The 288,358-nt window shown below is 43.3% G+C and overlaps 1 protein-coding gene across 1 annotated transcript; it reads right to left on the reverse strand.

Annotated features, from left to right (window-relative positions):
* Nucleotides 1-11,087: 11,087 nt before the first annotated feature.
* Nucleotides 11,088-207,371, reverse strand: ITGB8 (integrin subunit beta 8). The gene is made up of 14 exons (XM_040352818.1): nt 206,940-207,371; nt 112,085-112,170; nt 93,075-93,246; nt 77,955-78,201; nt 70,050-70,215; nt 68,214-68,372; nt 67,499-67,594; nt 67,328-67,417; nt 63,346-63,480; nt 46,695-47,094; nt 30,757-30,979; nt 28,278-28,381; nt 15,905-16,068; nt 11,088-13,369 (listed from the first exon to the last, which is right to left on the reverse strand). The coding sequence occupies exons 1-14, from the start codon at nt 207,115-207,117 to the stop codon at nt 13,226-13,228; spliced, it is 2,364 nt and encodes a 787-aa protein (XP_040208752.1). The 5' UTR covers nt 207,118-207,371; the 3' UTR covers nt 11,088-13,225.
* Between the last annotated feature and the right edge of the window lie 80,987 nt (nt 207,372-288,358).

Here is a 288,358-nt window from a genome sequence, read left to right on the forward strand (position 1 = left end):
AATGTCCCTAACAGATACAGAGACCCTTGAACCAATCAAATCAGCCACTATCCCAGAAATATGGCAACCAGGATGGTGAATTATTGTGACCAAAACAAAACAAAGTAAACAATGTAAGATAGCTTCAGCTCTGCTCTCCACCCGCAGAAGAGGTCCCTCAGATGCGTTTTGTCCTCTAGTTGGCTTAATCTTTGAGGCCTCAACACTTAAGCCCACTAGGGTGCCAATCATATCTGAGCTGCCTGTCCTGCGGGTGGAGAACAGAGCTGAAGCCATCTTACATTACCTGTTTTGTTTTAGTCACAGTGAGTCATCATTCTGTGTGCCATCAGTTGCCATTTTTCTGTAATATATTGTAGCCTGACAAGTTGTTTTATCTAATCTGCACCAAGTCATAACATATCATGTTGGCTGATATCGGTGATAGGAGCATATGAGCGGTACTTTTTTTGTTTGTCTACAGGTCCCTATCCCAGAACACAGTTCACACTATTAAAATAAACCCTCACATGAAAAATGTGTAAACTGGAAGGAAAAGAGACACACAAAAAAACAAGGCCACAGAGGTGCACATGTCACTATAAAACTGTCTTCTTCCCCCAAGGGAGGACATAACACAACTCTACCTGCCTAAGCTAGATTTTCAATATTAGTATGTGAGCATGCTCTGTGTCAGTAAATTGGTTGCTTACATTATATTTATGTGCCAGGAAAATAGCCATTAAGCCAAACACAATTTAAATTAAAGGGAATTTAAAGTCTTTTTAAAGTTTTTGTTAGATAGACTTGTAAAAGATGGATGTTATAAAAATAAAAAGGTTAATGTAATTAAATTTAGTTTCTACATAAATAGTCATGTTGCATGCGCGTCGGGGAAGGGGTGCAATTTTTTTTATTACATACAAGGCTTTGGAGTTGATTTACTAGAACTGGGGAGTGCGAAATCTGGTGCAGCTGTGCATGGTAGCCAATTCGATTCTAACTTCAGCTTGTTCACTTAAGCTTTGACAAAAAAACTGGAGGCTGATTGGTTTCTATGCAGGGCTGCACCAGATGTTGCACCCCTGTTTTAGAAATCCAACCCCATTGTGTTTTTCAGAGTCTCCAAATGATTCTACTTTACTGCTCCTTCTTACAATGCAAGCTGAGCATCCACAGCCATGTAGAAAACAAAGAACCCCCTGTGTACCTGATATCTTATGTCAACGCTTAGAAAGAGGGTGACAGAATAATTGCATTGAATCACTGAGAGCTCCACCTATTGGCTAAATTACAAGTCTCTATAGCAGTGTTTCTCAGCTTTTTTTCAGTCAAGGCATCCTTTAAATTTCTGCACAATGTCAAGGTACCCCATTCTAAAATGTGAAACACTACTATATCGAAGCAACATCCACACACATAGGACACTTAACGTTAAAGGTGATTTATTCTTCCAAACCAAAACACACACTTGCACACAGGTACTGACTAGTATGCCAATGTTTCTCAGCTAATGTGACCTCAGTGTTGACAGTAAGGGGCAAGGGAGAGCAAATAAGGACACTATGCAGGTGCCCGACATCCTCCTTATCAACCAATGATGTCATTGATTGTTAGGAGGCCAGCGAATAGAAGGTTGTAATGGTGCACAATGAAAACCTGTAACTAAAAGGCAGGCTTGATCCACCCTTCGGATTGTATACAAATTTTAGGAATTTTGACAAGGCACCCCTGAAGAAACCTAAAGAATCCCCCCCCCCCTCGGTGCCTGGGCACTCTGGTTGAAAAAGGCTGTCCTATAGTTAATAGCAAGCTTATAAGAGTCAAAGTAATATAAAAAAATACTCAATCTAGATACTAGAATAATATCTCAAAATATCACCTCACTGAAAAGTAATGTTTTCCCTTGAATGCAATGTATGGGGCAGAAGCAGGTACTGTAGTTGTGCATAATATTACAACATATAACATTAGTTTGCATGCTACGTGACTGGACCTAATTGGAAGCACATTTTCTGTTTTGGAAATATGTAAAAAGACATAGTTTAATATTTAGCTTGGAAATTGAAAGGAAGCTAGTTCATCATGACGATGCAAGACCAATGAGTGCACATGCCTTTGAAATCTCATGGCTCTAATGTAATTATCCTAATGCTTCACATCCATATTAATATTCTAAAAAGAAAAGGAAAAACGAAAACCGCACATCTGTAATGGAAATTTAATTTGATGTTATTTAAGCTCAAGGCTAGTTAGTTCCCCATCTGTGCTTCCCCAGATCAGCCCTTGGGTTATTATCACTTGGCTGTGAGTATTTAGGCACTCAAGTAGCAGGATTGGTGTTGAAATACTAACAGTGGTACACAAAAGTACTCAACACTATTTTTCACTTAAGTCTCTCACACTAGATTTTAAAACCCAACTCCAGTCAAAGCTTCTGTGTTTTAGTTTTGGATGTAGTACAGAAATGGTCAGTACCTGTTATTTTCACATTACTGCCTGTGTCTCCATTTGAGAGATTTCTCCTCATTTTCTGTACAGGTAAGGGGTGTCCAAAAGAACAGGAGAGGAGGAAAAATCGATATAATGCCTAATAGAGGTTCTGTTCTTTCCCTACTCTATCCAAAAGTGAAAAATAATTGTACCTACTGATAGGGAGGCTATACATGATTGGATGGATGGTGATGATCAATGTGGATGGAGGAATCCTTCCACTGTGCTAATGTATTCTCCTGGCAGGGAGCCTTCCTCATTGGCAGAATACGATGATCAGTGTTCCCGGCTATAGCACTGATCAATCAGGAAAAACTCAACAGGCTAGTTGTACACAAGTCAATCTATCATACAATATTGTCGTGTACAACCAGCTAGCCCATTTATGGCTCTAAATTCAGCCGGTCCACACTAAACCAGTCAAATTACGATCCATATGTGGCCGGCTTTAGGCTTTAATAAAACCTGCGGTGGCTAAAATCAGTTTCTGCTATTCATAAAAAAGATATTCAGTTTTGATAATAGCTCATCACATAAAATAGTAATTGGTGGAAGCAATACTTCCAGTGGCCAATTCTTCTCTCAAACTCCAGAGGCAAGATAACTGATAGGGGCAGTGAGGGGACCAGTGCTCAAGAAGATAACGAGCAGGGAAATATGTTTGGTCCCCAGGGAAGGATAACTTTGCTAACAGAGGAAACTGACTTTGATCCATTATATTTACATTAATTTGTTATATCTACCTGGATTTCAGCTTTAAATAGAGAGAGATTACATAAGATTCAAAATATCTTGGGAGCTTGTAAAGGTTTTATACCTTTCCCTTTACTTTTTTTCATCCTCCCTGCCCCCTGGCTGCCATTCTCACTTAGACAAGAATGACATCTACAGTTATCTAAAGCCTCCTGGTATACACTATGAATGTCATAGATCCCAGAATGCTTCACTTTTCATTCACAGTGCCTAGTGGAGTGCAGGCTTGATATGTGTCATAATGAGGCCAAAATGCTTGAACCAGGGTGAGGTACCCAGTGCCCGATGACGTCAAGAACAAAGATGGCAGATGACAATGTGGCAGCAGTGTGGAAGATCACGATGGGACAATGTCTGATGTATTGGGCAGGTAAGTATGTAAGTTAAGGACATTAAATCTGGATAACAGGTAAGAAGGAAAATCCATGAGGGGGTGATTATGTGGGGAGTGAAGTTCCTCTTTAAGTAATGCTGTAACTAGATTTGACAGCAGTTACATCTACACTTCTGGCCTTCAGAACATGCAAATTAACACAGGAAAAATGGTCATCTGATCTCAAAGATCAGCAAGATGTGAAAAAACAGTGTACTTTAATTGAATTGCATAATTCAGTCAAGCATTTGTACTAATCATATTTATTTTTGGTGGAGGACAAAAATACACACAGCTGTCCTCCTAACAAATTTAGATGTACTTTAACCAAATTGTTACATTTTAAAACAGGAAACCAGGGAAAATCATTTTATATTACAGGTCTATCAAGCAATTATAGTCATTATGTTGTGTCGAGGAAGGCCTACTATACACCAGTCCTCTGAAAAATCATTGTTTTTCCATAAAACTTTGACAGGCAGTTAAAAGGCATTATTTTACCTATGTTACCTCCTCAATAACCGTTTAAACCCCCAAAAAGCTGCACCTATATACTCCAACCACAAGCTGATGTGACACAGCCCCATTCACCTGGGTTGCATTCAATGGGCAGTACTGCCCACCAAACGTGATAGGGGGATAATTTTTGCCTTGCCACAGTGCTAAGCACCGTGGCCGTGACATGTGTATACCTTTACAGTATAAAGCAGCTCAGAGGGGGCAGTAAAAACGCTGCCCAACTCTCTAGCGACTCCTCTATTGTCATTGTTCTTAACATAAAGTATGTATGTATTGGAGACAAGTAGTAGCAGGATAGCTGTCAACAGCTAGTACACTACTAGGGGGTACAGGGTCAATGTCAGAACCTTCAATCCCTAATAATACAGTACTGGATTTGTGCCCTCTGATTCCTCTTGTACCAAATTGTAATGTAACTGTAATGTCTGCCTTTATTTTGTTAAGCACTGCGCAAACTGTTGGCGCTATATAAAACCTGTATAATAATAATAATAATAATCCCCACATGCACATAGATTTTCTATGTTTAATTTGCTTAAAGACCTTGTTGTGCATATGTGACACTCAATGTTGTTGTGAAGCTTCAAATTAATTAAACAGTAGTATTGTGGTTTGTTTTTAGATCTGCTTGATACTAATACATTTTACTTATTTTTTTTATAAGCTCTACTATGATCCTTTTGTTACCAATAGTAACCCCTACACTCCATAGGCATTCCTTACTGGGGGGTTCTCCTCTCTTTTTCCATAGCAGCTGCATGAGTTGCTTTGGCAATTGTTACATCACTGGATAAGTGGGCGTCTGGATGTATTTATATGTGTGTATGAGGGATGGGTGTAGCTTTAAGCACATGGGGGGTAGGGGTGCTGGGAATGGGACCTAGGGATTTATGTCTAAACCTGAACCTGACCTTTAAAACGTAAACATATTTTATTAATTTGTTCTTGATTTATAAAGGAACTGAAAAGCTATAACAGTTATATAAAACACAGCCTTTTCAGTTTCTGCACTCTTGCAGCTCAAATGTATTGGTATCCCAGAAATAGCAGATTCAATTATCAAGCAAATATTTTCTCAAGTCAAAATAAATTGTTGTCATTTTTTTGTCACTTGGCAAGAAGAATGTCTGTTTTTCATTGATGACAGAGAGTTCTATTTGTCCATTATCCCTATAATTTAGCAAAGGAATGTTGTAATAATAACAATGATTGAAAAAGATATGTGCAAACTTAAACAATATATTTTGGACACTTTGTATCTTCCAAACCATTTTTTTCTGCCCCCTGATTTCATTACTGAAGAGATTATTTTGTGAGAAAAGGTTTTAACACAAAACAGATATCAGAATTTGTCACCCGCTAGGAATTCCATCTGTCATGTCAGGCTAGCCTGGTTTCCTGACTTGCCGTCTAGAATCTGGAATGTTTGGGGGGGACAAAGATGGGCTCTCCCTGTCCTCAAACAGCATCAAGAATGCATGGATCAATTTCAGTAAATTCAATCAAACAATTATTTAAACATTCAGAATTACATTTCTGCTTCCTTCTTCTTACAGTGCCTCTGTTCACAAATTGAGTTTTAGCATGAGATAACACACTGTAGCTACTACAAAGCTTCTTACTAACCATTTTGTTTTGTGGTGCAAGTAAGCATGCTTTCTGTTCAGATACAGTAGTATGTCGGGCTAACTTGCCAACATATTCATCTACCCCAGCCAAAGGGCCACAATTAGTAAGCCAGCCCTGGCCAGATCACATCAACGTTCTAGTTTGTCCCTCCCAGATCACACCTACCTTTCCAGGTGGTCTTCCCCTTAATTATGCTGTAACCACCCATTGTGACCGCATTCTCAGTAACTCACTTAAGGTTCTCAGGATGCAGCCTTGGACACAGCATCATTGGGACTGGCCATTGGGACCGGGCACCTAGATGTGGGACTGCCCCAGCAAATCTTTGACATCTATGGTCTGGTAAAGAAAGCTTACTGTACAAGGCCGTAGTTTAGCACATCAATGAGTATCAGGGTTCCAATTTTGTATTTGCAATATAACTGCTGTGATAGTCAGGAGTGGTTAGATTAACTCAGACTTCAAAAGCCAGTCACTGTAATTTGGTAAAGACAGGGCACAAGTGTGTTCTGACAACAATAGAAAAAGCCCAGCCACATTAAGCACTGCATGTCTGTTCTCTGCATCATAGGATACACTTAGCAAGAGGCAGCCCACTAATCCTGTAATGAACCCTATCAACTTAACCAGAACCAAAGACAGCATATAGACCCCTTTGTGTTTAAGTGATGACACTAATTTTAAGGCAAAATAATAGCTGCAGTGTTATTGAAAGACTATTGCACTCATGGCCAGGGCCTTTCTAAAAAAGAGGAAACAAATGAGCCTTTAGAGTTATCATAACAGGAGACAGTAATACCAGAGCTGGTTGGAAGAAAATACATAGGCATGAATCTTAGAGTACTCCATAGAAGTATTGTCTTGTCTTCCATTACCCTAGTCAAAAACCAAATGCAGTATAATGTACTTTGTTTTAGTTTCTAGTCACAACTAGGAGGAAATTTGCACTCTACAAATGAAGACCTCTTTCCATGGCCTATTTTTTCTGTTTTAACAATTATCAAATTTTAGTCTGTGATTCTATCTCCAAAAACTGACATCAATTTCCTCTGTACTACAATATCCTATTGTGTTTCACGAAGGATGTGATACAATTTAAAGAGAGTGCCACATTGGGGTTTTATGTTACAATAAGGTACCTTTGTCCCAAAAATATGAAGGAGAATGAAGAGAGGAGGCTAGGGGTTGACTTTAATGGTACCATAATTAAAACCAGACATCATAATCAAGAACCATGATAATCAAGAAATATGATTAATGTAAGTTTTTCTTTATTTGTGGCTATATGATAATCACTCTATAAAACCTTGCACATGTGTATATGTACTATAAAGCTTCTGAGGAAGCGGTAGACTTCATCCACGAAACATGTAGAGCAAGCAATACACAGATGGTAGTACAGTTATAAGATATCACATTTCATGTGACTATAGAGCTAATGTTTCTTGATTATCATGTCTGATTTTAAATATATTTGTATTTTATAATTTTTTTAATAAAATGTATAAAAAAAACTTTGGATGTGATACTATACTATATTACAAATGATGCAAGTCCACTTAAAATCGATACTATGCAGAATTCCCCATCAAGAAACTTCAAACTACACCTTTATCATTTTTACCTGTATTTAAAATGGCAAACAAAATAAAAAAAGGCTTATAGTGAACCGGTGCCTAGACTGCACATTAAAGAATATGTTACCCCAACATTTCATATTTCTGATATGTGCCTGCTGTACCGTGTACTTGTATGAAAATATATCCGGATCTGTTTGTATTGCTTCCTTTGTGTGAAATACCTGGCGTTCCTGCCAGTCCCCCTCCTGTTTCAAACTAACCATAAATGACATTGAAGTAAATTCTTCTCAGCATGCTCAGTTTTCTATCTGTTCTGGGAACACAGCCTGCCTGTCTTCCAATGGCCAATACTTTTGTTGACACCCCCCTGCACAGCCAAACACTGGGTAGATCAGTGTGCTGCTGTTTCTCCACCCCCGGCTCTCTAAGTCCCTTATATAGCTGTGCACTTACAAAAAATTATGAAAAAAAATAAAGACTTTATAATATATATATATATCTATAAAGATATATATAGATCTATATCAATATATATATATCTATATTTATATCTATATATATATATATATGTATATATATATAGAGAGAGAGAGAGAGAGAGAGAGAGGAGAGAGAGAGAGGGAGGGAGGGAGGGAGGGAGGGAGAGGGAGGGGGGAGAGAGAGAGAGAGAGCTCTATATCCATATATATCTATATATATATATCTATATATATATATATAGATATATATATATATCTATATATATATATATATATAGATATCTATATATATATATATATATATATATATATATATATATAGAGAGAGAGAGAGAGAGAGAGAGAGAGAGAGAGAGAGAGAGAGAGAGAGAGAGAGAGAGAGAGAGTTATATCTATATATTACTGTATTTTTAGTCTCTATTTCTACTGTAAAACAACCAGTAGTGCACAGGACACATTTCATTGCAGGTAAGTGGTGTAAAGTATTTGATGTGCATAGTCTGTATACAGGGGGAGTTTAAAGTATCATATTCATTTTCTATTTTCTCCCAACAACAAAACTGGTACAAATCTTATGTTAAAAAAAAATGGGAGATTTGTGCTAGAGTGCCTACACCGTAGATATTTTTCTATTTCTGATTAAAAGTTCTGTTTCGGTGTAGTGTGTATAACATGTGACGTCACATATTAGTAATATGTGTTCAGATTTCAGTTTGTAATTTCCACTTCAGGTAACACATGAAAAAGTTAGCATGTTGAGTAATTGTTATCCTAGACTAAACAGCATCCCGTCAGACTAAGTCGCAATCAAAAAATGGCTTTGTAGACGTGAAAATTGCATACTAATGTCTTGCTAATTGCATGCCTGGGCATTCCTAGTGTTAAGGTCTACCGATCACCAGAAAAAAATAAATTAATGCAAAAAACACTGTAAAATGTATATACTCAGTAGCCACTTCATTAGGTAAACCTGCCTGGTAATGCAAAGGACAAAACAACAAATGATGTGTCTACAGCTCAATGTATTAAACATGGAGAATGTGTCAAAAGATTATTTATTGTAGGATCAAGCATTAGAATGGGGAAGATGTGTGACCTATTGACTCTGGCCCCAAAATGACTGTTGCTGCCATGTGGAGTAACTGCTGACCTCCTGGGATTTGCACACACTGCAGTCTCTAGAATCTGCAATAAAATAAAGGCCAACTCTGGCTTATAATAAAATAAATAGTCTGGAGGAGTTAAAATAAAAAAATATAGCCTGATCAAGGACAGCAGGATTAAAGGTATGTATATCTAAGCCTTTGAAAAAAGTAAAAAATTCAGGGGAAGAGGGGTGTACACACGGACGAGGAACTCGACGTGCCAAACACGTCGAGTTCCTCGTCGAGTTCAGGGATGAAGCCGCCGAGGAGCTCGGCGGGCCGCCTTCTCCCATAGAACAACGAGAAAATAGAGAACATGTTCTCTATTTTCTCGACGAGTTCCTCGGCGGCTCCATCGGGCCAAAAGTGTACAGACGACAGAGTTTCTCGGCAGAATCAGGCTCTGACCGAGTTTCTCACCGAATTCTGCCGAGAAACTCTGTCGTGTGTACGAGGCCTCACTTCTGAAATCAAGTGGGTTCAGGATCAGCAAATGTGTATGCCAGAAGACTTAAAAAATGCTGTGGGCAAGAGTATACATCAAAAACCCATACAGTTTCCAGATTTCAATGCAATAGTATATAGAACAGGAGATTTGCAATGTGAATGTGATGCCGCGTACACACGACCGTTTTTCGGGTTGTAAAAAATGACGTTTTTAATGGTCTAGAGAAAACTAAGGGCCAGATTCACGTACTTGCGCTGCGGCGTAACGTATGTCATTTACGTTACACCGCCGCAAGTTTTAAGCGCAAATGCTTGATTCACAAAGCACTTGCCTGTAAACCATTTAAAACGTTCTGCGCATGCTCCGTTAGGAAATTTCCCGCCGTGCATTGCGCGAAATTACGGCGCCCGATGTGTTTTTTGAATGGCGATGTGCGTTACGTCCTTTCGTATTCCCGGACGTCTTACGCCAAAAAAAAATATAAAAAATTTGACGCGGGAACGACGGCCATACTTTAACATGGATGGTCTAATTTTACACCACCTAAATAGCACTCGTAACTTTACGACGGGAAAAGCCGACTAGCGACGACGTAAGAGAATGCGACGAACGCGCGTACCTTCGTGGATCGCCGTAAACAGCTAATTTAAACATGGCCGCTCAGCCCTTCCTGCAGTGGCCCTGGAAACTGGCTAAGAGTCACATGACCAGCCTAAAGAGAGCTCTAAATAAGTATTTACATGCCTTGTTTTTATAAAAAAGGCATGTACAGTGTGGTATGCCAGGCTATAATAGAGGGGCTGGCATTGAGCATTTAGATCATTTGACTTATAATAATAGTGGGGGGGGGGGCAGAGACAGACAGACACAGGGTTGACAGGCAGGGAGGGAGGGGGTGAGAGCAGGGCTGCGGATGACTGAGGGACGTACACTGACCATGGTGGTCAAGGCTCAGAAGTCCTGATTTTCGTGGTTAGCGCAGAGAGGGGGATACAGGAACTGCCAGGATCAGGCAGGCATTTAGAGGGGGGGGGGAGAGATTACACAGCACAAGCTCTGTGCTGTTTAATCTTCTTTAAGGGACCAGGATCTCTATATTTTTTTTCTTTGGGTTAACAAACACTTTAAGCATTCACACAGAGCCATCGTAATTATTCACAGAAATTTGCCTAATACCTATGATTATTACTGGCCATAATGCTGGATTTTCCTAACCGAGGTACTATATATCAGTAAAATACCATATTACGGCCACTGGATGGAGCTGAAGATCATAGAAAATAAACATATTGGACAAATTACAGGAACTATGTGTGCGAATGGTTGAAATGTTTGCACAACAAACAGACTCGTTCATGCATACATCATACAAAAGCTACGTAATCAAAGGGAAAACAAAGTCTTGTCAGATATGACTATACACATACTGCAGACATTAAGTACACATATATACATATATATACTAACAGGGCTTTTTTTTCAGGGGGAACTTGGGGGAACTCAGTTCCACCACCTTTGGCTCAGACCCTTTGGTGCCTGCTCACCACAATCACTTGTAAATACAGAAGTCTGATTTCTGTGTTTACAAGTGACAGTTCTGCACTCTGTGCGTAACCCCCCTGAACTCTGCACTCTGTATGTAATGCAATCCTGGTATTTAATGCCCCTTTAAGAACCTTCTACTGTTTGTGAAATCTGAACGGGTTGTGGTTGAGTTTCTGCACCTATTTTCTGAGAAAAAAAGCTCTGCATACTAAACCTAAATTAAATGGACTTTGTGTTTTACTGTAAAGTTGAAGCTACAGCTATTCCAGGCAGTATTATTATGTCTGTTCCCTTTGCTTCTTTACCATAGAAATATAAATAGATGGAAGAATAAAGTATAAGGATTTGCTGTCTTTTCTTTTGGTTTCTATAGGTATTGCCAACTCTTAAAAAAAATGGTGTAGTAAAAACTAGCTGAACAATTGCAAGTTAGCCAAATATTTTAGATTTTGTGGAAATCCGCTCACTGACTTTACATCCTAATTGATTTTAGGAACCTTTAGCTACATACATCAATATGATATACTCTGCTATATACATTATGCCAGGGTTATTAGTTTATCTACAATCCAATGCCGCCAACTATTCTTAACCAAAATTAATGTATATTTAAACCCAGTAACAAAAATGTTGTATATTACAGATTGTCATTCATTAGATTTAATACATATAGCTGTGTTTTCTTTTTCAAGTACAGAAAAATATCGGTTGATCGTGCCAGAAATGCCATTTTCTTGTAACGACATGTGTACTGAACTAAAATCTCAAACAATGTTATCAACCTTTCCAACTATCTTGTGTAAACTACACATGTAATGAAGGTGAGGAGAGGCTGTTTGTAGTCCACATTAGGAGAGAAGTCTTCGGTGACAATGCTGTTCCTCCATAGATATAGTATGGTAATTAAGCTTTGTCACCCTAGGATAGCAAATGTGTTACTGACAGGATCATCAGCAGACAAAGGAAAAAAATAAAAGTATTACATTAATGAAACAACTATAGCAAAGGACTGATGAACTACAATATATTACATTTTTGTTTTTGGGTATAGATTGTGCAAGTTGGTATAGCATGACAACTGAGACCCAGCAATCAATTAAAATTCACCTTTACAGGTAATTTATATTGCCCTGGAGCATTGATTCTCTTAAATTAAGCACAAATACATTTTGGGTGAAGTTTGGAAAATGTTACTAATACTGTATTGATAAGAGAAATTCATAAATACTTATGTATATAGTCTAATGGACAGTGCCGGGACAAGGTAATCTAGTGCCCAGGGCAAACATGCCAAATTGTAGCCCACCCCAAGATGTATGATTGTGCCCCCCCCCCCCCCAAAAAAAAAGCACTATTTTGCAGGTACAGCTATGATTTGTAAATGAATTTGAACTTTTGAATCATACTTTTAAGGGCGTCATTACATCTTTAAATACTGCATTTCTATTTACTTGGTCATTTAACTGAATTCTAAATTCGGGGTAGGTGTAGCTGCACCATATGTGAATAAATCTGACAGTCAACTGCAGTTGTGAACTACATATTTATATAAATGTAAACTCACGTTTTTTTTTCAACTAAAGTCACGTTTTAGGTTACTTTTATCACCCCATTATCCAAGGTGAAAGTCATTAGCACTCTATAAAAAATCGTTCCATGTTGTCTTCATAACATACAAAAAAAGTGAAAAGGCAAGAAACCTTCTCGGTGAGTGCACTTAAAAAATTAGAACTCCACTGCTTTCAGGAGAGCTGAGACTGGTATTATCACTCAATTTCTGTCCCCATTCTCCCTTTCTAAACTGGCATTGTTCAAAGAACTGCAATGGAAGAATGGGGACTAGGAAACCAGTGATATGACCACATTGGTCACAGAACAATCACTCTGCCTAAAACATTTAAAAGGAGTTCAACTTCAAATTGTCACTAAAGTGTAATCAGTGCTTTGTATAAAAAAATATAAAAACAAATTATAAAGTGCTACATTCAAACAATGTACCATACAGTAGTAATGCACATAAATCTGTTAGAGCAGCTAAGATGATAAAAAAACAATTGCTATTTAGCTATGCAATATGGTAAGTCAGTTCTAGGACTACAAAACATTCCACAAATTTGTAAAACACGACATTGTGAAAACTGACCGCTGCATATCACTGATAGGAACTTCACAGCCTGTTCTTTACAGGGACTTGCTTTACTGTTGTACTGAAAAACACTGCTTGGTTATGGAAGCCTTCTACATGATTGTAACAGTGCAGCTTGTCAGTAGATAGAGATCAGCTAATACATGTGTGTCTTTTCTTCAAACTTGTACTTTAATGCTTCATGTACCGCCAGGCTTCCGTTTCTGATAAGAATGTCTTCTGGCTTCTCCCGGGTGTAGGTTACTGTACTTGAGTATCCATTGTGCAAACTATTTTTATCCTAAGAAAAAAAGGCAATATTACTAACTGTAGGAAATTTACACATGTTTAAATTTGAATTTCAGATATGGATTTCAGATATGGATTTTATTGAATAGTTACAGCTCGGAGTATGCATATGTCATGCCTGTGGGCTTGCCGTGGAAGTGGAGAATCACTGTAGTAGTCACCTGTTCCACAGTGATTGCTGCTGTCTTCCAGGTCCCATGCTGAGCAGCTGTCCAGCTACATAGTACCCACAGGGGGGGGGGGGTCGCCTGAACATAGAGTCCTATGATCAAAAGAGGTGGAGAGACGAGGCAGCGTCATTGCCACCTCATCCTGTCAAAGAACCCTTTGCATTCATTGAGAAGAATGCAAGAATAACCCATTGTAGGAACTTAGAAGATAGCAGCACTTAGTGATTCTCTATCTCCACAGCGGTCCGACGGGTATATCATATGCATACTAACAGTGGTTCAAACTGGACACATACGACGGCACTATAAAGGGGAAGTTCCATTTGGATGACGCCACCCTTTGCGCTGTTTTAGCTGATTTTGTGTTAGTAAAAGACGATTCACGCTTTTCTGTCTGTTACAGCGTGATGAATGTGCTTATTATGATTATTATTATACAGGATTTATATAGCACCAACAGTTTACGCAGAGCTTTACAACATCAGGGAAGACATTATAGTTACAATACAATTCAATACAGGAAGGATCAGAGGGCCCTGCTCGTTAGAGCTTACAATCTAGAAGGGTGCTTACTCCATTACGAACGGTAGTTTTACCAGAACGAGCGCTCCCCGTCTCATAACTTGCGTCTGAGCATGCGCAGATTTTTCACGTCGTTAAAGCCCACAGACGTCCATTTTTTACAACCTTAAAAACAACAACATTAAAAACGTTGTGAAAAAATAGAGCATGTTCGGAAAAAAAATTGCCCGTTTTTCAGAACCCGAAAAATGCTCTGAAGCCCACACACAATCGTTTTTAACGACATAAAAAAACGTAATTTTTTAGAACCCGATAAACAGTCGTGTGTACGCGGCATGAGTCTCTCCTGCTTTTGCCAGCATTGATTTTAAAGTGTATGACTTTTTTTTGTTTGTCTGTGTCCTGTTAATATTTTCTTTTACATCTTCTCCCAGAGACACAACAGGAAGTGAAAGGAAATATCCTAGTTGTCCTGGAACAGGCGTTCTCATTATAAGATACACCCTCACCTCTTGTTCTGGTGACTATTGTAATATTTCGGATTTCCCATAATTTTCTGTCTTCAATGACAATCGTTACCAGGACAAAGAGAGGGTAAATTTACACAGTAGCAGCACAAACCACTATCAAAAATTGACAGGAGTTCTAAACTTTCCCTACTCTATCCAAAACTAAAGAAGAGATTTGCCTGTGCATACACTTTATTAGAGTCTCCTCTGGCAAACCATAAGAGCACTGTAGTTTGAATGTTTTGAAAGATCTGAATCTAAGTCCTGAAGGTATCTGGTAATAGTTAGCCACATTCAACTGGAATTATTCTGTAAACTTGAAGATGTTTTGTAGTCTGTCCACTTCTTCAGCTCTAGTAAGTGTCAGAAAAATACCCCAGAACCAACACTTGATTTAATAACCATGGAATGGCAGAAGTTTTTGTCTAAAGATGGGAGGTATGAAAATTGTGGAACAAACTAGTTCTAGTTACATAGTCCCATCCTTGGTGTCAGGAAGGCTTCATAAATATAAATCCCTTGAGTTACATAGCTGAAGATATGAATTGTTGCCAAAACACTTGTGTAGAGATTTTAAAACAGCATTATATGTAGAAGACATATGATACTACTAGAGATACATTGACCTGGACAAATAGTAACCTTCACAGACAACTCCTATAAATATACATTTAAAGATTGGTTATCATAAAAAATACTAAAATCTGCCAGTGGATTTTTTACTATCAATCGTGATACTGCATCAGTACTCACCCTAAATGAAATGAACAGCCTAACTGAAGATCACATATTGGTCTATCCCATTTAACAAATTAATCTAAGGCCAGACCAGTAGTAGACAGCTCGTTTTTAAAGGTCTCAAATTCAGCTCATTCATCTTTTGCATAATTAGACTGGACAAGTCATGAAACACTTTGGCCATTGGTACTGTCGTTTAACATTTAACTCCTTCCTGCCCAGCCCCAGTATCTCTAACAGGATCCTAATGCCTGGGAGCAAGAACAAAAAGCCAATCACTTGTCCACCGTTATTGGCTTTGACAGTTTGTCACATGATCAGAAGAGCCGGTCCTGCCGGTTTCTGATCACTAGCAGTGAGCATGCTCTTAGCACAGAAAGCTCTGCCACCCAAGGAAGCATATGTGAGGTGTGTGATCATTAAATTCCACCGACTTTGCTGCTTCACATATGCGTTACATGGGTGGCAAGAGGTTAAATGCTGCCTTCTATATTCCAACCAAAACTGCTTGGAGAATTACAATACAAATAAAGGCACAATCACAACGATGAAATACATGTACTTTACTTTCTCTTCATGGACACTTACCTTCATTGATGTTGGCACCCTGTAACTGGATGAAGAGGTGCTTTTGTTGTCATCGCCTTGCAGGATAATAACTCTTATTATAAGTACAATGAGAAAACCAAGCAAAAAGGTTGCAGTAAAAATGATAAAAAATATCTTTAGGTTCCACGGGTCTGAGAAGTATTCTGTTGGAAAATAATACATGGATTAAGAAGAAGACCATCAATTGTCCATATAGATTTTAGTTTTAAATTCATTCCAAATGGTCCATGTACTGTAGATGTTACTCTGTTTTTAAGACACTGAACACTGCTTTGTCAGGAAAAACCTGCCTCTCTGCTCACTCCTTTAAATAAGGCAAAGGTAAACTTAAATCTCTACAATGTATGTTTGAATGTTGTAGCATATTTGTTATAGTAATATATATAACCAATCATACACTCTAGAAAATGCTGACACTCTTGAGCAAATGGTTGATTTTTAGGCAAAATCTGGGAATAATGTGCTCAAGTGAGCATTTGCATCTTATTTTAGTTACAATAAGAACGTCAATTACTATAGAACTGTAAATACATTTTAAAGCCCAACTCCAGCTTCCTAAATAAACATTTGCCAAACATCACTGAAGACGTTAAAAGGCATTTCATTTTTTAATTATTTTATTGGATATGTTTTATAGCAGAAAGTAACAAATATTGTTGGTTTGTTTTTTTCAAAATTGTCAGTCTATTTTTGATTATAGAGCAAAAAATAAAAACCGCAGAGGTGATCAAATACCACTAAAAGAAAGCTCTATTTTTGGGAAAAAAGGAGATACATTTTGTTTAGGTATAGCGTTGCACGACCGCGCAGTTAAAGTAACGCAGTGACGTATCGGCCTGGTAATGAAGGGGGGTAAACCTTGCGGAGGTCACGTGATAATATTTAACACTTGTAGTAAAAACCATGTTTGAATTGCAATTTTCCTACATATCCAAAAATGCTAACCATTGCCTTAAAAAAGAGCCTAGCCCAATCGAACAACCCTTAGCCTAAAGCAGAGGGACTGCACTGCCTGTTCTTCCTTTGTGTGTGTGTGTGTGATCATTGTCTGTGACTTTGCTACCTGAAAACCAACCCCAAGACTACCTGCCCCATAAAGGATTTCAGGGGTTCTTTTTGATGGCATGTCCTGACCATCAGACAACTAGACTCTTGATTGACCAATCCAAGATTTTAGCAAGATTTATATCACAGGCAAATGTGAGTGTAAAAAAGCCCACACAGATGCAAGAAGCAAGGGTAACACTTCTGTCAATGCAGTGGATGCCCATTTACAAAACCTAAAAACAAAATAACAGCCAGGCTACCTATTTCAGAAATTTTCATAAAATAAAAATTCACTAAAAATGAGCAGAACAGCAGCTACTTCACACAATAAATTTCTTACGAGAACAGTACATTTTGATGTGAACAAGGCAGGGTTGGGATGATAACAACATAACCTTGACATTCCAGTGACTTAATTCTGAGGCAAGCTGTAAAATATTTTTTTCTGTACAGTAATAAAAACTACCTTGTCCATTGCCAAGAGTGCATAAACTCTGCAGACAGGAGATGTACACGCCATTAAAACAGAAATCCTGCCCTCACAGCAGAAGTGGGTTCAGCTATCCATTTGCAACTTCATGTCTAGAATGGCTTTGCGCATGAACAGATTAATGAGGATGGCTTTAAAGTGTGACCTAAAAGCCTTTAAAAACATAGTCGCTTGTGCGACAAGAAGGGGTTTGAACCTTTCCAAGGCTGTAAAGTTAGTAAGGATTTACAACATGTATAAGCAGCATCTAGAACATATGTAATGAACCTGAATGTAAGACAATTCATCAAAATGTATATGAGAGCAACCCCCGACAACTGAAAGAGAACCAGTTATAGAGGAATCTGAATATTCAGTCAATTATTATACCTGAGAAGATTTGCATATTACCTCCCTTATTATATACTTTCAACCTGACACTTTAGTTGTAGTTGACCTGTAAAAACCTGTGAACGTTTTCAATGCTTCTCTGAATTTCATAGAGTTCATAGTGTTAGTGGCTAACACTAGTGATGCATTTAACCACTTAACTAGCTGCAAGTCTTGGAAATGGATCTCACAAGGACCTGCATTAAGGCTTCTATCTATATCTTCTATCTATCTTCTATCTATAGAGATCTCCAGGAGAGATATTCCTGTTTGAGTTATTTGCTCTGTACACAAGCTGTGGCCATTATGAGGGGCTTTCACTCTTCCTGTTGGATTTTTTAAAATATAAAGTAAAATGCAGTATATCCTTACATATGTAGAATATAACAGGAGGTGCTGGAACACCCAAAATTCCAAGGTGGGCATGAGTAGAGAATGATGGCAAGCAGATCTCATTGTTGGTATATTAAAGACATACAAGGGGCTGGCTCAGTCCGCGAATCTCCACTCATAACTAAAATATCAGTCCTGAGTAGACTGGACCTGCAACAAAGGCATCTGAAGCCCTGTACACACGATCAGTCCAAACGGATGAAAACAGACTGAGGTTCAGTTTCATCAGCCCAAACCTACCGTGTGTATGGCCCATCAGACTTTTGTCCTTCAGACCAAAGTTTTAAAACTTGCTTTAAAATCGGACTGATGGACTGATGACCGATCAGTCAAAACCGATGGTTAGTACGCAAAAGCATCGGTTCAAAACCCGCGCATGCTCAGAATCAAGTCGACGCATGCTTGGAAGCATTGAACTTCGTTTTTTTCAGCACGTCGTTGTGTTTTACGTCACTGCGTTGGACTCGATCGGTTTTTGAACTGATGGTGTGTACGCACATCAAACCATCAGTCCATCAGACCATCAGTCCGTTTTCATCAGTTTGGACTGATCGTGTGTACAAGGCCTTAAGCCTTTAAAGTGGTTGTAAAGGCTTATGGTTTTTACCTTAATGCCTTTTATTCATTAGGGTAAAAAAAAAAAAATTCTCTGCTGCATGTGTTTACCCAGCCCCCCTTATACAGTACTTCCCCAAGCCTGATCTTGATCCAGCGATGTATATGAGAGCAGCAGCTTCCCCAGCTCTGTCTTGCCTCACTGCACCGATTGATAGCAGTGGGCGCCATTGGCTCCCGCTGCTGTCAATAAAATGCTGTGATGAGCAAGCACGGGGTGAGGTTGAGCCCTGTCTGTGTCAATGTATGCAGGCAAATCGGCTCCGGGGTAAGCCTGCATGAGTGCCCCCATGGGAAGCTTCTTCCCATGGGGCACTCACCAAAGAGGAAGAGCCAGGAGCGCAGCCAGGGGACCCCAGAAGATGAGGATTGGGGTTGCTCTGTGCATTACCAAGTATAATACGTTTGTTGTTTTAAAAGGAAAAAAACCTGAAGGTTTAATGTCGCTTTAATTCCCCACCTAACTATATATAGTTAATGTTCATTTTCCAATGCAATGTAATCACATTACTAAAGTTACATAACTGGTGACCATATAAATAATTTTAGTTCTACTGGCAGGGCTGGTTTTATTGGGTTTTACAGCACTTCTGGGAAAATGTTCTTCAGTATACTTTGATTACAGTAAGTAGCTGCCTAGTTTTTAATGAAAAATTAACAGTTGTCAGAGATTCAAAGCTTTGAAGCAAAAGGGTCACCATTGATTGCCAGGCAACTAACATTTTTAGAAGGAGAGCTCAGTAATGGAAGCCTTGGTGCAGATCCTTGTGTGATCCATTTCCAGGACTTGGGGGCAGTTTAATTATAAACTATAGAGATAGCCTTCTAAAGATACAGAGAGCTGAAAGTTGTTGTTGTCGTTGACTTGTTAGATTGTAATTACTTCTTCTAACTCCCCTGACTTCCTAAACATAATAGAATGCTGCTAATAAACCAGAGGAGGAACAGTCTGTGCCTGATACCACAAGACCTTTTGATAACCTTAACATATTTGAAATAATGAAATATTGTGTTGTTGTAAGGCTACAAATTAGCAGACACTCAGTTTATCAGACCGTGTGACCTTGCCATTGATGATGAACTTCGAGAACTTTGAAGTGTATACATAAGGTCTGGAAATCTTGAGACAGAACCATTTCTTAGGCTGCACAGCTGTCTTCATGTTAGGCAGCAGGTAAATAAACTTTGCTTCATTGTCTCCCTCTGATGGTGAATGTCAGAGACATTCCTGACCTATATCACTGGCTGAAATTTCAGTAATGCACCATGGGACATGCAACAGTTTCCTAGTAAAATTTTAGTTTTTCAAAATGATGAACATTCTCTTAAACAGTCTAATTTAACTAAAAAAAGGTTTTGGAACCCAAAGACTGACATTTCAGGTCTATTCCAGTAGAATAAAAATCATAAAACTTTAATAACCTAAGCAACCATCCAAATTTCTTTTTGATTGTCACACTTTGGGGAAGTGGCAATGGTAGACATTACTAAATTTATGGAAGGTACCATTTGACACACATACTTATCTATTCCTAATTAATTTAAGCAATTTATAGGAGGTCTTTACCAGTCCACCCAAAACTGATAAATAAAACCAATGATAAATGCTAGAGAGGCGGTAATTCCTAATATACCTTGGGGACTCTACAGGAGAGATATTCCTGGCTCCGTACACTTGCTGAGGCCATTATGAGGGGCTTTTAATCTCCCTGTTGGATTTTATTTTCTATAAGCAGAATACAGTATAAATTTACATATGGAAAATTTACATATAGATAATTTGGAACCCAAATGGTTTACCATGATAAACGACTAAATGGGAGTTAGAATTAAACCGGTTAATACAAGAGGAAGATTGGGATAAAAAAAATGTAATACTCCTAAATTTTCGATAGCTTGTGACACCCAAGAACACAATTTTAAATTGCTATCTAGATGGTACCACACTCCAGTTAACTTAAACCCAATTTTTCCATGGCAATCAGATCAATGTTGGTGCTGTAATGTCGCTATAGGTAATCTATACCATCTTTGGTGGGCCTGTCCCTCTATTTCGAAACTATGGGATCAAGTAATTAATTTATATAATACTGTTGCGGATGAATCAATTAAAGCGGTGTTTCACCCTGCAGAACAACTTTTTAGCATAAAATTCGGCATAGTAGCGCGAGCTACAGTATGCCTGTCTTCATTTTTTTATCCCCGTACTCACTGTTATATCGTACATAGAAGATTCCGACTTCCCGAGGGGAATGGGCGTTCCTTTCAAGAGGGAGGGTGATTGACGGCCGGCTCTGGCACGTCACGCTCCCCGAAGACAGCCGGAGTAGGTCTCGGCTCTTTACGGCGCCTGCGCACAGACTATGCGCAGGCGCTGTGAAAAGCCAAGCCTATTTCGGCTATTTCCGGAGAAGCGTGACGCGCCAGAGCCGGCCGTCAATCACCTACCTTTTATGCTAGAAGAAACATTTTTTTTTTTTTTTTTTTTTTTTATAGGGTGAACCCCCGCTTTAATAATTCTGTTGAATTGGCTTTTTTTTTCTTTTTTACCTCAATTATTACTTAAAACCCAAAAAATCTCTTCTTTGTTTTTTTTTTGTCAGCTGTTAGACAATTGATACCAAGATATTGGAAATCCTCTATTGTTCCTACAATTCCGGAGTGGATTGAGACTCTAAATGGTATTATGCATATGGAGAAACTGGTAGCTGAAAATAATGATACTATACAGACCTGGGTAACATTTAAAAATTCACCAACATTTTTGGAAATGTTTTAATCTAAATGGAGACACCACTATTTATGTTCTTTTTTTATTCCCCCCAACCCTTTTTTTTGTCGCTCTGAACATTTTTTGAAGAAATGCATTATTGTGAAAACTAAGGGCCTAATCCACAAAAACCCGGCGCAACGTAACTTTTGCCATTTAAGTTACACCGCCGCAAAATCTCTACCTAAGTGCCCGATCCACAAAGCACTTACCTAGAAATTTTGAGCGGTGTAACTTAAATCCGTCCGGCGCAAGGCGTTCCTTAATTTAATGGGGCGAGTCCCATTTAAATTAGGCGCGCTCCCGCGCCGGACGTACTGCGCATGCTCCCGACGTCATTTTCCCGATGTGCTTTGCGCAGTTTTACGTTACGCCGAGTTTTGTGTATCGCGCCGGGTAAAAAAAGTTGCGTCGGGAAAAAAAAAAGATGCAGCGGGAAAAAAATTTTTTAAAAAGAAATTTGACAGCGTCGCGGGAAAGAAGGGTCTACTTTTACAAGGTGTACTAACTTTACACTTTGTAAAAGCAGCCCTAATTTTGCGACGGCAAACTAATACTTACGGAGAAAAAATGAAGCGTAAAAGCTTTGTGGATCTCCGTAAGTGCTAATTTGCATACCCGAATCGGCATTTCGACGGCTGCGGTACTGCATCCTATGATCCGACAGTGTAAGTCCCTTACACATGTCGGATTTTCTGATTATCTATTTGAAACTGATTCTGTGGATCAGTTCCATAGATAGGAACAGGGATACGACGGCGTATCAGTAGATACGCCGGCGTATCCCTTTTGAGGATTAGGCCCTAAATGATTTGGTAATTATGACTTCAATGAACATCGCAGCTGGATATGTATTCGGAATGAAATGGTAGAGCCGCGCTTAGGAAGCACTAAGTGGAGATATGTGGCAGTAGTGGTAGTGTGAAATGCGAGTGATAAATTGAGTAAATAAACCAACCACAAAATAAATATATAAAAAAATATAACTATAATGAGACTGCAGCCCCCCCAAAATGTAATCCCCTAGGGGATACAGAAAGAGAATAGTAGAGATATGGGGGTGGTGGCGCTGTCTTTGATGGAGGCTATTCGTACCGGACAACTGGTACATTACTTACTATGATCTGACCCCTGTGAGGCTATGGCTATTGGGTCTGTGAAGATATAGTGCCTCAGTGTGCTGCTCATGTGGGAAGCAGTAAATAGGGTAGTGTGCCAGTAGTGAGGTGAGTGTGTCATCCAGTCACAAGTGTTACTTTATGATTACAAACACATAAAATACATTACATTACATAGGCACGTGCAAAGATAAAAAATGTAACCAAACGTTGAGTTGAATGATACTAGATAGTATCTGCCTATCAGCAATGCTGCTATAGGTCTGAATGTGTCCAAAAAATAAGAAAAAAATGTCAATATCGAAAATAGAAGTAGCAAATGCTAAATAAATAGTCCAGTGAATAAATAAATAAAGGGACAGTAGTCCATAAACATATATCACAGATAATTGTTGGTGACCATGTGCTTTCCAGACAAGGTGAGTGGTCACAGTATGCAATGGTGCAATATTACGCAGTGGGTCCGGTGCTCCCCCTCCTGGGTCCCCACTCACCCCTGCAGGGGTAAAGTGCATATACGTGGATAGTATCCAAACGGCTCAGATCCTCGCCTGTCTGTGTTCTGCTTGTAGATCCTCTAGTCCAGGTGATACCAGGTTTCCTAGGTGTCCGAATTCCTCCAAGGGGAAAAAAAAGACTCTCATAGAGTAGTAGGTTCAAGTATCAGGGGTTAATTTTTATTAGTGGTGCAGCCGTGTGCTGGCTTCCACTTAGGCAGTGTATACAAAAAAGTTAACTAACATAAAAATAAGGAATAAAAACTGGGGCCGAGTACCGATAAAATTGGCTAAAAACAAAACAAAACAAAAATATATACAAGCAGGCAGTTATCTGGTGATAACAAGCTTCCCTGCACAGCACTAAAGCCGGTAACGAAAGTCAGCGCCAGCCTAGGAACGGCTTGCGTTCCACCAAATGATCAGCTGGTTGATCCGGGAAGTGCGTGCGGGTGTGCGTGTATCCGCTTTACGCACGTCCGCTTCAGAAGACGTAAGAGAACGAAACGTGCGTAAAGCGGATACGCGCACACCCGCACGAACTTCCTGGATCAACCAGCTGATCATTTGGTGGAACGCACGCCTATCCTAGGCTGGCGCTGACTTTCGTTACCGGCTTTAGTGCTGTGCAGGGAAGCTCGTTATCACCAGATAACTGCCTGCTTGTATATATTTTTGTTTTGTTTTGTTTTTAGCCAATTTTATCGGTACTCGGCCCCAGTTTTTATTCCTTATTTTTATGTTAGTTAACTTTTTTGTATACACTGCCTAAGTGGAAGCCAGCACACGGCTGCACCACTAATAAAAATTAACCCCTGATACTTGAACCTACTACTCTATGAGAGTCCTTTTTTTCCCCTTGGAGGAATTCGGACACCGAGGAAACCTGGTATCACCTGGACTAGAGGATCTACAAGGAGAACACAGACAGGCGAGGATCTGAGCCGTTTGGATACTATCCACGTATATGCACTTTACCCCTGCAGGGGTGAGTGCCTCTGGTGAGTGGGGACCCAGGAGGGGGAGCACCGGACCCACTGCGTAATATTGCACCATTGCATACTGTGACCACTCACCTTGTCTGGAAAGCACATGGGGCCAGATCCTCAAAAGAGATACTCCGACTTAAGTGCTGTTCAGTCTGTGTGTAACTTTGGAAACGATCCTCAAAAGGCTTTTTCCAAAGTTAGACAGAAGATCCGGCATGTGTAATTGAATTACACTGCCGAATCTTAGGATGCAGTACCGCATCCGCCGCTGGGGGCATTTCGAGTCGAAATGCCGTTGCTAGTATGCAAATTAGCACTTAAGGCGATCCACAAAGCTTTCTAGCTTCCTTTTTGCGCCGTAAGTGTTATTTTGCAAGTGTAAAATTAGGGCTCATTCTACAAAGTGTAAAGTTAGTCACACCTTGTAAAGGCCCATTCCAGCGACGGCATTTGGTATGCTTTCCCGAGGGAGAACTCCACGTCAATTTGTAAAAACAAAACCGGCATGGGTTCCCCCCCAGGAGCATACCAGGCCCTTAGGTCTGGTATGGGTTGTAAGGGGACCCCCCCTACGCCGAAAAATCGACGTAGGGGGTCCCCCTACAATCCATACCAGACCCGTATCCAAAGCACGCTACCCGGCCGGCCAGGAAGGGAGTGGAGACGAGCGTGCGCCCCCCCCCCCTCCTGAGCCGTGCCAGGCCGCGTGCCCTCAACATGGGGGGGTTGGGTGCTCTGGGGCAGGGGGGCACACTGCGGGCCCCCCCACCCCAGAGCACCCTGTCCCCATGTTGATGAGGACAGGACCTCTTCCCGACAACCCTTGCCATTGGTTGTCGGGGTCTGCGGGCGGAGGCTTATCGGAATCTGGGAGTCCCCTTTAATAAGGGGGCCCCCAGATACCGGCCCCCCACCCTAAGTGAATGGATATGGGGTACATCGTACCCCTATCCATTCACCTGGAGGCAAAAAGTAAAAGTTAATAAACACACAACACAAGGCTTTTTAAAATATTTTATTATTCTGCTCCGGATGCCCCCCCTGTCTTCGTTATTAGCTCAATTACCAGGGGGGTCTTCTTCTTCCACTCTCCGGGGGTCTTCTCCGCTCTCCGGGGGGGGTTTCTTCTTCCGCTCTCCGGGGGGGGGCTTCTCCGGACTCCGGGGGGGGCTTCTCCGGACTCCGGGGGGCTTCTTCCATCTTCTCCCCTCTTCCGCTCTTGACTCGGCGAACCCCGGTTCTTCTGCAGCTCTCCGGTGCCTTCTTCTTCAGCGCTGGCTGCCTGCTATGTTTGTGTGTTAGCTCGATTTCAAACAGGCAGCCAGCGCGGTCTTCTGTGGCGTCAGGGTCTTCTCTTCCTTTCTTCCGATGTTGCCTCGTCGCCTGTTGTCGCTGTAATGATGGAAGCGCGCCTTGCATCCCATTTATATAGGCATCACCGTCCCATCATGCTCCGGCAGGTACCCACGTGGTGGGTGCACGTGGGTAGGCACCCACCACGTGGGTACCTACCGGAGCATGATGGGACGGTGATGCCTATATAAATGGGATGCAAGGCGCGCTTCCATCATTACAGCGACAACAGGCGACGAGGCAACATCGGAAGAAAGGAAGAGAAGACCCTGACGCCACAGAAGACCGCGCTGGCTGCCTGTTTGAAATCGAGCTAACACACAAACATAGCAGGCAGCCAGCGCTGAAGAAGAAGGCACCGGACATCTGCAGAAGAACCGGGGTTCGCCGAGTCAAGAGCGGAAGAGGGGAGAAGATGGAAGAAGCCCCCCGGAGTCCGGAGAAGCCCCCCCCGGAGTCCGGAGAAGCCCCCCCCGGAGAGCGGAAGAAGAAACCCCCCCCGGAGAGCGGAGAAGACCCCCGGAGAGCGGAAGAAGAAGCCCCCCCTGGTAATTGAGCTAATAACGAAGACAGGGGGGGCGTCCGGAGCAGAATAATAAAATATTTTAAAAAGCCTTGTGTTGTATGTTTATTAACTTTTACTTTTTGCCTCCAGGTGAATGGATAGGGGTACGATGTACCCCATATCCATTCACTTAGGGTGGGGGGCCGGTATCTGGGGGCCCCCTTATTAAAGGGGACTCCCAGATTCCGATAAGCCTCCGCCCGCAGACCCCGACAACCAATGGCAAGGGTTGTCGGGAAGAGGTCCTGTCCTCATCAACATGGGGACAGGGTGCTCTGGGGTGGGGGGGCCCGCAGTGCGCCCCCCTGCCCCAGAGCACCCAACCCCCCCATGTTGAGGGCACGCGGCCTGGCACGGCTCAGGAGGGGGGGGGCGCTCGCTCGTCCCCACTCCCTTCCTGGCCGGCCGGGTAGCGTGCTTTGGATACGGGTCTGGTATGGATTGTAGGGGGACCCCCTACGTCAATTTTTCGGCGTGGGGGGGTCTCCTTACAACCCATAACAGACCTAAGGGCCTGGTATGCTCCTGGGGGGGGAACCCATGCCGGTTTTTTCTTTGAAAATTGGCATGGAGTTCTCCCTCAGGAATGCATGCCGCTGTCATTTTTTTTTTCCCCCGACGCAACTTTAAGCCGTCGCGATCCTCAAAACTCGGCGTAACGTAACTTCGCGCATGCGCAGTACAGCCGGCGCGGGAGCGCGCCTCATTTAAATGGGACTCGCCCCATTTGAATAGGAACGCCTTGCGCCGGCGGAATTTTAGTTACACAGCCTGAAATTTCTAGATAAGTGCTTTGTGGATCAGGCACTTAGGTAGAAACTTTAAGGCAGTGTAACTTAAATTGGATTTTTTAAGTTACGTCAGGTTTTTGTGGATCTGGCCCATGGTCACCAACAATTATCTGTGATATATGTTTATGGACTACTGTCCCTTTAATTATTTATTCACTGGACTATTTATTTAGCATTTGCTACTTCTATTTTCGATATTGACATTTTTTTCTTATTTTTTGGACACATTCAGACCTATAGCAGCATTGCTGATAGGCAGATACTATCTAGTATCATTTAACTCAACGTTTGGTTACATTTTTTATCTTTGCACGTGCCTATGTAATGTAATGTATTTTATGTGTTTGTAATCATAAAGTAACACTTGTGACTGGATGACACACTCACCTCACTACTGGCACACTACCCTATTTACTGCTTCCCACATGAGCAGCACACTGAGGCACTATATCTTCACAGACCCAATAGCCATAGCCTCACAGGGGTCAGATCATAGTATGTATTCGGAATGACTGTATTTGTTTATGTATGTATATTTGTTTTGTTGTTTGTATAAAATTCAAGAAAATCAATAAAAATATATTGGAATGAAAAAATATTTTTGATTGTCAGACTTTGGGGAAGAGGCAATGGTAGACATTACTAAATTATCCAGTTTACCCATGGATGCAGGTGGGCTGAATCACCATGTATATCCAATCACCTGGAAAGGTGACCCTAACTCTTCCTACTGCAATCTCCACAATATAAAATAAACAAAGACAGTGAGAGTTACACCTCTTTTCAAAATGGTGGTGGCTGGTAGGTGGAGTAGGGAACTCATGCAGTCCATGAGAAATCTAAGAAAATTATGTCCGATTCATTCTTTCGAGCAACAATAAAAGATAATATTAGTTTGACCGATCAGATTTTGATTGCACCGACATCTGGTTTTAGTCTTGTACTTTGTTTATTTTTTCATCAAATACATTTTTTGTATAAGATCACAAAGACAATTTCAGTATCGATATTTGCTATCTTTGAATAATGTCAGTGCTTTCAATTGCAAAATTTTGGTATCAAAAAGGTAGGTCTGCATTAAACACTTTAGAACCATGTCATGTGATCCCGTTACCACAGTAAGACATATAAAACATCCTCTCATACAAGAAGCAGCTTAACCCATTCCTGTCCAGCTCTGGCATGCCTTTCACAGGGTTTGAAAGCCTTTGGTGCAGGAAGGATGGTCAATCATGTGACCACTGTGACTGGCCGTGGTCACATGATCAGAAGTCAGTCCTGCCAGTTACTGATTGTTGGAAGGGACTAAACGCCGTCTCTGACAGCTTGTATATTTAAAGAAGTAACCAACATACCTGAAGTCTGATCCATGTAATACACCAGTGTGTTCCATTTGGTTTTGTGAGGATTCATCGGATAGACAGTGAGGTTCAAAGAGTGTTGAGCTTGCTCACAATTCCTGTGTATTATACAACAAACATCAAATTTATTTTGTTACTCTTTATTTGCATTCAAAGTAAACCTTTTTTTTAAAAACCTAGACTGATAATTCAACTGTCCTAGTTGTCTGGCTGTTATATTGGCCCAAAGAGTTTAGTACACTGACAAGTATTCCGATCAGAAGTGGACCTTTCTCTGACTTCATCAGCTTCATGCTGGTTCCATGTTAGTGACTGAGAGTACAGACACAGCTAGGTAATAAACATGCCAAAATGCAACCTTCACGTTTCTCTCTTTTCAGGTTTTCTTTAACCACTTGTTGACCTGTCGCAGTACATTTACTGCAGCAGGTTGGCTTGTACAGGCACAATCACAAACCTATACGTTGCAGATTTCTTCTGGGTCCATGCACGCATTTGGAAGCTTGGGCTGCTATTCGCTGCAGCACAAGCTGATCAGCGGGTCCTGACCAATGATAGAAGAGAGCCTGTGTTGGTAAACAACACAGGGTTTTCAACAGACAGCAGTAATGTGCCATTTTTCTCTTCCTGCAAAGCAGGGAGTAAAAACTGCCACATTGCTTAGTGAAAATAGCACACATTAACACTTGTTAGGCACACAGTTAACTCTTTGATCACCCTAGATGTTAACACCTTCCCAGCCAGTGTCATTAGTACAGTGAATAGGCACAAGATAAAATGTACTGTAAACTACTTTCTTCTGACTGCTCTTTATTAGCTGTCTGAATACAACATTCCATATTATATCATTTCTAAATTCTACTTTCACGTTATCACTGTGTCAATCAGCTTCTTCCTTGCTCTACCCCCAGTGACATTACACATCCAGCACACACATCCTTCCACAGCTGAGATCCCTCCTATAGCACACACACATTTGTCTTTCTCCTGTACGATACCGCTAGCACACACACATTGGTCTTTCCCCCGTGTACTTCACCTCCAGCACACACACCATGGTCTTTACCCTGTATCCCATCTCCAGCACACACACATTGGTCTTTCACCATGTACTTTGTAACAGGAGTCACTTTTGGGCACAGATTGAGCCAGGAAATAAGGGACATATGTTGGATTGTTTTAGCATGGACAGTAATTCACAATATATTCCTTAATGTCTGCAAAGAACTAATTACCAGTTGTTGGCTTATTCTGACCCTACCGGTCAATAGTGACTCATTCCTCTGTGTAACATAGGCTGTTGAGATGCTAATTGAGTCTGTACTGGGGTGAGGTGGATTTGAGCTTGGTAGACAGCCTGGCTCCTGAAAGACATTCCATTGTGTGATGCTAATGACACTGTATGGTGTGAAAATCCTACTGATGATCAGGTGTGAATAGCTTATTGTCGGAGACGTAACGTCTGGGGGATATTTAACTCCTCTATGTAATAATCTAAAAGAATGTGATTGAAGCCCATTGTGTGATGTGTGGGTGGAGTGTGTTTTTGTTCCTTTGATTACTGTAACATGCTGTAACTGCATAAAAGCTGAGAGTGTACCATTTGACTCAGAACACAGAGTGTATGTCTCGTCTCTCTGAGGGAATTCTTATGGATCGGGTCCATTACATGCTTCACCTCCAGCACACACACACCTTGGCTTTTGCCCTGTATCCCACCTCCAGCACACACACATTGGCCTCTCCTGTACAATACCTTTAGCACACACACCTTGGTCTTTCACTGTGTACTTCACCTCCAGCACACACACCTTGGTCTTTCCCCTTTATCCCATCTCCAGCACACACACATTGGTCTTTCTCCTGTATGGTGCCTCTAGCACATACACATTGGTCTCCCCCCTGTATTCCACCTCATGCACACACACCTTGGTCTTTCCCCTGCATCCCACCTCCAGCACACACGCATTGGTCTTTCCCCCTGCATTCCAGCGTTTACTTTCTATTGGGTAGTCGAGGCCAGTGTGTGTTAAGATACACATATATTTTTTTCCCTGTATCCTGCCACCAGTACATACACATCACTCCCCAGTACCCATACCAACAGTGAGATGCCCTCCAGCAAACAGAGTTCTTTAGGCCAGTTTTAAACCAGTACGTGTATTAACCCATCAGTGGCCACCAGTGTATGCACATTAACCTCTCAATGCCCATCACATAGAGGCATTAACCCTTAAGTTGCCCATCTTTTAAGCATTAATGTCACAGTGACCTGTCTGTAGTGTATCATCTACTTCCCACTGTCATAACCTCAACACTCCTTATCTGCATATACTGTCCACCAACACACTTCTTTTTGTTATGTCCATGTTTTCCGGTTCTAAAATGAGCACTATTTTACTAGGACATAAAATATTACATCTAAGCTCTAAGAGAATGTTCCTGGAAAATCAGTTTATTATACAAACCGTACCAGTTGTCTTTACAGGTATTGCTACATTCAGAGCAGTATTGACACAAAGGCCCAAAGCTTCTGTCATCAGTGCATTCACATTTTCCACATATGCAAGTCCCCCTCCCACTGCATAACAGTCCATTTGTGTCCATACAGTGTTTCTTTGATGAGGAGCATTGACATCGATCACCTTCCCAGCCATGAATGCATTTACAACTGCCATTTTCACAGTCCCCATTACCTGGTGCAAAGGAAAAAAAAATATGCTTAGTGTTATACTTTTCTCAGACTGCATTTTCACATGACTTGTCACTGTAAAATGAGCAGTGAATACTTACCTGTCTTTCTGCCTGTGGTCCCTACCTATCTACCTTTTATTGCAGTGCTAAGGCGGTGCCCTCTAGTTAGGTAGGGGTGAAGGACAGGCACAGCATGAAGCAAGGGACCAGACACCCAACAAGCCCAACAAGCCCACAAGTGTTGAGCTGTTGTTGATTAGCATCGGTAGCGAGCAATATCGGTATTACAGGCAGGAGGACAGGTTAGTATTTGTTGTTTATCTTTGCAGGTTTGCTTAACTTTATGACAGTCGCTTTAACAAAACAGATCAGACTAAAATAGCTAATACATAGTGATTAAATTAGAACTCTAATAAGCAATATTGTCATTTAACTAAGCCCATGATATAGCTTAGGTGTTATTTGAAAGATGGTTAGGGATGTAATGCCCTGTACACACGATCGGTCCATCCGATGAAAACGGACTGATGGATTTTTTCATCAGTTATCCGATGAAGCTGACTGATGATCAGTTGTGCCTACACACCATCGGTTAAAAAACTGATCCTGTCAGAACGCGGTCACGTAAACCACGTACGACGGCACTATAAAGGGGAAGTTCAAATACAATGGCGCCACCCTTGGGGCTGCTTTAGCTGATTTTGTGTTAGAAAAAGACGATTCACGCTTTTCTGTCTGTTACAGCGTGATGAATGTGCTATCTCCATAACGAACGCTAGTTTTACCAGAACGAGCGCTCCCATCCCCTAATTTAGTCTGAGCATGGGTGGATTTTTAACCAATGGACGTGCCTATAGACGATCGTTTTTTTCCTATCGGGTAGTTAACCATCAGATAATTTTAAAACAAGTTCCTAGTTTTTTAACCGATGGATAAAAAAACTATGGGGCCCACACACAATCGGTTAGGCCCCATACACACGGGAGGATTTATCCGCGGATACGGTCCAGCGGACCGTTTCCGCGGATAAATCCTCTCGAGGATTTCAGCAGATTTCTCTGCGATGGAGTGTACTCACCATCGCATTGAAATCCGCGCCGAAATCCTCTGGCGATGACGTGTCGCGCCGTCGCCGCGACGTGCGCGACGCTGTCATATAAGGAATTCCACGCATGCGTCGAATCATTATGACGCATGCGGGGGATCCCTTCGGACGGATGGATCCGGTGAGTCTGTACAGACCAGCGGATCCATCTGTTGGGATGGACTCCAGCAGATGGATATGTTCTGCATGTCAGCAAATATCCGATCTGCTGGAATCCATCCCAGGGGAGATATATCCGCGGAAAAAGATCCGCTGGCGTGTACACACCATAGGATCTATCCGCTGAAACCCATTTGCTGGGATTTATCTGCGGATGGATTCTATGGTGTGTACGGGGCCTTAGTCTGATGAAAACGGTCCATCAGAACGATTTTATCAGACAAACCGATCGTGTGTACGTGGCATTATAGTAGGAGGCCAAGCTTGTTTCTCAGCTTTTAAAATTGAACAACAGGAATTCAGCTCCTTTGTAAAAAGTGAAGGCACACATGTGTTAAGTCTAACAAGGTGCATGACACCTCCTGGACTTTGTTCTCTGTTATTTACATCTGACAGGTTTATAGAACTCTTGGGAGAAAGCCATCACTGTAGTTCCTTCAACAGTAGAGTCACTGCAGCCACTATGCCCACCCTTCCTCTCCTCCTGCTAAATCAGAGAAGCCTCTATATTATATGAACAAAATACAAAGACTTATTTTAATTGGAAGCAGAGAGAAGGGGCATGTGTTATACACCTCATTAGACTTAACTCATAGAGTGCCTTCACTATTTACAAAGAAGCTAAATTCAGCTTTAACTTTCAAGTCAAGGAAAAAGAATGGGCATACTAAAGGCCCTCTGTGTCACTGTGACAAGGATCTCCAACGTGATCAGTTGGCAAATTGGTGCTTGATGTTGAGTTAAATTTTTACTTTCACCTTTTCACCCAGGAGCCACCAATACACCTTATCCATGCCTAATTGTTTTGAGGACCTAATTGATTTTTGAGTTGAGTTGTACTTAAATGGATCCAGGGGAAATCAAGAAGCCATAAGAAACAACAGACCTAGATAAAAGTCTTCATGTCTAAGTGGACTACTGTGGACACCCCAAGTGATCTTGGAAGAAACTAGCCAAGTTGGATATTTCTAGATAGTATTGTATTCTTTGGAATTAGCTGAGCCCTGGATAATCTGGCTCACATTGCCTTCCCTGTCCTCATTAACACAAACATGGATATTCATATGTTTCTCTCAAAATCTGCTTGTGTGTACGCGAGTCCAACTCCGCTCTAATGTCCATGACACGTTTTAGCATTGCTTTGGCTATTTTATAAAAGTTCTTTCCACAATATAGTTTACAAGATTATTTGTAATTCATATGCCAAAGACATTCCAGTGTAAACGATCCTGTTCAAGTGATGCCTAGAAAAAACATTCAAAATTTCTAATGTAATTCAGTGGTGTTTTTAATGGCTCCCCTGCAGAGGAGTTTGTGGTTAAAATAACAAACAGCACAAATCATTTACAATATATTGCTTAGCTCTCATAGTTTGTGCCCTATCACACGCTGTGAATAACATACATGTTCACAGCCTAGATGAGTTTCAGAGCAGGAGGGGAGCCGTGGACTCTATACACAGCCACAAAGAGGGAGTACTAATCAGTGAAGCATTGCAGGCCTTCATTTCCTGAGAATATAGCTCAGAGTTATTATACAGGACAGTTCACTTCTAACTCCTGACCTAATACCAGATGTACACTTTTGATAATACATAAAAGCTTGGGTGTTCTGATGTGAATGACAAAAAGCATTGTTTAACCCCCATTATGCAATAGGAACACTGCAGGAAGAATGAACAGCTAGAGTGCATGCATAATACATGGTTAATGGGCAATAAGAACTACCCAACTTTACTGTACAGTTTTTAATCTCATGAGTTGTCTCTAAATATTTTTACTCCCCCCACACCACAAAATGAACCCCCAGTTTATTCACCATCAAGATAGCCCATATATATTGCAACAAGAACGGCCAACCAATTACAGGACTGATTTATGAAGTAAAATTAAACATTTCGATGTACCTAAACATGAAGCTAGGATAATGAGACTGTTGGAGAGCTCAGATCTCAGTTCCCTGGCATTCATGGAGCCAAGAAAAACAATGTTTTAGGGTATAATTGTGGGAGGAAAAAAGGTGACTAACCTATGAGCTGCAGTAACATGCTAGCCATCATGACATCTGTACCACATCCTACAATGCAATGCCCCTGCTTGACTAACCATCAACAATTACTGTATTTATTGGCATATAACACTCACTTTTTTTACCCTGAAAATAAGAGTAAACTGTACCTGCGTGTTATACGCAGGGGGCTGTGGAATTTTTTTTCCCCTGAAACTTCCATCTTAAAGTTAGGGTGCGTGTTATACGCCTGTGCGTGTTATACGCCGATAAATACGGTAATAACTTCATATTCCTAAAAATCTATTTATGCATTTAGGAAGTAAAGACGTGAGGAATGGTATGTAATTATAAGGTGTTAAACAGGATTAAAAAAAACAACATGTACATAAAATGTGTATGTGTGTATGTGTGTTGAGTCAGCAAATCAGTCAGAACATAAACTCTTAGGAATCTAGTAGGGCCCTCGGATTCCTCCTGTATTGAATTGTATTGTAACTGTATAGTCTGTCCTAACATTGTAAAGCACTACGCAAACTGTTGGCACTATATAAATCCTGAACAATAAATAATAATAGCAAGCAGTGAGAGAGTGGGTAACCGCTCAAAGAGAACCAGGTAATCTGATTCCTGTGGTCCGAGCCAAGGGTGCAGGCAGTGCAATCAAAATGCAGGTTAGGATGAAGGAAAAAAACTGGGACAGCCGCACTCCAAAAAAACTCCTCCTTTAATTAAAAATCACAAAATACATGCCACAGCAAAAAAGCACTATGAAGAAGCACTAAGGCATAGTGCGAAACGTCAGCTTTTTTTTGTTGTGCTGTTTTTTGCTGTGGCATGTATTTTGTGATTTTTAATTAAAGGAGGAGTTTTTTTGGAGTGCGGCTGTCCCAGTTTTTTTCCTTCATCCTAACCAATAATAGCAAGCAACCTATGATAAAAGTCATTGATGGCAGCTCCAATTTTTGCTGCCAGGTATTTACAAAATGGTATAATGTTCTCTTGTTAAAATAAAGTCCCAGTAATCACAGTACATGGTGTTTCTATTACCTTTGTGGTTAATAGGTCAGGGCTGTTCATCCAGAACATGATTCATTTTCAGAATCTTTTGAAACAGAATATTACCCTGAGATACATTGCACTAGTGAACACAATATTGTACATTACCCAACTGCTAAAAATCTAAAAGCTTCAGGGTACTCTGAAATCAAAAAAGGTTTTCTTTACTTAGGATTCTTCCCAGAACAATCCTATGCAAAAGATAATACTCATCAAAAAGATAAAAAAAATAGCAAGCTTACTATCTAAACAGTTCCTTATCTTGAATGGTACAAGACAAGGCTGCCCCCTATCACCAACAATGTTCAACTTAATGATTACACCATTGGCAGAAAGAATCCGCTTGGACCCACTCATAATGGGCTTTCTCTCCATAGACAGACCCAACATTATAAACGTATTCCTGGACGACATCATTCTGATGCTAACAAACCTCCAACCCTCACTTCCCCTGGGCTCACAAACTCCTGGCGGTATTTAGTCAGCTGTCTTATTATAAGGTGAGTCATTCTTATGCCTTGTACACACAATCGGAATTTCCGTCGGGATAAACTCCAACTGATTTTTCCGACAGAATTACGTTCCAGCTGTCTTGCATACACACTGCCACATGAAATTCCGACTGTCAAGAACACGATGACATACAACACTACGACGAGCCGAGAAAAATTAAGTTCAATGCTTTCCGAGCATGCATCAACTTGATTCTGAGCATGCATGTTTTTTTTCTCTGTCAGAATTCCATACAGACGAACGGAATTTCCAATAGAAATTTTTTCCGTTGGAAAAAAATAGAACATGTTCTCTTTCTAAGTCCGTCGCAATTTTCGAAGGAAAAACTCAGATGGGGCACACACATGGTCGGAATATCCGAAAAAATTCTGACTTTTTTCAACGGAAATTATGATCGTGTGTACGAGGCATACGTCCTTAATTTTTAACCTCACCATCCCCGATTCTACCGCTTTAAATTTAAGGCCCCGTACTCACGACCAAACATGTCTGCTGAAACTGGTCCGCAGACCAGTTTCAGCAGACATGTTTGGCCGTGTGTTGGCCCGAGCGGACCATTTTGGGACGGATCGGACAGGTTTCCAGCGGACAACTGTTTCCCGGACTTGTTTTAAAACAGTCCGCTGGAAACCTGTCCGGCCGGACATGTACGGTCGTCTGTACAGACCTACCGTACATGTCCTGCCGCCCGCATCCCTCGCATGCGTCGAATGACTTCGACGCATGCGTGGAAGCATATTTAAGGCGGCCCGCCCACGTCGCCGCGTCATTGTCGCGGCGACACCGCGTCATCGACGCGGCGACACCGCGGACACGCCCCGCGTAATGTTTACGCGCGGGCTTCTGTTCGATGGTGTGTATAGCCATCGAACAGAAGTCCCCGGGCAGTCCCCGGCCAGACATGTCCGATGGAAACGGTCTGCAGACCGTTTTCATCGGACATGTCCTGCCGTGAGTACAAGGCCTAAAAGATGTGTTTCTGTACACTTAAGCCGAGAAGGGCATAACATATCTGGGTATCACAATTATTCCCTCCTGTGCTTCATTAGATGATGCAAACTACAAACTATTTCTAGCCAAACTTATAATTGAACTGAGGAACCTAACCCGTGTTGAGTTGTCCCTTTGGTGGGTAGGCTGACCGCCTACAAAATGCTTATACTCTTGAGTACTATATTTATTTAGGACCCTTCACACCCCCTTAAAACAGACATACCTGAAAGCTTTAACCTCCCTACTGAGAAGCTTCATTTGGCAGGGGAAAAGAGCTTGTTGCTCCCACATATCCCTGACTAAACACAGATCAGTTGGTGGAATGGGAAAGGTAGACTTGCAAGAATATTAAACGGCTGTCCACGCAAACTACTTAAAACATTGGTTTAACCCATCATCCAAACCCCTATGGCTGGACATAGAAAAAGGTCTCGATAAAATGCACAATCTTCACTCTATACTTTTTTCTGACTTTCTGACTAAATCTAACCCTACTCCCAATTTCTACAATTGCCTCTCTTTCAGCTTGGTGGTTGATAACACAACTCACGCCGCAATCCTCCCAACCCCAAAAGGTTGACACACGACTTGCCACCAGTGTTAATTTTGATGTCAAATTTTCGATTTAGTCTTAGTTATAGTCTTTTAGTTTTAGTCGTATTTTAGTCGGCTAAAACTTCCAGTACAGTTTAGTCGACTAAAATCGTATGGGTTTAATTATATATTGATGCATTATTTTTTTAGAATTGCCAAACATTATATACTCCTGGAGTAAAAATCTAAAAACATATTATTTATGGTATTAGGTTTGAACACGCAGTACAGATACAGATTTAGCCGTTGTGATATATAACGTCTTTATAAATAAAACCAAGTTTCACAAACAAAAATATTGCTTTTGACAAGCAGAAGTACAACTTAAAAATATAAAAACCCCCCAAAAAACTGTAAACTATATTGGCTGTAATGCCATTTCACATATTACCTGAATATATAACCAACATTAAATATTAAGAAAAATTAAAATAGGCTACTTTCACACTGCCAACGCAGGGACGTCGGCGGTATTTTTAAAATGTTTGCGGTGCTATTCGGCCGCTAGTGGGGTGCTTTTAACCCCCACTTTCAATAGATGCAGTGGCGTATCTAGGGTATGGCAGCCATAGCAAGTGCCATGGGCGCCATATGAAGGGGGCGCTGTTGAGTGGCTGGGCAGCAAGGCACTTACCAGGGTCTGAGAGTCTCCTTTTCCCTCCTCCCGAGCATAGACAGGATCTCCTTTTCAGCATCTTTGCTAATGGACAATGGCAGCACTATCTGCGTTCAACTAAACCCCTCCCCTGTTCTCCCAGGCTCTCCCATTCCATATAATCGGATTGGCAGTGCACAAAAAAGGAGGAACATCAGTTTCTCCCTCTCCTCTGTGACAACTGAGGCCATAAGTTATGAAGATTTCATAATTTCCTGTATTGGTTCTGTATTTACCTGGCTGGTATCAGCTAAGAAAGCAGCCAATCAGCCTTGGAGGACAGAGGAGGGATCAGGGGTCTAATAAACCCCAGATTTCTCCATAAAGAGGATATGTCACAACCCAAGTTATCACAATGGATGATAAATATCACTAGTTTTGTTAGCTGTTTTATTTGTTAAGGTTATCTGAATGTTTCAAATGTTTCTACAGGGGTGCAGTTTCAGTGCTTGCCATAGGCGCCATTTTCACTAGATACGCCTCTGAATAGATGCCCCCTACGTATTCTTATTTGGTAGTGCAGCGTCTAATTTCAATTTGGTTTTACTAATAGTCTTTTGACTAAAAACTGTCATTTTAGTTTTAGTAGTATTTTAGTTACCTGAATTGTTCTAGTTTTAGTTAACTAAAATAGTATAAATTTAGTTGACGAAAATATTGTAGTCGACAAAAATAACACTGCTCGCCACCTTAACACATATCATCCCGGATTTACCTATAAAGTGATGGGATAAATATGGTTTACACTGGATTGAGGACCTTTTTTTATAAACGGGTCCTCTTGCCCACCAGAGGTCATCATCATCACTAAATTTAAGCTCCCGTGCTCCTCACACCTCACCTAATGCCGTATATACAGCTTCTTGTCATCCTTCCCTCCACCACCTATTAAAGTAAACTCTAAAATCTGGTAATTTTACACTAATCCCTTAAATTCAATCTGGGGTACATCGCTCATATACAATTTAATGCACGACAAGAAGACCTTTCACAAAACAAGGTCGATGATAAAATGGGAAGAAAGACTTAAACTCCTCCTTCTCTGTGGCCCAGTGGACCCAAGCTATTAGGGTCACACACTCAATAGCACATTGTGTAAATCATTGGGAACTTGCATTGAAAGTTTTACACGGTTGGTAATTCACCCCTTATATATTGGCAAAAACATAAGACACACGCCCTCCACTTTTCTGGCGCACCTGTGGTGCCTTGGCTACTCTAATGTACATTCTTTGGAATTATAATAACATTTGCAGCTTCTGGCGGAAAACATTTTAACTGATCTTGGAGTTCACTGGTATCATAACACCAATGAACCCTGCCTTGGCCCTACTCAATCTCAGCATTGATCAATTCCCTATACAATTTTGAGGGATATTTTGCCAATATATTACTATCAGCCAAAATAATCCTTACTAGACACTGGAAACAGAGCCTGGCCCCCAACCCTTCAGAAATTGTGAATGTTACCCAACAACATTTTCTTTATGAAAAATCTCTGATTCCACATCTAGGATCCTACTGTGCCTTTGAATGGATAGGGAAACCATAGATCTCTTGGCGTCCACCTTAGAACCTGAGAGACCCCTGGTTCCGCCCTTGTCTCTCTTTATTTGTATGACCTCCCTACTACTAATGCTGCTATGATCTATTAAGTGCCTTGTATTGTATTTTGTGTAGAAAACTCTGTCTTAGTACATTCATGTTAATTAAAATACTCTTTCTGTTTGAACTGTTGAAGTCTGTTCTGTTGAAGTCAATCCTGAGTATTCCTTATTATTATATTTTGCGGCTGCGTCCACATTGTTGCAAACTTTTATTACACTAAAATACCCAATAAAAAATAACTCATTCTGTACTTTTTTATATCCTTGTCCTAACAATCACACCAATTTAATGTCATTTTTGTACTAGTCAGACTGAAAAGTAATACCTAAAGCTAGCTATATATTAATTTATTTTCTTTTAAAAAAAATACCTGCTTCCCCCATTCACACACTTGATGTGGATGGGGGAATTACTCCCACTGTGCTATTGTATTCTGACAACCAGGAGCCATTCCTGCCATCAGAACACATTGATCAATGTTGCCAGCTATAGCCAGCAACACTGATTGTTTGGGAAAAACCCAATAGGACAGTTATGCAGAAGTCAATCGGTAGATCAACTTCTGTACAACCAGCCTGTCCATACTGTACATGAATTTCAATTCAGCCGGTCCCTGCTGAACTGTCCGAGTTTATATCTATGTATGGCAGCCTTAAGAGATCATTTTCTGGATCTGAACATCATCATAATAGACTTGTACCTAGGAGACTCAGGAAGCTTTTGTATTTTACATCTTAAAACCTAACTAAAATGTGAACACAATAACTAGTAATGATAGATTACTCCAAGGAAAAAGTGCCACGAATGTATCACCAACATCCCAAAACTCTGTTTGTGGAGATCAAGTACAGCCACCTTTATGATCACCCACCTAATATTCTGTAGGTCCCCCTTTTCCTGTCAAAACAGCCCTGACCCATTGAGGCATGGATGCCACTAGAACTCTAAAGATGTACTTTGGTGTCTGGCACCAAGCTGTCAGTAGCAGACCCTTTAAGTCCTGTAAGTTGCGAGATGGGGCCTTCATGGATCGGACTTGTTTTTCTAGCACATCCCATAAATGTTTGATTGGTTTGAGATCTGGCAAATTTGGAGGCCAAATCAACACCTCCAACTCATTGTTGTGTTCCTTAACCACTTGACAACTGGGCACTTAAACACCCTTAATAACCAGACCAATTTTCAGCTTTCGGTGCTCTCACATTTTGAATGACAATAACTCAGTCATACAACACTGTAACCAAATGACATTTTTGTCCTTTTTTTCCCACAAATAGAGCTTTCTTTTGGTGGTATTTGATCACCTCTGCGGTTTTTATTTTTTCCGCTAATAATGAAAAAAGAACGAAAATTTTGTAAAAAAATGTTTTTTTTTTCATTTCTATTATAAAATTTTGCAAAAAATGAATTTTTCTTCATAAATTTGGCCTAAAATGTATACTGCTACATATCTTTGGTTAAAAAAAAAAAAAATTGGGTTATTATTTAGTCTGGGTGAAAGTTATAGGGTCTACAAGCTATGGTACCAATTACTGAAAATTTATCAATTTGATCACATCTGAAGTACTGACGGCCTTTCTCATTTCTTGAGACCCTAACATGCCAGAAAAGTACAAATACCCCCTAAATGACCCCTTTTTGGAAAGAAGACATTCCAAGGTATTTAGAAAGAGGCATGGTGAGTTTTTTGAAGTTGTAATTTTTTCCCACAATTCTTTGCAAAATCAAGGTTTTTTTTATTTTTATTTTTTTTCCACAAAAGTTTCATATTAGCAGGTTATTTCTCGCACACAGCATATTCATACCACAAAATACACCCCAAAACACATTCTGCTATTCCTCCCGAGTATGGCGATACCACATGTGTGAGACTTTTACACAGCGTGGCCACATACAGAGGCCCAACATGCAGGGAGCACCATCAGGCGTTCTGGAGCACCCAGACCAGTTCTGACATTTCTCTCCTACATGTAAAAATCATCATTTATTTGCTCGAAAATTACATAGAACCCCAAAACATTATATATGCTTTTTTAGCAAAGACCCTAGAGAATACAATGGCGGTCGTTGCAACTTTTTATCGCGCATGGTATTTGCACAGCAATTTTTCGAACGCATTTTTTTGGGAAATAAAACAGTTTTGTGCTTTTTAAAAAAAAAAACATTAAAGTTAGCCCAATGTTTTTGCATAATATGAAAGATGAAGTTACGCCGAGTAAATAGATACCCAACATGTCACCCTTCAATATTGCACACGCTTGTGGAATGGCGCCAAACTTCGCTACTTAAAAATCCCCATAGGCGACGTTTTAAATGTTTTTACTGGTTACATGTTTTTAGTTACAGAGGAGGTCTAGGGCTAGAATTATTGCTCTCGCTCTAACGTTCGCAGCGATACCCCACATGTGTGGTTTGAACACCGTTTTCATATGTGGGCGGGACGTGCACATTCGCTTCTGTATACGAGCACGCGGGAACAGGGGCGCTTTAAATATTTATTTTTTATTTTTATTGTTCATTTTACTTTATTTATTTTAGTTTGACACGTTTTTCCCCAAAAATAAATGTTTTGATCACTTTTATTCCAATTACAAGGAATGGAAACATCCCTTGTAATAGGAATATAGCATGACAGGTCCTCTTTACAGTGAGATGTGGGGTCAATAAGACCCCACATCTCACCTCTAGGCTGGGAAGCCTGAAAAAAAAAAAAAAAAAAAAAAACGATCCTGGCTTCGATCGCAGCGGTGAGTCAGAAGAAGCACCGGAGGGCGAAGGGAGTGGGGACGTCCACTTTTGCCTCCCGTAAGAACGATCAAGAGGCGGAACAGCCACCATGATCGTTCTTATGGTGTAGAGAATCGCTGGCTGAAAAAAATGATATCTGAATGATGCCTGTAGCTGCAGGCATCATTTAGATATCCCTGCACAAAGTCAAGGACCTCATATGACGTGGGCGGGAAGTGGTTAAAACACATTTTTTTCCCCAGAGTATTTTCTGGGTATTGCAATGTATTGGCTGGGGTATTGCAAAGTATTGGTGTTGGGGTATTGCAGAGTATTGGTGTTGGGGTATTGCAGAGTATTGGCCGGGGTATTGCAGAGTATTGGTGCGGGGGTATTGCAAAGTATTGGTGCGGGGGTATTGCAAAGTATTGGTGCGGGGGTATTGCAAAGTATTGGCCGGGGTATTGCAAAGTATTGGCCGGGGTATTGCAAAGTATTGGTGCGGGGGTATTGCAGAGTATTGTGTGGGGGGTATTGCAGAGTATTGTGTGGGGGGTATTGCAGAGTATTGTGTGGGGGGTATTGCAGAGTATTGTGTGGAGGGTATTGCAGAGTATGGTGCGGAGGGTATTGCAGAGTATGGTGCGGAGGGTATTGCAGAGTATTGTGCGGGGGTATTGCAGAGTATTGTGCGGGAGGTATTGCAGAGTATTGTGCGGGGGGTATTGCAAAGTATTGGTGCGGGGGTATTGCAGAGTATGGTGCGGGGGTATTGCAGAGTATTGCGCGGGGGGTATTGCAGAGTATTGCGCGGGGGGTACTGCAGAGTATTGCGCGGGGGGTATTTCAGAGTATTGTGCGGGGGGTATTTCAGAGTATTGTGCGGGGGTACTGCAGAGTATTGCACAAGGGGTACTGCAGAGTACTGGCAGGGGGTACTGCAGAGTATTGCGCGGGGGTATTGCAGAGTATTGCGCGGGGGTATTGCAGAGTATTGCGCGGGGGTATTGCAGAGTATTGCGCGGGGGTATTGCAGAGTATCGCGCGGGGGTATTGCAGAGTATCGCGCAGGGTTTTTGCAGAGTATTGCGCTGGGTTTTTGCAGAGTATCGCGCTGGGTTTTTGCAGAGTATTGCGCTGGGTTTTTGCAGAGTATTGCGCAGGGTTTTTGCAGAGTATTGCGCGGGGTTTTTGCAGAGTATTGCGCGGGGTTTTTGCAGAGTATTGCGCAGGGTTTTTGCAGAGTATTGCGCGGGGGTTTTTGCAGAGTATTGCGCGGGGTTTTTGCAGAGTATTGCGCGGGGGTTTTGCAGAGTATTGCGCGGGGGTTTTGCAGAGTATTGCGCGGGGGGTATTGCAGATTATTGCTCAGGGGGTATTGCAGAGTAATTGCGCAGGGAAGGCAGAGCATTGCAGAGTATTGCACAGGGAAGGCAGAGTATTGCAGGGGTTAATGCAGGGATGGCTGAGCAGGGATGGATGGATCTGTGACTGCAATAGTCACAGATCCATCCCACACTGCTGCTGCCATCCGCGCTCTCCTCTCACACTGTACCGATCGGTACAGCGAGAGGAGGGAGGAACCGGCGTCATCAAATGACGCCGGTTTGTTTACCTGTGATCGCGCCGTCATTGGACGGCGCGATCACATGGTAAAAGACCGCGGTTGTTGGTCAAGATCTGGAAATCTGTGTAGCGCCGGGTCTCATAGACCCGGCGCGCACAGAATTTTCAGTGTGCGCGCCCGAGGCGGCGCGCATTACTGCTTCTGGTGGGCGCCGTTAAATAACGGCGACCCCCAGTTAAGCAACCACCTTGCCGCCGTTATATGACGGCGGCTGGTGGTTAAGTGGTTAAACCATTATTGAACCATTTTTGCAGTGTGGCAGGGCACATTATCCTGCAGAAAGAAGCCATTGCCATCAAGGAATACCATTTCCATGAATTGGTGTACTTGGTCAGCAACAATGTTTAGGTGGGTAACATTGACATTAAGTAACATTGACATGAATGGCAGAACCAGGGTTTCTAAGCAGAACATTGTCCAAAGCATCACACTGCCTCCACTGGCTTGCCTTCTTCCCAGTGCATCCTGGTTCCATCTCTTGCCCAAGTATGAGATGCACATTCACTCGGCCATCCACATGGTGTCAAAGAAAACAAGATTCAAGACACCAGACGACCTTCTCCCCTGGCTAAGTGGTCCAGTTCTGATGCTCACATACCCATTTTAGGTGCGTTTGGCTGTGGACCTGCGTCAGCATGGGCACCCTGATCCCAGATTCCTCAGACCAGACCACCTTCTTCCCTTGCTCAGTGGTCCAGTTATGATGCTCATTTGCCAATTTTAGGGCACCCTGACTGGTCTGGAGCTACACAGTCCTATACACAAAACACTGTGATACATATTTTTTGCTTTCAACACATCAACTTTAGGGACAAAATGTTTACTGTGTATGTGAAAATATTGCGCAAACTTGTAATGAAAAAAAGGTGAAAAGGTGGGCAGCCAACACACAAAAAGTATTTGTAAAGGTAATATGTAAAGAAAAGTGTAGCGCCAATATAACTCAGCTCCACTTAGGTGAGAACCCAAAAAGAGGGAGATAATGTAAAATTGGAAATAATCCAAATGTGTACTTGACACCGTGAGGTGTGGTGACAATTATATGTGTAATTAGAGGTTTAGTGAGATCCCCAAAATAAATAAAATAAACTTATAAGATGGGAATATACACCTAAAAGGCAAAAATGTCTGTGAGGCAAATGTTCCTGTGTGGATATTGATGTGAACCTCAGAGGATCAACATACACCTGTTGCCAGTTAAGTCCTGTTAGGAACTTTAGAGAGAGGTATCAATACACTCAATAGACACACACTAAAGCAATTAACCTGCAAAGGCAGGTAAGCTATAGGTTCAGAACAAGTCCTTTTGGGAAAACATCTTAAATCATTTGGGATGATTTTAAATCCACATAAATTATATATAGTCCGTTTCCCTGTTGGGAATAATACATATATATGATCCTTTTGATTGTATAGATGCGATGGATTTTTGATTTTTACTGCTGAACGTTTTTTGAAAATCCTGTTCAAAGTGTTGTTTTTATCCAGAGTGTTTACCTTTTTAGTGACACAAGTTTGAAGTTTTCATTAAAACTGTAACTTTTTTACACTATGTGGAGCCCTTTTTTTGTTTTTTCACATACTCTGTTGTGATCAACTACTGATTCCACCACCTGCCTTTTTTGGAGAACACCTGTATCCTTTTGACTGTGAGTACAATCTTGCACCAACCACTATCCTGAGACTACATAAGGTTGGAGAGGCCTTGAGAGAACAACATCGCAAGGGCGACCAGAGAGGGCAATCGGCCCGTACAAGCTTTGGAGACCCACCCATCGTACGATGAGTAGTGGGTCATCGCGTTCTGGTAAGAGTACCCAGTTATTTTTCTCTCGCAAAAGTCTGATTGGAGTGTGTTGCTGAGGATATACATCGCATCTATACAATCAAAAGGATCATATATATGTATTATTCCCAACAGGGGAACGGACTATATATAATTTATGTGGATTTAAAATCATCCCAAATGATTTAAGATGTTTTCCCAAAAGGACTTGTTCTAAACCTATAGCTTACCTGCCTTTGCAGGTTAATTGCTTTAGTGTGTGTCTATTGAGTGTATTGATACCTCTCTCTAAAGTTCCTAACAGGACTTAACTGGCAACAGGTGTATGTTGATCCTCTGAGGTTCACATCAATATCCACACAGGAACATTTGCCTCACAGACATTTTTGCCTTTTAGGTGTATATTCCCATCTTATAAGTTTATTTTATTTATTTTGGGGATCTCACTAAACCTCTAATTACACATATAATTGTCACCACACCTCACGGTGTCAAGTACACATTTGGATTATTTCCAATTTTACATTATCACCCTCTTTTTGGGTTCTCACCTAAGTGGAGCTGAGTTATATTGGCGCTACACTTTTCTTTACACAAAATGTTTACTTACTGCCCAATATATCCCACTGACGTTAAGATGCCATTTTAACAAGATAATCAATTTTATTCACTTAACATGTTATTTACAACTGTATTTTCTACACTGTCTTTAAAAATTGTCTTTAAAATAAAAATCAGTCCCTATTATGATCAAAGTACTGGATTATACTGAGTGGGTTGGCTGCATCCTTCAAAATACACCAAAATGACTGTAAGTATGTGTACTATAATGAAGACAAGTAACAAAAACAACATTGACTTTCTAACATTTACAAACTACTTACCAGAACACAGTTTTCCTTGGTTGTACGGACAAGAAAAGTCATCCATTTCACAGTATTTCCCATATATTTTTCCCAGTTTGATTTTATGACAGTAGCATTTTCCACACAGACATATTCCCCGACCACTGCACTCAGGTTCCATGGGGGAGTGCTTACATGTTCCTGATAGATGGGAATGTTCTCCGGAGCTACAATTACCGTCTCTACATGGAGCTCCAGGGCAGTCCGGATGGACCTCAGTTATACACTTCTGCCTCAATGGGCTATTACACTGGCATGTACAAGTCCTGTGTATCTTTATTTTTACGGTTTCATTGAAACCAATGGGTTTAAGAACGATGTAGTTGTGTCCTCCTTCTACATCACAATTTTCCATTGTAATTGTTACATTAAATAGAACCTAAACATCAAAAATAGAAGTATTAGCTACAAATCATAAGAAAATGTTTGTACTCAAGAAAGTAAAAAAAATTAAAATAATGGCAATTATAATAAACACACATCATACCAAATTTCACAAACATGTGGTACCTTGGTCAAAATCTGGAACTAAAGCATTTATTTTAGATAATAGAGACTTTTTGATTTATTGCTCAGTGCAGATTTTAGCGAGAACCCCCCCATTTAAATTAGTATCTGAATATGAAGCATTTTCTTATAGAAAACCATTAAAACCTTGACTTTCAATTCAAATAAGAAGAGGAGCAATAGTGACCATCCTTGTCAAAGGACTGGCAGATCTAGAAATATAGAAAGCTGAAATGAAATTATAATTTTAACTGTACGCCGGCGTACTTCTTCTGTGAATCTGGCCCCAATTTCCTAACTTTGGAAAGATGTTTTGTGTCTACAGGACAAGTAAAGAAAAATATCTTTATTGTATTAGATCTATTTCTCACTTTATTGAGAATGAAAACATGGCTTTACATGTACTTTAGAGATCACATAAGTTAATGAATATAACATTGATAAAAGTTAGGGTGTATGTAAAAGGGAAACAAGAGAAATATTAATATTTGACAATATCCTAACTTGAACAAAGCCTAACTTAAAGCTGATCAGGTTTCATTTATCTTTAAATAGTTTACTTGGACAAAGCTGGTTCTAACAAACTATTTAATTCACTAACAATTGCAGCCTCTGGCAGCTATGTACAAACTGTATGTAGCATCAGCAATCTACAGTATACAGTGCTGTGTTCCAGTAGGGGGCTGTGCTCTACCAGACTGGCTGAGAGGAAGAGTTGTATTCATTTATAAAATACAAAGCTTCCTCAGAATGGCTGAGCAGCACTCAGCCTGACTTGACTTTGCCCATGTAAGGAAAGGGAAGATCTCATGCTGCTACTGCAACACAGCACCGGCTACATATAGTTTATTCAGTGCTACCAGCCCCTGCTTTTGTTAGTGAGGGTAATAGTTCATTTGGACCAGCTTGGTCCAAGCACACTATTTAAAGTTAAATGAAACTTGGAGATCAGCTCTAAGTCACAAATGCAGTGGGACTTTTTAACTGTTTAAGTCATATCCCATCATAATCCTAATAAAGTATACAGTATGTTCAGCTAAAACTTTTTTTTAGTTTTGGGTAGAGTAGGGAGGTGTAAAAACGCCTGTCAGGTCTTTACTACTTTAAGTAACTCATATAACTCTTATGTATTCTGTGTTCTTAAAAAATTTTTCCATTGCATAAAAATCAAATCAAATCAAAAGTGTCATAAAACAAAGTCTATATATATATATATATATATATATATATATATATATACACACACACATATATATATATATATATATATATATATATATATATATATATATATATATATATATATAATCCAGATATAAGTGTTCTTCAATTACCAATCGGAATATGACATCGAAAGTGCACACCACCACCAGCCACCAGTTGAAAAACCTGCTCACCTCAAAGATGAGTTCAGTAGACTATGTACAAAACACTCCTGCAAAATACCCTGCTATGATCTCCTTCCTCCCCCTCCAGGGATCCAACTCTATTAGCACATCTCTTTGCTCAGCGAACCACATGCAATCAAAAAGGCAGACTACATAGTGCTCTCCATTGCAATTTTATTAAAACACCCCCATAAAAACACACTTACAGGATATACAAATAAAAAGCGCTTAAGTGTCTAGCATGTCTACTCATTCACGTGAAGAAGCCCCTTGAGAGGGCGATGCGCATATAGGAGGGAGGAGCCGGGCCTGTGACATCACACATCCACCGCTATCCATGCGGAGTGATGGGCAAGCAGACGTGCTAGACACTTAAGCGCTTTTTATTTGTATATCTAGTAAGTGTGTTTTTATGGGGGTGTTATAATAATTTTTTTGTAATGGAGAGCACTATGTAGTGTGTCTTTTTGATTGCATGTGGTTCGCTAGGCAAAGAGACGTGGTAAGAGCTTGATCCCTGGAGGGGAGGAAGGAGATCATAGCAGGGTACATTGCAGGAGTGTTTTTACATAGTCTATTGAACTCATCTTTGAGGTGAGAAGGTTTTTCACTGCAGTGGATTTTATATATATATATATATATATATATATATATATATATATATATATATATATATATACACAGTGGGGATCTAAAGTTTGGGCACCCCAGGTAAAAATTTGTATTAATGTGCATAACGAAGCCAAGGAAAGATGGAAAAATCTCCAAAAGGCATCAAATTACAGATTAGACATTCTTATAATATGTCAAAAAAAGTTAGATTTTATTTCCATCATTTACACTTTCAAAAGAAAACTTTCACAAAAAAATGGCGTCTGCAAAAGTTTGGGCACCCTGCAGAATTTATAGCATGCACTGCCCCCTTTGCAAAGCTGAGACCTGCCAGTGTCATGGATTGTTCTCAATCATCGTCTGGGAAGACCAGGTGATGTCAATCTCAAAGGTTTTAAATGCCCAGACTCATCTGACCTTGCCCCAACAATCAGCACCATGGGTTCTTCTAAGCAGTTGTCTAGAAAACTGAAACTGAAAATAGTTGATGCTCACAAAGCTGGAGAAGGCTATAAGAAGATAGCAACGCGTTTTAAGATGTCAATATCCTCTGTTCGGAATGTAATTAAGAAATGGCAGTCATCGGGAACAGTGGAAGTTAAAGCAAGATCTGGAAGACCAAGAAAAATATCAGACAGAACAGCTCACAGGATTGTGAGAAAAGCAATTCAAAACCCACGTTTGACTGCACGATCCCTCAGAAAGATCTGGCAGACACTGGAGTTGTGGTACACTATTCCACTATAAAGAGATACTCGTACAAATATGGTCTTCATGGAAGAGTCATCAGAAGAAAACCTCTTCTACGTTCTCACAACAAAAATCAGCGTTTGAACTTTGGAATTGAACATATAGACAAGCCTGATGCATTTTGGAAACAAGTTCTGTGGACCGATGAGGTTAAAATAGAACTTTTTGGCCGGAATGAGCAAAGGTACGTTTGGAGAAGAAAGGGCACAGAATTTAATGAAAAGAACCTCTGTCCAACTGTTAAGCATGGGGGTGGATCAATCATGCTTTGGGGTTGTATTGCAGCCAGTGGCACAGGGAACATTTCACGAGTAGAAGGAAAAATGGATTCAATAAAATTTCAGCAAATTTTGGATGGTAACTTGATGCCATCTGTGAAAAAGCTGAAGTTAAAGAGAGGATGGCTTCTACAAATGGATAATGATCCTAAACACACCTCAAAATCCACAGGGGATTACATCAAGAGGCGTAAACTGAAGGTTTTCCCATGGCCTTCACAATCTCCTGACCTCAACATAATTGAAAATCTATGGATAGACCTTAAAAGAGCAGTGCGTGACAGACAGCCCAGAAATCTCAAAGAACTGGAAGACTTTTGTAAGGAAGAATGGGCAAAGATACCTCAAACAAGAATTGAAAGACTCTTGGCTGGCTACAAAAAATGTTTACAAGCTGTGATACTTGCCAAAGGGGGCAGTACAAGATATTAACTCTGCACGGTGCCCAAACTTTTGCAGACGCCATTTTTTTGTTTTCTGTAACTTTGAAAGTGTAAATGATGGAAATAAAATCTAACTTTTTTGACATATTATAAGAATGTATAATCTGTAATTTGATGCCTTTTGGAGATTTTTCCATCTTTCCTTGGCTTTGTTATGCACATTAATACAAATTTTTACCTGGGGTGCCCAAACTTTCGATCCCCACTGTATATACATATATATACTTTGTTTTACTTTTACTGATTTGATTTTTATGCAAAGGACATTTTTTTTAAGCGCACAGAATAATTAAAAGTTTAAAGTGGTATATTCAGTGGCTCTGCACTATATGAGTTACTTTATGTGTTATTTGGTGGAGTGAAATCACTAGGAGTGTACAGCAGCAACTGAATACACTTGAGTAATAAATACGGACACAGGATTTTGTCTTATATTGACATAGGATTTAAATAGGTAAGAGTTCACAATTTAGAGGTAGCACTGATTGTATTTTATACACAGGTTTTTACTTTGAGTTAGGGCTCTGATAAAGACATTTTCCCTTGCTTCCTGTTCTGATGACTATGTTTTACTAGATAGGAAGCTAAACAGTACTGTAGATTTTTTTACAGAGGTTTATACTACAAAAAAAGAACAACTAAAGAGGAAAATGTGACAGGGAACTGGTTAATAAAGAACGGTCTCACCAAAAGGGGAACAATTGGGAGTTATGAATACAATGTAATTACAATGTAATAAGTATTTCTGTGCAAATAGAAGGGGATGGACCTCCTAAAGAGCATCTTGAACTGCTAACACCCTCCATGGCTAAGGGAAAAGTACATTCCATGCCACATAAAGCCTTTGCTCGGTCACACTTTGTCCTTTTGGCAGTGTAAAACATGGGGATTTAAACTTAAATCAATCTGTCTAGCAATATTCTTTTTACTGAATTGCTTAGTTTTGGCTCCAGAAATGAAAAACTAGTAGTAGTAAAACTGGAAAAACAAAAAACAAAGTATGTGTGCTAGAAAACAACAATGTTTATTATAATGTTTATTATAATGTAGTATTCAGGCTTAAACTCAAGGGAAATTAAGTAAAAAATAAGTCAGAATTTTGGTCTGGCAGCTATTCATACGTGAAGGAAAACAGAGTAAGGAGGAGGGGAGAAAGAAAGTGGGCATATAGATGGGGCCTGGTTTACGCGGACACTCTCTTCACTCAAAACCTAAAACTATCATCTTTCTTACAACAAAAGCCTCATCTGTGCCCTGTCTGAGGTTACTGTCACTGTACTCTTAAAGGAACACTAAAGGAAAAAACATTTTTGTGTAAAATAACAAACATGTTATACTTACCTCCACTGTGCAGCTCCTTTTGCACAGAGTGTCCCCGAACCCTGTCTTCTGGGGTCCCTCAGCGGCTGTCTCGGCTCCTCCTCGCAAGAGCTTTCCACCTTCATGTGAGCAAGCTCGCATGGTGGAAAGCTTTTGAGGGCGCGCTCTTGTGATACAGCAGCGGGCATAGCCACCGACTGTATCACTCTGTCCCGCCCCCCGGTGTCCAGCGTTTTCGGAATGTGATTGACAGCAGCGCCAGCCAATGGCTGCGCTGCTATCAATCCGTCCAACCTAGCCAATCAACGGTCAGGCTGGCAACCAGAGGATGACGGGGACAAGCGCGGGACTTTCGAGGGGTGAGGTAAGTAAAACGGGGGTTCGGGGGGGCCGTTACCATTAAGGTGAAAAAACATTTACCTTTACAACCCCTTTAAGGCCATGACTTCTAGACTTGGGCTATAAACCCTGCTCACCCACCTCACTAAACATTACCTATTAGCCAACCCTCTGCAAGATAAGTGTGCCTTGGAATCAAGGCACTCTTTGCAAAGAAAAACAGCATGCAGGTGGGGGGCTTGGCATTGCAGGTAGGCATAGCTTATGCCCCAATTTGAGGTCACTATTAAAAAAAGTTCTAAATGCTTAAGGTTTTTTTTACCTTCATGCATTCTATGCATGAAGATAAAAAAACCTTCAGGCTGGGTTCACACTAGTACGAATTGAATGCGGTTTTCCCTGCATCCAATTCGCACAGCAGGAGATTGTGACCGGCTCTCCATGGAGCTGGTTCACATATCTCCGCAGCTGCTCAGGTGTGATTTGCACAGGAGCCCTATGCACCTTTTGGTCCATTTCAGATCCGTATTCAGCCAAAAATTCAAATCTGAAATGTTTAACAAGGATGTACCGGACTCCTGCTGTGAGCCTCTGCGTTCTCATATGTGAACACAGCCTTTGTGTGCAGCTCCCCCCTCAGCCCTCACCTAAACCTCACCCCGATCCAGCGACATGCACGAGAGCAGAAGCTCACCCGGAATTTCTTCCTCCTCATTGGTTGAGACACAGCAGTGGACACAGCCAGTGAGGAGGGAGCGGGGGCGAGCCATGCTGTTTGTGCCCCCAGAGCAAGGGGAACTTGGCGGGGGGGGTTCCAGAAGAACCGTTGGTTATGCCTCGTACACACAACCGTTTTTTCCGACAAGAAAACTGCCATTTTTTAGATTGGTCGGGAAAACCAGTCGTGTGTATGCACCATAGAAGTTTTCCCTACGAGGAAACTGCCCGCCAAAAAAATTTGAACCTGCTCTATTTTTTCCCGTTGTTTTTCCCATCAGTCTTTTTCTCATCGCAAAAACCGCTCGTGTGTATGCCTCTCCTCCCTCCCTGTCCACAACCTTCTGGGAAATGTCACAGGTCCCAGAAGGCTGCAAGACTATACCTAAAGCACAGCATGGTAAGCAGACGACTGCCCACAGTAAGCATGCCAGGGACTGGTTTGGTTGAGAATGGCGCTGGACCCCTGGACAGGTAAGTGTCCCTTTATTTAAAGCATTTGTAACTGCTGACTTTTAGTTTTTTCAAACAGGATGAAGAACCGCTTCAAGAAACCAAGTAGTGTCATTGCCAACAGCCTCAAAAACTAGAATATTATTTTTGAAAATGTTGAGACATGGGCTCATATACAAAAAAAGCAATGAAATCCCTTCTGTTTTTTTTACCTACCCTATGACAAATAGCATGTTATTCATTACTGATTGATTTTGGCACTCCATGTCCAAAATTGTCTATACCAAACCAGGAGATTTTACATGAGGTGTTTTCAACGATTAATCTTAGTGAGAACATTGATCACACAGCAGTGTCAATTCTAGTAAGGCCATTTAAAGGAGAATCATTAACATTCCTGTTTCACTTTTCTACTTGGAAAATGATTAAAGCGTTTTAGAACCTGTTGTCTATCCCTGGACAACTGTCAGGACAGCACAATAGCATGTGGATAACCATGTGGTGCAGGACGTGACTGGTGTGCTTTCATTCCTGACACATACATTTGCAACACCTTTCAGCAGGACAATGTTTTACTCTATATATTGTAGCAACCCACATTGTTCTATTTATAAAGTTTAAAATATTCAGGGCATTTTGACCTCCAAAAAAAAAAATCTTGCCTCCACACTGCCAAGCAGACCTATTTCACCAATCTCATTAATACCTTCTCAACCAGTCCCCATGAACCCTTCTCTACCTTTAACTCTTTACTTTGTCCTCCACTGCCTCCACCCACTAACTCACTCACTGTCCAGGAGATTGCTAATCACTTCAAAAATAAGATTGATTTAATTTGTGATGAAATGTTCACTCTACAGGTATCTCCCCCACTTAACACCCCATGTCAACAGCCTTATTCAACCCTGCTACTATAGACAAGGTTGCTAAACTCATTTCTATAAACCCACCTAACCACCTTTCCCCTGGATCCTGTGCTCTCTCAAATACTACGGTCACCCTATGACTCTATCCTAAACTCTCTAACCCACATATTCAATCTCTCTCTCTTCTGGCAACTTCCCCAACTCTCTAAAACAGGTATCATCAAACTACGGCCCTCCAGTTGTTGCAGAACTACACGTCCCATGAGACCGTGTAAAACTCTGACATTGACAGACATGACTAGGCATGATGGGAATTGTAGTTCCTGAACAACTGGAGGGCCAAAGTTTGAAGACCCATTCTCTAAAACAAGCACTGGTCACCCCCATACTTAAAAAGCCGTCCGTGGACCCTACCAATGTTAACAATCTGCGCCCTATCTCCTTGCTCCCTTTTTCCTCTAAACTCCTTAAATGTCTGGTCTACAACCGATTGACCACCTCATTAAAAATAACCTTCTTGATCCCCTTCAGTCTGTATTTTGCCCTCAACACTCCACACAGTGTTGACATTTTTAAACTCACAAATCACTTACTAACCCGAAAAAAGCATTGGACACTATTCTGAACTCCTACTCCTCGACCTTTCGGCTACCTTTGATACTGTTGACCACCCCCCTCCTTCTCAAAAAAACTTTCCTCCTTTGGTCTCCATGACTGTACTCTTTGCTGGCTCACATCCTACTTATCCCACCGCACCTTCAGTTCCTTCAGCACCTTTAGTGTCATTTGCAATTCTACTTCCTCCACTCCACTCCTCTTCCCAAGGTTCTGTTCTTGGACCTCTCCTATTTTCAATCTACACCTCCTCCCTGTGTCAGCTGATAGCCTCCTGTGGCTTTTAATATAATTTCTACACTCATGACACCCAAATCTATCTCTCCACCCCTCAGCTCACACCATCAGTCTCCACACACATCACTAATTTACTAACGGACATATCTGTCTGGAAGTCACACCACTTCCTCAAACTCAGCTTGTCCAAAACAGAGTTCATAATATTTCCACCCACACGTGCCTTTTCCCCTGACTTTTCTGTCAAGTGCAATGGAACAACCATCCACCCATCCCGTATCACTTGATTATCCCTCTTAGATTGTAAGCTCTAACGACCAGGACCCTCTGATTCCTCCTGCATTAAATTGTATTTTAACTGTACTGTTTGCCCTAAAGTTGTAAAGTACTGCACAAACTGTTGGCGCTATATTAATCCTGTATAATAATACATTTAAGTATATGTGTATATTACATTTACTTAAATTTTACATCATGTCCGATCCCTCTACTTCTTATCATTTGGTAGATATATGTGAGACTGGAGGATACATATAGAAGAGTGGTGTAGACACCTTCTAAGTGTGCTAGGACAAGACATCTAAAGAAGCGGGACAAAAAGAGCACATGCAGCCCAGAGAATTGATGAATAGAGCACCTTTGCCTTTCTGTAATTAGAGAGGTTAATGAGTGGGTAAATGCAGTTTCAAATTTGAATGGAGGAGATAGTGATTTGTGGTGGAGTAAATGAAGGTAAAAAAACACGTTTTGTGATGGTAGTTTCATGACTGGGTCGAAATGGGTTGAATCACATTTAATTTGGGGAGACTACTTTACAGTTAGGAAGAGACTGTTACTAATTTAATGACACTGGAAAAATCTACTTTGCAAAGAATACCCAATCATAGGGTAATTTCTCTTGCAAAGTGCCTCAATGGCCTTTAGAAAATCAACTCCCCTGTTCTCTGCAAGTAACATTTTTATAGGCACACTCCCAAAGCTTAGGCCTAGCGATAGGCTGTTCAGGGACAAAGTACTACTTAGTGGAAAGCAGAAGGGAATATTCTAATTTCTCCTTTACCTTGAAATTCAGTCCACTGTGGCACTTTGGGTGGTAGACTACAACAGTGCAGACAGAAATAGCTCTGTATAGTGCCTGCAGTCTATATAATGAATGCCTACAGTGCAGTTTTTCTTTGGGCAAATTTTTTTTTAATACATTTTTATTTTATTTTTCTATTTCATATATAGCATTTAGAAGGTTCAGTTATATCACATTTCTTCATTTTTCTTTTCTTATATCATAAATGCATTTTCATAATCCAAGTAAAAAACCTTCAAAAGAAAATACATGCAATTTTGGTGGGCGATTGAAGGGCTGCAAGGCTCACACCCCACTCCCCTCCCTCTCTCTCCCCCACTCACAATGCCCCTACCCCATTACCCTAGTTGCAGCTCCACCTCACCCCCCTTTTATTGACTTCTAATACTTCTAATACTCAGAATTCCCTTCTATCTATGCCCCTCTTCTACTTATTAACCACCAGTCGTTAATGCTGAGTTCAACCACTCATCCCAAATTCTGTAATATCTCTGAGGTGTTCCTCTATGCTCATACAGTAATTTCTCACATGGGAGTATTTGATTTACTGCTTTGAGCCATTGTTCCTTTGAGGGAAGCATTTGTTGAATCCATCCAAGTACAATTTGCTTGCGTGCCATAAATAAAGTTTCTTGTAGACAGATCTTAGCGTATCTATTCCACCTCTGATTCTCGACTAGTCCCAAAAAACATACTTCCAAGGTGAGGGGAACACTTCCTCCCATCACCTCCGACAGTATATTCAGGACCTGCCTCCTATATCTATTAATGCTCAGACAAGACCACATTACATGCTCAAAATCAGCCCGTGGGAGGTGACATCTTGCACACTCCACATTTGGTACTCGCCCCATCAGACTTAATTTATATGGTGTAAGGTAGACCTGGTGTTTTATATAAAACTGTATCAATCTGTTATTACTTGCAGGTGAGACTGCCAAATGTGATTTACACGCTTCCCTCCAAATCTCATCTGTCATAGATGTACATAGATTGTTTGCCACTTCCTCTTGATCTGGAGCGGATTCTCCCTTATGTTAGCCTGCATCAAGTATGTGTACAGCTTGAACACTTGTGCACATTTTTGGGAACAAAAAACACAAGAATAAGACAGCAGTTGCCCAATCTAGTTATTTTGAGCAGACAGTTGTTCTCAATGACATTGAATTATGTGTGTGTTATATCTTAAAGGGGTTGTAAAGGAAAAAAATATATATATTTTAAAAATAACAACCATGTTATACTTATCTCCACTGTGCAGCTCGTTTTGCACAGAGTGGCCCCAATCCACGTCTTCTGGTGTCCCTCCGTGACTGTCTCTGGTCCTCCCCGCAAGAACTCCACACATTCATGCGAGCGAGCTTGCATGGTGTGGAGTCCTTGCGGGCGCGCTCCCGTGATACAGCCGACGGCCATAGCCGCCGACTGTATCACTCGGCCCTGCCCCCCCGGCACACCGCGTCATTGGTTGTGATTGACAGCAGTGCGAGCCAATGGCTGTGCTGCTTCAGTCGACCAATGAATGAACCGAGAAGCCGGCCAAGATGCAAGTGTGTTCACAGCGCGGGACTTTGAAGGGGTAAGGAAAGTAAACGGGGGGCTGGGGAGGCTGGTATTGTCGGAAGTTTTTTCACCTTAATGCATAGAATGCATTAAGGTGAAAAAACGTTTACCTTTACAATCCCTTTAATCATACAGATAGCATAAGTCCTACTTTCATTGTTTTACATGCTTATGAGTCCTTTTATCTCTGCTCAGAATTTTCCTGTCCGTCGTTTGGAGACATGATAATGGCTTCAGAATACACCAAAAATGTTATGACCATCACCAAGTATGAGACAGGTTCATATAACAGTAATAAATGAAGTAACAGAGAAAAGGAAACTAAACAGAGGGGGGGGGGGGTGATTCACAGAGAGTTAGGCCGGCGTATCAGTAGATAACTGACCTGACTCGGAATCTACACCAACGCAAATTTAAGCGTATTCTGGAAACCAGATACGCTTAAATTAGGCTCAGATACGAGCGGCGTAAGTGTCTTACACCGTCGTACGCTTGCCCGACGCAGTAAAGATACGCCGTTTATGTAACGCACTTTCAGGCCTAAAGTTATTCCATCAAATAGCTGGAATAGTAATGTTAAGTATGGCCGTCGTTCCTGCATCACAATTTGAAAATTTTACGTCGTTTGCGTAAGTCATCCGTGAATAGGGATTTACGTCATTTACGTCCACGGCGAAACCAGTAGGACCGTGCGGCGTACTTTGCCACAATGCACACTGGGATATGTACACGGACGGCGCATGCGCCGTTCATAAAATACGTCAATCACGTCAGGACACCCAGTATTAATATAAAACACGCCCCCTCAGCCGAATTTGAATTAGGCGCCATTACGCCCGCCCGATTTACGCTACGCCGTAACTTAGCAGGCAAGTACTTTGTGAATCATGTACTTGCCTTGCTAACTTACGGCGGCGTAGTGTAAAAACGATCCACTACGCCGCCGCAACAATACGCCTGCCTACCTGAATCTAGCTAAGGGTGTGCAATAGAGATAATCTCAGTGGAATCCCAATAGTACATTGGCCACTTTTCTGAAACCCAGTTGACAGCTTTCCATTGTTCAAAAATTGCCAAAAAAGTACCATTGTTAGTAAACTTCAGAATGAAAAACACATCTATGGACCCAAAAAATTGTAAATCTCAGGTTATTCTCAACCCACAAATGTAGTTATATCTTTGAGATTAGAGTTCCACTGAGAGAAACCGAACCCAAACAATGAAGGTACAATGAAAGAAACCCAAAAGGAAGATGTCCAAAGATGTATCCATTTTTTTCGACAGAAAATAAATCAATATAACCCTTAGAACATTATCTAGAACTAGCACTGGGACACGGTCAAAAATATTGGCAACAGTGTATAATGATGAAAAATTTAGCTGAAGGTGGAAAGTGCAGATGGAAGCCTTTGACACTTTTAATCTGCAGTTTGTGCAATCATTTCCCATAACAGATGTTCAGGTCAAACAAAGGCTAACTGCACCATGTACAGTTTTATAGGTGAGGCTAATTTTTAGAACTGTCCGCAAAGAACGTCAGTCTTTGTTTTTCTAAGAAACCAAGACATTGAATACATGCAGATGATAGACACGCAAGCTACATTTCCCACAAAATGATTGTTAGACAAGAAATAAGAAGAGTTTTAATTTGCAATTATATATAAAAAATAAAAAGAAGATTTTTTTTCTAGGCAAAGCATCACATAACCATTGCATTAAAAGGAAAAATAAGTTCTTACTTTTCGTGTAAACACTGTATCAACTTGCCAAACAAAAACTAATTATAACCTTTTAGCATGGCTTTTCACTTTTTGTATATTTTTGTGGTATCCATAGCAAATTTGCCCTAACCTTCAATATATCTTTCTAATTTTGCTTTGTTCCGTTGTCAGTGTGTAAGAACAGTGGGGGTTGCCTAACAATGATTTGCAGTAACGCTACAGTATATGCTTCCTAGTAACACCGGACAATATACAAGAAAATAAACATGTGACTTACAGCTGTGTCATGTCAATGTTCTGTGGTTGAAAATTGATGCAAACCTGTTAGCTATTTTAAACAAGTCCTGCAAAAAAAACAAGCTGACATGTTTGCTTTAAGGCTGCTGTCATCGAGACTAAATTTATGCTTTTGTGATCTCTTGTTTATATGTTAGCCCAGGAAGTTTTTCTCTCCTACAAACTATCTATTTCTAGTATCCTGGTACCATTTTCATCACCCTTAATAAAAAATGACCTCTCTTCTGAAAATGGGGAACTAGGTAGACTGGCAATTACTTCCTATGGCCAGTTCACCATCCTTGTTTTAGCAGATGTGCTATGCTGCTTCAGTGTGGGCAGGTTAAGAGGTGCTCCTAGGCTAAGGGTTCCTTTTGGAGATACCTGTTTCTATTTATTTTATTACTACAGAAGCCAAGGGGGAAGGAAATAAGTATACATTTTTTTTAATGTGCACTAATATTTAAAGCCAACCTTACTTTTGTTACAGCAGTGTAATTTGGTAGTTGTATTGCAGTGTAGACACCTTCAATTTGCTCCATATACTCCAAAGACGTGCTGGTAGGTTAATTGGTTCCTGTCTAAAATGGCCCTAGTATGTGTATTTAGGAATGCAAGTTAGGGACCTTAGATTGCATGCTCCCTGAGGGCAGGGACTGATGTAAATGTACAATGTATGTGTAAAGCGCTACGTAAATTAGAAGCGCTATATAAGTACCTGAAATAATATGTGAAAAAATAGTGATGCGCTAATATCAACTAATGTAAGTTACACAGTACTGCATGTGTTAATGTAAAATCCAAACACTAAAATTTGCAAAAACCAGTGTAATATGATACAAGAGACACAGTAGGTACAATGATCATTAGGAAAAAAGTCCTGTGATGAGCGGGATGATCCACCGCACTTCCCCTCAGTGGTTCAAACAAAACACTCACAGCGTTCCAGTATTGACACAGACCGATACTTGAAGTGCTCAGGGATATCACAGATCATATACAAAGGAGAAAGAAAAAAACAAAACCTCATTGCGCAATATCGTATGATAAGGTGCGGACAGAGACTACACTGATAGTGTGTGCACTCATGAATCCCCGTATGGACACAGGCTCGTATTTGCAGCTCAGTGCGATGGTCTCCTCATTCGGATAAGCATCCGATGGTCTCGTCACTGTAGGCTCCTCCCCCACACGTTGCGTCACTCGTCACGACGACATATTACACTGGTGTTTGCAAATTTTAGTGTTTGGATGTCACATTAACACATGCAGTACTGTGTACCTTACACTAGTTGATATTAGCGCATCACTATTTTTTCACATAATTTTTTCGGTTCAGTTCACCGTTTGGATTGCAGCTGTATCATTTGTTTATTTTTGTTTGGTTTTCCTGATAATTTGTATGTAGTAGCGCTGTAGTACCTTCCACAACACCTGAAATAATATACTGCAACTTTGCCCAGCATCTTCTGGTCTTCAGTAATCTCTAAACCATGTTCTGATAAGTCAATCTTGCTGGCCTGGTTTCTGCAACTTTCTACTGTTCACCAATGCTATCCATTTATTGAACAACCAATATTCTATAGCAGCCGGTGGAAGAGGCATTGCCATCTCTCAACTTCAGGGATGCCTCAAGTTTAGGAGTTCTCCAGACTGTAAAGATGCTGGACAAAGCTTTGCAGAAATGAAAAGGATAACGCTAAAGATCATTTCCACCTTAAAGTAGAACGCTAGGCAAAACTTTTTTTTCAATTTGGATAGAGTCTCATTACAGAGATTTCCCTTCACTTCCTGTCCCAGAGCCAAAAAGGAAGTGAGAGGAAATCCCTGCAAATTAAGGGAATTCCTTGGGGACCCCCATATCACCAGAACTAGTGTCTCAATTGGAAGATTTCCCATCTATTACTTTTCTGGGAACAACCCAAAACTTGGGATTTTCTTTTACCTTCACATTCAATGATAATGGTAAACAGGACAAATAGAGAGGGTGAATCTCCTAAACAGGGGCACAGACAGCAACAAAAACACACAGATGTTCTAAAAAGTTTTGCCTTTAGTTATACTTTAAAGTGGTTGTAAATCTAGTTACATTACTTTTACCTACCTACGTACCTGTAGGTGCTGGAAATATCTACTAAATCTGCACAATTTAGGAGATATTTACCATATATGCTTGCGCTGATTCCATCGGCGCATGCAAAATGAAGAAAGGGCACGATCGTGCCGTTTCTAAAGGGCCCCTGCTGTGACTGGTGGCTCCAGCGTGCATGTGTGGGAGTGACGTCACGGGTGTCCAGCCAGTCAAAGAGCTGGAGTCCATGGCCCCGGAAAGAAGAGAGGTGAAGATGGATGAGGCTGACAGTGGGGACATTGCAGTCTTTGTTTGCAGGTAAGTGCAACATAATGGGCTAGTATGCGATGAATACTAGCCCATTATGCGTTCACTTTGCAGGGGAAAAAAGAGGAAGTAAAATCCATCAGGGTTTACTTCCTCCTTAAGTTTATAACTAAAAAATAAATTGCTCAGGTGTTTTAAAAAAGGAGAAAAACAGCTCTCTTCATTACCCACATTCACCTTGGCATTGATCCTTTCAGACACTCTTCTCCATCCCATGCTGTTTGTCCTCTCTAATGATGAATGGCGCCCAGAATTATTAAATAACTTCTTGTGAGTCCAAGCTGGCATTGCCATACCCCTGGAGGCATACTACAGCCTAGACTAATAGTACAATGCTGCAGAAAATGGTGCTCACTGTGCAGCCCCACTTAGGCCTCGTTCACACGACCGAGGATCTCGTTGGGCGAAACACATCGTTTTGCTCGTCGAGTTCCTTGTTAGGCTGTCGAGGAACTCGACGTGCCAATTTTCTCCATTCCCGTCGAGGAAAAAGAGAACATGCTCTCTTTTTGGCTCATCGAGTTTCTTGACAGTTTCCTCGTCCAAAAATGTACACACGACCGGTTTCCTCGGCAAAAAAAAACAGCTTCTTGCTGTTTTTTGCCGAGAAACTCGGTCGTGTGTACGAGGCCTTAGAGATGCACAGTTTTTGCAAAAAGAAGGGCCACATCCAGCTCCTAGTGTACATGCTCTTCACTCAGCCCAATTATTAACTATGACTTGAGCCATACTCTGGATTGTTGGGAGCCACATGAGTGAAGACCAGCCATACAAATAAATAGGCTCAGTGGCACACACATGCTAGACACAGCCACGTCTTTTTTCTGCAATGGTTCAATGCAGCACTAGGGCTACAAAGTGAAGTATTTTGGTATGTGGCTGCCAAAAACCAAGCAGTCCCTCAAGTTTAGCAGTAGAATTAAAATGAATAATCACTTTAAAATAAGAAGTAAATTATAAACTATCAATTGAGATGAATACAGCACAGATACTGCAAGCAGACTATTAAAAAACTCAGAAGTTATTGATGTTCACAGCTGTAAAGGATATCCAGGCTGTAACATACCTTATCATTATTTTTTACATTGTGACATCCCTCCACTCCAGAATGTCTATTTCCATCCGGACAGATAGCAGTTATATTTACAGAAATACCCTTCATGGGATTATACACTTGAATCTTCATCTCTGAGACAAGCGCCTGGAAGAAGACATCAAAGTTTATCCTAAATTTTATTTAGAAAAACATTCATCTCCCCTTTCTGCAGCAACATGAAAAGACTATTTGTGCAAGTTTGGCTGAATAGATGAATTGTTTCCTATCCATAAAGAATGTACTGTAAGCTTTGTTCACAAGCGACATAGTAACGCACTTCTGTAGTAAGACCAACAACTTGCTGGGGAGAAAATTTACGGCAAACAGCAAAAGCAGGTTCTATGTAAATATATTTTGTCAGTATTTCACTTGATTAATGAAGTGATTTTCGTGTTTCTTGAAAAGTGAACCTGTCAAAAATGATTTAAATTCATAACCAACATCACCCATTATAGGTTGACACTTCTGTAGCACCTGAGGAGGCCCTCTTTGCCAGCTCATTCTAAACTAAGGCTTTGATTTCAGTCCTGACCTGGAACTCAGGCAGCACTACCTTTCCATTGTTAAAGCGGAGTTCCACCCAAAAATGGAATTTCCGCTTTTCGGAAAACCCTCCCCCCCTGCAGTGTCAGATTTGACACCTTTCAGGGGAAGGGGGGGAACAGATACCTGTGTAATACGGGTATTTTGCTCCCACTTCCAGGCATAGATACCCAAGCCACCCGCGGGTATCTACACCAATTCCTTTCGTCCCCCCTGCTGTCTTCTGGGAGACACACAGGTCCCAAAAGACAGAAGGGACCAGTGGGGTCACGCATGCACAGTAGGGAGCCAGGAAGTGAAGTCCCAAGGCTTCACTTTCTGATTCCCTTACCAAAGATGGTGGCAGCAGCACTAGAGAGCCAAACGACAGCTTGGCTTCAGGTGCTGACATCGCGGGCGCCCTGGACAGGTAAGTGTCCTTATTTTAAAAGTCAACAGCTGCAGTATTTGTAGCTGCGGACTTAAAAAAAAAAACAAAAAAAAAACGGCGGAACTCCGCTTTGAACTCAAGTTTAAACCAAGGTTTCAATGTTGCTTGTACTCAAGGTCAGGGCTCCTGTGGCCCACACATTAAAAAAATAAAAAAAGAGAGCTCAAGGCAAAAGTTGTTTTTTCTTGTTTTTTCTTGTTTATTTTGTTTATTTCTTGTTTATTTTGGATAAAGTAAGGGAGTCAAAAAAAATCAGACAAAGGTTATAAAACCTTTGTCTGATTTTTTTGCCACGTGTGCCATTGGGGAGATTTACCTTCACTTCCTGCCCCATAGCCAAAATGGGAAGTGAGAGGAAATGGCTCCAAAGTATCCACCAGGTTCACCAAAACTAGTGTCTCCATTGGAAAATTTCCCTTCTATTCCTGTTCTGGGGACAACCCAAAATTTGTGATTTTCCTTCGTTTCAGTGATAGTGGTAAAAATGACAAAAGGAGAGGGTAAATGTCCCCAACAGGGGGCACAGACATAAATAAAAACCCAAGAGGTGTAGTCTGATTCGATCCAGAATATTTGTTTTTAGTTATACTTTATGTTATTACTTGACAACCACATTTACAACTGTTGTAACATGTTAACCAAAGCTGAACTCCAGGAATTTAAAAAAACTAATACAACTTCTATGAATGAGACATGATCTACGAAGAGAGTAGGCAAACTATTCAATCATCCATTTGTCCTCAATTCATATATCACGTTTAATTCTTGTAATACGACTTCTATAATTGGTGGAGCTGGGCAGAAAGGGTGGGCATAATCAGGTACTTTTGATATTAATCCCCACTGTACTGGAAGATTACAGCGGCAGGGGTGGGGTGCAATGGAGGAGGAGGATTTCTGATAAACCAAGACATATCAACACAAGGGACAAATCACACTGGCCCAGATTCAAGAAGCACTTGCGCCCGCGCAACCATAGGTTGCGCGGCGCAAGGGCTTACTTGCTCCGGTGTAACGAGTGCTCCTGATTCAGGAACCTCGTTACACCGACTGCAGCCTAGGATGTGACAGACATAAGCCTCCTTATGCCTTCACATCCCAGGCTGCATTCTTGCGTTGGCCGCTAGGGGGCGCGGCCTTTGTGATCGGCGTATAGTATGCAAATTGCATACTACCACCGATTCACAAAAGTTGCGCGGGCCCTGCGCACGCAAGGTACGGAGTTTCCGTACGGCCACTTTAGCATAAGGCTGCTCCTGCTAATAGCAGGCGCAACCAATGCTAAAGTATAGCTGCGCTTCCCGCTCGCGACGTTCAAATTTTACGTCGTTTACGTAAGTGAACCGTGAATGGCGCTGGACGCCATTCACGTTCACTTAGAAGCAAATGACGTCCTTGCGACGTCATTTGCCGCAATGCACGTCGGGAAAGTTTCCCGACGGAGCATGCGCTGTTCGCTCGGCGCGGGAGCGCGCCTAATTTAAATGATTCCCGCCCCCGGCGGGATCATTTACATTAGGCAGCCTTACGCACGGCTGATTAACATATCGCCAGCGCAATTTACGGAGCAATTGCTCCGTGAATCGCGGGCAAAGCGCAATATTTGCGTGGGCGCAGAGAAAAATTTTTGCTCTTTGCCCACGCAAATATTGCGCGATTCTACCTGAATCTGGGCCACTGAAGGTAAATCATATAGTTTACGCCAATCTTATATTTTATATATATTTTTTTAAGTAAACTTTAGGCTCCTTTCAGATGGATGTTCTGTCTATACACTTTTCATCCAATGCATTTATAATGATAACTTACCTGGAAGCACAAGAGATTGGCAACGTAAACTCTCAAACCAAAATAACTCTAAAGCCTCATACACATGATCGGATTTTCCCGCAGACAAAGCATAGGACTTTTGTCCAAAGTGCGTTGGCCAGGAACTTGCCTTGCATACAAACGGTACACAATTGTTGGCCAACAAACACGAAACAACATGTTTTTTCAGCTCTTGAGCGCCACCCTTTGAGCCCCTTCTGCTAATGTTGTGTTTGGTGAGCATTGATTCCAAGCATGCGTGTTTCAGTGTTGCCAACCGCCAGTATTTTTACTGGCAGCCAGTAAAAAATTGGCACTTTTCTCCTGCCAGTAAATGAAAATGGTTGCCAGTAAAAAATATGGCTGTGACGCTTGGCCGAGACCATCCGAGTGCCTGCTACAGTGTGTTCGGACTGTGTCGAGAGTGTGTCACGTAAAGTCATGGTGCAAGGGAATGGAACAGCCGGAGCCTCATGTGCAGGTCTGCAGGACATGAGGAATGCAAGCCGGTAGTGGACTGAAGGGACCACCTACCATAGAGAGAGAGGGCCACTGTGACTCAGGAGGGGACGTATTATGTTGGTGAGGTGCCATCATCATCTGTGCTGCTGCTCACTGCTGTCAGAGTCAATTTCATGTGTGTGTGCCGCCCATTCTAATTTCTTGCCCTCTCGATTCCTGTCCCTGAGCTACTTATTTACTATATTGAAAATAAAATAAGAAATATGTTTTTGCCGCATTATCTACCTTAAATCACTTTTCTAATTGCATGTTGTAACTTGTTTGTAGCCTAAATACTGAAATTTGCACTTAAAACTGTAATTTTGTAACTTTTGGATAAGCCAGTAAAAATTTGGCGGTGCCAGTAAATTTTGGGTGTCGTGTCAGTAAATTTTAATCTGGTAGGTTGGCAACACTGGCATGTTTGAACCTTTTACTTTTGTACACGCGCTCGGAAAATCCGACTTAAGACCGGAAAATTTGAAAGCATGCTATCCCACATTTGTCTGCGTAAAATCCGACAATTGTCTGATGGAGCGTACAAATGGTCGGATTTTCCGCCAACAGGCTGTCATCACACAATTCCCGATGGAAAATCCGATTGTGTGTACGAGGCTTAAATGTTTCACAAAGATATTGCTGAACAATCTGTCTGTTGAAAACACTCACCTTGTAAGCCTCAACCACCAAATTATTGATGTCAGAGGCAGTGGCATCAAATTGCTTGGCTATTGTCCCTGGCAGCAACGGCATTAGGTCCTGCAGAAATAAAATGGAAAATGCAGCTTAGTAAGTTAAATCAAATAATAAACGAGAGGGATCATGTTCAAATTGTGTTACCTTGTACCAATTGAAAGCTTTTCCCTGTACTGCAAACATTCCATAAATATGGTTGTCAACTAATCTTTGGCCAAGCATGCCCAGTGATGGGTGTTCCTGTGGAGAACAAAAAAAAAAAAAAACAAGTAAGCAAATTATAACTATCGTGGAAACAGATTTTAATGTAAAGCGCCGTATAGAGCCGACCCGACGTTCGGTTTCTTTTGGCAACTCGTGGCGCGCTGTATGCGCCGGTCGGAAGAACGTCAATCACTTACCCTGTGAATAGGAACGCCCACTCCCACGGGAAATCCGGGGAGAAAATACAGATAAAACGGTATGTACAAAAAAAAAAGACCAGCATAATGTCCGTGTCACAGGTCAGCTCATTGTAATGTTAGAATTATTTTTTAGGGTGAACCCCCGCTTTAAATCCCCTTTCTTCCCATTCTGATGCCCGTTTTGAACTTCAGCAAGTTGTCTTCACCATGTCTCGAAGACTAAATGCATTGAGTTGCTGCCATGTGATTGATTGTCTGATTAGCAATTTGTGTTACCAAGCAATTGAACAGGTTTATCTATTAAAGTGGCCTGTGAGTGTGTGTGTATATATATATATATATATATATATATATATATATATATATAATCTCCTTATGTGTTCAATTTAAAGTTGTTTACTCTTAAACACATATAGTATAAACCATTTTAAGGACAAATATTTCTATAGCCTTACCATATCTGTTGCTCTGGTGTAAACACTGTCTTTGAGGTGACAATTGCCGTCATTTGGGGTGACTATGCCCGCTAACTTGCTGTCGAGTGCTAAATGAGAAGTCTGATCTGTCATCAAGATAATCAAACGTTTTGCTTCCTTTCGCCAGCCAATATCTTTCTGAAACATAAAGTAATCCACATTACTGAGTTGAATAATTAGGATTTTCACAGTATACAGTATATTTCTTCAAAGGCCAATCATAACAATACTGTACCATGTGAAATAGATACTTCCCTGGACATGTTAATCAGGTCGTTTTCATTTATCCACATGCATTTAACAAAATACAATCATTTTTGGTGTTTTTTAAAGGACCAGTGTTGATGTGCTTTTGTTTGCATCCTTCCCAGATAAGCCTTTGGTAAGGCAAAGCAGCTTGAAGACATTCCAAAGCAGGTCAGAAGTAAATGAAATGCACCTGCAATAATTCTGAATGATCCCAGAAGAATCTCAAACTGATTCCAAGAACCATGCTACAAAGCCCATCGACACAAGCCCTAATGCAGATCTGTATTCCTTAAAGTGGATGTAACCCCGATTTATGAAATTTGAGCTGGGCACATATATCTGCAGTATTTTGTTATCTCCCTGTCAGCGTGAACCGAGGAGAGCCGTGCACTGGCACTTCCTGGTTCACGCAATGATCAGCTGTGATTGGTCACAGCTGATCAGGTGGTAAGAAGCCTCTGCCAGAGGCTTTATACCACAATCGGAGTTGCTGTGTGTCCTCCAATTGCCATGCTGCGCTCCCCTGCGTGCGCAAATTGGCTCTATTATCCTGACCACGTCATATGACGTCCGTTTAGGATAACTAAACCACTTTGCCGCCGTCATTCTGCTATATGGTGGGTGGCTAGTGGTTAATCAGAAGATGCACTTGCAGTGTTCTAATGAGGAAAGTTGCAGGATCTGCATCCATTTGGGAGTATCTCACCAAAAATGACATTTTCATTGCAGAGAAAGCCTAAAATCTGACTTGTATCTTAGTGCAGACTTCTGGGAAAAGCTGTGAGCCAATCACACAAACAGGAAACAACATTTCTGGGAAAGTTCTGTACACCAACTTTGTACAGAAGGCCTGCAGGTTGCCAGTTTGCATTGAATTTTGCAGAATATTACAGACTAGTACAGACATTACACCTGTAAGGGGCCCGATTGTCCCCAGGGGCCCAGTCGCCCCCCCTTTTTATTTTTTTTGACCCCCCTCCACCTTTAGAAACGTGCGGCAGGAGCCCGCCTCCGTCTGACTTAACTTGAGAAGACTTGACTTGACTTTGTTTTGATCGTCAGCACCAACACCCCCATCCCGCTTATCATCTTGCGGCAGGAGAGAGAAGAGATGACACTTTCGTTACCACAACCTAACCCCCCCCCCCGCGCGCGCGCGATTATCATTTTGCGGCAGGAGAGAGGAGGGCCCCCCCGATTCTCTGCTCCAGGGGGGCCCTGCCTAAAGCTGTGTAAGGGACCCCAAAATTTGTGATGGCTGCCCTGATTACAACGCTGCAGATTGAAAAGGAAATTTAACTTTTAATAACATGAAATTACATAATGGCTTGTGTAGCAATTGCACATGCTATATTATTATTATTTTTTTATTTATTTAAGTGCTAGGTGATGGCTTAGAGTGGCTTTGATGCTGTGGCTACAGCAACAGGTTCACACTGTAGGCTGCATCTGTATATCTGCTTCACAAAGTGTTACGGGCTGTTACGAGTACTATTATCTCTTGTGAATGAATACCGAATTAGGCCGTGTAAATATAAATCGCATATTAAACAAAAACATACTCACATGACAAACAGCTGCCTGCAACATAGCATCAAAGGCTCCTTCTGGATTATCAATATTCGCTGAGATCTTCTGCTTGCCAACAATTTGTATGAACTGTGTAATGTTGTTTGTTAAAGACAGCCTATTAATAAATCCATGAGGTGGTATGCAATCCAGTTTATAATCGCTGTAAGAGAAAACTGTATATTAGCATGATATAATATGAGGGGAATGATGTCACCTACAAGGAAATTGTCACAGCAACCTTTGACCACTTGAAGACCAAGCCCTTTCTGCCACTTTTTATTTACAAGTTTAAATCAGTATTTTTTGCTAAAAAATTACTTATAACCCCCAAACATTATATATATCTATACATAGATATATATTATAATTATTATTATTAGCAGAAACCATAGGGAATAACATGGCGATCATGCAATTTTTTATGTGACGCTGTATTTGCGCAGCTGTTTTTCAAATGCAATTGTTTTGGAGAAAAAAATATTTTAATGAATAAATAAAAAAACACAATATATAGCCCAATTTTTATGCATAATATGAAAGGTGATGGTACACCAAGGAAATAGATGCCTAACATGTCACACTTTAAAATTGTGCATGCTCATGAAATTACAACAAACTACGGTACTTAAAAATCTCCATAGGAGATGCTTAAAATTACTTTACAGGTTACGGCCTGGATTCACGTAGAATCGCGTATCTTTGTGCGGGCGTAACGTATCCTATTTACGTTACGCCTCCGCAACTTTGACAGGCAAGTGCCGTATTCTCAAACCAAAGTTGCGGCGGCATAGCGTAAATAGGCCTAATTCAAATGTGGTAGATGTGGGCGTGTGTTATGTAAATTTATTGTGACCCCACGTAAATGATGCTTTTTCCGAACGGCGCATGCGCCCTCCGTGAAAGTATCCCAGTGCGCATGCTACAAATTAACCCACAAGAAGCCAATGCTTTCGACGTGAACGTAAATGACGCTCAGCCCTATTCGCAAACGACTTACGCAAACGATGTAAAATTTTCAAAGTTCGACGCGGGAACGACGTCCATGCTTAACATTGGTACGCCTCATATAGCAGGGGTAACTTTACGCCCGGAAAAGCCTAACATAAATAGCGTATCTGTACTGCGTCGGCCGGGCGTACATTCGTGAATTGGCGTATCTAGCTGATTTACATACTTCTAGGCGTAAATCAGCGTACACGCCCCTAAACACGCCCCTAAATATGCAGTTAAGATACGACGGCGTAAGAGACTTACGCCGGTCGGATCTAATACAAATCTATGCGTAACTGATTCTAAGAATCAGGCGCATAGATACGACGGCTCGGACTCAGAGTTACGACGGCGTATCTGGAGATACGCCGGCGTAACTCGTACGTGAATCCGGGCCTACCTGTTTAGAGTTACAGAGGAGGTGTAGTACTAAAATTATTGCTCTCTCTAACGTTAATTGTTATTGGCAATACCTCACACGTGTGGTGCGAACTCCGTTCACATATGCGTGCGTGACTTACGTATGCGTTCACTTCAGGTTGGGGTTGCTGTAAAAAATGTTTTTCTTATTTATTTCATTTTTTATTTTTACATGGTTCCTTTTTTTTATCACATTTATTCCTATTACAAGAAATGTAAACATCCCTGGTAATATAAATAATGATGACAGGTTCTATATATGGAGAGATCTGGGGTAAAATAGACCCCAAATCTCTTCTTTACCTTTAAAAGCAAGAGATCTTTTGCTTTAAAGAAAAGAAAATGATTTACTTCTGACCTCCATGGCCATAGAAGTGTTCAAAGACAATCTAGTATTTTAATTGCCTCTGTGACCAGTTGGTGGCATCGTCGGATTGTTTCCAAGTCGGCAGAAACATTAAGTCCAAAAGACACCGGCAAGTGGTGGGAGGGGGTAGACATCCCCTTCCGTTGTGTAGCATCAGAAAGCATTCCAGCGGCTCATGAGCCACTTGAAAGGCTTTCAAGAGAAAGCCAGCTGGCAGCCAAAAAATAGAATACCGGGGTTATGGCTGATATCTTTAGCCATAATCCCAGTAAACCACTTGCAAGCCGCATATACAGTATGTGTTGCGGTCAGCAAGTGGTTAAAAGATGCTCAGGGATAAAAAGGTACAATGCATAAAAGATGTAGAAATTGTTTTGACCAGTAAACTCAAGGGGTCAATTCACTAATGTTTACTGTATGCGATGACACAGTCACGTGGCTCATTTACATAATTGATTGCATGCGGTAAATAAAGTCCAATTCACAAAAATAAAATAACAATTGAGTGGTAAAAAAATTTAAAATGTGCCAGTAAATATTGTTTAAAAAGCTCTTAAAGCTGAGGTTCACCCTCAAATTTAACTTCATAGCAATCATGTCTGCAGCCTTGATACATGCCTCTAGCGTTTTCATTTTTTTCCCTATCTGAACACTTACCTGTCTTCAGCCTCACTTCTGGGTCTTCTTCCCTGCGGGGAGTGGGCGTGTCGCTCCTTTTCCCCGACGAGGCGTAATTGGAAGCTGTGCGCAAGGTCTCCAGGGAGTGACGTTTCAACACTCACAGGAGACCAGCTTGAGTGTCATGTGACTAGGAATCCAGGAAGTGTTTGCTTGTGGGATTCAAATTGCCCACAAGCAAGATGGAAAAGGCCAGGACTCTTTTTTTATAAGGTATCCTTTTTGGCGAAAACGGAGCGGACGGACGTACGAGCGGGTAGCAGGTGAGTAGTAGCCTGCTAGCTATATTACCATGCATTGGAGATTAAAAAAAAAAAAGCAAAACCCGTGGAACCTCCGCTTTAAGTCTAATTCACAAATGGACGAGAGAGTAAAAAAAACATCCGATATTTACCACGAGGATTTTGCTGGCGGTATCACATGCAGTATTTGTAAAAAGGAGGACCCGCACGCTGTTTTTTGACAAATAGATGGTTGCTAAGGAGGAGTCCCCCCACCCTTTCCTGAATTGCCGGGCTGCATACTCAGATAAGGGTCTATTATGGATTTTGGTGGGGACCCCACGCCATTTTTTTTTTAATTGGCGTGGGGTTCCTTTTATAAATCCATACCACGCCCGTCCGCTCGGACTGTAACGCGATGACGTCAGGAGGACGTGCTGAGGAGGAGACGTGCTGACGGCATCGCGTTACAGTCCGAGCGGACGGGCGTTTGCCGAGCCGGCTGGTTTCTTATACATGCTGCATATACTTCTGTGCTTGTGAGTTTTTTACTTTTATTACATTTTATCCCATTTACGGTACGTCATTTGTTTGGGTGACATCAATCATCTGGAGTTTCGTTTGAGTACCAGTGGCGGTCACTGTCATTCATGGTTTAAAGGCCCGGACTGGGGTTTCAGCCGCAAGCTATCCTTGCTTGCCATTTGGTAAGCGTGCATTTCTTATGGTGTTTTCACTTTCGGTGGTGGATTCTCATCAATATCACTTATGAACATCCAAACGTCCAAGAGGCATAAGCCAATGTAAGCCATAAGCTCCCATACACAGAGGGTTCTCTTTATATTCAGGGTTTCAGTAAATTGAGGAGGCGGGGGCTGATCAAGTGTCAGCAGAACGGGAAAGGGCTATCGAGCAAATTTGTTACTTTGCTCTCACTGCCACGTACACACGACCATTTTTCATGTCATGAAAAAAAACAAAGTTTTTCTCAACATGATTCCTCTCAAGCCGTCCTTGCATACACACGATCGTGCTAAAAAATGCTTGAGCAAAGCGCTGTGACGTACAACACGTACGACGGCACTATAAAGGGGAAGTTCCATTCGAATGGCGCCACCCTTTGGGCTGATTATGCTAATTTCCCTTCTCATAACTTGCTTCTTAGCATGCACGTTTTTTTCCCCGTCGACAAATCTCTTAGACAATGAATTCCATTCAGACCTCTTCATTCTAGCTTTGTAATCACACATTCCAACATAATCAAAACATTGTTTTTACAAGACCACTTATCACCAGCCATAATGTTTACATTTTATTGTGTGACTGCTGAAACGGACATCAAAGAAAGTACTTATAGGTTACCAAGTCATTGATGGACCATATAAACAACCAACATGTTACTCTTTAATGTAGAGTGCCAATCAATTTGTCTATGTGTACATACAGGTTAGTGACTGTACCTATAAAGTGATATTAAAGGTTCCTGTTCCAAGGGGGCTCCTCCCCACATTAGATAACCCCCTCTGGGAGACTCTTTCCCGAGGGGGTTACCTTGCGGGCGTGCTCCTGTGTCATACACTCGGCATCCATAGATGCCGAGTGTATGACTCGGCCCGCCCCCCCCAGCTCCAGCATCATTGGATTTGATTGATAGCAGCAAGAGTCAATGGCTGCACTGCTATCAATCTATCCAATTATGAGCCGAGAACCGTGGATAGGATGCATTAAAGTGAAAAACCACAAAGGTCTACAACCCCTTTAATGTAAAGCTGTCAAGTCCTAAAACCTGGCTAAAGCAAGTTACACACCGGCCAAATGTCAGAAGACAATGGCCGGTTCAAAGGAAAAAAAACATCCTACATTTGGCCCGTGTGTATATCAGTCTGTCGGACGTGCATGCTGGAAAACCTGCATCCGATCGACTCCGAATCAGCGCTCTCAGCCAATGACAGAGAGTACTGATCAGAGTGTTCTGGTGGGGGCGTCCCCCTGTCAGAACACAACAGCTCAGTGGGGGAGATCGCTGAACTAACCTCATATGGGAGCGAGGAGCTGGACATTTTTTTTTCATTCAACCCGCGGCTTAAGGCTTAAGGCTGCCCATACGTTATGCAATTTTCTGGTTGAATGAAAGAAGAACGCTTGATTTCTTGTGAGGATGTCACATTGACAGGAAGTGAGGCAAAATATCCCAAATGGGAGTCATATAGATAAAAAAATTAAGTAAAAAAAAACATGTTTACATCTTCGTATTCTATCCAAAACAAACACAAAAAAGTAAAAATTTACTGGAGTTGACTTTAAATGGCAAGCTGTAGGTCAACACGCCTGAAATGGAGCATGCAGGACTTGTTGATGATTCGCGCAAATGTCTTGAATTAATACATTTTTATGTCCATAAATTTTACATGCACTAAATCGGGGGTCAGAAACCTGTAGATCGCAGCCAGGTGACTGGTAAATCACAGTCTGAGCTTGCTGACGCCCCATCCTAGAGCATCAGAGTGCAATGCAGAGGGACTACTTGTAGGCTCCATGCACACTGGGCTTAAAAAAACGTCTGTTCTCTTTGGAGTAAAAAACACTCATATAGAGCATTTTTTGTACAAAGTTTAGACGAGTTTAGGAGAGTTTTTGACACCAATGAGCTCCTGCCTCCTGCCTCCAAACGTTGATCTCAAAATATGTCTGTAAACGTCCTAATGTACATGGACACATAGGATAACATTGAGTTGCTTCTACAGGCAGAACACAACGTTTTTGACGACAGTGTCAATGGAGTCTTAAAGTTGGGGCTATAGTAGGGAGCAAGAGCCGCATAAGCCAATGTCTCGTTTGTAGTGATGGCTCCTGTCTAATGTAGAGTGATACCAACTGCACTCCATCTCTTATTCCAGCTAGCTGTCTCCAGAGTGGTGCCAGCCTCAGGAAAGAAGAGATCTTCAGGTCATTGTGAAGCAATACCCTGGGCATATTAGTATAGGGCTGTGCATCACACGGATGCACTGTGGTTTACCCACACCGCGGGTGAAATGTACCTGCAGCTTTCCTGCAGGTTTGTTACACTTAGCCATATAGTCTGGTGATCTTTGACTACTATGTTGTTCAGGTAGATCTCCACCTCTTTAGAGTCGGTTCACACATAGGCGGCACGACTTCGGAGGCGACTCTGCAAGTCGTCCTCAGGACGACTTCCGAGGCGATTTGCAAAACGACTTCTGTATAGAAGTCAATGCAGATCGCCCCGAGCCGCCCCCGAAATACTACAGGAACCTTTTTTCTAAGTCGGAGTGACGTGCGTCGCTCCTATTAGAACGGTTTAATTGCAGTGAATGGGACGCGACACGTCAGGCGGCTGAGCCGCCTGTCGTGTCGCCCCAGTGTGAACCGGGTCTTAAGGTTGCCTACCCCTCATTAAACAAAATGCATAGTAATGCCCAAAGTATGACCAAACCCTAAGATGCATTATATGATACTATGGAGAGAAGATCTCTGAGAATCATGGGTGTGACAGGTCAACCCATCGCTAATCTTCAAAAGACCACTCTTGCTCACCGACCCAGAGTGCAAAGTGGCACATATATAGGGAAATGTTTTTTTCTTTGACTTCACAGAAAAATAGAATGGCGGGCATTCCATCATATCACGTTTTCCCTTAACACCAGAGAAAAAAAAAAACACCTACATTTATCACAAACCATGCACATACATTCATTACAGAATAGTCAGAATATTCTATAAAACAAGTTACATTGATGGGTGCAGTGCATGCATACTCTGAAAATGTGGCCCCCAGTACCAGTGACATGGTCGGTTATAGGAAAGTGGAGAAGCTTCTGTCTTAATGTATGAAGGAACAAATATTAAGGGCTGAAACAACACATTGGGGTTTTTTTACGAAAAAGGCAAATCCACTTTGCACTACAAGTGCAAACTACAAGTGCAAAGTGCACTTGAAATTGCAGTCACTGTAAATCTGAGGGGGACATGCAAGGAAAATAAAAAACAGCATTTTAGCTTGCTCATGATAGGATGATAAAATCAGCAGAGCTTCACTCATTTCAGATCTACCCCTGAGATTTACAGCGACTTCACTTCCAACTGCACTTTCAGTGCAATTTCATATGCACTTTGCACTTGTAGTTTGTACTTGTAGTGCAAAGTGGATTTACCTTTTGTAAATAACCCCCATTGTAATGCAATGGGGTGATTTACTGAAGGCAAATCCACTTTGCACTACAAGTGCAAACTACAGTGCAAGGTGAAATTGCAACTGCACTTTGAAGTGCAGTCACTGTAGATCCGAGGGGGATATGCAAGGATAATAAAAAAACAGCATTTTAGCTTGCACATGATTGGATAATAAAATCATCAGAGCTTCCCCTCATTTCAGATCTACCCCTCAGATTTACAGTGACTGCACTTCCAAGTACACTTTCACTGCTATTTCATGTGCACTTTGCACTTGTAGTTTGCACTTGTAGTGCAAAGTGGATTTGCCTTTCATAAATAACCCCCATTGTGTTAATATACATGTTATGTGGGTTAGTGCATTGCGATGCCATACATTCTCAATGACACTCCAACACATGAAAGCCTCATACACACGATCGGATTTTCATTGGACAAAGCCTCAGACTTTTGTCCGAAGGGCGTTGGCCAGAAACTTGCATTGCATACAAACGGCAAAAAATTGTCAGCCAACAAACATGAAACTATGTGGTTTTTCAGCTCTTTAGCTCCACCCTTTGGACAACGTCTGCCAATGTGTTATGGTGAGCATTGCTTCTGAGCATGCGTGTTTGTACTTTGGAGTTTTGTCCGATGAACTTGTGTACACACGATCGGGAAATCTGACAACACACAACTGTTGGCAGACAATTTTAATGCATGTTATCCCACATTTGTCCGTGGAAAATTTGACAACAATTGTCAGATGGAGCGTACAAGCGGTTGGATTAAAGCAACGCAGCTGCAACTCACATTTATTGCAGTGCACCATAACCACCTGCCATGTGCTTTAGTGCAGGGACATCAGAAAAAAATGCTACATGTCACTTTTTTTGTGCGTTAAAAAGAATGGGCTTTGCAAATGATTGGGCTGCCATAATGCAATGCACATCAAGGTGTGACAAAATGCACATTAATGCAACACAGAACAGACAGGCTTGAATGGTAGCACCTTGTAATATCTGAATAGTCTCTAATGTATTTTATACATACCTGCACTGATTCTTTATTCTGTCAGGATGAATACTAATATAAGGTGAAACAGGTTTATCTACAAATGATCCAAATCCAAATCGAATGTCAGGAGAGAAGTCAGTCATTTTCTGAAATAAGTCAAATCCAATGGAGTTCAGCTTTTTTATACTGGAATCCATTGAGGCAGAGACATCAACTAAATAATACAGATCCAGTGGATATTTCTCCAAGCGATGAACTCTTAGCATGAAGTTTACTTTAGCCCCTGATCAAAAGAAACACAGAGCAGGTTAATATTATACAGGATTTATATAGTGCCAACAGTTTACACAGTGCTTTACAATGTAGAGGGGAGTAGTACAATAACAATACAGAAGGAATAGGTGGGCCTTGCTTGTGGAGCTTACAATCTAAAGGGGGGCAGGTTGCCAGGAGAATGATCACTGTACAAAGTATTAATCTAAAAGTTAAAAATTTGGATGTACATTTAAAGGAACACTGTGACACAGGAACCTCAGGGCCACAATCTGTATAAATACATAGGTAGATTCAGTAAGAGTTAGGCCGACTTATCAGTAGATAAGTCGACCTAACTCAGAATCTACGCCGACCTATGTTTAAGCGTATGCTCAAACAGAGATACTAAAAAGAAGAAAGTATTCCGCGCTTAGGATCCACCAAGGCTAATACAAGTGACAGTGGAATAGTACGCTAGGGTAATGGAGTACTAAACAAATATCCGGTAAATTCCAATAAGGTATCAAATATAAATAACAATTAAAATGGAAATAAAATGTCAGGCTGCAGCCCCCCAAAAACAAATCCCCAAAGGGGATAGCAAGAGTAAAGTGAAAATGGGATGGGGTGTTGGCGCTGCCCTACTTATAAACTGTGCCAAGCCGTAGTTGTGAACAGTGACCCTATGGGGTACGGTATATAAGTGTGGTGATCAAATAGCCAGCATAATTTGTGGAAACAAAACTATGTTCTAGCTATATATTATGTATAGTGACAGTGTCTAAGTGCTGACATACATAAATGAACCAAACACATACAGGTATGTTATAAACAAATGAACCAAACTGTGCTGTCACTGGTAGGCTATGAGATAGCCTGTGCAAAACTCCACTGTGTAAATATAATACATTCATATGAAAAAATTTGTATAAAAAATGATGCTCATGAGAGAAATAGTCCAATGATTGTGTGCAGTAAAAAGACTTTCTTCAAAGAAAAAATATATATGTAAATAAATGCAAAGTCACATAGAGAAAGCCCATCCAAGGGGTGGTAAAGTCCGTGCTTGCAAAGGTGCACCTATAAAGGTGGGTGCTCAGGTATGCTCAGGTATGCAATAGTGAAAATTCCACGCAGTGGTCGCAGTGCTCCCCCTCCTGGGTCCCCACTCACCAGAGGCACTAACCCCTGCAGAGGTAAAGTGCAAGTAGTTAGCCTCCGACGGCTCTGGGATCTCCCACGGCTCCTCTGCTGTACTTGGAACCTCCTTCACTTTGTTCTGATGGTTTTCCGAATCCAGAGATAAAGGTTGCTTTTTAAAGGTCCACAGTCCTCCGGAAAAACAAACACACTAGCATAGCGTGGTATGTTGGAACAAGTGCTTGGTTTATTGGCACTAACAATATCGTGCACAGTAAAAAAAAGTAAATAAAAAAAATATATATAATAAATAAACAATAAAAGCCAATAGAGCAGAGGTAATGCTCTATGCAAAAGGTAAAAAACTAAAAACAAGTAATGCAGGTGGAGCGGCTAACAACCTGTTAGCATAGCTCCGGCCGCCGCACTGAGTAAACCAGGAAGTGTCAGCAATAGCCTGGGAACGGCGTGCGTTCCACTAACAACCAACTGGAAACCGGAAGTGCGTGCGTGTGTGCGTGTATCCGCTTTACGCACGTTTCGTCAAAATACGTCTTTTATTGTTTATTTATTATATATTTTTTTGATTTACTTTTTTTACTGTGCACGATATTGTTAGTGCCAATAAACCAAGCACTTGTTCCAACATACCACGCTATGCTAGTGTGTTTGTTTTTCCGGAGGACTGTGGACCTTTAAAAAGCAACCTTTATCTCTGGATTCAGAAAACCATCAGAACAAAGTGAAGGAGGTTCCAAGTACAGCAGAGGAGCCGTGGGAGATCCCAGAGCCGTCGGAGGCTAACTACTTGCACTTTACCCCTGCAGGGGTTAGTGCCTCTGGTGAGTGGGGACCCAGGAGGGGGAGCACCGCGACCACTGCGTGGAATTTTCACTATTGCATACCTGAGCATACCTGAGCACCCACCTTTATAGGTGCACCTTTGCAAGCACAGACTTTACCACCCCTTGGATGGGCTTTCTCTATGTGACTTTGCATTTATTTACATATATATTTTTTCTTTGAAGAAAGTCTTTTTACTGCACACAATCATTGGACTATTTCTTTATTATTAATTTTTCTCATGAGCATCATTTTTTATACTAATTTTTTCATATGAATGTATTATATTTACACAGTGGAGTTTTGCACAGGCTATCTCATAGCCTACCAGTGACAGCACAGTTTGGTTCATTTGTTTATAACATACCTGTATGTGTTTGGTTCATTTATGTATGTCAGCACTTAGACACTGTCACTATACATAATATATAGCTAGAACATAGTTTTGTTTCCACAAATTATGCTGGCTATTTGATCACCACACTTATATACCGTACCCCATAGGGTCACTGTTCACAACTACGGCTTGGCACAGTTTATAAGTAGGGCAGCGCCAACACCCCATCCCATTTTCACTTCAAACAGAGATACGCTTAAACATATCTAAGATACGACGGCTTGCGCCGTCCTATCTTAGGTTGCAATATTTTGGATGGCCGCTAGGTGGCACTTCCATTGCGGCCGGCGTAGAATATGTAAATGAGTTTATACGCCGATTCACGAACGTACGCCTGGCCGCCGCAGTCGATTTACGGCGTTTCCGTAGCGCATTACAGGCCTAAAGTTATTCCATCTATTAGGTGGAATAACAATGTTAAAGTATGGCCGCCGTTCCTGCCGCGAGATTCAAATTTTTAACGTCGTTTGCGTAAGTTGTCCGCGAATCGGGATTTACGTCGTTTACGTCCACGTCGAACGATGGTGTGTAGGCAATGTCGTTTTTGAAAATTGAAGTTTCAAAAACGTTGTTTTTTACTTCACAGAAAATTTCGTTTTTTTCCATCACATAAAGTGATGGTGTGTACGCGGCATTGCACACAGCTCCTTTCTCTATCTGCAACGTAGAGAGCGTCCTGACTCTCCTGCTCATCCCCTCCCCCCTCAAAGGAGGGGGCGAGCACGACACCAGGGAGAAAGCCTTGCATTACTGTGTGTAGTTACAGACAGAAGAACAGGAAGTGAGGATTTCTCAGAAGAAATAAGGAAATTTAAAAGCAAAATGGAAGGATGAGGTAAGTGAAGGAGGACTGCACTAAGGTAAAGGGAGCTATTTAGGGGCAAAAAAATGTACCTTTACAACCCCTTTAAATTGGAATTCCACCCATTTAAAAGTCAGCAGTTACAAAAAGTGTAGCTGCTGACTTTAAAGGGGAGTTCCACCCACAATTTCACTTTTTAAATATAAATACCCCTGTAATACACAAGCTTAATGTAGTAAAGTTAGTCTGTAAACTAAGGTCCGTTTTGTTAGAGCATTTAGTTAGTTTATAATCTAGAAATAGACCGTGGCCATCTTAAGTGTGGACATCATGAAGCCAGACTGTATGACTTCCTGGATTTCAGCCTTGCAGATCTCGCACATGTTCAGTGCTGCACAAGCGATGTAATAGGTTTCAGTCAGGTTTCCATAGCAAGGGGAGTGTCAGAGGAAGTTGCCGCCCATTCTCTATGCAAATAGGCTATTTGCAAGGACTACTGGGATACATGATGCCTATCCCAGAAACCCTTGCAAATAGCCTTGTGACTTAATAGCCTAGGCTAATAAGGAGGAGGAAGTAATGAAGGACTACAAAATATAGGTATTTACAAGCAACAAAATAAATAAAAATTGTCCATTCTGAACACTATGAGATTAGGGCATGCAGCACAGACAAACATAAAAAAATGGGTGGAACTCCACTTTAACAAACAGCCACTTACCTGTCCCACGGTCCAGCGATGCGGCCGAGCCACGCTGCGCGTTATGAATGGCCGAGCAATCTTTTGCGATCTGTGACTTGTCCTAGAAGATTGCAAGGAGGGAGGGGGAGAGGTGAGCTTCCTTCTGGTGCCACGGCTCCAGGAGAGGAAGTGGGAGCTGGATACCTGTGAAAACTAGGTACCCGTTCACCCGCAAAAAAATGACATGCCAAATGTGGCATGTCAGGGGGTCACGAGTTCCCTTTTTGGGTGGAACTCTGCTTTAAAGCATAGGGTTTAGAAAACTTGTTGATGATCAATTGTCCATAAACACTTAACCATAGAGTGTACTCTGCATTTCCTAATAAACACGTAACCATAGAGTGTACTCTGCATTTCCTAATAAACACTTAACCATAGAGTGTACTCTGCATTTCCTAATAAACACTTAACCATAGAGTGTACTCTGCATTTCCTAATAAACACTTAACCATAGAGTGTACTCTGCATTTCCTAATTAGACTAATACAAAGAAAATCATAATCAGTTAAGGATGGATTTCAATGGACTATTTCACACACTGCATTTTTTAGGTTTAGATGTGCGTACTTGTTTTGGAGCAGAGAAATAAATCACTGAAGCCTAGATTGTCAGAATGACAGGCAGGAAATTAGCATTTACAGAATAATTAAGCAAAGTCAGCCTCCATGTTTCTCCCATGAAAGGTTTCTTTAATGCCCAAATGAATGGGGGCCTAAATCCCTTCCCTGACCTGAATCGCTCCCTCTGTCAGGAAACAACTACAACTCCCAGCATGCCCTGCTCATTTCATCAACAATATCATTCTAGGTTTACGGTTTCAGCTGAGGCTTCCACTCTTAGAAACGTCAACAGCAAGAAAATGTATTACAGATGAATGCAAGGCGTAGCAAAATATAATTGTATTAAAATGGCATTTGTACATCTCTGGTTTAAACATTAAGGGAGTTTGCACATAGTGGAATTTTAAACTGGGCATCTGATGGTGGCCAAAGGGAAAGTGTTTTTGCTGGCAGCACAAATAAAGTTATTTTAACATAACTGTTGAATTGCATCACTGAACACCTGGCAGTCTAGCATTCAATACGCATACGATCACAGATTTGTTTCATTTCAAAGAGATTTCTATTCTTTTACTATTCAATACAGATATTTTTTTTTATATTTTATTAGTTCTACGGAAATGTTAATTCTAGGTGCGATTAAGTGTCACTTCTGACACTTTAAATGAAATGTAAAAACATTTAGCGTTTAAGATAAAAACGTGCATAGTGTAAGTTGCTTTTTACCAACGCAGCCACTCATGCATTTCAGTAGCGCCAGGCCAAGCACTTGGCAATACGGCCCCAAAAAGTCTAGACTTTTCATTACCTAAAGTACACAGGGTTTCAGCTATAGAAGGCTTAAAGGCAATAATTTGAGTGAATATTTTCCATTATTTCACCGACATGTTATTTTAGGACTTTTAATAGGTTATTTTTATGATCTCATATTCCTTAGGCAATTTGTTGTATAAAGTGTAAATTGCTAATTGGGCAGCGCCATAATTGGCTCATTTAGGGCTTAGAAAAAGATTGAGCCATCAACCAGGTCAAAGAGCTTCATATTTTTTTTTTTTTTTAATGCTTTGTTAACATGAAATAAAGGGTTTCTCTTCATACAAACAAAAATAAATAGGTTTACAAAAATGATAAATAAAATAAATCTGTTGATGGATAATTTTATTGCCTAGGGTGATATACCACATTAATGGGTTTACAGTTTATCCACTATGGAGAACATTTGTAAACGCTAGAATAAAGGAAAATATTGTTGGTGGCAACCATCCAGATACTTTCTTTCATTTCTGAATCTACATTTGAAGCATGACAATTTGAATTCCATTGGGTACCACATGCAGAACTGTCATTTCGATTGGCATTACTTCCATGCTGTGGCTCAGCATAACCAAAGACTAACCACATTTTAAAGGGATAAGACTGTGAAAATAGTTGAAATGTTTATTTACCACGCCATGCTTTTTATCAAAAAAAAAAAAAACACCACTTGTATATTTATCTAAATATGTGATAGTCAGCTAAGCAAAACCCTCAAAATTCCCACCCTTCTTTGCAGCACTGTAAAATAACATAGCTTTAGAGATAATATAAAACAAGTGTAATGCCCTGTACACACGATCGGTCATTCCGATGAGAACGGTCTGATGGATTTTTCCATCAGTTAACCGATGAAGCTGACTGATGGTCAGTCGTGCCTACACACCATCAGTAAAAACAAACTATCGTGTCAGAACGCGGTCACGTAAACCACGTACGACGGCACTATAAAGGGGAAGTTCAAATCCAATGGCGCCACCCTTGGGGCTGCTTTAGCTGATTTCGTGTTAGTAAAAGACGATTTGCGCTTTTCTGTCTGTTACAGCGTGATGAATGTGCTATCTCCATAACGAACGCTAGTTTTACCAGAACAATCGCTCCCGTCCCCTAATTTAGTCTGAGCATGCGTGGATTTTTAACCGATGGACGTGCCTACAAACGATCGTTTTTTTTTCTATCGGTTAGGTATCCATCGGTTAATGTTAAAACAAGTTTCACATTTTTTAACCGATGGATAAATAACCGATGGGGCCTACACACGATCGGTTTAGTCTGATGAAAACGGTCCATCAGACCGGCATAAGGCCCCGTACACACCATAGAATCCATCCGCTGAAAAATCCCAGCAGATGGGTTTCAGCGGATAGATCCTATGGTGTGTACACGCCAGCGGATCTGTTTCCGCGGATATTTCTCCCCTGGGATGGATTCCAGCAGATCGAATATTTGCTGACATGCCAAGCAAATCCATCTGCTGGAATCCATCCCAACGGGTATAACCAAACAGGAAGTGAGAGGAAATTTATTCAAATTAAGGGAATCCATTGCCCCCCCCCCCACAGGCCCTCTGAATTAGTGTCCCCCCTTAAAAATTTCAGGGCGGGTCTTAAACAGAAATGGATGTGGCCTTGACAAGAAGGGGTGGGTCATATTTAAATTAGGGGGTGCACAAGTTTAGTCAGGCCTAGGGCAGCACAAAACCTAAATACACTACTGTATAAGGGGTAAATAAAATATGTGCCAAGAAATTCTGCCATACACATTTCCTCGTGCCCATATACTGCCTATTTGCCATTTGTTTCAACTCTTGTTACTGATATACAGTTCTCGTCATAAATGAGTAGACCCCAACAGATTTGCCAGAAAACCTTTTCTTTCCATTCAGAATTAACATTTTCTATGGGATGCTATACTACAAAATGATCTGAGCCCAATCGAACACCAATGGGGAATTCTGAAGCGATAAGTTGAGCATCACTCTCCATCCAGCATCCAGGCCACAGGTGTCAAACACAAGGCCCGTGGGCCGAATCCGGCCCTCCAGGCCATTTCATGGGGCCCTCGCACCTCTCCTGCAGCTGCAGGAGAGCTCCAGCCCTCCTCTGATCCTCCTCCAGACCCTTACTTTCTGCTTTCAAGCAATGCATCCAGCTTCTTCCCAGCAGCAGCACAAGGAAAGGGGAGTGCACTGTGATGTAAGGAAGAATGGGGGACTCAACTTCTGATGGTGGGGTGGCTCTTGACATCTTATGTAAAGGGGAGGGGTTGCGCTGGACATCTAATGTTAAAGATATAACCGGCCCTTTTGAGGGCAATCATAATGCTGATGCGGCCCACGTAAAAAAATGAGTTTGACAACTCTGATCTAGGCTCTAAAAGAGGTCTTTCTTGAAGAATGGAAAAATATAGAAGCTGCAACATGTCGCCAACTTGTTCAATCCATGCCTAGAAGACTTGGTGCAGTCCTTACAAATCATGGAAGTCATACAAATTGCTAGATGTAGTAGTTTTTGTTGTGAGGTGTATTCATTTTTGCATCAACTAATTGAGTAAAACTGAAGATTTTGTAATCTTAGTTTATATTATTAAACTAACTTTCATGTAATGAGCTAAACAAATGTTCTACAAAACTCAAGTTTGTCAATATGTTGGAAATTGTTCTTGAGTTCATTGAGATATTGATGAAAATCTTAGGGCCAGATTCATAGAGAAATACGTTGCGCAGCGGCGGTGCGTAACGTATCCCATTTACGTTACACCGCCACAGGTTTACAGCGTAGCACTTACCTGTAAACTTGCGGCGGTGTAACGTAAATCCGTGTGGCGCATGCTCCGTCCGTCAAATTACCCGACGTGCATTGCGCTAAATGACGTCGCAAGGACGTCATTGTTTCAACGTTACCGTAAATGGCGTCCAGCGCCATTCACGGATGACTTACGCAAACTACGTGAAATTTTAAATTTCGATGCGGGAACGACGGCCATACTTAACATTGCTTAGACCACCTAGAGGGCATACTTAGTTTTACGCGACGCATCTCTACGGAAACAACGTAAATTTAGATCGACGGGCAAAGTGGACGTTCGTGAATCGCCGTAACTAGTCATTTGCATATTCTACGCCGACCACAATGGAATCGCCACCTAGCGGCCGGCCTAGAATTGCAGCCTAAGATCCGACGGTGTAACCCAGTTACACCTGTCGGATCTTAGGGCTATCTATGCGTAACTGATTCTATGAATCAGTCGCATAGATACGACAATCGTATCTCAGAGATACTACGGCGTATCAGGAGATTTGCCGTCGTATCTCTTTTGTGAATCTGGCCCTTACTTTTCAAAAGGGGTGTACTCATTTATGCTGAGAACTGTATATGGAATTTATTCTACACAAGGTTTCCATATTTCTTACATTCCTCCACATTGCAAGCTCTCTTCAGTTCTATTTGGTTTTTAATGGTATATGATATAAAAGAAAAAAAAAAAAAAAGTCCCATTGACAATTTTTTTTATTTCTTACGGTATTGGAAAGAAAACTGTAAAAATTACGGAATCCAAAAGATACACATGCTATAAACCACACTTCATAACTTTTTGAATTGTTCAGCCATGCAGAGGGGTAGAGGTGTTTATATAACTAAATGATTCACTTAGCCAACTTTACAGATTAACACGCACAAATGTAGCAGTTTAATTGAGGGTCCCAGCCCCTATAAAGCAAGATACATTTTCAAAGAAAACACTGGATCTCCAAAACCTTGAGACTGGACAAAATACGTGGACATCATGGTCAGCGCAATAAATAACTAAAGTGCTCAGTTTCAGAAAGATATGTAACTGTGCTCCGTAAAACAATCTGGTTCAAATTCAATTTTGACAAAAACACAGCAGAAAATATGTGCAACTTAAAAATTAACAGCTGTGTAATAGCTGGCCCTAGGGGAAATCTTTTCCCAGAAGTGTTAACGCTTATTAACTCAAACCTTTAGAAATAATAATTGGATTTTTGCACTTACTATAAGAAAATAGAGTTCATTGAGGCACACAGTTTCCAGAGACTATGGGTTATACTGTTGCCCACAGAAGGATTTGGACTTTGGCAAACAAAAAACTGTGACCAGCCAAGTATAAAACCAACTCCTCCCAGAATACCTCAGTTTTATAGAAACAATACCAAGAGCAAGATTCTAGAAACAAGGGTGGGACTTGTGTCCCTCAATGAACTCATTTTTATTGCTGTCTGTGCCCTTGTTAAGGAGGTTCATCCTCTCGGTTTATCCTGTGTAGCATTATCATTGAATGTGAAAGTAAAAGAAAATCCCAAATTTTGGGCTGTCTCCAGAAAAGTAATAGAGGGGAAATCTTCCAAGGGGGGACTAGTTCTGGTGACCTGGGGGTCCGAAAGGAATTTCCTTAACTTGCAGGGATTTCGTCTCTCCATTCCGGTTTTGCTATGGGACAGGAAGTGAAGGTAAATCTCAGCAATGGGATATGCCTCGTACACACGGCCGGTTTTCCCGATGGGAAAACTGCAAGGAGAGCTTTTGGCCGGGAATCCCGGCCGTGTGTATGCTCCTCACAGTTTTTCTGACGGGAAAACTGCCCAAAAACCGCCAGCCAAAAAAAGGGAACCAGCTCTCTTTTTTCCTGCCGGGAAAATGGGTGGACTTTTGCCCGGCGATTTTTGGCAGTTTTCCTATGGGAAAAACTGTGATAGAGCATACACACGGCTGGAATTCCCGACCAAAGCTCCATCGCAGTTTTCCTGTCAAGAAAACCGGCCGTGTGTAGGGGGAAAGACTGACTGAGCAGGTTCTCAGCTTTCCCCTCGGGATTTCCGACGGGAACTTTTCATGTTGGAAATCCCGCACGTGTGTACGGGGCAATATAGAGGGCAAAAAAACGAAAAATCTGACAGGGGTAATAACACTCCCTTGCTCTATCCAAAATGAAAAGAAAAAAAGTGTTGCCTATAGTTCTACTTTAATGCGAAAAACATTACATGATATTTTCTTGTTTTCATCTATTGAGAGATAAAGGATTCAGACACTGTTGTTTTTTGAAGCAGTCCAAAAAAGGTGGGCAGGAAGCAGAAAACACTAATGCCTCATACACACGACCAATTTTCTCATCGGAAAAACTGCCATGACAGCTTTTGGTCGGGATAACTGGCCTTGTGTATGCTCCATGGCAGTTTTCCCGACAGGAACTGGAAATTAGAACATATTCTCTTTTTTCCTGCTGCAATTTCCGGCGGTCTTTTTCCCGGCAGTTTCCCTATGGGAAACACTGCGGTGGAGCATACACACGGCCGGGATTCCCAGCCAAAGCTCTCACTGCAGTTTTCCAGACGGGAAAATCTCTGGTGTGTACACGGGCAAAGTGACCGAGCAGGTTCTCGGTTTTCCCCCCGGGATTCCTGACGGACTTTGAATTAAGCCTGGCTAATTTGTAGTCTTTGATCAAATGGGTTTCCTCTAATCTTGGGTTTGACTGTGAGCTCTCTCTTTTGTGAAGAGGTGGCACTGTTACCTTTGGCATTAGTATGAATTCAGTGAATTCAGGTTATGAGCGAATATGCTTTTCTCAGCCAATCGTCAGGAGTGTCTTTGGGCCACTGAGGCTGCTGGGATAGTCTATTTATTTGGAGAGAGTCAGGTGATCTGAGTTTTTTCAACCCGGGCTGCGGCCTGGGTGGGTGAGTGTGGAGCAGCAGCAGAGGTGTAGACCTGAAGCCTAACCATGTGCAAAGAGGCTTGGCCTGAGGGAAGCCAGATCGTTCCCTGGAGGCAACAGAGAAGAAGTTGCCAGAAGTTGCTCATTACTGTGTATATATTATTGGCAGGAAAGAGGTTTACACAAGGGGGCGATTAAGGGGTTTAACGTGTTCCCTGGGAGGTGTTTCTAACTGTGAGGGAGATGGGACTGACTAGTGGAGGAGAGAGATCGCTGTTTCTGATCCCTAGGGACAGCACACCTGTCTCTCCTCCCCTGTCAGAATGGGGCTCTGTCTGTTTACATTGACAGATCTCCGTTCTGGCTCTCTGTGGAGCTATTGCGGGTGGCCTACGGATATCGCGGTCGCTGGCCATGCAAATCGGCTTCAGTGTTGCGCCGCGGTTGCCCTCTATCGCTCTTAAAGTGGCCGATGTTACTCTATGGCGATTCACTCAGGAGAGCCAACCTGCCGCAGTATAATGACGGCAGTTAACTACTTGCCGACTAGCCGCCCTCATTTTACTGCGGCAGGTCGGCTCCCCTGCGCGAGAGCACATAGGTATACGTCAACTCTCGCGCAGGCCACTAGGGGCGCGCGCGCCCATCGCTCGCCCCCGACTCCCGTGCGCGTACCCGGCGGGCACGATCGCCGCCGGGCACACGCAATCGCTCGTTACAGAGCGGGGACTGGGAGCTGTGTGTGTAAACACACAGCACCGGGCCTGTCAGGGAGAGAAATGCTGATCTTCTGTTCATACAATGTATGAACAGAAGATCGGTCATTTCCCCTAGTGAGGCCACCCCCCCTACAGTTAGAACACACCCAGGGACATACTTAGCCCCTTCCCCACCCCCCCTTAGTGTTAACCCCTTCACTGCCAGTGGCATTTTTATAGTAATCCAATTCATTTCTATAGCACTGATCGCTATAAAAATGCCAATTGTCCCAAAAATGTGTCAAAAGTGTCCGAAGTGTCCGCCATAATGTCGCAGAACCGAAAAAAAAAAATCGCTGTTTGCCGCCATTACTAGTAAAAAATATATTAATAAAAATGCCATAAAAATACCCTCTATTTTGTAAACGCTATAACTTTTGCGCAAACCAATCAATAAACGCTTAGTGCGATTATTTTTTACGAAAAATATGTAGAAGAATACGTATCGGCCTAAACTGAGGGAAAAAAACTTTTTTTATATATTTTTGGGGGATATTTATTATAGCAAAAAGTAAAAAATATTCTTTTTTTTTTTTTTAAATTGTCGCTCTATTTTTGTTTATAGTGCAAAAACTAAAAACCGCAGAGGTGATCAAATGCCACCAAAAGAAAGCTCTATTTGTGGGGAAAAAAGGACGCCAATTGTGTTTGGAAACCAAGTCGCACGACCGCGCAATTGTCAGTTAAAGCGACGCAGTGCCGAATCGCAAAAAGTGTTCTGGTCTCTGCTCTGGAAGCAATATGGTCCGGGGGTTAAGTGGTTAAAGGCCCTTTTTCTATATTGCTGTCTGCCTAGTTCTTTTTTTGTCCAAGGAGTCTGCCAAGTTGCTATTTAATTTGCCTAAGGGTGTCCTGTGCCCTAACCCTCTCTCCCCTGTTTCTGTTACGAGAAATAAAACTGTTCATTTTTAAAAGTGACTGGTGCCCATCTTTCCATCTTGCTCTACACCCACCATGCCTGGTAACCTGCACCCTGAGGAGGAATGTCAGCCCTTCCCTGACTCTGGGGGTCACCACCAGCCTTCTGGAGGTCGGGGAGAGCACTACATGTATTTGGTGTATGACTAGACTTATATCAAGTATTTTACCTCTAATGGGCAGCAAAAGCAAAGGTTTTCTGTACAGAGATTTGCAGATTGGAAAGTTGATGGCAGGTCACAAGAAAGCATTTATGTAAGAAACACAATATTCATTAAAATTAAATAATGTATTTAAACTGCTTCTCCCTACTTAAAAAAAAATGATTCAGCAACAGGAGCCTTGCTGTGTTGCAATGCCATTATGACCAGGGCTGAGGTCAGCAAGGACACAACGCAAATTTTTTTTCACGGTGAGTAATCAAGCGCATTAAAGTGATGCAGTGCTGATTCAGTTAACAACAAGCAGATGATATGCTGAACACGACTGCAGCTCTGTGCTCCGACAATGACCTCACCTGACCTCACAACACATAGGAAGGTATTAAAGGTCAGAAGGAAATGACCTGTGAACTTGTCCCAGAAGAACACAGAGGGATGCAAGTAACGCTATATACTTGTTACTTCTAACCCTGTCATGTCTTTTGACAAATTGTCTGGTGTGTATTCTAGTCCTGCAGAATGCAAAAGCTAAAATAGCAATTTCCTTTTCTTGTTTTTTTTTTTTTAAGAAGAAATGGGGAGCAAAGATAATAAAAACACCCTTTGTACCTAAGCCATGTCTTATTCCATTCAAGGTTAAGTCTTCCCCAAGAACGGTCTCAGGATGTTAAAATGGAACCATACTCACCTGTTCTCCAGTGCTGTGATCCCCCAGAGCTCCCCGTCGGCCATTGACATCTTCAGCCCAGCAGCTTCCGGACATCAATCCCCGGCCATTTTAATTGGCCTGGGGTAACGTAGCTTCCATGACTATTGTTTGTATTACAATGTTGGTGCTAAAAAAAATAGGAGTTTATGCTGTGACCACAGACCTCCTTTACCAATTCCCCACTCTTGTTTTAACCTTTTCCAGCCACCCCCTCCTTTTAAGAGCTTCTAGATGCCAGGAGGCGAAGGTGGATATTTGGGACATGTGACCACTGTGATTGGCTATCACAGTGGTCCGCGGAGCCCTCTGATGTGGCCCACGACCTCCTGCTCTGGGATGGAATAAAATAGAATAGAATAGAATACTGGTATTAAAGGTACGTTTTTATTACTAAAATCACAGTGTGTGTGTGTGTGTGTGTGTGTGTGTGTATATATGGGCATATATTTGGGGTAGTGCTGGAGGCAGGTATTATTTCTGGCTACAGTACCAAAATTGTGGGTCATTATCTCATTTTCCAAATGTTTTCTATAAATATAATAATGGGAAAGTACAGTATATGTAGATATTGGGCCAGATTCAGGTAGATCCACGCAATATTTGCCTGGGCAAAGGGCAACGATTTTTGCTCTGCGCCCACGCAAATATTTTGAAATGCCCGCGATTCACGGAGCAGTAGCTCCGTAAATTGCGCGGGCGATATGCTAAATAGCCCGGCGTAAGGGCGCCTAATGTAAATGATCCCGCCGGGGGCGGGAATCATTTAAATTAGGCGCGCTCCCGCGCCGAGCTAACAGCGCATGCTCCGTCGGGAAACTTTCCCGACGTGCATTGCGGCAAATGACGTCGCAAGGACGTCATTTGCTTCTAAGTGAACGTGAATGGCGTCCAGCGCCATTCACGATTCACTTACGTAAACGACGTGAAATTTAAATTTCACGAGCGGGAAGGGCGGCTATACTTTAGCATTGGCTGCCCCTGCTACAGCAGGAGCAACCTTGCGCTAAAGTCGCCGTACGGAAACTCCGTACCTTGCGTGCGCAGGGCCCGCGCAACTTTTGTGAATCGGTGGTAGTATGCAATTTGCATACTATACGCCGATCACAATGGCCGCGCCCCCTAGCGGCCAACGCAAGAATGCAGCCTGAGATATGAAGGCATAAGGAGGCTTATGTCTGTCATATCCTAGGCTGCAGTCCGCGTAGCGATGTTCCTGAATCAGGGGCATTCGCTACGCGGGAGCAAAACAGCTATTGCGCCGCGCAACCTATGGTTGCGCGGGCGCAATAGCTTCCTGAATCTGGCCCATTGTGTGTTTTTCCTGCTCTACACGGCAGATACACAACAAGAACACAAGAGAGATGTTTTCCTCCAGTACTCACCTGGTTTAAGATGAACATCTTCTGACAGGGTGACCTGACTGTTAGGTTCCTTGGTGCCAACCACCTGCAGCTGGATTGCCGGATGTTCTATGAGCTCTGCTCTGCACCCCTTCGTCTTTAAATTAAAAACAGTGTCACATCTTTCACTCTCGGCCGAGTCCACCATAAAATCCTGTTAGAAGACAATGAATAAAAGAGCAAAGCGTAAACAGATGGCTGTTCATAGTTTCATAAAATGCCAGCCAGCTTCATGAAAGCCAGTAGGAAGGCGTTCTGGTTTACATTATTAATAACTAAAACTGTTTCATGTAATAAATGTTATAGTTAAAATTTTATTGCCGTGCTAAATAAAGTAGTTTTGCTGTGTGGTGAAGGAGAATAAAGGACACAATAAATATATTCTGTTTTCCTTTAAAGCAAGCCAGAAGACAGTAGATTGTATTGTTAGACGTCAAAGAAGAGTGATCTGGAATAGCTGTTTGTATTTCAGAAAAGCTCCATGCATAGCTCCCAACTGTCCCGGATTTCGAGGGACTGTCCCTGATTTGGAGCAATGTCCCTCAGTCTGACACACTGCTACACCGATCTCGGTAAAGAGCCTCCGACGAAGGCTGCTCTCCTGACAGCGGGGGTCTGTGCTGATTCACTATGTAAACAAATCACGATGTAAACAGGAAGAGCCGTTGATCGTCTTTTCCTCACTTGCGTCTGACAGACGCGAGTAGAGGAGAGCAGATCGGCTGCTCTCCTGACAATGGGGGTCTGTGCTGATTGCTTATCAGCGTAACCTCCCCTCGGATCCCACCCAGGATGCCGCCCACGACCACCAGGATGACCATCCACACTGGACCACCGGGTATGCACCCCCTAGACCACCAGGGAAATGCAAATCTGTGCCCAAGCAGCTGCCAATCAGTGCTCACCCACTATGCCTACCACTATCAGTGCCGTATATCAATGCCACCTATCAATGCTTATCAGTGCCGCCTATCAGTGCCCATCAGTGCCGCCTATCAGTGCCACCCATAAGTACCCATCTTTGCAGCCTTTCAGTGCCCATCAGTGTCACCTATAAGTGCCCATCAGTGCCACCCATGAGGGCCCATCAGTGCTGCCTATGAATTCCCATCAGTGCTGCACATCAATGCCACCCATCAGTGCCGCCTAACAGTGCCCATCAGTGCCGCCTATCAGTGCCCATCTTCAGGCCCCGTCAGTGCCCGCTCATTGGTGCCACCTCATCAGTGCTGCCTTATCAGTGCCCATCAGTGAAGGAGAAAACGTACTTATTTACAAAATTTTATAACAGAATCAAAAGCAAAACTTTTTTTTTTCAAAATTTTCCGTCTTTTTTTATTTGTTTAGCAAAAGATAAAAACCGCAGAGGTGATCAAATAGCATGAAAATAAATTCTGTTTGGGTACAGTGTAGCATGACTGCGCAATTGTCATTTAAACAGCGACAGTGCAGAAAGCTGAAAATTGGCTTGGGCAGGAAGGGGGGTAAGTGCCCGGTATTGAAGTGGTTAAATACACTTACCAAAGACACCCATGAAACAAATTAAATGGATTGAATTCCCCATAAGGTAGGTGGGCTCTCCTCATAATGTAAAAGTGTACACAACATACTTGCCATTGTGGGCCATATTCTGAGTATAGTTACGATGGAGTATCTCAGGATACTCCGTCGTAACTCTCTTTTTTGGCCAGTGTATCTATGCGAGTGATTCTTAGAATCATTTTCGCATAGATACGCTGAAGATCCGACATGTGTAAGTCACTTACACTGTCGGATCTTGAATGTAATTACTCCGCCGGCCGCTAGGTGGCGTTTACGTTCAGGTCTCATTTGTTTATGCAAATGAGCCTGATATGCCGATTCACGAACGAAATCGCATCGCGTAACCGTCGCTAACGTCGTTTGCGTAGGCGTAAGGTTACCCCTGCTATATGAGGCCAGTCCCACGTAGGCCATGTTAAGTATGGCGTCGGGTCCGCGTTGTGTTTTCCCGTCGGGTACGTCGTTTTACTAAGTCGTCCGCGAATACGACTTTACGTCAATGACGCACACGTCAGCGCCATTGACGTTTTACGCCGAAAACTGGAGCATGCGCACTGGGCTATTTTAAGCCCCGCGCATGCGCAGTTCGTTCGAATCGGGAGCGCGCTTAATTTAAATGGAAGCCGCCCCCTTGGATATACGCGGGGATACGCCGGGCCAATTACACTCCGCCGCCCCAAACTACGGAGCAAGTGTTTGGGGAATACAGCATTTGCTCCTGTAGGTTGGGGCGGCGGAGTGTAAATGGCTTAAGCGCCGCCCGCCTACTTTATTCAAGAATATGGCCCTATGTTACACTTACTGTTCAGTGTGTATTCCCTCCAGCGAGGACAGGTCCAAACCAGCCGCCACTCCATCTACTGTTACCTACCCTTCGGTTTCTTCAGGGTCCCGCGATGCTCCCATCTGGCCAGCCAACGGGGATAAAACTCCTATATTGTCCATGGCAACTGTGCAACATACACAGCAAAAAGAGAAATGGCATGAATCACAGGAAAGGGTGATGCAATACCCAATAAAATGTGATTTTACTCTATGCTGCACACCAATGATTAACAGTTGAAAGTGGAAAATCAATAATATTTTGCTTCTGAAAAAAAATAAAAAATAAAACAGCCACTCTTCTTTCCAGGGTAGAAAGAAAGAGAGAACCAGAATGGGCGGGAGGAAGTGAGCAGGTGTCCTAACTAAAAATCAAAGGGGTTTAGTATGTCATCAGTGCCCGATGAAGTCATGTATTACAAAGTGCATTGGACCGAGTTTCTGGTAACGCTGTGCTATTATTGTACTAGGCACCGTCAGCTCGGGTGGAGCATGCTTTTAAGTCAATCTATTTTTAATCAAGAATCTTTTGCTGTTGCAAATTCTCTTTCTTCCTTTCTCTTTTATGTGTCTAGAACTTGATCTGGCTAATAAATGCCAGTCCAGGCATCCTGTTTTGGAAACTATTCCGTATGACCTCCTATATTATTAGGGTTCACCTTAGGGCTGAGTGCAACTTTCATTTAAATATATTCCTCAATAGTCACAACAAAAATATATAAATCTACTTTGTGTGCACCAATTTCTTTTTAAACACCCATAAAAAAAAAATTCAATGTACATCATCACGATAGCCTTAGCTGGCCCAGCAGGCCCCACCCACTAAAGGAGGGGGCGGGGACAAGACCAGTCACCCTTCACAAGGAGAGAGCGGCATTTCACTCCAGGTGACAATTATCATCAGGACAAAATGGAAAGAGTGGATTCCCAGCAGGGACACTGACAGCAATAAGAACCTGGCAAAGGTTCTAACCCTTCAAACTTTAACCCAAACTAAAAATAAAAAAATGGGTTTATATAAGTTTTAATAAACTTTTCATTTTTAGCTTCCACCGTTCTGCATTTTGTAAAAGTTCACTCCCATAAATTTTTGACCAGCAGAATGTCTGGAAAACCCAGGAGTAGTAAGTTGCAGCTGTAAAGTGTCAAAGAAGCCTTTATAATTTAAAGGGACGCGGCTGACATTATTATTGCGCAGGTGCTTACCAAAGCTTACTATTAAAGACTGCATTGGATTTATTTTCTAACAAAACTTGGTGGAGAAAAGCTTTTTCTTTTCCCGTTGATCACTGTCTAGTGCAGTCATAATACAAAAATAGATTAAAAGCTCAGTTTTATAGCATTTCAGTTTAGTTTCAAATATGCTACGGTCTCATTTTCTTACAGAAGGAACACTTTATTATCCAGTTTTGTCATTTAGGAGTCCTGGAAATTCTGGATTGGGATATTGCTATTTTACTTAGGTCTGCCAAGTCTTCTTTAACAGCAAAAGGTCTCCAGAATGAACCGACCTGAATATGAGCGCACATTTGTCCTGGTGACAGACTGAGAATCACACACATAACAAAACAGTGGCCCGGATTCAAGTAGATTTGCGAATTTTTTTACGGAGGTGCAGGGCAACGTTTTTGCCCTGCGCCCCCGCAAATTTGCTGCCCTTGATTCACGGAGAAGTAGCTCCGTAAATTGCGTGGGTGCCCTGGCAAAATGCCCGGCGTAAGCGCGCGCAATTTAAATGATCCCGTAGGGGGCGGGAATCATTTAAATTAGGCGCGTTCCCGCGCCGAGCGTAGAGCGCATGCTCCATCGGGAAACTTTCCCGGCGTGCATTGCGGCAAATGACGTCGCAAGGACGTCATTTCCTTCAAAGTGAACGTGAATGGAGTCCAGCGCCATTCACGATTCACTTACGCAAACTACGTAACTTTCAAATTTCGCGACGGGGGAACGACGGGTATACGTAACATTGGCTGCCCCTGCTAATAGCAGGGGCAGCCTTACGCGAAAACCGCCGTACGGAAACGACGTATATTGCGTACGCAGGGCTCGCGCAACGTTGTGGATCGGCGTTAGTATGCAATTTGCATACTATACGCTGAGCACAACGGGAACGCCACCTAGCGGCCATCGCAAGAATGCAGCCTAAGATATGCGGGCATAAGAGCCTTATGCCGCGCATATCTTAGGCTGCAGTCGGCGTAACGAGGTTCCTGAATCAGGAGCATTCTTTACGCCGCGGCAAGTAAGCAATTGCGCTGTGTAACTTATGGTTAAACAGGCGCAATTGCTTCTTGAATCCAGGCCAGTGTGAAATAAGGAGCTGAGTACATGGGCGTCCGCTGAAATTTTTTCAGGGGGGGGCGCTTCGACAGTAGTGATACAGTCGCATTTAACCCTTTCTTCGACCACTAGCGGGGATTAAACGTGTCCCCCCTCCTGCATCACTGGACCCCTTTACATTACACAGCACCCTGCACCTCTGGACCCCTTTACATTACACAGCACCCTGCATCACTGGACCCCTTTACATTACACAGCACCCTGCACCTCTGGACCCCTTTACATTACACAGCACCTTGCACCTCTGGACCCCTTTACATTACACAGCACCTTGCACCTCTGGACCCCTTTACATTACACAGCACCTTGCAACTCTGGACCCTTTACATTACACAGCACCCTGCATCACCGGACCCCTTTACATTACACAGCACCCTGCATCACTGGACCCCTTTACATTACACAGCACCCTGCACCTCTGGACCCCTTTACATTACACAGCACCTTGCACCTCTGGACCCCTTTACATTACACAGCACCTTGCACCTCTGGACCCCTTTACATTACACAGCACCCTGCATCACTGGACCCTTTTACATTACACAGCACCCTGCACCTCTGGACCCTTTACATTACACAGCACCCTGCACCTCTGGGCCCCATTACATTACACAGCACCCTGCACCTCTGGACCCTTTACATTACACAGCACCCTGCATCACTGGACCCCTTTACATTACACAGCACCCTGCATCACCGGACCCCTTTACATTACACAGCACCCTGCACTGTGTAGGACATTTACCCCATCCTCCCCCCCCCCTCCATGCTGCATATTAAAAAAATCACAGAAAGTCATCACTGTTAATCTTCAGACTGCATGCATGCAGTCTGAAGATTATTAACTGTGAATGTGATGACTGTCTGTGATTTTTTTAATATTCAGCATGACGGCGGGGGGGAGGGGGGTAAATGTCCTACACAGTTGCACTGGTCATGGTAACTCATGTATTAATGTCCTGCACTGTGCAGGACATTAATACATGAGTTACTATGACCAGTGCAACTGTGTAGGACATTTACCCCCCTCCCCCCCGCCGTCATGCTGAATATTAAAAAAATCACAGACAGTCATCACAGTTAATAATCTTCAGACTGCATACAGAATGATGCAGTCTGAAGATTATTAACTTTGATGACTGTCTGTGATTTTTTTAATATGCAGCATGGCGGCGGGGGGAGGGGGGTAAATGTCCTGCACAGTGCACAGGACATTAATACATAAGTTACCATGACCAGTGCAGGACATTTACCCCCCCACCCCGCCATGCTGCATATTAAAAAGATCACAGTCTTCATATTCACATACCCCCCTCAAAATAATGATTTTACTGGTCACTAATGAATTTTCAGAAGGAGAAAGGCCTCAGAGGCTCAACACACTAGAAGCCTAAAAACGTTTACAGAACAGGTTTTCAATAAGTGAACTGGCAAACATCTGTATACACATCTGTCTACATCCTAAAAGCTTGAAGTTTTATCTATTTGCACCAATGCTAACTCCCAATGGACCTAGTACATACACGATTAGCTATGTGAAATTGTGATTGTGTTATTATTCCAGCCAAGTGTGTGCTAGCCCAGTGCTGAACTTGCCTAAACAGCAGCGCTGGCTCCTCTTGGTGCAGGCAGTAGAGCAGCTCTATGCTCCTTCCATCCATTCCACGATGATCCCCTCCCACGTGAATGACGTCACGCCGCCAGGACGAGCGCCGGGCGGGGCTGTAAAGTTAGAAGGAGCGCGATCATCTATTGGCTGGCGGCAAACAGGGGCGGGAGCGGAGCGGAGCGGAACAAGTGCAGGACTGTGCAGACAACAAGAGCGCACAGACACATGACATGCCACTCACAGAGACAGTGACAATCGCGGCGCAGGCGGCCCTGGACCAGCGATGTGCGAGAGGCGGCCGCGGCTCCAGGGGGGGGCGAACGCCCTCCCTTGCCCTATGGAGCGGACGCCCATGGCTGAGTATTACAGAGACAGAAAACTCTGTTTTACATTTGTATTTAGTGAATTTTAATCTAAGGGTCAAAGATAAAGTCTGTGAAGGACAACATTCCACACTGAGGCCTCTTGCAAATGGGGGCCTGATCCCATACAACCCCAATTTGTACCTTTACCTCCTACCTGAGCAGAATATTTGACATACAGTGCCTTGAAAAAGTATTTATACCCAGTGGCATCACCAGGGTTGGTGTCACCCGGTGCGGTAAAACATTGTGTCACCCCCCCACCCCCACCCACCAACTATAATCGCCTCTCAGTACAGACTCCCCTCAGGATAAACCACCCCCCTCCATCAGTGCAGACCCCCCCCCCCAATAAGTGCAGACCCCTTCAGGATAAACCCCCCAATATGTGCAGACCCCCCTCAGGATAACCCCCCATAAGTGCAGACCCCCCTCAAGATACCCTCAATAAGTGCAGACCCCCATCAGGATAGCCCCCCAATAAGTTCAGACCCCCCCCCCAGAATAAACCACCTCTGCATCAGTGCAAACCCCCCTCGGGATAAACCACCCCCCTCCATCAGTGCAGACCCCCTCAGGAAAAAAAACCCCAATAAGTGCAGACCCCCCTTAGGATAAACCCCCCCAATAGGTGCAGACCCCCCTCAGGATAACCCCCCATCAGTGCAGACCCCCCCAGGATACCCCGCAATAAATGCAGACCCCCCTCAAGATAAACCCCCCAATAAGTACAGACCCCCCCTCAGGAATACCCCCCCAAAAAGTGCAAACCCCCCCAGAATAACCCACCCCTCCATCAGTGCAGACCCCCCAGGATAAACTACCCCCTCCATCAGTGCAGACCCCCCTCATCCACCTGGGCGGTGGGCAGAGGCGGCTTCAGTGTACAGCTGCCCGGAGAGTTGTTTGCTTAGACTGTCACTCTCCGAGCAGTGTGCCTGTGTATAGTGAAAGGAGGCAGCTCCATCGGCAGTAAGTGAGGAGTCTCACTCAGACAGGGATAGCGTGGCGCCGGCACATTGTGGCTGAAGAGCCCTGCCTACGGGACCCTCCGCTGCACTCGGGATGGTGTAATCCCTCTCAAGGCTGTCACCCGGCTGTCACCCTAGCAACCCTACTGTTCATAGCCCTTGAAATATTCCACATTTTGTCTTGTTACATACAAAAACTTAAATATTTTATTGGGATCTTATGTGATAAACCAACACAAAGTGGCACATAATTGTGAAGTGGAAGGAAAATTGTAAATGAATTCATTTTTTTTTTAAATAAATATGTAAAAAGTGCGGCATGCATAGACTAATTACTTTAACAAAAGCTAATTGGAGTCAGTAGTTTGCACACCTGGGGCCAGATTCATGAAGCACTTACACCGTTTTTTTGGTAGATGCACGGCGTAAGTGCAGATTTGCGCCGGCGGATCGCTGCGCCTTACCCAGAGAACCAGATTACGCCTCCAAATAGACTTCATCGCCTCGGTGTAACCTTTCCACGCCGGCGCGGCGTTGGCGCAGATTTACGCTGGTCGGATCTGGTGCGGCCATGGTTTTTGTGTTTTAAATATGCAAATTAGGTTTTTGGGCCGATTCATCAACTTAAGCTTGACCGGCGCAGGCTACTCCCGGTGAGCGGAGCTGAAATTTCCAGTGCAAAGTTACACCTCATAAAAGCAGGGGTAACTTTGCACCAAACTTGCAGAGGTCAGCTGGAGAGCAGCTAAAGCAGCAGCGTTACAAACGAACTGAGCAACAACACTTGCTGGACAACACATAGAGGCGGTCCCCATGTTGGGAGAGGCCCTCAATAATTACAGCCCTCTCCTCTGGGCTGAAATTGGTCATCCGCCCACCTGAGGATTCCTCATCAGCCATAACTGCCCCACCACAATGCAAACGACCTAGCTTAGAAAAAAAAAGCTTCAGTACATTTGCACCTGCAGGGCGGAAGTCTGGGCTGATTCATGGACTGGGCTTTGGTAGTGGGTCGGCGTAGCTCAGGGATCACGCCGGGGCGCAGTTCTGAGCATGTGCAGATTGGGGCATTTACCCCTGGATGTCACTGAGCATGTGCGGTCTAAGATGCGCCCCGGCGTGACCCCTGCACCAGGGTCGGCACTTCATTAGCATAGGGTGACTCCCAGTTGGCCTTACCCCGCCTTACGCCGTCTAAAATCCGCCCCGCTGGGGTATCGTAGACAAAAAAAGTTTCTTGAATCACATAACTGCCTCTCCGCGCTGGACCGGTGTAGTCTAAAAATGATGCACCACGCCGGTGCAAATCTGCACCATTGTTTATGAATCTGGCCCCTGGAGTTCAATACATGAAATAAGTAAAAAAGTATCGTTTAGAGCTACTTTGATTAAAGACACTCAGACATTTTAAGACTGCTGTTCATAAGAAGCATCAGCTGATGTGAGCCATGCATCGCTAAAAAGGAGATGTGAAAACATATGATCAAAAGTAGTTGATGTGCATAAAGCTGGAAATGGATACAAAGTAATCTCAAAGTGTTTAGGCATTCATCAGTCGACAGACAAAGGGGCAGATCCACAAAGAAATTACGCCGGCGTATCTCTTGATACGCCGCGTAATTTCAAATTTTGCGCGTTGTATCCTTGTTTTGTATCCTCAAAACAAGATACGGCGGCATCTCGGATAGATCCGATAGGCGTACGTCTTAGTACGCCGTCGGATCTAAGCTGCATTTTTTCGGCGGCCGCTAGGTGGCGTTTCCGTCGAATTCCGCGTTGAGTATGCAAATTAGCTAGTTACGGCGATCCACGAACGTACGTCCGGCCGGCGCATTGTTTTTACATCGATTGCGTTCGGCTTTTTCCGGCGTATAGTTAAAGCTGCTATTCTGAGGCGTACTCAATGTTAAGTATGGCCGTCGTTCCCACGTCCAATTTTGAATTTTTTACGTTGTTTGCATAAGTCGTTCGCGAATAGGATTTTGCGTAGAATGACGTCACCGTAGTAAGTATTGGCTGGTTCCGGTTTAATTTCGAGCATGCGCACTGGGATACCCCCATGGACGGCGCATGCGCAGTTAAAAAAAAACATAGTTTACGTCGGGTCACAACGTATTTACATAAAACACGCCCCCATTACATCCATTTGAATGCCACGCCCTTATGCCGCCAGAGATACACTACGCCGTAACTTACAACGCAAATTCTTTGAGGATTCAAAATTAAATAAATAAGTTACGGCGACGTAGTGTATCTTAGATACGCTGCGCCCGGCGCAAAGGTACGTGGATCTGCCCCAAATTGTCTATAAATGGACTTAGTACTGTTGCTACTCTTTCTAGAAGTCAGCACCCAGTTAAGATGTCTCCCAAGGCACAATGCAGAATACTTAAAGCGGACCTTCAGTCATTTTCAACTTTCCATTTATTAAATCTTCTGCCCTTGTTGTTTTAACTTTGGATAGGAAAACATATTTACTTACTTATACAGCCCACTTCCTGTTTGTCTGGTAAAAAGCCTAGGCTTATGACATTGTGCACAGTTCTCTCTCTCTCGTGAGAGTTTACCAGGAAGGGAGGGGGATTGGTCGTAAGAGGGCCAATGAGAGCTGCAGAGCTGGAGGTGTGCTTCTGTGTGTCTGTGTCAATCCAGGAAGTGTACAGGCAGCAGCCTGAAGAAGAATGCACAATTAACAGCTCAAGGCTTGAAGACATCACTGTAACTGGCAAGCATCCCTGTTTATGAGTTTACCATACGTAGATCTTTGAACAGGCAGGGTGTTCTTGGCAGAATACCATTGAGGAGGCTCTTGCTCTCCAAAAAAACGTTGCTGCGCACCTGAAGTTTTCTAAAGAGTACCTTGGCTAACCGCAACACTCCTGGGAAAAGGTTTTGTGGACTTTTGAAACAAAAGTTGAATTGGTCAGGAAGAATACTCAGCACTATGTATGGTGCAAAAAGGGCACAGCTTACCAACATCAAAAGATCATCTCAACAGTGGAGTATGGTTGAGGGAACATCATGATTTGGGCTTGCTTTGCTGCCTCAGGTCCTGGACCACTTGCCATCGTTGAGGGGGAAATAAATTCCCAAGTTTAACAAAATATTCTACAGGATAATGTCAGGGTGGCTGTCCACCAGCTGAAGCTTAGCAGACGTTGGGTGATACAGCAGGACAATGACCCTAAGCATCAAAGTAAATCCACCATAGATTGGCTTCAGAAAAAGAAAATGCATCTTTTGGAGTGGCCCAGTCAGAACTCAGACATTAACCCCATAGAGATGCTGTGGAATGACCTTAAGACAGCTGTCCACACCAAACATCCTCTAAGGCCGGGTACACACGGACAAACATGTATGGTGAAAGCGGTCCGTCGGACCGTTTTCACCATACATGTCTGCCAGAGGGCTTCTGTACGATGGTTGTACACACCATCGTACAGAAGTCCGCGCGTAAACAATACGCGGGGCGTGTCCGCGGTGTCGCCGCGTCGATGACGCGGTGTCGCCGCGACAATGACGCGGCGACGTGGGCGGCCCGCCTTTAAAATGCTTCCACGCATGCGTCGAAGTCATTCGACGCATGCGAGGCACGGCGGGCGGCTGGACATGTACGGTAGGTCTGTACTGACGACCGTACATGTCCGAGCAGGCTGAATTCCAGCGGGCTGTTTTAAAACAAGTCCAGGAATATTTGTCTGCTGGGAAAAGGCCCGGCGGGCAAATGTTTGCTGGAATTCGGCCCGCTCGCGCCCACACACGACCAAACATGTCTGCTGAAACTGGCCTGCGGGCCAGTTTCAGCAGACATGTTTGCTCGTGAGTATGGGGCCTAAATGAGTCTGAGCTGAAACAAGTGGTCAAAAATTACACCCGTGGGTCTGATCCAGAGGTACCGAAAGCTCTTGCTTTAAGTCATTGCTGTAGAAAGAGGTTAGACCAGCTATTAACTTACTTTTTTTCCTCCACCACTGTGAATGTTTAATGGATGTGTTCAATAAAAGACACAATAAATTAAAACTGTTTGTGTATTACCAGCTTAAAGTGGTTATAAAGCCTAAGGGCCAGATTCTCGTAGATCAGCGTATCTACGAGCGGGGCGTAGTGTAAGCCATTAACACTATGCCACCGCAACTTACTGGAGCAAGTGCCGTATTCTCCAAGCACTTGCTCCGTAATTTGCGGCGGCGTAGTCTAAATAGCCCGGCATATCCCCGCGTAAATCAAAGCGGCGGCTTGTATTTAAATTAAGCGCGCCCCCGTGCCGAACGAACTGCGCATGCGCCGGCCTTAAACGTAGGCCACTGCGCATGCTCCGTAGTACGCTGCAAATACATTGGTTGCGACGTGAACGTAATTAACGCACAGCCCTATTCGCGACGAGTTACGTAAACAACGGAAAAACCAGACGCTGTCCCGACGGCCATACTTAACATGGCATACGGCGGACCAACGTAAGGTTACCCCTCATATAGCAGGGGTAACCTTACGCTTACGGAAACAACGTAAACTATGGCGAAGCGGCGCAAAAACGTTCAGGAATCTGCGTATTCGGCTCATTTGCATATGCAACGCTGAAATCGACGTAAAAGCCACCTAGCGGCCAGCGTAGTATTGCATTTAGGATCCGACGGTGTAAGTGACTTACACCAGTCGGATCCTAGCCTAATTCTGGCGTATCTTGTTTTGAGAATACGCCGGGATTTTCGAATTACGCCGGTGTATCTGTAGATACACCGGCGTAATTCTTTTGAGAATCTGGCCCTAAATATTTTGTTGCTTAACCACTTGCCGACCGCTGGCAGAATGGCACGGACAGGTAAACGAGCGTATATATATACGTCCCTTTACATTTGCTGTTATGTGGCGCGTGCGCGCACCTGACCGTGTCTGTGGGACCCGCAGACTCGATGTCCACCGGTCTCCAGCGATCGTGTCACAGAGCTGCAGAACGGGGGGATGCCTGTGTAAACAAGGCATCTCCCTGTTCTGCCTTGTGACAGGACACTGATCTTCTGCTCCCTGTCATCGGGAGCAGCGATCAGTGTCGTGTCACATGTAACCCAGCCCCCACACAGTTAGAATCACTCCTTAGGACACACTTAACCCCTACCCTGCCAGTGTAATTTACACAGTGTAGCGGCCTGCTACTTTCATAGCTGGTGCTGCCTTAAATTTAGAGGGTGGTCAGAGATTTAACTACCTCTGACTGTATTGTTTTACCAAATTTTGGCCTCTGCTCCAGCCGTGGCCAGCTGTGGGTGATGGTACCACCCCAGGCCAAGGGTGGCAGCAGTCAAGTCAGGGTGTATTGGGTGTTTTTCCTCAGCAGCCAATCAGTGGGGGTTGATCACCTCGCTGTGCATACTGGGAGAGAGTACTTAAGGGACAGACGTCGTTAGTTCTGCGTCGTCGCCATCGCTGTCAATCCTGGCTGTCGTCCCACCACCCCCCGTGTGTGGCCCTCATGGCCGGGGGTGTGTGTTCAAGTGTTCCTGGCTCTGGGACCACGTTGGTCCAGGGTTGTGATCTACCATGTAGGCCTGGTAATCAGACTGGGTCTACGTTCGCAGAGTGGTCCTGTACCTGTCCGTCCTGAGGGAGGAAGCCGCCCGATGAAGAACCTGTCTTGGAGAGCACCGAGCTCCTTCAGGGGTAGTGCTTCAACAGTAATCAGTGCATTTTTATAGCACCGATCGCTGTATAAATGACAATGGTCCCAAAATAACACCAAAGATCGCCCCATTACAAGTAAAAAAATTTTTAAAATATTAATAAAAATGCCATAAAACGATCCCCTATTTTGTAGACGCTAATACTTTTGCACAAACCAATCAATATATGCTTATTGCAATTGTTTTACCCAAAAATATATAGAAGAATACGTATCGGCCTAAACTGAGGAAAAAAATATGTTTTTTCATATATATTTTTTGGGGATATTTATTATAGTAAAAAGTACAAAATATTGAATTTTTTTCAAAATTGTCGCTCTATTTTTGTTTATATCGCAAAAAAATAAAAAACTGCAGAGGTGATCAAATACCACCAAAAGAAAGCTCTGTTTGTGGAAAAAAAAAAGGACGTCAATTTTTTTGGGGAGCCATGTCGCACGACTGCCCAATTGTCATTTAAATTGACGCAGTGCCGAATCGCAAAAAGGGGCAAGGTCATTTGGTATCCTGTTTGGTTTGTACTGCTTCACTTTGTGCGAAATGCTTACCTGAGCCCTCATTTTATTCAGCAACTGTGCCTGTCTGCAGTGGCTCTCTCCCCTCATTTCCTCACAGGCCATTGGCTCCCGCTGCTGTCAAAACTAGTGGTGGGGACAGGGCCAAGTCCGCTGTCTGTGTCTATAGATGCAGACAGCAAGGCTCATGAGCGAGCCCAGACAAGTGTCCCCATAGAAAGCGGCTTCCTATGGAGGCACTCACAGAAGAGAGGAGCCAGAACCAACAGCGGAGGACCTGAGAAGAGGAGCAATTCCATTGCACAGAGCAGGTAAGTAAAAATCTATTTGTTTTTTGTTTGTTTTTTGCATTCACAATCACTGTGAGCACAATGTGTTTGTCCATCATTGTAACTTAGATGAGGATCAGATCACATCTCATGGCTAATGACTACAAAAAAATAAATACAGTAAATTTCAGGGGGTTCGCATACTTTTCTCATTACTGTAAATATTTTCAACTACCATCCATTTATTCTAATGGTTCTTTGCTTTAGGAAAATATATGGGGCTAGATTCAGGTAGCTCGGCACATCGTTTTGCCGGCGTAGCGTATCGAATATACGCTACGCCGACGGCGCGCACAGAGCCCAGAGCAGTATTCACAAAGCACTCGCCCTGTACGTTGCCGCGGCGTAGCGTAATATGGTCCGTGTAAGCCCGCCTAATTCAAAGTAGGCTGGTAGTGGGCGTGTTGTAATGAAATGAATCGTGACCCCATGTATATGAAGAGCTGTACGAAAGGCGCATGCGCGTGCATGCTCAGAATCACGTCGCATATACTACCTAAGCTACGTCGGCTCAATGCTTTCGACGTGAAAGTAGCCTACGCACAACCCCATTCCCGTACGACTTACGTAAACGACGTAAGATTCGACGGCCGTTCCGACGTCCATACCTTTGCATGGGTAGCGCCACCTATAGCAGGGATAACTTTATGACGGACGTACGCCTTACGTAAACGGCATAGATTACAGCGACGGGCGCAAGTACGTTCGTGAATAGGCGTATCTAGGTCATTTACATATTCACTGCGTAAATCAATGGAAGTGCTCCTTGCGCCCAGCGTAAATATGCGCCCAAGATCAGACGGCGTAGGAGACTTACGTTGGTCGGATGGAGGCCAAATTCAAGTGTATCTAGTTAAGAGAATAGGGCGCATAGATACGACGGCACATTTGTTCACTTATGCTGCGTATCTGTAGATACGCCAGCGTAATTCTTCTGTGAATCTAGCCCATAATGTTTTGGTGTTCTAAGTAATTTTCAGGCCTAAAATGCACATTAAAGTGGAGGTTCACCCTAAAAACGAATTTTTAACATTAGAGCCAGCATAGTAAGGGCATATACTTTCGGCATTTTTTTTTTTCTCCGTACTTACCTTTATATTCTGATTTGGTCCAGGGATTCCGCGTTCTGATGACTCCGGGACTGGGCGTTCCTATCCCTGCCTCAGGGTTCCGATGACTGCGGGACTGGGCGTTCCTATCCTTCCGTTCGATGATTGACGGCTTGTGAAACAGGTGACCTGTCGCACAACGCGCGTCACCAGATGTCGGGAAATAGCCGGGCTGCGAGTCGGCACTATACGGCGCCTGCGCAGTCAGCTCTACACGGCGGGCGCAGGCGCTGTATAGTGCCGACTCGCAGCTCGGCTATTTCCGGAAATCTGGTGGCGCGCGTTGTGCGACAGGTCACCTGTTTCACAAGACGTCAATCCTCGAACGGAAGGATAGGAACGCCCAGTCCCGCAGTCATCGGAACCCGGAAGCCCTGGACAAAAACAGAATATAAAGGTATGTACGGAGAAAAAAAAAAAAAAAAAACGCCGAAAGTAAATGCCCTTACTATGCTGGCTCTGCTAGATGTAATATTTTTTTTTTTTTTTTTTTGGGTGAACCCCCGCTTTAACACGCAATGCATTGTAAGTGCAACTTTCTTTGCACTTAAGAGGGTTAAAGCAGCCAGTTTAGTGAGGCACAGCCCAAAGAGTTGGGAAACGTATCTATAAAACATTTAAAAATAACATCCTCTTTTGTAACATATATTTTTTTTTTATTAAAAATAAAAATATAATTTTTTTGAATTAGGTTCAAAAATTCCCCATGTGGATTTTCTACGCTGCAAATATCTTTTTCCCTCTTATGTAACTGGATAATTGACACGACGCTATTAATATCACATGACCAAGAACAAAAACATCTCCGAAAGGTGGGTTTGTTCCAAAACATGACATCACTGCCTAAATAAGAAAAGATTACAAACTGAATATTGAAACTACTGTAGATTACAGCATACAGAGCAAGGTTTCAGATGACCGAAGAAAGAACATCAGTTTTTCCACACATCGGAGGAAATGAGATGTAAATGATTAAATGAACTCATTCGAAGCTTTGATAGATTCTAGAAATATTGTTAAATTGCAGCCAGCTGGACTGGCCCACACATTTCGCTGCATGGAAACGGTATTTGTCAATATTTCTATTAGGAATTCTGGAGAAATAATGAGCCATATTGTCTACATCATATCTACGATTGCCAACATCTAAAACTGCTCATTTAATGCAAAGCAGGAGGGTTATTTTGATGGCGGTCCTAGCAGCAACACATACTCAGCTTCCCTCACTCCATTTCCGCTGTGATTGGCCAATGAGAGGGAAGAAAAATACATTATTATATGGTGAAGCATGTGTCTCCTCCCCTTTCTCCCATGTGACATCGATGATGCTCAGGGATTGGCTGTTTGGACACCTAGCTGTCACATGCACCAATTCCATGGTCCAACGCGGTGGTCTCTTTGTCTTTGTGTAGTTGATAGCTTCCGTTCAATGGCTTCCTGGCGTACAGAAGTTGATCTACTGATCGATTTCTGTACAACAGCCCTGTCCTTTCGATCAGCGCTATAGCTGGCAAGCATGCCCGCTGTCAGGGGTTGGAAAGAAATCCTCTGTTTAACGACATCTTTATTGGATAAAATTAAATCAAAACATGATCCAAAAACAGTGAAGTCAAAAATAGAAAGTGAACACTAAACAAAAAAATTGGCTAACATGTTTCATATCGTGAGATGCTTACTCATAGCTACTCATGACCTTTCGATCAGCGCTATAGCTGGCACGCATGCCCGCTGTCAGAATACAATGTGGCTATGTGGATGGTGGAAATCGGATCAGTTTATTTTTTTTTGTTTAGCCTGCTGGAGGTGACTACAGAGATCTCATTTCAGTGAGTACTTATGACCCCAGGTAGAAGGAGAGACTGTTAGGCCCCGTACACACGGTCGGACAAAACCGATGAGAATGGACCGAGGTTCAGTTTCATCGGTCCAAACCGACCGTGTGTATAGCCCATCGGTCTGTTTTCCTTCGGTCCAAAATTTTAAAACATGTTTCAAAACCAAACCGATGGACCGCTGCCCCATCGGACCAAACCGATGGTTAGTACAGAAAAGCATTGGTTCAAAACCCGCGCATGCTCAGAATCAAGTCGACGCATGCTTGGAAGCATTGACATTCGTTTTATTCAGCACGTCGTGTGTTTGACGTCACCGCGTTCTGACCCGATCGGTTTTTGGAACGATGGTGTGTACGCATCATCAGACCATCAGGCCACTTCAGCTTCAGGCCACTTCAGCCGTGAACCGATGAAAACGGTCCGTCGGACCATTCTCATCGGTTTTGTCTGACCGTGTGTACGAGGCTTTAGAGAGAGATGGCTGCTTAAAGTGGTGCATCTGCTTTTACACGTGACTGCTGCAGGCCATCTACTAAATGTAATATCAAGTGACTCTAGTATGTATGTGGATGTGGTTTGACAGTTATGCCGTTCCCTGAGTACCTTTAGTAGAGTGCAGAGATTCTATTCATGGGTGTGGATATTCCTTCCTTAGGATATAAAGGTCAACGATCAGGAATGTAGAGTGGAACCTAAGGCAAGGAGTAGGGCATAAAATGGCAGAGGGTTGGGCCACAGCCAGAGGGGCAGTATTGTAGCAGGATGGGAGCAGGGTAAGGGACATGTGCTTTTGGCACCATTACTAGCCAATTCCAAAGCCCTTCTTATGCCACGTATACATGATCGTAATTTCCGATGAAAAAAGTCAGACGTATTTTTTTCATCGGATATTCCGACCGTGTGTGTGCCCCATCTGAGTTTTCCATCGGAAATTCTGACGGACTTAGAAAGAGAAAAATTTCTATTGGAAATTCCGTTCGTCTGTATGGAACTCCGAAGGAGAAAAAAACATGTATGCTCATAATCAATTCGGCGCATGCTCGGAAGCATTAAACTTCATTTTTCTCAGCTCTAGTCGTAGTGTTGTAAGTCACGCGTTCTTGACGGTCGGAATTTGGTGTGACAGTGTATATGCACTGAAAATTGATCCACCATGAGCTGCTCTTATAGCAGAGTACCACCCAAAAATTGAATTTCCGCTGTTCGGATTCCTCTCCCCTCCCTCCGGTGTCACATTTGGCACGTTTCCGGGGGAGCAGATACCTGTCTAAGACAGACATTTGCTCCCACTTCAGATGAAAGATTGCCGCAGTATCCACGGTGATCTATGCCATGTCCAGCTCCTCCTCCATCCCACCGATGTCCCAGAAGACAGCAGGGACCACTCAGAACGCGAAGCGCGACTCGCTTATGCGCAGTAGGTATCCAAGCTGTGAAGAGATCCTCCACCTAGAGCCAAGGGACAGGTCCACTTCGGGTGAGGACATTGTGGGCTCCCTGGGCAAGTATGTGTCCTTATTTTAAAAAGTCAGCCGCTGCAGTATTTGTAGCTACTGACTTTTTTTTTTTTTTTGGTGGAACTCCGCTTTAAGACGGCAAAGCATGTGTAACTGAGCCACAAAAGAGGAATTCCCCTCACCCTGTAGATATTCCCCCATATTTCCTGTTGAATCACCAGGAAAGGAAATTAAGGGCAATACCGGCAACAGGAGGCCGACAGCAAAAATAAACTGAAAAGAGTTTCCTACTCCCTATCAAAAATTAACAAAAAAAAAAAAAGGTTTTAGCTATATACACTGTAGCTAAAAAGTTAGGCTATACATTTACTTTAAGCTAAAGCTTTCTATGCATTTCATTAAAGAAGTATTACACAAAGTCCATACCTCTTGAGTACACCATCCACATTCTGGTCCAAGTGCAAGACATTTTGTGCATGTAGCTGCATTTGAAGAGGAACATTGGTTTTCAACTGTAAGAGAGCAAGAAAAGCTGTATAAATATACAATTTTAGGTTATTGTATCCTTATTGCATTCAAAACTCCACATTTCCAGTGCAAAGCGTTTAAGATGCATTTCACAGTCATTCTCATGGAAGATGAATTCTGCTAGAAACCACATACAGGTACTGTATGCGGCAATATTTTCTTTATTGTAACACACAGCAACGTATTATTATTATTATTATACAGGATTTATATAGCGCCAACAGTTTGCACAGCGCTTTACAACATCAGGGAATACAGTACAGTCACAATACAATTCAATACAGAAGGGATCAGAGGGCTCTGCTTGTTAGAGCTTACAGTCTAGAAGGGAGGGTCAAGTTGAACAAAGGGTAGTTAGCTGCAGGGGATGATCAGATGGACTCAAATAAAAATACAGTTGTTAGGTGTGGGTAGGGTAGGCTTCTCTGAAGAGGAGGGTTTTTAGGGATCCTCTAAACGCTAATAGAGAAGGAGATAGACGGACAGATTGGGGTAAGGAGTTCCATAGGTTTGGAGAGGCTCTGGAAAAGTTCTGGAGAAGAGCAAGGAAAGAGGTGATGAGAGAGCTAGAGAGCAGGAGGTCTTGAGAAGAGCGAAGAGAACAATTAGGTTGGTATTTAGAGACTAGGTCAGTGTTGTAGCTGGGGGCAGAGTTGTGGATGGCTTTGTAGGTCGTTGTTAGTATTTTTAATTTAATTTGTTGGGTGAGCGGAAGCCAGTGGAGGGATTGACAGAGAGGAGTAGCAAAGAGAGAGCGGTTGGTAAGGTGGATGAGTCTGGCAGCAGCATTCATGATGGACTGAAGGGGGGATAGAGTATGTCGAGGTAAGCCAATGAGGAGGGGAGTTGCAGTAATTGAGGCGAGAGATGACCACGGAGTGAATTAAAGTGGTTGTAAACCCACTTTTTTGACTTTTACCTACAGGTAAGCCTATAACAAGGCTTACCTGTAGGTAAGGAGAATAGCTCCTAAACCTGCACGGTTTAGGAGATATTCCCCTCGCAATGCGCCACGGTGCATGTGAAGGGGGGATCTACGGCGAAAGGACCGGCAGCCGCCGGACCTTGCCGAGTTTTAAATCTCCCGCGCGCACGTCATCGCCGCTCCAGCCAATCACAGCGCTGGAGCGGCGATACCCGGAAAAGACACGCCGAGGCAAGATGAAATCTCGCTCGGCGTGGACCAGGTAAGTGCTACACACCTCGTTCCGAGGTAAGTATTTCATAATGAGCTAATATGCGGTGCATATTAACTCATTATGACTTTTGCCTTACAGGAGAAAAAAATAAAAAATTTGATGCAGGTTTATAACCGCTTTAAGAATTTTGTTGTGTCATTGGTTAGAAAGGGGCGTATTTTGGAAATGTTGCGGAGGTTGAGCTGGCAAGATTTGAACAGTGATTGGATGTGGTACTAGAATGCAGAGGTATAAATGCAGCCCAAGACAATAAAGTAAAACCTTGGTTTGAGAGTAACTTGGTTTGAGAGCGTTTTGCAAGACAAGCAAATTACATTTTGCCTTGATATACAAGCGATGTCTTGATATACGAGTAGCGTCATTTCACAACAGAGTATAAAAAAGAAGAGAGGAGCCTCTAAGTGTAGCAATATGGTTACATTTAATGAAGGTACAACATTTAGTAACTTATTGCTACACTTAGAGGCGCCTCTCTTCTCTTTTATACCCTGTAAAAAAAATGCTTTGATATACAAGTGCTTTGGATTACAACCAGGTTTCTGGAATGAATTATGCTCGCAATCCAAGGTTTTCCTGTATAAGCTCAGCAGACAATGGCGGAATATGCCACGCATCTTGGAAACATGTACAACACCAGTAGAAGTTCTCAGAAGTGACAATAAATAGATTTGCGTGTGGATATGAATATCTATTCATAGGTGGAAATGTGACAAACAAACAAACTTGTATCAAAGATAATTACTTGGTAAACTGAGATTGCCCTCCTTCCCCCATCCAATGAAATGAATTGCCCTCTTAAGTGTAGGAAGCAAAATACCAATAAAAAGCTTACAACTCCTGTTCCTGTGCAAACATTCAGGCAAACATTTGCACAGGCAATTCCAAAAACACAATAAACTTAAGGTATTTATAACATGAGAAAAATAAATACTGAATATACGTAAAAAAAAAACGAACAAATGCATGATGTAGGTGGAATCAGTATTATTATACAGGATCTATATTGCACCAACAGTTTGCACAGTGCTTTGCAAGAAAAAACGGGGAGATATTAGTTGCATAGAAACATAGAAAAGTGATGGTAGAAAAAAAGCAGAGTGGTCCGTCGAGTCTGCCTGTTTTTTTTCATGAACTTTTAGTTTTTTAATAAAGATCTATGTCCACTAAGGCCCCGTACACATGGTCGGTTTGGTCCGATGAGAATGAACCGAAGTTCATTTTCATCGGACCAAACCGACTGTGTGTATAGGCTATCGGTCTGGTTTCCTTCAGTCCAAAATTTCTAAACATGCTTCAAAACCGAACCGATGGACCGCTGCCCCATCAGACCAAACCGATGGTTAGTACAGAAAAGCATCGGTTCAAAACCCGCGCATGCTCAGAATCAAGTCGACGCATGCTTGGAAGCATTGAATTTCGTTTTATTCAGCACGTCGTGTGTTTTACGTCACCGCGTTCTGACCCGATCGTATTTTGAACTGATGGTGTGTAGGCACATCAGGCCGTCAGGCCACTTCAGAGGTGAACCGCTGAAAACGGTCCGACGGGCCAGTCTCATCAGTTTGGTCCGACCGTGTGTACGGGGCCTCAGGGTTGACTGTCTTACTACCCTTTCAGTAAAATAATACTTTCTAAGATTAGTTTACAACGTTCCTCTAGTTAGTTTGAGGTCCCTGTGTTCTTGATTTTGATTTTATATTGAAAAAACTGCACGCATCGCTATGGAGCGTCGGATGTCAGTGGAGACATGTCCGCTGACATCCGACCCGATCCGCTAAAAACAGATGTATGGGGATACATCCCCATCCGTCCATGGCGGATCGGATCAGGTAAGATCTGATGAAAATGGACATGCTGTCTGTTTTCATCAGATCGCTCCATAGGAGACAGCGGCGCCCGACAAGCCCCTCCCCGCTCAGTGAGCAGAGAGGAGCTTGTCATCTGTCAGCTCAGCGGAGATCCATACACACTGTCAGTCCATCCGATGAGCACTCAGTCTCAAACAAAAGAACACCCCATCCTCCCCTTGTTTTTTAGGGAAAAAAATTCCATACCTTTTTGGCATGTTTTGTTCGGGACTTCTGTCCCATGTCACCGCGGCGAGGTACGTCACTTTTCAGTTTTATCCGACACCCCCCCCCGTTGCCTTCTAGGACCTGTATGTGTCCCAAAAGACGACAGGACCATTCAGAAAGTGCCACAAGGAACCAATTTCCCTTACTTGCAATGCCGGCGCCTGTACCCGAAGCCGATAGACGGCTCGGCTTGGGGTACCAACATCGCTGGCTCCCTGGACAGGCAAGTGTCCTTATATTATATTATTTTTTCCCCCCAGGCTGGAACTCCGCTTTAAGGCCTCGTACACACGACGAGACATGTCCGATGAAACCTTTGTCCACTGGAAACCTTTGTCCGCTGGAAATCTGTCCGCTAGCCTGTACACACGATCAGATCTGTCCGCTGAAACTGGTCCACGGACCAGTTTCCGCGGACATGTCCGGTCGTGTGTACGAGGCCTAAGAATCGGGGATGTCAAACTACGGGAGAAAAATCTTTTGTTTGTAAAAGGTAATAGTTGGCCCCTGACACACAGGAAATTTACTTTTAAACGTTTACAATGGCTGTCAGGCTGTCATGTTCAATGAATTTCTTCCAATGTCACTTTAAGGCATGTGTCATCTGTCATGCATTAATGATTTAATAAGCGGGGACAGTTTCCATAGAACAGGCCAGGAATGTGGTTTTCTCCTTTTGTTGGGCACTGTGATGTTACTGGCTTCCCATCAGACATTTCTGATGTGCTTTTACCTGGAAGGAACCTTACGGTTATTTTTACTACGGGGTGTACTGCAATACTTGATCACCGTATATCTGTATATTAGTAACAATCTCTAATAAATGTGTGATGTGGAAAAACAAGCGGAAAGCAGTCACCATATAATTTTTGGAATGTGGGAAATCACACCTACTTTGCTGTTTGAAATATGGCTTTCCTGAAACCATTTTCCACTTTCCCAAACACAATAATAAAATGTTTCAGAAATATGGAAACTTTCAACGGGACCCAACAATCCAATATATTGTTTAGCCCTTAGTCCTCTGACTAAATCTGCTGTGTTTTTCTCTAAAACAACTTACATGCATTACACTACATATAGCTGGATTCAGGTAGCCGGGCGCATCTTTGAGGCGGCGTAGCATATCGTATTTGCGCTACACCGCCGTAAGTCAGAGAGGCAAGTGCTGTATTCACAAAGCACTTGCCTCCTAAGTTACGGCGGCGTAGCGTAAATGGGGCCGGCGTAAGCGCGCCTAATTCAAATGAGGATGAGGGGGTGTGTTTTATGTAAATGTTATGTGACCTGACGTGATTGACGTTTTTTACGAACGGCGCATGCGCAGTCCGTGTACATATCCCAGTGTGCATTGCTCCAAAGTACGCCGCAAGGACGTATTGGTTTTGACATGAACGTAAATTACGTCCAGCCCCATTCACGGACGAGTTACGCAAACAACGTAAAATTTTCAAATTTTGACACGGGAACGACCGCCATACTTAACATTGACTAGCTATTTGTTCAACTAACTTTACGCCGGAAAAGCCATACTTAAACAACGTAAAAAAAATGCGCCTGGCACACGTACGTTTGTGAATCGGCGTATCTAGTCATTTACATATTCTACGCCAAACTCAACGGAAGCGCCACCTAGCGGCCAGCGGAAAAATTGCACCCTAAGATACGACGGCGTAGGAGACTTACTTACTGTCTTTGGTGTCCTTTCCTGAACTTGGCTTTGGTGTCCTTTCCCGAACCTGGCTTTGGTGTCCTTTCCTGAACCTGGCTTTGGTGTCCTTTCCCAAACCTGGCTTTGGTGTCCTTTCCCAAACCTGGCTTTGGTGCCCTTTCCTGAACCTGGCTTTGGTGTCCTTTCCTGAACCTGGCTTTTAAGTCTTTTGCCAAACCTGGCTTTGGTGTCCTTTCCCGAACCTGGCTTTGGTGTCTTTTCCCGAACCTGGCTTTGGTGTCTTTTCCCGAACCTGGCTTTGGTGTCCTTTCCCGAACCTGGCTTTGGTGTCCTTTCCCGAACCTGGCTTTGGTGTCCTTTCCCGAACCTGGCTTTGGTGTCCTTTCCCGAACCTGGCTTTGGTGTCCTTTCCCGAACCTGGCTTTGGTGTCCTTTCCCGAACCTGGCTTTGGTGTCCTTTCCCGAACCTGGCTTTGGTGTCCTTTCCTAAACCTGGCTTTGGTGTCCTTTCCCAAACCTGGCTTTGGTGTGAGGCGGCCCTTAGATTGAGGCAGAAGAGACACCGGCAGCAGGTGCTATGGTGGGAGGGGATGCAGCAAAGGCAGGAACCTCTCCCAACTCTTCATTGCCCCTACAAACTGACAGCTCAGCCCTACAGATTACATAGCTCCCAACTGTCCCTGATTTCAATGTCCCTCTGTCCCTCATTCCTCCTCATTTGTCCATCATTTTGGTCTGATCTATGTAGATATATAAAAAAATGCACTTTTTATCGATCAAAAAGTGGTTTCCAGTGCTAAACCTTTCATCCAATTTCAAAATTGCTGCATTTGTAAATTCTAAAAGCCAATATAAAGGAATAGTAGTAGTAAAAAAAAGCACTTGTGGGTTCAACCAATCTTAAATTGTATTGTACAAAATTTTCCATTAAGGGGGCGTGACAAGGGGTGTGCCCAATGCCTGCATACGTTTGCTGATAGGTGTCCCTCATTCCCATCTCAAAAGTGAGATTACACCGGAGCAGTGACTCTCCCGGTGTAATCAGTGGAGCAATGCAGTCAGTATGACATCTGACCTTTGAACCCCTACCAAGTACACATAGCATAGCACAGTGATGGTGAACCTTGAGCATCATGGGAAATGTAGTTCGAAAACATCTGAGGTGCCAAGGTTCACCATCACTGGCATGGTAGATCAGTTGTCAACGTGACAGCAAAGCTCCACTGATTACACTGGAAGAGCACATGTCCCACTGTAACCTGCAGTGCTGGACTGTTAAGCTGCCCATAGACAGATGGAAGTTTGTCCGGTTCAGCAGGGACCAGCAGAATTTGATATCCATCTATGGCTGTTCCAGCACAACAGAAGTCGATCTAACAAACGACTATCTATCGAACAGAACTGTTGGAAAACCTTTGTCAATCAGCAATTGTAGCCAATCGGCAGAGGAGTCACCGCTGTCAGAATACAATTTCGCAGCAGGAAAGATTTCAGCATCAGCTTCGATTGTGGGGATGAGGAAATCCCCTTTGGTTGTTTAACCACTTAAGGACCGCCTCATGTACATATACGTCAGCAGAATGGCACAGGCAGGCACATCAACGTATATATACGTGCCCTGCTTGACGTGGGTCGGGGGTCCGATCGGGACCCCCCCCGGTACATGCGGCGGTCCCCGTGGCTTCAGGAGCGATCCGGGACGACGGCACGGCTATTCGTTTATAGCCGCTCCGTCGCGATCGCTCCCCGGAGCTGAAGAACGGGGAGAGCCGTGCTTCACTGTGTCGGCGCATCGATCGCGTCGTTCCCTTTATAGGGAAGACACGATCGATGACGTCATTCCTACAGCCACACCCCCCTACACTAGTAAACACATACACAGTGATCCCTAAATGTTACAGCGCCCCCTGTGTTTAACTCCCAAACTGCAACTGTCATTTTCACAATAAAGAATGCAATTTAAATGCATTTTTTGCTGTGAAAATGACAATTGTCCCAAAAATGTGTCAAAATTGTCCGAAGTGTCCGCCATAATGTCGCATTTTACGAAAAAAAATCGCTGATCGCCACCATTAGTAGTAAAAAAAAAAAAAAAAAATGCAAAAAAACTATCCCCTATTTTGTAAACACTATAAATTTTGCGCAAACCAACCGATAAACGATTATTGCGATTTTTTTTACCAAAAATAGGTAGAAGAATACGTATCGGCCTAAACTGAGGGAAAAAAAATGTTATATATGTTTTTGGGGGATATTTATTATAGCAAAAAGTAAAAAATATTGCATTTTTTTCAAAATTGTCGCTCTATTTTTGTTTATAGCGCAAAAAATAAAAACCGCAGAGGTGATCAAATACCACCAAAAGAAAGCTCTATTTGTGGGGAAAAAAAGACGCCAATTTTGTTTGGGAGCCACGTCGCACGACCGCGCAATTGTCTGTTAAAGCGACGCAGTCCCGAACTGTAAAAACCCCTTGGGTCTTTAGGTAGCATTTTGGTCCGAGGCTTAAGTGGTTAACCACTTGCCGACCAGCTCACGCAGATATACTGCGGCAGGTTGGCAGCACTGAGCGAATCGCCGTTCCTGTATGGCGCCCGCATAGGCGCAGTTGCGGGTGGGAGTGCACCGCCACGCTCTCTCTCCCGCTGCATGCAGCCGGAGCGTGCCCGTGGATCATGCAGACTCGATTTCCGATGGTGACCCGTGATCGCCTAGTACAGAGACAGAACAGGGATCTGCCAGTTTAAACAAGGCAGATCCCCATTCTGACAGGGGACATGTCAGAGATCTTCTGTTGCCAGTGACCGGGAACAGTGATCTCTATCATGTCCCAGTGAGCCCACCGCCCTACAGTTATAACACACCTAGGGAACAACCTTAACCCCTTGATTGCCCGCTAGTGTTAACCCATTCCCTGCCAGTGTCATTTATACATTGATCAGTGCATTTTTATAGCCATGTCAGTGGTCCCCAAAAAGTGTAATTTGGGGTCAGCTTTGTCCGCCGGAATGTCGCAGTCCCGCTAAAAAGCGCTCTAGCCACTCACATCGCTGGAGCTGCGATACCCGGAAGCAGAGCTTTTTTTCTCAGAAAATAGGTGCAGGAACTAAACCACGACCCGTTCAGATTTCACAAACAGTAGGAGGGTCTTAAAGGGGCATTAAATACCAGGATTGCATTACATACAGAGTGCAGAGCTGTCACTTGTAAACACAGAAACCAGACTTCTGTGTTTACAAGTGATTGTGGTGAGCAGGCAACCAAGGGGTCTGAGCCAAAGGTGGTGGAACTGAGTTCCCCCAAGTTCCCCCAGAAAAAAAGCCCTGCCCGGAAGACACGCCGAGGCAAGATGTCATCTCCCTCAGCGTGGACCAGGTGAGTTACCGATGCCTCGTTCTAAGGTAAGTATTTCATAATGAGCTAGTATGCGGTGCATACTAGCTTATTATGCATTTTGCCTTACAGGTGACAAAAAAAAAAAAAAAACTTTTGGGACTATACAACTGCTTTAAGTCACCGCTTACCCCACATTCTTATTCCAAAGCTGCAAGCTGTTTGCCACTGGCCTTAGATAACTTTGCAATAGCCTAGCCCACTATGTATAATAGATATTTTATGGCTCTCCTCATTCAGAAAACAACAGAAAAGTCAAAGGGTACATGAGAAATGGTAGTTAACAAATATTTATTTCGCAGTGGTTTTGGCATTGCTGTGTGAATTTTACTGTATTTTCCCTAACAGTGCCAATGTTGATTCAGCTGATGATCCACTAGCAAACTGCAGAACAAAAAATGTTGGCAACAGAAAACCCTATCTTCTGCATGCCATGAACATCAACACAATCTGTCAAATAACATTCACTGCACAAAGGGAAAATACAGAGTCTTCCACACACACATAGGAAAATACAAAATGCAAAATGAGTACTATGCAAAATGAATATAGAAGTCAACATAGTCATTTACCAGTAATTTCCATCCAGCACATAACAACCATCGTCCTAGAAAAACAGAGTGAAATAAAGCTGAACCCCAAATGAATTTCAAAACACTACTTAAAGTGACCCCATCAGCATACTAAATTTTTCAAGGCGAGGTCTACCTGTATTGAAGAGTGCATATACCGTATTTATCGGCGTATAACACGAACAGGCACCCTAAATTTAAGAGGGAAGTTTAACCACTTAAGACCCGGACCTTTATGCAGGTAAAGGACCTGGCCAGTTTTTGTGATTCGGCACTGCGTCGCTTTAACAGACAATTGCGCGGTCGTGCGACGTGGCTCCCAAACAAAATTGGCGTCCTTTTTTTCCCACAAATAGAGCTTTCTTTTGGTGGTATTTGATCACCTCTGCGGTTTTTATTTTTTGTGCTATAAACAAATATAGAGCGACAATTTTGAAAAAAATTCAATATTTTTTACTTGTTGCTATAATAAATATCCCCCAAAAAGATATAAAAAAATTTTTTTTTTCCTCAGTTTAGGCCGATACGTATTCTTCTACATATTTTTTGTAAAAAAAATCACAATAAGCGTTTATCGACTGGTTTGCGCAAAATTTATAGCGTTTACAAAATAGAAGATAGTTTTATTGCATTTTTATAAAAAAAAATGTTTTACTACTAGTGGCGGCGATCAGCGATTTTTTTCGTGACTGCGACATTATGGCGGACACATCGGACAATTTTGACACATTTTTGGGACCATTGCCATTTTCACAGAAAAAAATGCTATAAAAATGCATTGTTTACTGTGAAAATGACAATTGCAGTTTGAGAGTTAACCACTAGGGGGCGCTGTAGGGGTTAACTGTAGGGGGGCGGGGCTGGACGTGTGATGTCATTGATCGTATTTCCCTATATCAGGGAACACACGATCAATGAAACTGCCACTGTGAAGAACGGGGAAGCTGTGTTTACACACAGCTCTCCCCGTTCTTCAGCTCCGGGGACCGATCACAGGACTCCGGTGGCGATTGGGTCCGCGGGTCCCGCGGCCGCAGTCACAGAGCTTTGGACCGGGTCGCGGCTGGGCACTTAAAGAGGACGTACAGCCCCCTGTGCATAACACGTGTATAACACACAGGCACAGTTTACCCTCTATTTTCGGGGTAAAAAAGTTAGTGTTATACACCAATAAATACAGTACATACTTTCCTTAGTGCCTGCACTGATGACGGACACTCCATTGCTGAGAAATGGTCCTTTAAAGTGGTTGTAAACCTCAGACATGAAATATGAACAAAGCATATCCCTCTATAGTGTGTACTTCCTGCTGCCTTGTTCTTCTGCATGAGCCACTTCTGACAAATCCTGACACCAAGGGATCAAAAGGTGACAGGGCAGAGATCTCTAGTACACAACATGTGATTGACAGCCTCAGCTCTGTTCCCGTGTGCTGTGCGAATGGGAGTGTGTCCCTTCCCTCCAATCAGTTCTCAGCTCTCTTCACCGAGCTCTGCAGAGTGTAATTTCAACTCTCCACCCCCTGCTTTCTGAAAGCTCAGACAAGCTGTATAAATGTCTGCAGATAAACAGGTACACGTTATGTAGGGGGATTTCTTTCATCTCTGTTTGCACAGTTGGTCTTGACTGTTTTGGGTGAGCTGATCTCTGTATTACATTATTGGCTGTATTACTATGTGTGCACTGATTGTATCGTACTGTATCTACTGTGTATCTTACTGTATTATCTGTTTCATAGACAAATTCTCCTGAAGAAGCGGTTCCATGCCACAAAACTAGTTGAGGAAAGACCTGTCTATACTCCACTTCAACATTGGTTGATATCTTAGCGCAATCATAGCGCTGGAGCGGCGATACCCGGAAGACACGCCGAGGAAAGATGACATCTCCCTCGGCGTGGACCAGGTAAGTTCCTCTCACCTCGTTCCAAGGTAAGTATTTCATAATTAGCTAGTATCCGGTGCATACTAGCTGATTATGGCTTTTGCTTGTCAGGTTTTAAAAAAAATGACAGCGGGTATACAACAGCTTTAAAGCGAAGGACCACCCTAAAAAAAAAAAAAAAAAAAAAAAAGATTCTTACCAGAAATGGCTGTTGCTAGGCAGATCGTCCTAAACTGCCACTTCCTATTCCGCTGTGATCTTCTCTCTTCTCCTCCTTGCGTTGCCTCAGAGAAAATGGGGCGCAACGTCTTCTGGGACCTGTGTGTGTCCCAAAAGACAGCCACCCATTCACAAAGCAGCGCACAACTCGTGCATGCGCAGTAGGAAATGGGCAGTGAAGCCACAAAGCTCCACTGCCTGTTTCCCTTACTTTGAATGACAGCGTCAGGACCCGATCCGAAGGACGGATCGGCCTTGGGTGGCTGACATCGCGGGCACCCTGGACAGGTAAGTTTGCTTATTAAAAGTCAGCAGCTACAGTGTTTGTAACTGCTGACTTTTTTAAGCTGGACTTCCGCTTTAATCAGCTTCTGTGTCTTTTTAGGTTGGGCGAGGTATTTTAGGTTGGTCATAAATGAGCCTATGCTTCTCAGCAGTCAACACTCGGCCAGCATTTCTACACCTGTGGGCACACGTCCCAAGTCATATATTTGTAGATTTATCTCTATGTGAAATTCTGTGTTAGGTGACTCTTTACCTAGATCGTGTTGCGGGGTGTCAGACTGACACCCTGCAACAACGATCGCCGCGATGTGCGCCCCCAGGGATGCGCAGCGGCTTAATATCCTGAGGACGTCATATGACGTCCACTCAGGATATTGAAACCACTTTGCCGACGTCTATTTGCATAAGGCGGGCGGCAAGTGGTTAAAGATCTGACTATCTGCCACTGAAAAGCATTCAGCAGAGAAAAAGGGTCAGGATTGGGATTCGTCTGCAAGGATTATTTATTATTGTTTACTAAAGGCAAATCCATTTTGCACTACAATTGCACTCAGAAGTGCAGTCGCTGTACATCTGAGGCCTCGTACACACGACCGAGGAACTCGTCGGAAAAGACACATCGTTTTCCTCGACAAGTTCCTTGTTAGGATTGTCGAGGAACTCGATAAGCTTGCTTTGCGTACACACGGTGAAGACAAAATCTCCTTGTTCTCAAACGCAGTGACATACAACACAGGGGAAGTTCGATTCCACTGGCACAACCCTGGAGACTGCTTTTGCTAATTTCATGTGTTTGCGTGTTAAGTAAAAGTTTGTAAAGAGACGATTTGCACTTTTCAGTCTGTTACAGCGTGACAAATGTGTTATCTCCATTACAAACGCTACTTTTACTCCCGTCTCATACTTTATTCTGAGCATGCGCGGGTTTCTTAGCATACACACGCTCAAGTTTCTCGTCAAAAACCAGCCCGACGAGTAACACAATGAGGAAATTGAGACTCCCGTCGAGGAAATAGAGAACTTGTTCTCTTTTTTTCTCGTCGAGTTCCTCGTCAGTTTCCTCGATGAACAGCATACACACGACCGTTTTCCTCGGCAAAAAAACTCTCCCACCAAGTTTCTTGATGGATTCTATCGAGTTTCTCAGGCCTCGTACACACGACCGAGTTTCTCTGCAAAAAACAGCAAGAAACTTGCTGTTTTTTTTTTTTTGCGAGGAAACTCGTCGTGTGTACATTTTTTGACGAGGAAACTGTCAAGGATCCCGTCGAGCCAAAAAGAGAGCATGTCTTCTTTTTCCTCTACGGGAATGAAGAAACTTGCCTTGTCGAGTTCCTCGACGGCCTAACAAGGAACTCGACGAGGAAAACGATGTGTTTCGCCCGTCGAGTTTCTCGGTCGTGTGTACGAGGCCTGAGAGGGACATACAAGGAAAATAAAAAACAGCATTTTAGCTTGCACATGATTGGATGAGTAAATCAGCAGAGCTTCCCCTCATTTCAGATCTACCCTTCAGATTTACAGCGACTGCACTTCCAGTGCACAGTGGATTTGCCTTTTGTAAATAACCCCCATTGTCACTAATGCACGGCACGTCCTATTCTCTTCTGACCAAGGAAAGCCCATGTGTGTAAATGTTACACCTCACCTCTCATTGAAATCCCACTGTGGTCTCCCTGCTAATCTGGAATTGGAGCTCCCGGTTTGGGTAAAACACACTGTGCGAGGGAGATCTCTTCATGTTTATACATGGATGAGTTTCAAGTAGGTTTGAGATTTATTAAGATTGTATCTTTTCTTTACATTTTGGCTCCAGTTTCCCTTCTTAGCTTAGCAATTGACCGATTGCCAAATAATAGGTGGGGCTGAAAACTCACAAGCTCAATTAATTACATTATTTATCATTTCTAACTGGCTTTCCAGTAATCCTTGTTGCACTGCGAAATGGTTGTATATCGTAGGTGGAAACAGCTGGCCTGGCTAGAAACACAAATTTAATTCCAAATGACTAAATAGCTGCAACTGTTTATTTTAGACGTGGAAGTATTTGGAATTTATGCTGTTGTAGCATTTACTAATCCTTCCATCAATGTGCTCCCTCCAACCTAACACAACATTCACATTACCTTCCCCTCTACTGGATGGCAATGATGAACTCCATGACTAGAAATGCCAGCAGGAAAACAGTAGTTAAAGTGGATGTAAACCCACTCTCATCCTTTCTAAACTACTGCCATAGTGCTGATCTATAAGGATATAGATGCCTCCTGCATGTATCCTTACCTGTCAAATGCCTCCCCTCTATCTGTTATAAGAACTAAAAAACTGCTGATTCTGTGGGTGGATCTGTTGTCTGGAGCTCAGTGGGTGGAGTCGTGATGTCAGTAGACTGCCCCGCCCTCCTCTACACTTCCCTTGTCAACATGCATTTTGTCCTGTGTATTTCTTAAATTCTGCTATGATCAGTAACATCCAGTCAAAATCCAGAAAAGTAACCACATGACTTCAGAAAAGGAGTGGGGGTGGGAATTAAAAAAGAATGCCTGTCTCCAGGCTAGTGCATGAGATATGTTAATAACCTGTCACTCACAGCAAGGGGGCGGAACGGACTAAGGTTTTTCTCTCCGTTTTATCTCACTGAACAATAAAAGAGGTTTGTTTAGAGCTGGATTAACTCCGTGTGGCAAGACTGGGCACATATGATAAAAAATCTTTTACTCTACATTGTGACAGCAAAAAAAAATTGGGTTTACATCCACTTTAAGGTATAACTCCAGACACATTTTTTAGCGTTTGATATTGTATATTGGATAAGAGCTAGAAATTGTGTCAGGTATTTATTGCTAAAAGAAAGTTGGAGGTGAGGCATTGGACACAGATTCCTAAACAGTAACCAAGAATCATCAGTTATGTCTAATGGCTTTGCTTTGGCAGCTCTCCAGAAAGCTGAGGGCCTCCAAAAGACAGGGGTCACCCAAATTCAGAAGTCTACATGAGAATGAAATAGGAGACAGCACCAAACTAGTACAAGATCCTTCATTGTTATTATAAACAGGAAGGAAAAATAAAGCCAGCACGTTTCGGGGGCCAAAAATCCTCCTTCGACAGGGTTTGGATAATGTAGCAAAAAGTAGGGTTGCACCGATGAGCATTTGCAAGAATATAGGTACTCGTGCAAGTATTTCGAAACCTGACACCAATACGTTCAGGCTTGGTTCTTTCAGCTGTCAGCGGGATTCCCTCACTGACACCTGAAATGTACAAAAATAAAAGCCGGCAATTATCGATAGTGGACCGTAGACATGTGCACTGCCAAAAAAAATGTAGTTTTTTTCGTTTGTTATTTTTGTTTTTTTGTTTTTTGGGAAATTCAGAAATTCTGGAAAATTGAAAAATTACTTTTTTCCGTTTTATTCGTTTTTTGTTTGCTTTTTTTGGAAATTCGGGAAATTCGAAAATTCAGAATTCTGAAAGTCAGAAATTCGAAAATTCGGAATTCCGAATTTTTGGATTTCCGAAACAGCAAAAAACGAATAAAACGGAAAAAACGAAATTTCCGAAAAAAAAGAATGAAACGAAAATTTATTTATTTAAAAAATAAATTTTCGAAAATTCGGAAATTCTAAAAATTCGGAAATTTCCCATTTTCGAATTTTAGATTTTCGAACTAGATTTTTGAATGTTACCATTTCGAAATGTTTAATTTTTTAATTTTCGAATTTCTGAATTTTCGAAATTTAGAATTTTCGAATTTTTTATTATTCATTGGATGTGATTGACAGCAGGGGGAGCCTATGGCTGCACTGCTTTCAATCCATCCAGGCTCAGAAACGAGGAGGATGACGGGGGCGAGCGCTGGACTTTCGAGGGCTCAGGTAAGTAAAACGGGGGCTCGGGGGGCGGTATTGTCGGATGTTTTTTCACCTTAATGCATAGGATGCATTAAGGTGAAAAAACATTTACCTTTTAAACCCCTTTAACTACTTGTCGACCTGCCGCCGTCGTTTTACGGCGGCAGGTTGGCTCCCCTGCGCGAGAGCCCGTAGCTCTACGTCGGCTCTCCCGCAGTCTACTAGGGGCCCGCTCGCCCCCGAGTCCCGTGCGCGTGCTCGGCGAGCGCGATCGCCGCCGGGCACCCACGATTGCTCGTTACAGAGCGGGGACCGGGAGCTGTGTGTGTAAACACACAGCTCCCGGTCCTGTCAGGGGGGGAATGCTAATCCTCTGTTCATACAACGTATGAACAGAAGATCAGTGATTTCCCCTAGTGAGGCCACCCCCCCACAGTAAGAACACACCCAGGGAACATACTTAACCCCTTCCCCGCCCCCTAGTGTTAACCCCTTCACTGCCAGTGGCATTTTTATAGTAATCCAATGCATTTTTATAGCACTGATCGCTATAAAAATGCCAATGGTCCCAAAAATGTGTCAAAAGTGTCCGAAGTGTCCGCCATAATGTCGCAGTACCGGAAAAAAAAAACGCTGATCGCCGCCATTACTAGTAAAAAAAAAATATTAATACAAATGCCATAAAAATACCCCCTATTTTGTAAACGCTATAACTTTTGCGCAAACCAATCAATAAACGCTTATTGCGATTTTTTTACGAAAAATATGTAGAAGAATACGTATCGGCCTAAACTGAGGAAAAAAATTTTTTTTTATATATTTTTGGGGGATATTTATTACAGCAAAAAGTAAAAAATATTCATTTTTTTCAAATTGTCGCTCTATTTTTGTTTATAGCGCAAAAAATAAAAAACACAGAGGTGATCAAATACGACCAAAAGAAAGCTCTATTTGTGGGGAAAATAAGGACGTCAATGTTGTTTGGGAGCCACGTCGCACGACTGCGCAATTGTCAACTAAAGCAACGCAGTCCCGAATCGCAAAAAGTGCTCTGGTCTTTGGGCAGCAATATGGTCCGGGGGTTAAGTGGTTAAGGTAAAATGATTAAATGTATTTAAAACACATCAAGCTGAAATTCCATTCATTTGGTTTCCATGTGCTCGCCATTATCTTTGTTTCTTCAATCAATTGTTGTACTTCCACTAGCGCTATCATGTATTCTATGTTTTTTTGGCAAACAGGTTTGTCCATGGGGTGCATTCAATTTGTTTAGTATTTATAACCCTTTCCCAGCCAAAAAAGTTTGGCTGGGGTTCAGTTTTAAAGAACCAAGCTGGGTAGTAAAAAGAAAAGGTAGAAGAGGTAGGTGGTTGTATGTTGGGATGGATGAATTGAATCTGCGATGACTACAACCCTTGTCCCTGTGTCTTAGTATGGTGTCCTATAAATTATAAATAGGTAAATCACATCATATTTTACATAAATGGTAAAAATAAAACAAATATTCATACATACAAAGCTTTCTTGCAAAATGTCAGCAGCAGTAATAAATATAAATTCTTTTGCTGGAAAATTAGTACTTGTCACAGGAATGGCAATCACTGCCGAATATTGAATGTCAGCTCTAGGGTGACATAATTGTGAACTACACAGCCAGAAGGTACTGGCAAGTATACTAACAACCACAATCAAAAGAAAAATGACTGTATAAACAAAAGCATCCAGTTTGAGAATGTGTCTCGCAAAATAATAATCCAAACAGGGTGACATCACCGATTCCCTAAAATAGATGTGTGAACTGACAGCTCCTCATAGAACAAAGTTTTCAGACTTCAGAAGTGTCGGCTTCATTTGTAAAGCAAATGGACAAGGCTCAGCCGTAGATAGGATCTTATTTTGGCACTGCGCTATCCAAAGAATCACTGCAATTCCAATGTGCTCAGCTATGTTATCTAAGGAATCACTTGGGTTCTGTTTGTATCACATGAATATGTCATGAGCAAGAGTGTAATTTTATGCACTCTTCTGAACGTTGTAAGAAAATCCTGTGGACCCCACAGAAGCTTCTACATAAATAGGGATTGCGTTGGTTGAGGTGGCCTTTAACATGGAACACTGCACTGCAGGGCCGTCTTAATAGCATCATGGGCCCCTGGGCAAAGCAATGCTCTGGGGCCCCTACAATGGAGACAGTGCAGGTAAACAGACATCACGTAGGTAGGGGATATCTAGGGCCAGATCCACAAAGAAGTTACGTCGGCGTATCTATTGATACGCCGCGTAACTTCTAGGATGCTCCGGCGTATCTTTGTTTTGTATCCACAAAACAAGATACGCCTGAATGGGGGCTAGATCCGACTGACGTACGTCTTAGTACGCCGTCGGATCTTAGGTGCATATTTACGCTGGCCGCTAGGTGGTGCTTCCGTCGATTTCCGCGTAGAGTATGCAAATTAGCTAGATACGCCGATTCTCAGAACGTACGTCCGGCCGGGGCATTTTTTTACGTCGTTAACATAAGGCTTTTTTCGGCGTAACATTACCCCTGGGTCTATGAGGCGTACGCAATGTTAAGTATGGACGTCAGGCCAGCGTCAAATTTTACGTCGTTTACGTTGTTTGCGTAAAACTTTCGCGAATAGGGCTTTGCGTAAATTACGTTCAAGTCGAAAGCATTGACTATTGCGATGTGATTTCGAGCATGCGCACTGGGATACCCCCACGGACGGCGCATGCGCCGTTAAAAAAAAAACGTAATTTACATGGGGTCAAGTTGAATTACCATAAAACACGCCCACATCTTTGTCATTTGAATTCCGTGCTCTTACGCCGACACATTTACACTACGCCGCCGTAACTTACAGCGCAAATTCTTTGTGGATAAGGAACCTCCGCACTAAGTTATGGCAGCGTAGTGTATCTGAGATACGCTACGCCCGCTTATATTTAAGCAGAGGTACGTGGATCTGGCCCTTAGGGTGTAGAGGGGTCAGAGTTCTGGGGGGGATATCTGGGAAGTAGAGGGGCAGCCCGGGTTCAAGGACCAGCTGCTTTGAGGAAAAGGGCAGGGGCCCCCCATGCAGCTGGGGCCCCTGGGCAGTGCCCAGGTGTGCCCTCTCATTAAGACAACCCTGCTGCACTGTGGAATAGGACATGTCGTCTCTCCCCAGACCCTCAGAATCAAAGTGTTTATGGTGCCAGCTGCCAACAGAGGATTTTTTTCAGCACAAATATTTTCTGACACTTTGGGGGGTTATTTACTAAAGCTGCATAGAAACCAATCAGCTTCCAGGTTTTATTTCCAAAGCTTAAAGGGGTTGTAAAGGTTCTATTTTATTTTCTAAATAGGTTCCTTTAAGCTAGTGCATTGTTGGCTCACCTTTTCCTTCAATATCCCTTCTAAAAAAAAATGTTCTTTGTCTAAATTTCTCACTTCCTGTTCCTTCTCAGTAAGCTGTTCAGTAAGCTGTTCTGGCTGACTAAACACTGCTCAGATGATGGTGGCAAGTTTACTGAGGAGAAACAGGAAGTAAGAAATTCGGACAAAGAAAAAAAACATTCAGAAGGGAAATCAAAGGAAAGGTAAGTGAACCAACAATGCACTAGCTTAATCTGGCTGGCGGTATTCCCGAGTCTGGCTCGGGGTGAGATTTTTGTGCTGCGATCGGTAACCCCGAGCCAGACTCGGGCTCGCCTCGCAGCATCCACAGGTACAAGTTGCTTACCTTGTCCCTGGATCCTGCGATGTCTCCCTCGCTGTGTGAGCGAGCGGGTCCTCGCTCGATTCACACAGTGTCCCTGTGTGCCGCCGATCTCTGTTCCCTGCGACGTTACGACGCACGGGGGCGGACCACGGCGCCAAATTCAAAAAAGTAAATAAACACATTACATACAGAATACTGATTACACCCCCCCTTTGTCCCTAGTGGTCTGCCCAGTTTCCTACATGTACTTATAAAATAAAAATTGTTCTTTCTGCCTGCAAACTGGAGATTGTCCATAGCAACCAAAAGTGTCCCTTTATGTCAAAAGTGATTTTAGAGCAGCTAGAAAACAGCGATAATAAATTATAATCACTTGCAGAATTGAGCAATAGTGATTTGTGGGGAAATTCGTCATAAAAAAATAAAAGTAATGACAGCGACAATTCTGCAACTGAGCAAATTTCAGTGATTTTGAGTTGATTACATTATTAAATAATTTTTATTATAATTACATTATTATTTGTTATAATTATTTATAGTTATTTATTATATTATAATTTATGATTTTGTTTTTCAAACTTTATCATACCCGGGATGTCTACTAGACTCTTGTTTGGTCAGATTTAAGTGAGTTATTCCTAAGAATTACAGGCCTACAGTATAAAACGCCAAATTTCCTTGCAAAATAATTGTACCGCTTTCAGCACCTAAAATCTGAATTAATACCGCCAGGGAGGTTAAAGGAACCTATTTAGAAAATAAAAAACGAACCTTTACAACCCCTTTGATTGAACAAGCTGAGGTTAGAAGCTGATTGGTTTCTATGCAGAAATGTGACTAATTTTGCCCTCTCTAGCTTTAGTAAATAAACCCCTTTAAAACGACGTCCATACACAGATTAGCTCACATGTGTCAAACACAAGACCCAGGGGCCAAATCTGTCCGTCAGGCCATTTCATGTGGCCCACGTACCTCTCCTGCAGCTGCAGCACCCTCTTCATCTCCGCCCCACCTTCTCTCAGCAGTAGGCGGCAGAAAAGAGGACAGAATTCTCCCTACAGATCCTGTGCCTCCCTGTGCAGCTGCAGCACCCACCCCCATCTGAGCCTCCCCTGGTCTTCAACAGACTCTGGCAGCCGACTCCAGCCCTTGTCTGGTCCTCCTCCAGACCCTGCACTTTCTGCTTCCCAGCTCCACCCCGGCTTCTTCCTGGCAGCAGCAGAAGGTAAGGAGGGGTGAGCTGTGATGTAAGAAAGGGTGGGGGACTCTTGATTTCCGATTGTGTGGGGTGGGGGGTGTTGACATATGATGTAAATGGGGGGGGGGGGTGCTCTGGATATCTAGTCTGACAGATATAACTGGCCCTTTGTGGGCAACTACAAATGCTGATGCCGCCAGCGATGAAATTGAGTTTGACACCCCTGGATTAGCCAACTTTGATATATATATATTTTTTTAAATCAAATTTTTTTATTTTTTTATTAATTCTTTGATATGTGGTACAATTAAAAGGTTTCCCAGTAATAAAGTTGTAAGTGACATACAGACATACCTGAGTGATATAAAGATAGAAAACGTATGAAATATAAGGGCGAGGAATGTCGACTCCCCCCCTGGGCACCCCAGTCGGGATCACGCTGTGCCCAGTAGGAGTGCCGCAGCCCCCACCTCTGGTGCTTCTAGTTAATCAGATGGCTTAGTGACAATCTAAGTGCTAAAACAAGATTGATCAAGAAGACATACAAGAGAAGCTAAAGTAATTGGAAAAGAAATTAAAGAAATTAAAGAAAAGAAAACAGTCAGAACAATGTATCTTTGAAATACTGCGATGTGCACTTTAGTAACTTATTTATCTCTTCTGCGTCTTTGTATACCAATCCACCCACTTCCCCCAAATTTTATTGGTTTCGTTTTGATTATTTTGGGTTAAGGCGTATAACATCTCGTGTCCTGCATGGGTATTAGTTGTACTTATAACTTCCTTCAGTGAAGGAGTCATTTGATCTTTCCAATGTCGCATTATTGTTCAACTTTGATATTTTTGGTACAAGCATTGAACACAACAAGTTGCCCACTTACACCTTTCTAAGCCACCATATTCTGTGCCCCTCTCTGGTTAGGTTTCAGTTACAATTGTCCTGACTTGAGCACTGAAGCTTTACCAACTACCATTCCAATGCCCAATTACTGTAGATTGGCTTTAGGGGAAAATTAACATTTTTAAATGGGAGTATAAGTTCCGAAAAATAAAGGTTATTTAGAGATGTATTGTTTATATAAGTTTATTATAAAATTACTTGATAGAATAAAGTTTTATAGCTTAAAATTTGATTTTTTTAATTAAAGTGGTTGTAAACCCTTACATATACCCAGTGAAGGGACTATCCTCAGGTGATACAAATTCTCCTACATAAGTTGTACCTGTTTATCTGTATTCTCTTCTCTACAGCCATTCAAATTGTTGATTTATAAAGCTTGTCTGAGTGTTCAGAAAAAAAGGGGAGGAGAGCTGAAGTAACACTCTCCTTTACACAGCTCACAGGATTAGAGCTGAGGCTGTCAATCAGCTGGAGGTCCCTCCTCTGTCACCCTTTTCTCTTGGTGTCAGGAAAACTTGTCAGAAGAAATAAAGCAGCAGAGAAAAATATGACACATGGTGCTTTTATTAGTACACACTATATAGGGATATGCTTTGTTCATATTTCATTGTTTACAACCACTTTAAGGCCGCGTACACACGATAGGATCGTCAAAGGAGAACGGTCTGAAGGACCGTTTTTATCAGTCCAAACCGATCGTGTGTGGGCCCCATAGGTTAGTTAACCTTTGGTCCAAAAAATGAGAACTTGCTTTAAAATGTAACCGATGGACGCCTAACCGATAGGTCAAAACCGATTGTTAGTACATACGACCATCGGTTAAAAATCCACGCATGCTCAGACTAAATGAGGGGACGGGAGCGCTCGTTCTTGTAAAACTAGCGTTCGTTTTGGAGATAGCACATTCTTTCACGCTGTAACTGACAGAAAAGCGCAAATCGTCTTTTACTAACACAAAATCAGCTAAAGCAGCCCCAAGGGTGGCGCCATTGGATTTGAACTTCCCCTTTATAGTGCTGTCATACGTGGTTTACGTGTCCGCGTTCTGACACGATCGTTTTTTTAACTGATGGTGTGTAGGCACATCAGACCATCAGTCAGCTTCATCGGTTAACCGATGACAATGGCAATGACCTAGGTATGGGTATGGTCATTATTCTCTATGTCTATGGCCATGACCATTGCATGCATGGTTTTGCAAAGAGCACTGATGTGCCATAGTGCCCAATGGAGGAGCCAGTCTGGCTCTGTATGTAGACCCTGAAAGTGAAATGCCTTGCACATATTTTCTTCAATTATTTATTATGGTTGGGAGGCCAAATTTTAAATTTTTCCTTCTTTTTTAGTCCAGTAAATTGTAAACATTACATATTGATATTTTATGATATTCCCTAATTTCTAACCAGTATGAGGAACTTGACCCTACTGCTTACAGGGATAAGTAGCTCAATGTGAAATGTACACAAAGAACCAAATAAATGATTGAAGCGACTCATCCCTTATCTAGTGTCTCAGTCCCTACTTTTAGTGAGGAACAGCCTGTCTGAAAGAAGACTATAGCCTCGTACACACGGCCGAGGAACTCGACGTGCCAAACACATCGAGTTCCTCGGCCAGTTCAGCGCTGAAGCCGCCGAGGAGCTCGGCGGGACGAGAGCTCCCATCGAACAACGAGGAAATAGAGAACATGTTCTCTATTTCCTCGTCGAGCTCCTCGTCGGCTTCCTCGGCCGAAAGTGTACACACGACCAGTTTCCTCGGCAGAATTCAGCCAGAAACTCGGTCGGAAGCTGAATTCTGCCGAGGAAACTGGTCGTGTGTACGGGGCCTATGACCAGTATGCTGTCTGTTTAGCTAATCAACAGTGCTTTGAAAATCCTTTGTCATGTATAAAACACTGAGGAGCCATAAGTGTGTTTTTGGCAAAAGAAAATAGTCAAGAGGGAAACCTGGATTCTGCCATTCCTAAGGCATTGCTTTGGAAAATGCTAGTTTCCTGGCTGTCCAGAAACTGTCATGATATGACTACACGGTATGTACAAGATTATTACTACTATTACACAAGTTTGCACAGCGCTTTACAAAATGTAAAATGGAGACAGTATCATTACAAAACAACTCAAGGCAAGAGGTTTAAGTGCACCATTATCCACCAACAAACTGGCAAATCTAAAACGAACTGATTTCCACCAAGACAGAACATCTTTCCCTGGAGACGGTCATTAAAGTGGAACTTTACCCAAAAGGGGAAATTCCACTCCCCCATCCTCCTTTACATTTAGCACATTGTTTTTTTTTGGGAGGGGGTACTTTGAAAGACCCCCGCTCTCCTACCTCCGGTCAGATAGCTGCAGCGATCTGAGTGGAAGTTCGGCCCCCTCTTTCCCCGCAGCCTTCTGGGACACGACACAAGTCTCAGAAGGCTGCGGGACCAATCACAAACTGCAGAAATGTCACCAGCACACCATGGGTCTCCAAAAAATGGGTCCAAAGCTTTATTCAGTAAACACATCATTACAGAAAACAGCAATGTTTCGTAGCCTCGCAGGACCCCTTCATCATGCATGCGACGATGAAGGGGTTATGTGAGGCTCTGAAACATTGGAGACCCATGGTGTGCTGGTGATAGTCCACGTTCTGGTTGCTCGTGGTTTCAGCCGGTAGTCGCTTCAGCACCCACTTACATCCACTTTCACAGCAAGATGTGCGTTGGGAAGAGTGCGTTGTATTTGCAAAGTGCACCTTGGCTCACACATGCGTAGTTGGAAGCCGGCTGTGAAGCCACAAGTCTTAGTGAAGATGCTGGCACCTGCACCAGAAGCAAGAATCGGCACGGGTGAGGACATCACTGGATCCAGGGGCAGGTAAGTGTCCTATTAATAAAAGTCAGCACCTATAGTATTTGGGGGGGGGGGGACACTGGAGCTCCTCTTTAATGAGAGATGTTAGATGTTATCAATGTTGATGTTATCAAACTTTCACTAAACATTACACAAATGAACTTTTCCCTACATGTTTGCCTGCCTGCTAAGATTCTGTTCTCATAGAAAAATACAATGCCTGTTGTGTGATCTCTGAAGATTAATTCTTCCACAGTGCTTATAGATACAATGCAGATTTCATGAGGGTTTGTTCTAATCTACTTTTACTGCTTGTTTAGAATATGTAAAAACGTGTGCAAGATCTGGGCACAGGTTCACTTTAAGGTGATTCTATATGCTTTCATCTTATTGGTTTATTGCTAATGAGTATGTTTAATGGACAAAAACATATGATCTGATCAGTAAATCTTCTAGTTTTTTTTTTATGATTGCTTATTGAGGACAATAAAGATAAATAACAAAAAATCATGTTATTTTTTAGGTAGGTGGTTGGGGGCAGTAAATACATAGAACAACCACCTATTTTTATCACTACTTTGCTGCCTGTGTGAAATTAGTATAATAATAAAAATATATATATATATATTTCTGATCATGCTTGTATATTCATTTCTGAGAAAATCCCACACTGCTCCTCAAGTGAAAAGGCGTTTTTTTTTTTTTTTTTCAATCATTTCAGAGCACATATGGTTTTCCACGTAGCTTAAGTCAGTAATTTGTGTCATATGGTTAGATGCTGATATGAAAAAAAGGAAAATATTAAACTGTATATGATTTGCAGTTCTGTCAAAGGATGTATTTGGTATTGTGTTTTACAAATGATTAAAAACTGTATATCTTCCTTAGATATTTACATGACAGATGAATGCTTTAAGATAACATGATTAGTCATCTCCTGGTTCACAATAAAACAAGCTATTATCATGAGACCTATGTAGTCCTAATCCTGAATTTTGTAATAAATTGTTTTTTTATGTGCTTGGGTAGCCATAGATGTTCATACCTTCCAACTTCCTAGATGATAAAGAGATGACCCTTTTAGGGCAAAGCATGTAGGCAAATAACACACCCCTGCCATGTCCCCAGTTGTGTGGACCATCAATAATTAATACACAAGAAACCCACAAGTGCTTTTTTACTACCTTTTCCTTATATTCACTTTTCAAAATAAATACAATAATTTATCGGGTGGATGAAAAGATTAGTGTACTACATTACATTTTGTAGTTACATTGAATAATTGTTTTCATAGAGGTTTATACGTCTAGCTAAAAAGACGGACAACTTTAGAGGAAAGGGGGCAGAGGGATTTGGTTCTAAATTATTGGCCAATCATGGGTATTTTGACTAGAGTGGATGGTAGATCATTCATGGAAGGGAGAGTCACCTGGAAGGAAGTTCTTGAGTGGAGGTCTGTACACCATCCAGACACTGTACAAACTTGTATCTTTGGGAAATAGGCAGAATCACATATCCACAAGAAAATGTCACCAAAGCTAGGAAAAATTGAATTGGCCAAGGATTCAAAGATGATGCTGGGTCCTTGCTGTTAAGTATTTTTGGGGAGTTCCCCAAATTCCCTGCTCTGGCACCCCCCCCCCCCAGGTAAACCTGAAGTGGTGTATCAGCAGGCTGCCGGAGCATGTGGATGCTCACCCTGACACACAGCCCATATGTGGCCCAACAGTCTGCAGATACTCAGTACTTGGTTTGGGCCCCTTTTGCAGAAATGACTGCCTCAATGCGGCGTGGCATGGAAGCCATCAGCCTGTGGCACTGCTGAGGTGTTATGGAAGACCAGGATGCTTCAATAGTGGCCTACAGCTCTTCTGCATTGTTTGGTCTCATGTCTCTAATCTTTCTCTTGGCAATGCCCCATAGATTCTCTATGGGGTTCAGGTCAGGCGAGTTTGCTGGCCAATCAAGCACAGTAATCCCACGGTCATTGAGCCAGATTTTATTGCTTTTGGCTAGGTGCCAAGTCCTGCTGGAAAAAAAGTCAGCATCCCCATAGAGCTCGTCTGCGGAAGGAAGCATGAAGTTCTCCAAAATCTCTTGGTAGACGGCTGCGTTGACCCTGGACTTAATGAAGCACAGTGGACCAACACCAGCAGATGACATGGATCTCCAAATCAACACAGACTGTGGAAACTTCACACTGGACTTCTTGCAGGGTGTGCCTCTCCATTCTTCCTCCATACTCTGGCTCCTTGGTTTCCAAATGAGATGCAAAATTTGCTCTCATCAGAAAAGAGGACTTTGGACCACTGAGTAACAGACCAGGTCTGTTTTTCTTTAGCCCAGGTAATACGCTTCTGACTTTGTCTATTGTTCAGGAATGGCTTGACAAGAGGAATATGACATTTGAAGCCCATGTCCAGGATTTGTCTGTGTGTGGTGGCTCTTGATGCACTGACTCTAGCCCCAGTCCTCTCCTTGTGAAAGTCCCCAACACCTTTGAATGACCTTTTCCTGACAATCCTCTCCAGGCTGCGGTCATCCCCTCTGCTTGTGCACCTTTTTCTTCCACACTTTTTCCTTCCACAAAACTAACAAGTAATGTGCTTTGATACAGCACTTTGGGAACTTCGAACTTTGTTTGCAATTACCTTTTGAGGCTTTCCCTCCATATGGAGGGTGTCAATGATGGTTTTCTGCACAACTGTCAGGTCAGAAGTTTTTCCCATGATTGCGATTCCTACTGAACCAGACTGAAGCCTCGTACACACGACCGAGAAACTCGACGGGCGAAACACATCGTTTTCCTCGTCGAGTTTCTTGTTAGGCTGTCGAGGAACTCGACAAGCCAATTTTCTCCATTCCCGTCAAGGAAATAGAGAACATCTCTTTTTGGCTCGTCGAGTTTCTCCTCAGTTTCCTCGACGAAAATGTACACACGACCGGTTTCCTCTGCAAAAAAATATGTGTACGAGGCCTGAGAGACCATTTAAAGGCTCATGAACTCTTTGCAGGTGTTATGGCTTAAAGCAATAGTAAACCCGCTGTCTTTTTTTTTTAAACCTGAAAAGCAAAAGCCATAATGAGCTAGTATGCACCGCATAATAGCTCATTATGAAATACTTACCTCGGAACGAGGAACTTACCTGGTCCACGCCGAGGGAGATGTCATCTTTCTTTGGCGTGTCTTCCGGGTATCGCCGCTCCAGCACTGTGATTGGCTGGAGCGGCGATGTCGTCACTCCCACGCATGCGCACGGGAGACTTCTCCCCGGCAAGGTCCGGTGGCTGCCGGGCCTTTAGCCGAGGATCTCCGCTCCGCATGCGCCGCTGCAGTCAGCGGCGCATTGCGGGGGGAATATCTCCTAAACCTTACAGGTTTAGGAGATCTGTAGCTAGATTCACATAGAGTTAGGTTGGCATATCAGTAGATACGCCGACCTAACTCGGAATCTGTGCCGACCTAAGTTTAAGTGTATTCTCATACAGAGATACACTTAAACCTATCTAAGATACGACGGCTTGCGCCGTCCTATCTTAGGGTGCAATATTTAGGCTGGCCACTAGGTGGCGCTTCCATTGCCGTCGGCGTAGAATATGTAAATCACTAGATACGCCTATTCACAAACGTACGCCCGGCCGACGCAGTACAGATATGCCGTTTACGTAACGCATTATCAGGCCTAAAGATATTCCATCAAATAGTTGGAATAGTAATGTTAAAGTATGTTAAAGCCGTTCCCGAGTCGAAATTCGAAAATTTTACGTCGTTTGCGCAAGTCGTCCGTGAATAGGGATTTACGTCATTTACGTCCCTGTCGAAATCAATAGGACCGTGCAGCGTACTTAGCCGCAATGCACACTGGGAAATGTAGGCGGACGGCGCATGTGCCGTTCCAAAAAAACGTCAATCACGTCAGGTCAAACCAAATTATCATAAAACACGCCCCCTCAGCCTATTTTGAATTAGGCGCACTTGCGCCCGCCGCATTTACGCTACGCCGTCATAAGTTAGGAGGCAAGTACTTTGTGAATACAGTACTTGCCTCTCTGACTTAAGGCGGCGTAGCGTAAATACGATATGCTACGCCGCTTTAAAGTTGCGCGCCCCTACTTGAATCTAGCTAATTCTTTATACCTACAGGTAAGCCTTATTATACATTTATTAGTGAAATAAATGAACTTTTGCACGATATTCAAATTTTTAGAGTTTCACCTGTACCTCTCTATGAGGAAAACACAGTGAAATATATAAGTGGGTTCCTTTTGTACCCCTCCTATGGTCTACCATATACCACTTCTGGCTCTTGCATGGTGCAATCGATGTGGGGATACATCTCCAGGCCTCCTGTAGCCCTGAGGGGACATGATCCAAGGGATCTGGGTTCTTCAAATCTTTTGGAGTTGCTATTTGTAGTAGAAATTCTCCTGATGATGCCAGACAAAGGCAAAACATGTTGAGATCACTACTTCAAGGTGCCATATAAAAGATGTATATGAGCTCGGTCACTGGAGTATATGGTTTAACTGACCCACCTGGGTATCTATTGTATCTGTTAAAAATAATTACCAATACAAATGATCTGTTTTTATATAGGTGTTGGAGTCCTGGCACCTTAAAAGTCACATTCTTGTAATTATTTTATTTGGTATACATTTAAAGATGTTGCTGCTGTTGGTTTTTCAACTATCCATTCTCTGCACATTGTTTTCGATTTTTATTAATAATGAATATATTTTGTAAGAGTTTATAGACTTTTATGGGGGGACAAATAAGACACAAATATTTTGGATGTTCCTAAATACACATGTAATTACAACTAATTGTAACAATTAACACACATACTGTAAGACTGTAGATTCTCATCTGAATAGCAGAATACACCTAGTTCTTTCAGAATTTCTCTTAACTCCTTGTGATTTGCATACCATATGCTGAGAACCATAAATCTACGGCTGATATATGATTGGTTGCTATCCATTGTTGTACTTTACAAATTATTATACATTTCTGGTGCAATAAAATGAATGAGTTATCACTGATCTAACAATGCTACAAAAGCTGACAATTTTGCTGGTTTTACTGGCAAGCACAACCATCTAATTCATGCTTCCAGAGGCGTTTAAATAGAACGCACCATTTCACCTCTAAAGTGGCAACTCACAGCCACAGGCAAAATCACTTTCCTTTTTAAGATGTGGGTATGTAGAAAAGTTTTATTTAGAAATAAAAGCAACTTAATGCATGCTTTCCCAAGACTTCAAACAAGTAATCTCTGCAAGCTCAGATTTCAGACTATCCAAAAACGACCAGATTCCAAGCAATGGATATATTTTAGGCAATATTTGCCTGGAAAAAATAGTTTACTTATTTTCAACCACAGCTATACAAGCTCAATGTTGCATCCTGCTGCTGGCCCAAGTCCAGGGAAAAAGCTACATTACGTTGATCGGACAAGAATGTGCTTTCCTTTCCTCTGTATATATTCCATTTCTGTGTCCAAAAATCAAGCAGTCTATCATTACCTACGATAAGGTGTTGCCTGTTGTGTCTATAGTACAGGAAATGAAGTGAAAGATAAAATTAAAGCTGAGGTTTAGTAGTGATTCTTTTTTTAATCAGCACCAGGGACCACGCTTAAATGAATGATGAGTGTCCTGCAATATGTGTTGGTGGCTGCTCTTTAGCAGTGGCGGCCTGTCCATTAGGGGCGCTGCCCCCTCTCTCACGCCATCCCTTATATGCATAATGGATAGAGGCATGCATAGCATGCATCTATCCATGGCCCCTGCGACCATCCCCTATTCATGCGTACAGCCCCTTTTGGGGCATAAATTACAGCGGCATGGGATTTTTTTTGAAGCACCTGATTAAAGCCAGAGGATCTAATAAGCTTCAAAATAGGGTGGACTTGGGTCACAGAGCATGCGACCTGGAGCCCACCCAAGTGTGTTATAACAGCAAATGAATATTCGCTGTTGAAACACCAATTCTCAATCCAGGCCAATCAGAAACGGGTATGAGACCCGTTTTACGATTGGCCAAAAAGAGAAAACTCCCGATTGGCCGCCGAGGAGGAGGGAGGAAATGGAAGCCGCCGTTGTAGTGAGCAGGAGAAGCCGCCACTGCCAAGGAGAGCAGGAGAATAGGAGGCCGCCCGGCAGGGGGAAGCCACCTCCACTGTGGCGAGCAGGAGAATGGGAGGCCACTGAGCAGAGGGAAGCCACCGCCGTGGAGAGCAGGAGAATGGGAAGCCAACAAGCAGGGGAAGCCACCGGTGATGGAAAAAAGGAGAACGGGAGCCCGCTGCCGCTGAGTAGGGGGAAGCCGCCGGTGATGGGGTAAGTGTTACCGACGACCAACGGGGGGGTTGGTATACTGTTTGTTACCCCCCCACCCAAAAAAATTTCACCAGCTGCCACTGCTCTTTTGTTTGAAAAATTCAATCACTTCCTGCAATGAAAAGAGCTCTATGAATCTAGGACAAGCGGATGAATGAAATGTCTACCTCTTCCATTCATAGAGAGCTTTAGTTGCGGAAAGTGATAACATGGATTCTATGATGGGGGGGGGCAAGCGTAGTCCACACTTTTGACAAATGCATGCCAATACCACAGATGAAGCACATGGGACACTAGTCATTCATGTAAATACTGTCCCTGGTGCTAAATTTCAGCTTTAGGTACATCAAGAACATAAAGTATTTTAAAACTCTATCAAAAAACCTTTTTTGACCCCCTTTCATCTTTAAATATACTAATATATGAAAGAATACCTTTTGCAACTTCCACAAATCGTGTGAGCTACATTGTTCCCAGTTATTAGACTACAGAACAAAAAGAAAAGGAAAGAGGGAGGTGTTCAGTCGTCCTAACACACATCCTGTCTTTGCATGTCAAGACACTCCTCCATACATAGAGTACAAAAGTGAGCATTGTCACCCTAGGACAGGGAGTGTGTTATTGGTAGGTTCAATATAAGGACTGGTAAGCTGCAATATATTACATTTTTATTCTTCAGTTTGGATACACATTCAAAGAGAACATTTTCTGAATGTAAAAACACAAGAGTTCAGAAAAATAGGAAATGTTTTACTATAAAAGCTGTACAAACAGCTGTAAACTTAATTAAGTGGAATACAGATGTTTCATAACAATAAAAACATTTGTGAAAAGCTAATGTTTCAAACCATAACCTCAAATGCTTATTCATAAGTAGTGATGAGCTAAACCATGTGGCAATATTAGGTCAATGATATCAATAGCTTCCCCGGCCCTTTGTTATTCCCTGGTTGCTTCACCATAGCTCATCACCACCCACTGAATAGAGTAGTGCACTAAGTGGGCTTGAATAGAGTAGTTTGTATTTTAGGAAACCTGTAGGGTGAAAATCCCTTAGTAACAGCATAAACACAGAATGCATGAGGTTGGATAAAATAGTGTACTGAGTGAGCTTCAACAGAATAGTGTACTGAGTGGACTTGAATTGAGTAGTGTACTGTGTGTGCTTGAATAGAGTAGTGTGCTGAGTGGGCTTGGGTGGTGTAGTGTGCTGAGTGGACTTTGGCAGAGTAGTGTACTGAGTAGGATTGAATATAGTAGTGCACTGAGTAGGCTTGGATAGTGTAGTGTGCTGAGTGGGCTTGGATGGTGTAGTGGGCTGAGTGGGCTTGGATGGTGTAGTGGGCTGAGTGGACTTTGGTAGAGTAGTGTACTGAGTAGGATTGAATATAGTAGTGCACTGAATGGGCTTGGATGGTGTAGTGGGCTGAGTGGGCTTGGATGGTGTAGTGTGCTGAGTGGGCTTGGATGGTGTAGTGTGCTGAGTGGGCTTGGATGGTGTAGTGGGCTGAATGGGCTTGGATGGTGTAGTGGGCTGAGTGGGCTTGGTTGGTGTAGTGGGCTGAGTGGGCTTGAGTAGAGTAGTGTACTGAGTAGGCTTGAATAATGTAGTGTACTGCGTGGGCTTGGTTTAAGTAGTGTACTAAGTAGACTTGGGTGGAGTATTGTGGGCTTAGAACCCCTGACAGGTTAATACTACCCCCATTGGATAGAGTTCCCCCAACTTCCTGTTTTGTCCTACACCTGTTACTTGGAAAGGCAGCAGGATGGAGATCGAGAGCTGTCCGAGTTAACAAGAAGGTGATTGGTTGCTAGGATGCAGGGCGCTCCTAGCAGCCAATTACAAGTTTTCACCTACACAGGGTGACAAGACAAGCCCTTTCCCCCAGAGGCGCACTCTCTGCTTAGTCCCCACACTCTGCCCAGTACAATCCCTCCCTCCCTGCTCTACTGTGCACATGCACAACAGGTGGGGTCAGGCAAGCCCCACTCTGAGCTGCCAGGTGAAATCAGTGGGCTTGTATGAGAATCTGGAAGTCTGAGATCCCACTGACCATGGGTGGGACCCAGGACCTCTGACTTTCTTCTTTTGCCTACAAGCCCACCACTTTCACCTGGCAGCTCAGAGTGTGGCCTGCCTGTCACCAGCACATGCACGGTTGAGCAGGACTGAGCTCAATTGGTGGCTGGTAGTGGAGGGGCCCAGGTCAACTTTTGCATCGGGCCTACAAGCTTTAAGCTATGCCTCTGCGTAAATGTATAGGAGCTACTTTAATGCGGTTGCTTCAGCCGATAGTATTGGTCTCTTTATCTAGTCTAGTGTTTTTTAGGCCAGGCGTTCACAGGCAATTTAAAAGTGACGTTCTATAACGCGCAAGTCTTACTGTGATAATATCTGTCTTACCATTGTTTTGTTTTGCAGGGCTTGTTCTGGTGCCATAAAAAGAACATTTGTATGATTACTGGTGTGTTGAGGAATTGTTGGTCTAGGTTAAAGGGAGATTACCAATGGAGAACCCAACATCTCAGAAGTTCTTTCAGGACTACAATGATATTGTTAGGGTTAATGTTACTATGACAATAATGGGTAGTGGGAAGCAGAGGCGTATCTAGTGAAAATGGCGCCTATGGCAAGCACTGAAATTGCGCCCCTGTCAAAACATTTGAAACCTTTCAGACAACCAGGGATAGGGAGGGACGCCGTGCGCCGAGGACAGAGAGGGACACTGGAGACCACTGGCATCTGGTTCTTACATTTTTTTGGGGGGGACGCAAACAAACTGAAAGAAAAATCAATTACAGCCACTGTGCCCATCAAAAGCAGCCACTGTCATTGGCTTTCATGGGGGCGCCTGTCAGGCCCCGTACACACGACCGAGTTTCTCGGCAGAATTCAGCCAGAAACTCGATCGGAGCTGGATTCTACCGAGAAACTCGTCGTGTGTACACTTTTCAGCGAGGAAGCCGACGAGGAACTCGTCGGGCCAAATAGAGAACATGTTCTCTATTTCCTCGTTGTTCAATGAGGAAAGTCGGTCCGCCGAGATCCTCGGCGGCTTCAACACTGAACTCGACGAGGAACTCGATGTGTTTGGCACGTCGAGTTCCTCGGACGTGTGTACGGGGCCTCACTCTTCTTCTCCCAGGCCAAGCTGCAATATTAGCAATTGCTGTGCCGGTGCCGCGCTTCAGCAAACCGGCTAAAACGCGGGGGAGCTACATTAGTGTGGGAGGCGGCCGCAGGAGGACGGGTGTTTTTTTTTGTAGCTTTTTGCCGCCCCCCTCCCCATGGCGCCCATGACACCTGTCATGGCTGCCATACCCTAGATACGCCACTGGTGGGAAGACCTCTATGTTGAGTAATCTGATCGCTGATTGATAATGATGAAAGTTAAAGTAGGAGCCAAGCTTAAGCCTGCCCCTACCCCTATTCTAAGCCCTATACAAACAAGGCTATATAGCCTGTAAAGGAAAGATGTGTATGCTTACCTAATCGAAGGGCACTCCTGTCCTGTCGCTTGATTGGCTCCCAGCACCAGCTTCAGGGGAGAGGAGGGACAGCAGACAACGTATGTCCCATAGTAAGTCTATGGGTGATGTGACCGCCCACGCTCTTCAGCTGTTGTCGCTGTTCTTTCCTCTCCCCTGAAACCAGCTGCTGGGGCGCCCTTAGATTAGGTAAGTATACACATCTTTTCTTTAGTTAGTATGGAGTTTAGAATATGGATTGGAGCAGGTTTAAGCTTAGATAGGACCAGTGGAGGACCGTCCATAGGGACGCCCAGGCGCCGACCCCCACCCCCCCTCCTGTAGTCACAAAAAAAAAAAAAAAACGGGACCTTTAAGAATTTTTTTTTGGCTTAAAATGTCATTTTTACATTTTAACTGCAGTGATGGCGGCCATCTATAGAGGGCGCTGCAGCGCCACCCCCTCTCGCAAATAACATACATTCATGCATTGTATTGCACAATTGTATGTTATTGTTGGTTGCCAGCTGCCGCTGGTCTATTCAGATAACCGGACATAGGGCGCCGGTTACCTGAATAACGGCAGCTGGTTGGCTGAGCGGAAGTGCCTATCAGAGCCAGCGGCTCTGATAGGCTTTCCGAGTACAGCCCTAGTCTCCCGGAAGGTCTATCCTCGGAACGTAAGGGGGCTGCGTTCCTTGGATAAGACTGACGGCCATTTCAGCCAATCAGGTTCCCGGATTCTGGTTATCAGGAACCTGATTGGCTGAAGCGTCACCAAGGTGGGAGAAGACATCGAGGGAGGACATGGAAGCAGAAAGGTAAGTGCATTTTACAGGGATTCCACTATACACTCTAGTAACCCCTTCAATGCCGCTCACCACTATACCCTCTAGTAACCCCTTCAATGCCGCTCACCACTATACCCTCTAATAACCCCTTCAATGCTGCTCACCACTATACCCACTAATAACCCCTTCAATGCTGCTCACCACTATACCCTCTAGTAACCCCTTCAATGCCGCTCACCACTATACCCACTAATAACCCCTTCAATGCTGCTCACCACTATACCCACTAATTACCCCTTCAATGCTGCTCACCACTATACCCTCTAGTAACCTCTTCAATGCCGCTTACCACTATACCCACTAATAACCCCTTTAATGCTGCTCACCACTATACCCACTAATAACCCCTTCAATGCTGCTCACCACTATACCCTCTAGTAACCCCTTCAATGCCGCTTACCACTATACCCCAGCGGCGACAATGGGCACAGAGGCGACAAAGAGCATAGTGGCATCAATTAAAGGGCACAGCACAGTGACAACAATGGGCACAGTGGCAACAATTGAAGGGAACAGCGGCGACAAAGGGCACAGTGGCATCAATTAAAGGGCACAGCACAGTGACAACAATGGGCACAGTGGCAACAATTAAAGGGCACAGCACAGTGACAACAATGGGCACAGTGGCAACAATTAAAGGGCACAGCACAGTGACAACAATGGGCACAGTGGCAACAATTAAAGGGCACAGCACAGTGACATGCACAGTGGCAACAATGGGCACAGTGGTGACAATTGGCACAGTGGCTGCGTTTGATGGCATGGCACAGTGGTGACAATTGATGGCACAGCGGCTGCGTTTGATGGCATGGCACAGTGGTGACAATTCATGACACAGCGGCTGCTTTTGATGGCATGGCACAGTGGTGACAATTGATGGCACAGTAACTGCGTTTGATGGCATGACACAGTGGTGACAATTGATGGCACAGTGGCTGCATTTGATAGGCACAGTGAGGCTGCAATTTTTTATTTATTTTTTGCGCCCCCCAAAAATTTTGAGCACCAGCCGCCACTGGATAGGACTTCTATTTTCATAATCCAATTAATAGCTCATTAGTTAGATCTGTTGTAACTGTTTTTTTTTTTTTTTTTATAACTCAGTCTCAAATACCCTTCATTTGGTTCCCATACCCCTGAGGACTCGGAGTATGGATACCCCCGAGGCGTATGCTCATGTGCAACAGATTCTGCCTTTCAGTTTCAGTAGTATGCAGTCTGTGAGTCAAGGAAGACCAGCTTCTACCAAAGCCTACTTATGTGGGTATTTTGTTTTGTAGTCCAGCCCCTTTAAGAACTACAAAGCTTAAAAAATCTGCAGTTTCTGCTATTTTTTTTGTAAATGCAAAATAAACAAGATGGGTTTGTGCTTCATCTGACTCAGAAGTTTATATGAACATTGCACATTTTTGGCTTACAGAAGAAAAGTCCCCTCAAAGGCCATTCTGTTATCACATCTTGATCTTCTCTATTATTTAAACTGCTCGTTTAGCTCTAATTCAGCTATTATATATTAGACCAACATCTGTGTTGCATTTATCTCCAGTGTCATTTTTATTGTTAAGTTTTTCTTTTTGTATGGCTGGTCATGCAAAAGCATATCCAGATGCTCAACCAAAGAGTCAGGAAATAAACTAACAATACACGTTTATGGCTAAATATGAAACACCCTGGCAACTAAAAGAACCTGTAAGACATAGTATAACCATTGCTTGAGATACTTTTAGGCTTCTAAGCAGACACTACCAGCAGAAGATCTCAGGGGGAAACAACAGTCTGCAGATTGGAATTTCCCACCCAATCACCATTGTTTCCCATGATAAGACTGTTCCCAGGAGTGTCTGATGAGTGCACAGACTTGTAACTGTTTATGTCTAGGCACCAGTCCGCAAAAAAAAAAAACTGTGCACATACACTGGATTGCCATCTGACCGCTATGGCCTTTTGAATCACATGGGGACATCAGCGTTTGTACAGTAACTTAGTGTATTTCCAAAACTGATGTGTTCAGTGCTGCACTACCAATACAAAAAGATACTTTTGAAATATGTAAAGGATCAATATCACTACAAAAAATGGCAAATAAAAATACAATATATAAAACACATACATATTATATTGTGGGTCCTGTAATTATTGTAGTCCCAAAAATGTGTGCTCAAAATTCGGTGAATTCAACTGCATCAATGTGCAATAAATCGGTGTGCAAAAAAAGATACAGATCACAGATAGCTTGAAGACGATCACCAGGAACCCTCAAGGTTATGTGCTCACGTCATAGATTGGTCCTTATTATAGGGGCCAGCCCTAAACCCTTCATCACACACCCCACTCTCAGCCCCATCTCAGTTTAGATCACCCCCCATAACATATACCCCACTCCCAGTTCCTTGTCATTACAGACCTCTTCCACACAGGAACCTCCTCCCTCCCCAGCAGTACAGCTCACCCTCCTCCAGTATAGTCCACCTCTTCCCCACCAGTACAGACTCCCCTTTCCAGTACAGACCCCCTCGTTTCCCAACAGTACAGACCTCATCCCTCCAGTAGAGACCCTCTCCCTTCCCAGTTCCCAATGGTACAGATCTCATCCCTCCAGTACAGACCCTCTCCTTTCCCAACAGTACAGACCCTCTCCTTTCCCAACAGTACAGATCTTGTCCTTCAAGTACAGACCCTCTCCTTTCCCAACAGTACAGATCTCGTCCTTCCAGTACAGACCCTCTCCTTTCCCAACAGTACAGATCTCGTCCTTCAAGTACAGACCCTCTCCTTTCCCAACAGTACAGATCTCATCCTTCCAGTACAGACCCTCTGCTTTCCCAACAGTACAGATCTCGTCCCTCCAGTACAGACCCTCTCCTTTCCCAACAGTACAGATCTCGTCCCTCCAGTACAGACCCTCTCCTTTCCCAACAGTACAGATCTGGACCTACAGACTTTCTTCCACCGGTGCCGACCCTCTCTCTAGCATCTCCAGTACAGACGCTCTCCCTTCTCAGTTCCCAACAGTACAGATCTCGTCCCTCTAGTACAGACCTTCTTCTTTTCCAACAGTACATATCTCATCCCTCCAGTACAGACCCTCTCCTTTCCCAACAGTACAGATCTCATCCCTCCAGTACAGACCCTCTCCTTTCCCAACAGTACAGATCTCATCCCTCCAGTACAGACCCTCTCCTTTCCCAACAGTACAGATCTCATCCCTCCAGTACAGACCCTCTCCTTTCTCAACAGTACAGATCTCATCCCTCCAGTACAGACCCTCTCCTTTCTCAACAGTACAGATCTCGACCTACAGACTTTCTTCCACCGGAGCCGACCCTCTCTCTAGCATCTTCAGTACAGACCCCCTCAACCAATCCAAACCCGTTCCCCCTTCTTAAGCTCACTTACAAGATGTAATGAAGTGTCCGCCATAATGTCGCAGTCTCGGAAAAAATCGCTGATCGCCGCCATTAGTAGTAAAAAAAAATATAATAATAAAACTATCCCTTATTTTGTAAACGCTATAAATTTTGCGCAAACCAATCGATAAACGCTTATTGCAATTTTTTTTACCAAAAACAGATAGAAGAATACGTATCGGCCTAAACTGAGGAAAACATTTTTTTTTATATATGTTTTTGGGGGATATTTATTACAGCAAAAAGTAAAAAATATTGCATTTTTTTCAAAATTGTCACTCTATTTTTGTTTATAGCGCAAAAAATAAAAACCGCAGAGGTGATAAAATACCACCAAAAGAAAGCTCTATTTGTGGGGAAAAAAGGACGCCAATTTTGTTATGGAGCCACATCGCACGACAGCGCAATTGTCTGTTAAAGCGACGCTGTGCTGAATTGTAAAAACGCCTTTGGGCATTTAGCAGCATATTGGTCCGGGGCTTAAGTGGTTAAGCTCTATACCAGAAGTTGTGTACCTCTGTAGAGACACAGGGCTTGGGGAATCGTTTGAAAAAGCCACAGCATTGCACCTGTGATGTACTGATCATGGTTTCAATTCTAAAGCAAAAATTATTAAATTCACTTTTTTTTTCCCAATATGGGTGCATTTATTATGTTTTTTTTTATGGAAGGTACAATAGCCAGGCCTTGCATTTTGCAAGGTCAGCTTTATTTAATATGAAACATTTTCTTTTTTTCATACACGATTTGCTCCTGCTACCCAAATTCACTAGAGGCCTACCTAAACACGGTTTCCCAGTCACGTGCTGAGAGAAAACAGACATTTCAGTCTTTAAAAAAAATAAAAAAAATAAAAGTGATTGAAAATGTGTATGTAAATAGATAGGGTCATATTTTCCATAAATGTCATTGAAGAAAAACAAGGAAGTACATTCAACACTGGGTGTAGACAGAGCAAGAAAGATACTACTGGGAGTTGGTGGGTGGCTGATTAGTATCTGATATGGCATATGTAAAACAAATCAATGTAGCTCTGCAGTACAAACAGAGCCTTCCACTTGCAGCATAAGCCCTCTCCCTAAATAGCACATTCTTTGGGAACAATGCAGAGTCTGTATCAAACTGGAGAGCAAACAGGGCTCAGCTGAAACAGTGCAGACTTGACAAAAGTGGCAAGTACCCACAAACTACTGTACAGACGTACACTTGTTTTGTTTCAGACATGTCACAGCCATTACCGTTGTCATTGTATGCAGTGACTCATTTTCTGTGTTTAAATTAAAATTGTATTCGTACACTTTTTTTAATGGCTATACAAAACTTCTCTTTACTGGAATACTATTTCACACAATCAAACGGCAGAAAGTATTATTTCAACAAATCCATTGGATTAAAGTATCAAAGACACATGAACTTCAAAAAAAGTTCCTCTCCTGACTGGTTCTAGTACAGCGACATGAAAATTGTCTATAGTATTATGCCATCCCATTTGAACCTAAAGACAGAGGGCCAGATTCACGTAGAAATGGGCTATGCTGCGGCGGCGTAACGTATCCCATTTACGTTACACCGCCGCAAGTTTACAGCGTAAGTGCCTGATTCACAAAGCACTTACCTGTAAACTTGCGGCGGCGTAGCGTAAATCCGCCCGGAGCAAGCCCGCCTAATTCAAATGGGGCGGGGACCATTTAAATTAGGCGCGTTCCCGCGCCGAACGTACTGCGCATGCTCCGTCCCTAAAATTTCCCGACGTGCATTGCGCTAAATGACGTCGCAAGGACGTCATTGGTTTTGACATTAACGTAAATGGCGTCCAGCGCCATTCACGGACGACTTACGCAAACGACGTGAAATTTAAAAATTCGACGCGGGAACAACGGCCATACTTAAAGTGGAGTTCCACCCATAAATATAACATTACATCAGTAGTTTTAAAAACATGTCATTAGTCCTTTAAGAATTTTTTTTTTTTTTTAAATGCCTTCAAAGTGTTGTTGCTAGGCAGAATAGTTAAAGCGGAGGTTCACCCTCAGAGAGCACATTTTCCCCTTGGATTAATGCTCGTTTTGTCTAGGGGAATCGGCAAATTGTTTTAAAATATGATCCGTACTTACCATTTACGAGATGCATCTTCTCCGTCGCTTCCGCGTATGGGCTGCGGGAATGGGCGTTCCTTCTTGATTGACAGTCTTCCGAGAGGCTTCCGACGGTCGCATCCATCGCGTCACGATTTTCCGAAAGAAGCCGAACGTCGGTGCGCAGGCGCAGTATAGAGCCGCACAGACGTTCGGCTTCTTTCGGCTACGAGTGACGCGATGGATGCGACTGTCGGAAGCCTCTCGGAAGACTGTCAATCAAGAAGGAACGCCCGCTCCCGAAGACCCATACCCGGAAGCGACGGAGAAGATGCATCTCGAAAACGGGTAAGTACAGATCATATTTTAAAACAAATAGCCAATTCCCCTAGACCGAACGAGCAGGACGCTAAGGGGAAAAAAAAAAAAAAAAAAGGAATTGGTTGAACTCCCGCTTTAATCTTCCCACTTCCTGCACCTAGGTGCTCAAGATTCCTAACCTACACCGCACAGACTCCTGGGAATGTAGTGGGTGTAACTTTCCAGGAGTCTGTGCACTCCCCAGTCTCGAAGAATCGTGTGACTTGGACAGTACAGGTGCTGAAACCTGATCTGAAACCTATTACACTGCCTGTGCAGCACTGAGCATGTGCGAGATCTGCAAGGCTGAAATCCAGGAAGTCATACAGTCTGGCTTCATGATGCCCACACTTAAGATGGCCCCAGTCAATTTCTATTTTATAAAGTGTCTAAATGCTGTAACAACCTAACAAAACAGACCTTAGTTTACAGACTAACTTTACTAGAATACATTAAGCTTGTGTATTACAGGGGTATTTATATTTAAAAAGTGAAATTGTGGCCGGAACTCCGCTTTAACATTGGTTAGACCACCTAGAGGGCATGCTTAGTTTTACGCAACGTATCTCTACGGAAACTACGTAAATTTAGAGCGACGGGCAAAGCGGACGTTCGTGAATCGGCGTAACTAGTCATTTGCATATTCTACGCCGACCGCAATGGAATCGCCACCTAGCGGCCGGCCTAGAATTGCAGCCTAAGATCCGACGGTGTAAGTCACTTACACCTGTCGGATCTTAGGGCTATCTATGCGTAACCTGATTCTCTGAATCAGGCGCATAGATACGACAATCGCATCTCAGAGATACGACGGCGTATGAGGAGATACGCCGTCGTATCTCTTTTGTGAATCTGGCCCAGAGCTCCTGCTTACTAAGATGGAGTACTAAGGGGGGTGGGAGGTTTCAGGCTTTTGTAATGGTTTTCTTCGCTGCAGTGGTAACCTGTATTAATCTTTTGAGCTGACGCTGGGTCAAGTCAGACGGTTTCTTATTAAGTAAGGTCATGGCCTGCTTCAAGGCATCCATGGAAGCTGGAGGGGCAGTAGGTAGGAAGAAATCTAGCAAGTCGGGTAGGGACAAGATACCACATTATAAGAACCTTGTAGTTTGTTTCTACAGCCACCATATTTATGCAAGGAGGATTTCGTAGGAGACCAGATTTCGGCCCAGCCTACACCTTCCAATTGAAGGCCCAGGTCTCACTCCCACTTGTCAATGTAAGAAAGAGATGTGTGGGGTGGGGTGGCTAGCAGTTGAGCGTATATGCTAGAGATGAGACCACAGTCGTGTGGATCACTTTTTCATGTTAGTACAAAACTGATCATAATGGGAAGGGAGGAATCTGTTCCCAAATAGGGGGTGAGAAAATGCTTAATTTAACAGAAACGTTCAGAAAACAGAATTCCATAAGTATCGCAAAGGGCTAGATATGGCATTAAGGTGTCAGGAGTCATGAATTCATAGACCCAGAAGAAGTTGGCAGAAGACCATATTTGAAAAAAAGTAGAAGTCCAGGCAGAGTAAAAGGCCGGATTGCGCAGGAATGACAATAGAGGGTTATGAGGAGACTGCAGGCTATAATGAGATTTAAGGCTCTCGAGTAATAGGATAATAGGATTTTGGAGTGTTCAGGAATTCCCACGGCGTAGCTATGACAAATAAGACAGAGGGTCGCAATCCATCGACTCCAGAGCAACCCAGAGCGGGATCTCATGCACTGCGTGGTATTTAGGGAGCTGTGCCAATTGCCATGCTTGGTAGTATTTAGTGAAATTTGGTAATCCTAGGCTGCCCTTGAGCTTCAGCGTGAAGAGGATGGTTTTGGGCACATGGGGTTTGACCTTGGAGAGCGCTTGATGCTGTAGGATGTAGCGGGATGGGACTGGGAATGAGCAGGTGATCTCTATCCTTAAGAGTCATCCTGAGTCTCCCCCCTGCTGGATATTGCATTCTGATAGTCAACACCCGCATTGTATACAGTCACTGATTAGATGTCAAATTTCTGCCCAATTTTCAGATAGAAGGATGTCAAGCAGGAGGGTGCCAACAGGACCACCCATGGCTCGAATTTTGGCTGGTTCATCAAGAGACATCTGAAATTTGCATTTGTATGGCAAGCTTTAAAGGGTTTGTAAAGGAATTTTTTTTTATCTTAATAGCTTCCTTTACCTTAATGCAGTGCTGTTTTCATGTCCTCATTGTTCGTTTTTTCTCTGAAGTAGCTGTAATTCTTCTCTGATCTCCACACTTACTGGTTGTCTGTTTCCTGATGACCACAGTACTGGGAGCTTTCTCTCTGTGGTCACTAATCAAGGAGGTGTGATTACTGTGTGTCTAAAACCCCTCAGCACCAATCGGTTTCGTTTTACAATCCATCACTGCCCTGTATTGGCTCTGTACAGCAGAGAGGCAGGAAACAACATGCAAAAACGAAACTAGAAACTGCAGGTACATTATATGATTGATATCTATTTTTAATTGTTTTTAAAAGGAATCAGTTAACTATTATGGGGCAGATCCACAAAAGAATTACGCCGGCGTATCTATTGATACGCCGCGTAATTTTAAATTTCCCACGTCGTATCTTTGTTTTGTATCTACAAAACAAGATACGACTGCATCTCAGATCGATCCGACAGGCGTACGTCTTAGTACGCCGTCGGATCGTAGATGCATTTTTCCGCCGGCCGCTAGGTGGCGTTTCCATAGAATTCCGCGTCGAGTATGCAAATTAAAAATGTTACGGCGATCCACGAACGTACGTCCGGCCGGCGCATTTTTTTACGTCGTTTGCGTTCGGCTTTTTCAGGCGTATAGTTACCCCTGCTATTATGAGGCGTACTCAATGTTAATTATGGCCTTAATCCCTGCGTCGAATTTTGAATTTTTTACGTTGTTTGCGTAAGTCGTTCGCAAATAGGGATTTGCGTAGAATGAAGTCATCGTCGTAAGCATTGGCTTGTTCCGGTTTAATTTCGAGCATGCGCACTGGGATACCCCCATGGACGGCGCATGCGCCGTTAAAAAAAAACATTGTTTACATCGAGTCACGACGTATTTACATAAAACACGCCCCCATCACATCCATTTGAATTGCGCGCCCTTACGCCACCAAAGATACACTACGCCGCCGCAAAAAAAAGTTACGGCGGCGTAGTGTATCTTAGATACGCTACGCCCGGCGGATATATGCGCCACTCTACGTGAATCTGGGCCTATGTCTCTATACCCTGTAAACAGTCATTTCAGCATAACATTTTTTTTTATTTACAACTCCTTTAAGGTCCACTCAAAGTTTTTATTTGGTGTGATGCATTTTTGATGTACTGTATCCACCTGATCCAAAAACTCATTTAAACCTCCAACAGAATATTTGTGCACTTATAAGCGATGTATTCATTGCATTTCAAAAGAAGTATTTTTCTGCATCTATCAAACTACAGGGAGGAAATTCCCATCTGATTCAATGATTGAAATGTTTATTTACCTGACAGGAGGGGCTCGTAGGACTTTCCATGCCGCCTGAGGATTAGCTAATGACTTTCTCAAACAGACTTGCTGTGAGTTTAAGTAATTTCAGAATCAGGTGGTTTGGTTTTGGATTATTAAAATTCAAGTTTAGCGCATTAAAGTGGTCACTGTATGAAACCACATTGATGGAAAGTAAAATAAATAAATCACACCTCACTTATCCAAATATACTGGGAATTTCTGGGGAGCAGCACACAAGCAGCTTGTTTTATCTTTCCATTTAGAATATGCATCAGTTACTTTAGAATATGACGTAAGGACAATTCCATTTTGTGATAACAATGATTCTGTGACTACTAAGCACTCTACTTGCACAGAAGCATCTGCATTTAAAGGTGTTGTAAACCCTTGTGTTTTTTTTTTTTCACCTTAATGCATCCTATGCATTAAGGTGAAAAAACTTCTGTCACTGACCAGCCCCCCAGCCTTACTCACCTGAGCCTGTTCGTTCCCACGTTGGAGACGCGCTCTCCTTCTCTGTCTGGGGTTCTTGGCTCTTAATTGTATAAATTAATAGCAGCCCAGCCATTGGCTCCCACTGCTCTCAATCAAATCCAATGACGCGGGCACGCGGCCGAGTCCGGCAATCTGGGCCAGATCCACAAAAGAATTACGCCAGCGTATCTATGGATACGCCGCGTAATTTTTAAAATGCCCCGACAGATACAACTGAATCTGGGCTCGATCCGACAGGCGTACGTCTTAGTACGCCGTCGGATCTTAGGTGCATATTTGCGCTGGCCGCTAGGTGGCGTTTCCGTCGAATTCCGCGTTGAGTATGCAAATTAGCTAGATACGGCGATCCACGAACGTACGTCCAGCCGGTGCATTTTTTTACGTTGTTTCCGTAAGGCTTTTTTGGCGTATAGTTACCCCTGCTATATGAGGCGTATCCTATGTTAAGTATGGCTGTCGTTTCCGCGTCTAATTTTCAAAATGTTACGTTCGCGAATAGGGCTTTGCGTAGAATGACGTCAACGTCGTAAGCATTGGCTTGTTGCGGGTTAATTTCGAGCATGCGCACTGGGATACCCCCACGGACGGCGCATGCGCAGTTAAAAAAAAACGTCATTTACGTTGGGTCAAGACGTATTAACATAAAACACGCCCCCATCACATACATTTGAATTGCGCGCCCTTACGCCGCCTAAGTTACACTACGTCGCCGTAACTTACGGCGGGAATTCTTTCAGGATATAAAAATAACCTGTAAGTTACGGCGGCGTAGCGTATCAGAGATACGCTACGCCGGACGGAAGAATGCGCCGCACTACGTGGATCTGCCCCTCTGTGTCTATGGATGCAAATGCTGGACTCAGGAGCACCCCCGCACAGTAACCCCCAGGGAGGAGCTGCGAGCGCCGTTGGGGGACCCCAGAAGACGATGATAGGGGGCCACTCTGTGCAAAAGGAACAGCACAGTGGAGGCAAGTATGATATGTTTGTTATTTTTTTTATTTTTATAAAACACACAAGGGTTTACAACCCCTTTAAGCACTGTTGATTTTGATTAGGGTAGCCATTAGTCTTCCACTCAGAGTCGGTAAACAGAGCTCTCACTCAGACAGGTATTCGATGGTCTCATACAAGCCAAATTTAATGCAACCAAGACTTTTCTTCAGACTTTTATTATTATATAGGATTTACTGTATATAGCGCCAACAGTTTGCACAGTGCTTTACAACATGAGGGCAGAAAGTACAGTTACAATAAAATTCAATACAGGAGGAATCAGAGGGCCCTGCTCATTAGCGCTTACAATCTAGGAGGGATGGTCAAGTGATATAAAAAGGTAATAACTGTGGGGGATGATCTGATGGAGAAAATAAAAGTACATTTGTTGGGTGAAGGCGGAATAAGCTTCTCTGAGGAGAATAGTTTTAAGGAAGCATCTAAAAGCAAGCAGAGCAGGAGATAGTCGGACAGATTGGGGTAGAGAGTTCCATAGGATAGGCTCGGGAAAAGTTCTGGAGAAGCGAGCAAGGGAGGAGGTGACAAGGGAATTAGAGAGCAGGAGGTCTTGGTAGAAACAAGGGGCCAGATTCAGATAGAATCCCCTATCTTTAGGTGGGCGTAGCGTATCTCAGATACACTACGCCGCCGTAACTTAGTGAGGCAGGTCCCGTATTCAGAAAGAACTTGCGCCCTAAGTTACGGCGGTATAGTGTAAATGGGCCGGCGTAAGCCCGCGTAATTAAAAGTAGGCTGGTAGTGGGCGTGTTGTATGTAAATGACTCGTGACCCCGCGTAATTGACGCTCCTAACGAACGTCACATGCGCCGTCCGTGAACGTATCCCAGTGCACATGCTCAAAATCACGTCACAAATAGTCAATGCTTTCGACGTGAACTGACTTACGCACAGCCCTATTCGCGTACGACTTACGCAAACCACGTAAAATTCTACGCTGTTCCGACGTCCATACTTAACATTGGCTACGCCTCATATAGCAGGGGTAACTTTACGCCAACAAAAGCCTTACGTAAACGATGTATATCAATGCGCCGGGCGCACATACGTTTCTGAATCTGCGTATCTAGCTCATTTGCATATTCTACACCCAAATCTACGGAAGCGCCCCTGGCGGCCAGCGTAAATATACAACTAAGATACGACGCCGGTCGTATCTTAGACAAATTCTTGCTAGTGGCTATACCAGCTCTTAGAGATAAATCACATGTAAAATCTGACAGGCTGGTTGTACCCAATTCGATCAATCAACTTTGTACATCCAGTCTACCATACATGGTTAGAATCTCAGCCTGTTCTTGCCGGTACAAGATTCGAACAGTCTATAGCTGGCCTTACATTGGTCCACCATTGATGGTAATATGTGTATCTCATACCTGAAGAGCTGCTGGGAAAGCTGACAATCACTACTACAGTGATAGCCGTGATCTTCTGGGCCCTTCTGGCACTGCTGCCATTCACATAATGCCTCAAATTTATTTTTATAAATACATGGAGTTCTCTGACTGGATAAGGTGGACATTTCTCTGCACCTTGTTCAATCAGAGAACACCTTGTATTTAAAAAATAAATACAAAATACAGGGCATTCTCTGAATGGGGCAGTGCCTTGCAAGCAATCCCATGTTCAGTGAGAAGAGGGGAAGCCCTTTGGCACAGGACCCAGAAGATTGTAGCTATCATTGTAGTAGCACCAAGTACTACAATGATTGTCAGCTTCCCCAGTGGACCCTTAGGTATGAGATATGCATACAGACTAGACCAGGGGTGCCCTACCTTTTGAAGAGTGAGGGCCACTTAAGCAACTTGGTAGCCAGTCGCGGGCCACAATGAGCGGAGGGTGCGGATGACAGGTCACGGCTACTCTATAGGCCCTCTGTTCCGCCCAGGTGAAAGGGGACGAATTCCCTTCTGTTTTTCGGATTGGAGGTAGGCGGGCATAAACGGACATCTTGTCGCTCTATATCGGTGGATTGAGGGTCCAATTTGGTCGGGCTGATTGTGTGAAAAGGGCCTAAGACTGCTTTCACACTGATGTCCTGCGGTTTACCCACCCCGCGGGTGCAGCATAGTGCACCTGTGTCTATCCTGCGGGTTAGCTGAACTTTGCCAAAAACTCCGCCTGTGGCAAAAGCCAGCGCTGTAGAGGACGCATCGGCTTATGGGGCTCTGCCCCACAGCCCCTTTCTTCCGCCACCACCAGCTTCATTCACAACACTGATGCTGCGGTATGGCGGGCCGGCAACCTGCGATTTGGGCTTGCCAACCCGCCATTCCAGAGCAGGAGGTCGTGGGCCACATAGGAGGGCTCCGCGGGCCACCACTGGACTAGACCAATGAAAGTATGCAATAAAGATCATATCTGGAGTTCAGCTTTAAAGCAATCTTGTCTTACAAAAAATACCAAACAAGTGTACCTGCAAAGTGGGAGAAAGAATGATCACCTTTCTCACTACCTCCGCCACCAGAATTCCATGCCACGTATGAGAAATCCTCTGCTGATATCAGCTGGGAAACCAACCTCCACAAACCTTAATTCTGCCAAACTCCACATCATGACAGAACACTCATTTTTAAGGGGTTCAGAATAGGACAGAAAAGAATAACCGTACAAAAAATACACCAGCTCCTGGTGCTAATGTATTTGAGGAAGACCACATGTTTCGGCATACATCAGTCTTGGTGAACCAGCTGCCATGTCCATGGCCAACCATTGACTGAGCGAAAAAGGTAGCATGAAGCTGGGTACATAGTCAGTATATGCAATATTAACCTGCAAGAGCTCAGATAAACATCCTATGGTAAACTTCCCCTAGGTCTCCGAGTCCAATGGATCGCAAGGACTGAGATGGGATTTGATAAGGAAACATTATGTATTATAATTTCCAATATATTATAAAAACTAGGTTGCAAATTCCTCCTTTGATAATGTAAAAGTTCATGCTTCTTGTGCTTGGGTCATAAAGCAGTCATAAAGAATCCAGATCTTACCAGCTGCTCACAGCACTTGGGAGTCTCAATCCTTCTTCCTTTGTGCTATAAAAATTGATTACCACCAGGGCCGATACTGCAGGAAAGTACATCTGACCCCTCGTGCAGCAGCATAATGCAACCAAAAGTAGTGGTTGCATTATGCTGGTTGTACCCAATTCGATCAATCAACTTTGTACATCCAGTCTACCATACATGGTTAGAATCTCAGCCTGTTCTTGCCGGTACAAGATTCGAACAGTCTATAGCTGGCCTTACATTGGTCCACCATTGATGGTAATATGTGTATCTCATACCTGAAGAGCTGCTGGGAAAGCTGACAATCACTACTACAGTGATAGCCGTGATCTTCTGGGCCCTTCTGGCACTGCTGCCATTCACATAATGCCTCAAATTTATTTTTATAAATACATGGAGTTCTCTGACTGGATAAGGTGGACATTTCTCTGCACCTTGTTCAATCAGAGAACACCTTGTATTTAAAAAATAAATACAAAATACAGGGCATTCTCTGAATGGGGCAGTGCCTTGCAAGCAATCCCATGTTCAGTGAGAAGAGGGGAAGCCCTTTGGCACAGGACCCAGAAGATTGTAGCTATCATTGTAGTAGCACCAAGTACTACAATGATTGTCAGCTTCCCCAGTGGACCCTTAGGTATGAGATATGCATACAGACTAGACCAGGGGTGCCCTACCTTTTGAAGAGTGAGGGCCACTTAAGCAACTTGGTAGCCAGTCGCGGGCCACAATGAGCGGAGGGTGCGGATGACAGGTCACGGCTACTCTATAGGCCCTCTGTTCCGCCCAGGTGAAAGGGGACGAATTCCCTTCTGTTTTTCGGATTGGAGGTAGGCGGGCATAAACGGACATCTTGTCGCTCTATATCGGTGGATTGAGGGTCCAATTTGGTCGGGCTGATTGTGTGAAAAGGGCCTAAGACTGCTTTCACACTGATGTCCTGCGGTTTACCCACCCCGCGGGTGCAGCATAGTGCACCTGTGTCTATCCTGCGGGTTAGCTGAACTTTGCCAAAAACTCCGCCTGTGGCAAAAGCCAGCGCTGTAGAGGACGCATCGGCTTATGGGGCTCTGCCCCACAGCCCCTTTCTTCCGCCACCACCAGCTTCATTCACAACACTGATGCTGCGGTATGGCGGGCCGGCAACCTGCGATTTGGGCTTGCCAACCCGCCATTCCAGAGCAGGAGGTCGTGGGCCACATAGGAGGGCTCCGCGGGCCACCACTGGACTAGACCAATGAAAGTATGCAATAAAGATCATATCTGGAGTTCAGCTTTAAAGCAATCTTGTCTTACAAAAAATACCAAACAAGTGTACCTGCAAAGTGGGAGAAAGAATGATCACCTTTCTCACTACCTCCGCCACCAGAATTCCATGCCACGTATGAGAAATCCTCTGCTGATATCAGCTGGGAAACCAACCTCCACAAACCTTAATTCTGCCAAACTCCACATCATGACAGAACACTCATTTTTAAGGGGTTCAGAATAGGACAGAAAAGAATAACCGTACAAAAAATACACCAGCTCCTGGTGCTAATGTATTTGAGGAAGACCACATGTTTCGGCATACATCAGTCTTGGTGAACCAGCTGCCATGTCCATGGCCAACCATTGACTGAGCGAAAAAGGTAGCATGAAGCTGGGTACATAGTCAGTATATGCAATATTAACCTGCAAGAGCTCAGATAAACATCCTATGGTAAACTTCCCCTAGGTCTCCGAGTCCAATGGATCGCAAGGACTGAGATGGGATTTGATAAGGAAACATTATGTATTATAATTTCCAATATATTATAAAAACTAGGTTGCAAATTCCTCCTTTGATAATGTAAAAGTTCATGCTTCTTGTGCTTGGGTCATAAAGCAGTCATAAAGAATCCAGATCTTACCAGCTGCTCACAGCACTTGGGAGTCTCAATCCTTCTTCCTTTGTGCTATAAAAATTGATTACCACCAGGGCCGATACTGCAGGAAAGTACATCTGACCCCTCGTGCAGCAGCATAATGCAACCAAAAGTAGTGAGCAAGAGACCAAATGATATATGTGTGTGTATGTTAGTGAAAAAAAAGGTTGAAACTGCACATACTGTTCTCTCTCCGGTGTCCAAAGTGGATTTGGAATGTTCCTAAGGACTTAGCCAGGTGTTTATAGATCGCTTCAGCTAGGCTCCTTTCCTTGTTTTGACCCACCCTCCCCCAAAAAAATTTACATGCCTTTTTTTTTCTGTATGTTTGTTCCGTGCAACGTGTAGTACAAACTTTTGATTGGAAGAGCCTGTTGAATGCACATAAACATGCATTTTTAAGCATTTTTGATTACGTTTCATGGGCCAAAGACATGCAAAAGTTTAATGAAAAGATGTAAAGAGGAAAAGGATCGCTTCTACTCCTGTCCAGAGCTGACTTAATGAGAGGGCACACCTGGGCATTGCCCAGGGGCCCCAGCTGCATGGGGGGCCCCTGCACTTTCCCCAAAGCAGCTGGTCCTTGAGCCCACACTGCCCTAAAATTGGGGGCCCCATGATGGCACTGAAAGTGATAGATGCAAAGGGGAGGAAGTCTACCTCCTACCTACTTAACCCTCCTCTTATGTTAGCTTTCTGTTACTATCCATGATGTTAACGGGTCGGTTTTGACCCGTGTCTTAAATCAGCCATAAAATACCCTCTGAACAATTATTTATCTTCCAATTTGTTTCTTACCTCTTGGTTACCTTGTTAGGCTTCTTTATCCTTGAAAAGATTGGTTTTAATATTTTTGGTGTGACCCCTTAGACCTTTCTTTTGATAGCATACCTCTCATTTTCAAATAAAAAAAATGGCAAAATAAACCTCAGCAACTCTGAAATGTATTGGTCCTATGTTTCTTTACTTTATTTAGAGAAGCAGACAAGCAGTCAAAGAGATAGGCCCCTCCCTTACTACAGCTTACAGGGTTGAGAGGTGATTGGCTGTCAGTGTTACTAAGCAGAGAGAGTGTTTATGATTTCAGTTTTGGCACTTATTAGTGTCCTATAATCCTATATTATAACTGGGTCAGAATTGACCCTAACACCATAAACGTCTTAATTTTCACCACAGTATTTTATAATTTAGTGAAAAGGATTATTTTTCTATTACATTGTTTAAATAGAGGTTCCTGACAAAGTAAAAACATCTTGATGCAATAAGCAAATTTATGTGATACTTATAGGCATTCAAAACCTGAAAACGGGTCGGTTCTGACCCTAACACAAGAGGAGGGTTAATGTCTGTTTACCTGCACTGTCATCATTGTAGGGGCCCCAGAGCCTTACTTTGCCCAGGGGCCCATGATGCTATTAAGACGGCCCTGCTCCTCTCCAGCCCAGGTGAATAAACGATAAAGAGCAGCCTCAGCCTACATGTGTCCACCAAACCACATACACCAGGGTTATCGTTTATGAATCCTGGGCTAGTCAGGACTTTGCGGTATAGTCCACCGGATTACTACCCACCGAGAAATGGAGGATCAGGTAAGTAAAATTGTTTCTCCTCCCCCCTAGACAAAACAAACTGTTAACCCTTGCAATGCAGGCAGGCCAACTGCAAGGGATAATTTCTTATTGACCCAAAGTTGGGCTTTAACCACTAAAGGACCGCCTCCTGTAAATATACGTCAACAGAATGGCACGGCTGGGAAGATGTATGTACCGGTACGTCCTGTACATCTACCCAGCCGTGGGTCTGGGAACGGGACCGCGGGACCCGATCGCCGCTGGGGTCCCGCGATCGGTCCCCGGAGCTGAAGAATGGGGAGAGCCACATGTAAACACGGCATCCCCGTGCTTCACTGTGGCGGCTGCATCGATCGTGTCATCCCCTTTATAGGGAGACACATTCGATGACGTCACTCCTACAGCCACACCCCCCTACAGTTGTAAACACACACTAGGTGAAACATAACTCCTTCAGCGCCCCCTGTGGTTAACTCCCAAACTGCAACTGTCATTTCCACAATAAACAATGCATTTTAAATGCATTTTTTGCTGTGAAAATGACAATGGTCACAAAAATGGGTCAAAATTGTTCGAAGTGTCCGCCATAATGTCGCAGTCACGAAAAAAATCGCTGATCGCCGCCATTAGTAATAAAACAAATAAAATTAATAAAAATGCAATAAAACTATCCCCTATTTTGTAAACGCTATAAATTTTGCGCAAACCAACCGATAAACGCTTATTGCGATTTTTTTTTACCAAAAATATGTAGAAGAATACGTATCGGCCTAAACTGAGGAAAAAAAAAATGTTTTATATATTTTTGGGGATATTTATTATAGCAAAAAGTAAAAATTATTGCATTTTTTTCAAAATTGTCGCTCTATTTTTGTTTATAGCGCAAAAAATAAAAACCGCAGAGGTGATCAAATACCATCAAAAGAGAGCTCTATTTGTGGGAAAAAAATGATGGCAATTTTGTTTGGGAGCCACGTCGCACGACCGCGCAATTGTCAGTTAAAGCGACACAGTGCCGAATCGCAAAAAGGGGCCTGGTCCTTTACCTGCATTTTGGTCCGGGGCTTAAGTGGTTAAACCCACTAGGGCTCCTTCCATAATGTTTCCTTTATATTGTCTAAAAACCACTAATGTAATAATCTGATGAATCAAATGCATAGTATAGCAGAAGGTATTTCTTGTATGTGTTAGAAAAACATGTGCATGCAGCAGTTTTGGTTTACCGACCTGCAAATGAAATGAATGGGGCCCTATGGGCTCATGTAAAACGTTTTCTAAAAATGCATGTTGTTTGAACATTGTCCAAAACTTCCCATGCCTGCTTATAATAACCAGTTCTTATGCTCAGACATTAATCTCAATGTCAGAGTTGATGAGCTGAAAGCTATTTTATATATGCCCATCTAAAAAGTTTCCCCTCTTCAGTTCTGAAGTATATATGTGATAATGTAAAACTGGCCATTACAATATGGCTACAGTATTATTAAACCAGAACCTGCTGGAAATGAGTTGTTTCCGGGGTTCGGAGACTTCAAGTATGTTACACTGTCCTTGTACGGTTATCTGGCACAGTTAAAAACATAAAGCTGTCAAAAAGAATATTTGTTTTCCACCTCATTGCACCTTAAGTAATATCACGTGTGCAGCTTGTTCTAGCACCGTGTTCTTATATGAGATCTGTGAAGAAGGAAGCCTGGAAAAATGTAACCTTTCTACTGATCAGCAGAGGAATTCCAAGGGGAAAAATGCATTTGGCCTTCATCAAAACACATTTCCATGAAATGGTAACCTTGTTCTGTCATAGGCCAACTCCTTTTTAGTATACTACTCTGAAACTAGCATGGAGTTATTGTTGTATATAACTGCAGGCCCGAGGATAGACATCAGATAGTAGCCGGACATTAGGAAGATGTCCAATCATCAGACAATGTATCAGCCACCCCCATAGTCACATATAGTAAAACCCTGGTTTGCAAGCATAATTCCTTCCAGAAACATGCTTGTAATCCAAAGCACTTGTATATCAAAGCATTTTTTTTACAGGGTATAAAAGAGATAAGAGGCACCTCTAATGCCGCGTACATACACGGTCGTTTTTGTGATGAAATAAAAAAACGTTTTAAAAAACGTCATTTAAAATGATCGTGTGTGGGCAAAACGTCGTTTTTTGTCTTCTGAAAAATGACCAAAATTTTTTTTGAACATGCTTCGATTTTTTATTTGTTGCACCTTCATTAACCACTTAAGCCCCGGACCATTTTGTTGCTAAATGTCCAGGCCAGGTTTTGCGATTCGGCACTGCGTCGCTTTAACAGACAATTGCGCGGTCGTGCGACGTGGCTCTCAAACAAAATTGGCGTCCTTTTTTCCCCACAAATAGAGCTTTCTTTTGGTGGTATTTGATCACATCTGCGGTTTTTAGTTTTTGCGCTATAAACAAAAATAGAGCGACAATTATGAAAAAAATTCAATATTTTTTACTTTTTGCTATAATAAATATCCCCCAAAAACATATATATAAAAAAAAAATTCCCTCAGTTTAGGCCGATACGTATTCTTCTACCTATTTTTGGTAAAAAAAAATCTCAATAAGTGTTTATCGATTGGTTTTCGCAAAATTTATAGCGTTTACAAAATAGGGGATAGTTTTATTGCATTTTTTTAAATTATTTTTTTTTTACTACTATTGGCGGCGATCATCGATTTTTTTCGTAAAAGCAACATTATGGCGGACACTTCGGACAATTTTGACACATTTTTGGGACCATTGTTATTTTCACAGCAAAAAATGCATTTAAATTGCATTGTTTATTGTGAAATCGACAGTTGCAGTTTGGGAGTTAACCACAGGGGGCGCTGAAGGAGTTAGGGTTCACCTAGTGTGTGTTTACAACTGTAGGGGAGTGTGGCTGTAGGACTGACGTCATCGATCGAGTCTCCCTATAAAGGGATCACTCGATCGATGCAGCCGCCACAGTGAAGCACGGGGAAGCCGTGTTTACATACGGCTCTCCCCGCTCTTCAGCTCCGGGGAGCGATCGCGACGGAGCGGCTATAAACGAATAGCCGCTTCATCGTCCCGGATCGTTCCCCGAGGTAAGCCGCCCGCCGCATGTAGCGGGGGGGGGGGTCCCGATCGGACCCCCGACCCGCTAGAAGGCAGGGACGTATATATACGCCCATCTGCCTGTATGTGCCATTCTGTGGACGTAAATAGGCGTGCGGCGGGCGTTAAGTGGTTAAATGTAACCACATTGCTACACTTAGAGGCTCCTCTCTTCTTTTTTATACTCAGTTGTGACATGACGCTACTTGTATATCAAGACATCGTTTGTACAGTACAGACCAAAAGTTTGGACACCCCTTCTCATTCAAAGAGTTTTCTTTATTTTCATGACTATGAAAATTGTAGATTCACACCGAAGGCATCAAAACTATGAATTAACACATGTGGAATTATACATAACAAAAGTGTGAAACAACTGAAAATATATTTCCTATTCTAGGTTCTTCAAAGTAGCCACCTTTTGCTTTGATTACTGCTTTGCACACTCTTGGCATTCTCTTGATGAGCTTCAAGAGGTAGTCACCTGGCACAGCACCCCATCACTCTCCTTCTTGGTCAGGTCAAATAGCCCTTACACAGCCTGGAGGTGTGTTTGGGGTCATTGTCCTGTTGAAAAATAAATGATGGTCCAACTAAACGCAAACCGGATGGAATAGCATGCCGCTGCAAGATGCCGTGGTGGCCATGCTGGTTCAGTATGCCTTCAATTTTGAATAAATCCCCAACAGTGTCACCAGCAAAGCACCCCCACACCATCACACCTCCTCCTCCATGCTTCACGGTGGGAACCAGGCATGTAGAGTCCATCCGTTCACCTTTTCTGCGTCGCACAAAGACACGGGGGTTGGAACCAAAGATCTCAAGTTTGGACTCATCAGACCAAAGCACAGATTTCCACTGGTCTAATGTCCATTCCTTGTGTTCTTTAGCCCAAACAAGTCTCTTCTGCTTGTTGCCTTTCTTTAGCAGTGGTTTCCTAGCAGATATTCTACCATGAAGGCCTGATTCACACAATCTCCTCTTAACAGTTCTAGAGATGTGTCTGCTGCAAAAGGTGGCTACTTTGAAGAACCTAGAATATGAAATATATTTTCAGTTGTTTCACACTTTTTTGTTATGTATAATTCCACATGTGTTCATTCATAGTTTTGATGCCTTCAGTGTGAATCTACAATTTTCATAGTCAATAAAATAAAGAAAACTCTTTGAATGAGAAGGTGTGTCCAAACTTTTGGTCTGTACTGTATATCAAGGCAAAATTTATTAAAACATTTTGCTTGTCTTGCAAAACGCTCTCAAACCAAGTTACTCTCAAACCAAGGTTTTACAGTACTTACATAGTTCACATGTGCATATCTGTCAAGTCGCCAGTCAAAGAACAATAACCTGGGTTGGATTAAATGCTGCAATATTCAGGACCAACTCCTTGTAATCACACAAGTTTATAAAACTTACTAAAGGCAAATAAATAGCTTTTCACTTTAGAAGAGAATGTTCACTTTGCAACTGGATTTTCCCTTAGCTTAGTGAATGAGGTGAAGCTCTGCTGAATTCCATCATTCAATCAAGTGCAAGCAAAAATACTCTTTTTTTTTTTTCTTTGCAAAGTTAGTTTTTACCACAAACTGGCCTATTTGCCTTTAGTCATCTTCTTCTTGAAACACATTGTAGAAAGAGCAATCACTTTCTATTGTGCTTGAGGGAACAATCCTACAGTCACAGAGATTTCCCAACATTCGGAAGTATAACTTTGAGCAATAACAAGTGATTTTATTGCCCACATGTCCTCAGTATGGCCTGCATGTTAACCCATACACTTTCAGTTATTATACTATATCTTCACTTCAATAATCTTGCCACTCTTGGTCTCTTTAACCACTTCAATACCGGGCACTTATACACCTTCCTGCCCAGACCAATTTTCATCTTTCAGCGCTGTCACATTTTGAATGACAATTGCGCGGTCATGCTACACTGTACCCAAACAAAATTTTTATCATTTTGTTCCCACAAATAGAGCTTTCTTTTGGTGGTATTTGATCATCTCTGGGATTTAAATTTTCTGCTAAACAAATAAAAAAAAAAAGACCGAAAATTGGGAAAAAATAAAAAAAAATGTTTTGTTTCATTTACAAAACTTTGTAAATAAGTACGTTTTCTCCTTCACTGATGGGGCTGCACTGATGGGCACTGATAAGGTGGCACTGATGGGCACCAATGAGGTGGCATTGATGGGCACTGATGATGGGCAATAATATGTGGCACTGATAAGCGGCACGGATGGGCACTGATAGGCAGCATGTATGGGCACAGATAGGTGGCACTGATGGGCACAGATAGGCAGCAATGATGGGCACATATAGGTGGCACAGATGGGCACAGATAGGCGGCACTGATAGGTGGCACTGATGTACTGTATATCACTGATGGATGCCAAACAATAATGCCTGGCAATCAGTGATGCCCATTGTGGGCACTGATTGGCATCTATTGTGGGCATTTATTGGCATCCCTGGTGGTCTAGCATGGCATACCTAGTGGTGACATGCCTGGTGGTTCTAGTGGCGTCCCTGGTGGTCCATTGTGGGAATCCGTGGGGGGGCTGTGCTGATAATCGATCAGCACAGACCCCCCCTGTCAGAGGAGCAGCCGATTGGCTCTCCTCTACTCGCATCTGACAGACGCAAGGGAGGAAAAGCTGATCACCGGCTCTTCCTGTTTACATCGTGATCAGCCGTGATGATCCGTCAGAGAGCGCCCCCGGGGGCGCGCTGCGGCTCAATATCCTGAAGACGTCAAATTACTTCTGGTCAGGATATTGAAACCACTTTGCCGCTGTAATTTTGCTATATGGCGGACGGTAAGTGGTTAAAAGTGCTTCTAGACATAAAATTAGCAAAATCTAACCTACCTAAAAAATAAAGATCACTTCAGAAAACAATTAAGCTGGCTATACATGGCCTGAATTTTGTCTGATTACTACTTAATTGGCAGAAATTTGAGCTGTCAATGGCCTTGTCTGCACCACCTGACTCAACAAACTTTAATAAAAAAAAAAAAAAAATCGGGTGGAAAATTGTTGGCCAAATTAGTGACTAGATCAGATCATATCAGATGCAGTCACTGGGGTTGATTTACTTATGGGAAATCCACTCTGCACTACAAGTGCACTTGTAAGTGCAGTCGATGTAGGTCACTGTAGATCTATGAGGAAGCTCTGCTGATTTTAGTATCCAATCACGTGCAAGTAAAAATGCTGTTTTTTATTTTACTTGCATATCCCCCTCAGATCTAGAGCGACGGCACTTGAAAGTGCACTTGTAGTGCAAAGTGGATTTGCCTTACGTAAATAACCCCCAGTGTTCAAGTACCGTATTTATCGGCGTATAACACGCACAGGCATATAACACGCACCCTAACTTTTAGAGGGAAGTTTCAGGGAAAAACTTTCCACGGCACCCTGTGTATAACACGCAGGCACAGTTTACCCTCTATTTTCAGGGTAAAAAAGTGAGTGTTATACGCAAATAAATACAGTATTCAGACAGTCTCAGACATTGGCGATTTCTGAATATAATACAGTGTAGCTAGCAGGATGGAACGCAGATGGTAGAATCTATTTAAAAAATGTATTTGTGTGTGGCTAGAATTATTCAGGTTAAAAAAAAGGCCATCAAGTTCAACCATCAGAAAATAAATAAATAATTAAATAAACCAAAAGCCTCCATATACTGAACCTTAAACCCACAGTTGATCCAGAGGAAGGCAAACAAAATAAAAAATATGCTCCCAATAGAAAAGATATAATTTCTGAGGGTAAATTCCCCAAATCAACACAAATATTTATTGTCAGTTATATGCTGTACATTTAGAAACGCATACCAAAAGCAAAACTACTGAGCTAGCTAGAACTATCTCCCGAGGAAGCTTCCTACTGTGAAGAAGTCTTTGCATATGTGGAGCTTAAAGGGGTGGTTCACCCTAAAAACTACGTTTTCTTATTACACTGGCCCCCCACATTACAATACGATTAAGGCTATTATTATTTTTTTGATGCTGTATATACCTTTGTACAGCATATTCACCCGTGGCATCCGGGTTGCGAGTCCCGCGGGAGTGGGCGTTCCTAACATGTCTGTGATTGACGTTTTGCCCAACAACGAGCTCCCCCCGTCGCGTAAGCCGCGTCACGATTGGCGAAAGGAGCTGAACGGCGATGCGCATGCGCAGTATAGCGACGACTCGCCGTTCGGCTCCTTTCGCCAACCGTGACGCGGCTTACGCGACGGGGGGAGCTCGTTTTTGGGCAAAACGTCAATCACAGACATGTTAGGAACGCCCACTCCCGCGGGACTCGCAACCCGGATGCCACGGGTGAATATGCTGTACAAAGGTATGTAGAGCATAAAAAAAAAAATAATAGCCTTAATCGTATTGTAATGTGGGGGGCCAGTGTAATAAAAAAAAGTAGTTTTTAGGGTGAACCACCCCTTTAAATCTCTTTTCCTTCAGATCTAAAGTGTGCCCCCTTGTTATTTGCAGTGACCTTAAAGTGATCACTGTTGCACCAGTTCATTATATAGACCAATTATGTATTCACACATGGTGATCAAATCCCCCATTATACACCTGTAAGTGGGGTGCAGAAGCAATTACACACGCAGTCCAAGTGCAATGAAAAAACTTATGTTGAAATAATGCAAAGACCATTCACAATAAATCCGATGGGAGAACAACCCAACTGGGAAGATAGCCAAAGAAATGTCACGTCTTGTACTTTCCCTCCTCATAAGGAACCTTTGCCTGATGCTAGTTCTGTTCCCACCAGATGGGGTACCTGTCCCTACTCTACCTACTCGTAAAATGTGCATCAAGCCTGGGAGCCAGGGCTTTAAATAGGCTCTACCTGACCCAAGATTGCTGCTAGTCACATGGGGTGGCAGCAGCCAATTGGGTAACTTCCCCAGTGATCCAGGAAACCATAGTGGAATCAACTTCCTCTTGACTTTCTCTCTAATTGCAATGCCACTTTGGACGAAAGCCCCCTACTGTGGAGAAAGCAGACTGCACCTGCCTACACGCTTCTTCTCAATATCTATATGCAACTAATTTACTTGTGCAGACATTCTCTGGTCAACCAAAGGTTGAGAAGGAAAATCTGATCACCTGGAATAGAATTTTTGGGAACACCTGCTTTTGTACTACCCATATTTGACTTTCATCAGGGGTGTCTGGGCAAACCATTAACATGCACAATTGGCCCAGGCATGTTTATTCTATGATTATTTTAAATGTGTATGGTGGTCCCATCCTCTGACTATCATATTAAAGTGGAGTTCCACCCATGAATATAACATTACATCAGTAGTTTTAAAAAAATGTCATTAGTCCTTTACGATTTTTTTTTTTTTTTTTTTAGATGCCTTCAAAGTGTTGTTGCTAGGCAGAATAGTTAATCTTCCCACTTCCTGCACCTAGGTGCTTAAGCTTTCTAACCTACACCGCACAGACTCCTGGGAATGTAGTGGGTGTAACTTTCCAGGAGTCTGTGCACTCCCCAGTCTCAAAGAATCATGTGGCTTGGACAGCACAGGTGCTGAAACCTGATCTGACATTGCTTGTGCAGCACTGAGCATGTGCGAGATCTGCAAAGCTGAAATCCAGGAAGTTATACAGTCTGGCTTCATGATGCCCACACTTAAGATGGCCCCAGTCAATTTCTATTTTATAAAGTGTCTAAATGCTGTAACAACCTAACAAAACGGACCTTAGTTTACAGACTAACTTTACTAGAATACATTAAGCTTGTGTATTACAGAGGTATTTATATTTAACAAGTGAAATTGTGGCCGGAACTCCGCTTTAAGTCAATGGGAAGCAATCATTAGCACTCACGTGACACGTGTCTCTCAGAAAATTAGAAAAATCATTAGATCTAGGAGCTAGAAGATTTTTTTTTTATTTTCTTTTAGATTGAACCTAATATGAGATGTTTATGAAGAACATTCACTGAATCCAACCAAAGCAGATCAGCAAACAGAATATAAAGAAAAAAAAATGTAAATAAAAAAATGTAAACTAACAAATCACTGCTGTAAATAACACTTCTGGGGCAGGTAAGCCGGACTATTGTGTGAACTCTCTGCTCCATTACATCAGCTTTCAGAAAGATATAACTGGAGCCATTGTGTCATAAGAGAAGGAATTGGCAGCTGTGCTTTGTAGCATTACAACACTCTTATTATACTCCAAAGAGCAGAATCGAACATTTACATATCCAGCACAATCCAAGTACTCACTTGGATCCAATCATTTACTAGAGAATGGGAAGCAATACCAAAACTTAAATTAGGGAAGGTGAAATGTGACTTTTATAAAAGAGATATGCAATAGTATGACAGCTAAATGATATTATACATTAATTGGTATTATATGGGTACTGTGAATGGGCAAGGCCCTGTTGCTGTCAAAATGGATGTAGGAACGACGTAAGCATTGTACTAATGCAGAGTGCAGGGCACCGGCGTGTTTATTGTGAGAGGAGAAAACAGTGTTTACAGCCTTCTCTGGGTTTGTTATCCCAGATCAGGGCCTGAAGCTTGAAGACTTCAAAATGTCTTGGGTGGGACGAATCCTTAAAGGGGTTATAAAGGTAAATGTTTTTTCACCTTAACGCATCCTATGCATTAAGGTGAAAAAACATCCGACGGTACGCCCCCCCCCTTCCCCGAACCCCCGTTTTACTTACCTCCCCCCTCGAAAGTCCCGCGCGTGCTCGTGATCCTCGTTTCTCTCCAGGAATATTCTTTTCTCTCCAAGAATATTCTTTTATTGCACATGCGCATTTTTTTCTTCTATTACATTTCTCGCACGATTCTTCCATCATTGATCAGAAAATCGTTAATTTTCTCAAAAAATTTCCAACATGTCGGATTTCTCAAATTTGTTTGCCGCACGAAAATCGTCTGTTGCTGCAGCCCACTAACGGTGCGAAATTCGTATGAACATTTTTTGATACAATTTTCGAAAGAAAATTATTTCGAAATTCGAACCGCCTTGACTCATAGTGTAACTTCATTTTTTTTTTTTTTAATAAGGGAGCTGAATGTCTGGAATTCAGCTTTAACGGACCACACCACCTGTGATGTGCACAACTTCCAGTTTGCTCAAGGCTGTTGCTGTCCTATCCTCCAGAATGGGTTGCAATTTAACCACTTGCCGACCAGCCGTCACAGTTTTACGGCAGCAGGTCGGCTCTGCTGGGCGAGATCACTTTATATTACGTCATCTCACCGAGCAGCCAATAGGCACGATCACCGCCGGGCACCTGCCATCACAGAGCGAGAACCGGGAGCTGTGTGTGTAAACACACAGCTCCCGGTCCTGTCAGGGGGAGAAATGCCTGACCGTCTGTTCATACAATGTATGAACAGCGATCAGTCATTTCCCCTAGTGAGGCTACCCCCCTTCAGTTAGAACACACCCAGGGAACATGATTAACCCCTTCCTTGCCCTCTAGTGTTAACCCCTTCCCTGCCAGTGGCATTTTTATAATAATCAATGCATTTTTATAGCACTGATCGCTATAAAAATGCCAATGGTCCCAAAAATGTGTCAAAAGTGTCCGCCATAATGTCACAGTACCGATAAAAATCGCTGATCGCCGCCATTACTAGTAAAAAAAAAATAGTAATAAAAATGACATAAAACTATCCCCCATTTTGTAAACGCTATAACTTTTGCGCAAACCAATCAATAAAGGCTTATTGCGATTTTTTTTAACGAAACATATGTAGAAGAATACATATCGGCCTAAACTGAGGAAAAAAAATGTTTTTTTATATATTTTTGGAGGGTATTTATTACAACAAAAAGTAAAAAATATTATTTTTTAAAAAAATTGTCGCTCTATTTTTGTTTATAGTGCAAAAACTAAAAACCGCAGAAGTGATCAAATACCACCAAAATAAAGCTCTATTTGTGGGGAAAAAAGGACGCCAATTTTGTTAGGGAGCCACGTTGCATGACTGCGCAATTGTCAGTTAAAGCGACACAGTGCCGAATCGCAAAAAGTGGCCTGGTCTTTGACCAGCAATATGGTCCGGGGCTGAAGTGGTTAATAGATGTGTTGGGGTTGGCATGGATAATGGCTTTGCTGTACATATGCGCCAGCCGCCAGGATAGGTTAAAGATGGCCATTATTCTTTAATCTCTGGGGCATGAGCTGGAATACAAAGAATGCTAAAAAAGATAAAGAATAAGAACACTGCACTAACAACTAAAAAAGAACACTGTACCTTGCGGACCAGGCCAGACTTGCTCTTCACAGGAAATTACATTTGTTTGTTTTTTAAGCGGGAATGCAGTTCAGGCACTTCTAGCACAGAATGTATGCAATGGCAAGGGTACTAGAGTGTGCTGGAGGGTCAACTGATGCTGGTTGCTGGGAGATCTATGGCTGCTGGAGGGATCTATTGTTGGAGGGGGGGGGGGGGCTAGTGTTGCTGGCGGAGGATCTAATGTTGCTGGGAGGGATCTACCTTTGAGGGAGGGGTTATTGTTGCTGGCTGCATCGTTTGTTGCTGGGGTCTATTATTTATGGGGGGGGAGAGGGGGTTATTTTTGTTGGCTGCAGGAGATCTATTGTATTGCTTTTCTTGTTAACAGTATCAAATTCCATTTAAATTACTTGGTTCTGTATTCTCTAAAATGGGTGGTACTGGATTGTGGGTAGGGGGTGGAACTATGGGATAGTGCTTGGAGGTGGGTAGGAGGCAGAGAAAAGGGGTGATTAGGTGACCTAAGAAAAAAGCGAGTCAAAGATGCAACTAGTCTTTCAATGCCACTGCAGATAACTGGACATTCAGGCCCCAATGTATAAGGATATTGGATATGATCAGGGGTGTAGGCCCTTTGTGTCAGCTACTATTGACTTGTGGAAGACAAAGGTAAACTAGACAGGAACTTATGGCCCAGTGGATGGTTAAGGTAGCCCAGTTACAACCTTAATTTTCCTGCTGTCAACTGGAGCAATATCACAATTAGTTCAAATGGGAGGAAGTTGGTGTTCTATGGAAGGGGGGGGGGGGTGTCATGCCAGTATAGAAAATGCAAATGAAGATGCTTCTCTGGCCTATTACAAGATTTCAGAGAAATCCAAAGCCTAGGGCCCCGACCGTTTTGTCCTAATCTGCTTATACTATTGAAATCGGTGAAGATCAGGTTTTAAAATGTTAGGCCCCATGTACACGGGACACTGGTAAATGTACATTCAGAGGCAGTTGGACACTTTTTGTCAACTGCCCCTGAACTAATTTAATGTTATCCTATGTGACCATGTACACTGTCTCATTTAATGGCGTTTCTAGGCAGTTGCGTTTAACAGCGTTTCTTTGAAAGCAAAAAAAAAATGGGTTCGGACGCAGAAGATTTCCACGTTTCAGACTCCAAACGCGACTAAACGCGGTAACCCGCGTTTAGCATCGTTTCGTTTATAGCCGATTTTTGTTTTTGCCCATTTCAAAAAAAAAATTTTTTTATTGAAACACTTCTAAACGAGGCATAACGGACGTTTTAAACGTGGGTTACTATATGTCAAGTTTAATAATTTAGGAGCAGTTCTAAAAGCGCCCCGTGTACATGGAGCCTAAGGCCCCATTCACGTTGATGTACTACCTCAGCCTGCTGAGATTGGTTCATCCCTGATGCCAACTACGGCAGCGTGTTTTTAGAAAAACATTTCAGCACCAATTTGATTTATATTGCTTCATATGTCTTAATAATATGTTACTTCCTATGTAAAAAACATTACTTTTATCTCTCATTGTACATTAGAGAAATGATAAACGGTGCCTTTTCCCCTGCCAAAAGACTTACATCAGCTGGAAATGGCTACGGAAAAAGTTCTGTTTTATAAAATAAACATGACACGATGTGGCATGTGGTATAGAACTTGCTTATTATAAGGTACTGATGCCTGTAATAATAAAGGTCTTTGTATTCCTGATAAACACAAGTCTGTATTGATCTTTGCAAAATGGGACATTCAAGAATCTTACATCCCTATTGATGTGGTTTGAACAGTGTCTAGGGTGATGCTCCTATCATGGTGAAAGAGTTGAGAGTTGTCCAAAAAAACTGTAAAAATAGTCACTGTCCACATTTCCCTTTTTTTGCAGGAGTGAGGATTTATTTTTAAATCCCTGAGGTAATAAAAGCAGAAGTTAAAGGATTAGTCCACCAAAAACGGATACTTGGAATAATGTTAGCACGCTGAATCAAGGATAATTGTATCTCTTAGGCCCCGTACACACGTCCGAGAAACTCGATGGGCAAAACACATAGTTTTGCTCGTCGAGTTCCTTGTGAAGCCGCCGAGGATCTCGGCGAGCCAACTTTTCCCATCGACTAACGAGGAAATAGAAAACATGTTCTCTTTTTGGCCCGACGAGATCCTCGCCGGTTTCCTCGGCGAAAAGTGTACACACGACCGGTTTTCTCGGCAGAATACGTCTCCCATCGAGTTTCTGTCTGAATTCTGCCGAGAAAACCGGTCGTGTGTACGGGGCTTCAGGGACACCCATGTAGACTAACTACTTCTAACCCACTACCAAATGTTATGGGGGGAGATCCCTTAAAAAGAGGCAGTGGTTCAGGTGTGGGTAGAGAAACTTTTTGTGCCAGTGTTGCCCATTGTTTTTTTTATTAAAATGGTCACCAGTGGCACTAGTAAGAAACTTAAGGAAACTGCAATTGCAGTTTATATGCTTTTTTAATTAAAAATGTCCTTTTTGACTGCACTGAGCCTTTAGATTAGCCAATCTCAACCATGGTTCCTTGGAACACACAAGTTACTCCAGAGCATAGGCGTGCACACAGGGTGTGCCAGGTGTGCCTTGGCACACCCTAATCACCCCATATGGGGAATATTCCCTCTGTTTAGACCAAAAAAAAAAAATTATAATAATAAAATAATAAAAATTATTATAAAAAAAAAAATTGTAAAAAAAAAAGATAAATGTAAAAATTCATAAAAAATTAAATAATACAAATTAAATCTACTTACACTGTCCACTGCCCTACTGACACCAATCTCTGCCCTACTTACACTGTCCATTGCTCTACTGACACTGTTAGTATACATACACATGCATACACACGCATATGTGTTTGAGCTTTGGGGTGCACACCCTAAAGCTATAGGCTGCGCACACACCTATGCTCCAGAGATTATAAGGTGTTCCATGAGCATTGACAGACTGACCTCCCAACCGACAGTTCCTATACAGTTCTGGGGCCAACATCACTTTACAGAGTAAATGACATGCTACCAAAGATGTTTTCCTTTCAATATATCTTTATTTTGGTGACAAGAAGGTTGTACAGAGAAAGGTACACATTAATTGTAAGAAAACAATAACTGCGCAGCAAGTTGAAAGTTGGAGTCAATACGGTTGTGAAATTTAACAATAACTATATAAGAAGTGCAGTAATTGCTGCAGAGTACAATGGGGGGGGTGAAGTATTATAGAGCAAGAACAGAAGAGGAGGGGAGAGGTATAGAGAATAAGGAGATGCGTAGGTAGACAGAAAGGGGAATGGAAAGGTAGCTATGACACCAAGATTATGTTGGTACATAGGTATGGTGAATCAGTAATAAACATTACATGACTATATTTGGTTGCAGATTGTTAACAAATAAGAATGCAGAATTATTACGGTACTGAGATATTAAAGTAGTCGTACTCTCGCGATGTTGTAGGCTGTGTGGGAGTAGAAATGGACTCCTTGGCAGAGGGTGGAGTAGGGTCCTTAGGCTTCATGTACACATAGCTGATTATGACTACTGGCCGCTGGAAAACGCAAAACGAAGCAAAATCGCACTGAAATTTTGCTGAGTTTTGCAACGGGCAGTCAAAACGATCCTATCCTGAACGCGATTCTTCCGTGATCAGGAGAGGGAGGTTGAGGGAGGCTGAACCACCCCTAACTCCTAAAAGTCTATGGGGTTTATTTACGAAAGGCAAATCCACTTTGCACTACAAGTGCACTCGGAAATGCACTTGGAAGTGCAGTCGCTGTAGATCTGAGGGGAACATGCAAAGAAAGCATTTTAACTTGTACATGATTAGATGATAAAATCAGAAGACATTCCCCTCATTTCAGAGCTTCCCCTCAGATCTAAAGCAACTGCACTTCCAAGTGAAGTTCAATGCGTCAAATTGTTTCCAAGCATGCGTTGGGATTTTTGCGCCTCGGAATTGCTACGGACGATCGGATTTTCCGATAGAATTTTTTTTGAGAATTTGAGAACCAGTTGGTGGAAATTCCGACAGCAAAAGTCCGATGGACCGTACACAATTTAGCTCACATCGGACTTTTGCTGGCGGAATTTCCGATCGTGTGTACGGGGCATAAGAATAATTATACAATCAAGTTAGAGGAAGATTGCAGGCGGAATGAGTGATCCAAGGGGACCCACCAAAAATATGGGTGACATTCTTTTCATTTACCACCAAGGTAAGAAAGCACTCCTCCACTGGACACTAAAGTAAGGTAGTCCATCTGTGTTTCATTTTTGGCCATTATCATTACTTTTTATTTTAACGCCTATTTTTTTTCTGTAAAAACAACATGTTATACCTAATCTGTACAGTGGTTTTGCGCACAGCAGCCCCAATCCTCCTCTTCTGTGCTCCTGGCCCCTCCTTCCTGTTGAGTGCCCCCACAGCAAGCAGCTTGTTATGAGGACACCCAAGCCGAGCCACAACTGAAATGGAGCTGTGGTTTGGCCCTGCCCCTCTCTCTCCTGATTGGCTAACTGACTTTGACTGACAGCAGAGGGAGCCAATGGAACCGCTGCTGTGTCTCAGACAATCAGGAGGGAGAGTCTCGGACAGCCAACATCGCTGGATAGAGATGGGCTCAGATAAGTATTAGGGGGGCTGAGGGGGGGCTGAGGGGGGCTGCTGCACACAGACTTTACAACCCCTTTAATTTTATGTTTTATAACTTGCTGACATTGATGACATATTGTGAGACGTAGATATACATTTTTAACAGGAGTTACCTGAAAACTAACAATTATTTCAAAGGTTCCTCTTTTGGGTCAAACGGTCAAAAACCTCTGCTAAAAGATTACACTTTATTGGTTTATTGGTTCATGTGGCTACTACCACCAGTAGTTAGTGGTTTTGGATGGGCCTATCCTTTAAAGCCCTACATATTTTGTTGCATGCTAATCCTAAATGAACAAATCCAGCTGCCTTTCATTTAGCAAAGGATTTGCATGTATTTGCAACCATTGTGCGTGCAATCCTGGACAGTCCCTGATCAGTATTGCAGGCACAGCACAGCAAACATCTGTGTCCAATTTATCATTGTGTCAATTTGCCAGGTAAAACACACACATACTGAAGATGCAGTCCAGTTCATGGCTGACACTGGAGCAAGATGTTTCCCCACAGTCTCTAAAGATGTATTGATAACATATTCCAATTCAGCACCACTTTTTGTAAAAGTAAAAAATATCCCCGAGGGCCCATTTACACCGTTGTGTTTAGGCTAGGGTGACCACGTGTCCCGGATTGCGCGGGACAGTCCCGCATTTTGCAGGTCTGTCCCGGGCACCTTCATTCCAGGACAATACAGTGTCCCAAAATGAAACTGACACAGCCACCCCCCGGGCCAATCTGATGCCCCCAAAAAAGGCCGCCACATCACCGCTTTACTCACCGACAGTCCTGGCCGGGAATGCCTGGAGGCGCACAATCCCCGCCCCCTGTTTGTGATTGGAGAAATCATAAATCCCGCCTCTTGTGTCCAATCACTGTACTGTGATTTTTTGGAAAGGGAGGGTGTCCCTGAATTGTAGTTTGGAAATGTGGTCACCCTAGTTGAGGCATGCGCATTAACATGCTACATCACGTGTCAACGTGTTCTTTTTGACAAACAACAATGCAGCCAAAAACTGACTTGACTGCGTTTTACTACATATTACTTCGATGCAGATGTGTGAATGGGCTCCTAATGTAGCACAGTGGTCTCCAAACTGCGACCCCCGGGCCAAATGCAGTCCTTTGCATGTCTTTATCTTTAAATGAGGAAATACATTTTTTTTCTCCCCACATGATTGGATGATGGAAGTCAGAAAAGCCTCTTCTCATTTACTAAGCTCTGGAGCAACTGCATTTGCAGAATGCATCTGAACTTTGCAAAAAGCACATTCTATTTGCCTTTAGTAAATCAACCCCCAACAATGGAGCATTATTCCTCCAACATGATATTAATGATGGGCACTATTTCTTCTACTGACCAAAGGTTCTATGTAATTTCTTTACTCCCACTGACCATAAAGCCTGAGGCATTGTTTATTGCCACTGAATCTAGGACATCTACACCCCCAATGGCTACAATCCGGCACCCCTAAAGTCTGGAGGACAGTAAATTGGCCCTTCATCTAAAAATATTGGTGACCCCTGATGTAGCAGATTGTTCTTTTTTATGAACAACAATGCAGCCAAAAACAGACTCAATGGCGGTTTACTACATGTTACTTCAACGCAAAAAAGTGAATGAGCCGTTATCCACTTGCTGACGGCCGTACGACTTTGTACGGCCGCAGCGTGGCTCCCAATCTCTAACAGGCCGTCTTTTTACGGCCGCCCCTTTGCACGTTCTCCACGCGCGCTCCCGAGCGCGCAGCGGGGAACTGCTGTGCTGGCCGTGTCCCATGGACACAGCCAGTCACAGATCGCCGTGAACGGCCAATCGGAGCGGCCGTTTCCTAGGCGATCTGTGCGTCCAATGAGAGATGATCTCATATGTTTACATATGAGATCATCTCTCATTCCCGGCTCTCGCAGACAGCGGTGCTGTCAGGGGAGAGAGGAGACGGATCTGTGTCTCTTGTACATAGAGACACAGATCGGTCACCCCCCCCAGTCACCCCCCTTCCCCCACAGTTAGAACACTAATACTAGGGTACACATTTAACCCCTTCCTCACCCCCTAGTGTTAACCCCTTCCCTGCCAGTCACATTTATACAGTAATTAGTGCATATTTATAGCACTGATTGCAGTATAAATGTGAATGGCGCCAAAAATGTGTCAAAAGTGTCCGATGTGTCCGCCATAACGTCGCAGTCCCAATAAAAATCGCAGATCGCCGCCATTTCTAGTAAAAAAAAATAATAATAATTCTGTCCCTTATTTTGTAGGCGCTATAACTTTTGCGCAAACCAGTCGCTTATTGCGATTTTTTTTTTTTTTTTACTAAAAATATGTAGAATACGTATCGGCCTAGACTGAGGATAAAACAAAAAACGTAAAAAAAAATTGAGCTATTTATTATAGCAACAACATTTTTTTTTTTTTTTAAATTGTCGCTCTATTTTTGTTTATAGCGCAAAAAATAAAAACCGCAGAGGTGATCAAATACCACCAAAAGAAAGCTCTATTTATGGGGAAAAAAGGACGTTAATTTTGTTTGGGAGCCACGTCGCACGACCGCGCGACCGCGCAATTGTCAGTTAAAGCGACGTAGTGCCGAATCGCAAAAAGTCCTCTGGTCAGGAAGGGGTTTAAGTGCCCAGTAAGGAAGTGGTTAATGTAGCACAGTGGTCTCCAAACTGTGGCCTGTGGGCCAAGTGCAGCCCTTTGCTTGCCTTTATCCGGTCCATGGGGCACTTTTCTTTGCACTGACACCAAGAGTAGATCATAATTCCTGCCGCTGACACCAACAATGGAGCACTATTCCCCCAACATAATATCAGCGATGGGCACTATTTTTTATACTGACCAAAAGGTGCTATGTAATTTCTTTACTCCCACTGACCACAAAGCCAGAGGCATGGTTTATTCCCACTGAATCTAGGACATTTTCTACCCCCAATGGCCAGAATCTGGGCCCCCTAAAGGCTGAAGGACAGTAAACTGGCCCTTCGTTTAGAAAGTTTTGGAGACCTCTGATATAGCAGTTCTTTTTGACTAAAAACAATGCAGCCAAAAACAGACATGACTGCATTTTACTACGTGTGACTTCAACGCATATATGTGAATGGTCCCTTAATGTAGCACAGTGGTCTCCAAAATGTGGCCCGCAGGCCAAATGCAACCCTTGGCTTGCCTTTATCAGTGGTCCCCAAATTACGGGCAATTTTCTACCCCCCCCCCCCACCAATGGCCACAATCCGGGACCCCTAAAGTCTGGAGGACAGTAAACTGGCCATTCGTCTAGAAATATTGGAGACCCTAGATGTAGCAGATTATTCTTTTTTTTTTATAAACAACAATGCAGCCAAAAACAGATTCAATGGCATTTTACTACGTGTTACTTCAACGCATGAAGGCGAATGGGCCCCTAATGTAGCACAGTGGTCTCCAAACTGTGGCCTGTGGGCCAAGTGCAGCCCTTTGCTTGCCTTTATCCGGTCCTTGGGGCACTTTTCTTTCCACTGAGGCCTCGTACTCACGACCAAACATGTCTGCTGAAACTGGTCCGCGGACCAGTTTCAGCGGACATGTTCGTTCGTGTGTAGGCAGTAACGTACAGAATTCCAGCAAACAATCGTCGGCCAGACCGTTTTCCAACGAACAACTGTTTCCTGGTCTTGCTTTAAAACAGTCTGCTGGAATCGTGTCCGTCAGACATGTTCGGTCGTCTGTACACAAAAGCAGCGTACAAAAACCCCGCGCATGCTCAGTCCAAATGAGGAGACGGGAGCGCTCGTTCAGGTAAAACTCGCGTTTCTTTGGGATATGGCACATTCGTCATTAGAAACCTTTTATTCTAGCAAGAGAACAATGTCTTAAAAAGGCGCACTAAACCACATTTTAAAGCCTCGTTTGATTAATTCTTCTCTTGCTAGAATAACCCCGTTCTCTTGCTGATGCAATTTCAATAGAGTTGTCCCATACTGAAATGTCACATTTCTTGCTTGTGATGTAATCCTTTAATAATGTTTTCTATGCCAGACGTGTGTTTTGGTTGGTGGTCCTCCATAATTTAGAGTATTCATTTTTGTAAAGGAATGTGCATTTTTTTAATTTCTTTTTTTGTTTCTAGTTATGTCACCATTTAAACTATTTTTTTTTTACATGTATTTTTAATTTTTTTTTTTTTTTTTTGGTGTTTCATTAGAGAATATTAAACCATGTTGGCACACCAAATGTCCCCCCCCCCCCCCAAGGAGTGTGTCCTTTGTAAATTACCCATTGTATATTTATTAAAGGTTTGCTGCCTAATAATCCCCACAGTATATCAAACAATAGACATGTTTTCAAATGAAAGCAAAAGGCCTTTTATTCTGGCAAATGTCATCACAAAAAAATAAAAAGAACGGCAGCACTAGAATAGATAGCAAACTATATGCAAACTTGCATTTCCAACATGGTGAAGGATAAACTTCCAAGCCTCAGGAGCCAAACACAAAAATATTAAGCAGCAGCACACAAACAAAGGAACCCAAACTGTGGTAGTACAAACAAGATGTCCTTTATGTGGAAGGAAATGGAAGGCAGAAAATCAACGTTTCCTCCTCTTTCCAGCCTTCCCTCCAGGCAGCCTTCCAGCGGATCGAACACGGGGTCTTGCAGGTGGGGTTGATGTGGCAGCAGGAGGATGGTGTTCCGCAAGCCGGGCCGGGTCACATAGCCCAGTGTCTGGGGTCAGCAGGCCCCTCTGCATCCACCAAAGTACCTGGTTCATCAGGGCCTTTGCCAGTCTTCTCTGGTCCTCCTCCCCTTCATTTAAATCATGGGCCAATGAGGCACTGAAGGCCTCTGTGGGGTTGAGGGGGGCCCTCATGATGGCGCTTGCCTCCTGGATCATGCGGAGGCTTGCCTCCTCCACAGGCCTCAACTGCCTCCTTCGGCCTGATGGCCTCACCTGGGGGGGAGAAGACTGGCTGGTGGTGGTTCTCCTGGCCGGGTGGACCTGCTGCAGGCCACTGGGCCCAGCCTCCTCCTGGCTGCCACTGACCCCGGCCTCCTCCTGGCTGCCACTGACCCCGGCCTCCTCCTGGCTGCCACTGACCCCGGCCTCCTCCTGGCTGCCACTGACCCCGGCCTCCTCCTGGCTGACAGACACCTGAGGATCTGCCACCTCCTGGCTGATCTCTTCTTCCTGTGTGTAAAAAAAAGGAATTTTTTTACAATTTCGCTAAATAAAACCACACTCATTTTCAAGTTTTTCGTTCAGTATTTTCTGTTCATTATTACTTGAATACACTCTACTTCTGACCCCTGCAGTTGTCATCCCTGACACCTATTTGTCTGTACACCTTTTTGTTTGTTTTTTTCCAGCTTGGTTTTTTTTTTTCAATATCTAATCATTAATCCACCAAGAATTATTTAGGCCATAAATATAGAGGAAACTACTATACCTCCTCATCGAAGGGTGGCAGATCTGCATCTCTGTCAGCCAGGCCCTCTTCCTCCGACTCTGCAGGGCTGTGGTCATCTGGGGAATGTCCGCTGGAAGGTAGCATGGAGGAAAGGTTGGAAGAAAGACTGGACATCGTTTTCCTGCCTTCCATTTCGTCCCGCAAAAAAGCCATCTGTTTATAATACCACAGTTTGGGTTCCTTTGCTTGTCTTGCTGCTGCTCCCGATTTTTTGATTTTATTAGCTTTGTATGCTCTCCTGTATGTGCTTCTGAGGTTGGCAAGTTTATCCTTCACCATGTTGGCAGTGCATCCTGGCACCCAAGTTTGCATATAATTTGCTAGCTCTTCTAGTGCTGCCGCTCGTACCTCTTTATTGCAATATAACGAGTGTTTTGAATTCCACAGGATGGGCGTGTCCTGGTATTTTTGAAGTAAGGCCTCTATAGATTCCTTGCTTTGTAGGAGGTCCATTTCAATTTTTGAAAAATTATATTTCTTTTTGAGTCTAGATTACAAAAACATAAACCACAGAAAAATAAATATTCCAAAGGATCAGCGTTGACCTTGATCTAATATGTGTCTTCAAATTTATTACCTATATCTAATTCCAAACACAGTCTCTCTTGTTTAAACAATGATTGGCAGCTCGGCCGCATTGCTTGTACCAAACATTGATTTGCTAGATGCAGAGCCATTGTTCACATTGCAGTAAATATTTTAAATATATTAAATTAAACAATGCTTACAAATGACAGTTTTCATCTAGGCACTCTTTCATGTGTAAATCTCATACCCCTGACAATGGATGACATAAAAGACACTTCCTAATGACCTCTGTACAACCAACACTTGAACAATACTTTGCCTGATCTGAATACACCATTCAAAAACTTGTCAATGAGGTACAGCATTGTTCACATCTCTATTTTGTGAGGTGTCCAAAAGCATTTGGATACCAAAATAACATTGTGGTACCCCATAGACAGAATAGCTTAAAAAGGGTGCAACCAACAGCCCAAACCCCCATCCCATGTGTCTACATTTTCAAGGCCTCTGCTGATCACATTTTTAAATTCCTTACCTTCCTGTCTCTCGCTCCTCGTTTCTCACGCTCGCCTAATTACCGCGTAAGATGCGTAATCACGGCGTAAACCTTTTTAACACTCCGCGTATTTATGAAACCCCGCCCTCGTCACCTTTGCGAGGCCCCTAATCAATGATTTTAGGAAATATGGCGTTAACTGTGTATGTTCTGGATGCGCTCGAAGATTCTCCGCGTAACGGACGTAAACACGTTGTTTGCATTCTCTACACTCCGCGTATGTATTAAACGCCGCCCTCTTCTCCGCCCATGGCGTAAGAATTCATCTTTTCCACGCCCATAATCTCTGTGGGAAAGGAAAGATGGCGATGTCACACGAGCGGGCACGATGCTCTCATGCCACAAGTGAAGGGACAGAGGCAGGGACGTCCCGATCAAGGAAAAGAAGATATAAAGCCACTAATATGCGGTTCCAGGAAATGGTGGAGTTAGTTTACATCATGCGAAAAAAGGACTATGATGGTGAATTAGGGCCATACAAGACCCCTAACCGCCGAAAGGCACATATTATGGACAAGGTGGCGAGGAGAATGCAGAGGATGTTTGGGATCACCAGGTCCAAGGAACAGCTGAGGAAACGATGGTCAGACTTAAAATTGAGGGAGCCACATCAGATGAAGAAAATACTTAAAATTCTGCGTAAAAGTAAGTAAATATATATTGGGTTTGGGGGGGGGGGGGGGTGGTGATTGTCTGCAATAATGTGTTGCCATGTATATTTCACCATCTGCCTCCTTGGCCTGCTTGTAATTTTAAAGACATGTTGTTATTTATTTTTTAGAACATAAATAACTACATATTTACAAACAGTGTTCTTAGTAAACAACGTAACATCACATAGTTTATCAGAAAGGCTCGGTTATTCCAGGAACAACACACCTGGACATGGCTCACTGGCCAAAAACTTTGTTTGTAAACATTGTGTAAAAGCTAGTTCTATAAAAAAAAAGAAGGAGAATGGGAAAGGCAAACAGGATTCATTCTAAAAACAGTGGTAATAAAGCAGATGTTTTCACATCTGCAATGCAGAGCACCTGTGTCTCCCCAAATCAAAAATGGGTTTTGGTAGGGTATCCCAGAAATACAGTTTAGGGGGGACATCCATGTGTGTCACTTTGCTAAAAAGGGGCAGGATCAGAGCTTGCCATATAGAAGTAATTGCAAAATGTAGGTTTGGTGAAAGATAAAAGTAACTAAATGAAAGCATCTTCTAAGCAATGTGTGCGATTTATGCTCTCCAATATCTGTGTGCTGATGAGTCTACATTTTTTTTGGTTTATTTCAGGGGAAAGAAGTCGCCAGCATTTGGAGGAGGCAGAGAGGGCCAGACAAGGCCAAAATCTGCCATCTCAACATGTGGAGGAGGAGGAGGATGTGGAAGGAGAAGAGGATGTGGAAGGAGAGGAGGATGTGGAAGGAGAGGAGGATGTGGAAGGAGAGGAGGATGTGGAAGGAGAGGAGGAAGGAAGAAAGGAGGAAGGAAGAGAGGAGGAAGAAGTAATTTTGGACTTAGAAGTCATAGCAGATGAAGGGCAAGTGGCGGAAGAACAATTTTGCGAATTGAAAGAAGGTGGATTGATGGATGAAGGAGGAGTCCAAGATGATGGGGAAGTGGTGGAAGAAGGAGGAGTGATTGAAGATGATGGGGAGGTGGTGGAAGAAGGAGGAGTGATAGAAGATGTCGAAGAGGTGGAAAGGAGAAGCCCATCAGGTCAGTGTCACCCTAGCTTGATTCCAAAAAACATATGTAGATAGGCCTCATTGAAAAATAATATTGTAAATGCCATTTTTTTTTTGTTGGTTTAGGGGAGGAGGATGGTGTGCCAAGATTTTCACGTGCAAGTGCTGCTATAATTATTCAGCAGGTAATGGAGTGCAGCACTGAAATGCACAATATGCGTGAAAGGATGTTTCTCATGGAACAGAATGTAACAAATGTCCTTTTGGAATGCAGCACGGAAATGGACAATATGCGGCAAAGAATGATGGTAATCGAAGCAAATTTTAAGAACATTATTGACATGATGGGCCGTGTCAAAGACTGAAACACCCCCCGCCCATCCCCCGCCCCCACAAACATTTTAACAGTTTGAATAATGAATACGCCAAAATTTGAAGATACACACACAGTGTGCCAACATGTGCTATCTGCCATCACAGAATATCTAATGTCTGTGCTTTGTGGGTCCAACCCCCTCCTCCATCCTCAAGTAGTTGAGAGGAAGGGTTTGCTCCCACAAAACACAGACATTGATCACCCATGATGTCAGATAGCACATGTGGCCATTTGTCTGTTGAACCAATGACATTTGGCGAGTTTGCACTGAATGTGTGTATCTTCCAATTTTGGCGTGTTCCAGTGTGAAAGCACACCATGACTGACTGCTGTTGTGAGTTTTTATATTTTTTGAATTTGATTTTGTTACTTTTTGACCATGTTGAACATTTTGGGATACTATAAAGTTTAGACCATAAAGAATAAACAACGCCAAAAATTATTTTCAATATATATATAGAATTATAAATCTCTCTAATCACTGAATTTAGTGAAGTAGAGATTTGACTCCAAATTCTCACCCAAAAATTTTGTTTTAGAAAAACACACCAAAAACAAGAAAAATGGTTACAAAATTATTGTTTTTTGTGCCTAAAAAATATGGCCAAAAATAAATTTAAGGCGGTAAACACCCCACCAAATATAATCTATATATATATATATATATGTAAACAATAAATCTAACTATATTTGAGGAAAAAAAAAGTGAACTTGTTAATAAATGTATAATCTGCATAATATTTTTGGTTGAATTACCTGAAAAAAAAAAAAAATTTTTAAAAAATTTTGAAGACTCCTAAGTACAAAAGCAGGGAGTAATGAAAAAAATCAAAAAATTTTTTTGGGGTCATGAACAAGCAAAAATAAAAAAAAATTGACCTCAACATTTACAAATGGAGTTGCTTCTTATTTCTAGACTCAATACCCTGTTTGTAGATGAGTGAATACTGTGCAAAATGTGGTTAGTTACTAAAAGTGGAGAAATCAATTATGCATTACAATTGAAGAAGTTAGTTAGAGAACCAGGAAGACAGAAAAAGAGAAAAAGCATTAATGACAAACAACTGTATAAAGTCCAATGGTCTAATTATTTATTATTTTTTAGAATATTCCTTTCTTTGGGGGCCGAATTAGAAAGAAATATGATCTGGCATAGCAATGGCCCCCCGACCCATGAAGTACTCAACATATTTGTCGCGTACCTCACGAGCTGATTGGGGGGCCAAGCCAGCGCGACCAGTGTCCAGCCCGGGAAGGGGATCTGAGGGTAGTCTTGCCTCAGAACCGATGTCGGGTAGGTACGTCTGGGAGTGCCTGCGTAAAAAGTTGTGCAAAATGCAGCAGGCAAATACAACGGTGTCCAATTTATATTCCGCCAGATGTATCGATGTCCTGAACAGGCGGAACCGGTTGGTGAGTATCCCAAAGGCATTCTCGACTACCCTCCGAGCCCTGGCCAACCGAAAATTAAACACACTCCTCTCTGAGGTGAGGGTCCTCTGGGGAAAAGGCCGCATGAGGTGAGGACCAAGCCCGAAAGCCTCGTCCGCTAGGAACACAAACGGAAGTCCTTCCACATTATCTTCATCTGGTGGCAATGCCAGACCACCAGCTTGGAGACGATCATAGAAATCAGTCCGTGCGAACACTCCCCCATCAGACATCCGGCCATTCTTCCCCACGTCCACATATAGAAACTCATACTGTGCCGACACCACCGCCATCAACACAATACTATGATAACCCTTGTAATTATAATAGTAGGACCCCGAGCGGGGTGGGGGCACAATGCGGACGTGTTTCCCATCTATTGCTCCACCGCAGTTTGGAAAATCACACCGCTGGGCAAATTGGGAAGCCACAGACTGCCATTCCTGTGGTGTGGAGGGTAGCTGTGGGGACAAACAAAATTAGAGATTTAGTACTTTGTAACAAATACATCCTACAAGCATCCTTGTGACAGTTCACAGTATTAAAATTGCATTAGAAAAATGTGCATGGAGAATTTGGAAAATGAAATATATAGGGCCACTTCATTAAGAGACTCCACAGCCCTCTGATGGGGACAATAAAAGTTTGAAGGGGGGGGGGGGGGGGGGGGAAAACCCCAAAAAGTCCTGTTTGAAAAAATGGCAAGGTGGGTTTGTCCCTAGGATAGCATGCTGGACAGGTTAATATTGGGTAAGGGACAAATATGCAGGTAGGCCAAGAATAAAACATGTAAAGCTGATATCAACATGCATAGGGAGAAAAGCTAACGTTAGTTAAACACACAGCATATCTGGGAAAATAAAAATAAAGTTAGTTGGCCACATTATTAGAGCCAGGAAACTTACCTTAATATACTCCTCATGCATAACTTTGATGATGGCAGCACACGTGTCCGGTATGATGACCCCAAGCGCCTGCGGAGAGATGCCTGTCGAGAACTTGAGGTCCTGCAGGCTCCTCCCAGTCGCCAGGTACCGCAACGTGGCAATAAGCCTCTGCTCGGCCGTGATGGCTTGGCGCATCACAGTGTCCTGCCTCGTGATATAGGGGGACAGAAGATCCAGCAGACGGTTGAATACGGGGTCCGTCATGCGGAGAAAATTCCTAAAGTCATTAGGATTATTCTCCTGGAGTTCCCTAAGCAGAGGCATATGTGAGAACTGGTCACGCTGGCGCAACCAATTCTTGGTCCAGAAACGCCTCCGCCCCCTGTTTCTGGCCAAAGTACTGGACAAATGAACATATCCAGCAGCCATCCCATAAACAGCACCAACTCGCGAAAATTGACGCTGCTGCTCCATCATGGCTTCAAACCGGCCGGCTGGTCAGTCAAGAACACACTGAAACAGAAAGCACTCGCAAATCCAGCACTACCTGCGACAAACGCGCGACAAACAGATACGAGCGCACAGGATGCAACTGCTAAAGCAGAAACAACCTGCTTGCCTATAGCCGAATGACAACTACGTTACCGCAAGCACACGCACTGAACCCGTGAATACACGCTGTCAAAGCCTGGAGACCGAGAAGCGCGAATCAGCTCTAACCAAACCTTCACTAACACGAGCAAACACGTAACTAGCAAAAGAGGAACAGAGGGCGGCGCCATTAACTTTGGTCTTCCCCTTTATAGTGACGTCGTACGTAGTTTACGTGCACGCGTTCCGGTACGACGGGAATTTGGTCCGCTGGTGTGTACACGCCAGCGGAACAAAACACAAATCAGCCTTGTACGCCGGAAACTGTCGGGCAGACAGTTTCCAGCGCACAGATCCGGTCGTGAGTACAAGGCCTGACACTAAGAATGGGGCATAATTCTTTTCACTGGGCCAGATTCACAGAGGAGATACGACGGCGTATCTCAGATACTCCGTCGTATCTCCTGTCGTATCTATGCGGCTGATTCATAGAATCAGTTCCGCATAGATAGCCCTAAGATCCGACAGGTGTAATTGACTTACACCGTCGGATCTTAGGATGCAATACTTCGGCCGCCGCTGGAGGGAGTTTGCGTCGTATTCCAGCGTCGGGTATGCAAATGAGGATTTACGGCGATCCATAAAGGTTTTTCCCGTCGTTACGTCGTCGCTAGTAATTTTTTCCCGTCGCAAATTTACACCTGCTTTAACATGGCTTAACTTTAGTCGAGCCATGTTGAAGTATGGCCGTCGTTCCCGGGTCGAATTTAAATTTTTTTTTTGTTTTCGCGTAAGACGTCCGGGAATACAAATGGACGCTACGCACGTCACCGTTCTAAAAAATGACGTCACATCGCACAAAGCATGGCGGGAATTTCAAAACTGAGCATGCGCAGTACGTCCGGCCCGGGAGCGCGCCTAATTTAAATGGTACCCTCCCCATTTGAATTGGGCGGGCTTGCGCCGTACGTGTTTACAATACACCGCCGCAAGTTTACAGGTAAGTGCTTTGTGGATCGGGCACTTACACTGAAAACTTGCGGCTGTGTAACGTAAACGGGTTACGTTACACAGCCGCAATTCTACGAGAATCTGGTCCACTGACACCAACAATGGAGCACTAGTCCTCCAACATGATATCAAAGATGGGCATTATTCCTTCTACTGACCAAAGGTGCTATGTCATTTCTTTACTCTCATTGACCACAAAGCCCCCAATAGTCACAATCCGGCCCCCTAAACTCTGAAGGACAGTAAACTGGCCCTTCTTTTAGAAAGTTTGGAGACCCCTTGATGTAGCAGATTACGCACTCCACTTCACCAAACATTTTCTGTGGATAAAAGTGCATACCTATATTTCCCCAAACAGAATTATTAAAAAGCCCAGTGAGCGTACAGCTAAGGCCGCGTACACACGGTCGGACAAAACCGATGAGAATGGACCGAGGTTCAGTTTCATCGGTCCAAACCGACCGTGTGTATAGCCCATCGGTCTGTTGTCCTTCGGTCCAAAATTTTAAAACATGCTTTAAAATCGAACCGATGGCCCGCGGCCCAATCGGTACAAAACCCGCGCATGCTCAGAATCAAGTCGACACATGCTTGGAAGCATTGAACTTCGTTTTATTCAACACGTCGTGTGTTTGACGTCACCGCGTTCTGACCCGATCGGTTTTTGGAACGATGGTGTGTACGCACATCAGACCATCAGGCCACTTCAGCGGTGAACTGATGGAAATGGCCCGTCGGACCATTCTCATCGGTTTGGAACGACCGTGTGTACGTGGCCTAAGGAACACGTCTGGATTACACAATCACCGCTAACGTTGTTCAATCAAATATGGAGCTGGAACAAGAGACTAGTTTTGTGAGTTTGTGTACAGCCAGATGAGGAAATGTAAACTCAGCCATTCTTAGTGGGTAATCAGACATAAGTAAATAGAATGATGTCAGGTAATGTATAGACAAGACACTGCGAGAAAAAAAAGATACAGGTGCGCCACACATAAAGGAAAAGGAAGAGTTGCAAACATCTGTCTGCACACTGCAGAATTACAGAGAAACATAAATCAGTGACTCTTATTTCCTTACCGGTGATTTTCTAACCATAAATTTACATTGCAGGAGCTAGGCTCAAGCACAAAGGATAGCTACTTGGCACCTATGTAAACAGGCAATCAGACATCTGTTTCAGTGAATGTCTGGGGGGTCAGCTGTTCCAAGAAAAGTGCACACTCGGCCACCGGTGTCAAAAGGAACGCACAGAATATAGCCAGATCTTGCCAAAATCTGAGGGTACCATCGGTGACACAACAGAGGAACTTGCATGTTAGGTGTCTAAGTTCATGCATAACACTTGCGGTTTATTTAAGGATCCGTGTCAATCTTTTTTTTTTTTTTTACTGGCTCAAAAAGACAATACAACAGGCATGTCAAGCCTAAATTTAGCTGATGGCTGCATTGTCAGGGTCTTTAGATCTAAGGCAGCGTAGAATACTAATTATAACATACACAAGTAAAGTGTGCCCTTTCCACAACAGAAAAGGTTGGGGATATAACTAACAATGCTTAAAGTGGTAGTAAACTCTCCTAATGATACAAGATTTAAATCTAACTAGTTATTTGCACTGAACATGCCACTAAAGACGACCATACGCGGTTCAAATTTCGAAAGAATTTTCTTTCGAAAATCGTATCAAAGAATTTTCGTACGAATTTCGCACCGTTAGTGGGCTGCAGCAACAGCCGATTTTCATGCGGCAAACAAATTTGAGAAATCCGACATGTTGGAAATTTTTTGAAAAACTAACGATTTTCTGATCAATGATGGGAGAATCGTGCGAGAAATGTAATTGGAAAAAAACAATATTCCTGGAGCCCAGGTTCACACTGGGTACGATTTCCTTCGATTTGAGATGCGATTTCACATGTGAAATCGCATCTCAAATCAGCGGCATTTGCCGCCAATTGTCGGCAATGACACTGTCCTAATCGGTGCGACGCTGCATCTGCGGCGCTGCACCGATTTCAAAAAGTAGTTCCTGTACTACTTTTTGCGATTTCGGGCCGTGATTTACATAGACATCTGTGCAGAAACCTGCACAGATGTCTCTTAAATCGCGGCCGAAATCGGGACTGCCGGCGGGAGTGAAATCGTGCGAGTTCAGCTGAACTCGCACGGCTTCACTCCCGCAGCCCAGTGTGAACCAGGGCTCAGAGAAACGAATATTCCCGGAGAGAAACGAATATTCCCGGAGAGAAACGAATATTCCCGGAGAGAAACGAGTATTCCCGGCAACATGAATATTTTGTCGGCCGAATTTCGAAAATCAATGGTGGCATCATCGGATCACAAAAAAAACGAACTTTCTGGTTTTGAAAAGAAAATTTGTTCGAAATTCGAACGTGTAACTATAAAAAAAACGATTGTCTGTGGGGAAATCCATCGGTCAAAAATCCACGCATGCTCAGAACCAAGCCAACGCATGCGCGGAAGCATTGAACTTAATTTTTCTCTGCACGTCGTTGTGTTTTACGTCACCGCGTTGGACACGATCAGATTTTTAACTGATGGTGTGTAGGCAAGATTGATGAAAGTCAGCTTCATCGGATATCTGATGAAAAAATCCAGTGGTCAGTTTTCATTGGATGAACCGATCGTCTGTACGTGGCATAACAGTATGATCAAAAATCTTTTTGTCATAAATCATTAGTTAGTAAATGCTCACGCTTGCGGTTCGCCGCCGGCATAGCAACTGTGGTCTTCCGTGTCTATCTGGTAAATTATTTCTGCCCTCAGTAGCTTTCCACGGCCATAATCCAGCGCATGCGCATTAACAGCCGTATCCAAGCCTCTTCTTCCTTTCCGGTTACTACGTAAAAAGAAGTACAGCGAATCGGAGCCGATCCTGTTACTGCATTAGAAAGGAGTATGGCGGGATCTCGGGGCTGACGCCGACAATAGGAAATGACACAGCCCAGACATATACCCTGCATTTTTTCAGGCAGCATAAACTTACGGGAAATTAAAGACTAACGGCGCATGCGCGGGTGACGTCATTCTAATGAAAATGATAGATTATCCCAAAGCAAGCAGGTAAGAAGATATTCAAAATGCACAAATAATAGTATAACTTGCAATTGCCCATTTAAAGGAAACTGCTCAGAATGGGGACACAACCGCTTTAAGAAGTGTCCTTGGCTATATGTGCAGGAAAGTAGTATACAGGGAATGACATCAGGCAGTTTATGCAGGAGAGGAGTGAGGAGAGTATGATAGCAGGCAAAATCAGAGAGGTTACCGCTCCAGGTGGTATCACCTATATTCACACCGTCCTTGTGTTTAGGAGATGAAGGGTGCCGGCTCAGCAAAGGTAATGGCAAGAAGTGAAGAGAGGATCGCAGCACTCCGATATAATGCCTTTATTGACAAAACTTAGTCCATACACCAATCAGAGACACAAGTACAGATATCTAACGCGTTTCACACCGTTAATGGTCATTAAAGGTGTGAAACGTGTTGGTATCATCTGTACCTGTGTCTCTGATTGGTGTATGGACTAAGTTTTGTCAATAAAGGCATTATATCGGAGTGCTGCCATCCTCTCTTCAATTCTTCCCATTATGATAGCAGGCAGTTTATCCAGAAGAGGAGTAATGTTATGACAGTGGGCAGTTTATGCAGGCGAGGAGGGAATGAAAGCAGGTAGTTTGGGGGGTAAAACAGCTGTCAGTTTATGAAGGAGAGGAGTGAGGATGGTATGACAGGGGGCAGTATATGCAGAAATGTAGTACACAGGGTATGACAGCGGGCAGTAAAGCGGGTATGACAGCAGGCAGTATGTGCTGGAGAGGAGTTTACGAAGGAGAGGAGTGAGGAGGGTATGATAGCGAGCAGTTTATGCAGCAGAGGAGTGAGGAGGGTATGACAGCAGTCAGTTTATGCAGAAGAGGAGTGAGGAGGGTATGATAGTGAGCAGTTTATGCAGCAGAGGAGTGAGGAGGGTATGACAGTGGGCAGTTTATGCAGAAGAGGAGTGAGGGCATGACAACGGGCAATTTATACAGGAGTGGCTTCAGGAGGGTATAACAGTGGGCAGTTTATTCAGGAGGCAAGCGTGGAGGGTATGACAGCAGGCAGTTTATGCAAGAGAGGAGTAAAGCGGGTATGACATCAGGCAGTATGTGCTAAAGAGGAATGGGAAGTGCAAGACAGCTGGCAGTTTATGTAGGAGAGGAGTGAGCAGGGTATGACAATGGGCAGTTTATGTAGGGGAAGAGTGAGGAGGGTATGACAGCAGGCAGTTTATGCAGAAGAGGAGTGAGCAGGTTATGACAGCGGGCAGTTTATGGGAAGTTTATGCAGGAGAGGAGTGAGCAGGCTATGACAGCGGGCAGTTTATGGGAAGTTTATGCAGGAGAGGAGTGAGCAGGGTATGACAGCGGGCAGTTTATGGAAAGTTTATGCAGGAGAGGAGTGAGCAGGGTATGACAGTAGGTGGTGTATGCAGGAGAGGAGTGAAGGGTGTGTGTGTGACAGTAGGTGGTGTATGTAGGTGGTGTATGCAGGAGAGGAGTGCAGGGTGTGTGACAGTGGACAGTATGTGCAGAAGAAGAGTGTAAAAGATACAACAGCAGGCAGTATACTGTATGTAGGAGAACATTGTGAAGAATATGACAGAGTGCAGTATGTGCAGGGGAGAGTATGATAGGGGACAGTATGACAGCACAGAAGTGGGGAGGGTATGACAGCAGGCAATATGTGCAGAATACAGAGGGTATGACAAGGTAGAATGTACTAAAGCAGATTGTGTATTATATGATGGGGTGCAATATGTGAAGAAAGGAGTACAGGGGGCAATATATGGAAAAGGAAAGTGCACAGGGTATGGCAGCATGCAGTATGTGCAGGAGAGGGGTGCAAAGAGTAATAACGGGCAAATTATATGCAGAAGAAGAGAGCAGAAGGTATAACATGAAATATGTGCAGGAGAGGAGTACAGAAAGCATAATAATACGCAGTGCTGGAGTGGGTGCAGATGGCATAACAAAGAGCAGAATGTGCAATAGAGGAGTCTGGAGGTCTGACAATGGGCACTATGTTTCGGAGTGGGGTGCAGAGGGTATGACAGCAGGCAGTGTGTGCAGGAGAGAATTGTAGAAGGCATGACAGGAGGCATTATTTGCAGGATTAGAGTATGAACAGTATGGTATGACAGTAGGACGAACAGTTAATCTTATTTGACTCATAAATGACAGGGGTGAAGGAATGTGCCCCATAATGAGTGTAATAAATAGGTGCATTTGGCACCCATTTACTATACTAGTAAGTAGTTTAGTAATTATAGAGCCACAGCATGGGAGCCAAGCGTTACACACAGGGGGTGTCCAGGAAATGGGTTGGTTAAAATGAAAGCAGGTTATTCTGAGACAGTGGAGGTGGCAGGGATTTGGATTGTGTTAGCAGCACCGCAGGCTGTGAAGGTGGTGGGGAGGATACTGAAACACAAGTGTGTCAGTGGAAATGGGGACAATGGATGTGGAAAAGAAGACACCAAAATGTAATCAGATTTTTAGCAAAGACTAAAGTCCAGGAACAGTGAAGGTGATGCTGAGGACATGGGAGACGGGGCACGGCATTGTTGGGGATTGTTTCAAGAAAACGAGGAAGTGGAACCTAAAGCAAGCCATACATTTAATCAATTTGCTTTCCTTCCTGGCAGAACACAATGATAACTGCTAGCGGCTATAGCCACCAGCATGGATCGAATGTAGAAAAATCCGACAGGCTGGTTGTACCCAAGTCAATCGAAGGATCGACTTGGGTACAATCCGCCTGCCTATACATGGATTGAAATTCCCCTGGTCCTTGCTGAACCGGCCAAATTTCGATCCATGTATGGCCAGTTTAAGGTTTTTCATCAGTACATTTGATGACATGAAGAAAGTACTTCAAAAACCATTTGCTTTTAAATTTGATTTTGAAGTGGATAGACTTTCCTTAAAGCGGATCTCCACTCTAAAGTGGAGTCCCGCTGATCGGAACCCTCCCCCCCTCCGGTGTCACATTTGACACCTTTCAGGGGGGAGGGGGGTGCAGATACCTGTCTACAGACAGGTATCTGCACCCACTTCCGGCCCTACGATACGGGCAAAGGACGGGTTTTTTCCTTACCTTCCGTCCGTCCCCCGTTGTATGCTGGGAACACTCGGCTCCCAGCACACAGCGGGAGCCAATCGGCGGGCGCAGCGCGACTCGCGCATGCGCCGTAGGGAACCGGGCAGTGAAGCCGGAGCGCTTCACTTCCTGGTTCCCTCACCGTGGATGGAGGGGGGAGCAGCAGGGTGACGAGCGATCGCTCGTCATCTGCTGCGATCACCGCTGGACTCCAGGACAGGTAAGTGTCCTTATATTAAAAGTCAGCAGCTGCAGTATTTGTAGCTGCTGGCTTTTAATACATGTTTTTAGTGGCACATCCGCTTTAACAAAAAACACATTTACTGTTAGAAATTTGTTCAATCATTTTTTTTCCATCCTACTCCTTTTCTCCTCACTGTAGTTAAAAACAAACATTAATTTGATTCCACTAACGATTAGAAAATTGAATAGACGTTTTTAAGGCCCCTTTCACATGGGTGTTCAATGAAGATCCGTCTGTCAGTTTTTCATATAGATCCAGACTGAACCACAATGTATGTCTATTGCTGGGTGTCAATGTACACTACCGGTATATTACCACATTATTGGGACTCCTGTTTTTACACACACACACACACACATGAACCTTAACGGCATCCCAGTCTTAGTCCATAGGGTTCAATATTGAGTTGGCCCACTATTTGCGGCTATAACAGCTTCAACTCTTCTGGGAAGTCTGTCCACAAGGTTTAGGAGTGTGTCTGTGGGAATGATTGACCATTCTTACATAAGCGCATTTGTGAGGTCAGGCATTTCTCTGTGGAGAGAGGAGAACCTTACAAAAGAACAACCATCTCTGCAGCACTCGACCAATCATGCCTGTATGGTATAGTAGCCAGACAGAAGCCACTCCTCAGTAAAGGGCACATGAAAGCCCATCTGGAGTTTGCCAAAGGGCACCTGAAGGACTCTCAGACCATAAGAAAAAAAATTCTCTGGTCTGATAAAACAAAGATTGAACACTTTGGCCTGAATGGCAAGCGTCATGTCTGGAGGAAACCACTTATCACCTGGCCAATGCCATCCCTACAGTGAAGCATGGTGGTGGCAGTATCATGCTGTAGGGGTGTTTTTTCAGTGGCAAAAACTGGGAGACTAGTCAGGATTGAGGAAAGGTGAGTGCAGCAATGTACAGAGACATCCTTGATGAAAACCTGCTCCAGAGCGTTCTGGACCCCAAACTGGGGCAAAGGTTCATCTTTTAACAGGACAACAGGACAACAGCCAAGATAACAAAGGAGTGGGTACAGCACAACTCTGTCAATGTCCTTGAGTGGCCAACCACAGCCCAGACTTGACCCCGATTGAACATCTCTGGAGAGATCTGAAAATGGCTGTGCACCAATGCTCCCCATCCAACCTGATGGAGCTAGAGAGGTCCTGCAAAGAAGAATGGGAGAAACTGCCCAAAAATAGGTTTGCCAAGCTTGTAGCACCACACTCAAAAAGACTTGAGACTGTAATTGGCGCCACAGGTGCTTCAACAAAGTATTGAGCAAAGGCTGTGTATACTTATGCACATGGGATTTCTTTTGTGTTTTTTTTTTTTGTAAATTTGCAAAGATTTCAAACAAACTTCTTGCATGTTGTCATTATGAGGTATTGTATGTAGAATTTTGAGGAAAATAATGATTTAATTAGAGGTCGACCGATATATCGGCCGATATTTGGCCATTTTGAAGAAATCGGCATCGGCCGATTATTATCCAAATTGGGCCGATATTGAACACTGGCCGCACCTCTGCCAGCAGAGTGTGGAGAAGGGAGGAGGAACGTGGGGTTCCTCCTCCCTTCTCCACACTTTGTCGGCAGAGAAGCGCCGCGGTGTGTGAAACTGCATGGACAGAGAGAGAGGAGCTGTAATAATTGAGGTTCGATGTTGGGTTGGGTGGGACCCGGGGTGGGCGGGACCCAGCTATCCAACACCAGCCAATGGGATGGGATCTGGGCGGGCCGCTATGTGTATGTGGCCCCACCCCTTTCTTAAACAGCCCACTCATTGGCTGGATAGCTGCTGGTCCCACCCACCATAGGTCCCGCCCACCTCCGACATCGCTGAATTTGTCAGCTGCTCTCTCTCCATACAGCTTAACACACCGTGGTGCTGCAATGAGCAGTTTTACACAATTACACTATAGGCTGTGAAACCTTCCATTGCCTGCCAGTGCCATCTGTCAATGCCAACCAGTGCCACCTGCCAATGCCAACTGCCAATGCCAACCATTGCCACCTGCCAATGCCAACCAGTGCCACCTGCCAATCAGTGTCACCTGCCAGTGCCAACAAGTGCCATTCAGTGCCACCTGCCAATGCCAAACAGTGCCAACTAGTGCCATCCAATGCCATCTGCCAGTGCCAATTGGTGCCACCTGCCAATCAGTGTCACCTGACAGTGCCAACCAGTGCCACCTGCCAACCAGTGCCACTTGCCAGTGTCATCTGTTAGTGCCACCTGCCAAAAAAAAAAAATCAGCCTAAAATATTGGTCACAAAAATCATCATCATATATCGGCCATCGGCCACCCCGATTTCTAAATATCGGCATCGGCCAGAGATAAATCCATATCGGTTGACCTCTAAATTTAATCCATTTGGAATAAGGCTGTAACATAACGAAATGTTAAAAAAGTGAATACTTTCTGGATGCAATATAATATATAATATAATATATTGACAATATAGTCAAATGAACTGGACATTTTAGTCCAACACATTGGAAATGTGCATTTTATTTATCGCCTTAGTGAGAATGAGCCATCTGTGCATTGCCAATCTGACTATGAAATAGGCATCCAATGACTTCTCCGCTGGCTATCCTGTATATCACAACAAACAGATGTTGATCCTTTTATTATGCCCAACATAAAAGACTAAACAAAAAATGTTTTCTAAACATTCACGTCAAACAAACCTTTGTTTGTTCATACAGATTATGCTTTTCGATACAGAAACAGTAGGGCTCGTTTAAACTTGAAAACATGCACTTGAGCCTCGTTTTTAGTACTTCCCCGACAGCTTTCACCTAAGCTGCACAGTGCTGCATAGCCACAGGTAAGTCGATCTGTCATGTCGTGCAGACCCCAAGCTTCCTGAATGTGACCTATTCGGGAGAATGGGGAAAAACCTCAAAGGCCCCACAATGCATGGGGTCATGGCGTGTTGGTGCAGCAATTATGGGGTTAAAACAGGTGGTGAGGAGATGGCACATCAAACACCTCTGAAAAGCAATCTGAACATGGATCATTTTTCAGAGGAGTGATGGTTATGTCTAAACCTAGTCTAACTGCTGCAAGGTACAAGTTCACTTTAGAGACCCCATGATATTTAGAGACCCCCATGATATTTAGAGACCCCATGATATTTAGAGACCCCATGATATTTAGAGACCCCATGATATTCCCATCCAAAGCAGATGTATCCAACCAGGCAAAGAGAAATAAACAAAGCTCCATCACCCATAACACACAATGTGAACATTTGTTTGTTTTTTATCCTAATGCAACTTCAGAAATTTGACAGCACACATCAAACCATCGGCGTACCGCCTTAGCGATTAACCTGAGCCCGGTTAAACAAAGAAACGTAACAGATTCCTCCATCCATTACCTGTAGGTATGGAGAATATCTCCTAAACCTGCATGGTTTAGGAGATATTCCCCTCGCAATGCGCCGCGGCGCATGCGCAGGGGGGATCTACGGCGAAAGAACCGGCAGCCGCCGGACCTTGCCGAGTTTTAAATCTCCCGCGCGCACGCGGAGTGACGTCATCACCGCTCCAGCCAATCACAGCGCTGGAGCGGCGATACCTGGAAGACACGCCTAGGCAAGATGAAATCTCGCTCGGCGTGGACCAGGTAAGTGCTACACACCTCGTTCCGAGGTAAGTATTTCATAATGAGCTAATATGCGGTGCATATTAGCTCATTATGACTTTTGCCTTACAGGAGAAAAAAAAATAATAATTTGATGCGGGTTTACAACCGCTTTAAGGACTGCACAGGCGCAAACTTGCGGACGGAAATCTTCGAACCTCGGCCGGCATCCAGGGCGACGTGGATTTCGAGGAAAGTGGCCAGTCGGCCTCACGTTCTCGCTTTGCTGTAACGGCTCGCTCCGCTCGCTCGGCCTCCTGGCTCTTTTTTTAACATCCTCCAATCCACAGGGATGTTAAAGAATGAGCGATGCCGGGCGAAGTTCGGAGATTTCCGTCGGCAAGTTTGCGCCTGCGCAGTCCTTGAAGGAACTTTCACGTTAGGGGAACCTTAAGGACAAGTCACTGGCACAGGTGTAAACCTACGCTCATTTCCAGCTTGGTCATATTACCTGATTGGTCAGATGGGTACATATTGGGCAACTATAATGACACTTAGTGCCTCATATACTAATCACATGTACCTATCCCTCAGTCTGGAGGAGATCCAGTGATCCCCCATCTGAATGAGCCCCTAATGATCATATGGAAGGATCTATGAAAGATTTTCTGTCCAGAATCATTTGAAATTACATTATCTGATTGGATCAGATGATTACATATACAATATAATAATATCCTATGATGACACTGCAGTGCTTATACAGGAAAACCATGGATTACGAGCATAATTCCTTCCAGAAACATGCTTGTAATCCAAAGCACTTGTATATCAAAGCATTTATTTACAGGGTATAAAAGAGAAGAGAGGCCCCTCTAAATGTAGCAATAAGTTGCTAAATGTTGTACCTTCATTAAATGTAACCATATTGCTACACTTAGAGGCTCCTCTCTTCTTTTTTATACTCAGTTGTGACATGACGCTACTCTTATATCAAGACATCGCTTGTATATCAAGGCAAAAATGTATTAAAACATTTTGCTTGTCTTGCAAAACGCTCTCAAACCAAGGTTTTACTGTATACTAATCCCATGTACCATAGATGTGCGCAGCCTATTGCATTAGGGTGTGCACCCCAAAGATCAAACATATTTGCATGTGTATATACAGTATACTGATGGTGTCAGCAGAGCCGTGGATGGTGTCAGTAGGGCAGTGGATGGTGTCAGCAGAGCTGTGGACGGTGTCAGTAGGGCAGTGGATGGTGTCAGCAGAGCCGTGGACGGTGTCAGTAGGGCAGTGGATGGTGACAGTAGGGCAGTGGATGGTGTCAGCAGAGCCGTGGACGGTGTCAGTAGGGCAGTGGATGGTGACAGTAGGGCAGTGGATGGTGTCAGCAGAGCGGTGGACAGTGTCAGTAGTTTTTATTTTTTTATTTGTTATTTTATTAATTTTTGGTGAAATATCAGGGGTCTATTTCTGTGCGTTACTGCCCAGTTAACGCAGTATATTCCAGTGCGTTACTGCATGTTTAATGCAGCATATTTCTGTGCATTAGTGCACGCTTAACGCAGTACAGTATATTTCAGTGCATTACTGCATGTTTAACGTTGTATATTTCAGTGTGTTATGTGCCATTTAATGCAGTATTTTTCTGTGCGTTAGTGCACGTTTGACACAGTATATTTCAGTGCAATCTGCACCACACAGGGTGATTAGGGTGTGCCTAGGCACACCTGGCACACCCTGTGCGCACGCCTATGCCATGTACTTATCTCCCCAGTCTGGAGGAGATCCGAACCCTAATGCCGCGTACACACCATCACTTTATGTGATGGAAAAAAACGACATTTTCTGTGAAGTAAAAAACAATGTTTTTGAAACTTAAATTTTCAAAGACGAAGTTGCCTACACACCATCGTTTTTTCACAATGCTCTAGCAAAGCGAGGTTACGTTCACCACTTTTTTCCATTGAAGCTCGCTTCATAACTAGCTTCTGGGCATGCGTGGGTTTAAAAATGTCGTTTTTTGCTACACACGGTCAATTTTTGTGAAACAAAAAACGACGTTTTGAAAAACGACACAAAAAATTGAAGCATGCTTCAATTTTTTTTGTCGTTTTTCACAAGACATAAAACAACGTTTTCCCCCACACACGGTCATTAAAATTGACGTTTTTAGAAATTTCGTTTTTTTCATTACATAAAGTGCGCGGCATTACAGTTCTGTCACACCGAATGCAGCTTTAAAATTGTGCGACTTCGCTTGAAATTGCACGATTTCTAAGCCGCGTGTCAGTGTGACTTGGAAGACATCTGTGCCACTTCATGCACAAATATCTATGCAAGTCGCACCTGAACTTACAAAAAGTACAAATTGTTGCGAGACCGATGGAGTTGGAGTCTCACCAATCTGATTGCTCACATTGAGGACAATGGGGTGCGACTTGTCATTCGATTGAAAACGATCAAATTGCATGACAAGTCGCACAGGTGTGGCCGCGGCTTTAATGATCATATTAAAGGATCTATGATTGATTTTTTATAATAGATATGATATCCTTTCAAGGCACTTCAGTGCATTACTGCATGTTTAACGTTGTATATTTCAGTGTGTTACGTGCCATTTAATGCAGTATTTTTCTGTGCGTTAGTGCACGTTTGACACAGTATATTTCAGTGCAATCTGCACCACACAGGGTGATTAGGGTGTACCAACCCCCTCCCGTCTGGAGGAGATCCAGTGATCTCCCATCTGAATGCATCCTTTTTGATCATATTGAAGGATCTACAAGGGGCTTTTCTGTCTGAACCAATCAGAATAATTTCAGATTTGATGATATTATAAGATAAAATGATATCCTAGGATGACACTTCAGTGCTCATATGCTCATGCCATGTACTTATCCCTCAGTCTGGAGGAGATCCAATGATCCCCCCATGTGAATGAGCCCTTAATGATCATATTAAATGATCTCTGATCGATTTTCTTTTCAAACTGATTTTGATCATATTATCTGCTTGGCTCAGACAGTTATAAATATATATTATTATTATTATGATATGATATCTTCAGCTGACACTTCAGTGCTCATATACTAATCACACACGTGCACTTCTCCCCCAGTCTGGAGGAGATCCAATGATCCCCCCATGTGAATGAGCCTTTAATGATCACATGGAAGGATCTATGATAGGATTTTATTTTGTCCAAACTAATTTAGAATAATTTCAATATTTGATCCTCTTATCTGATTGGCTCAGATAATTACAGATAAGATATAATGATGACACTTCAGTGCTCATTCACCAGCACCATGTACTTATCCCTCAGTCTGGAGGAGATCCAGCGACCTCCCATCTGAATGAGCCCCTAATGATCATATGGAAGGATCTACTATGATTGATTTTGTTTTCAAACTGATTTTGATCATTTGGCCGAGGTGGATATATATATATAATAATATCCTATGAGGACACTTCACTACTCTCATATACTAATCCTATGTACCTCTCCCCCAGCCTGGAGGAGATCCAGTGATCCCCGTGTGAATGAGCCCCTAATGATCGCATGGAAGGATCTACAATAGAAATGATCAGAATAATTGCCAATGTGATCCTCTTATCTGATTGGCTCAGATGATTACATATACGATATAATGATGACACTTCAGTGCTCATACACCAGCACCATGTACTTATCCCTCAGTCTGGAGGAGATCCAGCGATCTCCCATCTGAATGAGCCCCTAACGATCATATGGAAGGATCTATGATTGATTTTGATCATTTGGCTGAGTTGGTTACATATATAATAATATCCTATGATGACACTTCACTACTCTCATATACTAATCCTATGTACCTCTCCCCCAGTCTGGAGGAGATCCAGTGATCCCCCATGTAAATGAGCCCTTAGGATCACATGGAAGGATCTACAAGAGAAATGATCAGAATAATTGCCAATGTGATCCTATTATCTGATTGGCTCAGATGGTTACGTATATAATGATACCCTATGCTGACACTTCAGTTCTCATATGCTGATCCTCTGTAACTCTCCCCCAGTCTGGAGGAGATCCAGTGATCCCCCATGTGAATGAGCCCTTAATGATTGCATGGAAGAATCTACAATATCATTTTCTATCTGAACTGATCAGAATAATTGCCAATGTGATCCTATTATCTGATTGGCTCAGATGGTTACATATATAATGATATCCTATGCTGACACTTCAGTTCTCATATGCTGATCCTCTGTACCCCAGTCTGGAGGAGATCCCCCATGTGAATGATCGTATCATAGAATAGACCTGATGAGAATCCTCTCCAATGTGATGATCTGATCTATAACAGACACCTCATATAGCATACACCTTCCCCCCTGCAGCGATCGGCCGATGTGCTCGGCACCTGTCCTCCTCCTCCCATAGACTCACCTGCCTGGCTCAGTCCCAGGAGAAGAGAGAGGAACCATAGAGCCAGGGCCCGGCGGAGCGGACTGATGCGTGCGGGGGGCCCCAGCATAGCGCACAGCCGGCGGTAAGTGTCCTCCAATGTGACAGCTGTCCGGGGACGATCCTCCGGGCATATCGTCCGATCCCCTATGGGCAGCATCGGTCTGTCATGGATGAGCCTAGAGATCGCGGGATGCCATGCTCCGCACACAAAGAGCCGATCACCTGTCCTCACACACGGCACGATGACGGCTCCTTCTTCCGCGCATGTCCCACACACTCAGCAGCCGCGTCTCTCCGCATGTCCCAGCCCAGGTGGAGGTAGGTAGCCAGCAGTAGGTGGATACGAGGAGCGGAGCGGAGTTGCTAGGAGACCCAGCACTGTGTGCGGAGCCCGGACTCTTCACTGGGCTGCTAGGGACGGGGGCGGGGCCTGGGGGGGAGGCATGACGTCACCGCCATCACTTCTCCTACTTTTCTTTGTTTTCTCCTGGCTCGTTCTCATAGGACCCCCTTCTCCGGGCGGGAGGGGGGCTCTGCTCTGTCACCCCCACAGCATGGACCCCTCATTCTTAAAGGGTTACTCCACCTTTACTACAACAATGCCCCTGCTGCATCCTGCCATCTCCTGTGCAATAAAACACCATTCTATTGTAGCTTACCAAGTCTTAGACGTGATGGCTGCATTCGTTTTCTTGTTTTCAGCCTTCTTTCCTTTAGTTTCACCAGGTGATCTAGTCAGTAAGTCTGTTTTTTTTTCAAAAGAACAAGCTGTCCTGCAGATGTTGCAGTTAGGATTGAGACAAACTATTTAACACTGGCAAGGGTGCTTAGAATGATCAGCTGAAGTGGCAGCTGGTGCCCCATTTTCTTAGCAGGAGGGTATCTGTACTGTACATAACAGATAGTATCCTCTGTATTTCATTACTGTCCTCACACATGGAACATTTGCAACATTGTAGCACATACTAGCACATACTAGCACATACTAGCTCTTGTAGCTGGATGCTCAGTGAATTCTCTATTATGTATACAGTGTAACACATTCACATTTTCAGTGTTTGTAAGTTTAACCATTTCCTGACTAGCAAGTCCATGGTGAACATTGATTATATTCTGCGTCAGCTGCAGTGGCGGCTGGTGGTGAATTTTTTTTGGGGGGCACAAAAAACAAAACAAAAAAAAAACATCAATTGCAGCCTCACTGTGCCCATCAAACGCAGATACTGTGCCATCAAACGCAGCCACTGTGCCCATCAAACGCAGATACTGTGCCATCAAACGCAGCCACTGTGCCCATAAAACGCAGCCACTGTGCCCATCAAACACAGCCACTGTGCCCATCAAACGCAGCCACTGTGCCCATCAAACGCAGCTACTGTACCCATCAATTGCTACCACTGTGTCCATCAATTGCCACTATGCCCATCGATTGCTATCAGTGTTTCCATCAATTGCCGCCACTGTGCACCATCAATTGCTGCTATTGTGCCCATCAATTTCCGCTACTGTGCCCATCAATTGCTGCCAGTGTGCCCATCAACTGCTGCCACTGTGCCCATTCATTGCCGCTACTGTGCCAATCAATTGCTGCCAGTGTGCCCATAAATTGCTGCCAGTGTGCCCATAAATTGCTGCCAGTGTGCCCATCAATTGTTGCCAGTGTGCCCATAAATTGCTGCCAGTGTGCCCATAAATTGCTGCCAGTGTGCCCATAAATTGCTGCCAGTGTGCCCATCAATTGTTGCCAGTGTGCCCATAAATTGCTGCCACTGTGCCCATCAAATGCCACTGTGCCCATCAATTGCTGTCAGTGTGCCCATCAATTGCCGCCACTGTGCACCATCAATTGCTGCTAGTGTGCCCATCAATTGCCGCTACTGTGCCCACCAATTGCTGCCAGTGTGCCCATCAACTGCTGCCACTGTGCCCATTAATTGACACTACCATGACCATGAATTGCTGCCAGTGTGCCCATAAATTTCTGCCACTGTGCCCATCAATTGCTGACACTGTGCCCATCAATTGCTGCCAGTGTGCCCATCAATTGCCGCTACTGTGCCCATCACTTGCTGCAAGTGTGCTCAACAATTGCCACTACTGTGCCCATAAATTGCTGCCAGTGTACCCATCAATTGCTGACATTGTGCCCATCAATTGCTGTCAGTGTGCCCATCAATTGCCGCTACTGTGCCCATCAAATGCTGCCAGTGTCCATCCCCTGTCTTCTCCCGTCCTCTCTTCCCGTCCTCTGCTATGATAGGCGTCCAATCACAGCGCCTGTCGTTTCAGCCAATCAGGTGACAGGTAACAGACCCGAGCACCTGATTGGCTGAGAGGCGGTTCAGTGTTAGGAAAACGATTATTTGTTCACTTTCCCAACACAACGCTGAGTGAACTGCAAGCACCCAGCATGGCGCCCGCTATTCACCTTTTTGGATTCCTATTAGAGCCTATGACTCTAATCAGGTGCTTCCAAAAAATACCCCGCCCCTGTAATTCAGGTGCCCAGCGCCCGGAAAAAAAATAGAGCCACAATTTTGAATTTTTTTTTATATTTTTTACTTTTTGCCATAATAAATATCCCCCCCCAAAAATATAAAAACAATTTTTTTTCCTCAGTTTAGGCTGATATGTATTCTTCTACACAATAAGCGTTTATCGATTGGTTTGCGCAAAAATTAATAGCGTTTACAAAATAGGGGATAGTTTTATGGCATTTTTATTAATATTTTTTTTTTACTACAAATGCCAGCGATCAGCGATTTTTTTCATGACTACGACATTATGGCGGAAAACCGGACGTGCATATGTTTCCCGTCAGGAAAACAGGCAGGAATCCCGACGAGAAAATAGAGAACCTGTTCTCTATTTTCCCGTCGGGATTCCCGGTGGCTTTTTTCCGCCAGATTTACTAACACTCTATGGGAAACACTGCGAGGCAGTGCCGATGGAGCATACACACGGCTAGGATTCCCGGCCAAAGCTCCATGGCAGTTTTCCCGCCGGGCTCTCGGCTTTCCCCTCGGTTTTCACGGCGGACTTTTTTTACCGCTGTGAAAACCGAGCGTGTGTACAGGGTTTTATGCTACATCACCGTAATCATGTGACTCTGAGAATTCATAACATGAATTTTATCATCACCTATTACCTCTATTAACATCATTTACTTTATTATGAATTGTAACTTTTTATCACTATTTATTAACCTCCCTGGCGGTATGATTAATTCAGATTTTAGGGGCTAAAAGTACAAGGAAATTTTGCAAGGAAATTTGGCGTTTTATACTGTAGGCCTGTAATTCTAACTCACTTAAATCTGACCAAACAAGAGTCTAGTAGGCATCCCGGGGAATGAAAAAGTTTGAAAAACAAAATTATAAATTATAATATAATAAATAATTATAACAAATAATAATAAAATTATAATAAAAATTATTCAATAATGTAATCAACTCAAAATCACTGAAATTTATTCAGTTGCAGAATTGTCGCTGTCATTACTTTTATTTTTTTTATGATGAATTTCCCCACAAATCGCTATCGCTCAATTCTGAAAGTGATTATAATTTATTATCACTGTTTTCTAGCTGCTCTAAAACCATTTTTGACAGAAAGGGACACTTTTGGTTGCTATGGACAATCTACAGTTTGCAGGGAGAAAGTAACGTTTTTATTTTATAAAAGTACATGTAGGGCACTGGGCAGACCACTAGGGACAAGGGCGTGTGTATTTTTTACATACAGTACTGTAATCTATAAGATATATATGTAATGTGTTTGTTTACTTTTTTGAATTTGGCGTCATTCTCCGCCCCCGTGCGGCACAGGGGGACACTGTGTGAATCGAGCGAGGACCCACTCGCTCACACAGCGCGGCGGCATCGCAGGATCCAGGGACAAGGTAAGTAACTTTGTCTCTGGCTGCAGCGAGGCGAGCCCGAGTCCGGCTCGGGGATACCGCTCTTGGTATAAAAATCTTACCCCGAGCCAGACTCAGGAATACTGCCAAGAGGGTTAATGTACTCCATTAATACTGCGAATCTTGTTTAGTAAACTGTAAGGCCTCGTACACACGACCAAGTTTCTCGGCAAAAACCAGCAAGAAACGTGCTGTTTTTTTTTTTTGCCGAGGAAACCAGTCGTGTGTACATTTTTTGACGAGGAAACTGTCGAGGAACTCGACGAGCCAAAAAGAGAGCATGTTCTCTTTTTCCTCGACGGGAATGGAGAAAATTGGCACGTTGAGTTCCTCGACAGCCTAACAAGGAACTCGGCGAGCAAAACGATGTGTTTCGCCCGTCGAGATCCTCGGTCGTGTGTACGAGGCCTGAGTGACGGTTCACACAGGGGCAACCCGACTTACATCGCAACTTTGCAAGGCGACTTCAGCGTGACTTGGAGCAACTTACAACGCGACTTAAAGTTGCCTCCAGGACAGGCGACTTTGCCACTGACCAATCAAACAATAATCACCTCTGTGGGAAGGAGGGGTTTGCCTGAGAAAACAATTTTCTCTTCCTGTAAAGTTGCTTCAGTTAAGACAGTGATCTGACTTTGGAGGCAACTTTCATTGAACTCTATGGGGTAGATTCAGAAAGAAGTTACGCTGGCGTATCTATTGATACACCGCGTAACTTCTAGGATGCTCCGGCGTATCTTTTTTCTGTATTCAGAAAACAAGATACGCCGGAATTTGGCTAAGATCCGACTGGCGTAAGTCTCTTACGCCGTAGTATCTTAGTTGCATATTTACGCTGGCCGCTAGGTGGCGATTCCGTCGATTTACGCGAGGAATATGCAAATTAGGTAGATACGCCAATTCAGAAACGTACGTCCGCCCGGCGCATTTTTTTATGTTGTTTAGGTTATGCTTTTTCCGGTGTAAAGTTACCCCTGCTATATGAGGCGTATCCTATGTTAAGTATGGACGTCGGGCCAGCGTCAAATTTTCCGTCGATTACGTTGTTTGCGTAAGTCGTTCGCGAATAGGGCTGTGCGTAATTTACGTTCACATCGAAAGCATTGGCTTTTTGCGGGTTAATTTGGAGCATGCGCACTGGGTTACGTTCACGGACATTACCATACAACACGCCCACTACATGAATAATTTGAATTCCGGGGGCTTACACCGGACCACATACGCTACGCCGCCTTAACTTAGGGCGCAGGTTCTTTCTGAATACAGAACCTGCCTCACTAAGTTACGGCGGCGTAGCGTATCTGAGATATGCTACGCCCGCAGAAATTTATGCCGGGCTATTTGAATCTACCCCTTTGGGTACAAGTTGCCTTCAAGTTGCCTAGAAGTCGCCTTGAAGTAGTACAGGAACCTTTTCTAAAGTCGGAGCGACTTCAGTAGTGTACATTAAGACGGCTCCCTTTCACTTCAATGGAATTTCTCATGTCGCGCGACTTGGGGCGACACAAGTCGGATCCCAAGTCGCTGTATTGTGAACCGGCATTGTCTATCATGTTATCTTTAATTATTCTATGCAATCTTTTTGTCATCTACCATCATGTGATTACCTACCTTATTACCTAGCCGTGCTTCATGCAAAGTTCCACACTACTCCCTTCTTTTAGTATTAGTAGTACATTGCAATAATAAGCTAACATAAAATTCTGCTTGTAGCCAAAGTACAATTCTACTATTGACAGCCTGAATCTTAGTGCAGGAATTCTGCCATGGTCTGATTATCTCTCCATCAGATACATGACTTTTCCCTAATTCTCTACAAAGAACATCACCTGTCAACACAAGTATTTACTCTGGCAAGTGGCTGACATCTGGCTTTTATGGTGACTCCTGGACGCGGTTCACCACTGACAGTTCCGATTTCATTGATTTGATAATGGATCTCCAATTAATCCCAACGTGTTTTCCAGCATCATCGGACACATGGCAGGTGCCTGTGGAAAATCACATTTACTTTAAAGCTCGTCAGCTGCCACCCAAGGCTCTTAGACACGAGTCATTTGTACTGTGACAAATATAAAACAACAGGCTGACAGAGGTAAGGGATTGTCCACGCATAATCAGTCTTTGGTAACTGCAGCTACCTAAACTTTTATGATTCATGTGTGCCTTCAAAAACTGAGAAGATGCAACCACAGGTTCTGGATGTGTTAACTGTGGTCACAGCACTGTAAGCATATTATAAACCACACAAGTGAGAATAAACCCCTATATAGATACAGTAAAACCTTGGATTACGAGCATAATTCGTTCCTGAAACATGCTTGTAATCCACAGCACTTGTATATCAAAGTCAATTTCCTCATAAGAAATAATGGAAACTTAAATTATACGTTCTACAACCATTTGTTCATAAGTCCTTCAGTTTATAGTCCATATAAAAAGATTATAGCAATGTGATAGGTTGTGTAACCATAAAATGTCCATCCACAAATGGAAGCCTCCACAAGGGGATTAGAAGCAAAATCCATCAGAAGCTACAGAGTATAAAAGAGGAGAGAGGCAACTCTAATGCCGTATACACACCATCACTTTATGTGATGAAAAAAAACGACATTTTCTGTGAAGTAAAAAACGACGTTTTTGAAACTTCAATTTTCAAAGACGAAGTTGCCTACACACCATCGTTTTTCTCACAATGATCTTGCAAAGTGAGGTTACGTTCCACCACGTTTTTCCATTGAAGCTCGCTTCATAAGTAGCTTCTGGGCATGCGCGGATGAAAAAACGTCGTTTTAAACGACGTTTTTGCTACACACGGTCAATTTCTGTGAAGTAAAAGTTGACGTTTTGAAAAACGACACATAAAATTGAAGCATGCTTCAATTTTTTTTGGTCGTTTTTTAGAAGACATAAAACGACGTTTTCCCCCACACACAGTCAATTAAAGTGACGTTTTTAAAAACGTCATTTTTTTTCATCACAAAAAACAACCGTGTGTACGCGGCATAAGGCCTCGTACACACGGACGGACTGTCCGATGAAAACGGCCTGCCGGACCGTTTTCATCGGACATGTCCGCTGCCGGATTTTGGTCTGATGGTTGTACACACCATCGAATCAAAATCCCCGCGTACAGGATATGCGGTGACGTCGTCGCGGCGACGTGCGCGACCCTGGAAGGTCAATACTTCCACGCATGTGTCGAATCACTTCGACGCATGCGAGGGCTTTTGGCCGAGCGGACATGTCCGGTGAGTCTGTACAGATGACCGAACATGTCCGACAGACAGGCTTCCAGCGGACATGTTTCTTAGTGACCCATCAGCTTTAATGAAGTACAGTTTATATCTTACCCTGTAGTAAGGTAATAGAACAGGGATCAATTATTTTTTTACTTTGGACATTTTCTTTGTAGAATGTTCTGCATTTGTAATTGTACTGGACATGCAAGACAAGCATGTTCTGTAATGTCTTAAGTTCTAGGGAAATAGATCCTCTCCAGAGAAGGTTAAGCGTCTCAATTTCTAACACACACATCTGATTGTACTTTAAGTTTGTGTAGAATTTTTTTTTCTTGCACAGCCCAGGGATGTGTCCTTGAGTATGTGAAATTTGGACATTAGTAGTATAGGGAACTAGAGCTGTTGTGATAAGACCATCTACTAACTGGAGGCATAGTACAGGCAAAAAAAAAAGAAACCCTGCCCAGTATATACATTTTGGATTCACTGCAGGGCACAGGAATAGGGTCCCTAAAGATGGCCATACACATATAGGCCCAGATTCTCAAAGGCGTTACAACACCATTTGCGCCGTCATAAGTCCTAATCTGGCCCCGGGTATCAATGCGACTGATTCGTAGAATCAGTTACGCATAGATACCCATTAGATCTGACAGGCGTAAGGCTCTTACGTTGTCAATTCTTAAATGCAATTTTTTTTCCGCCACTAGGTGTCGTCGACGTCGTTTTCCCCGTCGCTTATGTAAATTAGCTAATTACGACGATTCCCGAACGTATGCGCGCTCGACGCAGAGAATTTACGACGTTTCCGTAGCCTTTGCGACGCGTAAAGTTGCCCCTGGGTCTATGAGGCGCAGCCAATGCTAAGTATGGCCGTTGTTCCCGCGGCGAAATTGAAAAAAATTACGTCGTTTGCGTAAGACGTCCGTGAATGGCGCTGGACGCCATTTACGTTAACGTCTAAGCAAATGACGTCGGTGCGATGTCATTTAGCGCAATGCACGTCGGGTAATTTACCCGACGGAGCATGCGCAGTACGCTCGGCGCGGGAACAACTAATTTAAATGGTGCCCGCCCCATTTGAATTGGGCGGGCTTGCGCCGAGCGCTTTTACGATACACCGCCGCAAGTTTACAGGTAAGTGTTCTGAGAATCAGGCACTAACGCTGTAAACCTGCGGCGGTGTAACGTAAATCACATACGTTACGCTGCCCAGGAGCAACGTAATTATATGTGAATCTGGGCCATAGATTTTATTCTAACAGATTCCTCCATCCATGCTACACAGTGCAGATGGATGAATCACCCACTACAGCTATTGTATTCTGACAGCCAACCTCACCGGCTATCCAAATACCTGAACAAGGCTTGCATCTGATTGGATGTGTACGCCATTCGGCTGACAATTTTCGACCTGGCTTCAAGGATGTTGGGCGGGAGGGGGGGCTAACAGGTTCACCCACTGATCGAATTTCAGATGGTTCATCAGGAAATGACGGCAATTTGCTTGGTGTATGGCCAGCTTAAGATAACTAACCAGTTTCAGAGTAGGTGTGGGAAATGGTTTATTTGCAAAGTACTTCCACTAGATTTCTCCAGGCAGTATAGTGACAGCAGATCCTGTAGCATCAGGATAATGAAGTAGCCCTTGTAAGCAGAAACAGGAGTATAATAGTTACAGTGCACAAAAGTTTATCTGGAATGCCATATTCATATTTATCTACACTTCTGACAGTAAACTCTGGGGCAATAACTGCACAAACATGCTGAACAGTAGAGGTACACCAGATCTTTTAGTGTCCCATTTTCTTGCATCTATGGCACTGTGCATCTTTTGCAGGTCACACAGCATACATAGGGCTAGATTCAGAGAGAATTTACGCCGGCGTATCTATTGATACGCCGCGTAAATTAAAATCTGCGCCGGCGTATCTTCTTTCTGTATTCAGAAAGCAAGATACGCCGAAATTTGCCTAAGATCCGACTGACGTAAGTCTCTTACGCCGTCATATCTTAGTTGCATATTTACGCTGGCTGCTAGGTGGCGCCTCCGTCGCTTTCAGCGTAGAATATGCAAATGTGCTGGATACGCCGATTCAGAAACGTACGTGCGCCTGGCGGAATTTTTTACGTCGTTTGCGTAAGGCTTTTCCCGAGGTAACGTTACTCCTGCTTCTATGAGGCGTACGCAATGTTAAGTATTGACGTCGTTCCTGCGTTGAATTTTGCATTTTTTACGTCGTTTGCGCAAGTCGTTCGCGAATAGGGCTTTGCGTAAATTACGTCCACTTTGAAAGCATTGACGATTTGCGGCGGAATTTCGAGCATGCGCACTGGGATTCTTTCACGAACGGCGCATGCGCCGTTTGTTAAAGACGTCATTTACGTGGGGTCATGTTTTATTTGCATAAATCACGCCCACCTCTTCTCAATTTGAATTCAGCGCGCTTACGCCGGCTGATTTACGCTACGCCGCCGCAACTTACAGAGCAAGTGCTTTGTGAATACTGCACTTGCCCGTCTAAGTTGCGGAGGTGTAGCGTAAATAGGATACGCTACACCCGCACAAAATTACATCCCCCTACCTGAATCTAGCCCACTGTGTGCATTCAGTGTTGAACCTCGCCTGAAGCAGTTCTTGTTCTCTCTGTGTTGCAGTTTAAATGTATCTCTTGTTGTACCTTTGCAACATTTCCTCCATTGAAATTTTTTTATTATATCTTTTTTACAAGAGCAAATATATGGAAGAGCCCTGGGGCCATCATAAAAAAAAAAAATACTAAATTCTGAGTTTCAAAGTCAGAATTCTGAGATTAAAAAGACAGAATTCTGTGTTTCAAAGTCAGAATTCTGAGATTAAATCTCAGAATTCTGTGTTTCAAAGTCAGAATTCTGAGATTAAATGTCAGAATTCTGAGATTAAATGTCAGAATTCTGAGATTAAATGTCAGAATTCTGAGTTTCAAAGTCAGAATTCTGAGATTAAATGTCAGAATTCTGAGATTAAATGTCAGAATTCTGAGATTAAATGTCAGAATTCTGAGATTAAATGTCAGAATTCTGAGTTTCAAAGTCAGAATTCTGAGATTAAATGTCAGAATTCTGAGTTTCAAAGTCAGAATTCTGAGTTTCAAAGTCAGAATTCTGAGATTAAATCTCAGAATTCTGAGATTAAATGTCAGAATTCTGAGATTTAAAGTCAGAATTCTGAGATTAAATGTCATAATTCTGAGTTTCAAAGTCAGAATTCTATTTTAGTTACAGCATACAGTATGGGGAAGCAGGCAGTGCTGGGCTCTCTGGTTCCTCTACTGTATTAATAGTTCCTCAGTTTGCTGTCATCTGCTCTAACATAAAGAGGGATGCTGAAAACGAGTGTATTGTCTGTCTGTGTGTGTGTGGGGGGGGGGGGGGGGGGGTGATGACACAGCTTCCATAGATAACAGAACACAATGCACCCCAACTTTGTGGAAACATTGCACTGTTGCCCCAACAAGAGGGAATTGTGAGCACAATGTGTGTCTTTGTTCAGAACGGCTTGATCATAGCAATTACATGTCTGGACTAATTCTTACAGAAAATGGACCCCATATTACACATAAAAATCAACAGAGGTATATAACTTGAGAATTAGCTCAATGCATAGAGTGACAGACTTGTGATTGATATTTTGTGGGTTCGAATCCAGGAAAGAGCACAATTTGTTTTTAAGTTATATGTATATATACATATTATTTTATACATTGCTCTTAGATTAAAATAGAGATGTCCCAATACCAATATTAGTAAATCAATATATTGAAAATGTATATGTCTTCAAAAAATTAAGCTCTGAGCTGGATTCGAACCCAAAACTTAGAAACACAGAAACACAGAAGTCTATTACTCTAACCACTGAGCTATAACCCAAGTCATAAATCTCTACTGTTTTTATAGGTTTAATATGGGGTTCATTCTCTGTAAGAATTAGTCCAGACATGTAATTGCTATGATTAAGCCGTTCTGACCATAGACACACATTGTCCTTCTGCCTTCTAGCCGTTCACAATTCTCTCATGTTGGGGCCACATTGCAATGTTTTCCACAAAGTTGGGGTGCATTGTGTTCTGTTATCTATGGAAGCTGTGTCACCAACCCCACCCACTCACACACAGAATACACTCGTTTTCAGCATCCCTCTTTATGTTAGAGCAGATGACAGCAAATGGAGGAACCAGAGAGCCCAGCACTGCCTGCTTCCCCATACTGTATGCTGTAACTAAGATAGATTTACAGATCAATATCTAGAGCACAAAACTTGTATGTCTGCAGAATCATGGTCTATGGGTGTTAATACATTATTGCTAAATGCTCCTAAAATCCTCCTAATAGAGACTACTATATTTAGAAACTCAGAATTCTGAGATTTAAAGTCAGAATTCTGAGATTAAATGTCAGAATTCTGACTTTGAAACTCAGAATTCTGACTTTTAATCTCAGAATTCTGACTTTTAATCTCAGAATTCTGACTTTTAATCTCAGAATTCTGACTTTTAATCTCAGAATTCTGACTTTTAATCTCAGAATTCTGACTTTGAAACTCAGAATTCTGACTTTTAATCTCAGAATTCTGACTTTTAATCTCAGAATTCTGACTTTTAAACTCAGAATTCTGACTTTTAAACTCAGAATTCTGACTTTGAAACTCAGAATTCTGACATTTAATCTCAGAATTCTGACTTTGAAACTCAGAATTCTGACTTTTAATCTCAGAATTCTGACTTTTAATCTCAGAATTCTGACTTTTAATCTCAGAATTCTGACTTTTAATCTCAGAATTCTGACTTTGAAACTCAGAATTCTGACTTTGAAACTCAGAATTCTGACTTTTAATCTCAGAATTCTGACTTTGAAACTCAGAATTCTGACTTTTAATCTCAGAATTCTGACTTTGAAACTCAGAATTCTGACTTTTAATCTCAGAATTCTGACTTTTAAACTCAGAATTCTGACTTTGAAACTCAGAATTCTGACTTTGAAACTCAGAATTCTGACTTTTAATCTCAGAATTCTGACTTTTAATCTCAGAATTCTGACTTTTAATCGCAGAATTCTGACTTTGAAACTCAGAATTCTGACTTTTAATCTCAGAATTCTGACTTTGAAACTCAGAATTCTGACATTTAATCTCAGAATTCTGACATTTAATCTCAGAATTCTGACTTTAAATCTCAGAATTCTGAGTTTCTAAATATAGTAGTCTCTATTAGGAGGATTTTAGGAGCATTTAGCAATAATGTATTAACACCCATAGACCATGATTCTGCAGACATACAAGTTTTGTGCTCTAGATATTGATCTGTAAATCTATCTTAGTTACAGCATACAGTATGGGGAAGCAGGCAGTGCTGGGCTCTCTGGTTCCTCCATTTGCTGTCATCTGCTCTAACATAAAGAGGGATGCTGAAAACGAGTGTATTCTGTGTGTGAGTGGGTGGGGTTGGTGACACAGCTTCCATAGATAACAGAACACAATGCACCCCAACTTTGTGGAAAACATTGCAATGTGGCCCCAACATGAGAGAATTGTGAACGGCTAGAAGGCAGAAGGACAATGTGTGTCTATGGTCAGAACGGCTTAATCATAGCAATTACATGTCTGGACTAATTCTTACAGAGAATGAACCCCATATTAAACCTATAAAAACAGTAGAGATTTATGACTTGGGTTATAGCTCAGTGGTTAGAGTAATAGACTTCTGTGTTTCTGTGTTTCTAAGTTTTGGGTTCGAATCCAGCTCAGAGCTTAATTTTTTGAAGACATATACATTTTCAATATATTGATTTACTAATATTGGTATTGGGACATCTCTATTTTAATCTAAGAGCAATGTATAAAATAATATGTATATATACATATAACTTAAAAACAAATTGTGCTCTTTCCTGGATTCGAACCCACAAAATATCAATCACAAGTCTGTCACTCTATGCATTGAGCTAATTCTCAAGTTATATACCTCTGTTGATTTTTATGTGTAATATGGGGTCCATTTTCTTTAAGAATTAGTCCAGACATGTAATTGCTATGATCAAGCCGTTCTGAACAAAGACACACATTGTGCTCACAATTCCCTCTTGTTGGGGCAACAGTGCAATGTTTCCACAAAGTTGGGGTGCATTGTGTTCTGTTATCTATGGAAGCTGTGTCATCACCCCCCCCCCCCCCCCACACACACACAGACAGACAATACACTCGTTTTCAGCATCCCTCTTTATGTTAGAGCAGATGACAGCAAACTGAGGAACTATTAATACAGTAGAGGAACCAGAGAGCCCAGCACTGCCTGCTTCCCCATACTGTATGCTGTAACTAAAATAGAATTCTGACTTTGAAACTCAGAATTATGACATTTAATCTCAGAATTCTGACTTTAAATCTCAGAATTCTGACATTTAATCTCAGAATTCTGAGATTTAATCTCAGAATTCTGACTTTGAAACTCAGAATTCTGACTTTGAAACTCAGAATTCTGACATTTAATCTCAGAATTCTGACTTTGAAACTCAGAATTCTGACATTTAATCTCAGAATTCTGACATTTAATCTCAGAATTCTGACATTTAATCTCAGAATTCTGACATTTAATCTCAGAATTCTGACTTTGAAACACAGAATTCTGAGATTTAATCTCAGAATTCTGACTTTGAAACACAGAATTCTGTCTTTTTAATCTCAGAATTCTGACTTTGAAACTCAGAATTTAGTATTTTTTTTTTTTATGATGGCCCCAGGGCTCTTCCATACAAATAAAAGTAGCGGTTCATCCAGACAGAATTCTTGTGACCTGATTTTTGTGCTCTGTCTCTGAACTGTTATCAGTTAGCATTGCTCTCTTTGTGAACTAAAAAATACTTTATGGAGGAGAGAGGGAGGTATTTTGTAGTCCAATACTGTATTGTGTAGTTCTAAAATACTCCCTGTCCTAGGGTGATAATGCTTCTCAGTATGGTTGTCACCATAGGACAGGACTTTGATTTCAAGGTGCAGGATTTCAAGGTGAAAATAAAGTATAAAAAAAGTGTGAAAAAAAAGAAGAAATCTAATGCAGCCACCCCTATCTAAGATTCAACAAGCTGAAATAATATCAATTTTTGTTCTTGGGTTTAGATACCTTTTAAATATGTGTATTTACAGACCCATGCTGGGAATGCATGAGTGTATGTACCGTATAATTACATTAATCGTGATGCCGCGTACACACGATCATTTTTCGGCATGAAAGAAAACTTCGTTTTCAGCATGTCCAAAAAACGAACTTTTTCCAACTTCATCATTAAAAACGACAATGCCCACACACCATCGTTTAAAAAAAATGATGAACAAAGCGCGGTGACGTACAACACATAAAACGACACTCTAAAGGGGAAGTTCTATTCGCCTTTGGGCTGCTTTAGCTGATTCCTTGTTAGTAAAAGACGATTCGCGCTTTTTTGTCTGTCACAGCGTGATGAATGTGCTTACTCCATTATGAACGGTAGTTTTACCAGAACGAGCGCTCCCGTCTCATAACTTGCTTTTGAGCATGCGCGGGTTTAAAATGTCGTTTTAGCCCACACACGATCATTTTTTACAACCCGAAAAACTTTTTTTTTAAAACGACGTTAAAAATGGCAGCATGTTCAAAACATTTTTTTGTTGTTTTTCAGAAACTGAAAAACGATGTGCAGCCCACACACGATCATTTTATATTACGTTTTTAAAAACAAAGGGGTAGATTCAGAAAGCAATTACACCTGCGTATCCATAGATACGCAGCGTAATTGCTAAGTAGCGCCGGCGTATCTACTTTCTGTATTCAGAAAGCTAGATACGCCAACTGTAGCCTAAGATACAACTGGCATAAGTCTCTTATGCTGTCGTATCTTAGGGTGCATTCTGACGCTGGCCGCTAGGTGGCGCACCCGTAGTTGTCATAGAGTATGCAAATTGTATACTTACGTCGATTCACAAACGTACGCGCGGCCGACGCTAGTTTTTTACGTCATTTGCGTACGTCGTTGTCGCCGTAAGGCTGCTCCTGCTAATAGGAGGCGCAGCCAATGGTAAGTATGGACGTCGTTCCCGCGTCGCGATTTTTTAAATTTGCGTCATTTGCTGGACGCCATTTACGTTCACGTCGAAGCCAATGACGTCCTTGCGACGTCATTTACCGCAATGCACGTCGGGAAATTTTCCCGACGGAGCAAGCGCAGTACGTTCGGCGGCGGGAACGCGCCTAATTTAAATGATCCACACCCCCTACAGGATTATTTAAATTACGCGCGCTTACGCCGGCCCCTTTTACGAAACGCCGCCGCAAATTACGGAGAAAATGCTTCGTGAATGCAGCGTAGCTCCAGTAATTTACGGAGGCGTAGCGTAAAAACGATACGCTGCGCCGCCGTATCAGTGCGCGCCCCTACCTGAATCTGGGCCAAAGTTTTTTTTCATGCCGAAAAATGATCGCGTGTACGCGGCATTAGTCAATCTGTGAGAAAGCACACTCAATGTAACAAACTTTAGTTGAATCTAGTCACAGTCATAGTTATTTTAGAGGCTGACTTTCAGGGATCAATATATGACCATATCTTATGACATACACAAATCAACAAAGCCTGGAGTGTTGAAGAATTTCCCAAGGCCAATTAGCTGTTGAGTCACCATAAACACATACTCAAACAGGTGACGCCTCTGATCTACTTCCAATAAAAAGGCGATGTTATGAAAACGAAAAGAAAAAGTGAAAGTAAAATCCTGCAAAAACAGCAACTCAGGTGACAGATCAATGAAGGTAAAATAGAACAGAAAACATTTAACTTATCACCAGAAACTCATTTTTAAATTAAGTATTTTAATCTAAGGCACAAAATATGTTATGAGCTTTGTCAATGTAAGAAAAATTAGGTAAATTCCTCGATCAGACATGAAGGTCACATCTTTAAAGTGGTAGTAAACTCTGTGGAATAAAAAAATAGCCAGGTCCTCTGCAGGTTAAAGCGGGAGTTCACCCAATGATGATTTTTTTTCTCTTTTCCCCTTAGCTTCATGCTCGTTCGGTCTAGGGGAATCGGCTAGTTGTTTTAAAATATGAGCCGTACTTACCGTTTTCGAGATGCATCTTCTCCGCCGCTTCCGGGTATGGGTCTTCGGGAGCGGGCGTTCCTTCTTGATTGACAGTCTTCCCAGAGGCTTCCGACGGTCGCATCCATCGCGTCACTCGTAGCCGAAAGTCGGTGCGGCTCTATACTGCGCCGACGTTCGGCTTCTTTCGGAAAATCATGACGCGATGGATGCGACCGTCGGAAGCCTCTCGGAAGACTGTCAATCAACATAGGAACGCCCAGTCCGCAGCCCATACCCGGAAGCGACGGAGAAGATGCATCTCTTAAACGGTAAGTATGGCTCATATTTTAAAACATCTAGCCGATTCCCCTAGACAAAACGAGCATCCATCTAAGGGGAAAATGTGTCATGTACGGGTGAACCCCCGCTTTAATGCCATATTGTGCTAGAACAGTGGGTATAGAAAAAAATCACCACGCCTTTAAAATAATCACATTTTGTTGCTTTGCATCCTGAATTGAAGACAGACACAATGTTTGTTTTATGTAGCTGTATTTACAAATTTACAAATTATAACATCCAATTAAAGATATAACATCAACATGTCAGAAGAAAAAAAAAATCAAAAACAGTCACTGAGTTGAAAAAAGGATCATCTGGCCCCCCAGCCCCCAAGACAAGGAAAAAAAAAAAACAATTGAAGTAATTCGTTTTTTACCCTTTGAATATGTACCACAATCTTGGTAAAATTCTGATTGCTCTCCTTTATTTTATTTAACCACTTAAGGACCAAGCCTGTTTTTCAGATTTGGCGTTTACAAGATTAAAACATTTTTTTTTTGCTAGAAAATTACTTAAAACCCCCAAACATTATATATATATTTTTTCTAACACCCTAGGGCATAAAATGGCGGTCATTGCAATACTTTTTGTCACACCGTATTTGCGCAGCGGTCTTACAAGCGCACTTTTTTTGGGAAAAAATTCACTTTTTTTGTATTAAAAAATAAGATTTTTTTTTTTAAATATTATGAAAGATAATGTTACGCCGAGTAAAATGATACCCAACATGTAACGCTTCAAAATTGCGCCCGCTCGTAGAATGGCGTCAAACTTTTACTCTTAAAAATCTCCATAGGCGACGTTTAAAAAATACTATAGGTTGCATCTTTTGAGCTACAGAGGAGGTCTAGGGCTATTATTGCTCTTGCTCTAACGATCGTGTTGATACCTCACTTGTGTGGTTTGAACACCGTTTTCATATGCGGGCGCTACTCACGTATGCGTTCGCTTTCTTATTTATTTTTATTTTGTTTATTCATTTTTACACAAAAAATAAATAAAAATTGATCACTTTTATTCCTAATACAAGGAATGTAAACATCCCTTGTAATAAAAAAAAGCATGACAGGTCCTCTTAAATATGAGATCTGGGGTCAAAAAGACCTCAGATCTCATATTTAGACTAAAATGCAAACAAATTAAAATAAATTTGTAATTTGAAAAAATGACAACCAGAAAATATTGCTTTAAGAAGCATGGGCGGAAGTGACGTTTTGACGTCACTTCCGCCCTGCTATGCTATGGGGACGGGTGGGGGCCATCTTGCCCTCACTTGTATCCCAGCCGAGCAGGGGAGAGGACCCGATCGCTTCCGCCGCTGCCGACGGCTCCGGTAAGCGGCGTAGGGCGCGGGAGAGCGACGGGAGGCGATAACTGTGATCTGGTGCTCAGATATAGAGGTAAAAATCTGGTGGAGTGGAGAGGCATTTTTGTTCATACAACGCTGTATATACAGTACCTTTTGGAAAGAGCAATTACAACAGGGGTGTATTTAGACCCCAAATTATCTTCACGAGTGGTGGTTCTGGTGGAAGAGGATGAGCATTTCAAGCTTGAGATCTCTTTTGCTTTTCTTTGAACACGGACTCTTGTTTCTACTGTTTCTTACCTGTTAATGATCTTTACCATCTTCACTTTTTCAGATATAGGGCTAGATTCAGATAGCTCTGCGTAATTTTGTGTGGGCGTAACGTATCTCCGATACGTTACGCCACCGTAAATTAGGGCGCAAGTTCCGTATTCATAAAGAACTTGCGCCCTAAGTTACGGCGGCATAACGTATGTGGGCCGGCGTAAGCCCGCCTAATTCAAATGGGGATGATGTGGGCGTGTTTTATTTAAATTAATGGTGGCCCTGCGTATTTTAAGTTTTCTACGAACGGCGCAAGCGCCGTTCGGGAATTTCAACCAAGATTTGAGTGACCGTGTGTATGCAAGACAATATTTGAGCCGTTTTCCTGCTGAAAAAAAAAACACAGTTTATACTGATCGTGTGTACGAGGCATTTGGACTAAGCTGCTAAATTTTACACTTTTGTTATTGGGTTTAGGTACACTTTAATTTCTATTAGAAGTTCCACTTTTTCTTAGAATCTGTAACAGATGGAGCTAGGTTTTCCTTCCAGAATCTGGGGATTAAAACTCTGGCAGCATTCGCAAGATGAATCAGGAGTCTTTCCATACTTCTTGTCATTTTACTACAGCATAGCAAGCAGAAAGCAGAATCACTAGGCACTTGTATACACGTCAGTATAATTCAATAGCGGCACAAGAGAAAGCCAACATTGGCTTATGGCTAGACAGAACCCAAAAATATGTGTTAGGACACCATTGCTAGTGTTACATCTCCAGCACTGAGGAATACTATTAGAGACCATTTTATGTTGATTAAATAGTATGAGGTATGGATTTGGATGGCAATAGTATATTCTAAGAGGAATATATTTTACCATTGTTAAAGTGATATTAAAAAAACAAAAAAAAACAAGTGAAACTTACCACAGAGCAGCCTTCTTGTGTCCCTCGCCTGCGCCCCCCCCCTTACTGTCGAGTGCCCCCAGAGCAAGCAGCTTGCATTGGGAGTAACCAAGGAGGCTTGCTCCTGAGCCGCTGCTCTGCGTATCCATTCACACAAGGAGCGTGACTCAGCACCGCTCCCCTCGCTCTTCTCATTGGCTCACTGCCTGTGATTGACAGCAGCCAATGACTCCCTGTGCTGTCTCAGCCAATGAGGAGGGAGAGTCCCCAGATAGCAGGGTCTCTCCTGCACATCGCTGAATCGCGATGAGGCTCAGATAAGTATTGGCTGTGGCTGGGGGGCTGCTGCACAGAGAAGGTTTTGTACCTTCATGCATAGAATGCATGAAGTACAAAACCTTGAGCCTTTAGAATCACTTTAACCACTTAACGCCTGCCGCACGCCTATTTACGTCCACAGAATGGCACGTACAGGCAGATGGGCGTATATATACGTCCTTGCCTTCTAGCGGGTGGGGGGTCCGATCTGGACCCCCTCCGCTGCGGAGCTGAAGAACGGGGAGAGCCGTATGTAAACACGGCTTCCTCGTGCTTCACTATGGCGCTGCATTGATCGAGTGATCCCTTTTATAGGGAGACTCGATCGATGACGTCAGTCCTACAGCCACACACCCCTACAGTTGTAAACACACACTAGGTGAACCCTAACTCCTACAGCGCCCCCTGTGGTTAACTCCCAAACTGCAACTGTCATTTTCACAATAAACAATGCAATTTAAATGCATTTTTTGCTGTGAAAATGACAATGGTCCCAAAAATGTGTCAAAATTGTCCGAAGTGTCCGCCATAATGTCGCAGTCACGAAAAAAATCGCTGATCGCCGCCAATAGTAGTAAAAAAAAAAAAAATTAATAAAAATGCAATAAAACTATCCCCTATTTTGTAAACGCTATAAATTTTGCGCAAACCAATCGATAAACACTTATTGTGATTTTTTTACCAAAAATGGGTAGAAGAATACGTATCGGCCTAAACTGAGGAAATTTTTTTTTTTATATATGTTTTTGGGGGATATTTATTATAGCAAAAAGTAAAAAATATTGAATTTTTTTCAAAATTGACGCTCTATTTTTGTTTATAGCACAAAAAATAAAAACCGCAGAAGTGATCAAATATCACCAAAAGAAAGCTCTATTTGTGGGGAAAAAAGGACGCCAATTTTGTTTGGGAGCCACGTCGCACGACCGCGCAATTGTCTGTTAAAGCGACGCAGTGCCGAATCGCAAAACCTGGCCTGGGCATTTAGCTGCCTAAAGGTCCGGGGCTTAAGTGGTTAAGGAGTAAGGCTGGGTTCACATATATACAAATTGGATTTGGGTTTCCCCACATCTAATTCGCATGACAGGCGAGTGTGAACTTCTCTCAATGGAGTCGGTTCACACAGGTCTGGGCAGCCATTGTCCGGATTGCATAAGGGTCCAGCGCATGTTTGGGTCTGGTTCAGGTGCGAATTCAGGCATAAATTCAGACCTAAATCCCACCTGAACCGGGGGAACAGACACGCACCGGACCCCAGGCACGAACCCGCGGCTGCACATATGTGAACCTGGCCCAAATGTGTAACCTAAATTCACCTTTAACATAGTAATAGGGTAGCTATTTTTGGGTAGTCCTTAGTTAATGATCTACAACTTTTTATGGTCAGGATAACCTAGGTGAGTCCTTCCCAGAGCACAGCTACTCAAAATGCAGGAAGATTTCAGGAGGGTAGTTATTTTGGGAGAATCTGAGTAGTTTAATATAGAGGAAAAATCATTGCGCTTATGTAAACCTTACAACTAAGCTGCCAGCGCAAAAATTTGTGATACCAAACTTGTACTAATTGTATAAGAAAAAGTGCAGTGCTATAACAATTTACATAAAATTGTCAAAGGTCAAAAAACGTAAACTTAACTATCCACAAGTGTTAATCAATCTGTTGTGATCATACAGTGTCCAAAAAAAGTCCATATAAAAGACAAACTGTGTTCCAATCTTCCACGCCATGACTACCAATGTGCAGTTTAAAAACAAATCAGTGCTCCCAGAAACCACACTCTAGCTTCTTACCAGATCCTATTGACCACTATAACTATAAATGGTCAATTAGCACACGAGAGGTTAATGTCTCCTGACAGTAAGCATACCTCCTCCACAAACCAAATATATGATACACAGCCACAATAACTCCCAGAGGGAAAGGGTAAAGGATGATCTCATACCGTATAAAACTATTTTATATAAAATTGTAAAGTGCACATTCACAAGGGTGAAAATCGTGAAAGCTTATCACAAGCTGGGGTGTTCCTATGGGCACGCAGCGCAGTGTCGCCAACCTACCAGATTGAAATTTACTGGCACGACACCCGAAATTTACTGGCGCAGCCACATTTTTACTGGAATTTCACAAAAGTTACTAAATTACATTTTTAGGTGCAAATTTCAGTATTTAGGCTACAAACAAGTACGCTAGCCAAATAGCAATGTGATTTAAGGCAGATATTAAGGTAAAAAAACATTAATTTTTTTAAAATTTCGATATAATAAGGGAAAATTATTTAGTCACCCCTTGCCTCCATCCCCCTCTGCCACCAACACCCCCTGCCTTCACCCCCCTCTGTGGTGCCACAATCTCCCCCTGCCTCCAATCACCCCCTGCCTCCAATCTCCATGTCCAGTTCCAAGCCAAACTGGTCTTGGCTATTTTTACTGGCACATTCCCGCAACCACGGACATTTACGAACGGGGGAAAAAAGTGCCAGTTTTTACGAACTGTCGGTTGGCAACACTGACGCAACATGATCCTGGCCGTCAAGCAACTTGGCGTGCATGATGATGTCACATGACATTGTCCCCCTGAAGACAATAATGGACAGGAAACTTTTACATGTGAATAAAAAATGGTGCATTTCCTATAGAAATTAACGGGAGGTGTGGTTTTGATGCATTTTGAAACAGGGTATCAAAGATACAGCATGCAGAACTTAAAGCGGGGGTTCACCCTAAAAAAAAATCATTTTTTTTTTCTAGCATGCCATCAAGCATACTAGCGCGATCTACAGTACGCCTTTATTTTATTTTTTGGCGCCGTACTCACAGTTTACTGCCGTAGTGAAGTTTCAGACTCCCCGCGGGGAATGGGCGTTCCTATGCAGAGGGAAGATGATTGACGGCCGGCTATGGCGCGTCACGCTTCCCAAAGATAGCCGAAATAGGACTTGCCTCTTCACGGCGCTATACGGCGCCTGCGCACAGACATCGGAGCTGACTGCGCAGGCGCCGTGAAGAGGCAAGTCCTATTTCGGCTATCTTCGGGAAGCGTGACGCGCCATAGCCGGCCGTCAATCATCTTCCCTCTGCATAGGAACGCCCATTCCCAGCGGGGAGTCTGAAACTTCACTACAGGATTAAACTGTGAGTACGGCGGAAAAAAAAAAGAAGACAGGCATACTGTAGCTCACGCTAGTATGCTTGATGGCATGCTAGAAACTTGTTTTTTAGGGTGAAACACCGCTTTAAGGGCCAGTTCACACCAGACGCAGTTCCATTCAGTTCTGTGTGCTTTTTTTCTGCACAAAATGCATGCACAGTGTTTTTCATGTATTCCAATGGCTCTAGTTGGCTCTAGTTCAGACCATGCAGTCAGTTTCCGGTCAGTTTCTTCACCTGAAACTGACCGGAAACTGACTACACAGTGTAAACTAGAGCCAACTAGAGCCATTGGAATACATGAAAAACACTGTGCATGCATTTTTAGTGTAGAAAAAATGCACACGAAACTGTACGAAACTGTTTCTGGCGTGAACACACTATGCCCACACTGGTGTTCCATAGGATTTTAAGGAAAATATTTTTATTGTGTTATTCTTTCACTTTTCAGCAGCACTATAGTGCAGCAAAGCGCATCAGTGAGAAAGGGCCCCAAGTAAAATAAGAGCTTGTTTGTATAGGCTGCAATCCTGTGGTCATTGGATTGAACCATTATTTCAATGGTGACTACTTTGTCTCCAAGAATTAAGCTCTGGACAAACTACCTCCTCATGCCCCAAATGCCTCTTTGGCACACTGCCTCTGGTCCTGCCAACATATAACATGTTTCTAGAACCAAGTCAGATTACGCATAATGCCGATCAACCATATTCTACCACCACAAGACACCTTCTTATGATTTTTGGCTTCGTTGACCAATCTGTGAGGCTTCTACCAAAATTCCAACTTGCCAAGTCAAAGTGGTGATTCATCACTTAAAAGTGGGAATTCTTCTCTCGTTCATTAATGTCAAATCAGCTATCTGCTATATCTATGCAAACAACAAGCTTAAAGCAGAACATAATCTTTTTCTGCACCCTCTCATTTCTTGCCTAAATAGCGGAGTTATATAAGAACCACTCCCCCCCCCCCCCCCTAGTTCGAGAACAGGCTCTCTATCCTTTTCAACACTCCCAGTTGCTCTTTGACAAAACCAAAGAGGATGCACCTACCTGGTAAGCACTGCTTGAACTCCACACTCTCACTTCAAGACCTCCTTGTCTCCCAACCCTCTGGGGACCCCCCTCTCCATTTTGAATACATTGTCACTTGTTAACAGTTTCAGCTTCGGACTCTCTAAGACATCTCACAGTGTCACCAACAGTCAATCACAAAAATTGATTATGTTACAACCGTTCTCCTATGTTTTCAGGCTACAATTTGCACAGGCTCACCAAAATTGGACAAAGGAAGATTGGAAAAACATTGCCTGGTCTGATGAGTCTTGATTTCAGCTGCGACATTCAGATGGTAGGGTCAGAATTTGGCGTAAGCAACATGAAAGCATGGATCCATCCTGCCTTGTATCAACAGTTCAGGCTGCTAGTGGTGTAATGGTGCGGGGGATATTTTATTGGCACACTTTGGGCCCCTTAGTACCAATTGAACATCGTTTAAAGCCACCTCCTACCTCAGTATTGTTGCTGACCATGTCCATCCCTTTATGATATGGCTACTTCCAGCAGGATAACGCACCATGTCACAAAGCTTAAATCATCTCAAACTGTTTTATTGAACATGACAATGAGGTCACTGTACTCCAATGGCCTCCATAGTCACCAGATCTCATCCAATAGAGCACCTTTGGGATGTGTTAGAATGGGAGATTCTTATAATGGATGTGTAGCCGACAAATCTGCAGCATCTGCGTGATACTATCATGTCAATATGGACCAAAATCTCTGAGGAATGTTTGCAACACTTTGTTAAATCTATGACACTAAGGCCCCAGTACACACCAGCGGATCTGTCTGATGAAAACGGTCCGCAGACCGTTTTCATCGGACATGTCCGCTGACGGATTTTGGTCTGATGGCTGTACACACCATCAGACCAAAATCCCTGCGGAAAACAAACGCGGTGACGTGTCCGCGCCGTCGCCGCGACGATGACGTGGCGATGTGCGCGACCCTGGAAGGCAAATGCTTCCACGCATGCGTCGAATCACTTTGACGCATGCGAGGGATGGCGGCCGATCGGACATGTCCGGTGAGTCTGTAGAGACGACCGAACATGTCCGACGGACATGGTTCCAGCGGACATGTTTCTTAGCATGCTAAGAAACATTTGTCTGCTAGAAACCTGTCCGATTCGCCGGACATTTGTCCAGTCGGCCGTACAGACGACCGAACATGTCTGCTGAAACTGGTCTGCGGACCAGTTTCAGCAGACATGTTTGGTCGTGTGTACGAGGCCTAAGAATTAAGGCAGTTCTGAAGGCAAAATGGGGTCCAACTTGGTACTAGCAAGGTGTACCTAATAAATTGGCCGGTGAGTGTAAGTTTACCTCAAAAACCTAAAGCCGTCATTGCCTGAAATGGCCAGGTGATATTTACATTTTTGACCACTTTAATACCGGGCATTTTCACCCTCTTCCTGCCCAGACCAATTTTTATTTTTCAGCGCTGTCGCACTTTGAATGACAATTGTGCGGTCATGCAACACTGTACCCAAATGAAATCTTTTTGTTTTTTCCCCCACAAATAGAGCTTTCGTTTGGTGGTATTTGATCACCTCTGCGTTTTTTATTTTTTGCGCTATAAATAAAACGGCGTAAGCAGAGTGATCGTTATGCAACTTACAGGAGGTTACAAGGTTGGGGCGGCACCCCTTGAAGTGGTGGGTCAGGGGGAGGAGGCTAGACACCTGCAGCAGAACATTTTAAAATAATTTGTATTGTTACTTATTAGTGTATATATATGTATACATGCATACATGCACACATATGAAAGTATTTATTTAGATCCTATTTATAATCATTCCTCAAGTGGACCTTAGGGGGAAGCGCTGAGCACAATTTAAAAAAATAAAAGAATATAATTGAGTATTGTATAGTTTTATTTTTATCTTTATTTTCATTTTTACTATACAAAACTAACTAAAAAAATAAAAAAATAAAGATAAAAATAAAACTATACAATACTCATTTATATTCTTTTATATTTTTAAATTGTGCTCAGCGCTTCCCCCTAAGCTCCACTTGAGGAATGATTATAAATAGGATCTAAATAAATACTTCCATATGTGTGTGCATGTATGCATATATACATATATATACACTAATAAGTTACAATACAAGTTATTTTAAAATGTTCTGGACATTGGAGCGCGGAGAGGCTGGGATACCAATCTGGGAGACCTCTAGGGCCTTCTCTATTTTGATGTAGGAGTTCGGTTTGTTCCATACCCATACATATTGATCTGGTAATTTTGCTAATCTTTTGTTAAACCTGTTTATGTTTTTTGTTATTTCCTCTTCTCTTCTTTTGTTGTCTCCACTATACAAAGGTGGGGCGGGAGAGGGGGCCAATCAACAAAACATCGAATAATTTTGTAAATTTCTTCCAGTTACAACAAAACCTCTGAAGAAGACCCGCAAGGATCGAAATGCGTTAGTAATTGTGATATGCTTGTACCTACACATGCCAAGCTGTATATCCACTTGTTGTGTCACATATGTATGGAATTTGTATAATTTTGTAGCACCGCAACTCATATCTTAACTACCTCATATCCCCCTTTTTTGTACATGCAATCCAATAAAAGCCGTCTCCTTTTTATACATTGGTTCCTAAACATTAATTGCGCTGCCCAAAAACCCCACAGGGGAAAATACCCTTGATATCCTTTTCGGGGTGAGCAGCACTATCTCTCTACATACGTGTTTTGTCCCTTTTCTAGGCTATATAAGATTGCCAAGACCCTGAAACTGAGCTGCAGCACAGTGGCCAAGACCATACAGCAGTTTAAGAGGACAGTTTTCACTCAGAACAGGCCTCACCATGGTCGACCAAAAAAGTTGAGTGTATGTGCTTAGCGTCATAGCCAGATGTTGTCTTTGAGAAATAGATGTATGAGTGCTGTCAGCATTTCTTAAGAGGTTGAAGGGGTGGGGGGTCAGCCTGTCAGTGCTCAGACCATACGCTGCACGCTGCATTAAATTGGTCTGCATGGCTGTCGTCCCAGAAGGAAGCCTCCTCTAAAAGATGATGCACAAGAAAGCCTACAAACAGTTTGCTGAAGACAAGCAGACTAAGAACATGGATTATTGTCACATTGTCTGATGAGACAAAGATAAACTTATTTGGTTCAGATGGTGTCAAGTGTGTGTGGCGGCAACCTGGTGAGGAGTACAAAGACAAGTGTCCTGCCTACATTCAAGCATGGTGGTGGGAGTGTCATGGTGTGGGGCTGCATGAGTACTGCTGGCACTGGGGAGCTACAGTTTGTTGAGGGATCCATGAATGCCAACATGTACTGTGACATACTGAAGCAGAGCATGATCCCCTTCCTTCAGAGACTGGGTTGCAGGGCAGAATTCCAACATGATAATGACTCCATAGTTACATAGTTACATAGTTAGTCAGGTTGAAAAAAGACACAAGTCCATCCAGTTCAACCACAAAAAATAAAAAAAACAAAATAAAAAACACAGTACAATCCTATACACCCAACTCCATACCCACAGTTGATCCAGAGGAAGGCAAAAAAAAACCAGCAGAGCATGATCCAATTTGCTACAGCAGGGGAAAAAATTTCTTCCTGATCCCCCGAGAGGCAATCGGATTTACCCTGGATGAACTTTACCTACAAATCTTAGTACTCAGTTATATTCTGTACATTTAGGAAAGAATCCAGGCCTTTCTTAAAGCAATCTACTGAGCTGGCCAGAACCACCTCTGGAGGGAGTCTGTTCCACATTTTCACAGCTCTTACTGTGAAAAAACCTTTCCGTATTTGGAGGTAAAATCTCTTTTCCTCCAGACGTAAAGAGTGCCCCCTTGTCCTCAGTGTTGACCGTAAAGTGAATAACTCAACACCAAGTTCACTGTATGGACCTCTTATATATTTGTACATGTTGATCATATCCCCCCTTATTCTCCTCTTCTCAAGAGTGAATACATTTAGTTCTTCTAATCTTTTCTCATAGCTGAGCTCCCCCATTCCTCTTATCAGTTTGGTTGCCCTTCTCTGCACTTTCTCCAGTTCTCCGATATCCTTTTTGAGAACTGGTGCCCAAAACTGAACTGCATATTCCAGATGAGGTCTTACTAATGATTTGTACAGGGGCAAAATTATATCTCTGTCTCTGGAGTCCATACCTCTCTTAATACAAGAAAGGACTTTGCTCGCTTTGGAAACTGCAGCTTGGCATTGCATGCCATTATTGAGCTTATGATCAACTAAAACCCCCAGATCCTTCTCCACTACAGATCCCCCCAGTTGTACTCCCCCTAGTATGTATGATGCATGCATATTCTTATTCCCCAAGTGCATAACTTTACATTTATCAACATTAAACCTCATCTGCCACTTAGTCGCCCAATTAGACAGAGCATTGAGGTCGGCTTGTAAATTGGAGACATCCTGCAAGGACGTTATTCCACTGCATAGCTTGGTGTCATCTGCAAAGACAGAAATGTTACTTTTGATCTCAGACCCAATATCATTTATAAATATATTGAAAAGTAAGGGTCCCAGCACTGAACCTTGGGGTACACCACTGATAACCTTGGACCATTCAGAGTAAGAATCATTAACCACGACTCTCTGAATTCTGTCTTTCAGCCAGTTTTCTATCCATTTACAAACTGATATATCCAATCCTGTAGACCTTACCTTACACATGAGCCGTGTGTGCGGAACTGTATCGAACGCTTTTGCAAAATCCAAATATATCACGTCCACAGCCACGCCTCTGTCCAGGGTTTTACTTACCTCTTCATAAAAGGAAATCAGGTTTGTCTGACAACTTCTGTCTTTCATGAATCTATGCTGTATGCTGCTTAAAGAGGATGTGCCATGGGAACAAAATATTAAAAGCCAGCAGCTACAAATACTGCAGCTGCTGACTTTTAATATTAGGACACTTACCTGTCCTGGAGTCCAGCACTGATCGCAGCAGAGGACGAGCGATCGCTCGTCTCTCTGCTGCTCCCCCCGCCATCCAAGCTGAGGGAACCAGGAAGTGAAGCGCTGCGGCTTCACTGCCCGGTTCCCTACGGCGCATGTGCGAGTCGCGCTGCGCCCGCCAATTGGCTCACACGCTGTGTGCTGGGAGCCGAGTGTTCCCAGCACACAACGGGCGACAGACGGGATGTGACGGAATGCCCGTCTTTTGCCCGTAGCGTGTGGCCGGAAGTGGGTGCAAATACCTGTCTTTAGACAGGTATCTGCACCCCCCTCCCCCCTGAAAGGTGTCAAATGTGACACCGGAGGGGGGGAGGGTTCCGATCAGCGGGACTCCACTTTAGGGTGGAGAACCGCTTTAAATAGTTTTTTTCCAGCAAGAACTCATCCATGTGGTCTTTTATTAAACGTTCCAGTATCTTCCCAACTATAGAAGTTAAACTAACAGGTCTATAGTTACTTGGTAAAGACTTTGTTCCCTTTTTAAATATGGGCACCACATTGGCCCTGCGCCAATCCAGTGGTACTATTCCTGTCTTTAATGAGTCCCTAAATATTAGATACAGTGGCTTTGACATGACAGAGCTCAACTCACCTAGGATCCGTGGATGGATGCCATCAGGTCCAGGTGCTTTATCCACCTTTATTCTGTCTAAATATTTCTGGACCATATCACTTTTGAGCCATTGTGGATTTGGGGCTGTGTCACTCCCACCCCCATTTTGGACATGAGCTCCCCCATGCTCCATTGTATACACAGAGCTGAAGAAAGCATTTAATAAATTTGCCTTCTCTTTGTCCCCAGTCACCCACTCTAGATTATTTTGTAAGGGGCCTACATGCTCAGACTTCACCTTTTTACTATTAATATATTTAAAGAGTTTTTTGGGGTTTGTCCTACTATCTTTTGCAATTTGTCGTTCGTTTTGAATTTTTGCATCCTTGATTTCCCTTTTACATATCCTGTTATATTCTTTGTAACATTTAAACAACACTAGTGTTCCTTCATTTTTATATTTTTTAAAAGCTACTTTCTTATTGTTTATAGCTTTTATAACTTTGACCGTGAGCCACATAGGTTTTATTTTTAGCCTTTTAAACTTATTGCCCATGGGAACATACTTTGCAGTGAGGTTCCACACAGTCTTTTTGAAGAATTCCCATTTCTGTTCTGTGTTCATCTGTGCCAATAGTCCCTCCCAGTCCAAGTCCTGGAGAGCAGCCCTCATCCTTGGAAAATTTGCTCTCTTAAAATTGAGTGTTTTAATATTTCCTGTATGTATTTCTTGCTTATAGTTAACATTAAATGAAATCATGTTATGATCACTGCTACCCAGGTGTTCCTTTATCTGAAAATTAATAATAAGCTCTGCATGGTTTGAGATTATCAGGTCCAACAGAGCATCATTCCTAGTTGGGGCCTCAATAAACTGCACCATAAAATTGTCCTGCAATAGGTTTTTAAATTTTTGTCCTTTAACTGTCCCAGAAGTGCCATTAATCCAGTCAATTTCTGGGTAGTTAAAATCCCCCATTATTATCACCGTCCCAGCCCTTGCAGCCCTTTCCATCTGTGCAAGGAGCTGAGTCTCCACCTCCTCATTAACATTGGGTGGTTTATAACAAACTCCAATGATTAATTTTGAACTACACACATCTGTATGCAGTTCCACCCATAATGCTTCAGCCTCATCACACTCTCCATCAACCAGGTTCTCTTTCACGCTTGCTTTGAGGTCACTTCTCACATAGAGACAGACCCCTCCACCTTTCCTTTTTACCCTGTCTTTCCGAAAGAGAGCATAGCCAGGAATATTAATAGCCCAGTCATGTGAGGATTGAAGCCAAGTTTCAGCAATACCGATTACATCATAGCTCTCCTCATGCACCAGAGCTTCCAGCTCACCTGTTTTGCTTGGCAGACTTCTGGCATTGGTGAACAAACACTTAAATGTATTGTTACATTTTTCTCTGGTGTTTTTCATATAATTTATAGTAGTACAAATGGCACTATTATTTCCAATGGCTGTTTGCAACATGGGAACTTTCTTGTCACCTGCCATAACCCTCCCCCCATCTATCCCCATTCCACTCTCCATTAATGTCTGACCACTAACTGACCTGTCTGCTCGATGTAATTCTAATTCACCCTCCCCCCTCAATCCTAGTTTTAATACTCCTCCAGCATTCCCATAAACCTCTCCCCCAGCACAGCAGACCCCCTTCCATTCAAGTGCAAACCGTCTTTAGCATATAGGTTGCACCCCAATGAAAAGTCAGCCCAGTGCTCTAGAAACCCAAATCCCTCCTTCCTACACCAGGTCATTAGCCATGCATTCAGCTCTCTAATCTCCCCCTGCCTTTCCTGTGTTGCGCATGGCACAGGCAATATTTCAGAGAATATCACCTTGGAGGTCCTTCCCTTCATCTTGCAGCCTAGTTCTTTAAATTGATTCTTAAGGAGCCTCCACCTTCCATGTATACTGTCATTGGTTCCAACGTGGACCAAGACAGCTGGGTCATGCCCAGCCCCTCCCAGTAATTTATCCACCCGGTCCACCACATGCCGAACCCTGGCACCAGGGAGACAGCAAACCATTCGGTTGAAGCGATCCTGGCGACAAATTATTCTATCGGTCCTTCTGATTATAGAATCCCCTATTACCACCAACTGTCTAGGCCTCCCTGCACTCCCCTCCCCACCTCTACTAGATGGGTTGCTCTCCCGGCGGTTAGAGGTAGCAGTAACATCTAGGGCTGCCACCTCTGTGTTTGCCACCTCTACATCATCACCCAACTTGGCAAATTTGTTTTGATGCACAAATACAGGACTGGCCTTCCCTTTCTTCACGCCCCTTCCACTCCCTCTAACTACATTAACCCATCTCTCTATCTGATAATCCTGACTTGCCCCTCCACCCTCCACATCAACCTTACTGACCACTTGCTCAGCGAGCAGAGGACCCCTTTCAAGGTTGTCATTTCTACCCAGTGTTGCAACTTGCTCCTCCAGATCTCTAATACGAGCTTCCAGAAGGGCAACACACTCCAAACACACCTCCAAGACGAACACATTCTCTTGCTAAAGAAGCTGAGAGTAAAGGTGATGGACTGGCCAAGCATGTCTCCAGAACTAAACCCTATTGAGCATCTGTGGGACATCCTCAAACAGAAGATGGGGGAGCACAAGGTCTCTAACATCCACCAGCTCTGTAATGTCATCATGGAGGAGTGGAAGAGGACTCCAGTGGCAACCTGTGAAGCTCTGGTGAACTCCATGCCCAAGAGCAGGGGTCTTCAAACTATGGTCCTCAAGTTGTTCAAGGAACTACAATTCCCATCATATCTGTGAATGTCAGAGTTTTACAATGCCTCATGGGATGTGTAGTTCCGCAACAGCTGAAGGGCCGTAGTTTGAAGATCCTGGCCCAAGAGGGTTAAGGCAGTGCTGGAAAATAATGGTGGCTACACAAAGTATTGACACTTTGGGCCCAATTTGGACATTTTCACTTAGGGGTGTGCTCACTTTTGTTGCCAGCGGTTTAAACATTAAAGTGATTGTAAAGGCTATTTTTTTTTTAAACAACAAACAGAGCAGCCCAGATCCTTCTCTTCTCGGGTCCCACTTTGCTGCTCCTAGCCCCTCCCTCTTTTGAGTGCCCCTCAGCTAGCAGGTTGCTACTGGGGGCACCCAAGCCAAGTCAGTGTATCTATTCTGAAACAGAGCCCCCACCTGGCCCGCTCCCTCTCTCCCCTGATTGGCTGACTGATTTTTAATTGTCAGCTGCGGGAGCCAATGGCGCCGCTGTTCTGTATCGGGGACATCGCTGGAAATAAAAGGGGCTCAGGTAAGTAATTAGGGAGTGCATAGAACTTTTGCCTTTACAACTCCTTTAATGGCTGTGTGTTGAGTTATTTTGAGGGGACAGCAAATTTACACTGTTATACAAGCTGTACACTCACTACTTTATATTGTAGCAAAGTGTAATTTCTTCAGTGTTGTCACATGAAAATATATAATAAAATATTTACACAAATGTGAGGGGTGTACTCACTTTTGTCAGTTACTGTATGCGGCGAAATGGCTCTGTCAGGGCCGGCCCTACCATGGGACCCGATGGTACCATTGTACCATGCAGCACTTTCAGGGGGGCAGCAAATTTCCTGCCTGCACGCCATCCCATTCCACCAGCTTCACTCTCCACTCCACTGTGGGGCTAATTGCCGCCCGACCGCTCCTCCCGTTCCGCTCTCTGCTCCACTGTGGGGTTAATTGCATGAATAGAGCCATAACAGGTCCTTTTTATACTCCTATATACATGTATAGAGCCATGATAGGTCCACTTTAGTTATCATGATATAAAATAATGGATGTGGGGGCATTTTGGTGGGTGTAATTTTTTTTTGGGGGGGGGGGCAGCATTTCATTCTTGGTACCAGGCAGCACAATGTCTTGGGCCGGCACTGGGCTCTGTGAAGGAGGCCTATAAGCTTCTCAAGTAAATACTGAAACTAAAGAGATGCAGGTATTTAAGTATTGTATTTGTTGGTTCTTATGGTTCATTGACACTGTTTTCCTTGTGCCCACCTTTACACAGAGTGATCATTTTACATAACATATCATGTTCACCAGTCCTCTAAAAAGCTAGATTTGACGTAGCAGCGAAAAACATACAAACGTCGAATCTGTCATTGGAGGCTTATGGTGTCTGTTGAAAGAAGATTCGACATGCGGCTAAACTGTACGACGCCGCAATCGTACATTTCCGGTCAAATGCTCCGCCCATAGGCTATAGAAGAACTTGAATGTTGGTTGACTAGTAATAATAATTTATAAATATAATTATCACTAGTGTCATACAACATTAGAATTATTTTATAGCTTGTGGGCAGAGCATTCAACCGGAAATGTAAAATTGCGGCGTCGTACAGTTTTGCTGGTCCGTCGAATCTTCTTAGAACATTCGACAGACACCATAAGCCTTCAATGACAGATTCAACCTTAATTAATTCGGATTTTCAGACGAATTTCGGGAGTAATTAAATTAATTTATTTTTCGGACGAAAACGAAATTCCGAAACAAAATATTTCAGTGTGCACATGTCTAGTTAGAAGTCTCTATGGGCACCATAGCAGCCAGATCTTCGCCCTCCCAGTGGGCATACTTCCGCATGCGTCTTCAGAGACATGGTTTCATCTGTGTGTCGACTAATGTCACACTAATGTCACACTAAATGACAATAGTGAGGACACCAACACAGACCCTGCTTGGATTAACATAAATCTATACCTAGAAGGGAGTCAATTCCGATAGCTCTTGAAGCTCAGGCATTTAGTAAACCACATAAATCCTACCCTACATAGAATCTCATTCAGAAAGTGTGGAACAAATCCAAATATCTCCGAAATGTAACTGGTTATACAGAATTCAGGCCCCCATATGGCAATCCCCCTATTTTTTTATTTTCTTTTTATAAAACCTTTTTTTTTTTTTTTAATTATATATATTATATATATTTTTTTTTATTAAACGGCCCCCCTGCTTCTTAATTTTCTCAATTAGCGGAGGTACCCCCCACTTCTTAATTTGCGGCATCCCCCCGCTTCTCAATTTGAGGTGGCAGCACCCCCCCCCGGTTCTCTGCTCCAGGGAGCCCATGCCTGAAGCTGTGTTAGGGGCCCCATAATTCCTGATGGCGGCCCTAGCTTCTCAGTCAAATTTTACATAATTGAGTTCTGCTTTCCTTTGAGGCTTTGCAGGAGAAATTTAACATACCTTCCTCTATGTACTTTTACTATTTGCAGCACAGACATGCTGCTGCAACCCAGGGTAGATCCTGAGTTGACACAATCCCCAACTCCCGTGTTCAATCTAATTAGGGAAGCCAAGTCCTCCAAAGGATTCATATCGCAATTCTATGCAATGTTGCTCTAGTCTTTCCTTACAAAGCCCCTCTAAGGGTGTTGGCAAAATGGAAGGGGGTGTGGGTTAACTCACAGGAGAACAATGGGAGGAAGCTTTCCAATCTGTGACAGCCTGCTCATTAAATGTGATGCAGAGACTAACCCAGCTGTATATTTTGTTGCGGGTATACTATACCCCTCATAGGTTGCATGTCATGGGTCTGAGACCAACACCTGAGTGCTCTAGATACAAATGGGATCTTGGCAATTTGATACATATGCTTTGGAGGTGCCGAAAAATTCATATATATTGGCGTGCAGTGGTCAATACCGTGAATAGGGTATTTCAGGTATCTCATTGGAAGTCAGAGGCCCCTCCTACAGTTGGGGAATGGTTAACTAATGTTGGAAATGCTTTACGGATGGAAAAAGTTATATATCAACACAGAGGTTGCTCAAATAAGTATGAAAAGTTATGGGCTCCATGGTTAGAGGGCTTGCCCTGGTAGACCTGATCATGGATAGGCTACTAAAGCCGCGTATACATGGTCGATTCAAACCGATGAGAATGGTCCGATGGGCCGTTTCCCTCCGTTCACCGCTGAAGTGGCCTGACGGTCTGATGTGCATACACACCATCTTTCCAAAAACCGATCAGGTCAGAACACGGTGACGTAAAACACACTACATGCTGAAAAAAACGAAGTTCAATGCTTCCAAGCATGCGTCAACTTGATTCGGAGCATCGGTTTTAAACCAATGCTTTTCTGTACTAACCATCGGTTTGGACCGATCGGTCAGCGGTCCATCGGTTCGATTTTAAAGCATGTTTTAAAATTTTGGACCGAAGAACAACAGACCGATGGGCCATACACACGGTCGGTTTGGACCGATGAAACTGAACTTCGGTCCATTCTCATCGGTTTGGAACGACCGTGTGTACGCGGCCTAAGGCTTAATGCTGGGTGATGGCACTTATCACGAAATGAGAGCGTGTTGTTACTGATTTCGGGGATGCATACTATGTATATTAAGAATGTCTCAAATAGAAATTACTGTTATACGTGCAAAAGCAAAGTGTTATTTTATGTTTTTCTCAATAACGTTTTTTAATGGATAACCCCCCCCCCCCAATGTATACCTTTTATCTGGCCTAACACACACATCTTCTTGGACTGGCACCTGCAAGATCCATTCCTTACTTGATTGACACCTCTCTACACCCACCAGTGGTGTAAAAGAGTACAATAGGGAATGCAGTGAAAATCTGTTTATATGGCTATTTTTACTGGTTTTCTTGTTTTACTAACTTTTAGGTTGTACTTCCAGAAACTCAAAAGTAACAGGAATGATTGTAACATCTAGAAAATAAGTCATTTGATTTCGATATTTCGATTTTTTAATTTAAACGTATATTACCCAACCCCTACCCCACACAGTCTCAATACTTTCTCCTTATCTAAGGCAATCTAGAAAATAGTAGAAGTCCAGACCTCCCATTGTCCTCTTATCTGGAATTTGGCCCCCCCAATTTCTACTTCTCCTCCAAGAGGTCGGGGCCCCGGAGTTAGAAATCAGTATGAAGAGGGAAAGAAAGGGATAAGTGAAGAGGAGAAGGGAGAGAGGGAAAGAAAGAGGAGAAAGGAGAGGAAAAAAAAAGGGGGGGGGGAAGAAAAAATGTTTTGTTATGTATTAGGTGAAATCTAAATTACTAAACCGTGTTCTCCTAAGTGCTAAGAAAAAAAAAAAGGGGGGGGGGGATTTTGTGTTATATATTAGGTGAAATCTAAACTATTAAACCGTGTTCTCTTAAGTGCTAAGAAAAAAAAAGGGGGGGGGCAACCAGGACTGTCATCCTATTGAAGAATTTGATTTCGATGAATGTTAAAGTGGAGGTTCACCCAAAAACTCAATTTTTAACATTAGATTGAGGCTCATTTTGGGAAGCAGAATCGGGTGTTTTTTTTTTTTAAATCGAAGCAGTACTTACCGTTTTAGAGATAGATCTTCTCCGCCGCTTCCGGGTATGGGCTGCGGGACTGGGCATTCCTATTTGATTGACAGGCTTCCAACAGGCTTCCAACGGTCGCATACAGCGTGTCACGATTTTCCGAAAGTAGCCGAACGTCGATGCGCAGGCACCGTATAGAGCCGCACCGACGTTCGGCTTCTTTCGACTACTCGTGATGCGAGTAGCCGTATGCGACCGTCGGAAGCCTGTCAATCAAATAGGAACGCCCAGTCCAGAAGACCATACCTGGAAGCGGCGGAGAAGATCTATCTCTAAAACGGTAAGTACTGCTTCGATTTAAAAAAAACACCCGATTGTGCTTCCCAAAATGAGCCTCAATCTAATGTTAAAAATTGTTTTTCGGGTGAACTCCCGCTTTAACAACTGCTGCATTCGGGTGCACTTTGAAAACCAAATCACGATGACACAAAAGACAAAAGTTATTCCCGAATTGTGTTATTCTGGGATTTGATCTCAATCTCCTTTGTAAAAATCCAACGCTAGCAGCTGCTGTTAAAGCTCCAGGTGATACTTATAGGAAATGTCTAAAATACACAGAAAGTTAATGGGCTATTAGGTGAGTTTTGAGATAGTTTAAGCAGAAATAGAGAGAGGTGATGATCTGTGACTTTGAAAGGTCACATTTTTTGTGGAGAGGGATCATGGACCAGTGAAGAAAGGAGGATGGCTTGTTTGGTTTCAGATTAGGTGAGAAGGGAAGAGATCATGACGGAAGGGCAGTGAGCATATGAGTGAGAAGAAAAGATTTAGAAGGTGTGAGGAAAAGCAAGCAGTTCTGAGTAAACATTGAAAGCCAAATAAATATTTACAGAGCAAAAAAACCCTGAAAAGCCGATCCTTGTCACAAAGCCAATTAGCCGGGCATTTGTTTAGGACGCTAACATTTCTTTAGTTATAGCTAACAAACTTTCCCCAAACTAACAATGGATTTCTATCTTGAATACCATCTGAGGTTATTTAATAATATATACAGCAGGAATTGAACAAAGATCAATACAGGTGCTGCAGTAATAAAAGTATACTTGTATCATGTCATATTGTGCTGGTTTGTACTCAAGTTTTATACATTTTTTAAATCATTATAAACTGAGATTATTGAATACTGAAAGTGTTCAGAGAAATGAGAGAAGGATCTCCTGATCTAGGTGATTGTATTTTTGGATCATCAATTAAATAATAAACAATTTCACGCTATGGTAGTTGTTTCCAGTGTTGCCAACCTACCAGATTGAAATTTACTGACAAACCACCCAAAATTTACTGGCACAGCCAAGTTTTTACTGGCGTTTCCAAAAGTAAAAAATGTACCGTTTTAAGCTACAAACAAGTACAATATGCAATTAGCAATGTGATTTAAGATACATAATAATGCAAAAAACATATTTCTTATTTTATTTTTGATATAGTAAGTAAGTAGCTCAGGGACAAGAAATTAGATTGGGTCAGGCACACACATATGAAACTGACCCAATGGCTGCGCTGCTTTCAATCCATCTACTGTAACCAATCAGCGACCAAGCTGAACGGCGAAGAGGATGGCGGGGACGAGCGTGGGACTTTCGAGGGGTCAGGTAAGTAAAACGGGGGGGCTGGGCGTATTGTCGGATGTTTTTTCATCTTAATGCATAGAATGCATTAAGGTGAACATTTTTTTACATTTACAACCCCTTTAAATACAGAATCATGTAGCTAGGATTTATACAGGTGCTACTGCCTTGTTAGCCATTGCCAGCACATGGAAACCATGGCTTTTATACAGCAGGGCTTGGGTGGTATAACCAGGTTAGATCATGGGAGTAAAATATTGTGAAGTACAGCATTGAATGGCCTCATTACAATAATCTATTACAACTTTGCCTAATCTCTCTTAGTCAGACAAACACAAAGAAAGCAAAAGCATGTCTGGCTTGCTGTTCGAGAGGATAAACAGAAGCATTACACAGTCTGTTGGAAAGTACCCGACTCTTAGCCTGATAATAGTACCAGATGGGAAAGTCTCTCATTAATTGGATCAGCTATTATATAAGAAAGCTCATTAAACGCCATAGCAAGAAGCAGTTTCACTTAGTGGAACAAAAATATGATTTACACCTGAAAAAGACTAACATTCTCTTTCTGTTGTCAAGGTCGAGGCTGAAAAACTCTGCTCTTTTATCTAGCTTCTCATATCAACTGTTATGCTGAATGAATAGAATAATAATTCTTTTCAGCACTGAGACAAGTAGAAAGTGATAAAGATTCCATGAAGGTCTTGTTTGTGGTTTATGGGAAATTACAATCTACAGCACTTGAAGGCCATAGTATGAATAATAAGAGATGAGATCAATGTACTGTAACACAATCATTTCTTGTAAGGCAATTTAAATCAGTGGATTATTAACTATAACGCTTGGATCGTACGTTAGCATTTCATGCGGCCCCGGTTACACAGATACGGTAGCCCATTCAAATGGCAGCCCATCGTATGCAGCCAACTGTGGCCAACATATGCAACCACTGTGCCCATCATATGCAGCCTCTGTGCCCAGCAAATGCAGCCAACTCTGCCCATTATATGCAGACACTGTGCCCATCATATGCAGCCACTGTGCCCATAATATGCAGCCTCTGTGCCCAGCAAATTCAGCCAACTCTGCCCATTATATGCAGCCAACTGTGCCCATCATATGCAGCCACTATGCCCATCATATGAAGCCTCTGTGACCAGCAAATTGAGCCAAATATGTCCATAATATGCAGCCAACTGTGCCCATCATATGCAGCAACCTGTGCCCATAATATGCAGCCAATCGTGCCCATCATGTTTACCGATTGTCTTGAGAAGAGCCGTTTCTGTGCCGTGGCCTGGGCGAAAACCTGGTTGTAGAGGATCTAGGAGTTCGTGATCGTCCAGGTGGGGCTGAAGCTGTTGTACTACTGCTTTCTCCATGATCTTGGAGATCGCGTTGAGGCTTGTTACCGGTCTGCGCTGGTTTGGGTCTTTCGGGTCGAGGTTGGATTTCTTTAAGAGGGGTTTTATTATGCCTTGCTTGAGGTTGTTCGGAATAATCCCTTCCCTGAATGATTGGTTTATGATGTGCGTTATGATGGGTGCCAGGATGTCCGTGCATTCTTTCAAAAGTTTTGTAGGAATGATGTCATTAGGTGATGTGTTGTCTGGTGGTTTAGATTTTGAGTTTGCACGTTACCTCTATGTTCGTTGTCTAGGGAGAGATGTCTGTAGTAATTGGGATGTCCACACAAGATGTAAAACCTTCAACTGTAGGCTTTATTTTCGCTTCATAAACTTTAAAGGAAGTAGAAAGTATAGAGAGAGTGGGGAGGGAAGGGTCAGGTACGCAGTACAGAATGCACAATAATTCTCAGAGTTCCAATTTTCGCCACTCAGTCCTGAGTGGGTATTGCTCCCCCGGATAGACCCCTCTCACATGACTTATCAGCCGGGATGACGCACAGAGAGCACAGGAACAGTCTCTGCCACCGACTGTTTAAGTGCACGGAATGAATATTCAGGAATCCTCTGCCACAAGATTTAAAGTCCAGAATTTCTCGCCCTACAGCCAAAGAACCTTTAAGCCAATCCGGCGGGCTGTAAGGTGTTGTAGGTTAGCAATGCTTCCTTCAAGAAGTTACCAGGCCTCTCCCAAAGTACCAGCCTTCTGCTCGGTGCTTCCTGGGACAGGTCCTCCCCTGGCTTCCTTCATTGAGTGGCTTCCTCCCGCAGGACAGACAGCACAGGATCACCTCCAATGCATAGGCCCCAGCCTCGGACCAGCATGATCCTGAGACCGAGATCACACACACCCACCTCGCGCCAGGAGGTCCACGATGCGAAGGACCCCCGAAAAACGGAGTCTGCCCCTTAAGTATCCCCCCCAGCATGCATAGCGGGGCTAAAACTCCCAATGTACTGCTGCAGAGGAGGGCCACCCAATACATCATTGTACACCTGCGTTTCAACATGGGCCTGAAATGGCAATGCCACCCACAGGCAACAAAGGAAAAATACCGCCAGACAGTACCACAGCCAGAACGGAGGCAAATGTATAAACAATTCAACAGGTCTGGGGCCAGACATCCCCTAAATTTGAAATAGCGCCCCCATTTTTGGTAGCAGGGCGCTACATAAAAAAAATCAGATTTGGATAGAATAAGGGAGGGTCATAGCCTCTTCAATTTTTATTTGCAATCTGTGTCCCATTGGGGAGATTTCGCTTCAATTCCACTGTACACCTTTTGAGGTAACTTCTGCAGGGTAGATGTGATTGAATCTCAATTTCTGGCAGGAGATCCACAAATGCGACAAATGCCTTGCCTTGAAGTATTGGGGTCAGATACCTTGCCTATTAATCATAAGCCTCATACACACAATCGGACTTCAAACTTTTCAGTGGATTTTTGTTCAAAGGGCGTTGGCTGTGAATTTTCTTATGCATACACATGGCAGGAGTTTTTCAGCAAACTTTCCCAAAATCATCTGGTTTTTCAGCTCTTTACTGCCACCCTTTGGTCAACTTATGTATTGTTGTCTGATCTTTTGCATCGGTTCTGAGCATGCGTGTTTGTACTTTGGACTTAAGTCCAATGGATTTCTGTACACACGGCAGGACTTTGCACCATAGGACTTTTGTTGCCGGAAAATTTGTCTGTTTGCAAACTTTTGTCCAATGAAAACCGAAAAAGTTTGTCCGATGGAGCGTACACACGGTCGGATTTTTTGTAAAACCTGCTCATTTTGAAGTTTGTTGTCAAAAAGTCCTATCGTGTATGGGCCTTTATGTATACAACAATTATCCGATGGAGCTTACAAGCGGTGGGATTTTCCGCCAACAGTCTGTCTTCACACAATTCTTGTCGGAAAATACGATCGTGTGCACAAGGCTTAAGAGTGTGCCTGATGGGTATAATAAACTACTCAGGCACGCCTCGAACACACCCCTTCAAGTGTTTTGATTGGACAAAAATGTGGCCTCCACTTTTTTCTTGTGAGTGATTGCCTTTCTCCCTTGACAAGACACAAAGAAATCAGATATTCACACAACAGTCTACTGGAAAACATCATGCTGCTTCCCTTATGCACCAGCTATACGTTCAGCATGCATAATAAATTGATTCCAGCATAGCTTCATTTGACCTGAAGAACCTGTGCATTTTATTTTCAGCAACAAGCAAGTTTTCCATAATGATAAAAGAGAATATGGACAGCGTGTAATGAGAGGCACATGAGGCCTTTGTAGTGTAATGTTTCTGTAGCCTATATTAAATTGGCCTCTGTCTAAGGGACACAACACACTACTGAGTGCTGACCCGTCCTTGCTAGTTTTAAAAAAAATTATAAATAATGCAGTTCATCTGCTTTAAGATTTATCTGCCGCTATCTATTATTCCAAGAAATTATCTTTCTAGGACACAGATAAAGTTTGATGATTTTCAGATGTGTAAAGTTCAATCTCAGTGAAAATAAAAATACATCATTTGTATAAGTGGAAAGAGGTATTCAAATGTTAGCTAGTAATTCTAGATTTTCCTAGTATGTGACGGAAAATATTGATTATATGAAGACAGGAGGCGAGTATCTTGCATTAATCTTTCCATTTTAATGCTCATAGCAGAAACATTTTTACATTTAAAAGAACTTAAAAACTACATTTCCCATCAGTCCCAGCGTCCGTCTAGTCCCCCCCCCCCCTTAGGGGTCTGAGCCTATAACTAGGACTGCCCTACTGTAGATCCTCCTCTTTCTTGTAAGCGAATGCCCAACACCGGACCACTTTGAGGAAGAAAGAGCACCGCGACTCTTCGACCAGCCGGTCCGACCTGCGTCGACGTCAGCGTAGGCAAACTGGAGATCAACATGTAGTCAACAGGACTCCAACCGGAAAACTTAACCACGATTTCGTTCCAACGGGAAACACAGGAATCGCTTCAACAACTGCCCCAAGAATCTGGGATGATATTCAGTATCCTGCAAAAAAAGGAGATAAATAACCGTAATAGGGTGGGTAGGGAGGGAAGATACTCGCCTCCTGTCTTCATATAATCAATATTTTCCGTCACATACTAGGAAAATCTAGAATTATACATCAGACAGGAGGCTCATATCTTGCAAGTTCAAAGCTATACATGTGTGAACCTCCTGAAATACTCACATATTTATCATACATACAATTTTTTTTCATAGAAAAACCTTAAGTCTGACCCACAAGCTAATTGGTGAAAACAGATAATGAGACATGATCTTCCGGTCTAAAGTAAAATCGACGAAAGGTCACTTCTGAAGACCAATCAGCCGCCAGTAAGAGATCTGATAGTGATCCCCCTGATGTAACCACCTTAGTGGCCATGGCACCCCTGGTGGAATGAGCTCCAAAAAGAGATATATCTATACCTGCTATTTTCATGACTGACTTTACCCATCTAGCTAGAGTTGCCGAAGATACCGGCCGATGTGGTTGCACAAAGGATATCAACAATTGGGAAGAGTCTGGAGCACGAAGCGCCGAAGTGAGGGACTCGTACGTCTGTAGACAACGGACCACGCAAAGACGCGGATATGCTGGGAAAAAGGGGTAAAAAACTGTGTGTAGGTTGGTTTTTGTCCTGCGAACCACCGAAAACCTAACCCCTTCCGGCGAGAATTGTCGTCTAGAAACGTCTAGGGCCCTGACATCAGATACACGTTTAATAGAAATTAAACATAACAGGGTAGTGAGTTTTAGGGATAGGTCTTTCAAGGATAATTGATCGTTGTCCTCCCATGAAGAAAACAATTGAAGTATTTTTGACACATCCCAAGTAGAATGGTATCGTGGTCGAGGAGGGCGTTTGTATTTAACGCCGCGGAGTAAACGACACACAAGAGGGTGTTTGCCTATAGGGACTGCGTCTACCGGACAGTGGTAAGCCGATATAGCTGACCTATAGACGTTCAGGGAACTGTATGATCTTCCCAGCTCGTAAAATTCCGCAAGGAAATTTACAACTGAGGGAACAGGGGCATGAATGGGATCAATCTGTCGTTGATCACACCAACGGACCCACAACCCCCAGGCAGATCGATATGCCGATCTAGTCCCTGGGGCCCAGGCCACGGCGAGGAGATCTCTAGCCGATTGCGAAAGGTCTGAACCTGTCTCTGACATCCCGAGACCAACCAGGCAAGGAGTGGCAGCCTGTTTTCCAATAGCAAAGGGTGTGGACCCTTGGACGGGTTCGTCAATAAATGAATCGAGTGTGGGAGAAGTCTGGGGTAGTCGATCGACATACCCAGAACTAGTGGGAACCATGGTTGCGTCGGCCACCAGGGAGTGATCAACGCCACCGTCGCAGATTGGTTCATGATGTGAAGGAGAAGTCTGGTTATCAGTGAGAAGGGGGGAAACGCATAGTTCACGCCCTTTGGCCATGCTTGGAGGAATGCGTCCACCGCTGTTGCTTCTGGATCCGGCCTCCAACTGAAAAAGTGAATCAGTTGTCGATTGATCCTGGAAGCGAAAAGGTCTGTGTGGAACGGACCCCAAAGTTCCTGTATTGTTAGGAAGGTCGATCTGTCCAGCGTCCAATCGCTGGCGTCTGAGAGATAACGGGAATTCCAATCTGCCACATAATTGGAAACCCCGGGGATGTATTCTGCCACTGGCAGGATGTCCTTGGAAAGACAGAAATTCCAGAAGTCGGACGCAATGTCCGCCAGCATCTTGGATTTTGCTCCCCCTAGGTGGTTGATGTATTGCACCGCCGCCACGTTGTCCAGGCGTAAGAGAACGCAACATCTGGACCTCCGGGAGAGAAAACTCTTGACGGCAAAGAATGCCGCCAAGAGTTCCAGTGCATTGATGTGAAGAGTTGACTCGTCGTTGGACCAAGTCCCCCCTGTGGAGGCTTGTCCGCAACGGGCACCCCAACCCTGTCTGCTCGCATCGGATTCCAGTATGACATCCGGTCGAGAACTGAAGATAGTTTTGCCATTCCATTCTATGGCGTGATGGAGCCACCATCGTAACTCCTTCTCTGATTCCGCACAGAGAGAGATTTTGTCCGAATAACCTAGACCCTGTCTCAGGTGTAAAGTTTTGAGGCGCTGAAGGGCCCGATAATGCAGGGGAGCTGGAAAAATAGCCTGAATAGAGGCTGACAATAGTCCGACAATGCGTGCCAGGGTTCTCAACGATATCTGTCCCTTGCGCAAAACTGATCTGATTTCCTTCCGAATCAGAGACAATTTCGACTGAGGCAAGCGTAAGACTGCCTGTCTGGTGTCTATCGTGAAACCTAAAAACTCCATCTCCTGAGCTGGTGACAATACGGACTTCTTGAGGTTGATGAGGAAACCTAGTTCCTCTAAAAGTGACACTGCCCATTGTTTGTGTAGTTCTGCCTGTGATTTCGAATGGGCCATGATTAAGAGGTCGTCTAGATATATTATCAGACGCACTCCTCTGCATCGAAGGGCAGCTACCACGGGCTTCATTATCTTGGTGAAGCACCATGGAGCCGAGGAAAGGCCGAAAGGGAGACAGGTAAACTGCCACATACGGCCCCACCATAGGAATCTTAGAAAAATTTGTGAGGACGGGTGCATGGGGATCGTCAGGTAAGCGTCCTTCAAGTCTATTTTGACTAACCAATCCCCCTGAGAAAGTAGGTCTCTTAGTAGATGAATGCCTTCCATCTTGAAGTGACGGTATGTCACAAATTGGTTTAACCCTTTCAAATTTATAATCGGGCGATGCCCTCCGCCTTTCTTCTTTACTAAGAATAGGCTGCTGACAAACCCGGGTGATAAGGGGTCTACTTCCACTACGGCCTGTTTTGCCGCTAGGTCCTGAATTTCCTCGTCTATGAGACGAGTACATTGTTCTGAAAACTGAATGGGGTGTGGGAGCCCCAGCATGGTTGGCTGCGAGATGAAATCTATGTTGAAACCCGCTACTGTCGATAATATCCAAGCGTCTGCCGTAATCGTGTGCCAGACGTGGATAAAATGCTTCAGTCTGCCCCCTACCGGTATGTGAGAAGAAAACTGAGGAACACTTACCAGTGGATGGGCGTGATCTGGGAAAGCCTCTGCCCCCGCGTCCTCTCCATGGGCGTCCTCTGGGAGGAAAAAATGGCGCCGGTTGTGCCATTGGTAGAGAGTATTGCTGATGCATGGGCGCGTAAGGTTGAGCGGTCGCTCTAGGGTAGGCCCTGAAATAATTGTTTCGACCGGCAGATCGGCCTCTCCCTCTGCCGGCCCTACCAAAAACCTTGGATCCAGAGCCCGCTTTCTTTAAAGAAGTCTGGGCCTTGTCAAGACTGTTAAACAGGCCAACAAACCTGTTAATATTTTTCATAAGATCCTCTCCGAAGAGAAGACCTTCTGCAGAGGGACCCGGTTCTGATTCTGCCAAATGGGAGAGTTGCGGGTCCAATTTCATTAAGATCGACCTGCGACGTTCCACAGCGCAGGCCGTATTAGCCGAGCCTAGAAGGCAAATGGCCCTTTGTGCCCAACCTCGTAATTGACCGAGGTCAACTGTGCCCTCAGTGGAGGCTGCTTGCTCCGAGAGATTTAAAATTTTTGTTAATGGGCCTAGCATATCTAGGATACGATCCTGGATCGATTTAAACGATCGTTCAATGCCCTTTTTGGCTTGTTTGCCAGCCTTTGTTAAATATTTCAATAATACTGGATCGATCTCGGGAGTAATTGCAACTTTTTTAGGAATAACGGGTCTCGGACATTCTGCCCTTAATTTATTTCTATTGACCCTATCCAAACCCTTCCGAGTCCAGTGTTCTACATACTGGGCTACCTGAGGAAGAGGTGTCCAGTCCCCCGATCTGGGGTGAGAAATGCCCTCTGGGTTGAAAAAGGGTTCGCCTAGCGAATCTAGAATTGTCTCAGATGGTAAATCTGAGTTAGCCCCAAATTCTGTGAACTCTCGTTCAGAGTCTCCCCCGTCGGAGTCATAATCTTCTGATGCGGCGATCAGAGATCCCTCAGAGGCATTATCATCTGAGTCCTCGTTAAAAGAATCCGGTTTGGACCGGTGGGAAGACTTAAATTTTTTCTTTAAAGACTCCTTAATCAGTAAGGGTCGTTCACCCTCTGGGTGGTTGGGGCGGCAGGCCGTGGGGGGTCCTGCGTCGAGCATAAATTGTACTTCCCCTGCCGGGGAGTCAGGACAAGCGGTCAAATTTTTACGCTTGCAAAGGGCCTTGCCCTTCTTCACTACTTCAGGATGAGTAGTAGATGGATTGGGATGAGAGGCTAGGGCTGCTTGGATAGAGCTGTTGATAAGCTCCTGTATTTGAGCAGCAGTTAAAAGCTGCGGGACCTCAGGGGTTAATCCTGTAGAGACATTTATGGCCATATTAATATCATCTGTCATGATGCCACTCAGCACAGTTAAACTAGCAAGGATTGAAAGGAAACTAAAACTTAGAACTTTTTCTGCAGAAAATACAGTGATAACTATAGGGTTAATTCAAATTATTCAGTGCAGAAGTAACTAGAATATATATCAAACTGCAGGGATAGCAGACCACTCAATCGAGTGCTCCGCTCTGAGTTAATCAAATTATTCAAAGGTGTATATATATATAGAAATTCTTTAGGTAGCCGTTACCGCTCTCCTCACCGCCCAGCAGCAGACTGGCGTGCGGTGAGGAAGCGGCGAATACAGATTACAGCGCCGCCCGAGATCTCGCGAGATCTCGGCTGCGGGCTGTGATTGGCTGGACAGCGCTGAGGAGAGAGCGCGCTTGTAATCGCCCCCCTTCCTCTGCCCACAGCCCGGGAAACTCGGCTAGTGACAGGGAGGAGGAGGGGGGGGCGAGAATGACAATGGAGAACAGAGCTTGTCTTTTCCCCAGAGACAGAAAAACACCGCAGAGGCAGCGGTGAGCTGAAACATGAAGCCCTGAAGGAGCAAGGGCAAGAAGAACCAGCAAATAACAGAAATCAAGTACATTCATTACAATAATAGAAATAATAATAATAATAAAATAATAATAATAGAATAATAATGATAATAATAAAATAATAATAAAATAAAAATAAAATAGAAAATAACCAAATCAATAAGTTAGACGCACAAATGGAGTGCTCTAACTGCTAACAGCACATATATATATCAAAGCAATATTAAAGAAATATGAATATACTTATCTCTGCCATGAGCAGAAAGAAAGAGGAGGATCTACAGTAGGGCAGTCCTAGTTATAGGCTCAGACCCCTAAGGGGGGGGGGACTAGACGGACGCTGGGACTGATGGGAAATATAGTTTTTAAGTTCTTTTAAATATAAAAATGTTTCTGCTATGAGCATTAAAATGGAAAGATTAATGCAAGATATGAGCCTCCTGTCTGATGTATAATCATGTGTTATGCCCCGTACACACCATCACTTTATGTGATGAAAAAAACGACATTTTCTGTGAAGTAAAAAATGACGTTTTTGAAACTTCAATTTTCAAAGACGAAGTTGCCTACACACCATCGTTTTTCTCACAATGTTCTAGCAAAGCGAGGTTACGTTCCACCACGTTTTTCCATTGAAGCTCACTTCATAAGTAGCTTCTAGGCATGCGCGGGTGAAAAAACGTCGTTTTAAACGACGTTTTTGCTACACATGGTCAATTTCTGTGAAGTAAAAGTTGACGTTTTGAAAAACGACACATAGAATTGAAGCATGCTTCAATTTTTTTTGGTCGTTTTTTAGAAGACATAAAACGACGTTTTCCCCCACACACGGTCAATTAAAGTGACGTTTTTAAAAACGTCATTTTTTTTCATCACATAAAGTGATGGTGTGTACGCGGCATTAGGCTCAGAGATCTAAGATTTCTAGAAGTTTTGAAGCCATGAAGATGTTTTTTTTTCTGGAAAAATAGAAATTTGGTAAAAATCAGTGCAGAGTATTTTCATAAATTGAAAGTAATTTTTATTAATTGGGAATGTGAAATGCATTTTATTAAAAGGTATTATGCTTGAAATAAAAGCACAGCTTATTCAGTAAATAAACAAAAACAGAAAATCTACTATCAAATACTTACCGTAATTTTCCTTTCTTGATGGACTCCATGGCAGCCTACGTATGGGTTAATCCCGCCTCTCATACCTCATAGGACCCCACTCCCATAAATTTTAGCTTCTAGTCAGAGACCATGTTCCGTAACTTAGCCTACTCCAGAAAATGGGAGGGAACTCCTGCTGCCATGGAGTCCATCAGGAAAGGAAAATTACGGTAAGTATTTGTAGTAAATTTTTCAGTTTTCCTGACAGACTCCATGGCAGCCTACGTATGGGAAATAACTAGTGGTTTAGACATTAATGGCTGTGTGTTGAGTTATTTTGAGGGGACACCAAATTTACACTGTTATACAAGCTGTACACTCACTACTTTACATTATAGCAAAGTGTAATTTCTTCAGTGTTGTCACATCAAAAGATATAAAAATGTGACGGGTGTACTAACTTTTGTGAGATACTGTATATATATATATATATATATATATATATATATATATATATATATATATATATCTTTTGTCAGGTGGATTTTAAGGAAAACCAGTAAGACAGGGGTTACCAATGCTGACTATCTCACAAAAATGCTAGTTGCCTGATTGTCTCTGGCTTTAAAGTTTTGAGGAACTGACCTGGAACAAGTATGCAGATCTAAGAAGTCAGAGCATGCAGTCTGCATATTTTGTGTATGTAATAATTTGGCAAGTACATTGGTATTTTTTGAAGGAGCAATCAAGGACAGCGTCCATTATTCCTTATTAGAGATTTACTATGATAAAAAAAAATATGGAGGTTGCCATTGTTAACCTCTCCTTCTGCAAAAATTAGCTAGCTGGCTACTATGCTGATCCAATTGCTTTGACCCTCTTACAAAGCAGTTTGGATCACTCTTGGCAACGCAGTTTGGACGCTATCACTCTTGACACACCAGCTTGGGACACCGTCACCTCTAGGCTCTAGCAAATCAGACTGAGACACTGACAATCCTGACAATGCAGTTTGGACACTGACATTCGTGGTAAAGCAGTTTGGATACTTGTGGCACAGTAGATTGGACACAGACACTCAAGACAACAAAGCAGTTTAGACACTAGGGCCCAGATTACGACGGCATAACGCCATGTACGCCGTCGTAAGTCCTAATGTGGGCCGTTGTATCTATGCGACTGATTCTTAGAATCAGTTACGCATAGATATCCATTAGATCCGACAGGCGTAAGGCTCTTACGCCGTCGGATCTTAACTGCAATTTTTTTTTTGCCCGCTAGGTGGCGCTTCCGTCATTTTCCCCGTTGAGTATGCAAATTAGCTAGATATGCAAATTTCCAAACGTACGCGCGGCCGACGCAGTAAAGTTACAACGTTTACGTTAGGTTTTTCCGGCGTAAAGTTGCCCCTGCTATATGAGGGGCAACCAATGTTAAGTATGGCCGTCGTTCCCGCGTCGAAATTTATAAATTTACGTTGTTTGCGTAAGTCGTCCGTGAATGGGGCTGGACGCCATTTACGTTCACGTCGAAACCAATGATGTCCTTGCGACGACATTTGGAGCAATGCATCCTGGGATATTTTACGGACGGCGCATGCGCAGTACGTTCGGCGCGGAAACACGCTTAATTTAAATGCTACACGCCCCCTACCCGCCTAATTTGAATTAGGCGGGCTTGCGCCGGGTGATTTACGTTACGCCGCCGCAACTTTACAGACAAGTTCTTTGTGAATAAAGCACTTGCCTGAAAAACTTGCGGCGGCGTAACATAATTGAGATACGTTACGCCCGCCCTAAGTTACGCCATTCTACGAGAATCTGAGCCTGACACTTTGGACAAAGTAGTTTGGACACTAAAACTCCTGGCATGGCAGTTTGATCAATAACAATTCTGGCACAGCAGTTTGGACTGTCATTTTTTCCCACAATTTTTTTTGGTTCTACTGCATGCTGTAATGATTTGCCATTTTTCTGGTATAGAATGAATGGCAAAGGCAAGCTCACAGAGAAGCCTTGACTAGCTTGACAAGTATTGCAAAAAAAATGCTATTAAAACTCAATCTATCCAAAGATAAAATAAAAAAGCAGGAATGGAATGATGTTAACGCTAGTCTATTGGCAAGACCCCTTATAGAAAATGGATGATGTCTAGGGTGGTAGAGAGAGTTATGCCCAATTCTCACTAAATTGAGATGTAGCAGAGAGTCAAATAGAACACTGTTTGGTTCCCCCATGTAGGCTTCCCTAGCTGGCAGATCCCTCTTTATAACACATGCCAGGTGACCTGGGCTGCCATATTTTTTTGAACTCCAGGTGTTTGACTGGGCTGTTGAGGACCTAACCTGAACCACAGATGAAAAACAAGGCCTTATGGGGTGAGTACTTCCGACCAGTTATTAGTTAAAGTTGCTATGTAACAGGGGGATGATGTAGAGGAAGGTTTCTAAGCCATCATCCATACATACGTTAACAGATGTCTTGGGTCTACATGAGCTGTGGGGCGGTTATAGATTGAGACAGGAGGCTCGTAGGCCCCTAGCGGAGTGTTGGCTATGTGGGACAGCTAAGGTCCTGCCTACATGGAGCTTCATTTTTTAGGGTAGATTTACATGTGCGTCTAAATCTCTCTTTCCTCAAAATCCGGATCTACAGTTGGATAACTCTTTAGAGGCTACTGACAGGTAGTGAGGAAGCAAAGAGAGGCATCTTAACTACCTGTTTTAACCACATTTTTGCATGTGGTTGTAGGGCATTTGTGGTGCTACCCCATTTGCTACATGTCGGGTAAACTTAGCCGCGGGTGCAACCGTGGCATGTAAAGACCCTCGTCTGCTGCGGCTCAAACAAGCATTTTTACTGCCCCCTCCAACCGCACGTCTAAATGAAGCCTTATATCTTAAGCCTCATACACACGATCAGATTTTCGTCAGACAAAGCATAGGACTTTTGTCCGAAGGGAGTTGGCCGCGACCTTGTTCTGCATACAGACTGCAAAACATTGTCAGTCAACAAATACGAAACTACGTGTTTTTTCAGCTCTTTAGCGCCACCCTTTGGGCAACTTCTGCTAATATGGTGCTATGATTAGCATTTCCTCTGAGCATTAGTGTTTTTAGTTTGGATTTTTATCAGACGGACTTGTGTACACACGATCGGATAATCCGACATCACACATTTGTTGTCGTAAAATCCAACAACAATTGTCCAATGGAACACGGTCGGATTTTCCGTCAAAACCCTGCCATCACACAATTCCCATCGGAAAATCCCATCGTGTGTACGAGCCTAAAGTCACATGAAATTAACCGCATGCTGACAATTGCATTATTTTTTTCCTCTTTTTTTTTTGATCATTGCTAATGGGTCTATTTATAACTGTTTTTACCCTATAATCACAGAACTTTCACCCAAAACTCAATCACTTCTAACTGTATTCAGTGCCAACCCTGGGTAAAAGGTGTATGAATCCTTAATGATAAAAAAATATATATAATATCAAGTCCCCTAAAGGTGGGTACAGACAGATCAAAATTCTAATAATTCAGCAGGGACTGTCCAAATGCTGATCTGTGTGTGGCCCTTCCTGCTCGACAGATGTCAGTTGTTAGATTGACTTCTGTTAAAGTGGTTGTATAGGCATTTTTTTTTACTTTTACCTACAGGTAAGCCTATAATAAGTGACGACATCGCCGCTCCAGCCAATCACAGCGCTGGAGCGGCGATACCGGGAAGACACGCCGAAGCAAGATGACATCTCGCTCAGCGTGGACCAGGTAAGTTCTCTTCACCTCGTTCCGAGGTAAGTATTTCATAATGAGCTAATATGCGGTGCATACTAGCTCATTATGGCTTTTGCCTTTCAGGTGGAAAAAAAAAATCATCGCGGGTATACAACCGCTTTAAACATCCACGCTGCAAAAAAAATTCAGTTGCAGCCGCCGATCAGTGTATTCTGATAGCAGAAATTTAGGAAGTCAGAATAAAAGTCAAAGTGGAGAGGATTCTTCTATCCACCTCCCTTGTGTGGATGTGGGAACCTGTTTTTTTTTTTCACATTTAGCCTACCGCTGAATGAAAAAAAAAACTAACCATGTATAACCAGAGAGGTATTTTTTTTAGGATCATACTTACCTAGGTGGATGCAGCTTCAGTCTGAGGCTAAATCTGTCCCCCGCCAACTCAGTGCTCCCTGAGTAGAGAGCTGATGACTGTCAGTCACCGCTGTCTGCTCTTTTCACCCCCTGCTCACTGAAGCGCTGGGCTGTGGAGGAGGTGGGAGCGGCCAACTCGCTGAGAGGCTGAGTCACGTGCCGGTCCAATGCTCGTGGGTGGATACCGACCATATGGTTGCAATCTCTTTCCAGCCTGGACCAGCTCTATGACGTCTGATGAAAACGGGTCACAAAACGGGTCACAGGAGTGCAGAACGAAGTGCATTCCTGTGATCCACAGGAGAAGTACAGCCAAATGAGCTTAAGAATTTTAAAGTTCCAAAGTGACACCTGCAGAGTAGGTGAAAACAGTGGCAAATTTGTTCTATGCTTGAGAAATTTGAGAGATAGCCAGTCAGGAACATACTAAACAATGGTAAATATGTTATACAATTACATGTAAAACTATAGATCAGTCAACATGCTATAATTATAAAATGGGCTGACTGGAAATTAAACAATATGAGTCGCTCATAGGGAAAATTACTCAATATAAGACTACTGCATATTCATAATGTGAAACTGTCAACACAAAATGACAATATATGAAGCATTGTCAGCAGAATTTAACAATTAAAGTACAATTACAACACAAGATCTGTGGGTATTGTTTAATATTATTCTTTATTCATAATTTATGGAACACATTTTTAAAAGAAAATAATTTGGCACCAATAGAACAAACCACTGCATGTAATGACCTTCTCGTTAAGAGTCGGTTCACACTAGGGCGACACGACTTCCAGCGCGACTTTCAGAGGCGACACCGACACGACTTGAGCATGAACCACAGGGCGATCTGGGGCGATTTACAACACGACTTGAAGTCGTCTCCAGGACAGGAGACTTTCCAGTGGCCAATCAAACAACAATCAGCTCTGGGAGAGGGAGGGGTTTGCCTGAGAAATGTATGTTATCTTCCTGGAAAGTCGCTTCAGTTAAGACAGTGATCAGACTTGGATCAGACTTGGAGGCGACTTCCATTGAAATCAATGGGTACAAATCACCTACAAGTCGGATTGAAGTAGTACAGAAACTTCTTTTGAAGTCGGAGCGACTCGAGTCGTGTGTATTAACACCGCTCCCATTCACTTGCATTGTTTTTCTCGACAGCGCGAATTGGAACGACTTGAGGCGACTTCAAGTCGGATCCCAAGTCGCCCCAGTGTGAACCGGCTCTAAGTCTGATGAGTGAGCTATATTTACATAACAATAATATTTAAAGGGTTTTTCTTTCAAATCATTTTTATTGATATTTCAACATATACAGTAGCATAGCAATGCAATGATATGAACAGTATAAACAGAACAAGTAGTGGAACCTATCATTATGAGACGTATAGCTAGCTGGGGATGCGTGTTCCGGAGAGAGAGAAATATAACATATCATTCGATAAATTACACAAGTCGAGTAACAATAAACATCAACAAACCAGTTGGTATGAGTATGCATATACCATAGGGGGGGGAGACGGGAGGGGCGGGATAGGTGGAGAGAAAGAAAGAAAGAAAGAAAGAGAGAGGGAGAGAAAGGGAAGGGGGATGGGAGAGGAAGAAGAGAAGGAGGAGGGGGGGGTGAGAGGAGGAGGAGGGGGAGGGAGGGGGGGGTGAGAGGAGGAGGGGGAGGGAGGGAGGGGGGTCAGTTTACAGGGATGCAGAGTACTTCCCGTAGTAGTGACTCAACGTCAGTCCAGAGACGTTGTATGTGTGTGCAGGACCAAAGGATATGTATTAGGGTGCCTGATGAATTGCATTGTCTCCAGCAGTCACTCGAGGAGTGGCTATAGAATTTGGCTAATTTGTGTGGTGTCAAATACCAGCGCATCAGTAGTTTCTGAGCAATTTCCCATAAGGAAGTGCAGGATGTGTATTGGTAGGTAGATTTAATTGCCCTCTGCCATTGCAGATCTGAGAATGTAGTGTGGAGATCAGTTTCCCATTCAGTGAGGGGTTTTGTTTTTTGAAAAGTGTTCTTGTCATGCAGGGTGGAGTATATGACTGAAGTGCCTTTGGTGGTCTGCCTATCTGAGAAGAAATAATTCCAGAGACGTATGGGTAGAGAGCCTTCCAGGGAAGGGTTAGCTAGTAAGCATCTTTGTAGCCTATAGTAGGTAAAGAAGTCAGTGGCCGCAGCCTGGAATTGTTCCTGGACTCGTAAGAACGAGTAGTTAGTCGCCACTGCGCGGAGATCGTATGTAAAGGACATATGGTCAGTCATCCAAGTCGGTATGCGCAAGTCAGGTGACATTAGTTGTAGCGTCCCAAGGGGGACGGGTATGGGTTTGGTCAGGGGGTCAGTCCATCTAGAGTGATGGATTGTTTTCCAAGCCTTGACAGTGGCCTGGATGGTAGGGGAGTAGATGTGGAGCAGAGTAGGTTTGGCGGTCATATGGAACAACCAGTTAGAAAGGTTCGGTCCGGGTGTCATAGCGTTTTCAATATCGCTCCATAGCGTGGGAAGTGGCATGGTGAACCAGTCTTTTGTTTGTGCTAGAATAGTCGCTAGGTAGTAGTCCCTGACATCAACTTGGCCCATTCCACCCACTAGCCTATGTTTGATAAGTCTTGTATGACTGCATCTAGACTTTTTGCCCTGCCATATAAACCGTGTGACTATGGATTGCAAAGAGGCAAGGTATGAGTGAGAGAGGGGTATAGGTAGCGTCCGAAACAGATAGAGCATTTTGGGCAGTAACATCATTTTAAAAGCTGCCAAACGACCCACCCAGGAGAATTCGTGTTTGGAAATGTTTGTAGTTTCACGTATCAGCATTTGCTTAAGATTCAGGTAGTTATGTGAGAAGAGACCTTTTGGGGATTTAGTAAGTGTGATGCCTAGGTACGATATTCCAGTTTCAGCCCATGAGTATTGGTGCGTATTCCTGAGGAGATTGCTCGTGATTGCATCTAGACCCAGATCCAGAATATGGGACTTATGACTATTCGCCTTGTAGTAGGACACAGCGCTAAATCGTTGCAATAGGAGTTGTACCGAAGCCAGGGAGGAGATTGGGTTTGTGATCATCAATATCACGTCATCCGCGAATAAATTGATTTTGTGGTGTGCAGCACCCACCTGGAAACCTGTAATTGAGGGGTCTGATCTGACATGTTCGGCTAGTGGTTCCATGACTAAATTGAATATGAGCGGGGATAGCGGGCAACCCTGTCGGGTACCATTGGAAATAGAGAATGGTTTAGAAAGTATTTCAGATGTGTACACTTGTGCTGAGGGGGAGGAATAAGGCCAATATGGCGGACAGAATATGTCCCCGGAAGCCAAATTTAAGGAGAGTGGCCCTCATATAGTCCCAGTGGACTCTATCGAGCGCCTTCTCTGCATCCAGGGAAAGAAGCAGAGAAGGCGTTCGGGTGGACTCGGCAGTATGTATAATATTTAGAATCCTACGGGAAGCATCATACGTTTGTCTCCCCTTCGTGAAACCAGATTGGTCTCTATGAATGAGAAGGGGCATCAAGTCCACTAGCCGATTGGCAATAAGTTTGGCATAGATTTTGGTGTCCAGGTTGAGGAGAGATATTGGTCGGAAATTTTGCGGGCACGTGGGTTCCTTGCCTGGCTTCGGCAATGTGACAATTAGGGCAGACAACATTTCTGGAGGGAGAGAGGAGGACGAGGCAGCATCATTACACACCCTAGTCAGGAAAGGGGAGAGGATCGTACTGAATTTCTTATAATACTCACTAGTGAGTCCGTCCGGACCCGGTGATTTGTTGGGGGGCAATGTAGAGATAGTGGCCATAATTTCTTGGGAGGTGAAAGGGGCATTTAGCGTCTCAAGTTGATCCGCAGATAAGGAGGGGAGGTGAATCTCCTCAAGGAACGCAGCTATATCAGGTAGGGATGGTTGCGGGATGGAAGCGTCATCCTTCAGGTTGTATAGATTGTTATAGTAATGTCGGAAGGCATCTGCAATGGCTGACGGGTCAATAAGTTTTTGATTTGAAGCAGGATGGTAAAGGTGGGAGATCTTAGTTTTAGCGTGATGTCCCTTAAGTCTATTGGCCATGGCTCTCCCTGCCTTATTGCCAGTGGAGTATAGTTTGGCTTTGAAATGAGTATGGGCTTTTTCAAAAGAGTCCAACAAGTGGGATCTCAGTTCTTGTCTAAGGAGGCCTAGCTGGGCTTTGGTTTTGTCCCTCAAGGGTTTTAATCTCGGACGTGAGGGCATCTAGGCGCTGTGATCTCCTCCTCCTCTCTCTGGCTCCCAATTGAACAAAAATACCCCGTATGAATGCCTTATGGGCATTCCAGAGAACAGAGTTATCCCCCACAGAACCGTCATTAAGGGAGAAAAATTCCTCCAAGCGATCTTTGATGTAGTCCGAGTAAATCGGGGAGTGGATGATATTGGCATTAGCACGCCAAATCCGCGAAGCGGAGGTGGATAGAGAGTCGTTGATAGTTAGTGCGACTGGAGCATGGTCCGACCATGTAATAGTAGAGATTTCGGAGGCTGATACTTTGGGCAGAGTCCATTTGTCCACTAGAAAGTAGTCAATGCGGGTATATGAGTTATGTCGTGGTGAAAAGTAGGAATAGTCTCTCTCGGTGGTGTGGTGGCAGCGCCATACATCATATAGGTCATTGGTTTGTATAAAAGAGCCCATGGGTGACCGAAGTCTACTGGATCTGGACGAAGTATCCATGGAGTTGTCGGGAACTATATTGAAGTCACCGCAGATGACAAGGTGACCTTGTTTGAAACGTGTGATCTTCTTCATGAGTTTGTTTAGGAAACCGATTTGCTTCTTGTTAGGAGCATATACCGTTACAATGGTATACCTGGTATTGTTTAGAGAGCAGTCCAGAGCTAGGTACCGGCCGTCAGCATCGACCATGCTATTATGAAGCGTGAAAGACAGTGTGTTTTTGACTGCTATCAAGACCCCGTTCTTCTTGTCAGGGCCTGATGCCTTGAAAATGTTGGGAAAGGTCCTATTGGTGCAGGAGGGCTCTGCAGAGAGCTTGAAATGGGTCTCTTGTACACAGAGAACGTCGCAAAGGGAGGTTTGCGCTGTCTTCCATAAAGAGGCTCTTTTTACAGGGTGGTTGAGGCCCTTTACGTTTAAGGAGAGGAATTTCGGCATTGTATCTTGTGTGGTGTGGTAGAATAAGGAGTGGTACTACTTACAGTTCGTGGGTGGCAGGTTGTGTTTCAGCAAGGGAGTCTGTGGTACCTCTGGAAGTCCAAGAGCAGGTGGAGCTTTGTTACTCGAGGGTATTCGGATCTCAGCAGACTGGAGCTCTCCGTGACACGGACAAGAGGGGAGACAAGATGGAGGGTGACAGTTAATAAAGGAAAACAAAATAAAATGTAGAAGGGAAGTAGGCAGGGTAAGCGTGAGGGATGAGGATCAGTAGTGTGGTAAATGGACTACCGATATCGAGCGGAGGTATTAGTCCGTGGGCAATCTGCAACGAGCAGGCACTGACCGGAGTGCTTAGTAGAACTGTATAACAATAAAGCCACTGGCCGCACATTCATCTGGCGGTGTTGGTACAAGGTCCAACGTTGGACGGCTGACCCTCATCGGCGTGGGACACCTGCATCGGAGTGGTTCCATTAGGAAGAATTTTCCATTTCTTGAGCAGTTGTATGCCTTCCTCTACGGTATGAATGCTGTGTTTCACTCCATTTCTAGTAACCAGAAGTTTGGTCGGGAAGCCCCATTGGTACGGGATCTTGTGGTTGTTCAACAGTTTGGTAATGGTTTGAAGCTGGCGCCGCTGTTGGCGGGTGTATTGGGAGATGTCAGCAAACAGTTGCAGCTTTGTATATGGTGATGGTAGGTGATCCATGCGCCTTGATTTTGCCAGGAGCATGTCCTTGGCATGGAAAAAATGAATTCTCATGAGTGTATCTCGAGGGACCTCAGCCGGGAGATGCGGGGGTTTCGGTAAGCGGTGGATGCGGTCGATGATAGTCTCCATCGGGGAGAGATCAGGCAGGAGAGTGGAGATCAGCTTCCTGGCGTAGGAATTCAGGTCCACCGGCAAGACCGATTCCGGAATGCCGCGGACTTTGACGTTATTGCGTCTCGAGCGGTCCTCGAGATCCGCCATCTTGGCGCGCACCCATTGTTGTTCGTCTCTAGTATGGTCATGAGCATCTACGAGATCATTAACTGTAACTGTCATGGCGCCCATCTGTTTTTCAACATGGCTCAGTTTAGACCCCATATGCATCATTTCTGATCTGAATGCAGAAAACATTGAGGAGATGTCATTATGCAGTGAGCTGTGAAGGGAGATCAGCATCTCCTTTAACATTGTGTCTACGACTGGTTGGTTAGTGGTGTGGAAAGCTGCAATGGGGGATGATGCAGGGGCTTGCGTGAGGAGAATGTCCAGAGCAGGCCTTACCTCTGAGGCCTTGTCCTCCGTGTCCAGGCGCATCCGCGCTTTCGCTGGGCTGTTCTGGGAGGAAGAGGGATCAGATCCGTGAGAGGGGTTTAGCCCGGTGACATGAGGCAGGATGGACGGGATTTCAGCATCCGACGGAGCTGTGCAGGGCCTGTCACCTCGCGGTGAGCGGTCACGGGCGCCATCTTGCCTGTATCCGCCCCGGGGCCTGAGAGAAGAAGTCTGTCAGTTTTCGCGGCACCCGGTATTCTTTTCGTTTCCGGGAGGACCCGGACTGGTTCCCCAGCGTGTGAGGGTCAGGTTGGTGCATTTTGGCTGCGTGGGTCAGCGATGTTAGGTCTGGTATCTCCGGTCAGTGCGGGAGCTGAGGAATCAGGCTGCCATTCAGCTCGGCGGTTAGCCACGCCCCCCATATTTAAAGGGTTTTTGACCTAACATGATAATTTTACTTGTAATTTTATCTGATAATTGCTATTAGTATAATGCCAAGAATGAATAGTAGGAACAATGGGCCAAATTCTCAAAAAAAGCTGCCTAACCTAACTTTCAGCAGTTAAGTTACACAGGCGTTAAATTTCTACCTAAGTGCCCGATCTTCAAAGCACTTACCTAGAAATTACACGCCGTGTAACTTAAGTGCCTCCGTCGCAAGCGGTCCTCCTCTCCGGGGGGCGATTACAATTTAAATGAGGCGCGCTCCCGCGCCGGCCGTACTGCGCATGCGTGTGACGTAATTTTCCCGCCGTGCAGCACGCGAACGTAATTTACGCCGGGCTTTGTGGATTGCGACGGGACAATAAAGTTGCGACGGGTGAAAAAAAAAATACGCGCCGGGAAAAAAAATAAAATAAAAAAAAATTGACAGCGTCGCTCGGCATGCATTCCTGAGAGGGAGAACTCCATGCCAATTTAAAAAAAAAAAAAACGGCATGGGTTCCCCCCCCAGGAGCATACCAGGCCCTTAGGTCTGGTATGGGTTGTAAGGAGACCCCCCCTACGCCGAAAAATCGACGTAGGGGGTCCCCCTACAATCCATACCAGACCCGTATCCAAAGCACGCTACCCGGCCGGCCAGGAATGGGAGTGGGGACGAGCGAGCGCCCCCCCCCTCCTGAGCCGTGCCAGGCCGCATGCCCTCAACATGGGGGGGTTGGGTGCTCTGGGGCAGGGGGGCGCACTGCGGGCCCCCCCCACCCCAGAGCACCCTGTCCCCATGTTGATGAGGACAGGACCTCGACGCCTCTTCTCACTGCAATGATGGAAGCGCGCCTTGCATCCCATTTATATAGGCCTCACCGTCCCATCATGCTCCGGTAGGTACCCACGTGGGTAGGCACCCACCACGTGGGTACCTACCGGAGCATGATGGGACGGTGAGGCCTATATAAATGGGATGCAAGGCGCGCTTCCATCATTGCAGTGAGAAGAGGCGTTGAGTCAACATCGGAAGAAGGGAGAAGAAGAGAAGAGAAGAAGATGACGTCACAGAAGACCGCGCTGGCTGCCTGCTAGTAATTGAGCTAACACACGAAGATAGCAGGCAGCCAGCGCTGAAGGAGAAGGCACCAGACAGCTGGAGAAGAACCGGGGTGCGCCGAGTCAACAGCGGAGAGCGGCGAAGATAGAAGAAGACCCCCGGAGAGCGGAGAAGACCCCCCCGGAGAGCGGAGAAGACCCCCGGAGAGCGGAGAAGACCCCCGGAGAGCGGAAGAAGAAGCCCCCCCTGGTATTAGAGCTAAAGAAGACAGGGGGGCCTCCGGAGCAGACTAATAAATGATTTTAAAAACCCTTGTGTTGTGTGTTTAATAACTATCACTTTGCCTCCAGGTGAATGGGTAGGGGTACGATGTACCCCATATCCATTCACTTAGGGTGGGGGGCCGGTATCTGGGGGCCCCCTTATTTGAGGGGACTCCCAGATTCCGATAAGCCCCCGCCCGCAGACCCCGACAACCAACGGCCAGGGTTGTCGGGAAGAGGTTCTGTCCTCATCAACATGGGGACAGGGTGCTCTGGGGTGGGGGGGCCCGCAGTGCGCCCCCCTGCCCCAGAGCACCCAACCCCCTCATTTTGAGGGCATGCGGCCTGGCACGGCTCAGGAGGGGGGGGGGGGCGCTCGCTCGTCCCCACTCCCATTCCTGGCCGGCCGGGTAGCGTGCTTTGGATACGGGTCTGGTATGGATTGTAGGGGACCCCCTACGTCGAATTTTCGGCATAGGGGGGGTCTCCTTACAACCCATACCAGACCTAAGGGCCTGGTATGCTCCTGGGGGGGAACCCATGCCGGTTTTGATTTTACAAATTGCCGTGGAGTACTCCCTCAGGAATGCATACCAAATGCCGTCGCTTGAATGGGCTTTTACATGGTGTTACTAACTTTCCACATTGTAAAACCAGCCCTAGTTTTGCGCAAGCAAATCGGAACTTACGCAGAAATCACAATGCTTAAAAGCTTTGTGGATCTGCTTAAGTCCTCATTTGCATACTCAAAGTGGCATTTCAATGAGAAATGCCCCCAGCGGCGGATGCGGTACTGCATCCTAAGATCTGACAGTGTAAGTGTCTTACAGATGTCAGATCTTCTGCCTAACTTTGGAAAAAGCCTTTTGAGGATCGTTTCCAAAGTTAGGCACAGAGATACGCAGGCTGAACAGCAGTTCCGCCTGCGTATCTCTTTTGAGAATTTGGCCCATAGTATATAAGCATTGTAAGAGAAACAAAAAAACAGTTTCCATTTTTCTTCATAGAATACATTGCAATGCAGTTGGATCTTTAAAGTGGATGTAAACCTGAAAAAAAAATTTTTATTTAAGGTTTGCACCTTGTACTGTATAGGATGTCATGTCATCTGTGCCCAGTCTTGCCACTAAGAGTTAATCCAGCTCTGAGCAATCCTCTTATCTTTTTTTCAGTGAGATAAAAACTGACACATAGAGAAATAGGAATCAGTTCTTTCCCCTTGCTGTGAGTGACAGGTAATTTACATTCTGTGTACTTCACATCCCCTCCTCCTTTCTTCTCCAGTTCTCCCAGGATTGGCTGCTCCACACCTCAGCATGTGGTGACGTTTCTGCATTTTAACTGGATGTTAGTGATCATAGCAGAAATTCAGTGTAAGAAATACACAGAAGAAAAAGCATATTGACAAGGGGAGTGTAGAGATGGGCGCGGAGTCTACTGACATCGCGACTCCACCCATCGAGTTCCAAACAACAGACCCGCCCACAGAATCTGCAGTTTTTCGGGTGTCATAACAGACAGAGGGGAGACATTTGACAGGTAAGGATACATGTAGGAGGCATGTATATCCTTATAGATCAGCACTATGGCAGGAGATTAGAAAAGATGAGAGTGGGCTTACATCCACTTTAAGCTTCTTACTGCTTTCATACATTGGATGTCCCTTCCCTTAATTTGAAGTGTTTACTTTAAGCCTTTCTACCTTTTCTCCTGATTTCTAAAATACACGACAGCTGAACTCAAGGAATAATATATTTTACATTGGGCGAGCTTGGTTGCTGGTAATCAGGACCAGGAAGAGGGGTGGGCGGAAGGGAAAGCTGCCCTGGGCGCAATGGTTTACTGTAGGGATGGGGCACCTACCTTCTGTTACAAGACTGACAGAAGCAGTGAAGGCAACATCACTAATCCTGCCAGCCCAGTGCTGGGAGTGGCCAGGAGAAAGCCAGGAGGGGGTGTGGGCTGTGTTCTCTCTCCCCCACTCAATACAGTGCTACCGTACCTGGTGTGATTCTACCCTCATACATTGTTGTAAAATAGCAATTTTTTGAAATTTAAAACGACAACACAAACATGTGCCTATTTTTAAAATTGAGCACTTCCAGGTCATTGCAAAACCTGTCTGACAAGCAAGAGACTGCTAGGCGTAGAATCCCCTAAGCTTGCACATCATAAACGAGGTGTCAGCCCATTTTGGCATCTTTGCCCGGGGCACCAGATGACCTTTTCCTGGCACTGCTAGTTATTATTGCTACGTCACTTGCAGAAGGCTGTGAGGAAGTTTCAAAATCACTTTTCACTTTGTAGTATGTGGTACATACAGGAGTACTGGATAAACCTTCCCTTTACTAAAGAGAAGACAGAGAGTCACTCGCTTGACACTTACTTAACACAAAGCAAGGTCCATGACGTCACAATCTAACTCCGTTGAATCAGGGAATATACTTTGTATTTACCTCAATAAATACAACAAACTAATTTTACATATTAAATCTGCCTGTTTGCAAACTTTCATTTCAGATTTGAAGTTCCTCTTTAAGGAATACAGAAAAGTCACCTCCTCACTCTCAGATGATTGGACAATAAAGGAGTGTCAACACCGAAAAAGCCATTACGGCTGCTCAATCTGCTCTCTCCTCCTTTCAGCATGTTCCCTGTCAGCACATGTGACATTCATCGGTATAAACAGGAAGCTCTGCTATAGTGTAGTTCAAATATTAATTGAAAAATAATTTTAAACTGTAAAAAAATAATGAAAGGAGAATATACAAAGAAAGCCACAGATGGGACTGCTCCCGGTCAGTAGCAGAGAGAGACAACAGTGCAAGCAGAGGATGCCAGAGGACTTAATGCGCAGCTTGGATTTTGGGCAGCAAGGCAAGAAAATTGTGTTGTATAGTTTATTTATTTATTTATTTATTTATTTATTTATTAATTAAAATGCTTGTAAAACAACAGCGCAGTCTTACACACGTGCCTCGATGCGCTGGTGGGATAAAAACAGGACAGGAAAGGGGCAAAAACGACATCGATCAAACAAGTAACAATTAAACAATAACAATCAGCGAACAAGAAGATATATAAAACATACAAAGTTAAAAATATAAAATTTAGAGCTAATAGAATGTTTAATATTTAAGTTACTCCGAAAGCCTGGATATATAGCCATGTTTTTAACAATCTCCTAAACTTTAGGAGATCATTCTCAAGTCTTATATGAAAGGGCAAGGAGTTCCAGAACTGAGCTCCTTGAACTTCCAGGGTCCTCCCACCGCATTTGTTTTTGGCAAATTTGGGGATGTTCAACAGAGCCAAATTCTCAGACCGCAGCGATCTGGTAGGCACATGTCTGATGAATTTTTCTCTGAGATAGCCCGGTCCAAAACCATGGATGGCCTTATGCACAAGACACCCCGTCTTGAACTGAGCCCATTGTGCCATGGGCAGCCAGTGCAAGGCTTGTAGGGATGGAGTGATGTGGTCATAACGGCCCACATCCGTGAGTAGCCTAGCAGCGGCATTCTGAATAAGCTGAAGCTTGTGCAAGATGTTCTTAGACACACCCATGTACAGGGCATTGCAGTAATCAAGTTGACTACCAACCATTGCATTGACCATAGAGATTTTATCAGAGTCCTCGATAAAGCGAAACGTAGATCTCAGGAGTTCTAAAAATAAGCTTTAGAATGTTTTTTTTTTCTCACTTTTCATTAGTGACTATAAGATCTCAGTTGATTTATATTTGAAGCTGACAAATGTTTCAAATAAAACAGTGACAGTGAATGTAACTGATGCCTTATTACAATTACAGCCAATATTACTGAGATTGATGAATATTGTCAGATAATTGGGACTTGAATGGGATACAAATGCATATTTTTTTTTTAAAAGCAGCCAATCCTTTGATGATCCTTTGAAAAATGGTAAATGATCAACAAACCATTTGCTGCTTTAGCCCATTCTATTATACTCCTTCATAGTGCTGATGTACAGTATATGGGTTTCACATATAATTTGAACTGGCATGTACAGAGGGAGAAACAAGGGGAGAATATTCACAGGGAACATCCTACCGCCATATGTTTACAGAACACGTCTTGAGCCAAACATGATTTCACATAATTATTTTTCAAACCACACCTCACCCAAAGCAAAATGATTTGTTTTTGGGCAGATCCATTTGATTACTGTTTCCTAAAAAAATAAATAAGACTTTAGTCCACTTTATACAATTAGGGAGGCATTAGGAGGGTGGGTCGGCATATTAAAATCATTGGTTCATAGTAACAATATCCAGTGGCACTCCAGTTCTGGGTTATGTGACCTAATGCTATGGCAGATGTCCATTGGGATGCCGATATTGGTAAGATTTTCAGTCAAAGTAAATAAACTATAAGTCAGCACCCACAATGCAGAACTGCTGCATGACCTAATTCAGGGTTTTAGCTTGTGTAATCTGTAACTTGTAATACACACGTTGTGTGGATTCTAATACTCTTAGCTAACTCCTTAACAAATATTTGAGGCCTTAACTCCAGCACAAGCATTACCATACATGTGAGCCACTAAATACAGTGCCTTAAAAAAAGTATTCATACCCCTTGAAATTTTCCGCATTTTGGCATGTTACAACCAAGAACGTACATGTATTTTGTTGGGATTTCATGTGATAGACCAACACAAAGTTGGACATGATTGTGAAATGGAAGGAAAATTATAAATGGTTTTAATTATTTTTTTACAAATAAATATCTGAAAAATGTGGCGTGCATTTGTATTCAGCCCCCTCTACTCTGATACCACTAACTAAAATCTAGTCGAATCGATTGCCTTCAGAAATCACCAAATTAGTAAATAGAGTCCATCTGTGTGTGATTGAATCTCAGTAGAAATACAGCTGTTCTGTGAAGCCTTCTGAGGTTTGTTGGAGAACCTAAGTGAACAAACAGCATTGTGAAGGCCAAGGAACACACCAGACAGGTCAGGGATAAAGTTGTGGAGAAGTTTAAAGCAGAGTTAGGTTATAAAAAATACCCCACGCTTTGAACATCTAACAGAGCACTGTTCAATCAATCATGTGAAAATAGAAAATGTATGACACAACTGGAAACCTACCAAGACATGGCCGTCCACCTAAACTGACATGCCAGGCAAGGAGAGCATTAATCAGAGAAGCAGCCAGGAGGCCCATGGTAACTCTGGAAGAGCTGCAGAAATCCACAACTCAGGTGGGAGAATCTGTCCACAGGACAACTATTAGTCTTGCACTCCACAAATCTGACCTTTATGGAAGAGTGGCAAGAAGAAAGCCATTGTTGAAAGGAAAGCCATTAAAAGTCCCCTTTGCAGTTTGCGAGCCATGTGGGGGACACAGCAAACATGTGGAAGAAGGTGCTCTGGTCAGGTGAGACTAAAATTGAGCTCTTTGGCCTAAATGCAAAACGCTATGTGTGACTGGAAACGAACACTCCACATCACCCTGAACACACCATCCCCACTGTGAAACTTGTTGGTGGCAGCATCATGTTGTGGGGATGCTTTTCTTCAGCAGGGACATGGAAGCTGATCAGAGTTGATGGGAAGATGGATGGAGCCAAATACAGGGCAATCTTAGAAGAAAACCTGTCAGAGCCTGCAAAAGACTGGGGCGGAGGTTCACCTTCCAGCAGGACAACGACCCTAAACATATAGCCAGAGCTACAATAGAGTGGTTTAAATGTGTTAGAATGGCCCAGTCAAAGTCCAGACCTAAATCCAATTTAGAATCTGTGGCAAGACTTGAAAATTGCTGTTTATAGACGCTCTTCATCCAATCTGACAGAGCTTGAGCTATTTTGCAAAGAGGAATGGGCAAAAATGTCACTCTCTAGATGTGCAAAGCTGGTAGAGACATCCCTAAAATGACTTGCAGGTGTAATTGTAGTGAAAATTGGTTCTACAAAGTATTGCACGCCACACTTTTAAGTTATTTATATGTAAAACATTTTGAAAACCATTTATCATTTTCCTTCCAATTGACAATTATGTGTCACTTTGTGTTGGTCTATCACATAAAATACCAATAAAATATATTTATGTTTTTGGTTGTAACATGATTTTTTTTGTGAAAATTCCAAGGGGTATGAATATCTTTTCATCCTTTATAATACTATGTAATATAATATATACAGTAGATAGATGTATTTCTATGTGACAAGGCCACATAACAGAAGGCTTACACAATACCCATCTTAAATACAGTCCCACAACTGAGACTCATGCTATGCTAAATCAATAACTGACATTGTAAGTTAATTACTTTCATAGCAGTCGGATAGAGATGTGTGAAAATATATACATTAACTCTATCCAAAGTTATTTCCCACATGCCTAGGACTGCAGAAGGGAGGGGATGTTGTCAAGCTTCCAAATTCATACTTAGACAATGCTTAGCATTGGATCTATACATGTTCTCTAGTGGTAGCAATTGGTTGCTCTAACAATCTGCATTTTCTTCTGTTTAATAAAGGAAGGCATCTGTTTAGTCAAGCCCTTAGCATTGCCCTATTTGTGGAAATCACATTTCTTCAGTGCTGCATTCACAGCTTGTTCTTCACTACGTCATTCTCTTATCCTAATGCCATATATAGTATAAAGAATAGACCATCAGTCTGTCTCCAAAAGTATTTTCTATGTGTGGCTTACATGGCGTGTGTCACACTACAGTCAGGCTAAGAATCTGACCTCTTGAATTCACGGGCTAAGTTTCTAGATTTGTACAGCAGATCTAAAGCACACAGTATGTTTTTTTTTTTTTTTTTTTAAATAACTAACATGTAAAGAAAGAAGAAAATAAGACCAATTACATTCCTGAACCACAATAAACTTAAACATTGAACCTGCATGTCTTGGCAGGCAGATGTCCCAGAGATGAGTAATATATACATTTTGTGACCTTACTAACCAAAAGGACATATTGACATCAGCGCTGTTTAGTTGCTGATGGCATAAAACAAGGCACAGTCATCAAAAATCTGATACATTCTTTTGTGTTTGTGAGATTATGAGGTTTGTAAAGAGCCTGTGTTCTATTATGCCGATACAACATTTTGAAAAGACCACTGTGGTCAATGGGAAATGTCAAAATGTTGTTAATATTCAGTTGTCTACAGCAGTCAACAACTATCCACAGCTGGCAATGTCTTTTTTGTGCAGAAACATGTAGATTATTGTAGAATAGTCTTTCTCTGCCAGGGTTCTGTGGAACTCCAGGATTCCTTCAGAGGTTGTTAGCGATTTCTTGAATAAAGATCTCCAACCTACACTGACCATCAATGTAAGATGGCGGTTTCTCCACTAACACCCAGTGTAAGGGGCACTACACTGACCATCAATGTAAGGTTGCGGTTTCTCCACTAACATCCAGTGTAAGGGGCACTACACTGATCACCAATGTAAGGTTGCAGTTTCTCCACTAACATCCAGTGTAAGGGGCACTACACTGATCATCAATGTAAGGTTGCAGTTTCTCCACTAACATCCAGTGTAAGGGGCACTACACTGATCACCAATGTAAGGTTGCAGTTTCTCCACTAACATCCAGTGTAAGGGGCACTACACTGATCATCAATGTAAGGTTGCAGTTTCTCCACTAACATCCAGTGTAAGGGGCACTACACTGATCATCAATGTAAGGTTGCAGTTTCTCCACTAACACCCAGTGTAAGGGGCACTACACTGATCATCAATGTAAGGTTGCAGTTTCTCCACTAACATCCAGTGTAAGGGGCACTACACTGACCATCAATGTAAGATGGCAATTTCTCCACTAACATCCAGTGTAAGGGGCACTACACTGATCATCAATGTAAGGTTGCAGTTTCTCCACTAACACCCAGTGTAAGGGGCACTACACTGATCACCAATGTAAGGTTGCAGTTTCTCCACTAACATCCAGTGTAAGGGGGCACTACACTACACTGATCATCAATGTAAGGTTGCAGTTTCTCCACCAACATCCAGTGTAAGGGGGCACTACACTACACTGATCATCAATGTAAGGTTGCAATTTCTCCACTAACATCCAGTGTAAGGGGCACTACACTGATCATCAATGTAAGGTTGCAGTTTCTCCACTAACATCCAGTGTAAGGGGCACTACACTGATCATCAATGTAAGGTTGCAGTTTCTCCACTAACATCCAGTGTAAGGGGCACTACACTGACCATCAATGTAAGATGGCAATTTCTCCACTAACATCCAGTGTAAGGGGCACTACACTGATCATCAATGTAAGGTTGCAGTTTCTCCACTAACACCCAGTGTAAGGGGCACTACACTGATCACCAATGTAAGGTTGCAGTTTCTCCACTAACATCCAGTGTAAGGGGCACTACACTGATCATCAATGTAAGGTTGCAGTTTCTCCACTAACACCCAGTGTAAGGGGCACTACACTGATCACCAATGTAAGGTTGCAGTTTCTCCACTAACATCCAGTTTAAGGGGGCACTACACTACACTGATCATCAATGTAAGGTTGCAGTTTCTCCACTAACATCCAGTGTAAGGGGGCACTACACTACACTGATCATCAATGTAAGGTTGCAGTTTCTCCACTAACATCCAGTGTAAGGGGGCACTACACTACACTGATCATCAATGTAAGGTTGCAGTTTCTCTACCAACATCCAGTGTAAGGGGGCACTACACTACACTGATCATCAATGTAAGGTTGCAGTTTCTCCACTAACATCCAGTGTAAGGGGGCACTACACGGATCACCAAAGTAAGGGGGGCTATGCTGACCACTAGCATAAGGGGAGACTTCACTTTTCACAGTCTTTCAGGCCACTATTAGTATGTGTTTCATGATTATTATTAAAAACTATTTTAACGTAAAGAGCAGGGAGGTGTCGTGAAATAATGTGATCTGGTTCTCAGATACAGTACTTTAAATTTGCCAAATTCTTTATTCTTTTATTTATTCCTGTATCTATGAACTTAGGGCCAAATCCACAGCCAGCGGCGCAAAATAAGTTTTTTCTAACTTATGTCATTTAAGTTACGGCGCCCTAAGTTGGTGTCGTAATTGCCGTATCCACAGCGCATTTGCGCACAAAAGTGCGCCTGCCGTAACGTAAATTCGGAGGCGTAAGGCGGGGTTATGGCAAGTGGGAAGGAAGTGGGCGTGCTTCATTGTAATGAGCCGTGACCCCATGCAAATGAAGGTCCGGCCGTACTGCGCATGCGTGCACGAATCTGCTGCTCACTGCGCATGTGCAGAACTTTGCTTGGCGCAATCAGTGAGATAGGTAAAAGGCCAAGTGTACTTAGTTTGAGGATCGCACTGTGCATAACTAGCTCCAGTCAAACACACTTCATTTGCAAAAGTATTTCCCTGTGTTCCCTTCCATGAGCAATTTGCTTCTGCTCTTAGTTTGTCAGTGTTTGTTGGTAAGTTGTGTTTGATAGAGAAGTGTTGGAGGAGTAGTAGATAGTAGTTGTTGTTTGTTTGTGATAAGTGTAATTTTTGTTTGATTGTTTCTGCTAATTTTTTTGTTTGTTTTTTTTCTGCTTGGATTTTGTGTTTGGTTTTTGTGTGTTTGTATTTGACTTTGTAGTAGCTGTCTGCGTCTGTGTGTATTTTTGTGTATTTGTTTGGTGTGTATTTTTGTGTGTTTGTATTTGACTTTGTAGTAGCTGTCTGCTTGTGTGTGTATTTTTGTGTGTTTGTCCTGTTTGGCTTCTTGTTGCTGGGTGGTGTCTGTGATGGCCCCCAAACGCAGGAAGCTGAATTTTTCACATGTTGAAAAGCAAATCCTAGCCAGGTATGTCATACAATATGGAAGATATCTACATGGGCCTGATAGCCGGAACACCTCCCCGGCCCAAAGGAAGAGGATCTATGCCAAAATAACAGATCACATAAATGCGGCGGGGGGAGGGGAGACGAGAACCCCCGCTGGCATTAAGAAAAAGATCAATGATCTGAGGAGCGTGGTCCGCAATAAGGTGGCCAAGCTCACTGCGCATAGGAGGGGCACTGGAGGAGGGGGACCATGCCCCATCCGGCTGACTGAGGAGGAATGGGCAGTGGCCCGGTGTTTCGAGCCAGAGCAGGTGGTGGGCCTGCCTGGTTATCAGTCTGATGTTCCTGTGAGGCCAGGTAAGGTTTATTTTTTTTTTATTTGGTGATTAGCATGTGTGGGTGGGGGAAGGGAACATGTGCCAAGTGTGTGGATCCTCAAACCTGTGATTGTTTGGTGTCTTCCACAGATGACCAGGAGATTGCTGGGCCATCAGGCCAGGCTGCTGCACCACCCCAAAGACAGGAGGCTGCTGAGGAGTCCCCAGGGGAGGGGAGTGGCCAAACCTCCCCTCATGAGGAGGCTGAGGGGGAGGAGGATGAGGGGGAGGAGGATGAGGGGGAGGAGGAAGAAGATCTCCAGATTGGCCGGGAAATCATTATTGCCACAGATCTGATGACCTTTGACGATACCCTTGAGGCTAGCCTTGAGGCTCCCCTTGAGGCTACCCCAGAGGCTCCCCTTGAGGCTACCCCAGAGGCTACCCCAGAGGATCCCCCAGAGGCTGGCACCAGTCAGGCCACCATCAGGGGTAGCCCCTCCCACTCCTCCCACAACATGCCGCAACCCACAAGGGTCACTCTATCCCCTCCTACCTGGCCACAAGCCTCAGGGGCAGGCAGGATGGCGACCCAGGACACCAGGGTGGGGTCTGAGCATATGCCGGCCAGTCTGCTGAGGGACAATGCCAAGCAGACCCGCAGTCTGGGTGACATCAAAAAAACTATGGCCAAGATGGAGCACAGCCTGGATGTAATGAGGGAGTCACTCAGTGATGTGGCCACCAATTCATTGGGTGTCATTACCTGTTTGTGGTCCCTGCATACCGCCACAACAGGCGTGGGCCAGGAGGTGACTGCCCTCACCCGGGCTGTGCAGGACAACACCCGGGCTGTGCAGGAGAACACACGGGCTGGCCAGGCCAATACGGCTGCCATCACTGCCTGCCTGACCAGGATAGCAGTGGCCTTGGAGGGCAGGCCAGCCGGAGGTCAGACACCAGGGGAGGCTCCTCCCTCCCCTGCTCCCCCCCCCAATGAAGATACTCCCTCCCCTGCTCCCCCCCCCAATGAAGATACTCCCTCCCCTGCTCCCCCCCCCAATGAAGATACTCCCTCCCCTGCTCCCCCCCCCAATGAAGATACTCCCGTCCCTGCTCCCCCCCCCGAGAAGATCCTCCAGGTGCCCGTGGCCGTGCCCGTGCCCGTGCCTGTGCCCCTGCCCGTGGGCAGCCTAGATGGAGCACTCGCCGCCGGACTTAAATACCAGGGGTACTTTTTTTTTTTTTTTTTTGCTTTAAAAATTTTGGTTATTATACTGTACTTATGATTTGGTTTATGTGTGTGAATGATGTGTGAATGTGGGGGGGTGGCATTCCTGACAAAATAAGGGTGTCACCCTCAGTTTTGGTGGAGAAGGGATCCCCAGGACCAGGGAGAAGTCATCCTAGGTTCCTGAATGGTGTATGAATGCACAGTGACATAATTGGAGCCGTGGCGGGGCGTTACTGCTCCCAAGTACCAAAGGGGGCGGGGGGTGTACTTGGATCTAATCCAATTCGATGTGCATGTGATGTGTTTGTGCTAGGGACCACAGTGGTGTGCATTCATGCATTCTCATTGTGACATAAATCATGTGCGTTTCCAGAGACAAAAACATTCTCAATGTGTCATTAAACATGTGCGTTTACTGTGCAAAGCAACATTCTCATTGTCACATAATTCATGTGCGTTTGCAGTGAAAACAAATAATAACATTGTCACATAATTCATGTGCGTTTGCATTGAAAAGAAATAATAACATTGTGACATGATTTCTGGCCATTTACTGAGAAAAGATGCCTTCTGCCAGGCGTCTCCTGGCTACTGTGCCCTCAGTAGACCGGGTAGAGTGGGCTAGGGGGGGATTGCCTGGGTGGGGGGTCAGGTCAGCACGTAAGTTAATCTCCAGTCCCCTTCTCGTTGCAAAGTTATGAAGAATGCAACAAGCCCCTATTATTTGGCACACAAAGTCTGGGGAATACAGCAGTGTACCCCCAGTCTTGTCCAGGCATCTGAAGCGGGACTTCAGCAGGCCAAAAGTACGCTCCACTACTGCCCGGGTGCGAATATGAGCCTCGTTGTAGCGTTGCTCTCCTGGGGTTTGGGGGTTCCTGAATGGGGTCATCATGTGAGGGCCCAGTGCATATCCAGAGTCACCTGGAAGGCAAAAGACAGGAGGATATTAGTCATGCATGTGCCCCATGTGATGTCTGCATCATGGGGGGGGACAGTCATACCTGACACACATGTCACTCACCAACCAGCCAGCTGTCTCCATACACGTTCTGCTCCAATTCACGTGCTATGTTGGTCTGCCTAAAGATGTAGCTGTCATGGCACGAACCTGGAAATTTGGCACACACATGCCAGATGAGGCCATGGGCATCCACGATTACCTGGACATTGATGGAATGCCAGTTTTTGCGATTCCTGAACAGGTGCTCTGTATCATGGGGGGGCTGTAGTGCCACATGGGTACAGTCAATGGCCCCGATGGTCCGTGGGAATCGTGCAATCTGATAGAAATCAGCCATGCTCTTCATTCGCTGGTCCTCCTGGGTGGGCTTTTCAAATTGACTGCCCATGCGTCTCAGTATTGCAGGGACAACCTGGTGCACACACCTGCTCATCGAGGACTGTACCATCCCAGCCAGACCTCCACATGTTCTCTGAAAAGACCCAGTGGCCAGAAAATGCAGGGTGGCCATAACTTTAATGTGAGCTGGCAGGGCATGGGATCGTTGGGTTGGGGTGTTCAGATCATCCTGCAGGATCCTGGTTAAGTCCAGGATGGCTTCCTGGTTAAATCTGAAGTTGCCAATGATCTCAGACGCAGTCATGCCAAAGAGATCTTGGCGTGGGCGGTATATCCTCTCCTGTGCCCTCCTCCTCCTCCTCTGTGCCCTCCTCCTTCTCTGCGCCTGTAAAGTGGCGAGTGCCGTTATAATCATTGATGGCCCAGGCATTTTGGCAGTCACAATGAAGTCAAGCAAAGAAGTGTTGGCAGCTCTTCCTAAATGGTGTTGCTTCAGCAGACCTTTACAGGGCTGGTGTAAAATTAGGGCTGCTTTTATAAAGTCTAATTTTGCTCCAGAAAACTAACAGGTGCGCACAGGGCGTTATCTACGGCGCACAGGGCGTAATCTACGGCGCACACACTTAATTTTGAGGATCGCCCTATCTCCCTCATTTGCATCTTTGCCTATCAAATAAAGCGGCGTGACTAGCGTAATTTGCGTCAGAGGATGCGCCAGAGTAATTATTTTAAGTAGGACGGAAAAACCGGATTTTTCGTTTTGAGGATCGGGCACAAAGATACGCGCGGAGTAAAATTAGAAATCTCGAGTTAAGTCGGCGCATCTGCTTTGTGGATTTGCCCCTTACTCTTTAAAAAAAAATTTTGTCACAATGTAGAGAATAAGATTTCCTATCATCTGTGCCCAGTCTTGCCACACACAGTTAATCCAGCTCTGAGCAATCTACTTTTATTGTTTAGTGAAAATGAACAGACTTCCAGATAAAAACCTGTCTAAATAAAAAGTCCTTTCCGTCCCCTTGCTTCGAGTGACAGGGTTTTTACATATCTCGTGCACTAGCTTGGACACATGCACATTCCTGGATGTTTATCATAATATGGGGGGTGATCCATAGTTCATTATGAGAGGTAAGGTATGTCACTCGAAGCAAGGGGACGGAAAGGACTTTTTATTTAGACAGGTTTTTATCTGGAAATCTGTTAATTTTCACTGAACAATAAAAGAGGATTGCTCAGAGCTGGATTAACTCTGTGTGGCAAGACTGGGCACAGATGATAGGAAATCTTATTCTCTCTTTTTTTGGGGGTTTATATCCACTTTAATTTACCATGAACTGTAGTAGGGAGTACAAATTGATGGACCCTTGGTGGTCAATAGACCAACCAGAAGACATGTTGAAAGAAGGTATGTACACCAAACTTTAGTACAGGTGGAGGGTGAGATGGGATTGGGCTGGGAGGGAGAGAGAACAAAACTTGAGTTGGGATCTAAAGAAAATCTGTCACAAACTTTAGCAATTCAAACAAAGCATATAATAAAAAAATTACACTGTTTAACTTCAGTAAAAGCTAAATCCCATTATTTCCAACCTTTCTTATAGTCTTTTAATCTTGCATATGAGGGATTGGTGTCAGGACTTCCACATAAATTCTGCTGGCTATATTTCTGGAACTTGGAATTGTTTTCACATCCAATTTTCACTGACGTTACAATGTGTTTACTCAGGATTGTGACAGACTAAGACCAGCCTAGTAGGATTGAATCTCAGCCGGATCAGCATGGACCAGCTGAGGTTCGGTCAATCTATGGGCAGGCTGGTTGTACTGAAGTCGATCCATTATTCGACTTCAGTACAACCACCATGGCAGATTTTTTTCATGCAATCACTGCCGGTGTCTTGTCGATAAATGCCGCCTGTCGAATAATGCCCACCCAGTACTGCGCATGCGCAGCGATTGCAAAGTAACCGGGCCGCCGAACATCCAAATTGACGATCAGCTGTACACGACGCCTGCACACTATACCCGACATTGACAGTGAAAGTGCCACACGCTATCGATGCTTGTGCAAGTCTGCAAGGGGCGGACTTGTTCATGATGCGTGCGTGTGAGGGGCGGATGGCAACAGAAACCGGCATATTTTGTAAAAATGGGCAGTGCTATCACAAAACTCAAGGGCAACACATGTAGGAAAAATAGCAGATATATATTTTTGTTTAGGAGATGTGTTTGAGTTTCGTCACAGCACTGCCCATCATTACAAAATACGCCTCCTTCTGTTGCCATCTCCCCCTCACATGCGCCCATCATGAACAAGTCCACCCCTTGCAGACTTGCACGAGCATCGGTAGCGTATTCCAATGTTCGGTGGCTTTCGGACGCTCTGTACTGCACAAGCGCAGTAAAGGGCGGGCATTATTCAACAGGGGGCTTTTCTCGTCAGAACACCGGCACCTATAGCAGCAATCAGTGATCATTGTGTTCTTCTAGGCATCGAAGGCTTCCCGTTGTCTGAACTCAATGGCACTGCAGGAGGGAATTGAGAAACTTTCTTTCCTTCCACCCAGGCTGCTTTACTTTAAGTTGTATCTAAAGTCTTAGATAAAGTAGGGAAAGGTCAGAATCCCTGTCAGTTTTTTATTGTTGTTTGTGTCTCTCCTGGGGAGATTGATGTTATATATTTGTCCTTTGTAACCATTGCAACTGACATTGAAAGTGGGGGAAATCCAAAGTTTTGAGCTTAACAGTCATAGAGCAGAAATCTAGGGTGGACTTGTTACAGAGACAACTGCCAAGGGGGCATCTCCCTCACTTTGGAAACGTTTCCTCTCACTTGCTGTTATGTCTACAGGAAAGGGAATAAAGGAAAATCTTCCTAAGATGGTCAAAGTAAGCATGACAGGGGTTTTAACCACTCCCCAATCAAAAATATAAAAATTTTGGGGCAGATCCACGTACCTCTGCGCCGGGTGCAGCGTATCTAAGATACACTACGCCGCCGTAACTTTGTTCTTTTTTTTTCGAATCCTTAAAGAATTTGCGCCGTAAGTTACGGCGGCGTAGTGTATCTTTGGCGGCGTAATGGCACGCCATTCAAATTTCTGTGATGGGGGCTTGTTTTATGTTAATACGTCGTGACCCGACGTAAACAACGTTTTTTTTAACTGCGCATGCGCCGTCCGTGGGGGTATCCCAGTGCGCATGCTCGAAATTTACCCGGAACAAGCCAATGCTCACGACGGTGACATCATTCTACGCAAATCCCTATTCGCGAACGACTTACGCAAACAATGTAAAAAAATCAAAATTGTACGCGGGAACGACGGCCATACTTAACATTGAGTACGTCTCATAACAGCAGCTTTAACTATACGCCGGAAAAAGCCAAACGCAAAAAAAGATCGTATGTTCGTGGATCGCCGTAACTAGCTAATTTGCATACTTGACGCGGAATTCGGCGGAAACGCCACCTAGCGGCCGCTGAAAAATTGCAGCTTAGATCCGACGGCGTACGCCTGTCGGATCTACCTGAGATGCTGTCGTATCTTGTTTTGAGGATACAAGACAAAGATACGACGCGCAAAATTTGAAATTATGCGGCGTATCAAGAGATACGCCGGCGTAATACCTTTGTGGATCTGCCCCTTTGGATTTACATACATGCATTCACTGGATATTGTTTAAAATGGGTGGAATTGGTTGTGCCAAGTCAATATTGAACCCTACGGACTTAGGCCGGATGACATTAAAGTTCATGTGCGTGTAAAGGCAGGTGTCCCAATACTTTTGGCAATATAGTATATTTATGTATATATATATACATAGTGGGTACGGAAAGTATTCAGATCCTCTTAAATTTTTCACTCTTTGTTATAATGCAGCAATTTGCTAAAATCATTTAAAGTTCATTTTTTTCCTCATTAACCACTTAAGCCCCGGACCAATATGCAGCCTAAAGACCCAAGGTGTTTTTACAGTTCGGGACTGCGTCGCTTTAACAGACAATTGCGCGGTCGTGCGACGTGGCTCCCAAACAAAATTGGCGTCCTTTTTTCCCCACAAATAGAGCTTTCTTTTGGTGGTATTTGATCACATCTGCGGTTTTTAGTTTTTGCGCTATAAACAAAAATAGAGCAACAATTTTGAAAAAAATGCAATATTTTTTACTTTTTGCTATAATAAATATCCCCCAAAAACATATATAAAAACATTTTTTTCCCTCAGTTTAGGCCGATACGTATTCTTCTACCTATTTTTAGTAAAAAAAATCGCAATAAGCGTTTATCGATTGGTTTGCGTAAAATTTATAGCGTTTACAAAATGGGGATAGTTTTATTGCATTTTTATGAATTTTTTTTTTTTACTACTAATGGCGGCGATCAGCAATTTTTTTCGTGACTGCGACATTATGGCGGACACTTCGGACAATTTTGACACATTTTTGGGACCATTGTCATTTTCACAGCAAAAAATGCATTTAAATTGCATTGTTTATTGTGAAAATGACAGTTGCAGTTTGGGAGTTAACCACAGGTGGCGCTGTAGGAGTTAGGGTGCACCTAGTGTGTGTTTACAACTGTAGGGGGGTGTGGCTGTCGGACTGACGTCATCGATTGTGTCTCCCCTATAAAGGGGATGACACGATCGATGCGCCCCCATAGTGAAGCACGGGGAAGCCGTGTTTACATACGGCTCTCCCCGTTCTTCAGCTCCGGGGAGCGATCGCGACGGAGCGGCTATAAACAAATAGCCGCGCCGTGGTCCCGGATCGCTCCCCGAGCGAACCCGACCGCCGCATGTAGCGGGGGGGGGTCCCGATCGGACCCCCATCCGCTAATAGGCAAGGACGTACATTAACGCCCATGTGCCTGTACATGCCATATTGTGGACGTACATTTACATGCGGAGGTCGGGAAGTGGTTAATGTACACACAGCACCCCATATTGACAGAAAAACACAGAATTGTTGAAATTTTTGCAGATTTATTAAAAAAAGAAAAATTTAAATATCACATAGTTCTAAGTATTCAGACCCTTTGCTCAGTATTTAGTAGAAGCACCCTTTTGATCTAATACAGACATGAGTCTTTTTGGGAAAGATGCAACAAGTTTTCCACACCTGGATTTGGGGATCCTCTGCTATTCCTCCTTGCAGATCCTCTCCAGTTCTGTCAGGTTGTATGGTAAACGTTGGTGGACATTCATTTTTAGGTCTCTCCAGAGATACCCAATTGGGTTTAAGTCAAGGCTCTGGCTGGGCCATTCAAGAACAGTCACAGAGTTGTTGTGAAGCCACTCCTTTGTTATTTTAGCTGTGTGCTTAGGGTCATTGTCTTGTTGGAAGGTAAACCTTCGACCCAGTCTGAGGTCCTAAACACTCTGGAGAAGGTTTTCATCCAGGATATCCCTGTACTTGGCCGCATTCATCTTTCCCTCGATTGCAACCAGTCATTCTGTCCCTGCAGCTGAAAAAACTCCCCCACGGCATGATGCTGCCACCACCACCATGCTTCACTGTTGGGACTGTATTGGACAGGTGATGAGCAGTGCCTGGTTTTCTCCACACATACCGCTTAGAACTAAGGCCAAAAAGTTATATCTTTAAACGGATTTACCCAAAAAAATTGGATTTTGTGGGCAATGAATAAATTCAAAAACTTATAGAAAAATATATTTATTACAAAATATCATAGAAAAAAGACACAAAAAACACTCAAGGTGGTAATAAATTAAAAACAATATACATTGAAATGCATGAACATATGAATAATGATAAAGATGACTGCATGAGAACCCCAAGAACAGAAAATGAGGGTTCCTGGAGATACCAAGCTGCTGAACCAATGCGTTTCGAATGTATGAGTTATAATATAATCTTCTTCAGAGATAGCAGCATCTCTGAAATTGCAGAATAAATTATCAGTGAAATTAGTTCATATGACATGACAACATTAGCGACCATGATGTTTCATCCAGGTCTAAATTGTAAATGTCATATTTCAGTGCCTAAATTTGGCGCCTAATATATATTTAAATACAAAGCAACTTTCATGTACATGCATTTATTCAAAAGGAAACCAGCCCCTCCATCTAAGACCTTCGCAGGGTCCACAAATCACAGCACTTCACAGCATGAAGGAGTCCAAAACCAAAAGGTTCAATTCTGATTGCCCAACAGAGATAGTGTTAGCATCCCCAAAGAACTCCTCAAACAAAACCATGTGAGAGAGTAAAGGACAAAAAACCTATGGAAGAAAAATTAAATAATAAATGGCCAAAGAACGAAAAACCAAAAAGGTTTCATCCATTTAAATAGACATGGTAAAAAACCTCCCTTTAATCATACATGTACTGTACATGCACAGTGATCTTTGGGTTCTTCTTTACCTCTCTCACCAAGGCTCTTCCCCCCCGATAGCTCAGTTTGGCCGGACGGCCAGCTCTAGGAAGGGTTCTGGTCGTCCCAAAAGTCTTCCATTTAAGGATTATGGAGGCCACTGTGCTCTTAGGAACCTTAAGTGCAGCAGATTTTTTTGTAACCTTGGCCAGATCTATGCCTTGCCACAATTCTGTCTCTCAGCTCTTCAGGCAGTTCCTTTGACCTCATGATTCTCATTTGCTCTGACATGCACTGTGAGCTGTAAGGTCTTATATAGACAGGTGTGTGGCTTTCCTAATCAGGTCCAATCAGTATAATCAAACACAGCTTTATGCTACTCAAATGAAGGTGTAGAACCATCTCAAGGATGATCAGAAGAAATGCACAGCACCTGAGTTAAATATATGAGTGTCACAGCAAAGGGTCTGAATACTTAGGACCATGTGATATTTCAATTTTTCTTTTTTAATAAATCTGCAAAAATGTCAACAATTCTGTGTTTTTTGTCAATATGGGGTGCTGTGTGTACATTAATGAGGAAAAAAATGAACTTAAATGATTTTAGGAAATGGCTGCAATATAACAAAGAGTGAAAAATGTAGGGGGGTCTGAATACTTTCCGTACCCACTGTATATATAAATATATATTATTTCTGCTACCTTGTACCTGTGCGCTGCACTATTTTCTAACCTTACTTTTACCCATTTCATTGACCTTTCTCTCAGTGTTACAGGCGTGTCACTACTATGTTGGCTGGTCTTGCTATAATATGGAGGACCATGAATGCCTAGGAAGATGTGAATGATGTTCTTAGCCCCTTATGACTGGAGAGGTCAACTTCAAGACACTAACTGTAGAAAGACAGAATGTTACTAAAGCCCTGAGGGAGGTTTCCACAGAGGCAAGTTGTTTTGTCTTTTTTTTTTTTTTTACTCACAATCTTACCTAATAATTAGCATAGGTCACTTCCATTGAATTGGTAAAAAAAAAAAAAAAAAAATGATGCAATGTTATTTTTAAATGTAAAAATCCTTACAAAATTAAAAATGACTGCTATTGTAGGAATTAATAAAATAATTGTTGAATATAATTAGCAGTATTGTTTAAGCTTTTGTCTGGTCAAAAAAATAAATAAAAATACTGCTATATTCAAAAGAGAGAGGTATGAGTGGCTCTGCCCAATTTTTGTATATGTGAAAATATAGGGCCAGATTCACAGAACAAATACGCCGGAGTATCTACTGATACTCCGGCGTATTTTCAAATTTGCCACGTCGTATCTTAATTTGTGATTCACAAACAAGATACGACGGCTTTTGGCTAAGATCCGACAGGCTTGCGGCTTCGTAGGTCTTCGGATCTTAGGCTGCAATACTTTGGCCGCCGCTGGGTGGAGTTTGCGTCGTTTTCCAGCGTCGGGTATGCAAATTAGCATTTACGGCGATCCATGAACCTACTCGCATGCGTAACGTCGTTTTTTCCCGTCGCAAACTTAAGCAATCTTTTTCATTGCTTAACTTTACACCAGCCATGTTAAAGTATGGCTGTCGT

The sequence above is a fragment of the Rana temporaria genome, chromosome 5, assembly GCF_905171775.1.
Source record: "Rana temporaria chromosome 5, aRanTem1.1, whole genome shotgun sequence".
NCBI classification, from domain to species: domain Eukaryota; kingdom Metazoa; phylum Chordata; class Amphibia; order Anura; family Ranidae; genus Rana; species Rana temporaria.

Bases quoted from the DNA above. Each gene is read 5' to 3' on its own strand.
- ITGB8 (XM_040352818.1), bottom strand. From the start codon at position 207,117: ATGCTGCCCATAGGGGATCGGACGATATGCCCGGAGGATCGTCCCCGG. The intron at 67,418-67,498 runs GTAACACAATTT...TTATTTCTGCAG, and splicing joins AAGCTTTCAATTGGTACAAG to GACCTAATGCCGTTGCTGCC. The intron at 47,095-63,345 runs GTATGTTACAGC...TTTGATGTTTAG, and splicing joins ATGTAAAAAATAATGATAAG to GTTCTATTTAATGTAACAAT.